The sequence below is a fragment of the Somniosus microcephalus genome, chromosome 3 (assembly GCF_052327205.1).
Source record: "Somniosus microcephalus isolate GS21.2 chromosome 3, FLI_Smic_1.0, whole genome shotgun sequence".
Lineage (NCBI taxonomy): Eukaryota > Metazoa > Chordata > Chondrichthyes > Squaliformes > Somniosidae > Somniosus > Somniosus microcephalus.
The window spans coordinates 105,843,373-106,131,730 of record NC_140989.1 but is presented as its reverse complement, the minus strand read 5'-3'; the positions used below and the strand labels follow the sequence as shown (position 1 = coordinate 106,131,730).

Here is a 288,358-nt window from a genome sequence, read left to right as displayed (position 1 = left end):
CTTGTTTTACATCATTAGTTTGAGCAGTAATTGTGATGAACAGCAGTAGGGTGAAGTTTCTCCAGCCTGGATAAAACTAGGTGAACTTGAGTTTGGCAATTAATTCACAAAAAAATAAAATTAATAATTTTCCCCACATCTATACAGTAACCTATTTGTTTACCTGTCTCCTAGCATGTTATGCTGGGCAGGAAGAACAGAACAATAGCAATGCAGTAAAGTGTTTTCAAAATCTGCTGCCTACATTATTGACACTTGGATTGTTAATTCAAAAAGATCTTTTTTTCCCTTTTTAAATGGGTGAATTGATTGAGAGATGGGAAGTGGGAATTTACCTGTTCACTCATCAAGTGCCATACTTGAGTTTTCAGGTTGGTGATGCACCATACCACAGGACATTAGGGGAGGGGTCTCACTACAGAGGCACCAACTGATACTCATGGGTGCCCTACAATAAACACACCTGTTGACTGAACCACCACAATGTTATTGGTAGCTAAAGTAGTTGAATTATTGAATCCCAGTCAGAAGGTCCAATATTTGAGTATGTTTCAGCTGTTCCTAAACTGCAGTAACATACTGAAGCAAGGCATTGCATTTGGGAAAGGAAAACGTGAAACCACCTGACTGGCCAAGCTGGAAGTGAACTTCCTGCTAACAGATCAAAGGACAGTATTAATGTGACTGGCTGTACAGAAGACTTATTCCAGGAGTGTCTAACTTTTGCGTCTTCATGGTTCACTTAACAAGAATACACAACAGCATCTCACCAACCACCACTGAAATTAAAAATTAATTTTATGCAATTAGATATAAAAATACTTGCACAAGTTAAAGTTACAGACTTAACTAGTAGGCTAGGTGAGAAGTGTCAATAGAAACGTAGTCACCAAGGCATTATGGGTGGGGTAGCCAAGCCTCGGGGGCCATTTACTGAGGCCCTAGGCATATGCTGTCTAGCCCTCCTGACTAAAGTGAGATGTGTGATTGCTAGCAAACTCTCAACAGTTGGAAAAGAAATGTTGGCAATACAATCTTGAGGGAGTTTGCATCCCCTCCTCATCTTAGCTAAACAAGGAAAAGTGACAGCTGGAGAAGAGAAAAATGGAAATTAAACCACACATAACACAGGCAGAAAGGATGTCTCTTGCATAAACACCTCATGATCATTTATATCTACTACACAGTGATCATTCCATCAATGATGTGCTGAATATTTAATACTTGCAAAATGAAGGAAATCCTTCAAATTGCCAATACATTGAATCATTTGAACTTCATTTACATCCCTAATATCCATTGTGGAAAACCATACCATAGAACTGTAGGATATGTGATGGGCCTTTCAAAGTACTTCTAATATTGCAGTATGTTGCACTAGTCTATTCAAGATGCTGTCAATCTTGTTAGCTCTAGTTTCTTCTGGAAGTTGTAAAGGAGTTTTTGCACTCTCAGTGTGCTTATTATAATGGAATGCTTTGTGTGCATGTAATATGTACAAACAAACTGGAACTTCGTAGCATATTACCAATCACGCCTGCTGCCTAAGCAGCTTCAACGTCACCTGTAAATACAAGAAAATGCTGACTAACTGTCCACTTCAGCTTTATTATAAAATGTAATGTTTCAATGTAACAAATGTTAATATTTAGGCAACTGTTTACTGCAAGTGATCTTGGTTATGTACATTTACACTGTAACAATGTAACAAAATGTTATTGTAAATTAATTTTTACACGGCGTATAGTACATTGGTTTAAAAAAAAAGTCCAAAGTTTTGGATGGGCTTTTCTGTTACAAGAGAAGTAATTCCAGAGTAGATACATGTCGAGTAGTAACGGGACATCGTCTGTAAGAGGAAAAAAAAGAAAAACAATGCAAGTGCAATAATTTTGAGGTTCTTAACTTCCGGTTTATAAATTATAAATATTGTATATGTTCTGTTAGTTTTTTCATCTATTCATTTGCAGTCTTTGTATTAAAAAATCTATACTTATGTTTGTACTATAGAGCATTTAAAGCCATTTATTACACCATTGATTATTTATAAATAAATGCTCCAACCAACCAACCAGAATAAGGCAGTACCAGAGTTTCTTGTAAGCTTGTAATTGCAATGGATGTGTATTGTTAAAATCTAATAAATAAGAGTTAGGGTAAGAAAAGGCTATGCAGGCTATCGAAGCTTGTACCCTAACTCTCCCATAAGGAAAAGTCAAAGGTGTGAAAATGCCATGATGCTCATAAAACCAGAGCTCTCCAGCACTCCAACTCAACCAGCCTAGCACCAAAGTGCACTTTCAGTGTTCCAATTCCTTTACATTTACTACCTTACCTGGCAGATTATTCAAAATCTAGCATCTGTTTTACATTTATATTTCATTAATTAAAATTTATGCCCTCTGGTCCTACCGGCTTGACTTGCCTTGATGGAGTAAACTGCGTTTATTTAATAATATACCATTTAACACTACACACACCTCAGTGAAACCCCTTTAACCTTTTAATAATATAGAACTTCTCTAACCTTTTCTCTTAGGTTATTCCCTTTACACTTGGGATCATTCTTGTTACAGTTTTGTGCAACCTTTCCAATAAAATGTGGTAACCAAAATTGCACACAGTATTCCAAGGTCAGAACATTACATTATAAAGCCATACCATAACCCTCTGTAGATTTATACACTACTGTTCTGGCAATGTATCCCAACATTCCATTTGGTTTTTGAATTGCTTTTCTATAGTATTTCAATTGCTTTTCTGTAATATTTCAACAATGAAAATGACACATGTACAGTTACTCCCAGGTTAGTGTCGGCCGTGGCTCAGTGGTAGCACTCTCAGTGATAGTAATGAGGGAGTGCAGCACTGTTGGAGGTACCATCTTTCGGATGAGATGTTAAACCGAGGCCCTGTCTGCTCTCTCAGATGTACATAAAAGATCCCATGGCACTATTTCGAAGAAGAGCAGAGTTATCCCTGATGTCCTGGCCTTAACATCACTAAAAAACAATTATCTGGTCATTATCACATTGCTGTTTGTGGGACCTTGCTGTGCGCAAATTGGCTGCTGCTTTTCCTACATTACAACAGTGACTACACTTCAAAAATACTTCTTCGGCTGTAAAGCGCTTTGAGACGTCCTGAGGTTTTTTTTTCTTTTTTATGTGCTAGTTCTGTTCCCTTCATTGATCAGCTATGTTGCTATATTACACTTAATATGCAAAATCCTCCTGCAAGTCATTAACTGCGCCATTTGTTTCTCCTGAGCTCCTTCTGGTGTCATCTAAAAATTTTACAAGCTTTTAGAGTTAGCTTCTGCATTCATTATATGCATTAAACATCAGGATTCCACTCAACCCTTCAGTACTTTCTTCCCATTCTGACATTACACCTCTTCCTCTTGTTCCTATTTTTTTAACCAACTTCTTATCCAGTCCCACGGTTTACCCTGGATTCCTGTGGCTTTTACTTGAATTAGAAATCTTTCATGAACTTTATCCAAAGCTTTCTGAAAGTCCAAATAAACTACAGCATAGGGAGAGCCGCTTTTCTTTTGTAACATCCTCAAATTCAAACAATCTTCCCCTTCTAAATCCAAGCTGGCAGTTTCTTATTACATTTTTGCTGTACACGTACTTAACCTACTCCTCGGGTACTTAGTAAGACAAAACCAATGTGGCTAATTGGTCATTGGCAAAGCATAATTAGTCTTGAGCAAAAATACTTTTATAAATTAAAAGAAAATGGCCTGGATTTTACGGGACTGATGACAGCGTACTCACAGCGTACGCGTCGTAAGTCCTTAGAATGGCCCTGCAAGTTCTGGGTTTCTGCATGTGCTGTGCATGCGCGAAAACCCAAAGCTTGTGACACGTCACATTTCTCCTTGACAGATCGTCCGCATGCGCCCAAAAGCACTTTCGCTGGCGCAGAGTTGGGCTATTTGCCCAGCTGCCGCCTAGCAAATGCCCACAAAACCCTTACGCCTGGTAAAAGCAGGTGTAGGGCCTGCTTTTACCAGTGTAAGGGTTAAAATAAATGTTAAAATTTTTTAAATGATTAAAACATTTCCAAACTGCCTGCGTCCCTGGGATCCGTGGGCCTTTACGCAGGCGGATGCATGGGGGCCCAGGACCCGAAAACTCCGAAACTCCAGATACCAGGTACTTTTCAGATTTTTTCCACAAATTCAGGGCCAATAACTCCCAGGAGAACAGTGATAGATATTGGCTTAATTTAAGGCAATAAAAGTTGCTATTAGAACAGTCAAACGGGCAGTTGAAAGGAAAATTGTAGATAATGCGGTTGCAATACCAAAGGTTTTTTATTATAAATAACAACAGAAAATGCTGGAAAAACTCAGCAAGTCAGGCAACATCCGTGGAGAGAAATTTGAGTTGACGTTTCGGGTTTGACCCTTCTTCAAACCTGGAGAGAAAAGGAACTAGATCGAAGGCAGGGCTGCGATCGGACAAAAGACTACTTAGGGTCATTAAATAGTTACTTTCCATGTCTTCACTCCAGTAGACAATGTTAACTGTACAAACTAAGTAATAAGGACAGGATTTCCCCTGCGGAGGCAGGAGCGCTGGTTGGCGGGTTCCGGTCTTGCTCCCGCTCCCGCCTGCAGCCACTCTCTGAAAATGACTTTCTGTAGATTGGCCTGGTTAAGCCCGCCCTGTGGGGTTCCTGGCTGTGGTAAACCACTGTTATTGTTTACACTGTTGTTATCACTACACAAGGTTACCTCTTGCCTCGCACGCTGTTATACCTAGGCATACCTCAGCTGACTCCACCCATGGCTCCGCCTGCTTGCCCAGGTATAAAGGTGATTGCTTGGCTAGTATTCTTCCTTGCTGGAACCGATCACCCACGAGGGTGGGCTCTGTTATTTAGCCAATAAAAACCTATAGTTACTATCTTAACTCGTCGCTTTTCATGGAATGAATTGATAGGTATATCACTGGCCAATTAACAGGCAGCGGGTCTGATGACGTCACCAGCCAGTTTCCTTAAAGGGACCACAGCCACATTGATTTTGACAGTTGTGCTTTCAGTGTTCTGCACCATTGAGGTGCTGCAAACACTGCACAAAGGTGCACGTCTGCACCCAGGCTCATGCGTGACTCCCTCCATATGCTTATGGAGGGAGTCACAACACACAGGAAGATTCTCTTCCCTTCTCATGGGCGGAAGAGACCTCCCCAAGAGATCAACGCAGTCTGGTTGCACATTGCACAGGAGGACACAAGTAGGGATGTCATTAGGAGTCCCAGGGTGCAGTGGCGCCAACCTTTCAATGATCTCAAAACGTTACTGCAAAGCCACCCTGCTGTGCCACTCATCACATCACCATCACTCTGCCTTCCCTACCCTACTCCTGCACATCCTTACACCAACTTACCTTGCACCTCCACCCATCCCTTTCTATCTACATTATTATTACTACTTCCCCATCTCACTAGCCACCCCTCACGCTCATCCTACTGCAAGCATACCAACTAACACACTAGGGTAGGCACTTGAGAGGTTTAGCCAATGTTCATGTGAAGTTTCTGGTAATGTTACATCAAACATTGAAATCTATATTTTCAACACTTTGCGTTCTTGGGCACATTTGTGTGCACCTTCGGAATTGGCTTAGTGAGTTACAGTGAATGGTGAGACGTAACGGTAACCCCCGCAATGGTGATGAGTGTGACAGGAATGGCTTGGACATTGTAGGGATGCTTTATGGTGCTGGAGTGGGATGGAGTCAACCTGGTGCATCATGTGGCAGCCAGGGTTTACAGTGTCAAGTGAAGTAAATCTGGCCATGGTGATGCCATCGCTGGCCTCCCGGGCAACAATGTTGTCAGGTGCAACATCAGGTGATGGCGGAGAAGGTTGGTGCTGTTGTTGGTTATGATGTTGGTGTTGGGGCTGATCATGGAAGGATTCAGAGGACCAAGGTTTGATTGTTTCAAGGGCACCGATGTTGCTGGAATAGATGACAGCTGCAGTTGAGATGACAGAAGCGATCTGTCAATGGTGAGAGAGGTTGTTCCAATGAGGTGCCACTGGACAGAGAGTTGGCTCTAAACACCTGCAAGCGAAAGAAATCTCTAGATGTCTTACAAATGAAGTAACCAACAGTTTCTGAGCTCTGAAACTGAACATCTGCAACATGGCATCCTTTATACAACTTCTGCAGCTGTCAGGTTATCAGATAAATCAAAGCAGACTCAACTCACACCAGGGTGAGCTGCCGTGTTCCCTGAGCAGTGGGTAGCCCATGGAGAGCACGTAAAATTCAAGGTAGACTCAAAATAGCATTAAATTGGCTGTTAACAAGCCATTTAATAATCTAAATTGTCTCCCCCGCCGTTTGGTGTTGGGTCAGTTCTGTGCAGGCAGACCCAACACCTGGGAGACTCGCGTGGAGGTGGGTTGACAGCGGGTTTCCTACCCACTCTCAATCTTTGCTATTTTGACAGTGGACCCGCCTCCAAACCCACACTCTGAGCGCCGGCAAAATTCAGGCCTAAAGTTGAGGATATCATAGTGAATGCACATATAATGTGAAAGAATAAGGGGTCTCAAATCTGATGGTGCTGCTGGGCTTGACGGTGCTCAAAGACATGGAGGTTGTGTTGTGTGAGCCCATAGCTCACTTAAGATTGTTCCCATGGATTAGAGGAAGGCTAATGTAGTACCAATATTTTAAAAGGGCAACACATCAGAACTGGGAAATGCAGGCATATTAGCTTATCTTTGAATGGCGGAGCAGGCTCGAAGGGCCGAATGGCCTACTCCTGCTCCTATCTTCTATGTTTCAGTTATTGGAAAGTTACAAGATATCCTGTATGACCACCTGAACAAAAATGGTTTAGTGGAGACTCACAATATGGCTTCTGGATAAGAAAGTCGTGTCTCAATTTTTTGAGGAGATAACTAGGTTGGTGGATGAAGTTAGCCATCACTGTTGTATATTTGAATTTTCAGAAAGGCTTTGACAAGGTGCCGCACAGCAATTTACTTTTTAAGATAGAGTCCTATGGGATAGGAGGGCAGATCTTGGGTTGGATAGGGAATTGGTTGCATTCTCGCAGGCAGTGGGTTATTAGTAGAAGCAGTTCTGCATGGAGATCGGTTACAAGTGGAATCCTGCAGGGATCTGTATTGGGACGATTGTTCTTCACAATCTATATTAATGATCTAGATGAAGGTGTTGCGGATACTATCCACAAGGTTGCAGACGGCATGAAGATCTGTACTAGTGTTGGAAACGTCAATGAGAAAAAACTTCAATCTGATTTAGATGTGATGGGGGAATGGGCCCACATTTGGCAGAAGTCATTTAATGTAGATGAGTGCAGTGTCATGTACATGGGGAGGGCTAACACCAAGTGGCAAATTGTAACGGGAATTTGAATTCAACCTGGGAAGATTGTGTTCAAGTATTAAATTCAAAAGACATTGGCCGCGATTTTATCCGCACTGAGGGGGCAGGTTTGGAGGCGGGTCAAGGGTTAAAATCGTTTTGATTGATGGCGGATTGCGATCCCGCTGTCAACCCGCCTCCATGCCACTTTGCCAAATGCCGGCTCTGGGAGTCCCGCTCGGTCCTGCCACCAAGCGGCGGGAGAGGCCCTTAAGGCAGTTAACAGCTTGTTAACTACCATGGATAAGCCTATTTTAACAACGTTTTTTGATTTTTACAGTTTCTGCATGTTCCACGCCGTTCCCAAACCACGCCAACTGATTGTGCCGGGTTCAGCAAGTCCCTGACTTCTTGACAGCTGCAGCTCCAGCATAAAAACAGAGCTCTCAACAAGGTTCACTTACAGATGACAGAACTTTGTTTTTTCAGGTCTTGGAAAACTTTTTGCAGGTCTACTGATCTTGAAAGTGGTGAAGCTGAGATCCATCTCCACTGTGACCTAGGAAAACCCTCTCCCCGCATTGACTGAGCACGTATAACTTCTAGTCCTCAACTGACATATCTACCAGCAGCATGGGAACCATTTATACCGCCATCCTGGTCCTCAGATTCGGAGGAAGAGCAGCCGCGGCAGCAGCAGAACCAGGCACAACAGCAGCACCAACAACAGGAGCACCAATCTTCTCAGCCACCTGATGCGGCACAGGGCAGAGGGCGTCAGCGCAGGCCTGCACGTCGCCGCAGGAGATACCCCCAACACGGTTTACAGGCAGAGGATGAGCTTCCTCAACATGACTGAGCAGCAGTGCCAAAGGAGGCTGAGACTTTCGCAAGAGGTAGTCGCTGACATCTGCACAATGCTGCACCAACACCTGGAACCCAGAGGAGCAGGTGGACACCCCTTACCAGTGGCTGTCAAAGTCACCACCGCCCTCAATTTTTTTGCTTCAGGATCCTTCCAGCGCACATCAGTGGCATCTCGCAGTCGGCCGCACACACTTGCATTACGCAGGTTACCGATGCCCTCTTTGCAAAGGCGCGTAATTACATCCACTTCTCCACGCATGAAGCAAGTGTTACCGCGCGGGCGGTTGGCTTTGCAAATATGGCAGGCTTCCCAAGGGTGCAGGGCATCGAAGACTGCACACATGTGGCCATTAGGGCACCCCATCACACCCAGCTGTATTTGTCAACCGCAAGGGCTGCCACTCCCTTAACGTCCCACTGGCATGACTCGTTCATCCTGCGGCAGTCCACTGCGCCTTAACTGTTCAATCCGCCAACCCAACTTTCAAGATGGCTACTTGAAGACAAGGGCTATCCCCTGAAGACGCCGTTGAGGCCATCAAACAAAGCAGAGGAGCGCTACAATGCCAGCCACATTTCCACCAGAGCCATCATCGAGCAAACCATCGGCTTGCTCAAAATGCGATTCAAATACCTTGACAGGTCAGGTGGAGCCCTACATTACTCAGCAGCCAGGGTCTCCAGAATCATCGTGGTGTGCTGTGCACTGCACAATATCGTGGCTTCCAGCTGCTCGAGGAACAAGTGGCTCAGTGCATAGCCTCCTCCTCCGAGGAGGAAGACCTTGCGGAGGCGGATGCACCAGCTCCAGCAGCACGCAAGCATATTAGTGCCCATGATGCAAGGGATGCACTAATCTTTGCCAGATTTGCTTAGGTAGTCGAATCACACATGTGGCTGGCACCTTCTTATCACACCATACACAATGTACAAGAACCTGTGGGTTCCTATCATTCTCACCACCATCATTACAAATGCAAGTCGCCCTGAGTCCTCAATGTGCAACTTCCATTTCCCAGAACACATTGAAGAACTTCAACTGCTTGCCATCACTTTTGTTTAATACATACACAAAAGGATGACAATGGCAAATCTTAAACAGAACAAAAGAACAAAACACCCAAGTGACTAATTGTGCTTTATCTTCCTCTTACGCATGCTTCTATGTGCTGCTTCCCCTGTGGCTTCAGCAGATGTGGAGGCCCCATGCTCACTTTCATGCTGCTCCTGCCTCGACACTTTTGGCGGGCATCCTCTGGGTTTGCGAGCTTGTGAGGGCTCGGCAACAGTCTGCTCCTCCTGCGGCTGTGCAGGGGCTGAGACGCGCATCTCAGTTAGGTGAGGACTCTGACCGAGGGCTCCACAGTAGCATGGGAGTGTGAGCGCTTGGAGAGGAGCCCCCACTTCCTTGTTGCCTGCCATCAACATCCCTCTCATGGGTCAGCCGCACTTCAGTGCTAGCAAGTGGCTGGACAGCACCTTGCTGCACATCAGGGGGGCCATGAAGACCTGTATCTGCACTGGCAGTCCTCCTCAAAAGGACTTCCATGAAGCTCTGGTTTCTCTGCTCAATAGCTGCCCATCGCTCCTCCAGAGATGTCAATCTATTCTGAACATTCACCATGTTTTCCTGACTCTGGCGACTTATTTCCTCCATGCCATCCTTTCCGTGGTGGTGCGTTCATGCGCCATTGCCTCCACAAAGGCACTGCTCATGTTAGACATGGACTCCTCCATCCTCTCCACACTTGCAGTAACCCTGGATGCAAAACCTGCCAGAGACTCCTGCACTTGTTCCTGGAGTTCCAGCACCGCTCTCTTTCTGGATAGAGCTGGGAGTGCCCTGCAGCTTCCGACGAGGACTTGTTCACTGCTGTCCCTGTCTCCAACATCTGCTGATGCTCACTTGAGATGTGATACACCAGGTGACAACACTACTCTATCTCGCGAAGGTCCCACCGAGGTGTGCGTATCTGCGCTGGTGCTGGATGTGCTTAATTCTGCTGACACTGCGCCCTCAGAGGTTGCAGCTTCCTCTGAGGAGTCTTCAGGCTCTTCCTCCTGGACAGTGAGAGGGGGGCTCTCGATGGTTCTGTGGAGGAGTAAAGACATGAGTTAGACATGTGATATTATCGTAGCATGCACATCAAATTGTGCAGATGATCATAACTCAATCTGTATGAGCATCAGATGCCATATCAGTCACTCATGCAATGTAAATGAGAGAGATGCAAATCTATTCTGTCACCAGCTTGCTCTGCTGCGCCCCTCTGACCGTCCCACATTTCCAGATCCTCAGCACCTCTGATGATTTCGAGTGCAGCCTCCTCAGTGCTGGTCATGTGGGCAATGGAAGGTGGCCTTCCTCCTGTCCTGACCTTCTCCCTCTTATTGTGGGCTCTCTTTTCCTGCAATGAGGGACACAAGTGGAGTTTGAGCAAGAAGGTTGGAGTGAGTGTAGCGAATCCATAACATAGGTGCTGAGAGGGAGACAAAGATGGAGTGAGGTGCCAATACCAAGGGCCCTCCCTGTGCGTTGTTAGTTGTTGGCATTGCATGACAGTGAAAGTGAGTGTGAGGGCTGCATAGTTGAATAGTGAAGTGATTCTGTACATAGAGGGATGGTTAAGAGTGCAAGGGATGTAAGGGTAAAGTGGGTTGTGCAGGAGTAGGTTGACAGTACAGAGTGCTGATGATGAGAGGAGATGGGGAGCAGATTGAGGGTAAGTGTGAGGTTATACTCACTTTTCCTGAGCGTACCAAGTCATTAAACCTATTCCTGCACTGGACCCAGGAGCGAGCACACAACGATCTGGAGCTGACCTCCTCAGCAATTTGCAGCCAGGCTGCTTTGCTGAGGAGGCTTCCTCCGTCCAGAGGATGGGAAGAGTACCTCCTTGCACCCTCTCACTCTATCCACAAGAGCATGGAGGGAGTCATCATCAAAGCAGGGAGAGGCCTTGGATCTTGCAGCAGTCATGGGTATAGTTACCAGCAGAAAAGGATGAGAATGAAACAAGGCTGCATGGGCCCCTTAAATGCAGCTGGCTGACAGATGTCAGCAGAGGCGAGCAGCAGACCCAAAACCACTAATTGGGCCGGGTAGCGCACACGCAGGAATTCAATAGGGCTAAAGCAGAGGCGGGACCGGAATCCACCGACCACCTGGCCCGCACCCAACCCGCCAATTATAAAATCGCGGCCATTGTTTTCTTAGCCGTGTTTGCTTGGTGTGTAAGTACTTTGGCCTTGAAATTCGTGGCCGCCACAAAAGCTGCCAGTGCCACCACGGCCAGGGGTTAACAGCTGCCGAAAATGGTGGCACTGACAGGACTTAGAAATTGGTGCTGAGGACTAATGATTATTAGCCCAGCGCTAAACTCACTGTGAAACGCCCTCCTGCTGGCATCCGTCCCGGCATCAGGCCCCAATGTTGCGTCCAGACCCAGCATTGTAGCTTCGCACAGCCTCTGAACACAGGCTGTGACTACAAGAGAGCGCGAGAACAGGAGATCGGGCCAGAGATAAAAGGGCGCGACTGAGCCAACCAGCAGGACTACAAGAGAGCACGCCCGGAGCAGCGTCAACCGACCTGGGGGGGTAAGACGTAGAAAGATTCAAAGTGTGACGTCACATGAAGGCAGGGAAGCAATTGGTTGGTCAGTATTTCTCTCTTTTTCTTGGGCATTGATTTAAATTAAGAGCCGGGATTAAAAACTAAACGTTCAAAACTTAAACACTTAATTAATTAAATACATTAGAGATGGCAGGGCAGGCTGTAACGTGGGAGCTGGTGGACAACATTGAGGTCCACGGCGACCACATTTGCAGCAAGTATTGGTTGCTTGAGGAACTTTGGCTCCGTGTTGATGAGCTGCAGTCCGAGCTTCAAACACTGAGACATATCAGGGAGGGGGAAAGAGTTACCTGGATGCTGTGTTCCAGGAGGTAGTCACACTCCTTAGGTTAATTAATTCAAATTTGGTCCGTGGTCAGGGACAGATGGGTGCAACTACGAGCGAGGCAGGTATGGGGACCCAGGAGGTAGTGGTGGAGGAGCCTCAGCCCTTGCTCTTGTCCAACAGTTACGAGGTTCTTACTCTCTGTGTGGGCTAGAGCAGGGACCGCAGTGAGGATGAGCAAACTGACCACAGCACCGTGGTACAGGGAGCCATTCAAGTGGGGGAGCAAAAATAAATGTGGTAGTGGTAGGAGACAGTATAGTTAGGGGGATAGACACTGTTCTCTGCAGCCAAGAGCGTGAGTCCCGAAGGCTGTGTTGCCTGCCCGGTGCCAGGGTAAAAGACATCTCCTCTAGGCTGGAGAGGATCTTAGAGTGGGAGGAGAAAGATCCAGCTGTCGTGGTCCATGTAGGTACCAATGACATAGGTAGGACAAAGAAAGAGGTTCTGCTGAGGGAGTATGAGCAGCTCGGGGCTAAATTAAAAAGCAGAACCACAAAGGAGCCACGTTCAAATTGGTATAGGGTAAATAAGATCAGAGAGATGAACGAGTGGCTAAAAGATTGGTGTGGGAGAAATAGGTTTCAATTCTTGGGGCACTGGCACCAGTACTGGGGTAAGAGGGAGCTCTTTCATCAGGACGGGCTTCATTTGAACCATGCTGGGACCAGTGTCCTGGCAAATCGCATAACTAGGGCTGTAGATAGGGCTTTAAACTAAATAGTGAGGGGGAGGGATCCGCTGAGCGGAAATTAAAAAAGTCAAAGAAAAATTAGAAGGCAAAAGTGCAGGGTAGCGATAGGGGTAATGATAACCAGAGTGTGACAGGAAGGGACAGAGTGTATACACATAAGAGTGCATCAGAAAGAGGAGTCAGAGTAGGGAAAAATGGTAAAAAGATAAAATTAAAAGCTCTATATCATAACACACGCAGCATTCATAACAAGATAGATGAGTTGACAGCAAAAATAGAAATAAATGGGTATAATCTGAAAGCCATTACAGAGACGTGGTTGCAAGGTGACCAAGGCTGGGAACTGAATATTCAGGGGTATTTGCCATTTTGTAAGGATAGGCAGGTAGGAAAAGGAGGTGGTGTAGCTTTGTTAATAAGGGATGAGATCAGTGCAGTAGTGAGAAATGATATTGGCTTAGAAGATCAAGGCATAGAATCAGTTTGGGTGGAGATAAGAAATAATATGGGTAAGAAGTCACTGGTGGGAGCGGTATACAGGCCCCCAACAGTAGCCACACTGTAGGACAGAGTATAAATCAAGAAATAATAGAGGCTTGTAAGACAGGTACGGCTATAATCATGGGAGATTTTAATCTTCATATTGATTGGACAAAGCAAATTGGCAAAGGTAGACTTCAGGACGAGTTCTTAGAGTGTATGTGGGATGGTTTCTTGGAACAATACGTTGTGGAACCAACCAGGGAGCAGACTATTTTAGATCTGGTAATGTGTAACGAGGCTGGATTAATTAATGATCTCGAAGTGAAGGATCCTCTTGGGCAGAGTGATCATAGCATGGTAGAATTTCAAATTCAGTTTGAGGGTGAGAAAGCTAGGTCTCAAACTAGTGTCCTGAACTTAAATAAAGGTAATTACAAAGATATGATGGCAGACTTGGTTAAAGTGGACTGGGAAAATATATTACAGGGTAAGACTGTAGAAAAGCAGTGGCAAATATTTAAGGAGATATTTCATAACTCTCAGCAAAGATATATTCCAGAGAGAAAAACTAAGAGAAGGATGAACCATCTGTGGCTAACTAAGGAAGTAAAGGATGGTATCATATTGAAAACAAAGGCATACAATGTTGCGAAGAATAGTGGAAGGCCAGAGGATTGGGAAATTTTTAAAAACCAGCAAAAGACGACTAAAAGAGAGAGAAAATAGCTTATGAGAGTAAGCTAGCAAGAAATATATAAACAGACAGTAAGAGCTTCTATAGGTATATAAAAAGGAAGAGAGTAGCTAAAGTAAACATTGGTCCCCTAGAGGATGAGTCTGGGGAATTAATAATGGGAAACAGGGAAATGGCGGAGACTTTGAACAAATATTTTGTATCGGTCTTCACAGTTGAAGACACTAAAAGTATCCCAATAATGGATAATCAAGAGGCTATTGGGGTGGGGGGTAACCGTAAAACAATCACTATCACTAGAGAAAAAGTACTAATGGAACTAAAGGTGGACAAGTCCCCTGGACCTGATGGCCTGCATTCTAAGGTCTTAAAAGAAGTGGCTGTAGAGATAGTGGATGCATTGGTTGTAATCTACCAAAATTCCCTGGATTCTGGAGAGGTCCCAGCGGACTAGAAAACTGCAAATGTAACGCCCCTATTTAAGAAAGGAGGGAGACAGAAAGCAGGCAACTATAGACCAGTTAGCCTAACCTCTGTCATTGGGAAAATGCTGGAGTCCATCATTAAGGAAGTGGTAGCAGGACATTTAGAAAATCAGAATATAGTCAAGCAGAGTCAGCATGGTTTTATGAAAGGGAAATCATGTTTGACAAATTTGCTGGAGTTCTTTGAGGATGTAACGAGCAGGGTGGATAAAGGGGAACCAGTAGAGGTCGTGTATTTGGATTTCCAGAAGGCGTTCGATAAGGTGCCACATAAAAGGTTACTGCACAAGATAAGAGCTCACAGGGTTGGGGGTAATTAGCATGGATAGAGGATCGGCTAACTAACAGAAAAGAGAGTCGGGATAAAAGGGTCATTTTCAGGTTGGCAAACTGTAACTAGTGGGGTGCCACAGGGATCAGTGCTGGGGCCTCAACTATTTACAATCTATATTAATGACTTGGATGAAGGGACCGAGTGTAATGTAGCCAAATTTGCTGATGATACAAAGATAGGTGAGAAAGCAAATTGTATGGAGGACGCAAAGAATCTCCAAAGGGATGTAGATAGGCTAAGTGAGTGGGCAAAAATCTGGCAGATGAAGTATAATGTGGGAAAATGTGAGGTTATCCACTTTGGTAGGAAAAATAAAAAAGCTAATTATTATTTAAAATAAGATTACAAAATGCTGAGGTACAGAGGGATCTGGGGGTCCTTGTACATGAATCACAAAAAGTTAGTAGGCAGGTACAGCAAGTAATTAGGAAGGCAAATAGAATGTTGGCCTTTATTGCAAAGGGAATGGAATATTAAAGTAGGGAAGTCCTGTTACAACGGTACAGGACGTTGGTGAGACCACACCTGGAGTACTGTGTACAGTTTTGGTCTCCTTATTTAAGGAAGGATATACTTGCATTGGAGGCAGTTGAGAGAAGGTTCACGAGGTTGATTCCGGAGATGAAGGTGTTGTCTTATGAAGAAAGGTTGAGCAGGTTGGGCCTATACTCATTGGAGTTTAGAAGAATAAGAGGGGATCTTATTGAAACATACAAGATTCTGAAGGGGCTTGACAGGGTAGATGCAAAGAGGTTTCCCCTCGTGGAGGAATCTAGAACTAGGGGGCATAGTTTCAGAATAAGGGGTCGCCCACTTAAAACGGAAATGAGGTTAAACTTCTTCTCTCAGAGGGTCGTGAATCTTTGGAATTCTCTTCCCCAGAGAGCTGTGGAGGCTGGGTCATTGAATATATTTAAGGTGGAGATAGACAGATTTTTGAATGGTAAGGGTGTCAGGGGTTATGGGGATCGGGCAGGGAAGTGGAGTTGAGGCCAAGATCAGATCAGCCATGATCTTATTGAATGGCGGAGCAGGCTCGAGGGGCCAAATGACCTATTCCTGCTCCTACATCTTATGTTCTTGATTTCGCAAAGCATTGTGGAATCTTAAAAGGCAATGCACTGACATCTCCTTAAAAGGGCAATGCCTTCTGAAATTATAATAAAAATGATGTAACAATATGCAGCTTTCAGCCCTTGCAGCTCAACTGCCTTCTGTAAAAAAAATTAACATTGAAAAGAATTCCCAAATGGGAGTCTTCAGCTCTTAAAGCTGAATTGCCTTCTACTGTACACCTAAAAAAATGGGAAAAGTGCTTCAGCAGTATCACAAATGGCTCAGCAAGCCAGGGAAGCATTGTGCAGGTAATCAACACTGCAAGAGAAGTCCTCCACCCGCTGCAGCATCATCCTTTTGGTCTTTCAATCTCTCCTGCCTTCCATCCCATCAGACCTTTCTTTTGTTGTTTCCTCCCCTCCCCCCTTTCCCTGCCCCACACTTGCTTAAAAATCTGTTACTTCTCCAACTTTTTCCAGTTCTGACAAAGGGTCATCGACCTGAAACGTTAACTTGGTGTCTCCCTCCACAATGCTGCCTGACCTGCTGAGTGTTTCCAGCATTTTCTGTTGTGTCAAGATCCAATGATTGGCATTGAAAACAACCTGGAGGCTGCTAGCTGATCAGAACATCGGAGGCCTGACTTCACCACACCAATAGGTTATGTTGACTTGCTCGCTCTCGCATATTGCCATGGCAAACGAAAACATTTTTATTTTTTTTTATTTTTTTTAATATGACCCAAAAACGTTTTTATCTCCCCATAACTTATAATGTAATCTCCAGCAAGAGGTGAAAGGTGTTTACAGAGTGAAACCCAAACCACTTTTTTAAAGAACCGTCAAAAAAAAAATGAATGTCTTTGATGCTGCCCTTCCCCAGAATTGCTTTATTATAATCAAACACGAACAACTAAAAAAAACACAAACTGCGCATGCGCAGCTACTTCAACTTCGTTGGCAGCAGTCGCTGCCTTTCAACAATCTGAGGTTCTGATTCTGATTCCAGGCAATTTAATTAATAGTGGCAGCTGAGTTCCTCTTAGAACTAAGATCTATTTCTGGGCAATAGCGGTGTATTTTACCCAAGGCACCAAGACAATTTTTATCATTATGCATTTAACAAGTTCTATTTTGTATTCAGTACATTGGCCTATGGAGCAAGACTCTTGCTGCACCAGCCATGACGTTTGGGCATTCTAGCTAAGGACAGGGCCAGAATTAGTTTGGGTTTTCAGCTGAAAGATCAAATAACCCATCCAGAATCCGAGTACTTTCTAAAGGACAACTATGGTTATTAAATAACAGTGACTGTGAGGGCAAGGCCCACTGTCAACAGTACTGATTCTCTTAATTAGTTCTCATTAAATATCCAACAAGCCTTACAATACCAAATGGTAATAGTTCGCTCAGTGGTGTTGGTTAGTCCTATAACATGTTAGATAAAGTATATTTTAGAATATATTTACATTTCTTTAAACTAGGGTGAATTCCCCAGATGCATCCGTCTACAATGTTGCTGTTTTCATGACTTTATCACCCAGTAGCCTCAGGACCAGTAGAGAGAGCTGGTCTTGTTTATGCAGGCTATCTGGAGAAGACACCAAAATCCAAAATGGATCTTCAGATGTTAATGGAAGCACTGCCGGAACCATTTCCAATATGTAAAAAAAATCTTTGGAAAACCGCATGAGTTAGTTGCAGCTCATAGAATTTGTAAACTGCAAGCTTTGGTTGCTGCTCAACTCTATTTGATTTGGTATAAAAATAAAGATGTGCTCAGAATATATTCAGGGTTCCTCCCAATGATAATTTTGGAGTTTTATTTAAGTCAGAAAATTGTTGTTCCTCCATTTATTTGCCACCACACCGAACAAAGATCAATCTTAGCCTCTAAATACTGTAGTAGAATCTCAGTTTTATGCTCGCCAAATTCAGGAATTTAAAAGTTCAAGGAAATGGTGCATGTCTCATGCTAAGGCGGCCCTTGGTAAATGGATCGCTAAAACTTAATTGATAAGGATATGACATTAGCATAAATTCAAATGTTTGAATTTCGATCTATTTGTTTTACATTCAAGATAAACTCAAGTTGCAGATATGGTGGAGTGCTAACATTAATAGAAACTGCCAGCATACCCAAAGAACTTGCATTTATATAGCACTTTTCACATCTGCAGGATGTTTCAAAGCACTTCACACCCACTACATTGCTGTTAAAGTGCAGTCACTGTTGTTATGTAGGCAAACACAGCAGTCAATTTGCATATAGCAAGGTCCCAAAACCAGCAGATGATCTAAATGACCAAATGTTTTTGGTGGTGTTGGTTGAGGGATAAATGTTGGGCAGGAGACCAGAACTCTGCTGTTGTTCATCAAAAAGCACCGTGGTATCTTACATACACCTGACCAGGCAGAAAAGAGCCTCAGTTTAACATCTCATCTGAAAGACAGCACATCTGATAATGCAGCAGTCCCTCAGCACCGCGCTGAAAGCCCCGATTTATTCTTGGGATAGGAATCAGGTGGACAGAGGTCATGGTGATGACAAACCACCCCAATCCCAACAGCATGAGGCCCAAGAAATTTGCCTCCGTTTCCCGCCAGAAACCAAGCAGACAGATGGAACGGTGCTTGGCCCTCCGCTAAGTCATGGGAAGAGGATTTGTTTGGGGGACGGGGGAGGCAGGGGCAGGGGAGGCAGGTTCCTGCTGCTCCAGACCCAACTAGGAGTCAGATAAGTAAAACAACTTACCTTTCTGGGCCTCTTCCTGCTTTTGCCTATCAGGAAAGCCTATAACGGCATCCCCACGCAGGCCTCTGGTTAAAATAGCAGTCGAGTCATGATGATGTCATCAGAGCTGATTTGCATGTGTAAAGACGTACCCTGCTGGTTTCCATCGGGTTTTTTCCTTCCTTGCTCAGAAGTAGCAGGACACGAGCAGGAAAGTCCCGCGGGTGATTTTAATTTTCCCACTCACCCAGTTTCTGCAGGTGGGCAGGGTTAAAAATTGTTCCTGAAGTATCAGGTTAGATTATGCATTCAATCATAGAGTGGGCCGTGAATCCATAACCTTCTGTGTCAGAGGCAAGAGCACTACTAAATAAATCAAACTGAGACAAAGAGACTCTGCCCCCTTTCCAGCCACTAACACACAGGCTAGCACAACAATGACTGCTCGTCACAAAAAGATGTATTCCGCATCCTAGCATAGTGCAACTCTACCCGCAACAAATGCATGAGGCATATGCCAATTAATGCAGGTAACATACAGAGTCCACCTGCATCTTGGGTGATACCAGGCTGTCTGGAGCGCTTTCCTAGACATATACTTAAAATAAATCATCCCCTAAGGAAAACAGAATAGGTCCACAAGTTAACAAATCCTCCTACACCCCTGCAAAGTGCAATGATCTAACCTTGCAAGACCACTCTTAACGCAGACACGACCCTTGGTATACCCCAGGGACAATTGCTAAAATTAGCTTGAATCTACCCCCCAACACAACAGCAGATGGCTCTTAGATAGGTACAACTGTACACACAACGTCAATGCACCAATGTATCCTCCTGAATCGTGACAAAACTGCAGTAAGTTCACAAAACGTATATATTCCTTTTTTCTGAATTAATAAAACTGCCCAGCGATAATGTTAATGCTCAGGTAGGAAAACTAAATTTAAACTAGTTTGTCAGTGAAACAAGTTTATAACATGGAGTATATTGGATATACTGTTCGGGAGGACACAAGTTAAAGTTTGTTTATTTGTTCTGACGTGACACAATGACAATCACTTAATACTGTCAAACTGCAGAAGATACAATGAATCTGTTTAACTATTCCAGTCATAATCAGCAGTGTAAGTTGGCCATTCTAAAATTCACTTTATGTCCTATACGTAGAAAAACTACCAGCCTCCTCATAATTCTAAATTTAACATTTCAGTTTAAGAACAAGGTTTTGGAAAAAGTTATAAGAATCTGTAATTAACCCGTGAATGAAAAGGTTTCCAATTATAAGGGTGCTTTCCTCATCTTGCAAACAACTTCTATTAATTCAGGAAATTTTTCGTTCTGAAAGTGCCCTCGGTCTGTGAATTTGTGCAATTCTGCCTGGAGACCATCTGCTACTTCCTGTTGTTCAGTCCATGGGAGGAAAGGGTCATCAGTTGAACCAAACTGAACGATATGGGCACAATTGCCTTTGATCTTCTCCCATTGCCACGGATTGTTGAAGTATCCTTTGAGAAAAAACAGGGACAGTTTTACGTCAAACCAAATCCAAATTCTGACTTCTATACATGTCAATACTTGTGTTAATTATTAGATTAAAGTCCCATGTATTTTGGTGAAAAGCAGATTAGCTGTGCTATAAATGTTTTAATTGTTTGATGCATTTTATAATTAAAGAGTAAAAATGCTTTTTTGATCTATTCATTGATGGGAACTTGTTAATTTTAGATGCTCAACCTTTGCCTCTGTTCTGTGCCCAAGTACTTACTTACTTATGAACTTACTGTATAACTTTTCAGTGGCTGCACCTGACCATCTGAACAGGGCACAACGAAGTAAACGACAAGCAAATGAAAGTCAGATGCTTTTCTGTAATAATGCATAGTGCCCATTTCTCAGGTGCTATTTGCATGCCAGCCCCAGAAAAACTGACCCTCTTAAGTCTCAGGGGGCAACCGTAAGTTTGTAAAAAGACTTGCATTTTATAGCGCCATTCACAACCTCAGGGTGTCCCAAAGCACTTTACAGACTTTTTGAAGTGTAGTCACTGTTGTAATGTAGAAAACGCAGCAGCCAATTTGCGCACAGCAAGGTCCCACAAACAGCAATGTGATAATGACCAGATAATCTGTTTTAGTGATGCTGGTTGAGGGATAAATATTGGCCAGGACACCAGGGAGAACCCCCTTGCTCTTCTTCAAAATAGTGCCCTGGGATCTTTTACATCCACCCGAGAGGGCAAACAAGACCACAATTTAATCTCATCCGAAAAACAGCACCTCCGACAGTGCAGCACTCCCTCAGTACTGCACTGGAGTGTCAGCCTAGATTTTGTGCTCAAGTCTCTGGAGTGGGACTTGAACCCACAACCTTCTGACTCAGACAAGAGTGCTACCATTGAGCCATGACTGACACCTGTATGCAGCACTGGCTCAGCCAGGAGCACGGTATTCGGGTCTGGTCATCATACTACACTGGTGACATCCTGGCTTTCGAGAAGCGTTAGGCACCTGGGCCATGAGGTGAGACTATCGCAGCTGGAAATGCTTACACTGCAAAAAAGGCTTAGGATGACCTTGTTGAGGATTTCAGGATTCTAAGTGGTACAGATTAAGAGACAATAAGAGATATTCAAGGCAAAAGGAGATGGTAATGGGACAGGTTAAGAAACAAAGGATGGCTCTAGATGAAGTGTAAATTGCGCTGGCAGAATGAAAGACAGTTTTTCAAACTGGGGGTCGTGAGGCCATCAAATTTCTGTCAGTCTGGGGTCGAGGATACCGCACCAAAAGCACAGTTTCTCAAGGGTATAGTACTCTATACTTTCTTCTGTATTTTTCAACTTGCTAGGATGTAATTTCTGTTGCTGTATCCCCATTAAAAACCTATTCCGCAGCATTAACATTGTTTTCTTTTAGGTAGTATTGGCTTTATTATTTATCCAGCGAAGTTCTTGGCCTGGATTGGGACTACCACCAGTAAGATGCTAAAAAGGCGTGCCAAAGGAAGCTGGCACAGGTGCAGCTTCTTCAGGAGGTTGCAGTTGCCATTAAAAAGGAAGTTAATTTTGTTGGAAGTTGCAGGACCCACAAAGAGTCCCATCTTTCAATAATGCAGCTGGTCCTTCAAGGTGGGCCAGAAGGTTGCCCAGTTCAGCACTGAAGTGCAGCCTCTTCACAGGCCAGCCATTTGGAGAAGGTAGCACAAAGGGTCACATTCAGAGGACCTGGCAACCTCAAAACAATTTGTCACAGTAAGACTATCCAAAATTTTCATTCGCAAAGTACATTGGCAAGTATCTATGTCACAAAGAGTTTCCTCTCAATCTGTCACATCTTGACAGAGACCACATGCAAAATACTCGCTCAAGCTTACAGCTCTTTCGAAGCTCCACATGCAATTCCACAGTACAGCAGGGCACACTTTCTAACTTCAACTTCAGACTGAACAAATGTCACACTAACATTTGTAAAGGTGACCCCCTAAAAGCTTCCAACAAAATCCAGCAGCATGATCCATGTTCATGTACTCTCCCACTCTGGAATCAACACTTGGGTGTCACTCTCAGTGCTCTTCAAACTTCCAATATTGGAAAACTGCTACTCTGCAGCACACAACAGGAGGGAGCAAACCTGCACAGGACAAGGTCATAGAATAGAATCATAGAAATTTATTGCACAGGAGGCCATTTCGGCCCATCGTGTCTGCTCCGGCCGACAAAGAGTTATCCAGCCTAATCCCACTTTCCAGCTCTTGGTCCGTAGCCCCTGTAGGTTATGGCACTCAAGTATACATCCAAGCACTTTTTAAATGTGATGAGGCTTTCTGCCTCTACCACCCTTTCAGGCAGCGAGTTGCAGACCCCCACCACCCTCTGGGTGAAGAAATTTTCCCTCAAATCTCCTCTAACCTTCCTACCAATTACTTTAAATCTGTGTCCCCTGGTTGTTGACCCCTCTGCTAAGGGAAATAGGTCCTTCCTATCCACTCTATCTAGGCCCTTCATCATTTTATACACCTCCCCTCAGCCTCCTCTGTTCCAAAGAAAACAAACCCAGCCTATCCAATCTTCCAGGTCCCTGGAACTTTCTGTCATTTAGTATGTTTGAGGATTAAGGGAACGGTAGTGGATATGTTACTGGACTAGTATTCCAGAGGTCTGGACTAATGATCCAGAGACGCGAGTTCAAATCACGGAATTTAAATTTAATTAAATAAATCTGGAATAAAAAGCTAGTATCAGTAATGGTGACCATGAAACTATGAAATTGTCATAAAAACCCATCTGGTTCACTAATGTCCTTTAAGCAAGGAAATCTGCCGCCCTCAGCTGGTATGTGACTCCAGACCCAGAGTAACCTCTGAAATGGCCTAGCAAGCCAAACAATACAAGAATAAAACCAGAACTAGCCGCGCCTCTAGCCAAGCTGTTCTAGTGTAGCTACAACACTGGCATCTACCCAATATGGAAAACTGCCCAGGTATGTCCTGGCCACAAAAAAAACAGGACAAATCCAATTACCGCCCCATCAGTCTACTCTCAATCATCAGCAAAGTGATAGAAGGTGTTATCGACAGTGCTATCAAGCGCCACTTACTCACCAATAACCTGCTCACTGATGCTCACCACTCGGCTCAAGACCTCAAGGAAGGAGGCTTTGCTGGATCTGGTACTGGGGAATGAGGTGGGTCAAGTGGAGCAAATGTCAGTAGGGGAACATTTAGGGAACAGTGATCATAGTATCATAAGGTTTAGATTAACTATGGAAAAGGACAGGGAGCAATCTAGAGTAAAAATACTTAATTGGAGGAAGGGAAATTTCTGTGGCTTGAGAATGGATCTGGCCCGGGTAAATTGGAATCAAAGATTGGCAGGCAAAACTGTAATCGAACAATGGGCTGCCTTTAAAGAGGAGATGGTTCAGGTACATTCCCATGAGGGGGAAAGGTAGGCAACTAAAGCCAGAGCTCCCTGGATGACGAACAAGATAGAGAATAAGGTGAAGCAGAAAAAGAGCGCGTATGACAGATGTCAGGTAGAGAATACATCTGAGAATCAGGCTAAATATAGAAAATTAAGAGGGGAAGTGAAAAAGAAAATAAGAGGGACAAAGAGAGAGTATGAGAATAGATTGTCAGTTAACATAAAAGGGAATCCCAAAGTCTTCTATAGGCATATAAATAATAAACGGGTAGTAAGAGGAGGGGTGGGGCCGATTAGGGACCAAAAAGGAGACCTACGCATGGAGGCAGAGGGCATGGCTGAGGTACCAAATGAGTACTTTGCATCTGTCTTCAACAAGGAAGAAGATGCTGCCAAAGTCATAGTGAAAGAGGAGGTAGTGGAGATACTGGATGAGATAAAAATTGATAAAGAGGAGGTACTAGAAAGGCTGGCTGCACTTAAAGTTGATAAGTCACCAGGACCAGATGGGATGCATCCTAGGATGCTGAGGGAGGTTAAGGAGGAAATCGCAGAGGTACTGGCCATAATCTTCCAATCCTCCTTAGATACGGGGGTGGTGCCAGAGGACTGGAGAATTGCAAATGTTACATCCTTGCTCAAAAAAGGTGCTAGGATAAACCCAGCAACTACAGACCAGTCAGTTTAACCTCGGTAGTGGGGAAGCTTTTAGAAACGATAATCTGGGACAAAATTAACAGTCACTTGGACAAGTGTGGATTAATTAAGGAAAGCCAGCACAGATTTGTTAAAGGCAAATCGTGTTGATCGAGTTTTTTGATGAGGTAACAGAAAGGGTTGATGAGGTGTATATCGACATCCAAAAAGGCGTTTGATAAAGTGCCACATAATAGGCTTGCCAGAAAAGTTGAAGCCCATGGAATAAAAGGGACAGTGGAAGCTAAGTGACAGGAAACAGAGTAGTGGTGAACGGTTGTTTTTCAGACTGGAGGAAGATATACAGTGGTGTTCCCTAGGGGTCAGTACTAGGACCACTGCTTTTCTTGACATATATTAATGACTTGGACTTGGGTGTACAGGGCACTATTTCAAAATTTGCAGATGGCACAATACTTGGAAGTACAGTGAACAGTGAGAAGGATAGTGATAGACTTCAAGAAGATATAGACAGGCTGGTGAAATGGGCGGACACGTGGCAGATGAAATTTAACACAGAAAAGTGCAAAGTGATACATTTTGGTAAAAGAATGAGGAGAGGCAATATAAACTAAAGGGTACAATCCTAAAGGGGGTGCATGAACAGAGAGACCTGGGGGTATATGTGCACAAATTGTTGAAGGTGGCAGGGCAGGTTGAGGAAATGGTTAAAAAAGCATATGGGATACTGAGCTTCATAAATAGAGGCATAGAATGCTGAACCTTTATAAAACACTGGTTCGGCCTCAACTGGGGTATTGTGTCCAATTCTGGGCACCGCACTTTAGGAAGGATGTGAAAGCCTTAGCGAGGGTGCAGAAAAGATTTACGAGAATGGTTCGAGGGATGAGGGACTTCAGTTACGTGGATCGACTGGAGAATCTGGAATTGTTCTCCTTAGAGCAGAGAAGGTCGAGAGGAGATTTGGTAGAGGTACAGTATTCAAAATCATGAGGGGTCTAGACAGAATAGATAGAGAGAAACTGTTTCCATTGGCGGAAGGGCCGAGAACCAGAGGACACAGATTCAAGGCAAAAAGAACCAAAGGCAACATGAGGAAAAAATGTTTTACGCAGCGAGTGGTTAGGATCTGGAATGCACTGCCTGAAAGGGTGGTGGAGGCAGACTCAATCGTGGCTTTCAAAAGGGAATTGGATAAGTACCTAAAAGAAAAAAAATTGCAGGGCTACAGGGAAAGTGCAGGGGAGTGGGACTAGCTTAAGTGCTCTTGCAGAGAGCCGGCACAGGCTCGATGGGCCGAATGGCCTCTTTCGGTGCTGTAACCATTCTATGATTCCATTACAGCCTTGGTCCAAACATGGACAAAAGAACTAAATTCCAGAGGTGAGGTGAGAATGACTGCCTTTGACATCAAGGCAGCATTTGACCGAATGTGGTATCAAGGAGCCCTATGAAAAATGAAGTCAATGGGAATCAGGGGGAAAACTCTCCACTGGCTGGAGTCATACCTAGCACAAAGGAAGATAGTTGTGGTTGTTGGAGGTCAATCATCTCAGCCCCAGTACATCACTACAGGAGTTCCTCAGGGCAGTGTCCATCTTCAGCTGCTTCCCTCCATCATAAGGTCAGAAGTGGGAATGTTCGCTGATGATTGCAGTGTTCAGTTCCATTCGTAACTCCTCAGATAATGAAGCAGTCCATGACTGCATGCAGCAAGACCTAGACGACATTCAGGCTTGGGCTGATAAGTGGCAAGTAACATTTGCACCACACAAGTGGCAGGCAATGACTATCTCCATCACGCGAGAGTCTAACCACCGCCCCTTGACACTCAACAGCATTACCATCGTTGAATCCCCTACCATCAACATCCTGGGGTCACCATTGACCAGAAACTTAACTGGACCAGCCACATAAATACTGTGGCAACAAGAGCAGGTCAGGGGCTGGGTATTCTGCGGCGAGTGTCTCACCTCCTGATTCCCCAAAGCCTTTCCACCATCTACAAGGCACAAGTCAGGACTGTGATGGAATACTCTCCACTTGCCTGGATGAGTGCAGCTCCAACAACACTCAAGAAGCTCGACACCATCCAGGACAAAGCAGCCCGCTTGATTGGCACCCCATTCACCACCTTAAACATTCACTCCCTCCACCACCGGCGTACCGTGGCTGCAGTGTGTACCATCTACAAGATGCACTGCAGCAACTCGCCAAGGCTTCTTCGGCAGCAACTCCCAAACCCGCGGCCTCTACCACCTAAAAGGACAAGGGCAGCAGGCGCATGGGAACACCATCACCTGCAAGTTCCCTCCAAGTTATACACCATCTTGACTTGGAAATATATTGCCGTTCCTTCATCGTCGCTGGGTCAAAATCCTGGAACTTCCTTCCTAACGGCACTGTGGGAGTATCTTCACCACACGGACTGCAGCGTCTCAAGGCGGTGGCTCACCACCACTTTCTCAAGAGCAACTAGGGATGGTCAATAAATGCTGGCCTTGCCAGCAACGCCCACATCCCAGGAATGAATAAAATAAAAGGATGCCACACTGGAATTCCAAAGAATATACAAGGAAGCTGGAAGCCTCCCTTAATCTCAGGGCAAATACCATCCTTTTGGTTCTCTCCCTACTCACTCACTGCCACACACAGATACACTCGTGCACAAAACCATGGCCTACAGTATATAACCATGCAAGTAATATTTGAAGGGGTGTTCTGCAGACAACATTCTAACATTGCTTTTCAGCCCAGGGACTTCTATAGAAACAAAGCACAGCAGGGGGTAGGGCAACAGGGCATGGGGAAAGTAGGCCCAGGAAGCAAGTACAATGAGCGCAGCCGGGCGATTGGTATACTGCGAATGACTTCAGGCAGGTCAGGTCAGGACAGACCAACCAAGTAGGGTTGGTTTCTAGGCACAACTCTCAGTCGGTCGGGTGGCCACTGCAGAAATCGAGCCATAGGAAATCTAGCAGTGGGTGGAGCCATAATTTAGAGGGGGGTGGCTGTGTTTAGTATGGACTGCAGCCAACAGGGCAGAACCAAGGCATTTGCAGAGAAAAAAAGACTTTCAAAAATTCCAACCCAATAGCTCCAGCAAAGTGCTTGAGCTCCAGGCACCTGGCCCAGGAGTAGGCTTCTCCAAGAAAACATTTTCCTGGGACTGACATCACCATACAATTCTGGGTAAGAAGCAGCATTATATTCTGTTTCTTGTGTAACAAATGTTACTTTGACAGCTGGGGGAAAAATTCACGGCAGCATTTCAAACCAACTACACAAAGATTTGGGGGAGCAATTTAATTGGTCACTTCCTGCTATTTGCCAGCTTGGCATTGATAGCTTTCAAAAAGATTGAGCAACTCGATTGCTCGGTTTTCTGCTGCTCACTTGCTTGTTCTTTATTCGTATCTGAGGAAGGATGTTCTTGCCATGGAAGGAGTGCAGCGAAGATTCACCAGGCTGATACCTGGGATGGCAGGAATGACGTATGAGGAGAGATTGGGTCGATTGGGCTTGTACTCACTGGAGATTAGAAGAATGAGAGGGGATCTCATTGAAACTTATAAAATTCTAACAGGACTGGACAGACTAGATGCAGGAAGGATGTTCCCGATGGTCGGGGAGTCCAGAACCAGGGGTCACAGTCTAAGGATGAGGGGTAAGCCATTTAGGACAGAGATGAGGAGGAATTTCTTCACCCAGAGAGTGGTGAACCTGTGGAATTCTCTACCACAGGAGGCAGTGAGGCCAATTCATTAAATATATTCAAGAAGGAGTTGGATATATTTCTTAAGGCTAAAGGGATCAAGGGATATGGGGAGAAGGCAGGGACAGGGTACTGAATTTGGATGATCAGCCATGATCGCATTGAATGGCGGAGCAGGCTCAAGGGGCCGAATGGCCTACTCCTGCTCCTATCTTCTATGTTTCTATGTATTTACCGACTAAACTGAACCGCTTTTGATTCGTTCGCGTTTAGATATTTAGACATTTGATTGGTTAAGATGAGGACTTGTCTCTTAAATCGCCAATCACAAATTTTTGCCCAATCGATGTTTGATGGCCTGAGTTGTTGCAATTTCAGGTGTAGCAGCTATCAAAGGCATGACATGACAGACATAGATAAGATGCAAGACTTTTCATTATATAGATTCAGTGTTGAGATTTACCAATTATTTCTTCTTCGCTTTTCATGTATAAGCCTAGACAGTGAGCTTCAACAGGCCTTTAGACCACCAAGCATCACAACCAATTACAATCCTTTTCTTATCCAACATCCACACTTACACACTTCCTATAGGGTTGTCAAATTGTAGGCCCCTAATGCCAACTGAGTTCAGCTAACTCAGCACAGACTGGAGATCTAACCTGGGACCTTCCAGGTCTGTATGTCTCAATTCCTCACTGCCTTAACCAGTGAGACATCGAGACAGCAACGCACCTTTTAACATTTATCAGTATCACATCATGTAGATCTCTCTCCCCCAAAAGGCTGTGGATGCTGGGTCAATTGAAAGATTCAAGACCGAGATTGATAGATTTTTGTTAGGCAAGGGTATCAAGGGATAGGGAGCAAAGGCAGGTAAATGGAGTTGAGGTACAGATCAGCCATGATCTAATTAAATGGCGGAGCAGGCTCGAGGAGTTGAATGGCCTACTCCTGTTCCTATGTATTCTCCAAACATATACATTTGAAGCTGGTCTAGATCAAGTGCCAAAATTATAAAACAAAGGCAGAGAGTAGATCCGTTTCAGGGTTTAAAGTCATACTGGTTAGCTATACTGTTATGAAGAGCAGTGAATGGAAGGAAGATAGGAGGCAGAAGAAATTCCTTAAATAACAGAAAATGATGGAAGCACTCAGCAGGCCAGGCAGCATCCATTCTCCGCTCCACTCCCATCTCTCTGTCCTCAGCCTCCTACACTGTTCCAATGAAGCTCAGCATAAGCTCAGAGGAACAGCACCTCATCTTTCGATTAGGCACTTTACAGCCTTCTGGACTCAACATTGAGTTCAACAATTTCAGACTATAACCCCTGCCCCCATTTTTCAGGCTGTTTATGATTCCGTCATCCCCATTTGCAACATTTAATCTCTCCTGCCTCCTATTCTAGCACAGAATGTTCCTTCAGTTACTTCCTCCCCTCCTTCTGCACCTGCTTAAAATCTGTTACATCTCCAGCCTTTTCCAGTTCTGATGAAGGGTCCCAGACCTGAAACGTTAACTCGGTTTCTCTCTCCACGGATGCTGCCTGGCCTGCTGAGTGCTTCCAGCATTTCCTGTTGTTATTTCAGATTTCCAGCTACTGCAGTATTTTGCTATTGTAGAAGAAATTCCTTACCACTTTCTCTTTCAGTGGCATCCCCAAGGTCAGACGTATATGCAGATACCAATATAATACCATATACCTTGTGTGTTTCAGCATATCTAAAACAAATATACATAACATAATTAGTAAACATTCCCAATGCTTTGTGGGAAATTAGATTACTAGTTTCTTACTACATTCCCTTGAAAGGTTGTTAATTCAGCAGTTTAAAGCCACTAGGGTTTTCTATTTTTGGGTTATATTTAAAAATGGAGATACTTTTAGAATGCACAAGTGGTCCAAATAGTTCTCCGATTTTTAACTCAAATATCCCACGATATCAGGTACATGTTGTACTTGCTGACACTACTTTGTCTCTAAGATTAGAAGCTATTCAGGCCACCCAAGACCTACTTAAACTTGTCCCAGCCACATTCAAATGTACAGTAACTTAGAATTCAGAATTTTAACATCACAACTCTATTTAATCTATATATATAAATCAGTCCTTCTGTCTGTCCTTCTGTCTATCTGTCTGTCTATCTGTCTGCAGGTGCGCGTCTGTCGGGCTATGCGCTCGAAAGTTACAGGGCGTACCTACGCGCGCGTTACCTCCAAAGAAAGCTTACGCTTCCAAGACGGTTTTAAGCGTATTTACGTTTTGGCCGAGCTAAAATCGCGCCCGCGGTATCCGAAAAACCTTAACATTCCGCTCATTAGCATCTCATTATCCACTCATTAGCGACAGAGTGACCTCGAGGTCGACCAATCATATGGCGGCTTGCTGCCGCGTGCGGCCGGGCCCTCCTACGGTCGAGTGACGGGACGATTGACCAATCCTACGCTTTGGTAACCTGACGGTCGACCAATCGGTGCGTGTGTGGGCGGGCCTTATTGTTCTGAACCGAGGTGAGTTGCCGCCATCTTGCTTCCATTCTTTTTCCTGCTTTCTGCGTCTTTCTTTTCAAATATACATTTCCACCAAAATAAAATTGCATTTATTAAATTGTTTTTAAAAAAATCACTCATTTGTAAATACTTTCTCTAACCTGAACATTCTTTTTCCTACCTTTCCCCGTTTTTTTCTTAGGCCTGAAAGCCTGCGCCTTTCTTGCCCAGCCACGCCCGAGCTAGGTAACTGGGCTGCTGCTAAGCTCTTCACCACCCCCCCGCCGTGTCACGTTACCCAGGGCAACGGCGTCAGCCACGAGGGTCAGGGTGCGCGCGCAGCAGCAGCAGGTGAGACGCGGCGTCTCTGTTCCGCGCTCGGCTCGGGCAGGGGGGGGGGGGCGGGGCTCTCGACAGTGCTCTCGGCCTTGGTGAGTGTTCCGCGCTCGGCTCGGGGAGGGGGGGGGGGGCGGGACTCTCGACAGTGCTCTCGGCCTTGGTGAGTGTTCCGCGCTCGGCTCGGGCGGGTGGGGGGCGGGGCTCTCGACAGTGCTCTCGGCCTTGGTGAGTGTTCCGCGCTCGGCTCGGGCGGGGCTCGGACAGCGGGGCGGCTGTGGCTTGGAGAGCATGGCTCTCGAGAGTGCGGGACGGGGGCTCCGAGAGCGGCCCCTACCCCCCTTCCCGCCCTCTCTTCCCCCCCAGTCGCTCTCTCTCTTCCCCCCCAGTCGCTCTCTCTCTTCCCCCCCCAGTCGCTCGCTCTCTTCCCCCCCAGTCGCTCGCTCTCTTCCCCCCCAGTCGCTCGCTCTCTTCCCCCCCAGTCGCTCGCTCTCTTCCCCCCCAGTCGCTCGCTCTCTTCCCCCCCAGTCGCTCGCTCTCTTCCCCCCCCAGTCGCTCGCTCTCTTCCCCCCCCAGTCGCTCGCTCTCTTCCCCCCCCAGTCGCTCGCTCTCTTCCCCCCCAGTCGCTCGCTCTCTTCCCCCCCAGTCGCTCGCTCTCTTCCCCCCCAGTCGCTCGCTCTCTTCCCCCCCAGTCGCTCGCTCTCTTCCCCCCCAGTCGCTCGCTCTCTTCCCCCCCCAGTCGCTCGCTCTCTTCCCCCCCCAGTCGCTCGCTCTCTTCCCCCCCCAGTCGCTCGCTCTCTTCCCCCCCAGTCGCTCGCTCTCTTCCCCCCCAGTCGCTCGCTCTCTTCCCCCCCAGTCGCTCGCTCTCTTCCCCCCCAGTCGCTCGCTCTCTTCCCCCCCAGTCGCTCGCTCTCTTCCCCCCCAGTCGCTCGCTCTCTTCCCCCCCCAGTCGCTCGCTCTCTTCCCCCCCCAGTCGCTCGCTCTCTTCCCCCCCAGTCGCTCGCTCTCTTCCCCCCCAGTCGCTCGCTCTCTTCCCCCCCAGTCGCTCGCTCTCTTCCCCCCCAGTCGCTCGCTCTCTTCCCCCCCAGTCGCTCGCTCTTCCCCCCCAGTCGCTCGCTCTCTTCCCCCCCAGTCGCTCGCTCTCTTCCCCCCCAGTCGCTCGCTCTCTTCCCCCCCAGTCGCTCGCTCTCTCTCTTCCAACAACAACATGCCCTCGAAAAAGCCTCGGCACCGCCAGGCACGCCAGCTAGTAAACATATGTATTGAATTCAACTGATATTGCTCAGACATCTCTAAAATAAAAGGCCTGGGTATAACAAAATCAATATTTCTTCCATCTGGCTTTTAACAATAACAGGAAGATGGAGTAATGCTCCCTGACCTATGGAAGGTTGAAACAACAACTTGTGGGTGGGTGAAAAATGACTCGCACTAAACGCATCACCATTTTGTGCACTGAAATCCTACTTATCGTCCTTTCGCAAGCTCATACCTCATAGCTGCAGCAGCACCAGAGCTGTGTCCAATGATTATGGTCCGTTCATCGCATTGCAGCGTTTTGTCCATAAAAGGAAGCCATATTGTTTTTCTAGCTGTAACTGAACAACAGATACGGATTAAATAAAACAGACTATATCTTTCAATAAAAAAAATTGTTTTATCAGTAACTGCAAAGTCAGCTTTCAAGAAAACACTTACTGGGATCTGGCATGTTTTGAAGCAAGCACTGAAAATCTGGAAGCTGCAAAAATATTTTTTTGAATTAATTAAGGAAATATGGAATACAGTCTGATTAAGCAATAATGTCTCTCGTGTGCACCAAGGAATAGCAGTCAAGTGTGCTGGATTGGTGCAGAGCATATTGATAATATTAATATTGAATCAGAAATACAGAATAAAAGGATATACTTAAAAATTGTTAGCATACATTGTAAACTATTAAAACTCATTGCTTAAATCACCTTAAAGGCTAAGGTTAATGCAGGGGAAATGTAAATTACTTTCTTCTTTGTGCCTCACGAAGGTTTTTCAAAACTTTGCATGACTTTCATAGGTGATTTTTGAGGCAGAATATTCTCAGTAAGTGTGATAGTGCCAGTGCCCCGTCAAATAATCAATGTAACAGTGGGTCCCTAATGGAAGCAGTGTGTCCTGATAAGAGCAGTGAATTGGACTTTGAAAGCACAGAATCATAGGCCATTCGACCCGTCGTGCCTATGCCAGATCTTTTAAAGAGCTATCCAATTAGTCCCACTACCCTGCTCTTTCCCCATAGCCCTGAAAATTTTTCCTTTTAAAGTATATATCTAATTCCCTTTTAAAAGTTACTACTGAATTTTATTCTACCATCCTTTCAGGCCGTGCATTCCAGATTATAATAACTCGCTGCGTAAAAAAATTCTCATCTCCCCTCTGGTTTTCACCAATTATCTTAAATCTGTGTCCGATGGTTACCGACCCTCCTGCCAGTGGAAATAGTTTCTCCTTATTTACTCTATCAAAATCCCTCATTGCAACTTCTGTAATATTACAGACATAATATATTCTCCTGCAATATGACTACATCTACCAAGATTCACGAAACCTATCATTACACATGAGATTTATCAGGGAACAATGCATGGCAGTTCCTGTGTTTAGCTGGGTGTGCTCTTTTTGTCTCTTTATCCCTTAAACATTAGTTCCCTTCCCTAATCAATGACTCCTCTGTCACACTCAGGTGTGAGATTCACTATATGGAGAACGACACAGCTGCAAGTACATCCTACCAACCCCGATCCTTCATCGTCGCTGGGTCAAAATCCTGGAACTCCCTACCTAACAACACTGTGGGAGTACCTTCACCATACGGACTGCAGCGGTTCAAGGCGGCGGCTCACCACCACCTTCTCGAGGGCAATTAGGGATGGGCAGTAAATGCTGGCCATGCCAGTGACGCCCACATCCCATAAACAAATTTTAAAAAATGTAACATACCCACTAATGTCAGACAACCACTGGGAAGATCAGGAGGGAAACGATATTCCCAGTGGCTGGCCTTTGCAAACACGTTTTTACCTTAGGGGTACCACCTGCTGCACAAGACCCGCACAGCAGGAGCCGACACCACTAGCATGCCACAAGACCTTTAGTGAGTTTTTTAATGTAAAAAAGCATCTATAAAAGGGATGGATTCCAAAGCACTGGAATTCTTGGGCATAACTGATTATCACATTGCTGTTTGTGGGAGCTTGCAAATTGGCTGCCACGTTTCCCACATTACAACAGTGGCTACACTTCAAAAGTACTTCATTGGCTGTAAAGTGCTTTGAGACGTCCGTGAAAGATGCTATATAAATGCAAAGTCTTTCTTTCTTCTGTAACTGCAAGATGGCTTCTTAAGAGTGGCCCAGCCAAGCAAATAGACCATTAGGGAAACTTCGTCTTTAGTTGCACTGACACTAAAATCTCTGTTGGTCACTGTGGACCACTCTGATGTGTGGGGCATCAACCAGTCACATCAGAGGCACGTTTGACTGCTGTGAGAAACTCCAGGTTAGCGAGAGAGAATGAATAAATCAGAAGAGGTCCCTACAGAGTCTCAGCCTATGACTAACGGAACGAGTTTTTGAGAAGCACCAGTTGAGGAAGCGGCGGCGAGGTCGTGGCGTTTCCAAGGTTGTGCAGCAGGAGAGGGGCGAGTAGGCCAATTCTGAGTGCGGCAGCCGGCCGCACGGCTCTGGCCCCTCGCTCACTCCTGCAGCCAGGAGCCGGCGCCCTCCCCATCTCGCACAGAGTATCTCTGCTCCCCACCTGCTTCAGTTTATCCTTCACCCACTTGTACCAGTTGCTCTTCTCCACCTCCCCCGCCCCATTGCCGGGCACGATCACTGCTCTGCGGGGCTCTCCGCAGCCGCTCTCAGCCATTGCAGGCAGGCCAAAGCTGGGGGAGGAGCCAGTCCACGCACAAACCTTTACTTCACTGGGCGTTGTGACGCAGGCCTGAACGTAAATCTCACTCCTTAGGGATTATATTTTTTTGTTTTTAAAAATAGAATCTATTTTGATTCATTTCTTTTTTTTAAATCGCTAGATACTTAAATCAAACTTGTCAAGCTTCATTCTTTACAACAACAACAATTTGTATTTATATAGCGCCTTTAATGTAGTAAAACGTCCCAAGGCGTTTCACAGGAATATTATAAGACAAAAAATTTGACACCGAGCCACATAAGGAGAAATTAGGGCAGGTGAGCAAAAGCTTGGTCAAAGACGTAGGTTTTAAGGAGTTCTTAAGGGAGGAAAGAGAGGTAGAGAGACGGAGAGGTTTAGGCAGGGAATTCCAGAACTTAGGGCCTAGGTAACAGAAGGCACGACCACCAATGGTTGAGTGATTATAATCAGGGATACTCAAAAGGGCAGAATTAGAAGAGCGCAGATATCTCGGTGGGTTGTGGGGCTGAAGGAGATTGTAGAGATAGGGAGGGGCGAGGCCATCGAGGGATTTGAAAACAAGGATGAGGATTTTGAAATTGAGGCGTTGCTTAACCGGGAGCCAATGTAGGTCAGCGAGCATAGGGGTGATGGGTGAATAGGACTTGGTGCAAGTTAGGACACAGGCAGCCGAGTTTTGGATGACCTCAAGTTTACGTAGGGTGGAATGTGGGAGGCCAGCCAGGAGTGCGTTGGAATAGTCAAGTCTAGAGGTAACAAAGGCATGGATGAGGGTTTCAGCAGCAGATGAGCTGAGGCAAGGGCAGAGACGGGCGATGATAGGATTGACATACTCTAATTCTGGTTTTAAAAATGTCCAGTCAATTGGTGCACCTCACTCAAAATAATAAACAAAGACTCATTTATTTACGTGAACTTGCAAAATGTCTGATTCTTTCTGATCAGAAATGTCATTCCTAACATCTGATGTTCTTTGTTAATACTTTCACCACCACAGCCAAAAAGCCTCGCCGATGGCCTGATTTGTGTTTGTTAAATTTGAAACGGTTGGGAGAGGGTCGCCGAGGGGGGGTGCTTAAAATATCGGGATCGAGCAACCCAAACCCAATCCCGCCCATTTAAAATTTAACAAACACAAATCAGGCCATTGACGAGGCTCCCGCAAAAGGCAGGCGGGGGCCTAATTAATATTCAAAAGTCGCAGCCCAATGACATCATCGACACCGCAATGTAAATTTAACAGTAAGCGAGGGGGGTGGGAGGCCTGTGCTGGGGGATTCCAGGCAGCAGATCCGAGGTGGGTGGTGTCAACTGGCCAAGGTAAGTGCTAAATATCTGCTCCTTTTAGCACTCTTTGTGAGCCAGGAGGACCAGGCACTGCCCGACCTCCCCCCCCCCCCCCACAGCCTCACAAGGAAGCCTTCGGCCTCTTCAGCCTTGAACTTGGCCCTGATGTCCTGGCTCCCTTCTCCCAACCCCGATCATGGCCCCAATGTGCTCGCTCCCCCCTCCGATCTCAGCCCCGATGTCCTGCCTCTCCCCTCACAGCCCCATCACTGCCCCGATGTCCTTGCTCACCCCCTAGCCCCGATCATGACCCGGAGCCTTCAGCTTCTACTGACTGCCGGCTGTTTGAGTTACTGTCCACCAGCTAGGATGTCAATTTGGCCGGCTGTTGGGTGGGAGTCTGCTGAAGGTTATTTGAATGCGGTCCTGTCATTATGATCAGCAGGGCTTCCACATCCCCGACCTTGCTGGATTTTCCCCATGCTATCACGCTCCCTTGCAACCTCTCCGTCTCCCCGTTAATATCAGGGCTAATGGCTTTGGTATTCCCAATGTTCAACTGGAAGAAATTGTAGCTTTTCCAAGGCTGGGTGTCTTTGGATGATGTCACCAAGAGGCAGCATGTACATGAGGAAGAGGAGGGGGGCAAGAATAGTTGCTTGGGGAACGCCAGTGGTAACAGTATAGGAATGGGAAGAAAGGCCATTGCTTGAGATGCTATGGCTATGAATTGGATAGGTAAGATGCAAAGGCACTCCCTCTGAGCTAGACAAAAGAGGAGAAGTGTTGGAAGAGGATGTTGTGGTCGACCTTATCAGAGGCTGCAGACATGTCAGGGAAGGTTAATGCACCATGGTCATAGTCACAGAAAAAGTTGTTTAGAACCATTTCGGTGCTTGAAACCTTCAGTGAAAGGGACACAGGATGTTGAGTGGTTCCTGGACACTGGCAGTGACAAAATGGGGCAAATGTTAAACACACCTTCAAAGAGATCTTGCACCGAAGGTATGATATTTATGCTATTTGTGTGTATGCTTGTCTGGCAGTGAGTGAAAAGGGGGAAACATAAAAGCAGGATGGTGCAAGGCCTGGACATGGGGCAGATCTGCTGCTTCACCGTTCCTATTCCCTCCATGCTCTGCTATGCCATGATGTCCTGGTTGGTCCTCTCCAGGGGAGTCAAAGGCCTGTGATTTGTGAGCCTTTCTCCAGTTGGAACTATTCCCTTCAAATTTGCACTATCTTGTGATGCAACTAGAAAAGTAGTTTTGAGATGCTGTAAGTTGAAGGAGTACATGCACAGTGATAGATATGAGCACAACCTGCAGATCAACCTGTGTGTCAGTAAGTGACCATGCATCATGCAGCTAGATTGTGTTACAAAGACTTGCTGTGTGAAACCTTTGGGAGATGTGAGTAGGAAAGCCTTTCAACTGTATGTTGCATCTTAAGTGTGTGGAGTGACGAGGTGTAGGTTTGCCTGAGGTACAATGATGGAGCTATAAGGTGTGAGGGCTTCACACAGGCAAGCAGTAAATATGGAACAGTTTGATGGGCAATACTTCGTACAGTGGACTCTTGACTATCCACTAGAGCAGAGAAGGCTGAGGGGGGACCTGATTGAGGTGTACAAAATTATGAGGGGCATAGATAGGGTAGATAGAAAGGAACTTTTCCCCTTAGTAGAGGGGTCAATAACCAGGGGGCACAGTTTCAAGGTAAGGGGCAGGAGGTTTAGAGGGGATTTGAGGAAAAACTTTTTCACCCAGAGGGTGGTGGAATCTGGAACTCACTGCCTGAAAGGGTGGTAGAGGCAGGAACCCTCACAACATTCAAGAAGCATTTAGATGAGCATTTAGATGAGCACTTGAAACGCCATAGCATACAAGGCTACAGACCAAGTGCTGGAAATTGGGATTAGAATAGACAAGGGCTTGATGGCCGGCGCGGACACGATGGACCGAAGGGCCTCTTTCTGTACTGTATATCTCTATGACTCTATGACACCTGCTACATGATACTGTTGGATTCTGCCTTCTCCCACACCTGCTCCCATGTCCTGCAAGTGCTGTGCACAACATTCAACTTGGCCACCACCTCCTGCCAGGCATTGTGCACTGCCAGCTTTAGCAAGGGTGCCCTAGTGTTCCAGGCATGACAACTCTCTTCACACCCACCTCATGCAATAGCACGTCCACTTGACCAGTCATTAAACAGAGAGTCAGGGGTAGCACCACGCCACTTGCCCATTGCCTCCATTTCATGTCTCTATATTAGGTTTTCTATCTATTCATATTGGACTATTGTTCACCTCACCCCCACCATACAGTCTTTGTAAAGGCTGAAAACTTGTCCAAAGGACTTTTGAGCCTTTAAAGAGGTTCCAACATTTTTAATCGTTATTTGCAGACACTTCTCTTTAAATGGACACAGCCCTTTAATTTTGAGCAGCAACTCCATCTAAGGGATGCATGTTTATACAATTTACAACCCTCCTCCTTCCCTAAGTAGTCACTTCTACCTGCACAAGTGTCACAGGGGGATTGTTTAAATCATATTCATGACATGGATTTGTGATAACATAAGAAATAGGAGCAGGAGTAGGCCATTTGGCCCTTTGAGCCTGCTCCGCCATTCAGTAAGATCATGGCTAATCTTCTACCTCATCTCCACTTTCCTGCACTAACCCCGTATCCCTTGATTCCCTTAATATTCAAAAATCTATCGATCTCTGTCTTGAATATACTCAATGACTGAGCCTCCACATCCCTCTGGGGTAGGGAATTCCAAACATTCACCACCCTCTGAGTGAAGAAATGTCTCCTCATCTCAGTCCTAAATGACCGACCCCTAATTCTGAGACTGTGACCCCTGGTTCTAGACTCCCCAGCCAGGGGAAACATCCTCCTTGCATCTACCCTGTCAAGCCCTGTAAGAATTTTGTATGTTTCAATAAGATCACCGCTCATTCTTCTAAACTCTAGAGAATATAGGCCTAGTCTACTCAATCTCTTCTCATAGGACAATCCCCTCATCCCAGGAATCAGTCTGGTGAACCTTCATTGCACTCCCTCTATGGCAAGTATATCCTTCCTTAGGTAAGGAGACCAAAACTGTACACAATACTCCAGGTGTGGTCTCACCAGGGCCCTATATAATTGCAGTAAGACATCTTTACTCTTATACTCAAATCCTCTTGTAATAAAGGCCAACATACCATTTGCTTTCCTCATTGCTTGCTGTACCTGCATGTTAATTTTCAGTGATTCATGTACAAGGACACCCAGGTCCCTCTGAACACCAACATTTCCCAATCTCTCACCATTTAAAAAAATACTCTGCTTTTCTATTTTCCCTACCAAAGTGGATAACTTCACATTTATCCACATTATATTCCATTTGCCATGTTCTTGCCCACTTACTTAGCCTGTATATATACCCTTGAAGCCTCCTTTTATCCTCCTCACAACTTACATTCCCACCCAACTTTGTATCATCAGCAAACTTGGATGATATCTGAATGTAATACTATTTGTAGTTAACGTGAATTGTGACTCCATTACTCTAATGAGAACTGGAAAATACAACAGCACAGACCGGCTATCTACTCTGATCTGTGGCAATTCATCATGCCTTCACTATCTGACACAGAAAGAAATGTTCAAGATTTGCTACTAGAAGACCAAGGAGATCCTCTGCAGCTCTGACATTTGGCACCTCTATAATAGCTGCACATACCTGCCGAGCACAGGTATAATGAGGTGCATGTATCTACAATAGTCATTGCTCATATACCTATATAGATCAGGTAGCATTCTGCAACTCTGGCTGGCCAAGGTCTCCCAGATGGTTGTAGTTTGTGACATGCTACACAACTTTGTAATAAAATGAGGCATCACCATAGAGCAGCCGGAGGCGAAAGACAATGAACATCAGCAAGGAAACAGTACAGAGATGAAGTAGGTCAGACCAGCAGCTGCTAAAACATCTTTGTCAGCTACTAGAGCTTTTCACCAGGCTCTCATCCAGGAGATCTTATCTAATTATCCCTCCACCCGTTGCAGGAACAATCTACATCTACTCCATGCCCTCAAAATATGCCTTCACCTACATTACCTTCACCTCTTACTAAACAGCCAAAGATACCATTCCTATCATTGCTGATACAGTATCCAACACCATAAAAGAACACTTTGTGGACACAATACAACTTTAGTGTTAACAATTTTTTTATTCTACTAGTTGATCTCTCTTGATGTTGCACACAGAGAATCATGGCTGAGAGTAGTCTTCTGGTGACGCAGGTTTAGAGGGCAGAGGATAAAGGCACCAACATGCATTGTGTAAGCCAGTCCCCATTTTAAAGTAATTGGCCGGAATTTTGCTGGCACTCAGGGGACGGGTTTGGAGGCGGGACATCCAGCAAAACCACAAAGATTGACAGCGGGCAGGAAACCCGCTGTCAACCTGCCTTCAATCATCTTCCCAAGTGTCGGGGCCCCGATTTGCGCATGGACCCGACACCTAGCGTGTGAAGAGGATTATAGCCACTTAACTGCCTGTTAAAGGTTGTTAACAGGCTATTTTTCAATTCTGACACTTCTACTTCGGGTTTCCCGACGTCCAGACACCACGCCAGGTGAGTCTGCTGTAATGTTTCTGCATTGATGACAGCTGCAGAAGTGGTGTGGAGAATCCAATGGTGCACTGGTGAGTTTCAGAGGTAAGAAAATGTTAGGAAAATCATTTTGAATATATTTCCTCTTTTCTGCAGGTAACAGGTTTTGAATTGGCTGTCTAGTCCCACCTCATTGGGAGAACCTCTCTCACCAGTGACAGATCGCTTATGTAACCTCATCTGCAGCTGCCATCTGTTCTAGCCTAAGGAGGGAGTCACTGGAGAGCCTGGGTGCAAGAGCTCACCTGTGAACAGTCATTGTCAGTGTTTGCAGCACCTCAATGCTATCAAACACTGAGAAATGAGCTGTCAAAGAAAAATTGTCTGTGGTCCCTTTAAGAAAACAGGCAGATGATGCATCATCAAATGACATCATCTGACCGGCTTCGTCTTAATTGGCCGGCAAGCCCAAAGGGCGGGCTTAACAAGGCCAATTGACGTAAAATCACGTCTGTGGGCCGGATGTAGTTGGGGGCGGGACTGGAACCCAGAAGTCACTTGACCCGCTCCCAAGCCGCATTGATTGATAAAATCACGGCCTCTAGAGATTCTGTCCTTAGTTTTATATAAATTCCTCTGTCCACATTTATAACGGAAACATGTCATGCTGCAATTAACCCTCCTGCCTGTGGTGGCGCTGCAATGCCTCCTTTGGGAAGATGGTGTAATTACAGTGTGACAAGTTTATATAGGCAGTTTCATTCTACATGTGGACATAGGAATTTATAATGGAAAAGTTGGTAGAAAGTAAGTGTGATCATAAGAGATTTAAATGATGCCCGGGAATTAAAATAACTCGGGCCTCATTTCTGGAGCAGCCAGTGAGTTTCAAACTCATACTACTACTCCCCCACTGAAAACTGGCTCAGAGTTAAAATTGGGGTTTTTGTTTGCTTTCAAAATGACTTGTTCTTTTACAAATGGAAATCAAATAAGAATGAGGAAATCTGCCTCTCCATTTATCTGTCTTTCTCTTCATCTCTCTGTCTTATAGATGGTAGCCATGGTGTGGAGATGCCGGAGTTGGACTGGGGTGGACAAATGTAAGAAGTCACACAACACCAGGTTATAGTCCAACAGTTCATGTCACGCTACATGTAACCCCACCTGATGCAGGGTCATCCAGACTCGAGTCGACATTGGCTTGTTCTCTCTACACAGATGCGGCCGGACCTGCTGTGATTTCCAGCCAAAAAAAAAAATGTTTTTTGTCTGTTTTTTTGTTTTTCATACAGACCCCAGCATCTGCAATATTTGACCCCTTGTGACCCCACCTCATTGTTCTTTGATGTAATGTTTCCCTGACTGACCTGTTTGGACACCATTCACACCTTTGACTGCTGTGATTATCTCTCTGCCGAGGTGTGATAAATGGCAGTTGGAAAGGTTACCTGTAAACATCTGACATGATTCTCTGACTATATAAGCTGTGTCTTTATGCATTTCTCCACTTCACCTGAAGAAGGAGCAGCGCTCCGAAAGCTTGTGATTTCAAATAAAGCTGTTGGACTATAACCTGGTGTTGTGTGACTTCTTACATTTGTCCACCACAGTCCAACTCCGGCATCTCCACACCATGGCTACTATCGACACCGCAAACTGCCGGCTCAAAGTGGAGAGGATCTCCAAGAAGATCGCGCATATCGACACAGACATCAAGTTTCTACAGAGATGCAAGAAAGCAGACAAGATCCCGAAAGGACTACAGATCACTAACCCACTCAAGTCGACCTACAACACAGACTACGCTGAGAGACTCTGCCGTCGTACCTCTCGCACACTCCTCAACCATCTCGTACACCAGCTCTACAGCAGACGCCGCAACCTCGAAACCGAGATGGAGTCCATGTTCTCAGCCTGTGCTCAGGACGCAGCAGACCAGCTACGAGACACCACCAAACAAACAAGGCAACGGAACTACGCTACCTACATGCACACCAAGAATAGGAAGCTTGAGAAACTTGGCATCACCAGCAGCAGCAACCAAGCCTCCCCCGGTACCACGGTTGAAACCACAGGGAAATCCATCGTCAACCTGTCCGACCACACCCTTCAACCAGACGAAATTGAAGTTCTCAGCCGAGGGCTCAATTTCTGCCCCACCACCAAAATGGACCCCATCGGTCTCGCGGCAGACACAGAGGAATTCATCAGGAGAATGAGGCTCCGGGAATTCTTCCACAAATCCCAAGATGTCAGCAGCGAACCCAATGAGACAATCAATGATCCGGAACAGCAGACAGAGGGATCCGCAGTGCAGCAACCGAAGAAGAAAGAGTCAAATTGGACCCCTCCGGAGGGTCGCTGCCCTAAGCTTGACATGTATGCTCAAGCTGTCAGGAGATGCATCAACGCCAGATTCATCAGCCGCACTCACAAGACAGTCCAGAATGTCACCCGAGCACAACGCAACGCCATCCACGCTCTCAAGACCAACTGCAACATCGTCATCAAACCAGCAGACAAAGGAGGTGCCATCGTCATACAGAACAGAACGGACTATTGCAAAGAAGTATACCGACAACTGGACAACCAGGAACACTACAGACAGTTACCCGCAGATCTGACCAAAGAACACACCCGCCAACTCAACAGACTGATCAAAACCTTCGATCCAGACCTTCAAAGCATCCTACATGCTCTCATCCCACGTACTCCCCGCGTGGGAGACTTCTACTGCCTCCCAAAGATGCACAAAGCCAACACACCTGGACGTCCTATCGCATCAGGCAACGGAACCCTGTGTGAGAACCTCTCTGGATATGTCGAGGGCATCCTGAAACCCATCATACAGGGAACCCCCAGCTTCTGTCGCGACACTACAGACTTCTTACAGAAGCTCAGCACCCACGGACCAGTTGAACCAGGAACACTCCTCGCCACGATGGATGTCTCGGCACTCTACACCAGTATCCCCCACGATGACGGCATCGCTGCGACAGCCTCAGTACTCAACACCAACAACAGCCAATCTCCAGACGCCATCCTACAACTCATCCGCTTCATCCTTGACCACAATGTCTTCACCTTCGACAACCAGTTCTTTACCCAAACACACGGAACAGCCATGGGGACCAAATTCGCACCCCAATACACAAACATCTTCATGCACAAGTTCGAGCAAGACTTCTTCGCTGCACAGGATCTCCAACCAACGCTATACACCAGATACATCGACGGCATTTTCTTCCTATGGACCCACGGCGAAGAATCACTGAAAAGACTACACGATAACATCAACAAGTTCCATCCCACCATCAAACTCACCATGGACTACTCCTCAGAATCAGTCTCATTCCTGGACACACAAATCTCCATCAAAGACGGACACCTCAGCACTTCACTCTACCGCAAGCCCACGGACAACCTCACGATGCTTCACTTCTCCAGCTTCCACCCTAACCACGTTAAAGAAGCCATCCCCTATGGACAAGCCCTGCGAATACACAGGATCTGCTCAGACGAGGAGGAACGCGATGGACACCTACAGACACTGAAAGACGCCCTTGTAAGAATGGGATATGACGCTCGACTTGTCGATCGACAGTTCCGACGGGCCACAGCGAAAAATCGCATAGACCTCCTCAGAAGACAAACACGGGACACAACCAACAGAGTACCCTTCGTCGTCCAGTACTTCCCCGGAGCGGAGAAACTACGCCATGTTCTTCGCAGCCTTCAACATGTCATCGATGACGACGAACACCTCGCTAAGGCCATCCCCACGCCTCCACTACTCGCTTTCAAACAGCCGCCTAACCTCAAACAGACCATCGTTCGCAGCAAATTACCCAGCTTTCAGGAGAACAGCGACCACGACACCACACAACCCTGCCACAGCAACCTCTGCAAGACATGCCAGATCATCAACACAGATACCATCATCACACGTGAGGACACCACCCACCAGGTACATGGTACATACTCATGTGACTCGGCCAACGTTGTCTACCTCATACGTTGCAGGAAAGGATGCCCCGGAGCATGGTACATCGGCGAGACCATGCAGACACTGCGACAACGGATGAACGGACACTGTGCAACAATCACCAGGCAGGAGTGTTCCCTCCCAGTCGGGGAACACTTCAGCAGTCAAGGACATTCAGCCTCCGATCTTCGGGTAAGCATTCTCCAAGGTGGCCTTCGAGACACACGACAACGCAAAATCGTCGAGCAGAAACTGATAGCCAAGTTCCGCACCCATGAGGACGGCCTCAACCGAGATCTTGGGTTCATGTCACGCTACATGTAACCTCACCTGATGCAGGGTCATCCAGTCTCGAGTCGACATTGGCTTGTTCTCTCTACACAGATGCGGCTGGACCTGCTGTGATTTCCAGCCAAAAAAAAAAATGTTTTTTGTCTGTTTTTTTGTTTTTCATACAGACCCCAGCATCTGCAATACTTGACCCCTTGTGACCCCACCTCATTGTTCTTTGATGTAATGTTTCCCTGACTGACCTGTTTGGACACCATTCACACCTTTGACTGCTGTGATTATCTCTCTGCCGAGGTGTGATAAATGGCAGTTGGAAAGGTTACCTGTAAACATCTGACATGATTCTCTGACTATATAAGCTGTGTCTTTATGCATTTCTCCACTTCACCTGAAGAAGGAGCAGCGCTCCGAAAGCTTGTGATTTCAAATAAAGCTGTTGGACTATAACCTGGTGTTGTGTGACTTCTTACATTTATAGATGGTAGCAGGTGAGATAATTAGTTGGCTTCAAAATTCAATTTTTTAAAATTTGTCTAGTGGTCTCTTTCTCTCTGACCCCAGTGTCTCTCCCTGTCTGTTTAGTATACCTTCTCAAGTATATGGTGCACCAAACAAAAGCTACAACAGATGTGTAATCAGCATTTTTCTCACACACACCATTGTCTCTTTCTAAAAAAAATACTCTATGAATTTTATCTGAATAAAGCTTTTGAAATTTTTTCTCTAGCATTTTTTTCCAAATCATTTTGAAAAAGAACTGAGGAGAAATTACTAGAACTGAAGAAAAATATTCCTCATTACAGCTGGACGAACAGTGTTGAAGCATCCTGGGAAATTAGGACACTGCGCATCTCACCTCTCACTCCTCTCTCACACACACACATTCTTTCTCTCCCACTCCACTCTTTCTTTGTCCCTCTGTCAGTTTAATATATTGTTTAAAGTTCATAGAACACAAAACAAAATCTACAACAGGTGTATAATTTGTACACTGCAAACATTGAAACAGTCTCTTTAAAGAACACGCAATATAATTGTATTTCAGTTAAAGCTTTTGAAATGTTGTCCTCTTGTTCATGAGAAGTGCTACGGCTGGTCTTGGGGATGTGATTGGGAAGTGGGGTGCTATGCAGCTAGCCCTGGAATTGCCATATGCGCTACACTGGAAGGCAATGTTTCCACTGTGTAAACGAGCACCACACTAGCTGTCAGCTGTTGAAGGTTGCTTGGCATAGTCTCCAATTATATCAGCAATCATTCAGAAAGCATACGTCTTTTAAAAATAGGTGCAGTGAGGTCCGGATTCCTGTTTTCATCAGCTGAGGATGGACGTGAGCTGGACCTCCAGCCAGCAAGTTCCTGCTCCTGTTCACTCATGCTCTGTGTATATTCCTTGATCTCACTCTCCAAATCACCCTGAGGTTGATGTACTGGCACAGGTGCTTTGCAGGGTTAAGGTGAAGAATGGGCTGGGAAATGCTGGCTTCCTCCAGGTTCCAAGACCTTAAATCAGCCTCATGTGGCACATTTAGAGAGAGACGAAAAACATTTGTTACAATGGTATCTTGATGATGTCTTCAGATGCAGCTTTTCTGTTGAATGGGTGACATGGAATTGTGCTTCAGTGTATGATTTGATAGCAGTGAATAAAAGAAGAGGAGGAGAAAAGAGAGCAGAAGTAGTTTGGTGCCAACTACAAACTGGAACCAGGCCTCACTTCATCCCTTACTTCCTCCATGACCTCTTTGCCCTGGATCTCTTGGGCTGCCTCTTCAAAGGAGCTAGGAGGACAGAGGCTGGAAGATCTTCCTTCCATGTGGGAACTCTCTTGTTAAGTACCTTATCCTGCAGACTAGAAGATTTGAGAGATTAAATTACCAGAAGGGCATACAGGATTGCTCATGTGTCGGTGTGTAACCCATTGTGTGTGTGAGCACATAAACATGCATGTTGTAAGAACACTGGAATTGATATCCTAATAAATGTGGAAATTAATATTGCTCAAAGGGCACCAGATGAATATTTAATAAAAACAGAAAATGCTGGAAAAACTCAGAAGGTCTGGCAGCAGATCAATTTTCAACTCTTTCAGCGTAATTCTTCATCAAAGAACTGTCTGGAAATTCACTGTTCCCATCTAGGGACGTGTTAGATGCCTGTGTATGCTCGCTGAATTGTTTTACATCGTCCAGTTCAGAGTCTGTCAACATTTTACTACCGACTCTCTATTTAGATACGTGTAGCTACTGAGTGAATGAATTAACCTTTTGCCAAGTCATCAGAAAAGTAAAAGCAAATATCTTGGATGCTGGAAGTCTGAAATAAAAACAGAAAATGCTGGAAGCACTCAGCAGGTCAGGCAGCATCTGTAGAGAGAGAAACAGATAACGTTTCAGGTCGATGACCTTTCATCAGAACTGAAAGATGCTGGCGATGAACAGCTATTAAGCCCTCTAAATATCTTGATGGACAGGAATTATGTTGTAGCCAGGTCAGCCGTTCCAAAAGCAATCTGTAAGCCTGCGTCCAGGTAGAAAGCAGCGAGGATGCAAACCCTTTCTTTACATGGTTAGATTTTTAGTCCTTTTAATTTTGAACAACACCTCTTGGATGGTTGCTTGGCAACAGGCTTTTTCAAGTACAATCTCAGGATTGATTGACACTCCATTTGTTTTCTTTCAGTGTCTTTATGCATCTAAGTTAGGTAGCCAGTCTGGAGCCAGGTTCTGCAAATTGCTGTGGTGATCGGTTTTTTATATGTGGTCTTCAACATGATCTTTAACGAGGTGCAATTTAACAGTCCTTTTTGTTTCAGCCTGCATGGAGCTGATTGTCCATTTATATAACTTTTGTTTATCATGTGGCGGAGACCACATAGGGACAATAACACAAATCACAATGTATAGCCAATGTGGTTATATGTACCTAAACACAATTCACTATGTATAGCCAATGTTGTTATATGTACGTACTTGGTTGGGTTATTGGGGCAGGGTCCCTTTAAGAGCGTCGGTAGCGTGATGACGTCATAGCCCTGCAACGAGCCTGAGACCCTCAGTCCTCATGGAGAGTGAATAAAGTAACACGCGTTTTGCCTTTGCTGCAACAAAAGTCTCAGAACCTGTTGATTTCTAGCGACTCCAACATTGGTGACCCCGCTGCTCTTTTGGACGATTCCAAAGACCGCATCCGAAATGGCGACGAACGCCGTTTCCATCAAATTACCCGAGTTTTGGGAACGACAGGCTGTCGCTTGGTTCGCCCAGGCCGAGGCTCAATTTGCACTCCGGGACATCACCGCGGACGACACGAGGCACTACTACGTCGTCTCTGCTCTCAGCAGCTCCACCGCGGCCAGAGTCGTGAGCCTGCTCAACAAATTCGAAACGCTGAAAACGCAACTCTTAGAAACTTTTGGACTCACTGAAGCCGAGCGCGCACGCCGGCTTCTCTCTCTACCCGAGCTTGGCGACTCCAAGCCCTCGGAGCTGATGGACCACATGCTGGCCCTCCTGGGCACACACAGGCCGTGCTTCCTCTTCAAGGAAATGTTCCTTCAACAGCTGCCAGGTCAGGTACGGTCGGCTTTAGCCAACTCTTCCATTACCGATTTCCGCGACCTGGCCAAGGAGGCTGACAAATTTTTCTCCGCCGGGCAACAGTACTGCGCGGCCACGCGGAGCCCTGCCCCCACGATACAGCCCGACGGCGGCAGCCCCCAAGCCTCTGCTTCTACCACGCGCAGTTCGGCCCCAAAGCCAGGAAGTGCCAGCCTCCGTGCAGTTTTCCCGCGTCGAAACAAACGAAAGACCACTCGTCAGCTGCTATGGCTGTCGGCCGTTCAGGCAGTTTGTTATTTATTACGGACACCGACTCCGGACGTCGTTTTCTTTGCGACCATAGACATGCAAGGGGGGAACCACGGCCCCGTCCTCGAAGCCGCCAACGGCAGTTCCATCCGCACCTTTGGGAAACGGAGCATGGCGCTTTGTTTTGGCGGGCAGCGGTTCACCTGGGACTTTGTCACGGCAGAAGTGTCCACCCCCCTTCTCGGTGCTGACTTCCTCTGCGCCAATGGTCTTTTGGTGGACGTCAAGAACCGACGTCTCATCAACTTTCAGCTCGCTCCCGTGTTCCCTCAGCGGGTCCAACACGACGAAGTTGTCCAGCGCACTCTCGGCCTCCGATGAGTTTTCCCGCCTCCTCGCAGAGTTCCCAGACCTCACGAAGCCCACGTTCTCGTCCGCCACCACCAAACACGGGGTAGAACACCACATCTCAACCACCGGTCCGCCTGTCTTCGCCTGCGCTCGGCGCCTCGACCCGGGGAAACTCGCCATTGCTAAAGCCGAGTTCGACACCATGGAGCGCCTTGGCATCATCCGCCGGTCGAACAGTCCATGGGCCTCGCCCCTCCACATCGCTCCAAAACCAGGCGGCGGGTGGCGCCCGTGCGGCGATTACCGGCGCCTCAATGACGCTACGACCCCCGACCGCTACCCGATTCCACACATCCAGGACTTTTCCACCCGCCTGGCCAGGAAAGTGGTATTCTCGAAAGTGGACCTCGTCCGGGGTTACCACCAGGTCCCTGTCCGGCCGCAGGACGTCCCGAAAACCTTGGTGATCACCCCGTTCGGGCTGTTCGATTCCTCCACATGCCATTCGGCCTCAAAAACGCCGCCCAGGCTTTTCAACGCCTAATGGACACCGTGTTACAGGACCTGACATTCCTGTTCATATACCTGGACGACATCCTCATTGCCAGCGCCTTCAGGACGGAGCATGTGTCGCACCTTCGGACTCTCTTCCAACGCCTCAGCCAGCACGGCCTAATCGTCAACCCGGCCAAGTGCCAGTTCGGGCTGTCCTCGATCGACTTTCTCGGGCACCGCATCACGAAGGACGGGGCGGTGCCACTGCCATCGAAAGTGGAGGCCATGATGGACTTCCCACGACCCCTCACCGTGAAGGCCCTGCAGGAGTTTTTGGGCATGGTGAACTTTTACCATCGCTTCGTCCCCCGAGCAGCCCAGCTTATGCGGCCCCTTTACGAGGCCCTCAAAGGCAAGCCCGACAAGCTCGCCGTCAACTGGTCCGAGGAGATGGCCAATCCTTTCACTGACACAAAAAGGGCCCTGGCTAACGTGACCATGCTGGCGCATCCATTACCTGATGCGCCGATCGCTCTCACCACCGACGCCTCGGACTATGCGGTCGGCGCCGTCCACGAACAGTGGGTCAATGGCACCTGGCAGCTGCTCGTCTTCTTCAGCCGGCAGCTCCGCCCCAACGAGCGGAAGTACAGCACCTTCGATCGCGAGCTTCTCGGCCTCTACCTCGCCGTCCGACACTTCCGTTTCCTACTGGAGGCTCGCCCGTTCACAGCATTCGTGGACCACAAACCGTTGACCTTCGCCATGGCCAAAACTTCCGAGCCGTGGTCGGTCCATCGGCAACGCCAGCTGGCCTTCATCTCAGAGTTTACAACGGACATCCAGCATGTGGCTGGGAATGACAACCCTGTCGCCAACTGTCTCTCCCGCGCCGTCGCCAGCGCCGTACACCTCGGCATCGACTACACCCGCATGGCGGCCGACCAGGCTTCCGACCCGGACGCCCAGGCCTACAGGACGGCGGTCACGGCCCTTCAACTAGCGGACGTCGTGTTCGACGATGCCGGCACCACACTCCTGTGCGACGTCTCCATTGGACAGCCACGTCCCGTCGTGCCCGACGGGTGGAGACGGCAAGTTTTTGACGCCATCCATAATCTTTCCCACCCAGGCAGGAAGCCGTCACAGAAGCTGGTGGCGGCTAAGTTCGTCTGGCACGGGCTCAAGAAGGACATTCGCGACTGGGCCAGCACCTGCGTGGTATGCCAACGCTCGTAAGTGCATCGCCATACTAAGGCCCCGTTGGCGCCTTTCGCGGTGCCGGAGAGGTGGTTTGACCATGTTAACGTGGACCTGGTGGGGCCCCTGCCGCCCTCCCGCGGGTTCACCCACCTCCTCACAATGGTCGACAGAACCACTTTGTGGCCGGAAGCCGTCCCGCTGTCTTCAATGACATCCGCCGATGTGGCTCGGGCGTTCATCAGCACTTGGGTCGCCCGGTTCGGCGCCCCATCTGACATTTCCTCCGACTGGGGGCCCCAGTTCACGTCGGAGCTCTGGAACGCTGTCGCTCGAGGCCACGGGTTGAGACTCCACCGCACCACAGCATACCACCCTCAGGCTAATGGACTGTGCGAACGGTTTCATCGCTCCATGAAGGCTGCGCTCCGGGCCAGCCTCCGGGACGACAGTTGGATCGACAGACTTCCGTGGGTCATGCTGGGACTCAGGACCACCCCCAAGGAGGACCTCCAGTCCTCGTCCGCCGAGCTTGTCTACAGACAGCCGCTGCGGGTTCCCGGGAATTTCGTCCCCAACGCAACGGAACCTTGGTCCGCAGCCCATCAGCGGTCTGACCTTCTGGACAACGCCAAGGTTTTTGCGCCGGTGCCCACGTCGCAGCACGGCCTCCCGCAGTCCCATGTTCCGCTCGACCTTCGTGCGGCAGAGTACGTTTTCGTCCGTCACGACGCCCACCGGGGACCTCTTCAGCCACCCTACGATGGACCATTCCGCGTGCTGGAAACCGGGGACAAGACCTTCATAGTGGATGTCGGCAGTAAGCCGGACTGCATTTCCGTGGACCGCCTTAAGCCGGCCCACCCGGACCTGGACCGACCTGTTGAGTTGGCACAGCCCCCGAGGCGGGGCCGACCTCTGGTTTCTGCACCCTCAGTCCACCACCGAGCGCCTGAGGTCCCTCCGATGAACCCCCCGGACCCCGCCCCAGTGCTAGTGAATTCTGGGGGGACGTATGTGGCGGAGACCACATAGGGACAATAACACAATTCACAATGTATAGCCAATGTGGTTATATGTACCTAAACACAATTCACTATGTATAGCCAATGTTGTTATATGTACGTACTTGGTTGGGTTATCAGGGCAGGGTCCCTTTAAGAGCGTCGGTAGCGTGATGACGTCATGCGTCGGTAGCGTGATGACGTCATAGCCCTGCAACGAGGCTGAGGCCCTCAGTCCTCATGGAGAATGAATAAAGTAACACGCGTTTTGTCTTTGCTGCAACAAAAGTCTCAGAGCCTGTTGATTTCTAGCGACTCCAACAATCATATGTATTTTTACTACAGAATCTTCATCCATAGGTTCATCTTACATGCTGGTGGGCAGTGGTGGCTGTATTTAACTAGTTGGCTTAAATCTCACTTCCCATAATCTCAAGGAAACTTCTGCTACATCTCAGTGGCAAATTTAGGCCCCGATATTTACGGGGAGGCAGGGAGTGAGCGGGGCACTTGATTGCAATGGGGGAAACCTGGGAACACGGAGATCCTGCTGAATTTAATGGCAGGACCTCATTATAATTTTTTTTTACTCCATTTCCCGCCCAGCAGTCGGTCAGATTAATAGCCAGGCGGGAAAGCCAGCAGTAGAAGGTCGCAGCCCCCGGGGACCACTCGGGACAGTCCCCAGCAATCAGAAAAAATCGGGGCATGATGGGAGGGGGCTCAGAGCATGGCAACGAGGAAGGAAAGATCGGGGCCAAAGTGGGGAAACCCAGCAGATCGTGGTGAGCGAGACAAAGATCATGGAGCAGAAGGGGGTGGGGGGGTTTGACCGGCAATCATGATCATGGCTTCTGTCAGGAACCTGCACACAGCTGCAGAGCTGGCCTACTATGGGAGCTATGCTGCCACAAGCAGCATTATCTAGCAAACAATCGGCTTGCTCAAGAAACACTTTTGCTGCCTGGACTATTCCGGAGGAGCTTGGCAGTACACCCCTGAGCAGGTATCCAGATTTGTCGTTGTCTGCTGCATGCTCCGCAACGTCCAGAGAGCTGCAAAAGCTTTAGACAAACCCAGAAAGTCAGACCTGCTAGAAGAATGGTTAAAAAGGCATCTTGTTTAAGTCAAGTAAGATGATAATGTGGGATAACGTGCTGTGTTCCTTATTTTGTAACATTATGTGCAGATAAATTCCCTTGTGTTTCTGAGATAGGAAAGTACGGGCTTTGAAGAAAGGGAGAAAGAAAACAGAGGCAATTTTAACCTAACCTGCCCATCGGGAAACTAAGGGGATCGGGTGCCACGCTGGTTTTTCACCCTGTCCTATTTTACTCTCCATTGAATTATGTGGAGCGTAATATTGGGTGGGCTGTAAAACCGCCGTTCCACCCGATCCTGTGGTTTTCAAGCCCGGCGAGATAGGTTAAAATGACCCCAATGTCTCATCTGAAAGATGGCACCTCTAACAATGCAGCACTCTCTCAGCACTGCAGTGAAGTGTCAGCCTAGATTTTGTACTCAAGTTCTAGGTGATAATTTTGACTTTGTGCGATAGTGTAAAATTGGTGATAACTAATTGACAGCCTGATTTACATCTCTACCAATTTACCTTTCCATTGCCTTTAATGGGAAAGGAAATCAGTACATTGTCATCCTGGAGAGTTGTATGTTGGACATCTTGGGGAGTTAAGGGTTAACAGTCAAACTTCCTTGCATCTTGGAGTAACTGACTTTCCAAGTTAAACAGGATGGCTTTGAAGTATCGTGAGAGGAAAGCATAGCTTGTCTTCTCCTTTTAGTGTCTAAGTGTTATATGCAAGAAATGCTTGTGCAAGGAAATAAGTATCAGTAATGATGTCAGCCATGAGGAAGGAAGGAGTTTTTGAAGTGTAGTCACTGTTGTAATGTAGGAAAAGCGGCAGCCAATTTGTGCACAGCAAGCTCCCACAAACAGCAATGTGATAATGACCAGTTATCTGTTTTTTAATGATGTTGATTGAGGGATAAATATTGGCTAGGATATTGGCGATAACTCCCCTGCTGTTCTTCGAATTAGTGCCGTAGGATCTTAAATTGTAACTTTAGCAGCTAGGGTAGTAAACATAGGTAGAGGGATCCATTAACTATAGTAAAGAAAGATAATGGTTAATAAAGCCTGTTCTTCAAAGAGGGTAAGAAGAGTTAGGTCAGCAAGTCCTGTTTGAGCAAAATAACAACAGAAAATGCTGGAAAAACTCAGCGGGTCAGGCAACATCCGTGGAGAGAAATTAGAGTTGACGTTTCGGGTCGAAACCCTTCTTCAAAACTGGAAATAAAATAAAATAAAATAGATCGAAGGCAAGGCTGCGATCGAACAAAAGAGACAATAAAAGGTATTCGAAGCCAGACAAGATGGTAATGGGCCCGTGGAGACAAAAGGCAGCTGAGATTAGGTGTGAAGTGTGCTGGCAGGTAAGGGACAGCTGCCAGGTGGGAGAGAGAAACAAAAGGAAAGGAGGGGGGGGGGAAGGAGGACCCAAAACAAAGTGGTGGAAAAAATTATAAGTAAAAAAGTAATAGAGGCCGAGGTTATGATCTGAAATTGTTGAACTCGATATTGAGTCCGGAAGGCTGCAAAGTGCCTAATCGGAAGATGAGGTGCTGTTCTTCGAGTTTACGTTGAGCTTCCGTGGAACAATACAAGAGGCCAAGGATGGTGAGGTCCGAGTGGGAATGGAGCGGTGAATTAAAATGACAGGCGACCGGAAGCTCGGGGTCACCCTTACGGACTGAACGGAGGTGAGAAGTAGCTCTGAAGTAAACAACTACAACGGTTTACATGAATAGTCTGTCTTCAGAAGAATTTGGAAATAGTTATATCATGAGGTCTTATCTGTGACATGTACCTTTGATGTGGGCAAAATATGGTTTTTAAAAGAGCATAGTGTTCAATAGTTCTTCCAAGGGCTCAAAAGCTAGAATTAGAAGCTGAAAGCCACTTTCTTGTGTCTAGTTGAGCCGATCACTCAAACTAGACATCAATAAAGTTTGTTTCATATACTCCACCATCAAGTGTCTCATGCTTACTCGAAGCATGTTGTTGTGATCCATAGAAGGAAGGAGGTTGAATGCTAACAATTGGTGCCGTGACTCGGACTGGTGCCGTGAACTCGTCCAACGAAAATGTGGACGGTGAGTATGATTTAATGTCGATAATGGGTTTAACTAGCTCCTGGGAATTGCGATCTAAGGAATATGATGGAATCAGACAACATAGACGGTTTCTCGACCCAGTTGGTCCCTTTGAAAATTTCTGATTGGATTAAAAGTAAGGGGGAGGGGACCTTTTGAGCAGGCACTGAAGAATGTGTGTTTGCAGAAGCAAAAAGATAGTCGACAGAAAATGTTCCTGTTTCAGCAGAAAGGAAAGGAAAGGAGACAGAGAACATACCTATTGCAAGGGCTTTGTCTGGGGATAGGCGCCCTTTGGAGGCAGCATGATCAGATGCAAGCTGAAAATAGGGTCTTGAAGGCAGAAATAGAGAAATTTAAGGAGGGGTGTGATGCAGTCAAGGTCCACACTGCACAAGCTACTATTTCCTTTCTGGCTAGTCACGAGGCTATGGAGCGAATGCGTGATGAGGGAGAGGAGCTGGAAGATAAAGTGCGCAGCTTAGAAGGTGAGGTGAACAGACTACAGATAGAAAAGGCACTGGAAAAAGTATGTCAATGAAAACAGAAACATCAAGACCTTGGCCCTAGGATTTAAAAAGAAACTGGTGGGACGGTTGTTAGACATTCTGAAAGGGAGCTGGGAGAAACAAAAATACAGTGGCCCTCAGCTAATAAGTGGAAGAACAGTGAAAGGCAATGTTCCCTCTAATTTTTTTTTTGGCCCGTGCGGCCCCGCTAATCAAAATTCTGCGCATGCGCGTTTTTTCTACTTAAAAGCCGGCTCACTGGCTGCTTGGGACCTTCAAAGCACTGCACAGCCACGCAGCCTCACAACTTAAAGGAAGCATTGGTCTCAAGTGGTGTTCATGAATTCAGTAAAGGACTCCGTGAAAAGCTAAAATGTGGAACTTGTAAGCATGGTCTAAAGGGATGCCGAATGGGAGTTGGAATGTTGAAAAGGTTGAGAGAGGCAGTTAAAGTGGTTCCAAAGGGTGAATTGAGAAAAGGACTGGGATCCTCGATTGGATCTTCAGCGTTCCCTTCACCCTTTACTCTGTCATTACACCCCTCCCATATACCAGAGAAAGGTGTTAAGAATTGTGCTGGAGGTAACAGGCTTGGGTGAGGACACAGACTGTGCGTTTAAGATTTTGAATCAGTATAGAATGGGATTAAGTAGAAAAGATCAGAAATTGAAAAAAGGTTTAAGTGAAAAAGGATAAATTAGCCCATCTATCTTCTATCTTCTATCTATCTATATATATAAAGCGGTTCTTCTGTCTGTCATGCCGTCTGTCTGTATTGAATAAACTCGAAAGTTATACAGCGTACCTACACGTGTGTTACATCGAAAGAAAGCTTACGATTCCAGAACCGTCATAAGCGTATTTACTTTTCGGTCGCACGAAAATTGTTCGCGCCTTATGCAAAAAACCTTCAAAATTAAACATTATCTGCTACTTAGCATTGATTGACTGACGTCAAGGTTCGACCAATCCTGTGCCGTCACGATTGACCAATCCTACAGTACAGTCCCCTGATGGTTGGCCAATCGGTGTGTGTGTGTGGGCGGGACTAATCGTTTTCATCTCAGGGATCTGGCAGCCATTGTTTCACTGCCATTACTTCAGCTTCCAGCTCAAACTACTTTGATCATCCAGCTTTGAAAAAGTTAGTATCTCTTTTAAAAATAACATAACATTTACCAAAAACGTTTTATAAGTACTTTCACTTTCATCTTTCAAGGTATTAAAAGGTAGAAATGTTGCCCGACAGCAGATTGAGAGAGGGACACAGACAGGGCCCAAAAGCCTGGGACTCGATTTAAAATGTTGCCCGGCAGCAGATTCACAGAGGGACACAGAGAGGCCCCAAAGCCTGGCACTCGATTTAAACCGCCCGGCCCAAAACAGCCCTGGCAACGCCGGGCTCCCCCCAGCTAGTGATGGAATAAAGGAGAAAAGGGAAGATCATACCTCTTTTCTACTGTTCTACAGAAGTTGTTTTGTTTTCAGTGTGAATGTTGTTGTCTCTTTAAAAAGCATGTGTGAATGTTTCTGTGTCACTGCCTATGGCTCCGCCCTCTTTTTCAAGCTGTACTGTGTTTAGTTTAAGATAGTGGTCTGAATTAAATTGGAGTTAGAGGTTAGCTAGCATATGGGGCCTGAATTTGCGGTCGGCGGTGAAGCTAAGGAGTACGCCGCTGACATTGCAAGTAAATCCGCACCTACCTCGTGCAATCCTCCCTGCGAGTTCCGCACAGCATACTCCCCCACAGAGCCCAGGAGCGCACCATTGTGCGTATGCAAACCTGGGATCATGTGGGGCGGTGCTCCTTTTTACTTCCTGATTTTTAGCCTATAAGCTACAGCTGAGCCCTTAAGTGCAAAGTGACAAGAGGAGGGATTCACTAATATAGGATAAGAATGGAAATGAAACCTGGCGATAACTGGAAGATTATTAATATTGAAGGCGGGCTCCTTTACTTTCTCAACTTTCACTTTTTGCATGGAAATCCTCGCTTTATAGAATAACAGTAACAAAAGACAAAGCGAATATTTTAAATTCCATCCTAATTTCAAGAGTTCTAAATTTTAACATCTGAATTGCATTTAATTCCACTCATATTCAAGACAGTTTCAAACCTAATTTGAGTCCAGATTTTTAAAAGCTGACCCATTACAAAGGGGTCCCTAAATGGGTTGAACGGTAATCTGTTTATTTACATGATGATTGAGCCGAGGGAAACAGCCGAGTCCTTTCAGATTATAGTTGATATAAAAAAAACCTGAGAAAGAGCTTCAGAGATTCAGAGACAACCCAAAAGCAATTATCGTTTCCAAAGTTCTTTTTTAATGCAAGATTTCCAGTACTCTGTTCTAAAAAAGTCTGTTCCGGTCCCCTTACGCTGTGCAACAGGCTTCCTGCGCCTCTTTGCACAAGATTCAAAACGTTTCAGTGTAATTACTTCGGAGTAGCTGGGCAATTAGCCCAACTTTTCACCAGCATGTTGCTTGCTATCAGGAGGTGAAAGATGCAGCGAAGCCTCTTCGTTGTAACTTGACAGATCGCAAGTTTGGGATTTAGCGCATGCGCAAGTGCGTGCAGAAATCCCACACTTCCTATCAGTTTCAAAGGCGGTACGACGGCATACTCGACAGTTCACCGTCATACCAACTACAAATTCAGGGCCATTAAATTGTGAAAACCAGACTTTTATTGTGACCACAGTGAAATTCTAGTTGTTGTAAATTGTGTGAAAGTTTCTAGTTTCGGACATAAGACTCCACACAAATAATTGGCATTTTTGTATTTCTGCCCAATGCCAAGAACTCAATGATTTGAAGTGATTCTGATTGTTTAATCAACTTGGTGGTACTGGAATGTGTGACCAGGGGAAAAAAGGGAATGTTACTGCTATCTGTATAACAATCTGGAGATATCTTGCAGTTGGATTGTACTACAGAATTGTTTCACAGAATGTTTACAGTTAATCGTGGTGTTGCTAATGTTTTACTTCTATTTTTAACTGATTTTTAAATCCTAGGGTTGTATTAAAACATTTGGGAACATTTTTGTGCCTTCATGGTTCATGATTTGAAAATTGGAAGTAAACGAGAAGCTGAAATTTATTTCTGACTTTAATTGTAATAGGATCTTTGTGCAAGTTTTTAGGGCACAAAGACTTGGAAAAGTTTGGATCTTTTTTATTTGGCGAAAGTTTTTTAAGTTTACTTGAAAACTGCGAGAAGTTGTAGGCTAGATTTTCCGGGGGGTCACCGGGCGTGATCGGTGGTGGGTTGGGTGCGAAAGTGCTTTTTTCCCCAGCGGGTCGGGACCCCGCTGTCAACCCGCTGCCATGCGCCTTTACCAAATGTCAGGTCTGTCAGCGCTGAGCTGACCCAACACACAGTGGTGGGGGTGGCAGTTAAAATCATTAGTGGCTTGTTTACAGCCACTTATCAATGGTTTTTCCCCAGCTTTTTGGATTTGACAGGTCGGTCGCCCACCGGTTTCCCAGCAGCGACGGCAGTGTGGACCTGGGAGGAGCGGCGAGGCGGCGGAGGCATTAAAAAGAAAGCCCGAGGTGCAGGTAGGCCCCACAGCAGCAGCAGCGGCGGCAGTGCAGACCTGGGAGGAGCGGGGAGGCAGCGACGGCATTAAAAAGAGAGCCCAAGGCGCAGGTAGGCCCCACAGCAGCAGCAGCGGTGGCGGCAGTGCGGACCTGGGCGGAGCGGCGAGGCGGCGATACCAACTCAGCACTGGCAGAATTTTCAAAGAGTGGCGTCAGAAGTCAAAAGTGATGTCGGTACAAGGGGAGGGAGCTGATTGAGACCGGTGTCAGGAGCGGAGAGAGTGGCGGTACAAGGCTTACCAAACTCACAGTCCAGCGGCGGCTTTCCGGAACCACATCACGATTCAAAAAGTGACGCGGGCAAGAGGAAGCAGAGGATTGGGTGAGTACGGCCAGGTGAGTATTTATACTACTCTATAGTTTGACAGTTAAGATTAATAGTTTATCAAATTTAGAAGGTCTTAATTTTTATGGTTATAGTTTCTAAGGTCCCTGTTGTGTATCAGGGAGTGCTAGTAACCAAGGGCCCTTGAGAATATCATTTATTTGTAGTGTAATTAGTGGTATTGATTTGATTTAAATTAATTTAAATTAATTAAAGGGTAAGTCATGGCAGGACAGCTCGGCCCCTTGGCATGCTCCTCCTGCGCTATGTGGGAAATCGGGGACACTTCCTGTGTCCCTGATGACCATGTGTGCGGGAAGTGTATCCAGCTGCAGCTACTGACAGACCCCATTGCGGCGCTGGAGCTGCGAATGGATACATACTGGAGCATTCGCGATGCTGAGGACATCGTGGATAGCACGTTTAGGGAGTTGGTCACACCGCAGGTAAAGGCTGCACAGGCAGGAAGGGAATGGGTGACCGCCAGGCAGAGTAGTAGGCGCAGGCAGGTAGTGCAGGGGTCCCCTGTGGCCATCCCCCTCTCAAACAGATATACCAATTTGGATATTGTTGAGGGAGATGGCTTATCGGGGGAAGGCAGCAACAGCCAACTTCCTGGCACCGTGGGTGGTTCTGCTGCACAGGACGGGAGGAAAAAGAGCAGGAGAGCTGTAGTGATAGGGGATTCTATTGTAAGGGGAATAGATAGACGTTTCTGCAGCTGCAAACGAGAATCCAGGATGGTATGTTGCCTCCCTGGTGCAAGGGTCAAGGATGTCTCAGAGTGGCTGCAGGGCACTCTGGAGGGGGAGGGTGAACAGCCAGTTGTCGTGGTGCATATAGGTACCAACGATATAGGTAAAAACTGGGATGAGGTCCTAAAAGCTGAATATAGGGAGTTAGGAGGTAAATTTTAAAAAATAGGACCTCAAAGGTAGTAATCTCAGGATTGCTACCAGTGCCACGTGCTAGTCAGAGTAAAAATAGAAGGATTTTTCAGATGAATACGTGGCTGGAGGAATGGTGCAAGGGGGAGGGATTCAAATTCCTGGGACATTGGAACCAGTTCTGGGGGAGGTGGGACCAGTACAAACTGGACGGTTTGCACCTGGGCAGGACCAGGACCGATGTCCTACGGGGAGTGTTTAAACTAAAATGGCAGGGGCCTGGGAACCTCTGCAGGGAGACAGAGGAAAGGGAAGCAAGGATAGAAGCAAAAGAGAGGAAGGAGAAAAGCAAAAGTGGCAGTCAGAGAAATCAAGGGTTTAAATCAAACATGGCCACAGTAAATAATTCTAAAAGGTCTAAGAGTGTTAAAAAAACAAGCCTGAAGGCTTTGTGTCTTAATGCGAGGAGCATTCGTAATAAGATGGATGAATTAGCTGTGCAAATAGATGTAAACAGATATGATATAATTGGGATTACGGAGACATGGCTCCAGGGTGACCAAGACTGGGAATTCAACATCCAGGAGTATTCAATATTCAGGAAAGACAGACAAAAAGGAAAAGGAGATGGGGTAGCATTGCTAGTTAGAGAGGAGATTAACACAATAGTAAGGAAGGATATTAGCTCTGATGATGTAGAATCTGTATGGGTAGAGCTGAGAAATACCAATGGGCAGAAAATGTTAGTGGGAGTTGTATACAGACCCCCAAACAGTAATGCTGAGGTTGGGGATGGCATTAAACGGGAAATTAGAGATGCGTGCAATAAGGGCACAGCAGTTATCATGGGTGACTTTAATCTACATATAGATTGGGCTAACCAAATTAGTAACAATACTGTGGAGGAGGAATTCCTGGAGTGTATACGGGATCGTTTCCTGGACCAAAATGTCGAGGAACCAACTAGAGATCAGGCCATCTTAGACTGGGTATTATGTAATGAGAAAGGATTAATTAGCAATCTTGTTGTGCGAGGCCCCTTGGGGCGAAGCGATCATAATGTGATAGAATTCTTCATTTAAGATGGAGCGTGAAGTATTTGACTCAGAGACTAGGGTCCTGAATTTAAATAAACGAAACTACGATGGTATGAGGTGCGAGTTGGCTAGGATGGATTGGGGAACGTTACTTAAAGGGTTGGCGGTGGATAGACAATGGCAAACATTTAAAGATCGCATGGATGAACTACAGAATTTGTTCATCCCTGTTTGGCATAAAAATAAAACAAAGAAAGTGACTCAACCGTGGCTAACAAGGAAAATTAGGGATGGCATAAGATCCAAGGAGAGGACATATAAATTGGCCAGAAAAAGCAGCAAATCTGAGGATTGGGAGCAGTTTAGGATTCAACAAAGGAGGATAAAGGGATTAATTAAGAGGGGGAAAATAGAGTACGAGAGTAAGCTTGCAGGGAACCTAAAAACTGACTGTAAAAGCTATAGATATGTGAAGAGAAAAAGATTGGTGAAGTCAAGCGTAGGTCCCTTGCAGTCAGAATCAGGGGAATTTATAATGGGAAACAAAGAAATGACAGGCCAATTAAATACATACTTTAGTTTTGTCTTCACAAAGGAGGACACAAATAACCTCCCGGAAATGTCGGGGAACATAGGGTCTGATGAAAGGGAGGAACTGAAAGAAATCAGTATTTGTTGGGAAATGGTGTTAGGGAAATTGATGAGATTGAAGGCCGATAAATCCCCAGGGCCTGATAATCTACATCCTAGGGTACTTAAGGAAGTGGCCCTAGAAATAGTAGATGCATTGCTGGTCATCTTCCAAAATTCTATAGACTCTGGAACAGTTCCCATGGATTGGAGGGTAGCTAATGTTACCCCACTATTCAAAAAAAGGTGGTAGAGAGAAAACGGGGAATTATAGACCGGTAAGCCTAACATCGGTAGTGGGGAAAATGCTAGAGTCCATTATAAAAGATGTAAAAGCAGAGCACTTGGAAAACAGTGACAGGATCAGACAAAGTCAACATGGATTTACAAAAGGTAAATCGTGCTTGACTAATCTACTGGAATTTTTTGAGGATGTAACTGGTAGAATAAATAAGGGAGAACCAGTGGATGTGGTGTATTTGGACTTTCAGAAGGCTTTCGATAAGGTCCCGCATAAGAGATTAGCGTGTAAAGTTAAAGCACATGGGATTGGGGGTAAGGTACTGACTTGGATAGAGAACTGGTTGGCAGACAGGAAGCAAAGAGTTGGAATAAACAGGTCTTTTTCCGAGTGGCAGGCAGTGACTAGTTGGGTACCGCAGGGATCGGTGCTAGGACCCCAGCTATTCACAATATATATTAATGATCTAGACGAGGGAACTAGATGTAATATCTCCAAGTTTGCAGACAACACAAAGCTGGGTGGGCGTGTGTGCTGTGAGGAGGATGCCGAGACCCTCCAGTATGATTTGGACAGGTTGGGTGATTGGGCAGTTGCATGGCAGATGCAGTATAATGTGGATAAATGCGAGGTTAATTACTTTGGTGGCAAAAACAGGAAGGCAGATTATTATCTGAACGGCAATAGATTGGGAGAAGGGGAAGTGCAACGAGACCTGGGTGTCCTTTTGCACCAGTCGCTGAAGGTAAGCATGCAGGTGCAGCAGGCGGTTAAGAAGGCAAATGGTATGTTGGCCTTCATAGCGAGAGGATTCGAGTACAGGAGCAAGGATGTCTTGTTGCAGTTGTACAGGGCCTTGGTGAGACCACACCTTGTGTATTGTGTGCAGTTTTGGTCGCCTTATCTGAGGAAGGATGTTCTTGCCATGGAGGGAGTGCAGCGAAGATTCACCAGACTGATACCTGAGATGGCAGGAATGACGTATAAAGAGAGATTGGGTCGATTGGGCTAGTATTCGCTAGAGTTTAGAAGAATGAGAGGGGATCTCATTGACACTTATAAAATTTTAACAGGACTAGACAGACTAGATGCAGGAAGGATGTTCCCGATGGCGGGGGAGTCCAGAACCAGGGGTCACAGTCTAAAGATAAGGGGTAAGCCATTTAGGACAGAAATGAGGAGGAATTTCTTCACCCAGAGAGTGGTAAACCTGTGGAATTCTCTGCCACAAAAGGCAGTTGAGGCCAATTCATTAAATATATTCAAGAAGGAGTTAGATATATTTCTTAAGGCTAAAGGGATCAAGGGATATGTGGAGAAAGCAGGGACAGGGTGACGTAATAAAACTCACTACGCAGTTGGTTTGAGCATAAAGCAAGGCTTTAATCAACTTGTTTCAGAACATGGAGGTCTAGTTGCACTTCACTGGCACCTTGTCTTACAAAATGTCCCGGGCAAGCTGGGGCCGACGCCCGAGTATTTATATTCCTTGGACGGCGCCACCTGCTGGCCGTCCAGCGTTATTTCACGAGTAGTTTCTTGATGAATGATGAGATTTATAACATTCTTTCTGCCTAAAAGATTTGTAAGTCAGACGACTTCCTCTTAGCGGATCAGGCGGACCACGAATAGCCGCAGTCTTTTAGATTTTTGTTTATGGCCAGAAGGCACGTCTCCCCGGACCGTGTCTTGGTCCCTGGGCCGCTTGATCCGTACCAGTGGATCGACAGGGCCTGTGTTGCTCTGATCGACCCGAGGGAGGCTGAGGAGATCGTGACTCCGGGTACGGGTCCCCACAGGCGCAGAACTGGCTTCATCCTGTTGGATAGCCAGGAATTGACCGGCGTCCTGGCCTTGGGTGGCCATCCCATGGGGAGCGCTCGGCTCCCCGAGTGGATCCGGTGGGGCAGCTGGCAGATCTCTCGATGCCCCAGGTAGGGCGTCATCTTCGGGGGAGCGCAGAATGTCGGCATCATCCCCGTGGGTCCCTCTATCGGTTGAGTCCGTGGAACTGGCTGGATAGGGAGCCAGGTCCCGGAGCGAACCGTGGACTCCCGGCCATCAGGGTATCACACGTACGTATACGTGGGGTTGACGTCTGTGAGTTCTACCTCGTCGACGAGAGGATCGGTTTTAGATGATCGGACGAATCTTCGGAGCAGCATGGGGCTGGGAGCTGCCAACCATGACGGTAGAGACGTCCCATGGGTGGAGCGACGCTGGAAGCTGAAGAATCGCTCGTGAGGTGTGACATTGGTAGACGTAGAAAGGAGAGACCTGATGGAATGCAACACGTCAGGGAGCATAGTTTCCCACTGCTGGTCTGGTAGGTTGCATGACCTCAGCGCAAGACGAACAGCGTTCCAAATGATAGCGTTGTATCTCTCAACCTGTCCATTACCGATGGGATGGTATGGTGTCGTTTTACTTGTGGCGATTACCCGTTGGGAGAGAAAACTTTTGAGTTCGCTTGACATGAAGGAGGGACCCCGATTAGAGTGGATGAAATTGGCTGTACCGCAAAGGGAAAAGACTTGATCAAGGCATTTGATCACTGTGGAAGTAAGCATATTGGGACAGGGCAAAGCAAAGGGAAAGCGTGAATACTCGTCCACCATAGTCAGTAAGTAGGTGTTTCGCGTTGAGGAGGGCAATGGCCCTTTAAAGTCAATGCTGAGTCGCTGCATAGCGTGTATGAGCGAGCCATCCGACGGACGGAAGAATTGCAGCTTTAATTCCGCACAAATTCTACAAGAGGAGCACGTTCTTTTCACATCTTCTGTAGAAAATGGGAGATTTTTAGATCGCACAAAGTGCAACATACGGGTAACGCCAGGATGGCATAAGTCAGTATGAAGATCTGCCAGAGTCGAAGTTGACATAGAAGAGCAGAATGCCCGCGTGAGGGTATCCGGTGCCACATTCTCTTTGCCAGGTCGATAATGTATGGTGTATCCAAAGGTGGCCAATTCTATCCTCCAGAGTTGTATTTTGTTATTCTTGATCTTAGTGCATTTCAGATTATCCAGCATAAAGGCCACGGAGCGCTGATCGGTTATAAGTGTGAAATGGCGATGAGCGAGAAAATGACTCCATTTACGTACCGCTTCGACGATGGCCGTAGCCTCCTTCTCGACAGGAGGATAATGGAGCTCGCTACCCTGCAAAGTTCTGGACAGAAATGCAACGGGTCGACCACCTTGATTCAAGGTAGCAGAGATCGCTGCATCCGATGCATCGCACTCGAACACGAAAGGAAGATTTCATCAATGGAACGAAGCGTGGCTTTTTCCAGTTGTCGCTTGAGGAGGTTGAAAGCTGAAATAGCCGTTGCCTCCAATGGAAATGACTTTGCGTGAAGCAGGGGCTGGATCTTGTCGGAGAAGTGGGTATCCATTTCGCATAATAGGCGAACATGCCGAGTGCCCGACGAAGAGAGCCGAGATTCGTAGGGGGAGGGAGCTCCTGAAACGGACGAAGTCGCTCCGGATCCGGTTTGATGACACCGTTGCCCACCCAGTAGCCAAGGATGTTGACTGATGGTACTGATTTCACAGATTTGGACTCATTTAAGGTTAAGTTGCGACGATGGAGAATGTCAAAAAATTTCTGGAGATTGGCATCATGCTCCTTCTGGTCATGACCAGCAATGGTGATATTATCCAGATATGGAAAAGTGTCCGTTAAGTTCTCCTGTTTGACTAGGCTATCCATTGCCCATTGAAAGACGGCCACCCCATTGGTGACCCCAAATGGAAGGCGACAAAACTGGTAAAGCCAACCATTGGCGTCAAAGGCCGTATACTTCTTGTCAGAGTCCTTTTAATGGCACTTGATGATATGCGCTCTTTAAATCAAAAGTTGAAAATACCTTGTAATTGGCACGGTTATTGACCATGTGGTAGTGGGTAGGCACCCAGGTCGGTATACTGGTTAATAGTTTGCGAGTAATCGATGCAAAGACGTTTCTTGTTTTGCTTCAGAGGATTCTTAACGACGACTTGAGCCCACCAGGAAGATGAACATGGCTCAATGATACTGTCAGCTAGAAGGTGAGAGATTTCTGCCTCGATAAAGGATCGATCATCTTGGCTGAAACGTCATGATTTAGTGACTATGGGCTTACATCGGGGGGAAAGATTGGCAAACAAGGAGGGCTCGTCGAGCGAAGCCGCCGAAAGCGCACAAAACAGTACTTTGAAAATGGTAAGCTCCGGCTTTGACCCTCCAAACTCGAAAGTGAGTCTTTTGTGTTGTTTCTGGAAATCCTGTCCCAGGAGCACTGCATAGGTTCTTGAGCACCCCGAGCCGGGTGGAGAAATAAGTGCGGCCATTGAGAATAAGGTCGACAAGACAAAAGTCGGAAGAAATGGTGGTCAGTGTCATGAGAGCCATTGCAATTTCCCTGTCCGAGGGGTAAATACGCAGTTTTAACTTACTGACAGCCCGCTCACTAATGAAGCTGTCAGAGCTGCATGAGTCGATTAGTGCACTCAAAATGTGTCCATTTACCGAAACCTTTGTGGCTGCATGGGACAGACTTTGGGGAAAAACAGCTGTGATGGGAGATGGGACAGTTTTACCCTTGACAGCTGTAACCTTAGTAGTGGTTCTTGGGGGAGGAGCAGTTTTATGGATTGCAGCTGTAACCTTAGTAGTGGCTCTTGGGGGAGGAGCAGTTTTATAGATAGTAGCTGCAAAACTAACAGGAGCTCTCGACCAGTATACCTTAGAAAAGTGGCCTTTCTTACTAACAGCAGCTCTTGACTGGCATACCTTAGAAAAGTGACCTTGCTGCAATGATTGCAGGTCGCGTTACGAGCAGGACAAAATTTCCTATAATGGAACGCACCTCCACAGAAGAAACACTTCCTTCCAGATTGCCAAGATGCCGCTAGGGCGGGGTCGTCATCAGTGTAGGTTTCTAGGGTAGGGTTGTCATCAGCCGGGTTGGAGTCATCATCCGTGAGGGCTTCCGCCCAAGGCCTATCGAAAGAGTCACTAAAAGTGATAGCAGCAGCCCGTGCACGTGGTGAAAGATAGGTGTCTGCATTCCTCTTTGCTAAGTCCAGAGAAGATGCCTGGTTATAGGCAGCCTGTAACTTGAGGGTTTTATTCTCCAACAGACGCTGACGTGTGAAGGGAGACGCAATCCCATTAATAAAGGAATCACAAATTAACTCCTCCTGGTACTGCTCAGCTGTAACAGTTTTAAGATTACAATCCTTGCTGAGCCTGTGAAGTTCCTGAAGGAATTCGTCAAGTGATTCCCTGGGTTGTTGTCGAGTTGTGGCCAGTAGATGCCGAGCAAAAATTTCATTTGGGGAATTGACATATAGCTGCTGTAGTATTTGGATAGCGGCGTCATAGTCTACACAGTCTTCGATATAATCAAACACATGAGGGGATACATGATTCGCAAGTATCTCTAATTTATCAGGAACATTCTCACCACACACCCTGAGGAAGTTGCTGAAAGTACAGTACCAGTGTTTCCATACCTTAGCAGCTGTAAGTGAATTCGGGTCCAGGTCGAGACGGGCGGGTCTGAGTAGTTTCTCCATGATGGATTGATTACTTGTCTGAGTTCCCTTCTACGGTTCAAGTCGTAGCTGGCTGTTCCCGAAATCACCCAAAGCATGGAGTCGATATCAAGTTGATTAAATTGACGTAATAAAACTCACTACGCACTTGGTTTGAGCATAAAGCAAGGCTTTAATCAACTTGTTTCAGAACATGGAGGTCTAGTTGTACTTCACTAGTACCTTGTCTTAAAGAATGACTCTGGAAAGCTGGGGCCGACACCTGAGTATTTATACTCCTTGGACGGCGCCACCAGCTGGCCGTCCAGCGTTATTTCACGAGTAGTTTCTTGATGAATGATGAGATTTATAACACAGGGTACTGAATTTGGGTGATCAGCCATGATCTCATTAAATGGCGGAGCAGGCTCGATGTTTCTAAGTTTCCGCTGTGCCTAGACCTCGTCTGTGAAGCTGAGGCAGGAGGTCAGTGGCCATTGAATCCGCTGATGAGTTGACAGCTTCAAATGTCAAGTCAAAGCTCCCAGCTGTTTGAGGCATGTTCCCTTAACCACTAGCTTTTCTAAACTGCATTTCCACTACAGATTCAGGATTCTGCAAGTCTTTACACACGTCTCTATCCAGTCTGACCTCATTACCTCTCCCACGATTGACAGAACATTTCTGTCATCTCTACTTCACCTGCCATCTATTCCATCAGCATGGGTGCCCTTGAAACTCTCTCACCTTGGTCCTCAGAATCCTACTACGATTAGCCCCAACACCAGGCACACCAGCAGCACCAACAACAACACCAACCTTCTCCGCAATCAACTGATGCTGCAAGGACACTGCATCAGCACTCGACCACATTGCTGCCCGGGAGACCAGGAATGGCCTCACTATGGCCAGATAGACTTCACTTGACGCTGTACACCCTGGTTGCCACATGATGCGCCAGGTTGGCACCAACACCATAAAGCATCCCTACAATGCTCAAGCCATTCCTTTCACACTCATTACCATTGCAGGGAGTACTGTTATGGTAACCGAAACCTTACATGAACATTGCATAAAACACTCAAGTGCCTACCCTTGTGTGTTGGTATGATTGCATTAGGATGAGGGTGAGTGAGATGGGGATGTGATAATGCAGATAGAGGGATGAGTGGAGGTGCAAGGTAAGTTGGTGTGAGTAAGGATGTGCAGGAGTAGGGTAGGTAAGGCAGAGTGATTATGATTATTATGATTGAGAGGCACAGCAGGATGAAGTTGAGTGTGGCTTTGTAATGTTTCGTGATCTACTGAGATCATTGAGATGTTTGCGGCACTGCACCCAGGTCTTCCTGACCACATCCCTGCTTGTGCCCTCCTCTGCAATGTGCAACCAGGCTGTGTTGATCTCCTGGGGAGGTGTCTTCCACCCATGGGAAGGGAAGAGAACCTCCCTTGTGCTGTGACCTCCATAAGCATATGGAGGGAGTCATGGGAGAGCCTGGGTGCAGCTGTACACCTCTGTGCAGCGATTGTCAGTGTTTGCAGCACCTCAGTGCTGTAGAACACTGACAGCACAACTGTCAAAATCAATTTGGCCATGGTCCCTTTAAGGAAACCGGCTGATGATGTGTCATCAAATGATGTCACCAGACCCACTTCCTCTAATTGGCCGGCAAATGCGCTGGGTGGGCTTAATAAGCCCAATCAGGGGAAATTCATTTCAGAGGTCGAGATGGAGCCAGCAGCAGGTTTGGGACCCGCCACCGACGTCGCCCGCCACGGACCCACCGAGGTTAGTGAAATCGTGGCCTGTGTGACGTAAGCTGACACTGATTGATGGAGGGGAATTTTGATCTCCAAAAACGGGTGGGTTTGGGGTGGGTGAGATGTTAAAATGTTAAACATCTAAATTCCGACACCAACCCACCTCATTCCGGTTTTAATGGATGCGGGATGGGGGCGGGTTGGCAATTTAAATATTATAATGAGGCTGCGTGCCTCATATTTAACCACCATTTTAAAATTAACCCTGGCCAGCCGTGTTTCCTGGGCCTCGGAAAACCCGGCGGCTAAAGGGGGTGTGGGGTGCGAAGAGTGCTGGATCCAGCTTACGTGCTTCACCAGCCTGCGGTCGGACATCCCCCCGACCCTTTCGTTCTCCTCCACGAGGCCTCCGATCTCACCCCACTCCCCGATCCATCCAAACTCCACCCTGCTCTGGCCTCCGATCTTCTTTGTGGCCTCTGGACACTGATCACCCCTTTCTGCCTCTCAATCTGGCAGGCTGCAGCTGGAAAACGGAGGCAAAAAATGGTAATTAGGTCCTGCGTTAAATTCAGCAGGATCTGAGGGAAATGCGTTCTTCTGGGTTTCCCGACCTCAATCCAGCCCCTCCCTCCCCCCCGCTCCCTACCCACCTCCGAGTTAATATCCAACCCATGATGTCTGGGTTTGTCTTCTTTTGAAATGCAAAGAAGTTAACTTTTCCCACAAGCAGCTCTGTTTATTTTGCTTTCTAGTATCAGATTAACTGTGCTTTTAATTCACTAAGCATCAACTTTTTCATTTTTTTTATTCGTTCACAGGATGTGTGTGTCGCTGGCAAGGCCAGCATTTATTGCCCATCCTTAATTGCCCTCGAGAAGGTGGTGGTGAGCTGCTTTCTTGAACCGCTGCAGTCCGTGTGGTGAAGGTACGCCCACAGTGCTGTTAGTAGGGAGTTCCAGGATTTTGACCTAGCGACTATGAAGGCATGGCGATATTTCCAAGTCAGGATGGTGTATAACTTGGAGGGGAACTTGCAGCTGGTGGTGTTCCCATGTGCCTGCTGCCCTTGTCTTCTAGGTGGTAGAGGTCGTGGGTTTGGGAGGTGCTGTCGAAGAAGCTGTGGTGAGTTGCTGCATTGCATCTTGTAGATGGTACACACTGCGGCCACGGTGCCCCGGTGGTGGAGGGAGTGAATGTTTAAGGTGGTGGATGGGGTGCCAATCAAGTGGGCTACTTTGTCCTGGATGGTGTTGAGTTTCTTGAGTGTTGTTGGAGCTGCACTCATCCAGGCAAGTGGGGAGTATCTACAAGACTTGTGTCTTGTAGATGGTGGAAAGGCTTTGGGGAGTCAGGGGCAATGTTCCCCCTAATTTATTTTTTGGGTGCGAGGCCTCTTTAAGGGGCTGTGCTGCCCATTCACAGTGTCACGCATCGGAAACTTAACATTGGAAAAGCCGGTACTGGGCTGCGCAGGACCGGCAGAGAGCTGCACAGCCGCGCAGCTTAGAGGGAACATTGATCAGGAGGTGAGACACTCTCCGCAAAAAAGCTAGCCTCTGACGTGCTCTTGTAGCCACAGTATTTATGTGGCTGGTCCAGTTAAGTTTCTGATCAATGATGACCTCATTGCTGAATGTAAACATTTTGGGTATTATTAAAGTTTAAGTTCCTTAATTTGAGTGGCTATTTCCCCACAGTGACAGAAGGAAATCAGGAATTGACGAATTAACCCATTGGGCTCTCAAGAAAAGCCACAATGGATTTTCTGTTTTTTTTCTTTTAAACAGGGGACCATGTTTAGACCATATGTGTGTTGATGGTGCAAGGTTACCAAGAGTGGTGCTTTGACATACAAATGGCTTCAAGGAGTTACAAAGCAACTTTTGCTGGATAAGTATAGGAGGAGCTCCAGTAGAGTTCACAATTTAAGTTTTTATCTGTAGACATCGATGGATCTTGAATGTCACAGTGTGGTGACGAAATTGAACTGGAGATTTTGCCTGTCATAAGCACGGATTTAACCTATTCAGAGTCATTTGTTATCTTCTGAGACAGATTGCTCGAGGAGGTAAGATAGAAGACTTATATCCAAACGTCATTGAAAGCGCCTCCGTCTCATGTAAAACCACCAAGCCTGGGAATATTTTGTTTGTGAAATTTAAATTAATTAGATAAATCAATATGAGTTGCTGTTCAAGCACTTGAGAAGGGAAATTTATCTGAAGTTTATGGGGACAATCAAATTTTATTTTTGGAAAAGTCCAGTCTAAGTGGTTCCTGCCCAACGCTGTGTTATTGACAAGTCCTGTCAGTCTGGGATATTTTGAAAAAGTCGCCCAATAAGAGTTTATGTAGAATGAACAAAAATGTGTTGATAACTTGGATTGATTTGGGAACTTTGTTAAGTGATAATGATCATATTGTATTGGACAGTAAAGTTCGTCCAGGGCTCATGAATGAGATGAAATGGTAATATGCTGGGATGTGTAAAATTGGATCAGAGGAAGTGATTGAGGATATAAGAGAGAAACAAGGAAAATTACACCACTAAAATCATTTTCCTAGGTGATTATTTGAGTATATGAGGGAAGGAGGTTGAATGCTAACAATGGGGTGCGTAGCTGATTCGTTATCACCCACTTTACACCATTGCTTAAAGTTAAAATTACCCTAGAGCGCATAAGTGTCACTGAACAAATCAAAACTGCACTAGAAGAAGCACCCGCCCAGATATTTTTTCCCTTTCTATGCTGAAAATGGGAACTGGTGCAGAAGCACTGATAAGGCTACAGTGGCGGTACCCTGAACCTTGAACAAGTGACTCTTGCTCATGTGTGCATTAAATACAGTTTCTACATTTTGCAGAATACCCACAAATTAAAATGCTGTTAACTTTGAGTGATAGTGAGAAATGGGTGATATCCAACTGACACCATGTCTGATATTCCCTTCCATTGACTTCAGTGGGAATGATAATCAGTAGTGGTGTAATTCGCTATCGCCCGTTTTACACCATCGCCTGGAGTCTTACCCTCGTCCACCCGCTTGCAGTTCTAAATAAGTGTCCCTGAAAAACAATAATAAGCAAGAGGCACTTACTGTGCAAGTGTTTATCCACTAGAAGCGGAGAGTACTTTTACCCCACTCCCCCACACAGGAAGTTAAGTCATCCTAAGTTCGGAATTGAGCTTGTAACTCTGCGGTTTCATGGTCGCTCTGAAACATGATGCAACACTTGGCCCTGTTGGTTATCTGGACTTTATGCTTTAAATCTAACTGGGATAATTTTGGCTATGGTGTAAAATGAGCGATATTGCTTTGTTCGCCGATTATACTCCCTGCCCAATTTTCCTTTCCATTGAAGTCAATTGGATATGGCCCATTTTGCACTATTGCCCAAAGGTAAAATAACCCCCAATAACTGAAAGCAAATTGAGAGAAGAGTTTTTTTCCCCCGAATAACCTTATCACTGGCTTCAAGTGTACAGTTTTGATATATGTCAGTATAAAGAGAATAATTAGCGTAGGAAATGCAGCTGGTCGCACTTCTGTGTTAGTAATATCCCTTCATTCATTCCACGTAGTTAAGATCAAATGTATATGTTTGTTTTCTAGCAAGGAGTCTATGAAATACATGAAGAACCACCTTCCAATTTGGTCACTGATACTGACAATTATTTCTACATCCGCGCCAGAGGTGAATATAAATTGTAGTTTAATGTTTTATTGCTTGTGCATTAGTGGTGGGGGAAAGATAACTTGTTGGGTCGTTGATTGAACTTCTAGTAAATGTTTAAGTACACCCTTTGAAGCTGAATGAATATACAATACGTTTTATAATTTGTTTTATTTTCTAATGTATTTTGTAATAAAACTACTTTTTACTTCTCATTAACATGATTGCGATAATTTTAAGTGATTCTTGTGTCTCACAGCAGGGTAAACTGAAATTTAAAAGAATTTGAGATACCAGTACGGTAATAATTAACTCCAAAATTACACATTGTGCATGTGTTTTGTTTGCTGCAGGTCTACAGTAAGTTTATACAGTAAAGGTTTTTGACAGTTCCTTTTTCTCCTTTAAGAGCTATAATGCATTTGTTCCATTTGGAAGATGTGGTGAGGGGGAGGAACTCATCAAAGACTGCTGCAAAGACATAAAAATGTGAAAATAAAATTGTATTTTTCATTTTAATTGATATACTAAAAGCATTGAATCATAGAATCAAAGAAATTTATGGCACAGAAGGAGGCTATTCGGCCCATCATGTCTGTGTTGGCTGAAAGAGAGTGATCCAGCCTAAATAACAACAGAAAATGCTGGAAAAACTCAGCAGGCCAGGCAACATCCGTGGAGAGAGAAATAGAGTCAACGTTTCAGGTCGAAACCCTTCATCAGGACTGAAAATACACAGGAAATGAAACAGATTAAAAGGCCAAAATAACAACAGAAAATGCTGGAAAAACTCAGCAGGCCAGGCAACATCCGTGGAGAGAAATTAGAGTTGACGTTTCGGGTCGAAACCCTTTTTCAAAACTGGAAAGGAAATAAAATAGATCGAAGGCAGGGCTGCGATAGAACAAAAGAAGTAAAAGAGACATTAAGAGGTATTCAAAACCAGACGAGATGCTAATAGGACAGTGGAGACAAAAGATGGCTCAGATTAGGTGTGAAGTGTACTGGCAGGATAAGAGACAGCTGCCATGTGGGAGAGAGAAGAGAGAAAAAAAAGGAAAGGTGGGGGGGGAAGGGAAGACCCAAAACAAAGGGGTGGAAAAAAATATAAGTAAAAATATAATGAGGGCCGAGGTTATGATCTGAAATTGTTGAACTCGATATTGAGTCCGGAAGGCTGTGCCCAATCGGAAGATGAGGTGCTGTTCCTCGAGCTTACGCTGGGTTTCCGTGGAACAATGCAAGAGCCCGAGTACAGTGAGGTCTGAGTGGGAATGGGGCGGTGAATTAAAAAACTCGAGGAACAGCACCTCATCTTCCGATTAGGTACTTTACAGCCTTCCGGGCTCAATATCGAGTTCAACAATTTCAGATCATAACCTCGGCCTCCATTATATTTTTACATATTTTTTATCCACACCTTTGTTTTGTACCCTTCTCCCTTTTTTTCTCTCCCACATGGCAGCTGTCTCTCATTCTGCCAGAACATTTCACACCTAACCTAGAGCCGTCTTTTGTCTCTTTACTAGTCCTATCACCATCTTGTCTCGCTTTGAATACCTCTTAATGTCTCTTCACTTCTCTTTTGTTCTTTCATTCCCATTTCCCAGCCCCCAAACTGGCCTTTTAATATGTTTCATTTCCTGTGTTTTTTTAGTCCTGACAAAGGGTTTCGACCGGAAACGTTGACTCTATTTCTCTCTCCACGGATGTTGCCTGGCCTGCTGAGTTTTTCCAGCATTTTCTGTTGTTATTTCGGAATTCCAGCATCCGCAGTATTTTGCTATCGTATCCAGCTTAATCCCACTTTCCAGCTCTTGGTCCGTAGCCTTGTAGGTTACAGCACTTCAAGTGCATATCCAAGTACTTTTTAAATGCAGTGAGGGTTTCTGCCTCTACTACCCTTTCAGACAGTGAGTTCCAGACCCCCACCACCCTCTGGGTGAAGAAGGTTCTCCTCAACTCCACTCTAATCATTCTACCAATTACTTTAAATCTATGCCCCCGGGTTTACTCTACTAAGGGAAATATGTCCTTCCTATCCACTCTATCTAGGCTCCTCATCATTTTATGCACCTCAATTAAATCTCCCCTCAGCCTCCTCTGTTCCAAAGAAAACAACCCCAGCCTATCCAACTTTTCCTCATAGCTAAAATTCTCCAGTCCTGGCAACATCCTCGTTAATCTCCTCTGTACCCTCTCTAGTGCAACCACATCTTTCCTGTAATGTGGTGACCAGAACTGTACGCAGTACTCTAGGTGTGGCCTAATTAATGTTTTATACAGCTCAAGTAGAGCCTCCCTGCTCTTATATCCTATGCCTTGGCTAATAAAGGAAAGTGTCCCGTATGCCTTCTTAACCACCTTATCTACCTGTCCTGCTACCTTCAGGGATCTGTGGACATGCACTCCAAGGTCCCTCTGTTCCTCTACACGTCTCAGTATCTGACTATTTATTGTTTATTCCCTTGCCTTGTTAGCCGTCCACAAATGCATTACTTCACATTTCTCCAGATTGAATTCCATTTGCCACTTTTCTGCCTTCCTGAACAGTCCATTGATATCTTCCTGCAGTCTACAGCTTTCTTCCTCACTATCAACCGCACAGCCAATTTTTGTATCTGCAAACTTCTTAATCATTCTCCCTACATTGAAGTCTAAATCATTGATATATACCACAAAAAGCAAGGGACCTAGTACTGAGCCCCACAGAACCCCACTGGAAACAGTCTTCCAGTCACAAAAACACCTGTCGACCATTCCCCTTTGCTTCCTGCCACGGAGCCTATTTTGGATCCAGCTACCACTTTCCCTTGGGCTTTTACTTTTCTGGCCAGTCTGCCATGTGGGACATTGTCAAAAGCCTTGCTTATATCCATGTAGACTACAACAAACGCGCTACCCTCATCGACCCTCCTTGTCACTTCCTCAAAAAATTCAATCAAGTTAGTCAGATCTTTCCTTAACAAATCCATACTGACTGTCCTTGATTAATCTGTGCCTTTCTAAATGACAATACTGTCCCTCAGCATTTCTTCCAATAATTTGCCCACCACCGAGGTTAGGCTGACTGGCCTGTAATTACTTGGTCTATCCCTTTCTCCTTTTACCCTTTTCAATTGTGCTTTAACAAGGAATATAAGGCAATAAAATCAGTATATATTCAAGAAGGAGTTGGATATATTTCTTAAGGCTAAAGGGATCAAGGGATATGGGGAGAAAGCAGGGACAGGGTACTGAATTTGGATGATCAGTCATGATCTCATTAAATGGCGGAACAGGCTCGAGAGGCCAAATGGCCTACTCCTGCTTCTATCTTCTATGTTTCTATGAATGTATCAGGTTTGGATAAGAGTCACATCGTTGTACAACCTGGGACTTACTTAAAACCAAGTTTTTTAAATAAAGTATAAGATGTATGGTTAGTTTTTTCAATGTGGCAATACACAGGATATCCAAGGTCCTGCAGAGTTTTTACAAATGTGGTCACCAGTATTTTGGCATAGCCCTTCCTGCGATGCTCTGGCACTGTGTAAAGCAATCCCAATGCACAATACGGGTAGCTCAGTAGCCAGGAGACAGGATTTCCAGCTTCATTCAGAAGACAACAGTTAGGGAAGTTTAGAATGGCATTTTCCACAAATCTAAGACCAGTATCATCACCTCCAAACTTCCAGGTTCTGTTTACTAACTCCGCATGTGACGAGTCCAAATTACTTATTCTAGAAGCAACATCAGTCCTTGGAAAAAAAAGGATAGAATTTCATTTATTGTAACTGTAATGTGCACTATAACTACAGTTCAAGAGATATCTGGGCAGATTTTCCTGCTCTGCCTCCCACCCAGCACTGGACAGGAGCCCTATGATTTCCTGACCCAGGCCATTTACATGGCCCCTAGTAGGGCTGATCACTGGCTGATGGGGCAGGCCTGCATCTGTGTCAGGCCTTGGAGATTGTGACCTACTGACTGTCAATGGAGATCGGCAGCCAGAAGGTCCCAATAAGACTGCAACACCTGGCCTGGGTTTAAAAGTGTACAGTGCCAAGTGGCAGACCTTCACAGCTGTGCCTGATTCCACCCTCACCCAGCAACAACACACACACATTCACGCACACACATTTTCCAGCAGAGATCATTGAATGGCGATCAAGAGTGGGAATACTGGGTTATTTAACTTTTCCTAGTCCATCCTATTTTAGGTATACTCACCTCTGTGGTGGCATTATTAGGAGGTTCTGACTGAAAGCTTGATCAAAGAGCCAGGTTTTAAAGAGGGTCTTAAAGGAGGAGCGATGCAGAGAGGCTTAGGGAGGGAATTTAAGAGCCTAGATGGCTGAAGGCATGGCCACCATCTCCCAAGAGATTGGGAGATGCACAAGAAGTCAGAGTTGGAGGAATGCAGAGTTCTCAAGAAGGTTGTAGGACTGGAAGAGGTTACAGAGATAGGGAGGGGCAAGGCTGTGGAGGGATTTCAACACCAAGATGAGAATATTAATTTGGAGACCTGGAGCCAAATATAGGTCAACAAGCACAGGGGTGATGGGTGAGAGCTTGATGCGGGTTAGGATACAGGCAACAGAGATTTGAATGAGCTGAAGTTTATGGAAGGTGGCAGGCTGGTTAAGAGAACATTGGAATAGTCAAGCCTGGAGGTGACAGATGAGGGTTTTGGCAACATCAACAACTTGTATTTATATAGCACCTTTAACGTAGTAAATGTCCCAAGGCGTTGCACAGGAGTATTAAAAGACAAAAAATTTGACACCGAGCCACATAAGGAGAAATTAGGGAAGGTGACTAAAAGCTTAGTCAAAGAGGTGGATTGTAGCTGACATTAAACCTTCCCAAAAGTTATCTGGCTGAGTCTGCACTGGAATTTTGACCAGAAGCATCTGGCAGACTTCAGCTTTATGGTTTTGGTGACCAACCACCTCACCTGTCCTGACTCAGTGTCAAATTTTGTCTGATAATGCTCCTGTGAAATGCCTTGGTAATTTTACTACGTTTATAAAGGGGAGTTGTTGTTTGCCAGAGCCAATAACTTCATCTCCTTCCCTATGGAGGCCATGAAGCAGGAAGACAGGGCTCTGAGCTTTGCCAGGATTGCAGGCTTCCCCCATGTGCAGAGTGTCATCGACTACACACACAAAGCCTTGCGTGCTCCAACACAAGATCCTGCAGTACACGTGAACAAGAAGGGCTTCCATTTGCTCAGTGAACAGCTGGTTGTGTGACAACATATAGTGCATCATGTAGGTCTGTGGCAGGTATGCTGACAGTTGCCATGATGCCTTCATCCTGCACCAGTCCTCAATTCCCCCTCTCTTTCACCCAGTACTTGGGGACAAATGCTATCCCTTGCAGATGTGCCTCATGATACCTGTCAGGAATCCACGCACAGAAGCAGAGGTGAGATACAATCAAAACCATGCCTCCACCAAAGCTCTGATAGAGCAAACCATTGGCATCCTCAAGCAAAGCTTCTGCTGCCTGGATAGATCTGGAGGCGTCCTGCAGTACAGCCCCCAGCAAGTCTCCAGGATCACTGTCATATTCTGCATGCTCCACAACTTTCCATGCAAAGGGGCCTACCCATTGAGCCACCTGTGGAAGAAGTCATGGAGGAAGAGGAGCATGAAAAACAGGATGAAACAGCGTATGATGAGGAAGAGAAAGTCCTGCCCATCCTGCCAGCTGCAAGAGCTCTTTGACAGCAGCTCATTGAGGAAAGCTTTGGTTAACTACTTCATATTCCCCTGAATCAACAGTCCCTCCCAACATCAGTCCCAGTCCTTCTACCGTCCATAGATTGCACTCAACCCAAACACCAGCATGGGTCTTTCAGTCAAATCACTCCTAGCTTGGTCAACAAATACCCATCAAACAAACTGTACACCAAGAATTCTGTAAAAGACAGTAATTGACAATGATTATTAACACATCCATAGACTAATAATCACCCTGGTGCAAGCCCCTTGTGCCTGACATACAGTCTCCTTACCTATTCTGATGTTCCTGCGAAGTGCTACCCAGGTTGGTTTAGCATGGGAGGTGGAATACTGTGGAGTCTCCGATAAGGGCACTTGAGATGTCAGTGGTCAGCAACCTCAAGAATCTCAAACCTGAGAGGGCCCTGTTGCAGACTGCAACATCTTGGCTACTGCCGAGGCTGTCTGGTCCAGCTGGCTTTCTGGCCCCAGGATGGGCATTGGTTGAGGGGTTGGTGGGGGAGTATGTTCTACTGTCATTCTGAGAGAGGACAGCAAGAGCCTCTCCCACTTCCAGTCACGTGAGGCTGCATCTCAGCACTTGCACTGATCTGCGGGAGAGCAGACGGCTGGAGGACTGTGATAGCACTGAAGGCCCTATCAGTGCTTTCATGCAAACTCTGTAAGCCTATGGAGATGATGGAGTCCACATCTTGAATGGCAGCAGTCTGAGCTTCCATCTGTTACTGAGGGTCCTGCTGCAGCATTCTTAGAACTAACCACATGCTCCATAGTTAACTGCATTGCCTTGATGCCCTGTGTAGAGACCCCACACAAGTTGGAAGTGGACTCCTCCACACTGACATGGTGCACAGATTAATTGGTGATGCACATCTCTCAGTCTCCTTTTAAAGCTGGGCCCTGGAAGTTCTCACCTGCACCCTCTATAACAGAGCTATGACACGAGCTCGCCCTACAGAGAGTTGTGTCCTGTGCCATCATTCCATCCTGCTCCATTCCTGCTCAGCTGTGCACGGTGAATCACCCAGAGCCGACCCCTAAAACTAACTTCCTAAGGTATGTGGAATGCCTATTTCTCAGCTAGTGTTTGCAAGGGTCAGAGTGAGTGACCGTGCTTCTTCAGAAGAGCTGCCCTCCTCTTTTTCTGTTGTAGAGGGTCCTGGGACTTGTGATGGACCTGGAAAGAGGGGAGATAGCCAAGAGTTAGCGCTTAGTAGCAATGGAAGGCAGAAGATGAGTGGCCGCTCTATGGACCACCAGGCTATCATTCAGAGTGTGTGAGGGAGAGACTTCACTCTCCATAGAAAAGAAGAAGAAGATGGTCAAACACCCTGCAGGATGCTTCCTCCAGCCTCACCATCTTTCATACTTTGAGCTCTCCTTCACATTGATTGCTACCTCCTCCATTGTCGTGAGCTCCTGGTTAGATGGTGGCCCTCATCTAGATCTGGACAGCTCCCTCTTGTTGTGCACCAGCTTGTCCTGCAAGAAAAGTGAGAGGATGTCAGTGTGTGGCCTGTTGAAAATGTGTATGGCAGCTTACCATAGTCTGCATGGTAAGAGAAAGGAGCAGTAGGTGTGGGGAAGAGGGACCAGTAATTTTGAGGGCAGGAGCAGGTGCAGAGTGTGCAAGTGGAAGCAGAAGGAGATACGTTGATTTTTGTTGCTGTGATTGGAGGAAAGAGAAGGAAAGTGGGGGTTGCAAGGCTTTTTAGTGGTGGGGCTACAGTAAAGTGGTGCCGGGCTGTACAGACTGTAAGAAAGCTGTGAATTGGAGTCTTACCTTAGCGCTGGTCAGGACATTGAGTTTCTTCCTACATTGCTGCCAGGTCCGTGGTGTCAGTCTCCTGGCATTCATGCGCTCTGCTACCTCTGCTGGGCTACCTACACCCTCCTGCAGGGAATGACACCTCCTTCCTCCTGTGCACCTCCTCCACCAAGACCTCTGCATCTGCAGTGTCCCCCTCCGAAAGTCAGCAGCCTTCCACCAGCCATGCTGCAGCCACTGGGGTAGCACTTCATAAGAGCACTAGAATAGGCAAAGGAACATGAAAGACAGGCACTAAGGGAATGCGCAAGGATGCTTAGTTGACTTTGTAATGTAATATTGGAATTAATCATTTCTAAATTATGTTTGGAATGTTTGGTTTTTAGTGGCTCTCATTTCAGCACTGTGCCCAAGAGGATGCTGTGATGTTCCGTTACAGAGGGATGGTACGGTGGGGAAGTTTTGAGCAACGGGGATCTGGAGTTTCATTCAGGGGAACTGGAGTCTGATGATACACTCATGGACAGCCCATCCAGAATGGAGATTTGCAGTCTGCCTCCTCCCTTCCTCCTCCTCCTCCTAAGAAAGGATATACTCCTTACCTAAGAAAGGATATACTTGCCATAGAGAGTGCAGCGAAGGTTCACCAGACTGATTCCTGGGATGGCAGGACTGTCGTATGAGGAGAGATTGGGTCGACGAGGTCTGTATTCACTAGAGTTTAGAAGAATGAGAGGGGATCTCATTGAAACGTATAAAATTCTGACAGGGCTAGACAGACTGGATGCAGGGAGGATGTTTCCCCTGGCTGGGGGGTCTAGAACGAGGGGTCACAGTCTCAGGATACGGGGTGGGACATTTAGGACTGAGATGAGGAGAAATTTCTTCACTCAGAGGGTGGTGAACCTGTCGAATTCCCTACCACAGAAGGCTGTGGAGGCCAAGTCACTGAATATATTTAAGAAGGAGATAGATTTCTAGACACAAAAGGCATCAAGAGGTATGGGGAGAGAGCGGGAATATGGTATTGAGATAGAGGATCAGCCATGATCATATTGAATGGCGGAGCTGGCTCGAAGGACCGAATAGCCTACTCCTGCTCCTATTTTTCTATTTCTATGGTCGCGGAAGCCGTGGTGGCAAAGGCCGCGACCTCATGATGTCCAAGTTGTAGAGGATGCAGCAGACCACCATGAATTTGGACACATGCTCCGGTGAGCACTGCAGAGCTTCTCCGAAGCGGTCAAGGCAGCGGAACCGTTGCTTGAGCACCCCGATGGTCTGCTCGATGAGATTCCTCATGGCAGCGCGGCTGGTATGATTGCTGGCCACGAGTGGTGGAGTTGCGGAGGCGAGTCATCAGCCAGGTATAGAGCGGATAGCTCGTCACCGAACAGCCACCCTCGGGTTCGATGTGGTGGCTGGAAGATTGCTGGCACAGCGGACTGTCGCAAAATGAAGGCATCATGACTGCTGCCAGGATACCGGGCATTCACCATCATGGTGTGCTGGGCGTGGTCGCACACCAACTGCACATTAAGTGAGTGGTAGCCTTTGCAGTTATGGTACATCTCAGCATCGATATGCGGTGCCTGCAAAACCACGTGTGCACAGTCAATGGCGCCCTGCATCATGGGGAAGCCCGATATCCTGGCAAAGCCACGTGCGCACTCCCCCTGCTTCTCTCTGTTTAGAAAGAAGGCAATGAAGTCCTTTCTCCTAAAGTACAGAGTCTCTGTGACCTCCTGGATGCAGTGCTGGACGGTGAACTGCAAAATGTTTGCTATGTCGCCTGTTCCAGCCTGGAGGGATCTGCTGCTGAAAAAATTCAGGTCAACTTGAGGGCCACTGGCAGTGCTGTCGTCGCCTTGCTCTGAGGCTGCAGGTCCGGTTGCAAGAGGTGAAGTGGAGCCACCGAGTACACTGCTCCTGGCTTAGGTGCAGGTAGGAGAAGTGCTCCCTGAAGACCCTAGGTGGGTAAGGCCTCCTGCTAAGAGCCCTCCTACACCTCCCTCTGCAAGCAGTTTGTCTTTCCTGCCTCCTTTCCTGCATCTCCCTGTCATGCTGCATCTCGAGGGGGACTGCAATAGAACCCCCATAACTGGGAGCAAGTGGTGTAGTCAGAGTTCCAGTTGCAGCCAACGCCTTCCCAACGTCTAGCAGCACTCCCTGCCTTTAACAATGTTATAAATGTCTTCCAGCAAGCCAGTATTGATATAAACTCTGCAAGAGCCAGTACAAGAGAAATAATCTACTTACCTGCTCTTATGTTCATTAATAAATAGACATTCTTATTATGAACACAGCTAGCTTTTGCTAGTTACTTTATTGAGCACATGTGGACTAGGTACAGTATCTGTAGAGGCTTCCATCTTGACTGCTGCCTTGTGGGTAGCCTAGTGCCTCATGGGTAATGTAGTCTTAATATGCATACAGCTGGGTAGTGTAGTCTTATACATACAGCTATATACAGCTCTACACAGCTCTACGGCTCCACCTAGTGTCCACTATAGAATGACATGTTATTGATCATTACATCCTCCTTTCTTTGAGGTTTAACAAAATCAATATCAATCAACTTTCAAGAAAACAATAAAGATAATATCAGTAACACTTTTGTTAGTGCTCTATAAACATAAACATTTTCAAAACAGTCAACACATTTTCAAAGCTTTACATTGTACTCAAAGATTAAGTCTATCAGGCTCTTTTACTTCACGTGTGGATCTTCTCAACACGGGTAAGTCTGATGTGTCTTCATGAGATTGTTCTGGCGGTGAATGACAAGATGCAGTTGCGGCATTGTCATCAATCTGGTCTTGAATAGTCTCTTGTGTTTTTAGGAGGGAACGGCGGTTCCTCCTGAGAATCTGTCCTTCCTCAGTTCTAACAGTGTATGACCTTGGTCCTACTTCCTCAAGAACTGTAGCTTTCCTGTTCCATGCATCTGGATCCTCAATCCTGACAACATCATCCCTTGTCAATGGTTTTAGAGTTTTGGATGACTTGTCATAGTATGATTTCTGTTTCAGCTTTAACAGTTGAAGTCTCTGTCTCAGTTCCTCACTTTGCTGTTCTTTTGCACAGCAGGGTAGCGTGGTGCACAACTTGCGACCCATTAGTAGTTCAGCAGGTGAAGAACCACAGTCTAAAGGTGAGGCTCGGTAGCTCAGCAAGGCGAGATAAGGATCAGACTTGCTTTCTGTTGCTTTCTTCAGTAGCTGCTTGAGAACTTGAACACCTTTCTCTGCCTTACCATTCGACTGAGCATACAAAGGACTGGATGTGATGTGCTGAAAGTCATAATGTGCTGCAAACTGTTGCCACTCCTTACAGTTGAAGCACGGACCATTGTCGCTAACGGCAATCCTGGGAATTCCATGTCTGGCGAAGATGGATTTCACATGCATTATGACACTGCTTGCTGTGGTGCTTGAGAGCAGCGCCATCTCAGGATAGTTAGAATAGTAGTCAATCACTATTAGATAGTCTTTACCATTTAAATGAAAAAGGTCCATACCAACCTTTTGCCATGGTGCTGTTGGTATGTCAGCTACTATCATTGGTTCCTTTGCTTGTTTGTTTTGGTGTTTCTGACATGTCTCACATTTGCCTATCAAGTTCTCAATGTCCTTATTTATGCCAGGCCAATAAACAGTGTCTCTTGCTCTCCTTTTGCATTTTTCAATTCCGAGGTGTCCCTCATGAATCCTTTTGAGCATGTCTTGATGTAGAGCCTGTGGAATGACTATTCTGTTCTGTTTTAGTAATAGTCCACTTGCGACACTCAATTCTGACCTTATGTGAAAATATTTTGGACAGGAACCTTTTGGCCAACCATGATGAATGTTCTCTATTACTGTTTGTAATACTGTATCTTTTACTGTTTCTTCTGCTATTTGCTTTGATTTTGTGTCTGACACGGGCAGCGCAGCAGTGACCATACTCACATGAACATCCATGTCTTCTTCAGTAGAGCTCACATGACTCATTGTGGGTGCTCGGGATAGTGCATCTGCTAACACTATGTATTTGCCTGGTGTGTAGATCAGTTCAAAGTCATATCTTTGCAGCTTCATCATGAGTCGTTGAACCCTTGGAGACATCTCATTCAGGTTTTTTTTTTTGATGGCAACCAGAGGGCTGTGGTCTGTCTCAACTGTGAAGGTGGGAAGTGATATACCTATCAATTCATCCAATGAAAAGCGACGAGTTAGGAAAGTAACTATAGGTTTTTATTGGCTAAATAACAGAGCCCACCCTCGTGGGTGATCGGATACAACAAGGAGGAATGCCAGACAGTCGACTACCTTTATACCTGGGCAGGTAGGTGGAGTCATGGGCGGAGTCAGCAGTGGTCAGCCCAGGTATATCAGCGTGACAAGAGGCGACCTCGTATAGTGATACAACAGTGTGAACAGTGATAACCATAGAGTAACGATATAACAGTGATAACTATAGTGTAACGATAGTGAACGATAAAAGTGGTTTACCACATTCACCCCTTGTTTAGATTTGAGTCCGGCGGGGTGAAGTGTACTACCAGTTCTGGTATGTCAGTCTGCCCGGAGGTCTCGTAAGCCTTTCTGATCGTCGCAGCGGCGGTGTTGCATTATCCGGTGTTAATGCTGGTGTCTGCGTGGTCGGCGAAGGCTCGTGGGGTTCCGGCATGCCGTCTACCTTGGCTGGAATTGGGGGGGTGGTGGGGGGGGGGTGAAGGTGGTGTCTCCGGAGTGCCCGAGGGTGCGAGGTCTCGTAAGGAGACTGTGTCCTCCCGCCCGTCTGGGTATGCCACATAGGCGTACTGGGGGTTGGCGTGCAGGAGGTCCACCCTCTCGACCAGGGGGTCCGTTTTATGGGCCCTCACGTGCTTTCGCAGCAAGACGGGCCCCGGAGAGGTCAGCCAGGTTGGTAGCATGGTTCCCGTAGTCGACTTCCTGGGGAAAACAAACATTTGTTCATGGGGGGTGGCGTTGATGGCAGTGCAAAGTAGTGACCGGGTGGAATGCAGCGCTGCTGGGAGGACTTCCTGCCAGCGGGAGGTTGGGAGGCCCTTAGACTTTAAGGCTAAGAGGACGGCCTTCCATACCGTCGCGTTCTCTCTTTCCACCTGGCCGTTCCCTCGGGGGTTGTAGCTGGTGGTCCTGCTTGCAGCAATACCTCTCGCTAGTAGGAACTGACGGAGTTCCTCGCTCATGAAGGAGGAGCCCCGGTCACTATGTATATAGTTTGGGAACCCGAACAAGGCGAAGAGGTCGTTCAGGCATTTAATGACCGTGGTACTGGTCATGTCTGGGCAGGGGAAGGCAAAGGGGAAACGGGAGTACTCATCAACAATGTTGAGGAAGTACACATTACGGTCAGAGGACGGGAGGGGCCCCTTAAAGTCGATGCTCAGGCGCTCGAAGGGGCGGGTGGCCTTGATCAGGCTTGCTCTGTCCGGCCTAAAGAAGTGCGGTTTGCACTCGGCACAGGTCTGGCAGTTCCTGGTCGTGGTCCTGACCTCCTCGATGGAGTAGGGCAGGTTGCGGGCCTTAATGAAGTGGTAAAGTCTGGTGACCCCGGGGTGGCAGAGGTCGTTGTCGAGGGTCTGAAGTCTATCACTTTGCGCGCTGGCGCATGTAATTCATGACAGAGCATCGGGGGGTTCGTTCAGCTTACCTGGCCGGTACAGGATATCATAATCATAGGTGGAGAGCTCGATTCTCCACCTCAAGATCTTGTCATTCTTGATTTTGCCCCTCAGCTTGTTATTAAACATAAAAGCGACCGAACGTTGGTCGGTGAGGAGGGTAAATCGTTTGCCTGCCAGGTAGTGCCTCCAGCGTCGTACCGCCTCCACAATCGCCTGGGCCTCCTTCTCGACCGACGAGTGTCGGATCTCAGGGCCCTGTAGGATCCTTGAGAAGAAGGCCACCGGTCTCCCCTCCTGGTTAAGGGTGGCGGCTAGGGCGAAGTCGGATGCATCGCTCTCAACTTGGAAGGGGATGGACTCATCCACTGCGTGCATTGTGGCCTTGGCAATGTCTCCCTTAATGAGGGAGAAGGCTGCGCACGCTTCCTCCGTAAGGGGGAAGGATGTGGACTTCATGAGGGGTCTGGCTTTGTCCGCATAATTGGGCACCCATTGGGCATAGTAGGCGAAGAGCCCCAGGGTTCTCTTCAGTGCCTTTGGACAGTGGGGGAGGGGTAGCTCCATGAGGGGGCGCATTCTTTCGGGGTCGGGGCCGATGACTCCGTTCTCTACTACACATCCGAGGATGGCAAGGCGCGAGGTGTTAAACACACATTTATCCTTATTGTAGGTGAGGTTCAGCCGTTGGGCCGTATGGAGGAATCTCTCCAGATTAACATCGTGGTCCTGCCGGTCGCGGCCGCAGATGGTGACGTTATCTAGATAGGGGAACGTGGCGTGCAGCCCGTTCTGGTCAACCATCCGGTCCATCTCCCTTTGGAAGACCGAAACCCCGTTGGTGACGCCGAAGGGAACCCTAAGGAAGTGGTAGAGGCGGCCGTTCGCCTCGAAGGCTGTATACTGGCGGTCCTCAGGGCGGATAGGGAGTTGGTGATAGGCCGACTTAAGGTCGATGGTGGAGAATACCCGGTACTGCGCAATCTGATTGACCATATCAGATATGCGGGGAAGTGGGTATGCGTCCAGCTGGGTGTACCTGTTTATGGTCTGGCTGTAGTCGATGACCAGGCGGTTTTTATTGCCGGTCTTAACGACCACGACCTGGGCACGCCAGGGGCTGGTGCTCCCCTCGATGATGCCCTCCTTCAGGAGACGCTGCACCTCAGAGCTAATGAAAGCTCTGTCCCCGGCGCTGTACCGCCTGCTCTTGGTAGCGATGGGTTTGCAGTCGGGGGTGAGGTTAGCAAACAGGGAAGGTGGCGGGACCTTGAGGGTGGATAGGCCGCAGGTGTTACGCGGTGGGCGGTTTAAAATCTGCTGGTTGTCGACTGTGAGTGGGGGGAGGGGTCCACCGTATGCTAGCGTGATGCTTTGGAGGTGGGATTGGAAGTCTAGGCCTAGTAGGACGGCAGCGCATAGCTGGGGCAGGACGAGGAGTTTAAAATTTTTATACTCCGTACCCTTAACCGACAGGGTCACAACACAGTAGCCGCTGATGTCTGTGGCGTGTGACCTCGATGCCATCGAGATCCGGTTGCGCGTTGGCAGGACAGGGAGGGAGTAGTGGCTCACCGTGTCTGGGTGGATGAAGCTCTCCGTGCTTCCGCTGTCGAACAGGCAGGTCGTGGCGTGGCCGTTTGCTTTGATGTCCATCATCGACTTGGACAGGTGATGCGGGCGGGCCTGGTCCAGTGTGACGGAGGCTAGTGTATAGCTGAGCGAGTTGTTGTAGTCTGCGGTTGAGGCGGCAGTCGGGTCTAGAGGCACGGTGGCGGTCGGGCGTGGTGGGTAAAATGGCGTCTCCCACGAGGTTGGACAAAATGGCGGAGAAGATGGCTGCCCCCATAACTCACATGAGGCACTGCTGGTGTCGGTTGCCTGGATCAAAGATGGCCACCCCCATGACGCACGTGTGGGGATGCTGGCCTCTGTGGCCTTGATGGAAGATGGCCGCCCCCACAGCTCGCGTGAGGCACTGCTGGCCTCTGATGATCCACCTCTGCAGGCCTTGGTGAAGTGGCCTTTCTTCATGCAGTTTGAGCAGGTAGAGTTCCTGGCTGGGCAGCGCGCCCTCGGGTGTTTCGCCTGGCCGCAGAAGAAGCAGCCGGCGGCCCGATCGCGGGGGTCAGAGGTCGCAGCCGGTACCGGGGGTGGCGGTCCCGATCGGCTCCGGGACGCCGACGCTGAGGTAGGTCCCGGGGGGGGTGCTGCGGGGGGTATTGGGGTCGGTCCCGAGTCCCAGGGTCGCAGGTTACAGTACCTTGAGTATGCCTCGAGGTCCCGATGGGCCACTTCTAGGGAGCGAGCGAGGGCTGCAGCTTTGTCCAGGTCGAGGTCCTTTGCTTCCAGTAGTCTTTGCCGTGAGTAGTCGGACCGCAGGCCTTTCACGAAGGCATCGCGGGCATTGTCTTCAGTATTTTCTGCCGCCGTTACCGCTTTAAAGTTACAGTCTCTGCCGAGTGCTTGCAGCACCTGTAAAAATTCATCCACGGTCTCTCCTGGCTGTTGCGGGCGGGATCTTAGGAGGTGTCTGGCATACATGGAATTTACCGGGCTCAGGTATTGTCTTTTCAGCCGGTTGATGGCGTCCTCGTATGTTTTAAGGTCCCGGATGAGTGCGAATACTTTAGGGCTCAGTTGGGCGGTCAGAACTCTTAGCTTGGATCTCTGAGGCACGCCGGATTCTCCCAGGTAGGACTCGAAACAGCTCAGCCAGTGTTCGAAGTCGAGGGCTGAGTTTGCTGCCAGTGGGTTTAGATCCAGGTACGGTGGTCTGAGGGCTCGCAGCCAAGCTGGCTGCTGTGGCTGTTGTAGCTCGGCGTCTGGCTGGTCGTTTGACTGCTCGCTTTGCTGCTCTCTTTGCTGCTCAGGGAACGACATTTTAAAATTTAGCCAATAAAATTGATATACCTATCAATTCATCCAATGAAAAGCGATGAGTTAGGAAAGTAACTATAGGTTTTTATTGGCTAAATAACAGAGCCCACCCTCGTGGGTGATCGGATACAACAAGGAGGAATGCCAGCCAGTCGACTACCTTTATACCTGGGCAGGTAGGTGGAGTCATGGGCGGAGTCAGCAGTGGTCAGCCCAGGTATAGCAGCGTGACAAGAGGCGACCTCGTATAGTGATACAACAGTGTGAACAGTGATAACCATAGAGTAACGATATAACAGTGATAACTATAGTGTAACGATAGTGAACGATAAAAGTGGTTTACCACAGGAAGTCCATATATGTAGCCATGAAACTTTTCTAATCCAACTACCAAGCCTAGACATTCCTTTTCAATCTGGGCGTATCGACACTCAGTATCAGTCATAGACCTGGAGCCATAGGCAACAGGCTTCCAATCTTCACCCTCTGCTTGTAGCAAGACCGCACCTAGGCCATCTTTTGATGCATCCGTTGACACTTTGATTCTTTTTGTTGGGTCAAAGAAGGTGAGTACAGGTGTGGTTGTCAGCACTGTTTTGAGGTTTATCCACTCCTGTTCATGTCTTTCTGTCCATGCGAACTCATTTGTTTTATCTAGCAGGTCTCGCAGACAGGCTGTCTTGGCTGACAAGTTAGGAATGAACTTTCCAATGAAGTTTATCATCCCCATGATGCGTAGCACTCCTTTTTTGTCAGTGGGTCGGGGCATTTTGAGTATGGCGTTTACTTTTTCCATATCTGGCTCTATTCCTTTACCAGATAGATTATCTCCTAGGAAAGTGACTTCCTGGACGCCAAACTGACACTTGGCTTTGTTGAGCTTCAGTCCATTCCAGCGTATGCTCTGTAGCACTTTAGTCAGTCTCTCATTGTGTTCTTTCAGTGTGGAGCCCCAGATGATGATGTCATCAACATAGACCCGAACTCCTTCCAGACCTTCAATTATGTGTTCCATCGCTCTATGAAAGATTTCAGATGCAGATATTATCCCGAAAGGCATTCTGAGGAAACAATACCTGCCAAATGGTGTGTTGAAGGTACAGTATTTGGTGCTCTCGTCATCCAGTTTTAGTTGCCAAAATCCTTGTGAGGCATCGAGCTTTGTAAAGTATCTGGCACCTGACATTTCACTGGTGATTTCTTCTCACTTGGGAATCTGGTAGTGTTCACGTTTTATGTTTGCATTTAAGTCCTTTGGATCCATGCATATTCTTAGATCATTGTTCTTTTTCTTTACACATACCATGGAGTTAACCCAGTCTGTTGGCTCGTCGACTTTCCTGATGACTCCTAGTGTGGTCATTCTGTCCAGTTCATTCTTGAGCCGGTCACGCAGGGGTGCTGGAACTCTTCGTGGAGCATGTACCACTGGCTGAGCATCCTCCTTTAGCTGGATCTTGTAAGTGAATGGTAGAACTCCAAATCCTTTGAACACATCCTGGAAATTATTCACTACAGAATCCACTGAGTCATCTGGTCTGCTTATGGCACAGTTTATACGGTAGACTCTCTTGACCAGTTCTAAGTCCTCACAAGCTTTGTCACCCAGTAGTGAATCAAGTCTTTCAGCCACAACAGAAAACATGAGATGATGCACTTTGTCTTTGACTGTCACTTTAAGTCTGCATACACCTAAGCTATCTATTTTCTGTCCATTATAGTCCTTCAGTAGTAGTGACTTTTTCTGTATTTTGGGCTTTTCTTTCATATTGATAATGTCACTCATACTGATTAAGTTTGCTTTTGCCCCGTGTCTAGTTTCAAGGTAACTAATGTTCCATTTACCTGCAGTGGGATCATCCATTTGTCCTCTTTTACTGCATTAACTTTATGTTCAGCATTGTCCATTTCTGATGGCTGCACATTTTCTGTATCCTTTTTGATATTGTCACATTACACCATTCCTACAAAAAATGTCTCACTTAAATCTGTAGGGAGTTTGCAAAATTCCCCCACCTCGCCTGCTTTCCGAATCAAACAAAGTTGGCCACTTTTTAAACGTACAAAATGGAGTTCTGGGACACGTGACCAGAAAGCTGCTGGAAGCGAGTCATTTTTCTCCCCAGCAACAAGACTGGAGACAGGGCCTGGAATTCCACAGTCCCTATGTGGATTCCAGGCCAGACATGGAATTGAATATGTAATAGCAAGTCGCCAGTAGGCCGGTAAGAACAATGAACCTGGTTGCACTGCAATCAGGGTTAAGCTAGTTAAAACCATCATCGGGCCCATCCTAACAGATCCAATCATATCAGAAACCGTTTTAGAGGACTAGGCACCAGAGACACCATTGTGTGACTGAAACCAAAAACAATGAGGGCCGGTGATAAGGCCGTTAGTGGGAAATTGGCCGTTTTGCAGCCATTTACAGTTAACGAAGTAACCTGGGACACCTCTCGATCTGGGGGAGGCAAGGCAGATCGAGAGAGTATAACTTTTTAGTAAGCAGACAGAAAGAGCAGTTCGAGACACTTCGACTTGGAACACACTTCGGGAGAGACAGCTTCTACACTTCACTTCGATTTCATCCTGGGACTTCGCTGCAAAAGGGAAACTTCAAGGACTCTACTGGGAGAAGCAGTCTCCAAGACGGGGAAGGCTATGCGCAGCAGCCCATGCTTTGGTAAGCAGGCGAAGCTCCCGGTCCGTACTGCCTCCCGATTTAAACCTGACTGTTCCCCCCCACCCCCGTGCCCACCACCTCAGGCAGGGATTCAGAGTGGAACCAGGAAGACACGGGACAGAGTGCACCATCCTGGTACGGACCGGAGCCCAGAGCGGGCCTCACTAAACGGCGCAGCCCGACCCAGGAGGGAAGCCTTTTTGCCCAGCCAAGGAGGAAGATCCACTACCTGACTGACGGGAGAGTGTGTGGCCAGTGCACACTGAACTTTACCAGGCCAGACCAACTAAAGCTGCAGTCCCAGGACAACCTAAAGGCCTTTGTTCCAATGCGTTGGGTGAGCATGAGAGTCTGACCCCCCTTTAGTTCGACCTAGGTTAGGGATATTGTAGGAGGTGGGGATAAGGCTAAGGGGAGTGTTAATGTGTGATACCCCTCGATGTGTCGTACTCCTTCCCGCACTCGTGTGCCCTCTGTTTTGAATATATAATATTCCTTTTTTTTTCTTTTTAAAGTGTATAGAGCTGTAGCCTTGGTTTAGTATCGTTGAACCAATTAATTTCTCTGCTTGCTTGTTTTGTTTTATTTTTCTCTCAATAAAACCGTTATTATTTTAACCTTTCACCTGCTTGTCTGTCTCGAGCTTGTTATTCTGCGCATCAGCTGCCTGGTAGGATCCCAGTGTCAGAACTAAGTGGGAGTGTGGGGATGCCTCGAAAACGTCCACTGGGTCAGGCCCGGGCCAAACCGACCACCCAACCAACAACCCCTACAAAATGGCGACCGCGGCAGGACACTGGGCGCAGGCCTCTGGTGTTGTAGATGGCGAGTCGAATGAGACAAGCTTGATGGACGAGAGAATCTCGGACTATGTGTTCAGGAAGATGACTCTCACTAAGAAGTGGATCACCGCTCTGCTGAAGGCTGGCCGTCCGGTGGACGCCGCAGCTCAGTGGACGCAGGGGAGGGAACACAAGAGATCTCTTGAAAAGGCTGTGTGGCTGTGCTGCTACAAAAAGCAGGTACAGCTCCTGGATGGGCTCGTCGCAGCCCAGGCAGCCAGGCTAAAGGAGCTGGAACTGGAATTCCAGGAGAAGGCTCAGGCAGGAGAGAAGTTAGTTGTGGTGCTGCAGGCTCTCGCACAGGAGAGGGTGCAGCTCTTAGGGGATTATAATTCCCAGTTGGAATACCTGCGGTGTCAAGTCACCGAGGCCAAGGGGAATGAGTTTAGGCTGCGGGACAAAAGTGCCTGCTTGGTAAAGGAAGTAAAAGAACAGGAGGAGAAAGTCAGGGAAGTGATGGCAGCCTATAAGCTGGCCAGTGAACAGGGGTTCGGGGAAGCTGACCACAGCCCCTGTCAGGAGAAGATAGAGAGTCTTAGCCGAGCCCTCCGGAAGGCCAAGGGCATGGTATGCCTGATGAATCCGAAGGTGGGTCAGGCGGATTTTCTGGGGAACGAGGGTAGGACCATTTCACCATCCCAAGTGGTACCTAGGGAAGCAATAGAGGAAAGGGAGGAATCCGCGCGTCCACCACCCACTATTCCGAGTTTCGGGGAAGTGTGGCACCAAGGGGAGGTGAAGGCGGAGGTGGTCCAAGCCCCGGCTAGGACGGGAGCGGGGCCCATGTGCCCGGCCCGGCAGCTGAGGTTAGGTCCGCCCGCCGAAGGGGACAGGGAAGGGCCTCTCCAGAACCAGTTTGTGGTCCCTTTTAATACCCAACAGCTTAGGAGTATGGTGAGCCATATTCCAAAGCTCTCCCACAAGGGAGATCCCTCGGTTCATTTTAGGGAGGTAAAGCAGGCAGCCAGCGTCAACGACTGTGATGACGCTGAGCAGGCCAAAATGCTGCTATTTTCCCTAGAAAGCAGCCTCCTCCAGTCCCTCTCTGACGGGGATAAAAGAGGTTAGAGTGGGTACGAGGAGCTCAAGGACGCAGTCTTAGAGGCATTGGGCATGGATGAGGGTAGTCCGTTCTCCCGTGTGGAGAAAACGGTCCAATTGGTGGAAGAGACTCCGCAAGCTTTCGCAGACCGGCTGTGGCCGGTGTACCGGAGAGCTTGCCCAGGGACACCCAACCGGGCATTCCTGAACGGAGATCTCCTGACACATTGGCTCCGTTGCTTGGTGGCGAACAGCCTGCCGCAAGTTAGAGCAAAAGTGGAAGTTTGGTTCGACCCCAAGGACCCCGGGGCCACAGAAGCCAGGGTGATCCGGCAGCTCACCCTAGCCTACAAGAACGGTCGGGCAGCCGAAGCGCTCCCAGCGAAAGGGAAGCTGCATGAGGCAAAACCCGGGCCGGGTAGGAAGGAGTGGCGCCAGGAAGGGACTACCCCAACACACCCCAAACTTAATTGTTACGGGTGTGGTAAAGATGGCCACTGGCGGAAGGAGTGTAGAAACCCTTGGAAAGAGACCAGGGGGAAGGTGCCCACTGCCCCAGCCCAACCGGCGGGGGCAGGACCCAGCCAGGTCGAGATAATACTGGACGCTGTATGGTCCGTATTGTCTGGCCAGGGGAAGGTAGCAATGGCCACCGGCGCTCTTACTCCGGCAGCCCCAGCCAATTCCCAACCCTGACTAGCAAGAACGCAACTGGTCCACCTGTGCTCTGTCCGCTATGACGAGTGGGGGAGACCCCTCGTGGAGATGGAGGTGGAGAGGCTGAAGGGGACCTATCTGCTGGATACGGGAGCATCAAGCACCGTAATCTATGCAGATAACCCCGCCGCCTCGCCCCTCTCCAACGGGGTCCCCTACAGTCTATCGGGATTTACAGGGAAGGAACAGGCTGGGTCGGTGTCCATCCCGCTTTCCATCAAGTTGGGACCACTCCACACCACATGGAAGTGCATCCTGATGAGGTGGGAGGTGGAGGGTGGAAGGGGAGTCCTGGGGGCCGACTTCATTGTAGGTCACGGGATTCTGGTGGATCTAAGGAACCACTGCTTGTGGGGAGCAGGTGGAATAAAGGATGGTGAGGTAGTAGTGATCCCGGGAAAGGAAGGGAAGGGGACTCTCTGCACCATGAAGCCAAAGGGAGGCTACGACCTCGGGCTTATGGTCAGTGGTGTCCCCGAGGAGTTTCGGGCATTCGTGAAGGCGCACCTGGCCACGTTTGCCACTCACCAGCACGACTGCGGTAGGGTCACGGGGTTTGAGGTCACGGTAGACGGGGATCCCATAGCCAGACCACAGAAACAGTATAATTTCCCAAGGGAAGCTGAGCCAGACATGGAAGCAGCCATGTCCTCCCTAGTGCAGCAGGGAGTTCTGAGACCTATAGCAACCCACGTGAACTCTCCATTGTGGCCGGTGAGGAAACCGGACGGTTCCTGGAGAGCCACGGTGGACTATCGGGTCCTCAATAGTAACATTCCTGCCTGCGCCCCCACCATGGCAGCAGTCACTGACCTAATTGGGAGTATCCCAGCATCCGTGACCATGTTCACGGTACTGGATATTTCAAACGGGTTTTGGTCCATCCCTGTACGGAGGGAGGACCAGTACAAGTTTGCCTTTACGTTTAGGGGGCAACAGTACACTTGGAACTGCTTGCCACAGGGCTTTCACAACAGCCCCAGCATCTTCCATCAGTGCATGGCAGGTAGCATCAAGGAGTTTAGCCAGCCCAGACAACTAGTCCAATATGTGGATGACCTACTCCTCTTCACCGATTCAAAGGAGGAGCATGGCCCACTATTGGCCGAGTTGCTGGAGCTGTTAGGGCAGAAGGGGTTTAAAGTTAACCCCAAGAAAGCGCAGATCGGTCGGCAGGAGGTAAAATTCCTGGGCCTGACCGTGCGCGCTGGAGAAAGGGCCATAGATAAGGCGGTGCAAGAGCTACCGATCCCAAAAACAGTATCGGGTGTGAGGTCGTTTCTAGGACTGACCGGTTACTGTCGAGATTTTATTGAGGACTATGCAGCCTCGGCAGCTCCTCTGCTCCGACTCCTGCACAAGGGAGTGGAGTGGCATTGGGATGAGGAGTGCCAGGCAGCGTTTGTCGGGCTCAAAGAGAATCTGCAGACCGCACCAGCCCTGGGAGCCATAGATGAGGGAAAGGAGTTTTTTCTGGAGGTAGCAGCCAGCGGGGACAGCCTGAGCTCAGTGCTGCTTCAAGAGCGGCATGGCCGGCTGCGGCCCGTGGTATACTCCTCCAGGGTGCTCACTGATGTTGAGAGGAGCTACTCCAATTGCGAGAGGCATCTGTTAGCCACGCATTGGGCTGTGAAGAGGTCCCTAATCTTCACAGGCACCTCTCCCATCACCCTCCTCACGCATCACACGCCGACTCAGATGCTACTGGATGGGAGAATTAAGGATGGGACAGTGAGCAGTGCCCGCATTGCTCGCTGGACCTTGCTCCTCTCCCAGATGGATCTGAGGGTGAAGGGTCTCTGCGAACCAAAGCTCGCGGCCAATTTGGTCTACCCGGGAACAGCCCATCAGTGTTCCGTAGAAGGGGTTTGGGAGGTGAACATAGGTTTACGGACCGGGATACATCCCACAGGCCGCGAAATCTATGTTGATGGTTCCAGCACGGTGTCCGCTGGCAAGCGTCTCACGGGATGTGGGATTTATGACCCTACGGCAAGCATTGCCCTGGCAATTAAACTCCCCAGCACCATGAGTGCCCAGCAGGCTGAACTGTCCGTGGTGGTGTATGTCGTTACACATCCCAAAATCTTCCCTACCCCCTACACGATTTGCTCGGACAGCATGTTCACGTGCAACTCGTGTACGGAATATTTGGCCATCTGGTCCCGCCGCGGATACACCTCCGCTGACGGGAGACCCCTCACAGTGAAGCCCTTGCTGGAAAAGATTCTGGCAGCCGTGGGGGAGGAAGGGGACGTGTTCATCCATAAAGTGAAAGCTCATTCCTCCACAGAACCCCGCAGTCAGGGTAACCAGCAGGCTGACCTGCTTGCCAAGGAGGGTGCCCGCACCGGCATTTTCTGGGATCCATTCGGGTCCGGACCTGTGGCAGCGGTCAGAGGTAGGGACGGGACACAAAGGAGGGTAGGGGTAGCATTAGCCCCAGACCTTAAGTCCGTCCAGGCTCAGGACCCAGCCCTGAAGGCTGTCCTCAGCGCAGTCATTGAGGGCAGGAGGGTAGAGGGGCCGTATGGGACAGCGACCCTCTCCGTTAAAGAGGGCATGCTGTTCAGGGGGGAGCAGTGGATTGTGCCGCAACAACACCGGAGGGAGTTCCTGCAACTGGCCCATGAGGGACCGGGAGCGGGACACCCCGGGCCTGAGGCCACCTGGCAGTGGGTGGAACAGGCGGGATGGTGGCCGGGACTCAGGGAGGACGTCCGCGAGTTCTGTGCAGACTGTCTCGTGTGCGCTGCAAACAACCCTGACCCCCGGAAAAGGAAGGTGCCCATCGGACACATCAGGCGGGTAGAGGGACCATGGCAGTCGATCCAGGTCGACTACATCGGGCCCCTGCCCACCGCCCAGGGAGGCTTTAAGTACTGCCTAGTCCTGGTGGATGTGTTCATCAAGTGGGTGGAAGCCTTCCCCTGTAGAAATGCCACGGCTCTGGGAACTGCAAGGATCCTAGTCCGAGAGGTGTTCTCGCGGTGGGGACTACCACAGTATGTGGAGTCCGACCAGGGGAGTCACTTCACCGGACAGGTGATGCAGACGGCCCTTATGCTGTTGGGCATTGAGGGAAAGTGGCATGTAGCTCACAATCCACAGTCATCCGGGATTGTGGAGCGCATGAACCGGACCCTCAAGGAACGGTTGAGAAAGGAGACGGTGGACTCGCCCCGCAAATGGGCCGAGATCCTGCCATTAGTGTTGATGGGGATCCGGGCCAGCCAGTCAAAAAGCATGGGGTACTCCCCATACGAGCTGATGACAGGCAGGGTCATGCGGACCCCCACCCATGTGTTAGCGCCGCTGCTTACGGAGGGGCAACTCCGGGAGGTGAATCGGGACAAGTTTGCCCGAACCCTCTATGAGCACCTGAAGCAGGTCCATGGGCAGGCAGCATCAGAGTAACCGATTGCTGCTGGAACCGAAAGGGCACCAAGAATGGGAAGTGGGAGACCAGGTCATGGTCAGGAATTATGCCAGAGTAGGAAGTTTGGAGCCTTTGTACATGGGGCCCTTTAGTGTGGTAGACAAAGCCAGCCCCATGGTGTACGCCATGAAAATGCCCCGGCGTACAAAGTGGTTTCATATCAACCAGTGCAAGCTGTTTAAGTCAAGCAGGGCTGGACAGCTGGCTGGTCAGGGGTTGGGGAATAGAAATCCCCAGCCCGATATGGGAACCAGGTCACAGACCGCAGTAGGTCTGGTGACGTGTCTGAAGGGAGGAGCCACCAGCGACTGGGGCGTTCCTCCACTTCTGTGGGATGTGGCTGAGGGGGAGGAACCCGAGAGCGGTGTCTCCAGCCTCAGCTCGGGTATAGAGGGGGAGGAACCCGAGGGCAGCGCCTCCGCTCTCAGTTCGGATGAGGAGGGGGGGGGAGACCGAGGAGAGTAGCCCCGCCCCTAGCTCAGGTGTAGGGAAGGAGGGACCTGAGGTCAGGAACCCCGCCCCGGACCCCGTCGTGGGAACAGGGGGCGGAGACCTGCGGGTCGCAGCAGTAGGCTGCAGCGGGACGTTTGTCCCAACGGTAGGAGGGGGGGATGGATGCAAGGGAGCGGCGGCCCGAGTCAGGGGACCACCGGCCAGGAAAGCTCCACCCGCCCTCAGGAGGTCTTCCCGCACACCCCAGCCCAAGAAGACGTGGTCACCTGTCTTCCATTTGCCCAGAGCCGTCCCGAAGATTAGGAAAGCTGAGGACAGGGGTCCCCAGCGGCCGGCCACAGACTGCAAAGGGACCATAGGTAGGGACACCGCGGGCCCGCCGGAAGCAATGGCAAGCCGGGGCCCTACCAGGGACTGACTTAGCCGTCCGGAGACGGGCGGCGGATGTATATAGTATATTATAAGTTAAGTTAGGTTTATAAGTTTAGTGGTTAAGTAAGTCTTGTTGCTCACAGTGTATGTGTTTGGGTTCGAGGTCGAGGGACCCAACCACCGCTTAACCCAGGCCAGAGCATCTCCGGAGAGACCTGGCTGCATGTTCCTTTTTGTTTTACAGAGAGGCGTTCGCGCATGGCAGCTGGCCATCCTGCTCGCCCTAATCGAGGGGAGCAGAGGACTCCGGGGAGACGTAGAAGACTCCCACGTTTTTGGGTGCTCCGGACCGAGAGCTCCGGTAGTCACTGCAGGGAGCTGTGAGAGAGGCTCTGAGGGACCCGCCACCTACACCCACCAGGGGCGCTGGCCCAGATGGGTCGGGTCCAATTCCACCCGGTATTCTGACCAGCCCGATTTCACCTACGGCGAGGCATCCCTAGTGTGTCCCACGGTGGAAATAGTGGCTGCGCGTGTGGGAGTCATCGTTGGCAAGAAGGTCTGCCTGACCTGCACCGGAAGGATCCCGGCCGCGCGATGGTGGTGGATCCGCAAGTTAAAGAATGACTTAAAAGACGCTTCATCCACGTGGGTGCGAATGGACAATGACACCCACCGAACTGTCACTGCTACGGCAGAAAGGACAAGTGTCTGTTGGGACAAATGGTGGGAATCCGAGCAAGGGATTTATGTGTGTATGTGGGGATCGAAGGAGGCCTGCCCCGCAGGAATCTCAGTTGTCTTCTCTGCCGCCTGGCAGGACCAAGGGAAGGGGATAAGGTGGGGCTCCCACATACGTTCATGCGTGGTTTTTCAAGGGGCAGCCCCAGTTAAAGCCACGGAACTGGTGGCGCGCACCCGCTAGCCGTTACCCACCAATCCACCTAATAGGACACCTCGGGAAGGGTGCCCTACCACCACTAAGGGACCTGGGAATGGACTGGTACTAGTGCCTACCGATCAGGTGCTGTACCAGGGGGTACACTACACGGTGGCCTCGGTGATCTTAAATCTCACCGAGGTACGTCTACCCGAGTGGTGCCCCAAGGAAACAGAACAGTTATACCAGGCCCTCTTAAAGGACATGTTCGGGAGGTTTTACGAATTTGATTTTTCTAGTGGGGATAGGACTGAACTCTACACTACACCACGCGAGTTTTTGGGTGACACGGGGAGACAGAGAAAGGGTATTTTGGGTGATACTTTCACCGCGTTTAATACTGGGACTTCTGTCATCAACTCTTTAGATGACATTGAGTTACAGACCCAGATAAATGAGCTGAAAACACAGCTAAAGAGGATTCTCATGGATGAGAACAAAGTAGTGAGCTCGGAGTTGCATGAGGACCAGGCTATGACGGTCCATTTGAAGGAAATCATAGCAGAGTTGGAAAAGCATGCGAAAACGGTAAATGTTCTCATACGGGAGGACAGGAATGCGTCTGACCAAGCAGCGCAGAGCGCGGTGTGCGTACTGTACGGGGCATGGTTACTGGGCGAGGGCCGCAGTAATCTGGAGGACCTGAAACAGGGTTTGGTCCCCTCCTGGATCAGTAACAAACACCTCGCCGCCCTCCACCCTTATGAAAACGCATTGAGCCCGTGCCAACTCCGGCTAGCCTCCGAGACTTATCCAGTTCCCGTGAACTGTGGTCGGTCTAACCACACAGTCATGGGGGTGGTTGTTAGGATGCCGGTCATGGGTAGGACAGCCCGACCCGCACCGGTGTACAGGGTGGAGAATATTGGAGTGATCCAAGGGGGTGCGCACATTCATTTCACCGCGGTCCCGCCTTACGTCATCAAGTGGGAGCACGAAATGACAGGCACGGACCTTTCAGGGTGCCGGAGCCAGGGAGCACACATAATCCTGTATCCCCAACACTTGAATGCCTTTTTAAGACCGCAGTGTGGGTTCAGAGCTGCTGGCGCGAAGCCTATAAATTGCACCATGGAGGCGATGGCACAAGACCACGTTCCCCCCCAGGTGGCATATATAGGAGGTGGGACCTACTGTGTCACCACCGGCGCGTCCCACTACCGGCACAGACAGCACAGCTGGTGTGCGGTGAGTGATAGCAGTTTCTGTTTCAAACCCGAGGCAGAAGTTCAAGTGGCCCAGGAACGAATTGTCCCCATCCCGGAGCCCTCCACCGTTCACCTCACTGTTAAAGAGAATGTAACCAACTTGTTACAGTATGTAGCACACTTCGGCTACGAGATTCCCCCTCTCCCTGAACACCTCACAAAGCTACTGAAGGCCGTAGTGGTTTCCCAAAAACACTTTTACACCTTAGAGCAAAAGACGATAGATATAGGGTCCAACATTTTGGATATAGTGGTTCCACCGTGGTGGGACATTTTTGAGAGTATAGAGGTCCCCTCGTGGATCCGTCTGGCCGCCCACATCCTGGTGGTGTGTCAGATAGGGATCGTACTGTACCTAGTCTGCGTGCAGTGTAGAGGGAGGGGTCGGTTGACACAGTTCCACAACCAAAGAACTTGGCAGGAACACTACGTGGGAATCAACGGGGATTCGTCTGTGTAAACCCTCCCAAGGGACTCTCCGTACTATGAGAATTCTTGCGGCGCGGTTGTTAATAAAGATTGTGAATGATGAATGTACCCAACTGAGCAGGGACGTCAGAGCCCCTCCATGTTTGGATGTAAGTAATGTAATGTACTTGGTTGATTTTTCCTTTTCTAGCTGCTTGTGTACACCACGGTCTCGCGTTATGGGAAGTGCGATGTATCGCGGGTCTCTGTAGAGGGGAGAGATTAATCTAAGGGGAAGGTTGACTAAGGAGGGCCAGAATTATGATACGTAATGGAATTTTCAAGAAAAATTATTATGTATCACAGGGGGGTGTAGGGAGTTTGCAAAATTCCCCCACCTCGCCTGCTTTCCGAATCAAACAAAGTTGGCCACTTTTTAAACGTACAAAATGGAGTTCTGGGACACGTGACCAGAAAGCTGCTGGAAGCAAGTCATTTTTCTCCCCAGCAACAAGACTGGAGACAGGGCCTGGAATTCCACAGTCCCTATGTGGATTCCAGGCCAGACATGGAATTGAATATGTAATAGCAAGTCGCCAGTAGGCCGGTAAGAACAATGAACCTGGTTGCACTGCAATCAGGGTTAAGCTAGTTAAAACCATCATCGGGCCCATCCTAACAGATCCAATCATATCAGAAACCGTTTTAGAGGACTAGGCACCAGAGACACCATTGTGTGACTGAAACCAAAAACAATGAGGGCCGGTGATAAGGCCGTTAGTGGGAAATTGGCCGTTTTGCAGCCATTTACAGTTAACGAAGTAACCTGGGACACCTCTCGATCTGGGGGAGGCAAGGCAGATCGAGAGAGTATAACTGTTTTTAGTAAGCAGGCAGAAAGAGCAGTTCGAGACACTTCGACTTGGAACACACTTCGGGAGAGACAGCTTCTACACTTCACTTCGATTTCATCCTGGGACTTCGCTGCAAAAGGGAAACTTCAAGGACTCTACTGGGAGAAGCAGTCTCCAAGGCGGGGAAGGCTATGCGCAGCAGCCCATGCTGTGGTAAGCAGGCGAAGCTCCCGGTCCGTACTGCCTCCCGATTTAAACCTGACTGTTCCCCCCCGCCCGTGCCCACCACCTTAGGCAGGGATTCAGAGTGGAAGCAGGAAGACACGGGACGGCGTGTACCATCCCGGTACGGACCGGAGCCCAGAGCGGGCCTCGCTAAGCGGCGCAGCCCGACCCAGGAGGGAAGCCTTTTCGCCCAGCCAAGGAGGAAAATCCACTACCTGACTGACGGGAGAGTGTGTGGCCAGTGCACACTGAACTTTACCAGGCCAGACCGACTAAAGCTGCAGTCCCAGGACAACCTAAAGGCCTTTGTTCCAATGCGTTGGGTGAGCATGAGAGTCTGACTCCCCCCTTTAGTTCGACCTAGGTTAGGGATATTGTAGGAGGTGGGAATAAGGCTAAGGGGAGTGTTAATGTGTGATACCCCTCGATGTGTCGTACTCCTTCCCGCACTCGCGTGCCCTCTGTTTTGAATATATAGTATTACTTTTTTTTTCTTTTTAAAGTGTATAGAGCTGTAGCCTTGGTTTAGTATCGTTGAACCAATTAATTTCTCTGCTTGCTTGTTTTGTTTTATTTTTCTCTCAATAAAACCGTTATTATTTTAACCTTTCACCTGCTTGTCTGTCTCGAGCTTGTTATTCTGCGCATCAGCTGCCTGGTAGGATCCCAGTGTTAGAACTAAGTGGGAGTGTGGGGACGCCTCGAAAACGTCCACTGGGTCAGGCCCGGGCCAAACCGACCACCCAACCAACAACTCCTACAAATCAGTGTCCTCAATTACATTAACTCGTTGCCCTTTCTTAGTTTTTACTTTTGAAAAGCATTGTTTGGCAAAGTGATTCTTTCCATTACACTTTGTGCACATTTTTCCTAACGCTGGGCATTGTCTTAACTGGTGTTTGTAACCACAGCATTTACAATTAAAAATTTCATCCTCCGATTGCTTTTCATTTCTGTTCTGCCCACGTTTCTTCTCCTTGTAGGACACAGCACTGACAGCAGCATTATCACTCATTGCAATTGCATCATTATTGATTTCACTGAAAGTCGTCGCGTGCTTTCGAACTAGCTCGCTGGCTTGGCATATTTTCACTGCATTTTCCAAATTTAGTTCGGTTTCTCTCAACAGACGTTCCCTGACTTTTTTTATCATGAATACCAAACACAATCTGGTCATGAATCATGGATGATTTCAGCTCAGAGAAATTACATGTTTGTGCTTTCAGTTTCAGATCAGTTATAAAGCTATCAAAAGTCTCATTTTGTTGCTGTGTCCGAGAACGGAAGATGTATCTTTCATAGGTCTCATTCTTTTTGGGAGAGCAATGTGCATCAAATTTTTTTAGCACATCTTCTAATTTTTCTCTGTTCTCCTCTGGATTAAATACAAATGTATTAAATACCTCTATCGCCTGTGGGCCTGCAATCGTAAGCAGCAACGCTATCTTCCTTGCGTCTGGCTTCGTACCGAATCCGATGGCTGCAATGTAGAGTTCGAATTGTTGTTTAAGAGTCTGCCAATTGTAGTCGATGTTTCCTGTGAGTTTCAAACGCTCTGGTGGCTACAAATTCTCCATGTCACTTTTCATAATTTTCAGCAGATCTTCACCATCCTGGTACCATCTTATGTTCATTAATAAATAGACATTCTTATTATGAACACAGCTAGCTTTTGCTAGTTACTTTATTGAGCACATGTGGACTAGGTACAGTATCTGTAGAGGCTTCCATCTTGACTGCTGCCTTGTGGGTAGCCTAGTGCCTCATGGGTAATGTAGTCTTAATATACATACAGCTATATACAGCTCTACGGCTCCACCTAGTGTCCACTATAGAATGACATTGATCATTACACCTGCAAGTTGATGTATCCCTTTAAATAGCGCTGGTGGGAGGTCCCTCGTGCAGCTGAATGCATGCGTGTTTAGGAGAGGGCGTTGATTGGAATGGCGCATACTAAATGGCAGTTCGTGCGTCAAATCAGCCTTGCATGCTGACTGACGTTACGATCAGCCTACTCTGCATACTGCTGGCACGCACATCCCCACCCACGCTATCGCCCTCACCAAGATGGCGACAAGTGCGGGCCACGCCAGAAGCGAAGCGGCCGCCATTTTTTTCTCTAAACCGGCCTTAACTGCTGACGCTAAGGTGCCGAACTTCATGGAGCTGGTAATCACGAATGTTAAAGGAGCATTGTCCTAGTGAAATTATGCAACAAATCTGTTGATTGGGAAGCGAGAGAAGCAGTGTGTCACTTTCATTACAATGACACTGCACACAACTGAAGTGATAATTCATTGCAAAATGGTTTGCCTCATAGGTGTTGCATGCTTGTGAACAAATCTCATATGTATATTTGCCAAACATTTTTGTGAAGCTGATGCCCCTTTAAAAATGTAGTACTTCACTTTGTTCTGTAATCCTGAGTGGTATGGAATCTGTTCAGAAGCTAAGTGTGCTCACCTTTCTTTCCGATCGATACGTTACACTGCTGAAGTCAGGAAATGAATCCACAGCAATATCGTAATCAAATAGTTTTCCTCTGTTGATACTTAGAATACAGCCATAAATTTAGAAAAGAAAACATTACTTACAGTTACAAGCTGTAGACAAAGAGGAAGATTTTAGCATAACATGAAACTAAGCAGAAAAGAGAAAGCATGCAGTGAGATAGCATCTAGCCATTCAACGGCATTCCTTCCACCAGCGGGCAAGGGAGGAAGGCAGGCTATTAAGGACGGGGGAGGAGGGTGATTGTTAATCAGAGCACATTAGTTGTCAGTGTCAGCACTGAGAGGTGATGTCACCAAAAAAAGACAAATCCCCCAAAACCAAATAGAACCTTTTCAAGAAGTTTCTTGTATATATTATAATTAAAATGGATGCAATTGAAGTGATTTCAAGGCTCTCATTTATATATTATCCCCCTTTATTCAATTACTGAGTTATAGTTACTCCCTAATATCTATTAATTTCAGCCTATTTTCAATAATATATTGCATTAGTAAAACTCAAATTAATAGCAAATTATTTGACTCTCAGTTTTATTTGCAATTTGTCATAGTTCCGTTTGACAGCAGTTTCAACCACATTAACAAACATAAGAACATAAGAAATAGGAGCAGGAATAGGCCACTTGGCCCCTCGAGCCTGCTCCGCCATTTAATGAGATCATGGCTGATCTTGGGCTCAAAGCCACTTCCCCGCCCGCTCCCCATAACCCTTCACTCCCTTATCTTGCAAAACTTTGTCTATCTCCACCTGAAATGTATTTAATGACCCAGCCTCCACGGCTCTCTGGGGCAGAGAATTCCACAGATTTACGACCCTCTGAGAGATGAAATTCCTCCTCATCTCAGTTCTAAAAGGGCGACCCTTTATTCTGAAACTATGCCCCCGAGTTCTAGATTTCCCCACGAGGGGAAACATCCTCTCTGCATCTACCTTGTCGAGCCCCCTCAGTATCTTATATGTTTCAATAAGATCACCTCTCATTCTTCTAAATTCCAATGAGTATAGGCCCAACCTGCTCAACCTTTCTTCATAAGTCAACACCCTCATCTCTGGAATTAACCTAGTGAATCATCTCTGAACTGCCTCCAATGCAAGTATATCCTTCCTTAAATAAAGAGACCAAAACTGTATGTACTCAAGGTGTGGTCTCACCAATACCCTGTACAGTTGTAACAGGACTTCCCTGCTTTTATATTCCAACCCCCTTGCAATAAAGGCCAAAATTCCATTTGCCTTTTTGATTACTTGCTGTACCTGCATGCTAACTTTTTGTGTTTCATGCACAAGGACCCCCAGGTCCCTCTGAACTGTAGCATTTCGTAATCTCTCTCCATTTAAATAATAATTTGCTTTTTTATTTTTCCTGCCAAAGTGGATAACCTTGCACTTTCCCACATTATACTCCATCTGCCAAATGTTTGCCCACTCACTTAGCCTGTCTATATCCCTTTGCATATTATTTGAGTCCTCTGCACAACTTGCTTTCCCATCCATCTTTGTATCATCCGCAAACTTGGCTACATTACACTTGGTCCCTTCATCCAAGTCATTAATGTAGATTGTAAATAGTTGAGGCCCTAGCACCGATCCCTGTGGCACCCCACTAGTTACTGTTTGCCAACCGGAAAATGACCCATTTATCCCGCCTCTCTGCTTTCTGTTAGTTAGCCAATTCTCTACCCATGCCAATACATTACCCCCCACTCCGTGAGCTCTTATCTTATGCAGTAACCTTTCATATGGCACCTTATCGAATGCCTTCTGGAAATCCAAATACACGACATCTACTGGTTCCCCTTTATCTACCCTGCTCGTTACATCCTCAAAGAACTCCAGCAAATTTGTTAAACATAATTTCCCTTTTATAAAACCATGCTGACTCTGCTTGACTGCATTATGATTTTCCAAATGCCCTGCTACTGCTTCCTTAATGAAGGACTCCAGCATTTTCCCGATGACAGATGTTAGGCTAACTGGTCTATAGTTTCCTGCTTTCTGTCTCCTTCCTTTCTTAAATAGATGTGTTACATTTGTGGTTTTCCAATCTGCTGGGACCTCTCCAGAGTCCAGGGAAATTTGGTTGCAACCAATGCATCCACTATCTCTGCAGCCACTTCTTTTAAGACCCTGGGATGCAGGCCATCTGATCCAGGGGACTTGTCGTGTTTTAGTCCCATTATTTTACCAAGTACTTTTTCCTTAGTAATTGTGATTGTCTTTAGTTCCCCCCTCCCTGTAGCCCCTTGATTATCCATTATTGGGATGTTGTTAGTGTCTTCTACCGTGAAGACAGATACAAAATATTTGTTCAGAGTCTCTGCCATTTCCCCGTTCCCCAGTCTCATTCTCTAAGGGACCAATGTTTACTTTAGCTGAATTAATTATTACCCCCAACTCTGTGAGCTTTTATCTTATGCAGTAACCTTTTATGTGGCACCTTATCGAATGCCTTCTGGAAACTATGGACCAGTTAGCCTAACATCTGTCGTTGGGAAAATGCTGGAGTCCTTCATTAAGGAAGCAGTAGCAGGGCATTTGGAAAATCATAATGCAGTCAAGCAGAGTCAGCATGATTTTATGAAAGGGAAAACTTAGGTGCCCCACAAACACAGTCACAATGTAGGAATGTACTAGACTGGAAAAGACCCTTTGGTCCAGCAGGCCAGCTCCAGAGTTTTAACAACAGTTTACTGCCTATTATTTCTCAATTGATTATCTTGTGAAATGCCAACTCCCTCTTAAAATTATTTGGAAATGTTTACCTGTACTGCTTGAGGCAAGTACTTTTGAAGATCTCTCTCTAAAATGGTCAGGTCCTGTGCAGTTTATAGCACTAACATCATGTTAAAATGATTACATTAACCAGAGTGTTAACAGTGATTACTATGACATAGAATTGATGCAAAAGCAAAATGGATGCTGGAAATCTGAAATAAAAACAAAATGCTGGAAACACTCAGCAGGTCAGCAGCATCTGTGGAGAGAGAAACAGAGTTAACGTTTCAAGTCTATGACCTTTCGTCAAAACTGATGCTGTTCTCAGTCTCAAACCACTGTTCTTGTTAATGCTAAAATTCTATTCATATTTTAGTTTCCTTTCTTCTAGTTTCAATTGGAATCAGTCATAATTGTGGCTATAATCACCTCACTGTTTGATTGATGGAATCTTTCACCTTCCTTGTAACCTTATATCAAATGTAAAGTTTTAAAGTTCCACAAATGCCCACTGCGTCAAATACACAAATGGGTAATTTGTTAAATAGCAATTAATATTTAACGACACAATGATTTGCTGGCATTACAACTTCCAATAAATGCAGCATAGGAACATTTAAAATAAGAAATATAACGATAAAAGTGCAATGAATAATCTAGAATGTGTCTGCGTGCACTTCCTTTCCATCAAACTTTACTTCTTATTGCCACATTGTTGCAACACTTTTGTATCAACTTTTTTCATTATAAATTCCACAGTTATAATGGAAATTGCCTACGGCATCATACTGTAATTGCTCCCACCCACCAGTGGGAATGCTGTGGCAGCTCAGTTTTGCATCTCCCAGCTCCTTGGCCTGTACTGCAGGGAAACACCCACACTGAAGATGCATTCACTCTACCTTTCTGTTTCGCAAATTGCAGCAGTAATGCCAACCCCATGTCTCATAAATCATGAGACAAACTCGTAAAAAGAAATCATGAGTTGCTATTTTTTGGTTTATAAACCTCATTAGTGGCTTTATTTAATCTGACAGGTTACAGCTCTTTAAGAAAGACTTGCATTTATATAGCGCCTTTCACAACTGACAAAGGGTTTAGACCTGAAACATTGACTCTATTTCTCTCTCCATGGATGTTGCCTGGCCTGCTGAGTTTTTCCAGCATTTTCTGTTGTTAAGCCTATATGGTCCCTGTTAATAGGTCGCGTTTATTTCTAACACCAGATTTCTGATTGGTCACCTTGGAGGTCCCAGCAGTTTCTCTGGAATGTGTAATTAGATCCTGCCTGCCTAAGTAATCAATGACTTTGCAAAGTGTAATTCAAACCATTCTGACTGCCAGGCTCCAGACAGAACAGAGCTCACATAGAACAGATAGGGATTATCCTTGCAGGTTAAAACCTCCCACATCCCTCACACAAGTTCCTGTGCTTCCCCCCCCCCAAAAGTTCCTAACCTTCTTCCCACCTCCTGAGTTTCTGACCTTTTCCTTCCCCAACAGGTTCTTGACCCTGACTGCCCCCGGTTTCTGACCTCTCCTCGTTAAAACCTACCTCTTTGACCAAGCTCTCTGCCCTAATTTCTCCTTATGTGGCTCGGTGTCAAATTTTGTTTTATAACACGCCTGTGAAGCGCCTTGGGACGTTTTACTACGTTAAAGGCGCTGTATAAATACAAGCTGTTGTTGTTGCTGTAGACGCTCCCCGCCGTTCCCGCACTTGCAGACGCTCCCTGGCCGTCAGTGACGTGGCGCCGCCTGGCCTGCTGCTGAGCTGTACTTCCTGTCAGTGACGTCAGTAAGGGTAGTGACGCGTGGACTCGAGAGCTGGATCCGGTGGCCGGAGGGAGAGTCGGTGCCCGGAACTGCTCAGGTACGTAAGCCCAGGGCCCCTCAACTTCCCGCGGTCCAGTTGAGGCGCGGCCGGCCGGCCGGCTCCGGCGATCCGCCTGAGCTGAGGCTCCAGCAGCGAGTGGTTCGCCGTGTGAGTGACCCTCAGGGCCGTCTCCAGGGCTCAGTGGTGTGGTCAGCGCCTCATTCATTGACGGGCTGGGAAGCACTCCACCGCTGAGCGGCCGCTCACTGGCCAACTCGGTCTGATGTCCAATAGTTTGAAGTGGGGAGGACAGTGGCGGTGGGTGTCGCTGATTTGGCTCCATTGGTTGAGAGACCAGATTGAGAGTTCTGCTGAGAAAACGGTTAGGGCTGGGATGGGATCGATCATCAACAGGCTTCTGGCTTGTTGACCATCTCCTGATTGGACATTCTGATGAAAGTAGATTTGGGCGGGTGTGTATGAATGTGAATAAAAGCTGTAGTTTGGAAATGTGAGACAAAAAACTATTCATTAAGTCGTAAACTGGATGATGCATCTCAAATATTAGTTCTATCTGCTTTCTGATCATTATCCATACAAAATTAATAATCTTCCATTTCTCATTCCTCTCATATCAGTAATTGCATGATGATGGTTTGTCCATAGTTGTTGATTCATAGTTAAGATTCATATCCATTTAACAACAACTTGCATTTATTTAAAGCCTTTAATGTAGTAAAACATCCCAAGGCACTTCACAGCAGTGTTACAATACAAAATTTGACAATGAGTCTCATAAGGTGATATTTGGAGAGGACTTGGTCAAAGAGGTAAGTTTAAGGAGTGACTTAAAAGAAGAGGGAGAAGTTTAGGGCGGGCATTTCAGAGCTTGGGGCCTAGATGGCTGAAGGCACAGCTGCCAATGGTGGAGCAAAGAAAATAAGGGGTGTACTGAGAGGCCAGAATTGGAGGAATGTTCAGTTCTCTGTGGGATGTAGGGCTGGAGGAGGTTAGAGATGGGGAGGGGTGAGGCCATGGAGGGATTTGAAAACAAGGATGAGAATTTTAAAATCCAAGTGTAGTCTGATCAGCGGGTGATGGGTGAATGGGACTTGGTGTAAGCCAGAATGCAGCCAGTCAAGATTTGAATGAGCTCAAGGTGGGTGGCCGGCCAGGAGAGCATTGGAGCAGTCAAGTCGAGGTAACAAAGGCATGGGTGAGGGTTTCAGTAGCAAATGAACTGGGGCGGAGTTATGGAGGTGGAAGTAGGCGGTCTTGATGATGGAGAGGATATGAATAGGGCGCCAAGGTTGTGAACGGTCTGGTTCAGCCTAAGACAGTGGCCAGGGAGAGGGATGGAGTCAATGGCTAGGGAATGGAGTTTGTGGCTTCATAATGTAGTGGCAGGTGGTGGTGATGTAGAACTGGGTGTCGTCAGTGTACACGTGGAACCTGACATGTTTTTGGATGATGCCGCCAAGGGGCAGCATGTAAATGAGAAATAGGAGGCGGCCAAGGATAGACCCTTTAGGGACTCGAGGTAACGGAGCGGGAAGAGAAGCCATTGCAGGTGATTCTCTAGTTATGACTTAATAGATAGGAATGGAACCAGGTGAGTGCAGTCCGACCCACCTGGACAACAGGAGAGAGGTATTGAAGGAGGATGGTGTGGTCAACTGTATCAAAGGCTACAGACAGCTCGAAGAATGAGGAGGAATACTTTACCACGATCACAGTCACATAGGATGTCATTGTGACTTTGATGAGGGCCGTTTCAGCGCTGTGGCAGGGGCAGAAACCGGATTGGAGGGTTTCGAATATGGTATTGCGGTAAAGATAGGCACGGATTTGGGAGGCAACAGCACGTTCAAGGGCTTTGGAGAGGAAAGGGAGGTTGGAGATGGGGTGATAGATTGCAAGGACAGAGGGTCAAGGGTGGATTTTTTGAGGGGGTGATGATGGCAGATTTGAAGGAAAGTGGGACAGTACCTGAGGAGAAAGCTGACATTGTTAATGGTTCTATCATGGGGACCAGGAAGGGAAGTTGGGTGGCCAGCAGTTTGGTGGGAATAGTGTTGAGGGAGGAGGAGATGGGTCTAATGGACAAGATGAGCTTGGAGAGAGCATGAGAGGAGAAAAACTGGAGAAAGATGTGAGGTCAGGGCAGGGGGGAACCTTAGGGGAAGTTTGGCGCTGTGGGCTAGGGGAAGGGAGGGAAGTGGCAGAGGCAACTGAACAGATGATCTCAGTCTTAGTGACAAAGTAGTCTATGAGCTCCTTGCACTTGTTGGAGGTGAGGGTGGAGGGGGCAGGGGAGAGGGGTTTAAGAAGACGGTTGTGGGTTCTCATATGACTGTAAAGTCGGATTTTCCCACACACAGGACATCGGATGTCATTGACCCAAGGGCTGATCTTTTCTTGATTTCCTTTGGGCTCTCTTTACTTCAGCTAGCTGGATGTGATTTGCGTCAAGCTTTGTGTCATCGTGAATAATTTTTTGCCATTTTTTCCTGTCACAAGCATCATGTTCCCATGTGTCAGTTGAGATGCTACATTTTTTAAAAATTGGTCTTTAGACAATCCTTGTATCTTTTGAACAGACCGCCACAAGAGCATTTACCAAGATTCTGCACACCATAGAATACTTTCTTGGGTAGCCTAGTAACAGGCATTCGGATTAAGTAACCAGTCCACCTTAGCTGTGCCTTTACTATCAGTGCCTTTATGCCTGGCATATTTGCTTTTCTGAGGATAGTATCTGAAATCTTGTGCCACTATGGAATTTTCATGACTTTTCTGAGGCAACATAAATGGAAATAGTTGAGATTTCTGATGTGGCAACTGTAAGTGGTCCAGCTATCGCACACATATAGTAAGGATGTTATAACCATTGCCTTGTAGACCTTAAGTTTTGTTGCCAGTTTAATGCCCTTGTAATCACGGGACCTTCCAGAAGCACTATTGGCTTTAAACTAATGCTATCTGGTTCATCTCGTCATTTAGAAGTGCATCATGTGACCTGATGCTTCCTAGTTAAGTGAACCTATCCACTGCAGACAACGTGCACCCTAGCTGGTCTCCCACATTCTACCCTACGTAAACTTGAGGTCATCCAAAACTCGGCTGCCTGTGTCCTAACTCGCACCAAGTCCCATTTACCCATCACCCCTGTGCTCGCTGACCTACATTGGCTCCCGGTTAAGCAACGCCTCGATTTCAAAATTCTCATCCTTGTATTCAAATCCCTCCATGGCCTCACCCCTCCCTATCTCTGCAATCTCCACCAGCCCCCCCCCCCCGAGATATCTGCGCTCTTCTAATTCTGTCCTCTTGAGCATCCCTGATTATAATCGCTCAACTTTGGTGGCCGTGCCTTCTGTTGCCGAGGCCCTGGAAGCTCTGGAATTCCCTGCCTAAACCTCTCCACCTCGCTACCTCTCTTTCCTCCTTCAAGACGCTCCTTAAAACCTACCTCCACCTGCCCTAATTTATCCTTATGTGGCTTAGTGTCAGATTTTCTTTTCCGTCTTATAATACTCCTGTGCAGCACCTTGGGACCTTTTACTACGTTAATGCTATATAAATACAAGTTGTTGTGTAAATGGACTTTCAAAAGACGTTTGACAAACTCCCACATAATAGACTTGTTAGCAAGATTAAAGGGACAGTGTCAGCATGGATACAAAATTGGCTAAGGGTCAGAAAGCAGAGAGTAATGGTGAATGATTGTTTTTCAAACTGAAGGGAGGTATACAGTGGTGATCCCCAGGATTCGGTATTAGGACCACTGCTTTTTTTGATATATATTAATGACCTGGACTTGAGTATACAGGGCATAATTTCAAAGTTTGCAGATGATACAAAACTTAGAAACATAGTAAACAATGAGGCGGCTAGTAACAGACTTCAGGAGGCTATAGACAGACTGGTGAAATGGGCAGACATATGGCAGATGAAATTTAATGCAGAGAAGTGTGGAATTTTAGTAGGAAGAATGAGGAGAGGCAATATGAACTAAATGGCACAATTTTAAAGGGGTGCAGGAACAGAGAGACCTGGGGGTGTAGGTACACAAATCTCTGAAGGTGGCAGGACAAGTTGAGAAGGCTGTTAAAAGAGCATATGGGACCCTTGGCTTTATTAATAGAGTACACAAACAAGGTAAACTAAACCTTTATAAAACAGTGGTTAGGCCTCAGCTGGAGTATTGTGTTCAATTCTGGGCACCACACTTTAAGAGGGATGTCAAGGCCTTGGAGAGGGTGCAGAAGAGATTTACTAGAATGGCACCGGGGACGTGGGACTTTAGTTTTGTGGAGAGACTGGAGAAGCTGGGGTTGTTCTCCTTGGAGCAGAGAAGGTTAAGAGGAGATTTGATAGAGGTGTTCAAAATCATGAAGGGTTTAGATAGAGTAAATAAAGATAAACTGTTTCCAATGGCTGAAGGGCCGATAACGAGAGAACATCGATTTAAGGTGATTGGCAAAAGAACCAGAGGCGACATGAGGAAAAAACTTTACACAGCGAGTTGTTGCGATCTGGAATGCACCGCCTGAAGGGGTGGTGGAGGCAGATTCAATAGTAACATTCAAAAGAGAATTGGATAAATATTTGCAGGGGGGAAAATTTACACAGCTATGGGGAATGAGTAGAGGAGTAGGATTAATTGGCTAGCTCTTTCAAAGAGTCGGCACACTGCCGCCTCCTGTGCTGTATCATTCTATAATCTGAGAAATGGTTCATGATGACTTGGAGGTCCTCTTCTGTGGGGGCAACAAGGGCACCCAAACAAGTCATTACATAGAATCTACAACAGAAATAGGCCATTTAACTCAACTGTGTTTATATTCGACATGAGCTTCCTCCTACTCTAATTACTTCTTCCCACCACCCTGCCCCCATAGCCCTCTTCCCTGCCCCCTCATGTATGCATCAAGCTGCCCTTAAATGCATCAATGCTCTCTGCTTCAACTACTCCCTGCGGCAGCGAGTTCCACATTCTCAGCAGTCTCTGTAATGAAATTCCTCCTAAATTCTTTATTTGATCAGTTAGTGGTTACCTTATATTTATGCCCCCTTGTTCTGGACTCACAAGTTGAAACAGTTTCTCCACATCCATTCTATCAACCCCCTTTGTATTTTTAAAGATCTCTTTTAGGTCTCCTCTTAGTCTCTTTTCCAGAGAAAAGAGCCCAGCCTGTTCAATCTTTCCTGATAGTTGTATCCTCTCAATTCTGGTGAACATCCTTGTAAATCTATTCTGCACTTTCTCCACTGGTTCAATATCCTTTTTGTAGAATGGAGACAGAACTGCAGAGTACTCCAAGTGTGGTCTAACCAAGGCTCTATATAAATTTAACATGACCGCCCTGCTTTTGTATTCTCTTCCTCTAGAAATGAAACCCACTTCTTTGTTTGCACTCTTTATGGCCTGATCAACTTCTAACTGACACAACAACAAAAATCTTTGAATAAATATCTAAATTCTTGACTGCGATCCAGACTAATCTCATCAGAATTTTTATTTTATTTACTCACATTGTTAGTTACTAATAAAGGTGTTTGACACACACTGTGGTACCTCATCAGACATAGTTTTCAGGGAATATAATACCAATCCAGTTCATGTAATGGCAAAATCTTGGGTACACTTGATTCCTGGAGCAAGCTACACCTTAACATACAACAAACCAGCTTCTGCTTTAGGGGAAGTCGGATAGTCTAGGCTAGGGCCTTCTCTGTTATCACTGTCGTGCCACTCCGACTGGCAGACTGGTGGTGCTTTTCTATAGCATATTTCCTTTCTTGCATTCTGAGATGGCACACTGTGCTTCTACAACTTACTCAAACTAGCAAGTGGAGCAACATGCCCAAAGAGGGCAGGGAAATTAAAATGTTAGTCAAACCAAACTGAAAAATTACAATTTTTATGAAAGGAGGCCAGTTGTCTTGCTGTATGCTACTTGGCAGACTGCAATTTCTGTGTTTGACAAGGGAGCTGTTGTTTATTTTCTTGTATCAAAAGCACTGAGTAATGGAATCGCTCAAAATGTTTCAGTTATAAAACTGAATTAGCGACTTAGTTCTTTTTTAAGACACACTGGAAGATTTCTGTGGCGTTGTTTACAAAAGTTCAATGGTACACTGTTTTGTAATGATAGGAGCAATGCAAGTGTAACGCAAAATGTATTATCCTACTAAGGTGGAGTTGTGTTTAATGTGGCTAGAAGTAATCACAGCTTGAGGTTAGTTGCTGTTTGATGAGGGAAATTTGCAGGTTGGAAGGTGTTTGTAAATTTCTGGCCCCAGGTCAAAAAATGTATGAAATGATTGCATTCTTTTATACTTGTGTATATACTTCTACTTAATATACTTATGATACTCCGATGTGTGTTCTCTGAACTGTGTTGGATGCTGTCTAAACTTTAGAAATTGAATTGATTTGGGTAACTGACATTAGGTTCAATATTAAGTAATAACAATGCTATTTGCTATCCAGATGCTGGACTCCTGAACTGCAGAGTAGTGTTGGGATTGAGTCGATCCAATCCCACGCAGTTTGAATTGTATGGATTGATTTCATTTTTCAATTCTGAGTCAGCAAGCGACTGTTCCTACAAATGGGATGAATGTAGTGCTGTCAGACCAGGCGCCTTGAATAACTTCGCTTAGTATGTATTGTGGAGTTTACTGATTGTTTCAAAGTATCCTTTGTTTAATGTGAGGAACATATCGTCAGAAATTGAAGTAATTCCGAGAGTTTTTCCAAATGGCCGTGTATCCTACTCTGGTCTAATATTGTATGTGTACTTAGAGTAAGAAACAAGGCAGCTTGGCCCTGTTGTTACATTGCTTAAAGAAAACTGGAAGGCAAGGACAGGGGAAAGAGGAGTGTGACGATGTGTATGTAGATATCATTTTAATAAAAATCCCTCCTCCAGGGACCTTCATAAGAGGGTGGTAATTTTTTTAATATAAAAATGAAACTATTGGACTTGAACTGTGCTAACTTCATATTTTCAATGTGTATGTGATGCATTCGGAGCAACTCGCTGTCCTTAAATTTCATAGAGTGCCATCTTGTTTTTTTTACAGAACTCTAGTCATGGCAACGTACCTGGAATTCATTCAACAGAATGAAGAGCGAGATGGTGTTCGGTTCAGCTGGAACGTGTGGCCATCCAGTCGACTCGAGGCTACACGCATGGTGGTTCCTTTGGCTTGTCTCTTCACTCCTTTAAAAGAACGCCCAGATCTGCCACCAATACAGTATGAACCTGTGCTGTGCAGCAGGGCTACCTGCAGGGCTGTCCTTAATCCGCTGTGGTACTGTATCTGTATTTCACCTGTAAGCTAAGTGACACGATGTCTAGCCATGACGTGAAAGTTCTAACTTTTTCTCCTTTTAGGTTAAAAGGAATCTCGCTGGTGGTATAGTTGTTTAAAAAAAATACTAACTGATTAATTTGAACATCCATTTAGTTCTTTGTACAATATATTATCAACAATACACTTTTCTCCCCTCAATAAATCTATGACAATGAAGTTAGAATCGGTAATGTTTCAGTGTGAACCTCATGTCAACACAGATCACGCTGCCAGCCATTACTGGGTGAAAACAGACCCAACAGTGAACAAAACCATACCATAAGATTTAATGGTTTTTTTTTTAAAGGTGCACAACGATGGTTACAAGGCAGTAATCTAATCTTGGGTTTGAGATGACTATTAAGACTCAAGAGAGCTTTGTTTTCAATGATTTAGAATAGACATCTGAACTCCTTTGATTAGATTACTGCCCTTTGGCCAGTTTTTCTATTTCATCTGATCATATTACATTTGCATTTGTGGGGTTTTTTCTCCTGGATTTGCAATCTTGTTTATTGCAAGGTCCTTGTGCCTACAATCTTGCCAGTTAAAACTATTGCTACAAAATTCACATCAAAGTGCACCTTGCAGCATTTTGCAACATGGATTCAATTTTGATTAATCACGCAGGAATATGCGGCAATTCCTTCTTTGTACATGTGTTGAATTTGATGACTAGTGTATGAATCCCATCTTTTCTTCATATGATCTTTAGACTAATCTTTGGGGAGTCTCAATTTACACTAGAGGCTTTCATTTTCACAGTCTATCTTTCAACAGCTTCTAATCATTTATTCTACATTTAAAAAGAGTGAGTGTTGATATGATTGAGATGCTTTCTTATTGGAAAACTAAATGCATGTAGCTTGCAGTGCCAGGGTCCTTGAAGCAACTGTAGTTGATTATATTCAGCTTCCTTACACAGCCAGCTGCAGTAACTCCACTGTCAGCTTCCCTGATGTTTCAGTCAGGTAAACTGTAATGGAGAAATCAAGAATACTTTTACATATGCAGTGTTCTGATTTGAGGAAGTTGTGGTACTGACTGGACATTGTGTAAAATATTTTAACTGCTCTTTGAAAAATTAATAATCCATGGAAAGTTTTGCTTTAAAATGCAGTCAGTATAGAATACTTTGACATTTTTAATGGAGATTTTAATAAAGATTAAATTACTCTTTTACTCCTGATAACGCAGTCTATGCATAGGGTAGCCACATAACTACAGAGGTAATGAACCAGTATGTTCCTGCCTCACTATTACAGTGCAAATTTGGTAGGCTTACGGTGATGCCTGCCACTATACCAATCTGAAGATGACTTTGGAGTATTATGATATCAGCTGTTTGATCTTGTACTAGCTGTAAAAGCCTCCGGTAGAAAGAATGCAGACTAGAAATTAAAAACCCTCCAAAAACCTCACTCACAATGAGGACAAGTGAGTCTTTCCATTCAAAGTAGTGTGCTGGTACACCTCATTAGAGCACCAACATAGCACGTGATGGCAGGGTAGGACAGAAGTTCAGTGTGTCACTCCACTGAGTCCCAAGTCTCGGTGGCTGAGCTGCTGAGTGGCGACCAGGTACCATCCCAGAAGTAGGAGTGACAATCGTGAGAGCTATCCCTTGCAAACATTCAGTGACTGGTCAGAGTGGACTTGTGTTGGCAGGGGAAAGACAAAACATGTTAAACATTACTTTTATTTAAAATCACATCATTAAACACAGAGCAATCTACAAGCGGCACAGTCTGAAGTACTTTGCCAGATTAGTAGAATACACAAGCTTCACCCGTGCAGTGAGTTTTGTATGTAGACAGGGGCACTTGAGTGGCATAAGGTTAGACAAAAGAGGTACCATTACCCATTTTAGGAATGTTCAAAACAATTTAAAGTAGTAATATATATTAACATAATAATGGAAAAATAAAGTTCTTGTTTCAAAAAGTAACAAAAATGAAATGTTGATTTTTGTCTTTTTTAAACAGTCAAGTGGACTACAGAGCAAAACTATGGGCATGTAATTTTTGTTTCCAAAGGAACCAGGTAAGGCCTGAGGAATTTTAACGTTGTACTCTGCATCTTGTAATATGCACTCTATTAAAAGGAAAAGTAAGACTTGCTGAGAAAGAAATGAAAAAAATGAACTCAGTTCTAGCTTTCCATTGCTGTGTTCCTCATTTAAATGTTCCACACCTACAATCCATGGAATGCAGTGGATATTTCAGGGATGGGGCGCTAACAGCAGAGTTTTGCGTAAGAATTTCTATTCAGTGGAAAAATGTTGGAATAATTCTGTTCAAAACAATTACAAGCACAGAAAACTCCCTTTGCAAATTTCAAGGACTTCACCTTGATTATATTGTTGCTGGCCGCCTTTGTGAATGAAAATGTCTATGCATCCCACTTGTTTGCTAACTGTGGTAGCGAACCAGTTATAGAATGTGTTTTTAAAACACGTTGTGGGTGGGGTCAGCCTGTGGTCAAGCAGCATACTCCCTGTTAAAAAGGCTTCTTCTACATACTGCTTCACTCAGGATGAATTAATTCAACCAAGTGGTTGTTCATTTATAATCAGCAGTAAATATTTGTTGAGCAGTTGTTGCTCACATAGCTGTTATGCAACCGTACATATATATATACACACTGCCTGCCCTACTGAGTGTTTCTAGCAGTTTCTGATATCACATACACCACATGCTTAATGTTACCCCTTGGTTCACCTCTGCAACTGTAAACTCGTGGTTCTGCTCCTGCTTGTTCCAACCTACGGACACCTCTTTTAGTGGTTTGTCCTCCAGTGCCCACACAGTTGCCTCCACTGTGCCCAGGACTCTATTTTTGGTCCCCTCTTACTCAGCTGTCCCCTCGGCAGCATCTTCTACAAACTCACAGGGTAAGCTTCCATATGTACACTGATGCCCAACTTTGCCAACATTGTTGAATGTTGTTATAATATCTGATTGACTGTTCAACATCAAGTCCTGATGTTGGATAGGCACCCAATGTGCATCTGGCTCTGACTCCATCAAACTCCCTGGTGCCCCATTTAGGCTGAATCCAACAATGCACAATCTCTGCACCCTTTTTATCCTGAGCTTAGCTTTAAACCATACTTCCAGTTCATTGCTGCTGTCTTCCGTCAGTGGAACATCGCTCACTTATACCTTGGCCTTTTTGCTGCTGAATCCCTCATCCCCTCTGCAATCAGATTCTCAAGTGCTCTCCTTGCTGGCTGCCTTGCCTCTATCCTTCATAAGCTCTAGCTAATCCAGAACTCTATGAACCAAGTCCTCTCCTGCACACCCATCATCTGTCCCCCTTCACAGTCTTTGCCAAGCTTTGTTAGCTCCGTATGCCTAGTGAATCAATTTCAATATCTGAAGTCCCATTCTTCAGAATCTTCCAAAGCCTCACTCCACTCTGTGGGAAATCTTTGCCACTTGTATATCCCAGCCCACAACTTTCCATTTCTCTGACTCTGGACCACTGCTTGGTCCTCACACCCTCTTCCCATCAAAGCCTACTCTTTCATAAGAACATAAGAAATAGGAGCAGGAGTAGGCCAATTGGCCCCTCGAGCCTGCTCCGCCATTCAATAAGATCATGGCTGATTTGATCCTAACCGCCAATCTACTATCACAGAACCATCTCCTGAATCTAACAGAATTAGACACACGAAATAGGAGCAGGATCAGGCTACCTGGGCCCGCTCCGCTACCCACAGGGCCATGACCGATCCGAACCTAGACTCATGTCCAAATTCCTGCCCGCTCCCCGTAACCCTTAATTCCCTTTACTTCTAGGAAACTGTCTATTTCTGTTCTAAATTTATGTAATGATGTAGCTTCTACAGCTTTTTGGGGCAGCATATTCCATGGACCTACCACCCTCAGTGAAGTAGTTCCTCCTCATCTCAGTTTTGAAAGAGCAGCCCCTTATTCTAAGACTATGCCCCCTAGTTCTAGTTTCACCCATCATCGGGAACATCTTCCCTGCATCCACCCGATCCAACCCCTTCACAATCTTATATGTTTCAATAAGATCGCCTCTCATTCTTCTGAACTCCAATGAGTAGAGTCCCAATCTACTCAACCTCTCCTCATATGTCCATCCCCTCATCCCCGGGATTAACCGAGTGAACCTTCTTTGTACTGACTCGAGAGCAAGTATGTCCTTTCTTAAGTATGGACACCAAAACTGTACGCAGTATTCCAGGTGCGGTCTCACCAATACCTTGTACAACTGAAGCAATACCTCCCTATTTTTATATTCTATCCCCCTAGCAATGAAAGCCAACATTCCATTGGCCTTCTTAATCACTTGCTGCACCTGCATACTAACCTTTTGTGTTTCGTGCACCAGGACCCCCAGATCCCTTTGTACTTCAGTACTTTCCAGTTTCTTGCCATTAAGATAATAACTTGCTCTCCGATTTTTCCTGCCAAAGTGCATAACCTCACACTTTCCAGTATTGTATTCCATCTGCTAAATCTCTGCCCACTTACTTAGCCTGTCTATGTCCCCTTGCAGGTTTTTTATGTCCTCCTCACTCACTACTTTCCCTCCCATCTTCGTATCATCTGCAAACTTTGATATGTTACACTCGGTCCCCTCCTCCAAATCGTTAATATAGATTGTAAAGAGTTGGGGACCCAGCACTGACCCCTGCGGAACACCACTAGTTACTGATTGCCAGTCTGAGAATGAACCATTTATCCCAACTCTCTGCCTTCTGTTAGATAGCCAATCCTCTATCCATGCCAGAATATTACCCCCAATCCCGTGATTTTTTATCTTAAGCAATAATCTTTTGTGTGGCACCTTGTCAAATGCCTTTTGGAAGTCTAAATACACTACGTCCACTGGTTCCCCTTTATCCACCCTATATGTTACTTCCTCAAAGAACTCCAGCAAATTTGTCAAACATGACTTCCCCTTCATAAAACCATGCTGACTTTGTCCTATTAAATTATGATTATCCAAATGTCCTGTTACTGTCTCCTTAATAATGGACTCCAAAATTTTACCTACCACAGATGTTAGGCTAACCGGTCTATAGTTTCCAGCCTTCTGTCTACTGCCCTTTTTAAATAAGGGTGTTACATTAGCTGTTTTCCAGTCTGCCGGGACCTTTGCCGAGTCCAGGGAGTTTTGGAAAATTATTACCAATGCATCCACAATCCCTACCGCCACTTCCCTCAAGACCCTAGGATGTAAGCCATCAGGTCCAGGTGATTTATCCGCCTTGAGTCCCATTATTTTACCGAGTACCACTTCCTTAGTGATTTTGATCGTGTTTGGCTCCTTCCCACCTCCCCCCCCCCCCCCCCCCCCCCCCCCCCTATAGCCCCCTGTTTGTCCAGTGTTGGGATATTCTTAGTGTCTTCTACTGTAAAGACTGATATAAAATATTCATTCAGTGTTTTTGCCATCTCCATATTTCCCACCATTAATTTCCCGGTCTCATCCTCTAAGGGACCAACATTTACTTTAGCCACCCTTTTTCTTTTTATATAACTATAAAAACTCTTACTATCTGTTTTTATATTTTTTGCTAATTTACTTTCATAATCTATCTTCCCTTTCTTAATCAATCTTTTTGTTATTTTTTGCTGTCTTTTAAAGTTTTCCCAATCCTCTATCCTCCCACTAGATTTGGCTACCTTATATGCCCTTGTTTTTAGTCGAATACTATCCTTAATTTCTTTACTTAGCCATGGATGGCTGTCTTTTCTTTTACACCCTTTTCTTCTCAGTGGAATATATATTTTTTGGAAGTTGTAAAATAACTCCTTAAATGTACACCACTGATCATGTATCGTCTTACCCTTTAATCTATTTTCCCAATCCACTGTACTCAATTCCGCTCTCATACCTCCATAGTCTCCTTTTATTCAAGCTTAGCACGCTTGTTTGAGATCCAACCTTTTCACCCTCTAATTGAATATGGAATTCAACCATGTTATGGTCACTCATTCCAAGGGGATCCTTTACTAGGACATTTTTAATTAATTCTGTCTCGTTACATAGGACCAGATCTAAGGTTGCTTGCCCCCTGGTCGGTTCAGTTACATACTGCTCAAGAAACCCATCCCTAATACACTCAATGAGCTCATCCTCAAGGCAGCCCTGCCCAATTTGATTTGTCCAATTAATATGATAGTTAAAATCCCCCATAATTATAGATGTTCCCTTATTACAAGCCTCAACTATTTCCTGATTGATACTCCGTCCAACAGAGTTGCAACTGTTCGGAGGCCTATAGACTACGCCCACTAATGTTTTTTTCCCCTTATTATTCCTTACCTCCACCCAAACTGTTTCATTATCCTGATCTTTTGACCCAATATCATTTCTCTGTATTACAGTGATTCCCTCCTTTATTAACATAGCCACCCCACCTCCCCTTCCTTCCTGCCTGTCCTTCCTGATCGTTAAATAACCTGGTATGTTTAATTCCCAGGCATTGTCACCCTGCAGCCATGTTTCTGTAATGGCCACAAGATCATACCCATATGTAGTTATTTGTGCCATTAACTCGTCTATTTTGTTACGAATGCTACGTGCATTCAGATAGAGAACTTTCAAAGATGTTTTGTGACACTTAGTTCCTGCTTTTGCCCTTTTTATTACTTTACCTTTTACTCCATACCTTCTGCCCCTTCCTGACACGCTCTGGTTTTTAATTTCCCCACTGCTACCTAAGTCTATGACCTTCTCTGTTGTCATTTTTATTATTTGCTCTCTAGGAACCTTCCCCCACACAAGTTAGTTTAAAGCCCTCTCTACAGCCCTAGTTATATGATCCGCCAGGACTCTAGTCCCAGCACTGGCCAAGTGAAGCCCGTCCCAACGGAACAGCTCCCTCCTGCCCCCGTACTGGTGCCAGTGTCCCAGGAAGCAAAACCCATTTCTCCCACACCAGTCTTTGAGCCACACATTTAACTCTCTAATTTTATTTGTCCTAGCCAAATTCGCTCGTGGCTCAGGTAGTGATCCAGAGATTATTACCCTTGTGGTTCTGCTTTTTAATTTGGCCCCTAGCTGCTCAAACTCCCTCAGCAGAACCTCCTTCCTTGTCCTATCTATGTCGTTGGTACCAACATGGACCACGACAACTGGATCCTCCCCCTCCCACTCCAAGTTTCTCTCCAGTCCAGAGGAGATGCCCTTAACCCTGGCACCGGGCAGGCAACACAGCCTTCGGGACTCTCGCTCTCGGCTGCAAAGAACTCTATCTATCCCCCTAACGATACTATCCCCTACCACTACAACATTTCTTTTAACTCCCCCCCACTTGAATGGCCCCCCGCTCCACGGTGCTGTGGCCAGGTTGCTCATCCTCCCCGCAATCCCTGTTCCCATCCTCACAGGGAGTAAGAGCCTCGAACCTGTTGGACAAGTGCAAGGGCTGCGGCTCCTCCAACACTACCTCCTGGATCCCTGTACCTGCCTCACTTCCAGTCACACCATCCTGACCCTGGCCACGGACTACATCTGAATTAATTAATCTAATTGGTGTGAATACCTCATGATACACAGAGTCCAGGTAACTCTTCCCCCTCCCTGATGTGTCTCAGTGTTTGAAGCTCGGACTCCAGCTCTTCAACACGGAGCCGGAATTCCTCGAGCAGCCAGCACTTACTGCAAATGTGATCACCGTAAGCATCAATGGTGTCCACCAGCTCCCACATATTGCAGCAGCAACACATCACCTGATCTCCCATTCTATGTAATTAATTAAATTTATTAATATTATTCTTAAATACCCTCTGCCCCGATTCTAGATGGTGAATATCGCACCTTAGAAACTATAAACCAAAGAGATTTAAGCTTAAAAAGGGAGAAATACTTACCAACCAACCACTTACCCGCTTTCTGGTGACGTCACAATTGGATTACTTTTTACCCCTCTCCTTCCCTCCGAGTTCCCAGACTGGAGAGTGGTAGGCCTTACCTGGGTCTCGGGAGCCTTTGTACAGCCGCTCAGCCCGCCGATTCTCGCACTGAGGCCTTACCTGGGTCTCTGGGACTTTTATAGCCCCGCTGCTGCCGCTGAGTTCCCGCCGACGCTGTGAGGCCTTACCTGGTCTCTGGGACTTTTACAGCCCCGCTGCTGCCGCTGAGTTCCCGCCGACGCACTGAGGCCTTACCTGGTCTCTGGGAATTTTATAGCCCCGCTGCTGCCGCTGAAATTCCCGCCGACGCACTGAGGCCTTACCTGGTCAGTATACTCTTGCCCTCTAATTTCCTTTCCAAACCATTTTGCCTTACTATGCACTGCCTCATTTTCAAAATCCACCTGAAAACCTATCTTTTCAATTATGCCTACAGTCTCTTTCCATGTCTCCCTAAAAGTCCTTTACTTATTGCTTTGTGTCACTTGACTCCCTTGAGACTTTTGTCTACTTGACAAATGCTCTGTAAATGTAAATTGGTTATGTAGCTGGGGGGGGGGGGGCGAAGAAATGTGCCACTTGCTTGATTAATTTTCTGGTCCAGGTTAAGTTTAGGCTTTCTGCCCCATTTCTAGCCAGCAGCACAGTGAACTGGCTGCCCTCAATTTTGTGTGGTCAGCTCATTTGAATAATTATTTATAGTTGCCTGTGCAGCTTTGGCCTTGTACCGGGAACCAGCTAATAGGGAATACGGAAAATCTAACCAGCAGCCCAAATTTAATGGGATGTGTACACTTAAAAAGTCAATGGCTGCATATGGGGGTCAATATTATTTCAGCCTTTATTAAATTAAGTGAATTATAGATATTTGTCAGCCTTTGTCAGGTGTGGGGTAAAAGAAAGAAATGCCAGGCAAACATGAAGTGAAAGGAAACCCCTTATGGATTGTGTGTGCAAATGGCGGAGTGGCACCACCCAATCTACTGTTTGGCTCACAAAATGTACTTGCCGATTTCTGAGGTGGGTGTGAGGGTGGCTCTTCAGGGTGCCTTCCCCGAGGACACCAGGTCCCATTCCTGGCAGTTGAGTGCTGCCCAGGCTCAATGCTGTGTATGCTACCTGCAGGGCCTGGGAACAATAAGAGGCTCACTCTAAAGGAGCTGTCATGGTAAGACCCAAAAGTACAATATATGTTGGGCAGACGGCCTAAGATTATATGCCACAAAGCATTGCCTGTTAACCTATTCCACGTTTACTGCTTGTCTATGTTAAACCCTAACGCAAACTTCCAATTCTTTCATTGCATCTCATGTATACCTGTATCTGGGCACACCTTCAGGTGCAGTGTAGAATTTAAAGCCATGCCACACTCTCATCTTCCAAGGGCATAATGGCTCATCACTTTAAAATAACCTATCTACATGATGTACAGTCACTTGCTGACACCCAGGTTGGCATGCGGGTTGTGCACATATCTGTCGCTGTGCATGTACTCTTTTGACTTCCAACATCTCGAGACCGATTTCTGCTTGTACAGCAAAGTGGTATATTGAGAGCCCATTCCTGACCTGCCGAAAGGCTTTGCTGACATGCCCAATAAATCCAGTGGGTCTGTGGACCTACTTACTTGGGTGACGGCAAGTCTGTGCAACCCATTTCAGGTACTGGCAGGCCTCTTTCTGATCATTTCTCCTTGTTGACCTCTAGCTCCCTGAGGGCGAGTGGAATTTCCAAAGGAATGCTCATCTGACCATTTAGGACTGTTGCAATGAACAGAGAAACTTCTTTGTTAGGCAGTGAAAATATATATTTTTTTTAAAAGTAAAATTCAAAATTATACTTCTAAATATAAATGCAACAAAAACAAACCAAAAAAGAAAAAAATGTTGGAGTTCTTACACTCAGGAAGCTGGAAGGGCACTGATGCACTCTTAGAAACCTCAGTTCTAGACTAGGCAGCGCATCCATTTTATACTGGATCTCAGAGATGAAGCAGTGTTTGAGAAGCAAACCATGGAAAATGTGGGAAAGAGTGCCTCACAATCACAATTAATAGGATTTTTTGAATATTGCTTCTGTTCAAATCATTTTTGTTTAGCTCTGTAATTGAAGCAATTATTCAATGATTGAGGTAATGTTTGTGTGTAATAAGTTGCAAATGGTCCTTAAAGTTCATGAAATATACTTATTCTTGAAGTGTATGGTCAGTACCCATTGTTAACACTAGGATTTGAGCAAAGTGCAATGCTGGTTATGTGACATGTCCACACAACTGCAACTTGGGTGTTTTATTTTCCCAGTAAAACTTAAGTAAAGCGTAACAGTAGAATTTTCCTTCTATGCCTCTTTGAATTATGGAAAATACCCAGCGGTACAGCTGTAGATTTTGTCTTTACAAACATTGTTTGTGTCTGGCGAAGGAATTTTGTGCCATGAAGTGATGAATTGAATGTCATATAAGAAGTGTATTAGCACAACATTTAAGATATATTGGATTAAGTGTGAGTTTTTCTGTAGTGCACTAATATTAATTATGCTAAATATGCCCAGTGACAAAATTGCATAAATACTTATTGCTGTGCTCTTATATCTTTATAAATTATGTGTTCTGCAGTTTTCACCATCTTACTCGGGCATTTCTGAAGTGAATCAGCCAGCTGAACTACTGCCGCAGTTTTCAACTATTGAATATATTGTCCAGGTAATGTGAGGGACTTGTCTTCTCATGTTGTTAGTATTACACTTGCAGAAGTGTTCTGTGTGGTAAACCACTGTTATAGTTATCACTGTATATTGTTCTCACTGTTCTCACTGTCACATCACTACACGAGGTCGCCTCTTGTCGCACTGTTATACCTGGGCTGACCACCTCCGACTCCGCCCATTACCTGCCCAGGTATAAAGGTAGCTGACTGGCTAGTATTCCTCCCTGTTGGATCGGATCACCCACGAGGGTGGGCTCTGTTATTTAGCCAATAAAAACCTTCAGTTACGTTCTTAACTCGTCGCCTTTTATTGGACTAATTGATAGGCATATCAATTTTATTGACTAAATTTTAAAGATGTCTGATAATGAACAGCAACAGCAAGGAGCTCACCCAGCAGCACAGCAACAGCAGCCTCCAGACAACGGGCCACACCAGCCGGCTTGGCTGCAAGCCTTGAAACCACCATACCTGGATCTAAACCCACAGGCACCAAACTCAGCCAACGACTTCAAACACTGGCTGGACTGCTTCGAATCGTACCTGGAGGAAGCCGTCGTCCCTCAGAGATCCAAACTAAGAGTCCTGAAAGCCCAAGCGAGCCCGAGAGTATATACACTCATCCAGGACATGACTACGTACGACGACGCCATCAACCTACTGAAACAGCAGTACCGGAGCCCGGTAAACTACATGTACACTAGGCATCTCTTAAGATCTCGCCAGCAACAGCCAGGAGAATCGATAGCTGAATTTTCACGAGCGCTGAGACAACTCGGCAGGAACTGTGACTTTAAAGCGGTGACGGCTACTGCGAACATGGAAGACAATGTCCGCGACGCCTTGGTGAGAGGCCTACGTTCCGACTACACACGGCAAAGACTGCTTGAAGCTAAGGACATAGACCTGGACAAGGCCGAAGCCCTCGCCCTCACCCTAGAGGCCACCCAGCAAGACCAGGAAGCGTTTGCCAGGTACTATTCGCGACCCTGGGACTCGGGCCCGACCCCCACCCCACCACCCTTCACAGCGCTGCCCCCGGGACCTACCTCAGCGTCTGCATCACGGATCCGACCGGGCCCGCTAGCCCCGGTACCGGCCCCGACATCAGGCAACCCCGATCGGGCCGCTGGCTGCTTCTTTTGCGGCCAGGAGAAGCATCCGAGGTCGCGCTGCCCAGCCAAAAACTCGACCTGCAAAACCTGCCTCAAGAAAGGCCACTTCTCCAAGGCCTGCAGAAGCAAATCCTCAGAAGCCAGCAGTGCCTCATGCGAACCCTGGGGGCGGCCATCTTTGTGCGGGGCAGCCGAAGCCTGCAGAGCCTCATGGGAAAACCAGGGGCGGCCATCTTTGTGCGGGGCAGCCGAAGCCTGCAGAGCCTCATGGGAAAACCAGGGGCGGCCATCTTTGTGCGGGGCAGCCGAAGCCTGCAGAGCCTCATGGGAACAGCAGGGGCGGCCATCTTTGTGCGGGGCAAACGATTTAAACAGAGCCTCATGTGAACTACGGGGGCCGCCATCTTCGCCGCCATCTTGTCATGACAACGACGCGCTCATCTACACCCTAGCTTCCGTGACCCTGGATCAAGCCCGCCCGCACCACCTGGCCAGCTCAATGATGGACATCAAAGTCAACGGCCACGCCACGACCTGCCTGTTCGACAGCGGAAGCACGGAGAGCTTCATCCACCCAGACACGGTGAGCCACTACTCCCTCCCCGTCCTGCCAACGCGCAGCCGCATCTCGATGGCATCGAGGTCGCACGCCACAGACATCAGCGGCTACTGTGTCGTGACATTGTCGGTTAAAGGGACAGAGTATAAAAATTTTAAACTCCTCGTACTCCCCCAGCTGTGCGCTGCCGTCATACTAGGGCTGGACTTCCAATCCCACCTCCAAAGTGTAACCCTAGCATACGGTGGACCCCTCCCCCCACTCAGTCGACAACCAGCGAAAGTTAAACCGCCCACCGCGTAACACCTGCAGCCTATCCACCCTCAAGGTACCGCCACCTTCCCTGTTCGCTAACCTCACCCCCGACTGCAAACCTGTCGCTACTAAGAGCAGGCGGTACAGCGCTGGGGACAGAGCCTTCATTAGCTCTGAGGTGCAGCGACTCCTGAAAGAGGGCATTATTGAGGGAGCCTTAGACTTTAAGGCCACCCTCTTAGCCTTAAAGTCTAAGGGCCTCCCAACCTCCCGCTGGCAAGAGGTCCTCCCGATTGCGCTGCACTCCATCCGGTCACTACTTTGCACTGCCATTAACACCACCCCCCATGCTCGAATGTTTGTCTTCCCCAGGAAGTCGACTACGGGAACCACCCTACCAACCTGGCTGACCTCTCCGGGACCCGTCTTGCTGCGAAAGCACGTGAGGGCCCATAAAACGGACCCCCTGGTCGAGAAGGTGAACCTCCTGCACGCCAACCCCCAGTACGCCTATGTGGCTTACCCAGACGGACGGGAGGACACTGTCTCCTTACGAGACCTCGCACCCTCACCCCCCCCTCCCAACCCCCCGAGTCCAGCCGAGGTAGACGGCATGCCGGAACCCCACGAGCCTTTGCCGACTACGCAGACACCAGCTTTAACACCGGATAATGTAACACCGCCGCTGCGACGATCGGAGAGGCTAACGAAGCCTCCGGACAGACTGACATACCAGAGCTGGTAATACACTTCACCCCGCCGGACTCTAATCTAAACAAGGGGTGAATGTGGTAAACCACTGTTATAGTTATCACTGTATATTGTTCTCACTGTTCTCACTGTCACATCACTACACGAGGTCGCCTCTTGTCGCACTGTTATACCTGGGCTGACCACCTCCGACTCCGCCCATTACCTGCCCAGGTATAAAGGTAGCTGACTGGCTAGTATTCCTCCCTGTTGGATCGGATCACCCACGAGGGTGGGCTCTGTTATTTAGCCAATAAAAACCTTCAGTTACGTTCTTAACTCGTCGCCTTTTATTGGACTAATTGATAGGCATATCATTCTGTTTATTGTATTAAGTTATAACTTGTTTTATATAAGATGAGTTCAATGGGTGGTTTGAGTCTTATTGAGAAACTGTTAATGCTTATGTGAGTGCATTAATTACACTAATCATCTTTTAATTGTGTGTTGAACAGCGAGGTTCGTCTGCCCCTCTCATCTTCCTGTATGTGGTGGACACTTGCTTAGAGGAAGATGATCTTCAGGCCCTCAAGGAATCCCTACAGATGTCCCTGAGTCTGCTCCCTCCCAATGCACTGGTTGGTCTGATTACTTTTGGTCGAATGGTGCAGGTCCACGAACTGAACTGTGAGGGGATTTCCAAAAGCTACGTCTTCAGAGGCACAAAGGACCTGACAGCAAAACAAATCCAGGTGTGCTTAGCAGGATGTTGGAAAGTTCAAAGTAGATGTCATTCTTATTGAAGTAAATCTCTTTATCAAGTGATGTGGGCATTTCAGCTTTCAGACATTTTTTTTACAAAGATTTTTTAATCAAAAATTGCATTTATTGCATAAGTTTTTGTAATTCTCCCCTACTCCCAATCAAAGTTGATAGTTCATGCAATTGTGATGCATGGATTCTATGATGTTAACTCAGTTCTTTGACTAAAGCTAGCATTTTCAGAATCTGCCCATTAGATTTTACAAGGATGATACCAGAAATGTGAGGGCATACCTATCAGGAAAGGATGAACAGGCTGGGTCTCTGTTTTTTCTCCTGAAAAAAGGCCGAGGGGTGACCTAATAGAGGTCTTTAAAATTATGAAAGGTTTTGATAGAGTAGATACAGAGAGCGTGTTTCCACTTGTGGGGAGGAACATAACTAAAGGCCATCAATATAAGATAGTCACCAAGAAATCAAATAGGGAACTCAAGAAACTTCTTTACCCAGAGAGTGGTGAGAATGTGGAAGTCGTTACCACGGAGTAGTTGAAGCGAATAGCATTTAAGGGGAGGCTAGATAAGCATATGGGAGAGAAGGGAATAGAGATTATGCTGATAGTTAGATAAGGAAAGACTGGAGGAGGCTCGAGTGGAGCATAAACGCCGGCATGGACTGGTTGGGCCGAATGGCCTGTTTCTGTGCCGTATATCCTATGTAAGAACATAAGAAATAAGAGCAGGGTTCCATAGATTCTTCTAAATGCAGCAAATATTTTGGGATTATGAGTGTTTGCATTTTATAAGTAAATTGAGAAATGTAAAGGGGCAATGCAATTTTAAAAATTACAACAAATTTTATCTTTTTTGTATTTTTGTTAAACAGTTACTGTTTATTAGGTTCAGCCATTTGAAAATATGGGGCTGGATTTTGTCGTTGGGGGCGGGACTGCTGGTTGTCGGGTTTCAGTCCCGCCCCTAACGGCGTCCGGCCAACCCACGTTATTTTCCCTTGATTGTCAGCGTTTGACAGCTTTGAGAAGTTGTCAAACACTGACAATCCCTGTCTATGTTGAGCCCTTGCACTGAAGGCTCAGCAGAAATCAGATGGCTGCTGCATCTGAGAATGCAGCAGCTGTTTTGTCATCTCTGCCTTTTGAGATGAGGAGCCTCCAGATCCCCAAAGGTTGAAGCCTGCAGGAAGAGTGGAAGGTAAGTAAACTTTTTCTAACACTTTACACTCTCCTCTCATACTTCTCCACACTTGCACCCATCACTCACCTCCACAGCGGACTTTTCGATTCCTCTCACCCCCGCAGACCCACTGCTCACCTCGCTGACCCTGGTGAGGTTCGCAGCCATCGGGAAGCCCACGCTTGCAGGGATAAAATGGGGATAAGCCTCAAAACTGCCTGATAACTACCTGTTAACAGGCAGTTAATTGGCTGTAATCCCTTCCCGCCTCGAGGATATGGGTCCCTGCGCGAGTCGGGGACCCGCCTCCCGGGAGGATGGCACGGAGGCGGGTTGGGAGCGGGTTCGGTACCCGCTCCCAGTTTCTGCCATTTTCCTGGCAGTCCTGCCTCCATACCTGTCACCCCAGGGCTGGCAAAATTCCCCACTGGTATTTGTGTATAACTCAGTGAATCAATCACTGGAGCACTCTATTAATACTTTCTCTACCAATGTTAATTCAGCTTCCTCACACTTTGGGTACAAAAACTTTTGAGGCATGATCCAGCATTCACTGTGCAATTATTTTTACGTAAAATCAAAAAATTTACTTAACTTTTAATCGTTCAGACTTTATAAAGGGGTCCTAATGAGATTTTTCCTTTCTAATGAGGAATAATTTACTACTTAATACAAAGTTGTTCACAATCTTCAAACTCTGAATATACTGTTAACTTTTGTTGTGGCACAAAAGCTTTGGGAGAGAGAATGATTGAATCTCAAGAACTATCTCCATGTTGTCAACCAACTTTAAAAGTGGCTAGATTAAGGCAGTTCATTTCTTGTATTGAAATATAAGTGTTTAGTTTTATTTTTTCCCCCACTTCAAACAGGATATGTTGGGTCTCACAAAGCCACCTGCAACAGTTCAAGGAAGGACCCCTCAACCGGAGGAGCATCCTAGCATATCCAGCAGGTATTCTGGCTACAGTCAGGACGTTTTCAAGCAACATTTAGTAAAATATTTAGAATTTAAAGGAAAAGCTATTTCGAGATATATTTTGGGTAAATAATTTCCCATGCACCACCCTCAATTGCTCATTTTTTTATCAGAATTAAACCATTGCAATAGTAAAGCTTCTGTTACCTATTAAATGCAGGTTCAGTAATTAATTAGTTATTTGCTAGAATTCACATGATAACCTCAGTTATTTAATGTCCATTCCTCCTTAAGAAATCTTTTGTCAATCTTGACATTTTGGAATTTGGACAGCCAGACTCTTTGGAATCCTATCAGCCATTTAAAATAGCATCACAGTAACATACTTCATTCTCAGAACTGCTTCTCAAAGGTTCACCAAGTGACTCAGATTGTTTCTGACTAGATTTTATTATAAAATACAGCACATTTATTCCAAAATACAGGAGTAAGAGTCTGTCTCTGGCCACGCCGGTCTTTTATCACTTCAACATAGCACACTGTTGAGCTTCTTATTCCTTTCTTCATTTCCAGTATTGGTTTGCTCGGTCTTGGTAGTGAGGCTTTTTCGATTGTCTTGAACACTCTTCTTTAGTGGATCCATGATAAAACATCTAAGCAATCAAATCCCCAGGCTCTTACTCTAAATTCAGTTGATTTCAGACAGTAAAAATTAAGTAAAACCGATCCCAATTGAATCCTTTAGCTACTAATTCCTGACACTGTTTACAGAATTGAATAGCCAGCTGCCTTGCAGTATTGTGATAACCTTTACTTATTTAAGAATACTCCAGTTAACACAGTAAGAATATGTGCTGCTTTTCTTTAAGGTTCTTGCAGCCTGTTCACAAGATTGACATGAATTTGACAGACCTGCTTGGAGAACTTCAGAGGGACCCCTGGCCTGTGCCTCAGGGAAAAAGACCTTTGCGATCTAGTGGTGTGGCTCTATCCATAGCTGTCGGTTTGCTGGAGGTAATGAGCTGCAGCTGTATGGTTGTGATTCTTTTCAGGTATTGAACACACAGAAGTTTCTCCCTTTCCCTAGTGGTTTATTTCTTGACATTTTGTCCTTTTTGAGGACTTTTTTTGAATTAATTTCCTTAAGACAGTACCCAAAGCCATGTTGGACAGCTTTCTATTGGTATCTAAATAAGGAAGTATATATGTATGATGTAAAACTTTCCAGAAACAGTACAAGATACTTGTCAGGAGGTGTGTGTGGTAAACCACGTTGTTGTTGTTGCTGCTGCTGCACACTGTTGTACCTATGCATGCCTCAACATGTCTCGGCTGGCTCCACCCACAGGCCCAGGTATAAAGGTGATTGACCTGCAGCCCCCTGCCTTCTTGGAACCCAGTCAACCACGAGAGGCATGCTCTGTTCTTTGCTAATAAAAGCCTTTAGTTACTCTCCTAACTCTCCGTCTTTTATGAGTAATTGATAGCGCATCAATGTGGCTGCAGCGTGGGGCGGTCAGACAAACTCCAGCTCTTCTACTACATGGAGGGAAAACCTGAGCGCACACCATTCTGAGCTGCCCTCATTCAACAACTAGCAGTTGTTAATGGAGTGGGATTGAGAGAGGCTTGGGAGCAGGTCACCTCACTAGTTCCCATATAGAAATCCTTGAGTGCAGACAGCAATTAGAGAAAGAGAACATTTGTTGTATCTAATCCAGTACCAACAACCTGCATGTCCTTTTGATGGGTACATTGCTCTCTTTTTTTTTTACCTCTTCTATTCTGTGACAGGGGAAAGTGGCAATCTGTTCCTAAGCCTTTGCCATCCTGGGTCTTCCTTCTCTGTCAGAAGTGGCCCCAATGGAAATCTTGCCAATTAACATCTAGACTAGCAATCGACAAGTGTTCCACTCAGCAATGTTCAGTGCTGGCTAAATGCTAATCTATGGGATATCCATATTCATCTTGGAGAAAGAAGATTCCAACTAGAATTAGTAGCTGATATTTTTCAGAATACCAAAATTTGGGGGGGGGGGGGGAGAAAATATTGAAATTATTTATATACAAGAAATCTGATTTTTTTTCTTTCTATGCTTATTGCTAATGTAGTACTGTTGCTACAACTTGCCCTGTGAATTGAAGAGGTGCTGCTGAAGATGTACTGTCTTTAGCTTAGATCATGCATAAGAACATAAGAAATAGGAGCAGGAGTAGGCCAATCGGCCCCTCGAGCCTGCTCCACCATTCAATAAGATCATGGCTGATCTGATCCTAACCTCAAATCTTCTATCACTCTGCATCCACCCGAAACCATGTGATCTCCCGGGAGAGGCGAAAAACCAGATAAAGACCCAATGGCCAATTTGGGAGAAAAAAATCTGGGAAATTCCTCTCCGACCCATCTAGGCGATCGAAATTCTTCCAGGAGATCACTCTGTCCCTATATTTTCTACAGTACTTACCTTCTGTAAAGGCGATCTCCAACTCAGCCAGGAACAGGAATAAAACCATCTCCTGAAATCTAACACAGAATTAGAACACAGTAGGAGCAGAACAAGGCTACACGGCCCCTGGGCCCACTCCACTACCCACAGGGCCATGACCATTCCGAACCTAGACTCATGTCCAATTTCCTGCCCGCTCCCCGTAACCCTTAATTCCCTTTACTTCTAGGAAACTATCTATTTCTGTTTTAAATTTATTTAATGATGTAGCTTCCACAGCTTTCTGGGGCAGCAAATTCCACAAACCTACCACCCTCTGAGTGAAGAAGTTTCTCCTCATCTCAGTTTTGAATGAGCAGCCCCTTATTTTAAGATTATGCCCCCTAGTTCTAGTTTCACCCATCATTGGGAACATCCTCACCGCATCCACCCGATCAAGCCCCTTCACAATCTTATATGTTTCAATAAGATCGCCTCTCATTCTTCTGAACTCCAATGAGTAGAGTCCCAATCTACTCAACCTCTCCTCATATGACCACCCCCTCATCCCCGGGATTAACCGAGTGAACCTTCTTTGTACTGACTCGAGAGCAAGTATGTCTTTTCTTAAGTATGGACACCAAAACTGTATGCACTGGGTTATTTAGATCTATCTTTGAGTGAAATAAGTTATTAATACTTGAATGCCTTCCTTCAGGGTAGCTTTCCTAATACTGGAGCTAGAATAATGTTGTTCACTGGAGGACCACCTACCCAGGGGCCAGGCATGGTGGTGGGAGATGAGCTTAAAACGCCCATTCGCTCCTGGCATGATATAGAAAAGGACAATGCACGATTCCTGAAAAAAGCAACCAAGGTTGGTCATTTTTTTAATTTTAGGTGCATGGGATATCATGTGGACCAAATTTAATTATTTGAATGGTTTCTGATGTGAAAGATCTCTGAGATTTAGAGGAGTGACTAATCTATTCATATTTGCCAAGTGTCTTTCATTTCAAGTGACAGTTCACTCATATTGGGGTATAAATATAATCTATTTTGCTCTACATTGCTCTTCAGAATAAGCACACATTGTGGGTGAAGATTATCTCTGTCGATTATGTGTAACAAAATTGTGAAACTGTTTATAAAGGATATATAGTTACAAATGCAGAGGAAATTCCCCCTCCTAGCTCTTCATTTTAGCTTTATCCCTTTTAACCCATGCTGTTTTGCAGATCTATGGTTTATTTACTTTGCTGGTTTTGCATAAATAATTGATTTAGAGCTGCCCTCTTATCTTCCCTGCCTTGTTTGGGAATAAGAACATAAGAAATAGGAGCGGGAGTGGGCCATTCGGCCCCTCGAGCCTGCCCTACCATTCAATAAGATCATGGCTGATCCGATCTTTGCCTCAAAGCCACTTTCCCGCCCGCTCCCCATAACCCTTGACTCCCCTGTAGCTCAAATATATGTCTATCTCCGCCTTGAATGTATTCAATGACTCCGTTTCCACAGCTCTGAGGTAGAGAATTCCAAAGATTCACGACCCTCGGAGAGAAGAAATTCCTCCTCATCTCCGTTTTAAATGGGCGATTCCTTATCCTGAAACTGTGCCCCTAGTTCTAGATTTCCCCACGAGGGGAAACATCTACCCTGTCAAGCCCCCTCAGAATCTTGCATGTTTCAATAAGATCACCTCTCATTCTTCTAAACTCCAATGAGTATAGGCTCAACCTGCTCAACCTTTCTTCATAAGACAACCCCTTCATCTCAGGAATTAACCTAGTGAACCTTCTCTGAACTGCCTCCAATGCAAGTTTATCCCTCCTTAAATAAGAGACCAAAACTGCACGCAGTACTCCAGGTGTGGTTTCACCAACGCCCTGTACAGTTGTAGCAAGACTTCCCTACTTTTATACTCCATCCCCCTTGCAATAAAGGCCAACATTCCATTTGCCTTCCTAATTACTTGCTGTAACTGCATGCTACCTTTTTGTGTTTCATGTACGAGGACCCCCAGATCCCTCTAATGCAGCATTATGTAGTCTCTCTCCATTTAAATAATAATTTGCTTTTTTATTTTTCCTGCCAAAGTGGATAACCTTACATTTTCCTACATTATACTCCATCTGCCAAATTTTTGCCCACTCACTTAGCCTATCTATATCCCTTTTTAGACTCTCTGTCCTCGCAATTTGCTTTCCCACCTATCTTTGTATCATCAGCAAATTTGGCTACAGTACACACGATCCCTTCATCCAAGTCATTAATATAGATTGTAAATAGTTGAGGCCCCAGCACTGATCCCTGTGGCACCCCATTAGTTACAGTTTGCCAAACGGAAAATGGCCCATTTATCCCGACTCTTTGTTTTCTGTTAGTTAGCCAATTCTCTATCCATGCTAATATATTACCCCCAAACCCGTGAGCTCTTATCTTGTGCAGTAACCTTTTATGCGGCACCTTATCGAATGCCTTCTGGAAAACCAAATACACGACCTCTACTGGTTCCCCTTTATCTACCCTGCTCGTTACATCCTCAAAGAACTCTAGTAAATTTGTCAAACACGATTTCCCTTTCATACAATCCAGCAGAGTCAACATGGTTTTATTATGATTTTCTAAATGTCTTGATATTACTTCCTTAATAATGGATTCCAGCATTTTCCCAATAACAGATGTTAGGCTAACTGGCCTATAGTTTCCTGCTTTTTGCCTCCCTCCTTTCCTGAATAGGGGCGTTACATTTGCGGTTTTCCAATCCACTGGGACCTCTCCAGAATCCAGGGAATGTTGGTAGATTACAACCAACGCATCCACTATCTCTGCAGTCACTTCTTTTAAAACCCTAGGTTGTAGGCCATCAGGTCCAGGGGACGTGTCAGCCTTTAGTCCCATTAATTTGTCTAGTACTTTTTCTCCAGTGATAGTCATTGTTTTAAGTTCCTCCCTCCCTATAGCCCCTTGATTATCAATTATTATTGGGATGCTTTTAGTGTCTTCTACCATGAAGACCGTTACAACATATTTGTTCAAAATCTCTGACATTTCCCTGTTTCACATTATTAATTCTCCAGTCCCATCCTCTAAGGGACCAACATTTACTTTAGCTACATTCTTCCCTTTTATATACCTGTAGAAGCTCTTACTGTCTGTTTTTATATATTTTGCTGGTTTACTTTCATAATCTATCTTCTCCCTTTTTATTTTTTTAGTCATCCTTTGCTGGTTTCTAAAGATTTCCCACTCCTCTGGCCTACCACTAATCTTCGCAACATTGTATGCCTTTTCTTTCAATTTGATACCATTCTTAACTTCCTTAGTTAGCCACGGATGGTTCATCTTTCTCACTGGAATAAACCTTTGCTGAGAGTTGTGAAATATTTCTTTAAATGTCTGCCACTGCTTTTCTACCGTCTTACCCTTTAATCTATTTTCCCAGCCCACTTTAGCCAACTTTGTCTTCATACCTTTGTAATTGCCTTTATTTAAATTTAGGACACTAGTTTCAGACCCAAGTTTCTCACCCTCAAACTGAATTTGAAATTCTATCATGCTATGATTACTCTTCCCTAGAGGATCCTTTACTATGAGATCATTAATTAATCCTGTCTCATTACACATTACCAGATCTGAAATAGCCTTCTCCCTGGTTGGTTTCACAACATATAACACAACTAAGAAACCATCCCGAATACATTCTTTGAACTTGTCCTCAAGGCTACCTATGCCAATTTGATTTGTCCAATCTATATGAAGATTAAAATCACCCATGATTATTGCAGTACCTTTCTCACAAGCCCCTATTATTTCTTGATTTATACTCTGTCCTACAGTGTAGCTACTGTTAGGGGGCCTGTATACCGCTCCCACCAGTGACTTCTTTCCCTTACTATTTCTTATCACCACCCAAACTGATTCTACATCTTAATCTTCTGAGCCAATATCATTTCTCACTACTGCACTGATCTCATCCTTTATTAACAGAGCTACCCCACCTCCTTTTCTTTTCTGCCTATCCTTCCGAAATGTCAAATATACCCCATAATATTTAGTTCCCAGCCTTGGCCACCTTGCAACCACGCCTCTGTAATGGCTATCAGATCATACCCATTTATTTCTATTTGTGCTGTCAACTCATCTATCTTGTTACGAATGCTGCGTGCATTTAGATAGAGCTTTTCAGTTTTCTTTATACCATTTTTATCTACTCTGAAACTATTTGCTGTTGCACGCTTACATTCGTACGCTCTGTCTCCTGTCACACTCTGGTTATCATTACCCCTATTGTTACCCTGCACTATTGCCTTCTCCTTTCTCTTTGACTTTTTAATTTCCCCTTCACCTGAACCCTCCCCCCCCCCCCCCCCCACTATTTAGTTTAAAGCCCTATCGACCTAGAATAGAGAAATGTAGGGGCAATTCAGCTGGAAATAAATATTCTTTGGTATTTATTTCTGTGATTATTTGATAATGATAGAATCATACAGCACAGAAGGAGGCCATTTGGCCCATCGTGCTTGTAATGGCTCTCTGAAAGAGCTACCAATTAGTCCCACCCCATGCTCATTCCCCATAGCCCTGCATTTTTTTCCTTTTTAAGTAGAGATCCAATTCCCTTTTTGAAAATTATTATTAAATCTGCTTCCACTACCGTTTCAGGCAATGCATTCCAGATCATAACTTGTTGAGTAAAAAATGTTTTTCTCCTCTTCCCCCTGGCTTTTTTGCCAATTATTTTAAATCTGTCTCCTCTGGTTACTGACCCTCCTGCCAGTAGAAACAGTTTCTCCCCATCTACTCTATCAAAACCCCTCGGATGATTTGGTTAATACTATCTTGTATGTTAAACTCTCAACCATCCCCACCAATTTCTTTTCTTTGGAACATGCACTAACTGGCTATAATGTGCCAACTTGGTCCAAGCCCTCAGCCAGTTCCATTCTGGGATGGACATTAAGACACAAGTACAAAAGCACCCCAATGAAGAGTTGCCACTGATTTTCTTCCCTTCTCTCCGGCACTGTCTAATTATTAAGCTCAAGGAACAGCACCTCATCTTCTGATTGGGCACTTTACAGCCTTCCGGACTCGGTATCGAGTTCAACAATTTCAGATCATAACCTCGGCCCCTATTATTTTTTATCCACACCTTTGGATTGTGCCTTTTCCTTTTTTTTCTCTCCCACATGGCAGCTACCTTTCATTCTGCCAGCACATTTCACACTTCATCTAGAGCCATCCTTTGTCTCTTTACCTGTCCTATTACCATCTCGTCTCGCCTTGAATATTTCTTAATGTCTCTTCACCTCTCAGACCTTCCCTTTTGTTATTTCATCCCCTCCCCCATTTCCCAGCCCCCAAACTTGCCTTTTAATCTGTTTCATTTCCTGCTTTTTTTCTCAGTTCTGAAGAAGGGTTTCGACCTGAAACGTTAACTCTGTTTCTCCACGGATGTTGCCTGGCCTGCTGAGTTTTTCCAGCGTTTTCTGTTGTTATTTCGGATTTCCAGCATCCGCAGTATTTTGCTATCGTATACTGTCTAATTATTGTTGGATGGTTCATTTGCAGAGATGTAATTGAGATACAAAATTCAGTTGTGTGGAAGTTTGTGATTTTAAAAAAAAAGTGTAATGAAATTGTGATGGTGAATAATCATTGCACTCCTAAATCATTGATTATACGTTGTTGAATTGTCAGCTGTACAATGCTTCTGCGTCAGAAGGTTGTGGGTTCAAGTTAAAATCCAGTACTTGATCATATAATCTGGACTGACACTTTAGCACAGTGCTGAGAGAGTGCTGCACTGTCAGAGGTGCCATCTTTTGGATGAGACATTAAACCAAGGCCATGTCTGGCTGCTCAAATGGACATATAAGATCCCATGGCACTATTGAACAGCAGAGTTCTGATGTCCTGGCCAAACATTCTTCCCTCAACCGACACCACCAATAACAGATTATCTGTTCATTCATTTGTTGTTTTTGGGACCTTGCAGTGCACAAATTGGCTGCTGCGTTTGCCTACATAACAGTGACCACACTTTAAAAACAATCACACTGCAATATCCTGAGGTGTGATAAGGAGGTACATAAATGCTCTGTTCTTCATCCTTTCATTTGTTCCTTTGAAAGACCACTTGATTTCACCTCCACAACCTCTCCACCATTGAAACCCTTACATTTGGCTTTGTCCTTTCCAGACTTGACTACTCCAGTGCTGGCTTTGTTGGTGGGTTTGTTCTTTCTTTCTCAGCTATATTGGGATAACATTTGAACATACGAACAATGACGGACAGGTAAAGACCATCTGGTCCATCCAGCCTCTCCCACACAATTGCAATACCTTGTGTATCACAACATATACACTCCACCCTACCCGAAACCACGTGATCTCCTGGGAGAGGCAAAAAAAAAAGAGAAAAAAACCCAGACCAATTTGGGGGGGGGAAATCTGGAAAATTCTTCCTAGACCCATCTAGGCGATCGAAACTAGTCCAGGAGAGCACTCTGGCCCTGTATTCCCTGCGTCTGTTCAGATATGTTTTTGTAATTTTCTCCTATTTCTTCCTGTAGCACTATGAGGCTCTAGCGAACCGTGCAGCAGTAACTGGACATTGCATTGATATCTATGCTTGCGCTCTGGATCAGACGGGACTTTTGGAATTGAAGTGCTGCTGCAACCTGACTGGGCAAGTGATTACCAAAGATATCAAATACTTTGAGATCTAATTAACTGGAGAAGAATATTTCTTAATTGAACCAATGCAGCATATTTAATACAACAAAGATTGTAGATGTGTAAATTATAGATCAGCTACTATTTAAAAAAAAATCCTATTCCACAAACCTAAGGAGATTTTTTTCCTGTTATGAGACCCCAATCAGGGTTCCTGATAAAGCAGAACTTCAGTGAGTCTATCCAAATACTCGTGCACTTTCTCGGCATGAACATTCAGAAAAGTGATGGGATGAAATGCAAGCGGTTTTTACCTCTTCAACCCCCCTTCAAGTTTAGATTCTAATACCTCTGAATTTTGTTTAAAATGTTTTGCTCAGCAAAGTGAGGGATATTGTGCTGAAAAATGGTACACTTTCTGATTGTGGACGCCAGGTGGCAGCATCGAGCACTCCAAATAAGGAATCAGTGTAGTGGGAAGGAATACAGGAAACTCTTTGGTATCCGGCACCGACGGGACCGGGACGGTGCCGGTTGATACAAAATTCCGGATAACGGAGAGGTATATCTACCGAGGCTATTTTTAACCAACAAAAATAAAAAAATCAAGAAATGTGCAGTATAATTGGGTACTCACCTACAGAATGTTGTGTTAAATGGATGGTGGAAGATGCTTGATTAAGTACAGTAATGCCAGTTGAGGGTAATCCATAACTCTTTAATTACTTAACAGTAAAACAAAACTTATAAACGACTGTATAATGTAGTTTTCGGAGTGAGATTGTGCCGGTTATTAGAGCGTTCCGGATATTTTTTTTTTAGGTGCCGGTTAAACGAAAGTTTCCTGTACAACAATTGCAAACTGAGCAAAACATCCTGGGATAGAGTTTCCACTTTGGGTGCAATTGGGAAATTGGGTGCAAATTGTGCTGGTGAGGTTACAGTTCAAGTTTCTGCTAAAATAATCACAAATGTAAAATCTTCCATGAACCAGCGCAATCGGTCAGCGTAATAGAACGTAATTGTTTATTTTTTTCTTTGTATTTTAAAATATTCATATATTTAAGAGTGGTTACCTGGTGCCATTTTATTAATACAGCTGAAAATGAGTTTATCACAAAAAATAAGCATTTTTATTACAAGTGTCTTGTCCTCCAGCTGTATACTGAACCATTTACTAGTTTCATTGGTGTACTCTAATCAGTTTCTTAGTAAATTAACTTTTTTTAATATGTAAAAACTTTTAAAACTTGCCTACTAGTGCCTGTGCACCTAAGAAAATAAGCTCAATTTGAAGAGCCACCTCGAACAGCTGCAAATGGGTGTAATCGGCGGCTTTACTTGTCCACAGTCTGGGAGTGTGGCCAATTTGTGGGTGGGGCCGGCTTTGGGCAAAATGATTTTTTAACCAGCGTTAAAGATCGCGGACGCTTGATTTGTGCTTGACATAACTACGCATGAGTTTCTGCCATCTCTTGCGCTGGTTCGGCCGATTTCACCTGGATTGCGCTGATGAAACCAGTGGCAACGCTACTCTTTCCTCCCCCCCCCCCCCCCCCCCCCACAGAAGAAAATCTGGTGGCCCAACAATGTACTTCAGCAGAGTAACCTAATGGACTATTATGATATTTTTCCACTTCACACCTGCTGTTTTTGCAATCTCTTTCAGTGAGATTATCCAGTAATCCCAAACAAAAACTGTAGATGCTAGAAATCGGAAACAAAAACAGAAATTTCAGGAAAAGTTCAGCAGGTCAGTCAACATCTGTGGGGAGTACAGACAAGTTAACAGTAAGTCTGGGCCCTTTGTCAGAACAGAATACCAAATTAGCGTTTTGTTATGCGGGACAATCCCCATTGGAACCTGGGTTGGGAATGCCTAAATTCATTTCATAGGACCCTGGCAGTCAGTAGAGGCATACATCCCCCCTCTCCTGAGATGGATTTGAATCCTGGTTCCAACAACTAAAGGACTGTATATTAGCCCACTGCTGTGTGCCATTGTCCATGTTAGCTTAATTCCACACATTGGCTCAACCCAACAGAAAAAAATAATCGGGTAGATTTTCAACTTGCCACCTGGATGTGAAACTGGTGTTGTGGAACTGGCCGACAGTTATAGAAACTGCCCGATTTTTCAGTTTGATTGAAAACGATTTCTAAAACGCCCGGGCGGCAAGTTGGTAATCTACCCCACTGTGTAGACTCAAAACAATGCTCAAGTAGATATGGAAAACTTCTCAGTATAGTGGGATGCCTGGCCGAGAGGTTTTCATAGGCAGATTTGATTGCTGGCTTCCGCCTGCAGCTGATCCTCAGTGTTGGTAAGGGGAGTAACAGGTGTGCTTCTCGTCTGAATATTTTAAGTATTGTACTGATGAATATCACATTGTTGTTAAATAACTTTACAATCTGTGTCCACCTTTTATAAATCTAGAGGTTACATTGTGATGGGGGACTCCTTCAACACTTCCCTCTTCAAGCAAACATTCCAAAGGGTTTTCAGTAAAGGTCTGCAGGGAGATTTCAGAATGGCATTTGGTGCCACTTTAGAGCTTAAGGTAAGCCTTAATTTAAATCTAATGTTTAAACTCTGCTGAGTTAACTGCTCAAATAGTCGACAGGGTTATCACCAGGATTCTGGTAAAGCATAATACAGTAGTGAATGTTACTGCCTGGCATGTGAAGTACTTGCTTTGTTTTCTTTCTTTCACTTTCTTTCTTTATCTACCCTTCTATCGCCACCAATTGAAAGTCAGTTTTGTACTAATGGAGGCAGAGCTCACCAGTCTTCCTTTGTGAAAATGAAACTTACTCTATTATCATAGTGATCTTGTTCTGGCTCCATTAGTGTGAAACTGATGGCAAGAACGCAACAACTAGCATACTTGGTGACCTGCTTTTTGAGCCTCGTGACAACTAGGTTATATTTTTATGCTGATTGATTGTCTTTTATAAACCAGATACCTCACTAGCCATTGCTTTGATTGTGGTTAAACATGTCATCTTTGCTAAACCTTATTTTGGTTAGCAGTGTCACTTGCTGTGTAAAATGGCTTTATTCAGCAGATGAGAGTAATTAAAACTTACCTGCAAATAAATGTGGTCAAGTTATGCTTTTTAATAGAAAGGAATCAGTTTTTGCAAGTTGCCATTTTTGTGGCAATTTACTCACTTTATTAATTAAACATTTGTTTCAAATTGAGTTTAAATTCTTGATTTATCTCCTGTTATCCGGCTATGCATCATCACTTGACACCTCTAATTTTTAAGTCGCGGTCATTAATCCTATTATACAAACCTGCTTGTTCATCGATGTCGTGTGCACCATGACATCAGTTCCTGGTATTAAAACGCCCAAAACAGAATAAAAACTGCCTCTGTGAAATGCATAGTACCTATGTGTGAGCAATACCCAGGAGTGATCATAAGGCTGTAATCTCATCTCTGGTCAGAATGCAGTTATAAATGGTTGCAACTTTACAATTACAGTTTATGATGTGTGATCCTGTCAGAGATTTGGTGCTTTTCAATCAATGCCAGATATCCATTATTTGATTCAGAAGCTGTATACCAGCAGAGTAGTGGTAGGAGAGCAATAACTGACCTCATTATCTCTGGGTTAGAGGAGAGGACAATTCAGCCAGAGTTCCTACTCCTGATTGTTGTTCAGTGACCTCTGTTAGAATCTATCTGGACATCTGATGACAGGGCCAGGCTTGATTAGATGCCCTGCAATAAAATATAGTCTGCTGACAATTAGAGCTCACATGTGGCTACTTGGGTGAGGTGATGAAGGGTTTGCAGCCCTGTGGAATCCAGTAGGGGGCATTACTTGTAGGACAGGAGACAATGGAGGAAGAGGACCACAAGCTGGAATAAAAATTGCATTAGACAGCTAGTCCCTTACTACAGAATTCCAATGCAATTCTTCTAGAAATAAATATGCTTTTCTGTCATGTGGATCTTGTATGTGAATGTATAGTGTCTGATTCACTGCAGATTTTTTACTACTACGGAAATCTGGTAATTTAGATGTTGCCGATTTGAATCAGCAGGCCCACAGATGAATTTGGGTCCATTGTGATGTGGATTCTTTTTATTGGTAGATTGTTCCACCCCAGAGAGAAGTGTAAACAGAGAGTGCCCATGTTGTCTACTATCACAAATACAAGGTCATTCAGTGTATTGATAGCAGCCACCAATGCGACTCTCCTGCCTGAAGGAGTTTGTAAAGACATTTGTCTTGGGTGACAACTCCCTACTTTTGATATTTTAACAGCCAATCCATTAAAGAATTGTCTGATCCAATACATTTGAGAACAATGACAGACTACTTATATTCCAAAACTTTGCATTGTACTAATTTTTGTTGTTTTAGGAATGGATCTATGAGAAAGAGGATTATGCAGATTCACTGAACTGACAACCATCTCTAAAATATTTTATTTCCTTCAGACAACCAGAGAACTGAAGATTGCTGGAGCAATTGGGACCTGTGCGTCTCTGAACTCTAAAGGCCCTTCTGTGTCTGAGAATGTAAGTTTGAGTTTATTCTGTACACAGAATATGTAACTATCCAGTATTGTTAAAATGGGGCTAGTGTTTCTTTTTTTTAAATGACCAGCTGATGATTTTGATTTATGTGCTTTTTACTTTCTACTCAATCAATGAAGCTTTTAATTTATCTATTGATTTTTAAAAACCCACAGCTTTGAAAATCAGATATTGGCCCAGAACTTGGTGTCGGGGGCTTGCCGCGCGTGCAAGCCCCCGATGTGCACTTACCCGGCGCACCGACATCTGAAACCTGGCCCGCAGTGGATTTCCTGTCAGTGGCCCGGTTCTGATGTCGGCGCGCTGTGCTAACCTGACCCAGCGGCGTAGTTAGTGTGATGTGCCAGCTGGGATCAGGTGAGCACTGTTCAGCCAATCGGAAGGGGAAACTTCATTCATAAGTTTGAGAGTAATAGTTGTCAAACTCATGAAAAGTACTGCACCCCAAAACACTACTTAAACTTTAAATAAAATTTTAAAAAACACCCCAATCATTAAATTAAGTATAAATAAGTTTAAAAAAAAAATAATTTAAACAATTTTTTTTTGAAAAAATAAATTTTTAATAAAAAGGGTCTAAAACTAAACTTACCTTATTGTAGATTCTTTAAAATAATAAACCTGTGGGGAAAAAAATTTCTAAATTGCACTAAAACACCACTTACCTGTAAAAATAAATACTTACGTGTGCTTTTTACAAGCGTAAAGACCGGAGGCCTTTACACATGCGCAAATCCCCCAAAACAGAGGAAATCCAAGACGCACGCGCTGCCCCCTACAGCGCACGCGCTAGCCTCTTCACCTCTTGGGTTAGAGGAGAGGAAATGCCGGTTTTCAGCGCATGCGCTGTGCATGCTGAAAACCGGCATTTCCTCTGGCCAGACGCGTGAGTACCCCTTCCATACTCACGCGTTTGGGGAGGAATTACTGCCCCAATGACAATCAGTGATAGAGCATGATAATCAGAAAACATCTCATAGTCTTCCCATGAAACCAAGAGAAAAGTAAAATCAATGTGCAGATTCTCTAGGCGGTGTGTAATGTGGCAGGTTAAAATTATAAACCATTTAAGACTACTTTACATTTTTTCTAAATTTTCTAATCAGTGCAAATGTTGCTGTACTTAATTAGTTCAAGACTATTTGAAGTAACTAATCTGTTTTTTGTAGCAGATTTGATGTGCTCAGAGGTATTTTTTACACAGTTTGAAGTGTACATGGACAATTCAAGCAGACATGCATTTGGATACGATTTCACAGCCTTTTGTTCCTTTAGGAGCTGGGTATAGGTGGTACATGCCAGTGGAAAGTTTGCAGCTTGGACCCCTGCACTACCCTGGGGATCTACTTTGAAGTAGTAAATCAGGTGAGCCTTGCTGAGCTTTCTCTCTCTTGTGCAAAAATGTCAGGATGGAAATTCCCTCCATTTATAAGCCTTGTTGAAGTTTCTCCGCTAGAAACTTCAGCCTGCTACTGAACTGAAAGGACTGGGAGTCCAGGGCAAAACTTGGATATGGATAAGAAATTGGCTGAAGGAAAGAGCACAATGGGTTCTTATTAGGGAAGTAATGTCAGGGAAATGCTGAGTTAAGTTTCTCAAGTATCTGTTCCTAATATATACACTTTTGATTCAGAAAACCAATGCTAACTGGTTGAATTTGCAGATGATACTAAATTGCTATTAGCTGAGTCGGAGGAAGCAGCCAGGGACCTATAAAAGGAGTTGAATAATATCCCCAAATAGGTGGCATGTGAAAGAAAGGAGTTTGCATCTTAAGTCTTCAGGAGATCACAAAGCACATAGCAAGATCCCACAAATATCAAATGAGTGACTTGATAATCTACAGCTTGAGTACTGTGTTCCGTTTTATTCACAACATAAGGAAACATATAAGCCTGGAAGGTAGTGCAGAGAAGAGGCATGAGGCTGGTCCCTGGTGTCCAAGGATTGAGTTAGTAGGAAAGACTGGATAAACCCACGTTTTTTGGCCTTGAAAGGAGGCAACCAATAAGAGATCTTGTAGAAGCATCCAAGATATAGAAACAGTATAAATAAGGTAAACCTGGAGCACTGCTTTGAGGTCAACCAAGACACTAGATCAAGGGAGTGTGTGCAATTGGTAAAGGGCAATTTAAGGCAAATGCAAAGAGTGATCAACATTTGGAAAGGTCTTCCAAATATGTTAATGGTAGTGAAACCTTTGATTCATTTAAGATACAGTTAGATGATGTGATCCGGAAACTGTAAGGTTTTTTTTGGATGATCTATGATGGGCAAAATCCCCCATCCCCATCTTTTCTTTGAGTATTAAAGGTTAAGATGCTGTATTTTGGCATGGTTATTAGTTCTGTTGATTGATCAAATTTGCGCCAGGGTCTAATTGCTATAAATTAATTTATTGAATTTTTAAAAAAGTGTTCTGATAGTTTAAATAACCCCTCTAGTGCCGGATGCAGGTTTGTTAACTGCAGGTATTTCCTATTAAAATATTAGCATGTTCAACATTTCTTTCTTTTTGATATGACAGTAAACTCGCTCTTTCTCTACCGATGCACCAATTGAGGCTAACCTGTTCTGCCCAAATTTGATGATTGGAGGTGAATACATTCAGCATAGGATTGATTACTTCTCAAATGTTTCTCTTTCTCACAGGATGGCAGTTATGATTAAGATGTTGAGAGAAGCACCTAACCACTGCTACGGAACCATGTATTAGTGCTTCAGTGCACGGTGTTGTCTTACTGCTATTTGCAGCCTGTCTATTTTTCCTATAATTTGGAAATAAACAATGATAGGTTATTTATATTTCAAATGTTAAAGATAAGATTAAAGTGCAAAAACGTAAACAGAAAAAAATCTGTATGTTACATTAGATTTTCTGCCTTCCCGCTATTGGCACTCCATATATTGTGTCCTGGTTGAGAAGAGTGATGGGTGACCATTCTTGTGATTCTGCCAATGCCACTCCTTTTAACTAGAGTGTCTGAGTGTAATTTACCCTCTAAATTTCCTTCCCTTGCTTCCTGTGGAAAAGTGCCCAACTTCAGCTGTGGAAATATTATCGGAAATGGGAACTTTTCAGAAAGGGAGTCTTGGATATGAATATACACATTGCCAGTCTGTGACATCAGTGTGCCGTGCTTACGTAGAATATTAATATTGAAACTTTATTCTCAAACCGAGTTCTAACCCATGTAAAATGGCACTAGTTTAGGATTACAGAGCTTTAAAGTAGTATGTTTTTGGAACTGTGTGGACATCAAAAGTGTTGTGTAGTATTTCAATACTCTCCTGGCTGGTCGCCCATCTTTCACCCTCCATAAACCTGAGCTCATCCAAAACTCTCTGCCTGTATTCTAACTCGTAGAGTCCTGTTCACTCATCACCTCTCTGCTTACTGACCTACATTGGCTCCTGGTGCACCAGCAGCTCGATATTAAAATTCTTGTTCTTGTATTCCGATCCCTCCATTGCCTCACCCCTCCCTATCTCTCTAATTTTCTCCAGGTCTACAACCCAGCAATAACTACGTCCTTCAACGTTGGCCTCTTGTGCAATCCCCACTTCCTTCACCCCACCATTGACGGCAGTGCCATCAGCCGTCCAGGCCCGAAGCTCTGGCATTCTTCCCTAAACCTCTCCACTTCTCTTCTCCTCTTTAATACTCTGCTTAAAACCTACCTCTTTGACCAAGCCTGTCTTCATGTTTCCTCCTTTAGTTCGGTGTCAGTTTTTGTCTTGATTACGCTCCTGTGAAGCACCTTGGGACATTTTATTACATTAAAGGTGCTTTATAAATGCAAGTTATTGTTCTATTGGTTCATTGGTAGCACTCTTGGCTGAGTAAGAAAGTTGCAGGTTCAGTGCTCACTACAGGACTTGGCCACCTGTTCTGGGCTGACATGTCAGTGCAGTACTGAAGGAGTGCTGCACTATTGGGGGTGCTATCTTTTGGATGAGATGTTAAACAGAAGTTCTTTGTGACTCTTTGGGGGGTAGCAATATTTGGAGATGGGCAGTGGAGTTCTCTTGGTGTCCTGGCCAACATTTATCCCTCAACTAACATCACCAACAGCAGTTTAACTGGTCATTTATCTCATTGTTGTTTGAGGGACCTTGGTGTGTCCAAATTGGCTGCTACATTTACCTACATAACAACAACAGGGTCTACGCTGCAAATAAAAAAGTACTTCCTTGGCTGTGAAGCACTTTGGGATGTCATGAAAGGTGCTATATAAATGCAAGTTCTTTTCTGTAGTAAGACAGATGCAGGGTATTAAGTTGCTCCGAATTTTCTCAAAAATTGTACTTTTTTTATTCATGGATGTGGGCATCGCTGGCAAGGCCAGCATTTATTGCCCATCCCTAATTGCCCTTGATAAGGCGGTGGTGAGCCACCGCCTTGACAACCGGGTGGTTTGCTAGGCCATTTCAGAGGGCAGTTAAAAGTCACATATAGGCCAGACCGGGTAAGGACGGCAGATTTCCTTCCCTAAAGGACATTAGTGAACCAGATGGGTTTTTACGACAATCCAGTAGTTTCATGGCCTTACTGATACTAGCTTTTTGTTTAATTAACTGAATTTAAATTCCCCAGCTGCTGTGCTGGGATTTGAACTCATGTTTCCGGATCATTAGTCCAGGCCTCTGCATTACTAGTCCAGTAACATAACCACTATGCTACTGTACCCGTATACTTGGGAGTTCCTTGTAAGCTACTTGTTAAGTAACCAGATCGTTTAGTTGATCATAGTAAGACCAATCTGACTGATTTCTGTCTCTATATTTAAGGTTAGTAATGATGGCTGCAAAGTTCTCAAGTTTCCATGGGTAGACTTCAGTTGATGTAAATTTACCAGCTTTTGGTTGCATTCCCAAGATTGTGTCCTTTCACATGTGGGTGTGTCTAGAGCGAACCGGGTGGACTATGGAACAGGGTGGAATGCTGGTGGTTACATGCTTGTTACTAGTGCTTACAGAGGTGAAGAATTAAGAATATATAAGCATATTACTCAACATTTCAAGTGTAGCTTGTTGTGTAATGGCTTAATTGTTTGTGTACATCAGTATGCTAAATAAGCCCAGCAACAATAACAAGTTCTGTGCCGATTCTGACAGACATATTTAAATGCATTATTTAAAACGTGCTCTTCGATTTTCAGTGATGTAAAGTTTCTATTCAACTTGTGTTATAATTTTGCAGCATAATGCACCAATCCCTCAGGGAGGACGTGGTGCTGTTCAGTTTGTCACCCATTACCAGCATTCCAGCAGTCAGAGACGCATCCGAGTTACTACAGTAGCCAGAAAGTAAGTTTGCTGCGGGTCATCTGCATAAGTGTATTAAGCAGCCTCTTTAATCTTATCATGCAATGCTTGGATTCTGCTTTAAACCATAATAGTCACTTTTCTTCTCAGTAGTAATTCTTTAATTCAAGTTACACTCAGGTTTGTTAATTTTGTACTTGTCTGTCACTCCAATAACCTACTTGGATCTATATTGTCTGTTTCTCATCATTTTAAAGGCTTCTCTAAATCAGTCTGTAACACATTGTGTCAGTTTTCTAAATGTGACCTGTTTCAACTCGTAATTAAGTGTTCTTGAGATCTAGTCCAGTATTTTATCAGGTTTCCTAACTTTCTCACAGACTAGATACTTTCAATGAATGGTCATTAATCCTAAACCAGCTCTGTTGTGTATATGCTTGTTGTTTCCAGTACTAATGCAAATGATTCTACATTAAAAATATGCAACAGTCATTAGCCTATTTATATAATATATTTCAGAATGATATCAGTCTTCCTTACATTTGTCACCTGGCTTGATATTAGTAAATCTATATAATTAGAAGTTTTGTGTAGTGTATGGCACACTTCATAGTGTCACACATGCAAAGTGTCCATCATATTTGCACCTGACTGACTCAAATATCATTCATAAAAAAATGACAAATCATTTAATTAAACTATACTGGTTGCCTCATATATATTAGTAACCAGGTAGGAAAACTACCAATTTAAAAACTAGCATGCAAGGAAATTACCAATGAAGAAACAACAAACAACTGCTAATAAACAATTAACAAGCAGGCAAATGACATTGCTCGCTATATTTTTTTAAATGTTTCACCCACCATCTTGTTTAGTCAGTAATCTAAGAACATCGTACTAAAAATAAGGTTTGTAATATAATGAACACCTAAAATAATTCATATAAAAATCTTCTGGTTTACCCAGAAAATTGTATGAAAATCTGTCCCAATAGTTTTTTTCCCCCCCAGAGGTGTACCCCCTCTCCGGTTTGGGCCTGAATTTTTCTGCTTTCCTGGAACTTTCACTGTTCAGCTGGGCCTTCCCTCCTGATATTTTTCAGGCCTCCGTACATGTACAGCCTCACAGCTGAATGAAATGCCAGCCATACAGCAGCCACTCCAGCTATAGCATTAAAAAGCAAAACACTGCAGATACTGGAAATCTGAAACAAAAGCAGAAAATGCTGGAAACACTGAGCAGGTCAGGCAGCATCTGTGGAAAGAGCAGATCAGTTAACATTTTAGGTGTGAACCCTTAATCAGAACTGGAACATATTACCAAAGAAAGTATTTTTAAAAGAAGCAGAACAAGGGGAATGGAAAGGGAAAAACATGCGTGCGCACACAGGCATACAAATAGAATGACCTGTAAAGTGCTTAAGTGATCTTCGCGTAAGACACTAGGAGGCATAATAAGAGAAATCAAATAAATAAAAGACATCTATAAGTCACGGAGAGTGTGAATAGTTTAGAGGTGGGGGTTAGGCAGGTAGAAAGAGAAGCAAAGCGGAATTGGATTCTACAGCCCAGGAGCTTGGTAGAAGGGAAAAAACAGATCAACACCAAGGGTACAGACCATCTGACCTGAGGTTCCCCACCCCAAGCTTTGCCAGATTTGTGTGTGTGTGTGTTCACCTCCCTCTTCCGTCCCTTTTTTTAATGCCTAGATTGGTTGCTCCCACCCAAGTTCAACAGTTCTGCTCCCAGTATAAACAGGCCTGCCCTAACACAGAAGACTTCACTCCTGGCCCAGATGGGCATGCCCCAGCTGCTCCACTACCAGTCCAGCTAAGTCCTCCAATTCCATTCCTGGCTGGTGCCCAGAAGGAAAACCACAGAAGCCTAGTTTTATAATATACTAGAACTACCCTCCTCCATATCATTTATGAATAGTGTTAACAGAGGGGAGATCAAAACATGCCCTACAGAACTCCATTAATCACCTCCTTGTTGTTGCGATCTGCTTTCAACTTCCAATGAGCTAGTTTATCTGTCATTAATTCCATGAGCCTTAATCACCTCTAAAAAGCTTGTGTCTCAAACTTTATCAAATGGCTTCTGAAAATACAAGAAAATTATATATCCAGTGGATAGCCCTCCTCCCCTAATTCAGTTTCTCCTCAAAGAATCTTGCTTCAAAAAACACATGCTAATACAGTCTCCTGTTATTTCTGCTCTTTTACTGAATATTGATGGTAGTCCCATAAATCCTTTTGAGCATTTTCCCCCACTATAGATGTTACACCTACTAATTCCCTGCTGTTCCATTTTGGCCAACAATAATGTAATCTAGATCACAAGAGCTTCCTGGCTGTGTTTACTGTGCCTATGCACCAGGGTCGATTCTGGCATCAGAGGGGAGAGTGGAGAAAAAATGGCTATTTTTAACCTACTTGATGATCCCTCTATTTTCCAATATAAAAGTGCTGCATTCATAGTAATTACATTATAAACTGTGCTTTACAACTGAAACAGAATTATTGGAAACGGTGGGCGGGGGGGGGGGGGGGGTCACTATGAAATTTTGCCTGTTGCTAATACTCGCTTTGATTCTTAGCTGGGCAGATGCACAGAGTCAACTCCAGCACATAGAAGCTGCATTTGATCAGGAAGCATCAGCTGTGCTGATGGCAAGATTGGGAGTTTTTAAGGCTGAGTCTGAGGAAGGCCCTGATGTACTTCGTTGGTTGGACAGGCAGCTAATCCGACTGGTAAGGACACCCACTACCTATGTTCAACCCAAAAAGGCAGTTGACTAGTTTTAATTCGAGACTGTACCAACTGTAACCCGCAAATTACTTTCTCCCTCTTTTCCATCAGTGTCAGAAGTTTGGCCAGTTCCACAAAGATGATCCTAACTCCTTCAGACTTTCGGAAACATTTTCCCTTTATCCACAGGTAAATAGGATAATAAAAGGAATTGCTATATAAAATTACAGTCCTGAAATGTAAAAAAGAGTCTTCTGCAGATTGACAGGATAATCTGTGAAATTGGCCTCAAGCCAAGAGTTATCTGTGAAACACGCTGCAGTACCTTCACAAAACCTAATCTTGAAGATTCAGTTGCAGCTGTTAAGTCTGTGTGTTATATTGAGAATTAATACACAGACCACAAGAGTAAACTTTAACAGGTCTTTACTAGTTGAAGGTCAGGGCGGAACTGCCCAATAAATCATTACACAGCACTTATATACTGGTGTGGTCACCACCGGTATTACAGTATACAGCAGCCAAGATAAAGTAGTGCAACCCTTAAAATAGTTCTCTTAAAGGTGGAACGGTTACATACACTACAGCAGCCATCTCCAAATAGGTGGAGAGTGCCTTTTGAGAGCAAACATAAATTACTTCTAATAATGCTTTTTAAAAATGAAAGTCCCCTTGTTGACTCAGTTGGTAATTGCATTGTATGATGTAATACTGAGTTAGCTGATCTCGGCCATAGCTGTGGTGGGATGCTATAGTTAACCTAAGGATGGGGACAAACCAGCCAGGGTTCCTGCTTCTAATCAGCTAGTGGCTCTCCTGCAGTGTGTGTATTTGAACATCTGGTGGGTAAAGGAATGGTCTTGGATGTGATTTCAGCCCCTCTCAAAATCGGTGAATGGTCTACCAAAACTGTCCAGGCTCACACATGAAGAATAGCTATTTGGGAAAGGTACCCAGTATAAGTCAGCATCTTCAGGAGAGATGGAGGGGGAAATAACAAGCTCTGATTACTGTGCCTATATAGCGGGTCGATTCTGGTATTGGAGGAATTGCTTGGCAGTTGTCTATAGAATTTATTAATAGCTTAGAATGTTAGTAGGAGGTGCTTATCTATCCTTTGAGAGTTAGCTGCCTCTGCTTCTTCCCATAATTCAGAAACACGCCGATAATGCCAAACAGATCTCAAAGAAAGCATTGTGAATGGGAGAATCACTTTGAATGAGGGACGGTCTTTTAGAAAATAAGTTCTACCCAGAAAGGCACTTTAAAAAAGAAACCCTGCAAGAGAGATTTCTATTAATTTCAGACCAGAAGCTGCCTTGAAGGAGACTCATCACATCATGTCTCCTAGGCAGAAGGATCTGCTCGACTGACATGTCCAGGTCCTCCTCCAGTCAGCTGGGATAGGCATCTTTCCTCCTCTTGGATGCTAATTCTGTCACTCTAAGACTCAGCCTGGGCAGCTTTCTTGTGCATTATTTTATAGGGGCACAAATGTATTCTGGCTTATCCTGTGATGCTTTGAGTAACTTTTTTTTTATGTTGTCATTTTAGTTTATGTTCCATCTGAGAAGGTCCCCTTTCCTTCAAGTTTTCAATAATAGCCCTGATGAATCGTCGTACTATCGCCATCATTTCATGCGACAAGATCTAACTCAGTCTCTCATCATGGTTCAGCCTATTCTCTACTCTTACTCTTTCTATGGACCCCCTGAGGTGAGATTTGGTACTTAAATAATGCATAGAAAGTTGTTAAATACCAAGTTTATTCCACAAGTGAAGGATACTCCATAACTGAGTTCTGAAGTCCTTATACTCAAAAAAAAAAGACTACCCTATTTATGTCTTACATACACAACTTTTATGTGGCATAGTTTTAAAACAAATTAAGCCTGGAAGATCCCTGGTTTGTGGTGTTACCTGATCTCAGCCAGAATGACAGTGCGATGTATAATTGGCCTCTGCACCTGGGTTGGTAAGGGTGAAATAGTCAGGGCTATTGATCCTGATTGTTACCCAGCAAATCGTGCTGGAATTGCATGTGCATTGACGATTAGGCCTGGCTCAGTTGTGATGCCTGCCCCTGTGGTAAAATAGCCTGTTGTCATTCATTGTTGAGCCTAAGGCATGATAATGGCCACTTAGAAGAGGTACCTGAGGGGACTGGAGCCCATGGAACTGTAGTCCAGCTAAAAGACAGCCCCTTGAGGAGGAAAGGAAAATTGGAATGCATGTAAGGAGGTTTGCATCCTGTTACATATTGTGTACTGTATTCTAGTGAAGTGTTCTGCGTATTTCATGGTTTTTGTCAGTTTATATTTGTTCTTTTCTGATTCCACACACTTCTGTGTTGTAAGTACAGTATCCAGAAGTGGACACCATGCCCCCATCTTTATATTCTCCAATATTTTTATAGAGTGTTAATGTACCCCTCCAATGTATTTCTTGCCATGAAGGTTGCAAACTAACAGGAGCTCGTATAAACAAAAAATAAAATACTGCCGATGCTGGAAATTGGAAACAAAAACAGAAAATGCTGGAGACACTCAGCAGGTCAGGCAGCATATGTCAAGAAAACAGGAGTCAGTTGACATTTCGGGTATAAACCCATCCTCAGAAATGAAAGATATTACAGACGAACAGTATTTAAGAAGGAACTAAACAAGAGAAAAGAGGAGTGGGAATAAAACACAAAACAGCTACACGTACAGGATAAGACAGTGACCTGTAAAGTGCTACTGTGGGGATCGGGAAATGATTAAAGGGGAGAAGTGATATGCATAGGAGATAGAAGGAGGCTTAATAAGCGATCTAAAAGACATATACAAGACACTGGGTGTGAGAAGAGCTAAAGGGGGGATAGGTAAGTAGAATGGGAAGGATGAAAAGGTGGAGTAGGCACCAGCGATCTGGTGGAAGAAATACGCAAGTAGGTTCATGCTAAGGGTGCTGACCACCCCACTAGCGGTGTTCCGCGGGGGAGAGTGAGGGTGCCCACCCAAGCACTTGCCTCCTCCATCTCTGCTGGAGCATGCTTGGGAGCTTAACTGTTGTTTTGCAGAAATAGTATCGGTATTTGTGTAACAGAGGTCTTGTTTGTCTTAACTAATGATGGTAATTATTAATTCATCCTTGTCTTCAGCCAGTGCTTTTAGACAGTAGCAGCATCTTACCAGACCGAATACTCCTCATGGACACTTTCTTCCAGATTGTTATCTATCATGGAGAGGTTAGTGTTCAATTAAATAATTTTAGAAAATGTAATTCTGTCTATACTGGTTGTTTTCTGGTGTTTTTCTGAAAACTATCAGTCAACCCTCTAGAGTTTGCATCATTTCACACCAACTTGATAGACCAGGTGTTACTAACTTTTGGTTGAGGGCCATACTCCCAAACAGTAATCCGCTCAAGGGCTGAGATCCCAGATCTGCCATAAGACAACTCCATGTGTTTATTTTTAACAGTAGGTTGTGTGTGTGTGGATATATAATTGAAATGAAGTACATGGAAGTGCTTTATATTTTATATATTGGCCCAGAACTTGGTGTCGGGGGCTTGCCGCGCGTGCAAGCCCCCGATGTGCACTTACCCGGCGCGCCGATATCTGAAACCTGGCCCGCAGTGGATTTCCTGTCAGTGGCCCGGTTCTGATGTCGGCGCGCTGTGCAAACCTGACCCAGCGGCGCAGTTAGTGCGATGTGCCGGCTGGGATCAGTTGAGCACTGTTCAGCCAATCGGGAGGGGAAACTTCATTCATAAGTTTGAGAGTAAGAACTGTCAAACTCATGAAAAGTATGGCACCCCAAAACACTACTTAAACTTTAAATAAAATTTTAAAAAACATCCCAATAATTAAATTAACTATGAATAACTTTAAAAAACTATTTTAAACAATTAATCAAATTTTTGAAAAAAAGAATTCTTTAATAAATCGGGTCTAAAACTACACTTACCTTACTGTAAAGTCCTTAAAAACAATAAAGCTGTGGAAAAAATGTAATAATTTTAAGTTAAAGACCACTTGCCTTCAAGAATTAAGTCCTTGCGTCTCCTTTTTACATTTGTGAAAAGGAGAGGCCCTTACACGCGCAAACCTGTCAAAAAACAGGAATTCCATTGCGCACGCGCTGCCTGTCAATTCGTACGCGTTCCGTCTCTTAACCCCTTGGGTCAGAGGACAGGAAATGCCGGTTTTCCCCGCATGCGCCGTGCATGCTGAAAACCGGCAATTCCTCCGGGCCCACGCATGAGTACCCCGTCCGTACTCACGCGTTGGGACCTGAATTTCTGGCCCATTATATATTGGTAGAAATATAAAAGCATCAAATCATGAACATAAATCTTTTTATTTAGCATTGGATGCAGCAGACTAAATATATTTCACTATTTTGTTTAACTATGTTTTTTTCTGAATTAGAAAAGTCAACATTGTTTTCATAAACTATTCATCTAAATTTTGGTTGTAAATCAGACCTAGTGTCACAAGTCCAATACCATTGCACCATCTCCAACAAAGGACCAAGACGAAGGGTTAGAAACCTGACTCTTCAGAGCTATGCCTCAGCTACATGCTCCCAGCAACAAGGGGTGTTCAATAAGTTTCCATGCCATTCTGTAGGTCAGTCAATCCATGTGAGTGGCCAATAAATAGCCTGTGTGTTTTGTATAGGCTTCTTAAATATTCAACAATCCTCAATCTGTACTCCTCAAAAAAGCATTGGGGGACGAATCTGCAGCAGAGAAAACCGGGAATGCGGGACTGGGCCAAAAGTTGCAACAGCGATTTACACAGATTGCGTCAAGGAATGATGTAATGAATAACCCTGCCATGTTATCCAAAGGACAAAAATAGAATAAAACTTCTCATCACATATTGAATTGTATTTAGAGGAAAGGATACTTTGAGTAACTCAAGGGCATTGATCTTACTGAAAACTTCAGAAGATGGTTATACTGGAAAACACTTTTTGTTGTATGATTTCAGCTGAGCTTTTGAGTGAAAGTGCTGCCTTGTAATCATTATTCTCCATATAATAACTAATCAGACTAGCAAAAGCCATCTTGCAGGAGTTTTATTTCAATTAATAGAGTATCTTGTATAGTAACATGTTCAACATAAATTAGAGGTAGATACATTGGAGAAAACCCTATCTGTGTCTTATTCATGCACTTCCAAACTGGCTGGATAAGGAGTATTTTTGTTGGAGGCTTACAAGCAGATTACCTTCTCCTTCTTTGGGCTGAATGGTATGTCCCCTGGTCCAGGGGAGAGTAGCAGCCTCTAATAATTGATCTATATACAGCACAAAAGTTGTCAAAGTGTGCAAAGTAATAAAGATTGATCAGTGGTTACATTTAGGTCAAATATAATGTTAAAATACATAAGTCTAGAAATTCGGTGGGCTGCGCCACCAGTTAGTGCCCAAAGAGGGCACTTAGTGGGTTTAGTGCCACTGGCCACGCGAAATTTAGAGGGGCACTAATGGCGGCGTTAGCCTGTAGCGCCGCGTCGCCACCGATGACGTCATCGGTGTGCGCAGCGCCCCGCTACCGCCCCGATCGCGATATTTGGTAGCGCCCCCCGCTGTAACGCCGGTCGCAATCTGCGACCGGTTCAGGGGGGCCTACCTGCGGCGGTAGTGGCGCTATTTAAAGGAGAGGTGCGGGGCGGCCATTTTGTTTGCTGGCCGCCTGCCAGCACACCTCCACGCTGCTGTCCCCGGCCTTCTGAGGCCCCCCCCCCCCCCCCCCCGAGTTGTGCCGGCTGTGTCCCAAGAGTCCGGCACTTCTCCTCGGTGCCGGGCTCTTTTGCCGGCCCTCGCAATCTCAGATCGCGCTGCAGCAGGCCCCTCCCCTTTAAGAAGGGGAGGAAGGCCTGCAGCGCGCCGTGCCGCTGCGGCAGGTTGCGCTGCGATTTTCAGTTGCAGCACCCCAAGAGGGATGCGGGGCACCTCGAGCAGCGCCCCGCTTCCGTTTGGGGCGCTGAAACTGAATTTCTCGCTGGCGCTCGCGGCTCCTTCTGGGGCAGTTCTTCCGGCGCCCAGGCGAGACTTGGGGCGCCACCGAATTTCTAGGCCATAGTTTTCTCAAAAGTACAGTACTTGATTTACACTAATGCAGACAACTTTTGTGTAGTAATGAGTTGTAAAGAACTACACAATGAATGGTAGGACCCTAGGAAGGACAGAGGATCAGAGGGACATTGGTGTGCATGTACATAGATCCCCGAAGGCAGCAGGACAGGTGGTTAAAAAGGCGTATGGGATACTTGCCTTCATTAGCCGAGGCATAGAATATAAGAGCAGGGAGGTTATGATGGAGCTGTACAAAACACTAGTTAGGCCATAGCTGGAATACTTTGTGCAGTTCTGGTCGCCACACTATAGGAGGGATGTGATTGCATTGGAGAGGGTGCAGAGGCGATTCACCAGGATGTTACCTGGGCTGGAGCGCTTCAGCAATGAAGAGACACTGGACAGGCTGGGGTTGTTTTCCTTAGAGCAGAGAAGGCTGAGGGGGGACCGGATTGAGGTGTACAAAATTATGAGGGGCATAGATAGGGTAGATAGAAAGGAACTTTTCCCCTTTTTGTAGAGGGGTCAATAACCAGGGGGCATAGTTTCAAGGTAAGGAGCAGGAGGTTTAGAGGGGATTTGAGGAAAAACTTTTTCACCCAGAGGGTGGTTGGAATCTGGAACTCACTGCCTGAAAGGGTGGTAGAGGCAGGAACCCTCACAACATTCAAGAAGCATTTAGATGAGCACTTGAAACACCATAGCATACAAGGCTACGGACCAAGTGCTGGAAAATGGGATTAGAATAGACTGTGCTTGATGGCCGGCGCGGACACAATGGGCCGAAGGGCCTCTTCTGTGCTGTATGACTCTGACTAACTACAGCCTGAAAACTCAGTAAAATGTTGTATTAATGGATCTATCAGTAATATCTCTAGTAATTTAGCTATTGAACAGAGATATTAGTAGTTGGTTGCACTTTTTTTAGTTTGTTTTTAAATGTTACACATGCACAAAACAATTTATTTCTTTAAGTAAACATTAAGAAAAACATTTCTGTTTGTGTTAAAAAGAGAAATTTGCTGTGTATATTGTATAAAGTTTTTGCTCTTTCTTTAGACTATAGCTCAGTGGCGGAAGGCTGGATATCAGGATATGCAGGAGTACGAGAACTTCAAACAACTTCTGCAAGCACCCCTGGATGATGCACAGGAAATCCTTCAGACCCGATTCCCAATGCCACGTTATGTTGACACAGAACATGGTGGGAGTCAGGTACGTGAATCTTATTTAATATTTATCCATCTAAAGGACTCATTCTTGAAGAAATGCTGAAACAAAACTGTTGGAAAGGAGACAATTCGATTGCCATCCATTCTCTTCTAGCTGACAAAAAGTGAGGTCTTGTCATACTTATTTAAAAGGATCAAGTGTGTACAAGCTGCATTAACTGTAAAACTCTTGTTTCAACTATGCTATTATTGTAGCCTAATAGATTATCCCCCTGTAAATTATTCATGCAACTATATTTTAGGTAGTTTTTTTTTAAAAACACACTTTTTTTTGGTAGTGTCTCAGAACTGGTGTGTGCTGACTTTGCCCAGTTGGTCAAACCTGTTGCCAAGTCATGGTAAGTTGACTCTGACTTTGTGGCGGCAGGCAGGGTTACAAATGCTTTCGTCTTCCACCTATGTGTTTACAAAAAAACCGCCTCTGACTGACCCCAGGGTGTCATGGCAGAAGCTTTGGAGATGTCCCTAACTCAATCCAAGACTTGCAGCATGAAGAAGAGAAAATATTTTTTTAATGTTTTTTGAAGTTGACTCTAATTGGCTTTTTTCTTTCTTTTAGGCTCGATTCCTTCTATCGAAAGTGAACCCATCACAGACTCATAATAACTTGTATGCATGGGGACAGGTTGGTATCCTCTAGAAAGATTTTATTAAATATGCAAGGTTTTAATTGTAAATAACAACAGAAAATGCTGGAAACACTCAGCAGGTCAGGCAGCATCGAGGAGAGAGAAACAGAGTTAACGTTTCCTCGAGCTTACGTTGAGCTTCGTTGGAACAGTGCAAGAGGCCAAGGTCCGAGAGATCAGAGTGGGAGTGGAGCGGAGAATTAAAGTGACAGGCCCGTGGTTGACATGGCCGTCGACCGTGTCCGTTCCATTTCCCACACTTCTGCTCTTACCCCTTCCCCTCCCCCTCAGAACCACAATAAGGTTCCCCTTGTCCTCACCTTTCACCCCACCAGCCTACACATTCAACAGATCATCCTGCGCCATTTCCGCCACCTCCAGTGTGATCCCACCACCAAACACATCTTCCCCTCCCCTTTCTGCATTCCGAAGGGACCGCTCCCTCCGTGACACCCTGGTCCACTCCTCTATCACCCCTTCCCCTTCCCCTTCACCTGGCACCTCCCCGTGCAAGCACAGGAGAAGCAACACCTGCCCTTTACCTCCTCCCTCCCACTGTCCAGGGCCCCAAACACCCCTTCCAGGTGAAACAGCGATTTACTTGTACTACTCACAATTTAGTATATCGTATTTGCTGCTCACGATGTGGTCTCCTCTACAATGGGGAGACCAAACGCAGATTGGGTGACCACTTTGCGGAACACCTCTGTTCAGTCCGTAAGCATGACCCTGAGCTTCTGGTTACCTGTCACTTTAATTCTCCGCTCCACTCCCACTCTGATCTCTCTGTCCTCAGCCTCTTGTACTGTTCCAACGAAGCTCAGCGTAAGCTTGAGGAACAGCACCTCTTTCGATTAGGCACTTTACAGCCTTCGAGGCTGTAGCATCGAGTTCAACAATTTCAGACATTACCCTCGGCCCCTATTTTTTTTTTTTGTCTTTTTCTCACATGGTAACTGTTGATGATTCTGCCATCGCCATTTATACCTCATCTAGAGTCATCTTTTGTTTCTTAACTTCTCTTTTTGCCTTGCACCATCATCCCTTTTGTCAATCGATCCCTCCTGCCTTCCAGCCTATCACAGTCTCTCCCTTTGTTCTTTCCTCCCCTCCTCCCTGTCCCTGCCCTTGCGCTTGCTCCTGCTCCTATCTTCTATCTTTCTATACTAGATGCAGGAAGGATGTTCCCAATGGCGGGGGAGTCCAGAACCAGGGGTCACAGTCTAAAGATAAGGGGTAAGCCATTTAGGACTGAGATGAGGAGGAATTTCTTCACCCAGAGAGTGGTGAAGCTGTGGAATTCTCTACCACAGAAGGCAGTTGAGGCAAATTCATTAAATATATTCAAGAAGGAGTTGGATATATTTCTTAAGGCTAAAGGGATATGGGGAGAAAGCAGGGACAGGGTACTGAATTTGGATGATCAGCCATGATCTCATTAAATGGCGGAACAGGCTCGAGGGGCCGAATGGCCTACTCCTGCTCCTATCTTCTATGTTTCTATGTAAAATCTCTCTTCTCTAACCTTTTCCAGTTCTGACGAAGGGTCTTCGACCCGAAACGTTAACTCTGTTTCTCTCTCCTCGATGCTGCCTAACCTGTTGAATGTTTCCAGCATTTTCTGTTGTTGTTCAAATTTCCAGCATCCACAGTATTTTGCTATTTTAATAGTAAATATCTACCTAACAAACAGGTATTTACCCAGAAGACTTGATTCTGTTTTTGCACAGTCCCCATCCCATTCATGCCAGCATCATTGGGTAATTTACTACCTCTTTGGTACTGAGAAGTACAGAAAGGAAGGGTGGGTACAGGTTGGTACCCTGGTCTGGTCTCAGTTGGGATTGCAGTAGAGTTTCTGCAACTGGCCACAATGACCCTGTACTCGGAGAGAGAAAACCGGGCCAGAATTCCTCACTGTTTATTGAGGTGTACTGAAAAATGCATATGTGTGGGTATCTAATGAAGAAAGGATTGGGCTCATCTGTATGCTACCCATGGGTGAATATCCTGCTAGTCCTCGCTGTCCAGGATTCACACATGAAGAACCATTTGAGCGAAGTACTGGAGACCTGTGGAACTGTACTTTAGCATGAGTCAGCATCTTGAGGAGAGGGAATTGGAAAGAAACCTAAAACTAATCTTTGATATTAATGTTACAAATATTTGGAGCCACTAAAATGTCTGTCATTTGCAAGAAACATGTTGAATTACATGCCAATATTTCCATAATTGGTGTTTAACCCATTTAGGGAGCATATAGCCCAATTGTTTAATAATTAACAATACCCAGTGTGAGAACGGATGTAAAGCAGTGTTACCTGGCCATTTATAGATTGTAAGTTGTTAAAAACATTAAGATGGCTGCCATGACCATTTTTGTCCCGTAATATTTTACAGTTTGGTTGCACTGTTCGAGGAATTGTACATACTGAAATTTAAAAGCAGTAAGAGGAGGGGAAAGGGGAAGATACTTTTTTTAAAACTGAATCAAACACAAAGTACAGTCATGATTAGGTAAAATCAGCTGTGTGAAAATTGATTTGGTAATAGCTCTTCATGGGCAAAAGCAGTTTCTGTCATAGAACAGCATTATTATGTAAAACTGTTCTGCATTATTTAGGTTCACAGAACTATTCCTATTTTAATAAGCCATGATTGTATTTTCATTTGATCTACTTCTGATGTAATGAGTTTTTTTTATATTCTTTAGGAATCTGGAGCACCTATCTTGACTGATGATGTTAGTCTTCAAGTCTTCATGGACCATCTAAAAAAGCTAGCTGCGTCTAGTGCATCATAAATCAATCTAACAATGGAAGACAAAGAAAAATGCTGGAAAATAGTGAATGTTACATAGATTCTTCATTTTGGATTATAACAGTCTAGATGCATTCGTGCCACATCTTGTTTCTGTTTGGTCTGCTTGGCATTTGATTTTGTTTAATTATTTGATCTCACTCATTTCAAAAATCACTGCATTTCTATTGGAGAAACTTTCTGTTTTCTGGTAACATCATGTTCTTCTTTAATTTATCATTCCATCAAATGTCTTTTATATAAATGCAACAGCTAGTAATAAATAACAAATGTTTTGACAGCTAATGTGTCTGTCTAACTTTAAAAATTATTTACACAGATAATTGTTTTCTTTAGCCTGTATTGAAATTATAACGTGGTTACTTTTAGGTCACCTGTTCATTAAAAATAACCTTAAACTTTGAAGAAAGAATATTAAATTGGAAGACTATTTTAGTTACAAAATTATTTGATGTAAATTCTTCAATATTTTGGGAAGATAATGTGTGGGTAACTTGTAATTATGTAGTTATCTTTAGCCAGATAGATACATCAGCTCCATAGAGATGGGAATCAGTTTGGGTGCAGGATCATGCAAACTGGATTAGATTTTCCCTTTGTTTACACTTCTGCATATCCCTGTAGACATTTTACTAAGTTTTTAATCTGACCCTTCGATGGTTTTGACTCTGACTTCTTGAAAGTGAATCTCTATGTAAAGTTATCCATTCTCATTTTGCTGGCAAAGGTAAAGATCTTACTGCAACAAATATGCACTGGTGAAGATGGTGTACACTTGTGATATTTGTGCCATTCTTTAGCTTGGCATAATTCACAAGAACCTGGAAGTTACAAAAGCATTGACAGATTTATGCATTTTCCACAAGAAAAGTGAGTTCCAGTTGCATATTTAGTTAATCTCAAACACCAGGTTCTTTCTGAGTCACTTTGTTCTACATAAGAACATAAGAAATAGGAGCAGGAATAGGCCACTTGGCCCCTCAAGCCTGCTCCTCCATTCAATAAGATCATGGCTGATCTTGAGCTCAAAGCCACTTTCCCTCCCCGCTCCCCATAACCCTTCACTCCCTTATCTTGCAAAAATCTGTCTATCTCCACCTTAAATGTATTTAATGACCCAGCCTCCACAGCTCTCTGGGGCAGAGAATTCCACAGATTTACGACCCTCTGAGAGATGAAATTCTTCCTCATCTCAGTTCTAAAAGGGCGACCCTTTACTCTGAAACTATGCCCCCGAGTTCTAGATTTCCCCACGAGGGGAAACATCCTCTCTGCATCTACCTTGTCGAGCCCCCTCAGTATCTTATGTTTCAATAAGATCACCCCTCATTCTTCTAAATTCCAATGAGTTTAGGCCCAACCTGCTCAACCCTCTCATCTCTGGAATTAACCTAGTGAATCATTTCTGAACTGCCTCCAATGCAAGTATATCCTTCCTTGAATAAGGAGACCAAAACTGTACGCAGTACTCAAGGTATGGTCTCACCAATACCCTGTACAGTTGTAGCAGGACTTCCCTGCTTTTATACTCCAACCCCCTTGCAATAAAGGCCAACATTCCATTTGCCTTTTTAATTACTTGCTGTACCTACATGCTAACTTTTTGTGTTTCATGCACAAGGATCCCCAGGTCCCTCTGGACTGTAGCATTTTGTAATCTCTATTTAAATAATTTGCTTTTTTATTTTTCCTGCCAAAGTGGATAACCTCGCACTTTCCCACATTATACTCCATCTGCCAAATGTTTGCCCACTCACTGAGCCTATTTATATCCCTTTGCAGATTCTTTGAGTCCTCTGCACAACTTGCTTTCCCACCCGTCTTTGTATCATCCGCAAACTTGGCTACATTACGCTTGGTCCATTTCATCCAAGTCATTAATGTAGATTGTAAATAGTGAGGCCCCAGCACCGATCCCTGTGGCACCCCACTAGTTACCGTTTACCAAATGACCCATTTATCCCAACTCTCTGCTTTTGGTTAGTTAGCCAGTTCTCTAGCCATGCTAATATATTACCCCCCACTCCGTGAGCTCTTATGCAGTAACCTTTTATGTGGTACCTTATCGAATGCCTTCTGGAAATCCCAATACATCACATCCACTGGTTCACCTTTGTCCACCCTGCTCGTTACATCATCAAAGAACTCCAGCAAATTTGTTAAACATGATTTCCCTTTCATAAAACCATGCTGACTCTGCTTGACTGCATTATGATTTTCCAAATGCCCTGTTACTGCTTCCTTAATGAAGGACTCCAGCATTTTCCCAATGATAGATGTTAGGCTAACTGGTCTATAGTTTCCTGCTTTCTGTCTCCCTCCTTTCTTAAATAGGGGTGTTACATTTGTGGTTTTCCAATCCGCTGGGACCTCTCCAGAGTCCAGGGAATTTTGGTATATTGCAACCAATGCATCCACTATCTCTGCAGCCACTTATTTTAAGACACTGGGATGCAGGCCATCTGGTCCACGGGACATGTCGTCTTTTAGTCCCATTATTTTACCAAGTACTTTTTCCTTAGAGATAGTGGTTGTCTTTAGTTCCCCACTCCCTGTGGCCCCTTGATTATCCATTATTGGGATGGTGTTAGTGTCTTCTACCGTGAAGACAGATACAAAATATTTGTTCAGAGTCTCTGCCATATCCCTTCTGCACTGTCCCACCGTCTCCTTTTCTTGTATTTAGAAGTGTTGCTTTCTGTATCTTAAATTGATTTAATCAGTCATTCACAGACCCAAAAAGGAACTTTGTCATCAGATACTTGGGTCCTATATATTCATTTAATAGCCCATTAATTTCTAGACAGCCACTCTATATCAAAAAAAACAGACTGGTACAAAAATGGAGTAGGTGCCAAACATAGGTTGGGTGCCAGATTTTTTAAATTCGTTTATGGGGGATGTGGGCGTCGCTGGCAAGGCCAGCATTTATTGCCCTTGAGAAGATGGTGGTGAGCCGCCGCCTTGAAGTGCTGCAGTCCGTGTGGTGAAGATACTCCCACAGTGGTGGTAGGTCGGGGGTTCCAGGATTTTGACCCAGCAACGATGAAGGAACGGCGATATACTTCTAAGTCAGGATGGTGTGTGACTTGGAGGGAACATGCAGGTGATGGTGTTCCCATGCGCCTGCTGCCCTTGTCCTTCTAGATAGAAGAGGTCGCGGGTTTGAAAGGTGCTGCCGGAGAAGCCTTGGCGAGTTGCTGCAGTGCATCTTGTAGATGGTACACACTGCAGCCACGGTACGCCGGTGGTGGAGGGAGTGAATGTTTAAGGTGGTGGATGGGGTGCCAATCAAGCGGGCTGCTTTGTCCTGGATGGTGTCGAGCTTCTTGAGTGTTGTTGGAGCTGCACTCATCCAGGCAAGTGGAGAGTATTCCATCACACTCCTTACTTGTGCCTTGTAGATGATGTAAAGGCTTTGGGGAGTCAGGAGGTGAGACACTCGCCGCAGAATATCTAGCCTCTGACCACCTCTTTTATTGCCACAGTATTTATTTGGCTGGTCCAGTTAAGTTTCTGGTCAATGGTGACCCCCAGGATGTTGATGGTGGGGGATTCGGCGATGGTAATGCCATTGAATGGCAAGGGACAGTGGTTAGATTCTCGCTTGTTGGAGATAGTCATTGCCTGGCACTTCTGTGGCGCGAATGTTACCTGCCACTTATCAGCCCAAGCCTGAACATCATCTAGGTCTTGTTGCATGCAGGCATGGGCTGCTTCATTATCTGAGGAATTGTGAATGGCATTGAACACTGCAGTCATCAGCAAACATCCCCATTTCTGACCTTACGTTGGAGGGAAGGTCATTGATGAAGCAGTTGAAGATGGTTGCGTCTAGGACACTGTCCTGAGGAACTCCTGCAGCGATGTCCTGGGGCTGTGATGATTGACCTTCAATCACCACAACCATCTTCCTTTGTGCTAGGTATGACTCCAGCCAGTGGAGAGTTTTCCCCCTGATTCCCATTGACTTCAGTTTTACTAGGGCTCCTTCATGCCACACTTGGTCAAATGCTGCCTTGATGTCAAGGGCAGTCATTCTCACTTCTCCTCTGGAATTCAGCTCCTTTGTCCATGTTTGGACCAAGGCTGTAATGAGGTCAGGAGCCGAGTGGTCCTGGCGGAACCCAAACTGGGCATCAGTGAGCAGGTTATTAGTAAGTGCCGTTTGATAGCACTGTCGATGAAACCTTCCATCACTTTGCTGATGAGTGAGAGTAGACTGATGGGGCGGTAATTGGCTGGATTGGATGTGTCCTGCTTTTTGTGGACAGGACATACTTGGGCAGTTTTCCACATTTGTCAGATAGAACATCTTGGCTAGAGTTGCGGCTAGTTCTGGAGCACAAGTCTTCAGCACGATAGCCGGGATGTTGTCAGGGCCTATAGCCTTTGCTGTATCCAGATTGGGAAGGTTAAGAAAACATGGAGATTAATGTACCAATCAAATTATTACAGATGCAAAATACAAGCTATTTGGGGTAACAAACCATGTAGGAATGTGGCAGAACAGGGTCACATAGAAAATGAAGAGACCCAAAAAGCTAAATGATCTTGATAACATAGAACTTCTAAAAAGATGGCTAGCGAAGACACTGAATTGGAAATGCAGCAAAAAGACAGTGGGTTAAAGTAAAAAAGCATAATGGTGAAAAACAAGTCAGCAGGATGATAGTGTGATAGAACAGAAAATACATTCTGAGCCACCTGAATCAACTGGGATAGTCATTGACCTCTGGCCCCACTTCCTGAATTAGTTGAAAATTCTCCTGATGAATTGAATAATCATTTTGTTTTCGTTCTGAGGCAAGATTGACAAAAGGAAATTTGATAGCTGAAATGAAATGTACAACTGAAATGGCTGCTAAAATCTCTGCAATGTTCTTAATTGTAGCTTTCTCCCAGTTTTGGTCACTGATCTGGCCTGTGACATTTCTACTGACAAGCCAAAATTAAAGATTGCATTACTTGGCCACAGTAAAATTATCAATGGGGTGCCTGTGACCAAGAAGGGAAATAAAATGAGAAATACAACAACAACTTGCATTTATATAGTACCTTTAATGTAGTAAAACATCCCAAGGCGCTCACATGAGCATTATCAAATAAAATATGACACCGAGCAACATAAGGTGATGAAAGGTCATCGACCTGAAATGTTAACTTTGTTTCTCTCTCCACAGATGCTGCCTGATGCAGGGGAGTTATCCCCAGTGTCCTGGCCAATATTTATCCCTCAACATCATAAAAACTGATTATCTGGTAATTATCATATTGCTGTTTGTGGGGGATTGCTGTGTGCAAATTGGCTGCTGTATTTCCCACATTACAACAGTGACTTCATGCCAAAAAAAGTACTTCATTGGCTGTAAAGCACTTTGAGACGTCCGGTAGTCGTGAAAGGCGCTATATAAGTGCAAGTCTTTCTTTTCTGACCTGCTGAGTGCTTCCAGCATTTTCTGTTTTTATTTAAAGCGATATTAGGGCAGATGACCAAAAGCTTGGTCAGCAATAGTTTTTAAGGAGTGTCTTAAAGGAGGAACAAGGCAGAGGTTTAGGGAGAGAATTCCAAAGCTTCGGGCCTCGGCAGCTGAAGGGATGAAACAGGGCGCAAAACAATGAGATTTGAGGGGGAAGAAAAAGCCATGGGGAGTGTCAAAAACAGATGGGAAATGGACAAACAATAAATAAGAGAAAGGGCACTCCTAATGTTATGAGGGCAGCACTCTAGCACGTAGAGAGAAACATTTGCGTTTATTGTGTGGGGGGGGGTTCTTATTTGTTTTTTCAGCTGAAACAAAAAGCTAAAAAGAACCCCTTATGTTTCATTGAATTATTGCAGATAATCTTGGAATCCAGTAAATGTAGGCAAGTCACCAACCTTTTTAAATACAAAAGCAAAATACTGTGTGTGGATGCTGGAAATCTGAAATAAAAACAGAAAATGCTGGAAATACTCCAGGTCAGGCAGCATCTGTGGAGAGAGAAACAGAGTTAACGTTTCAGGTCGATGACCCTTCGTCAGAACCTTTTAAAATAGTGTTTCTAACTTAAAATTACAGATACAACTACTTCAATTCAAGTTTGGAGTTGGCTGCCTATAGCTAAACCTTTCTCAACTCCCTGATCTCCCCTGAAAGCCACTGGCTTAGGTTTCCAAGTTAAAATTTAAGGATATAATGTAGCTCCTTCAAGCAACTCAATCATGCTGGCCGTCTCGTGGCAAATAATCTATTGCAAGTTCTGCTTCACTTGCTAATTATGACAATAAACCATTGTTTAAATAGAATATGGTATTGATACTGCATTTATAGAATTTGAGGATATAACTGGACGTGGCACACTTTGGACTTGTTGCTCAGGTGTTATGCAATTGGGTCCACTCATTCTTTAAGTAGATCAGCACACTGGGGCCAATTCGGTATTCTCTAAGATCGTTTCCAGAGTAGATGAAGCAATGCTAGGTGGTCTATTATACAAATTTTAGTAGCTAAAGTAATGAAGGGTGATGGTGGTGACTTAAATAACATTTTAATTTAGATGGTGCCTAATCACATTAAAACATTTGAAAGCACTTTCCACAATGAATTACTTTGGAGGTACATTAACTGTTTTGGAGGCAAACTTCTGACCCCTCTGGTTGGTGTGCCCCTCTGTTTTATGGGTGAATCAAGGAGCAAACTCTTTCATGAGGTACTCAATGGATGATCCTGCAAGTGATGCATCTTTCAGCTGTGTTGTGCTCTTCAGATGTTGGGTGGCAGCTCATAGTCGCAGTGTTGTCCTTCCCCTGCTCTTCAGACACAGCAGTTGTGGTTTTCCTGGAATCCTCGAGTGATCTTGCCTACAGAAGAGTCAACTATGTGGATATGAAAGTATGAATTATAAGCACATAGTTTTGAAACTGGTATCATGCGGAAATCTAAGACTATAAAGTACTTCAACTGTTGATAAAAATGGTCACTGACCTGCGCAATTGTTTTAGCAATGTCTTAATCTTGTTTATATCCAGTGTAGAATGTGAAATTACATGTGGTTGATTATGGTAAAATAATGAATGCCATGATAATATACAAAAGGAAAAAAATGCAACAACTGATGAAATCTAGAGGATTAGCTGGGTGTCCTCTCCTTGCTTACTTTATGGAATAGTAGGGTGAACCTGCTTTCCACAGGTAAAAATACTCAGGATGATCCCTTTCCTGTTACTTCTCAAGCTACTGATGTGGAGAATCTCTGTAACCACCTGTTCAAATGCTTCCTATTATCATCAGGTCTCCTTTTGGTGCATGAGGGATTTTTGGGCAACTTTTGCCTGGGATCTTGATGGTGAGGATACATGGCTTTCTATTCCATATTTATATATTTTCATTTTGATGACATTGCTTTACTAAATCATGTTTATGTTCCATGGTTTTAGCAAAGCTTTTCTGATGCCTCCAACAACAACAACAACAACTTGTATTTATATAGCACCTTTAACGTAGTAAAACATCCCAAGGCGCTTCACAGGAGTATTATAAGACAAAAAATTTGACAACGAGCCACATAAGGAGAAATTAGGGCAGGTGACCAAAAGCTTGGTCAGAGGTAGGTTTTAAGGAGCGTCTTAAAGGAGGAAAGAGAGGCGGAGAGGTTTAAGCCAGGAATTCCAGAGCTTAGGGCCTAAGCAACAGAAGGCACGGCCACCAATGGTTGAGCGATTATAATTGCGGTTGCTCAAGAGGGCAGAATTAGAGGAGCTCAGATATCTCGGGGGTGGGGGGGTGGTTGTGGGGCTGAAGGAGATTGCCATGGAGGGATTTGGAAACAAGGATGAGAACTTTGAAATCGAGGTGTTGCTTAACCGGGAGCCAATGTTGGTCAGCAAGTACAGGGGTGATGGGTGAACGGGTCTTGGTGCGAGTTAGGACACGGGCAGCTGAGTTTTGGATGACCAAGTTTACGTAGGGAGGCCAGCTAGGAGTGCGTTGAAATAGTCAAGTCTAGAGGTAACAAAGGCGCATGGATGAGGGTTTCAGCAGCGGATGAGCAAAGGCAAGGGCGGAGATGGGCGATGTTATGGAGGTGGAAGTAGACGGTCTTTATTATGCTGCGGATATATGGTTAGAAGCTCATTTCAGGGTCAAATATGACACCAAGTTTGCGAACAGTGTGGTTCAGCCTCAGACAGGTGTTCGGGAGAGGGATGAAGTCAGTGGCTAGGGAACGGAGTTTGTGGCGGGGACTGAAAACAATGGTTTCAGTCTTCCCAATGTTTAATTGGAGAAAATTTCTGCTTATCCAGAATGGGACGTTGGACAAGCAATCTGACAATTTAGAGACAGTGGAGGGGTCGAGAGAAGCGGTGGTGAGGTAGAGCTGGGTGTCATCAGCGTACATGTGGAAACTGTCGCTGTGTGCTCTGCTGGTAAAGATAACATGATAACTGAGCCACACAGACCAGAAGGTTCCACGTTTGATTCTGAGTCTGTGCCCCTTGCAAGTAAGGGAAAAATAAGTGTGTTTCTCATCACCATACAGTGACCTCAGCTGAAAAGCACATGTGTGTGTACAAGTGAGGGCATGATTGGCTTTGGCAGTGAAGCCCCTATTACTGCAAGTCAGAATACAACTGAACAAATTTAGAAAGGCCAAGTGATTCACTCGCTTCATTACGTAGTAGTAAGCTTCATAACGTAGTAGTAAGCCTGATTCCATCAACACTTCTAATTTTCTACCATGTGGGTCTCTTTGGTTCCTTTTTTATACTTCCCCTGTAAAGTGTGCTTTTACTTTATACCTCCAAGTTGTAGATTTGTTTGGCAGCTTCATTATAAAACACCTCTCATGAAAGTGTCGGTGTTGCCATTGAAATCCATTGGGATGGTGTCCCACACTGTAAATACACAGTAAATCCTAGTAAGCGTTTAATGGGCTTGATTTCTCCCTTTAAATGATGAGCTGCGGTTTCATGGTGAGCTGTAATTTCTGCTGATTCCACAACGTACATTTGTTTTTAAATTGGTTTGTATGTATGTCACTCCGTTATATAAAAAAGCCACTCTTTGAACATATGACCTTCCTCGGATGTTGACTACTTTCTGCTAACGCGGCAGTTTTATGAATGAACCTAAACACAACTATCTGTCATCACTTGCGCATGAAACTAAAAGTCGACCAATCGCTCAAAGGAGCATTTTATTGACGGCCATTTCAGCCACACGTAAAACGTTTAACTGAACCAGTCAGAGGGAGCCCGCCTTCAATGGAAGTAGTTGGCGATTTGCTAATTCCACTCCATTACGCGTCTTGAAACCCGGAACCGAAACGCTAGATTCCGTCAATCCTACTTGGGGGCATATCTGCTCCGGAGAAGGACAGACAGCTCCGGAGACACAGGTAGTGTTGGCAGCTTCCGCTAAATCAGAAATAAAAACAGAAAATCAGAGCCTGATTAGAGGATGGGACCAGGGGCGGGTTTAGAACAACTTTCCTATATAGCGCCTTTAATGTAGTGAAAGGGCCCAAGGCGATTCACAGGTGCAGAATCAAACAAAAATTCACACCGAGCCAAAGAAGGCGACATTAGGACAGGTGACAGAGGTAAGTTTTTTAAGTAGCATCTTAAAGGGGGAGAGAGGCGGAGAGGTTTAGGGAGGGAATTTCAGAGTTTAGCGTCCGAAAAGGCTGAAGGCACAGCGGCCACTATTTGGTGGGGTGGGAGGAAATCAGGGATGCACAAGAGGCCAGAGTTGGTGGAGCGCAGAGTTTTCTGAGGGTTGAAGGAGGTTACAGAGATAGGGAGGGGGAAAGCCTTAGAGAATTTGAACACAAACGAAGATTATATTAAGAAAAAATACTTAAAGTATTCTGCAGCCTCAACATTCAACTCTGGTTCCTATATTCAGTATTTTTGTTGTATTAATTCTTGTACCTAGTTTTTTTGTACTGGTTTCCATATACATTCCGTATATGAACATTTGAAAAAGGACAGGTTAAGAGCAGCTGGTCCATCGCACCTGTACTATCCTGTCATGGTGTAATTTCTGCACACCATCGCCCCCATTCTCTTTCACCCGCCCCCCACAGCCATGCAATCTCCTAGGTGAGGATGAAAAAATCTTGTGCCAATTATTTTAAAAAACTCTACAAAGTCCTTTTCCAACCCCTGAAGGCGATCAAGCAGGTTCCAGGAGATCATAGTGACTGGATGATATAATTCGCAATCACTCACCTACCTGCTATATTGGAACATAGGAAGAGAAGAAGGCCATTCATCCCATCCAGCCAGTTCCACCATTGAATGAGATCATGGCTGATCTGTATCCCAACTCTGTTTACATAGAAACATAGAAGATAGGAGCAGTAGGCCATTCGGCCCCTCGAGCCTACTCCGCCATTCAATGCGATCATGGCTGATCATCCAAATTCAGTACCCTGTCCCTGCTTTCTCCCCATACCCCTTGATCCCTTTAGCCTTAAGAAATATATTCAACTCCTTCTTGAATATATTTAATGAATTGGCCTCTACTGCCTTCTGTGGTAGAGAATTCCACAGGTTCACCACTCTCTGGGTGAAGAAATTCCTCCTCATTTCTGTCCTAAAAGGCCTACCCCTTATCCTTAGACTGTGACCCCTGGTTCTGGACTCCCCGACCATCAGGAACATCCTACATCTAGTCTGTCCAGTCCTGTCAGAATTTTATAAGTTTCAATGAGATCCCCTCTCATTTTTCTAAACTCCAGCGAGTATAAGCCCAATCGACCCAATCTCTCCTCATACGTCATTCCTGCCATCCCAGGTATCAGCCTGGTGAATCTTTGCTGAACTCCTTCCATGGCAAGAACATCCTTCCTTGGATAAGACAACCAAAACTGCACACAATACTCAAGGTGTGGCCTCACCAAGGCCCTGTACAACTGCAGCAAGACATCCTTGTTCCTGTACTCAAACCCTCTCGCTACGAAGGCCAACATACCATTTGCCTTCTTAACCACCTGCTGCATCTGCATGCTTACCTTCAGCGACTGGTGCACAAGGACACCCAGGTCTCGTTGACTTCCCCTTCTCCCAATCTATTGCCATTCAGATAATAATCTGCCTTCCTGTTTTTGCCACCAAAGTGGATAACCTCACATTTATCCATGTTATATTGCATCTACCATGCTTCTGCCCAATCACCCAACCTGTCCAAATCATCCTGGAGTTTCTCGGCATCCTCCTCACAGCACACATGCCCACCCAGCTTTGTGTCGTCTGCAAACTTGGAGATATTACATCTAGTTCCCTTGTCTAGATCATTAATATATATATTGTGAATAGCTGGGGAAGGACCAATCCCTGCGGTACCCCACTAGTCACTGCCTGCCACTCGGAAAAAGACCCGTTTATTCCAACTCTTTGCTTCCTGTCTGCCAACCAGTTCTCTATCCAAGTCAATACCTTGCCTCCAATCCCATGTGCCTTAACTTTACACGCTAATTAATCTCTTATGCGGGACCTTATCGAAAGCCTTCTGAAAGTCCAAATACACCACATCTACTGGTTCTCCCTTATCTATTTTACCAGTTACATCCTCAAAAAATTCCAGTAGATTAGTCAAGCACGATTTACCTTTTGTAAATCCATGTTGACTTTGTCCGATCCTGTCACTGTTTTCCAAGTGTTCTGCTATTACATCTTTTATGATAGACTCTAGCATTTTCCCCACTACCGATGTAATTCCCCGTTTTCACTCTACCACCTTTTTTGAATAGTGGGGTAACATTAGCTACCCTCCAATCCATGGGTACTGTTCCAGATTCCATCGAACGTTGGAAGATGATCAGCAATGCATCTACTATTTCTAGGGCCACTTCCTTAAGTACCCTAAGATGTAGGTTATCAGGCCCTGGGCCTTCAATCCCGTCAATTTCCCTAACACCATTTCCCTACAAATACTGATTTCTTTCAGTTCCTCCCTTTCATCAGACCCTATGTTCCCCGACATCTCTGGGAGGTTATTTGTGTCCTCCTTTGTGAAGACAGAACCAAAATATGTATTTAATTGGTCTGCCATTTCTTTGTTCCCCATTATAAATTCCCGCCTTGATTTCGTAATCCTGTAATACCCTTACTTAACAAAAATCTACCCCTGGCGAGCCCAGGTTGTAGTCGTTAAAACCACTGATAAACGCCGCCTGGTCATTGACTACAGCCAAACCATAAACCGGTACACTCAGCCGGACGCATACCCCCTTCCTCGCATATCTGATATGGTCAACTAGATTGCGCAATACAAAGTATTCTCCACCATTGACCTTAAGTCAGCATACCACCAGCTCCCCATCCGCCATGAGGACCGCCAGTATACTGCCTTCGAGGCGAACGGCCGCCTCTACCACTTCCTTAGGGTTCCCTTCGGCGTCACCAACGGGGTTTCGGTCTTCCAAAGGGAGATGGACCGGATGGTTGACGAGAACGCGCTGCAGGCCACCTTTCCCTATCTGGATAACGTCACCATCTGTGGCCACGACCAGCAGGACCATGACGTTAATCTAGAAAAATTCCTCCGTACGGCCCAACGGCTGAACCTAACGTACAATAAAGAGAAATGTATGTTTCGCACCAAACGCCTCGCCATTCTCGGCTGCGTGGTGGAGAACGGAGTCATCGGGCCCGACCCCGACAGAATGCGCCCCCTAATGGAGCTACCCCTCCCCCACTGCCAAAAAGCACTGAAGAGATGCCTGGGGTTTTTCTCCTACTATGCCCAGTGGGTGCCCCACTATGCAGAAAAAGCTAGACCCCTCATCAAATCCACCTCCTTCCCCCTGACACCAGAGGCGTGTGCAGCCTTCACTCTTATCAAGAGCGATATCGCGAAGGCCACAATGCACGCAGTGGATGAGTCGATCCCCTTCCAAGTGGAGAGCGATGCATCCGACTTCGCCCTAGCTGCGACCCTTAACCAGGCGGGCAGACCCGTGGCCTTTTTCTCAAGGACCCTCCAGGGCCCCGAGACTCGACACTCCTCTGTCGAAAAGGAGGCCCAGGCTATTGTGGAAGCGGTGCGTCACTGGAGGCGTTACCTGGCCGGAAAACGGTTTACCCTGCTCACTGACCAGCGTTCAGTAGCTTTTATGTTTAATAATAAGCAGAGGGGTAAAATCAAGAACGACAAGATCTTGAGGTGGAGAATCGAACTCTCCACCTACAATTATGATATCTTGTACCGGCCCGGGAAACTAAATGAGCCCCCAGACGCCCTATCACGTGGTACATGCGCCAACGTGCAGGTTGATAGACTGCAGACCCTCCACAATGACCTCTGCCACCCGGGGGTCACCAGGTTCTTCCATTTCATCAAATCCCGTAACCTGCCCTACTCCATCGAGGAGGTCAGGACCATGACCAGGAACTGCCAAATCTGTGCCGAGTGCAAACCGCACTTTTATAGGCCGGACAGAGCAAGCCTGATCAAGGCCACTCGCCCCTTCGAGCGCCTGAGCGTCGATTTTAAAGGGCCCCTCCCCTCCTCTGACCGCAATGTGTACTTCCTCAACATAATTGATGAGTACTCCCGTTTCCCGTTTGCCATCCCTTGCCCAGACATGACCAGTACCACGGTCATCAAATGTCTGAATGACCTCTTTGCCTTGTTCGGGTTCCCTAGCTATATACATAGCGACAGGGGCTCATCTTTCATGAGCGACGAACTTCGGCAGTACCTGCTAGCGAGAGGTATTGCTACGAGCAGAACCACCAGCTACAACCCCCGGGGGAACGGCCAGGTGGAAAGAGAGAACGCGACGGTTTGGAAGGCCGTCCTCTTAGCCTTAAAATCTAAGGGCCTTCCGACCTCTCGCTGGCAGGAGGTCCTCCCTGCGGCGCTCCACTCCATCCGGTCACTGCCTTGTACTGCCACTAATGCCACCCCTCATGAGCAAATGTTCGTTTTCCCCAGGAAGTCCACATCGGGAACCTCGCTACCGGCATGGCTGACTTCTCCTGGGCCCGTCCTACTGCGGAGGCACGTAAGGACCCATAAAACGGACCCCCTGGTCGAGAGGGTGCACCTCCTACACGCCAACCCCCAGTATGCCTGGGTGACACACCCAGATGGGCGGGAGGACACGGTCTCCATACGAGATCTCGCACCCTCGGGTACCCCTGAACTACCACCGTTATCCCCCACCACCCCTCCCAATCCAACCCCTGTAGACGACATGCCGGAGCCCCAGGACCCTTCGTTGACCACCCAGACACCAGATCCGACGTTGGATGCTGCAACACCGCCGCCGCCACCACGACGATCAGGACGTCAGACAAGGCCTCCTGATAGACTTAACTACACGAACTTGTAGTACCCTTCACCCCGCCGGACTTAATTTTAAACAAGGGGTGAATGTGGTAAACCACTGTTATTGTATATTGTTACCTCTGGGTGGTGCTATGTACCAAGGCATGCCTCAGCTGACTCCGCCCACATGACCAGGTATAAAGGTGGGGGTTTCGCCGACTCACTTCCTTCTTGGAACCAGCCACCCACGAGAGGCATGCTCTGTTCTCTAGTTAATAAAAGCCTTTTCATCACCTTCCTGATTCATCGTCTTTTATGGAGTAATTGATAAGCGTATCAGCCCTGGGCCTTCAATCCCGTCAATTTCCCTAACACCATTTCCCTACAAATACTGATTTCTTTCAGTTCCTCCCTTTCATCAGACCCTGTGTTCCCCGACATCTCTGGGAGGTTATTTGTGTCCTCCTTTGTGAAGACAGAACCAAAATATGTATTTAATTGGTCTGCCATTTCTTTGTTCCCCATTATAAATTCCCGCCTTGATTTCGTAATCCTGTAATACCCTTACTTAACAAAAATCTATCAATCTCAGTTTTTCAATTGACCTATCCTTAACAGCTTTTGTAATAGCATTGCCAGCTCTGATTGGATGTATTCCTGAAGGTTCCATAACAACATAATGTCCCGGAATTTGCAGTAATAATAACGGTAAGGCTATTAGTGCTCACCGTTATGGGATAGATCAGACAGTAACTTCTGGCATCCACACATGCGCAGTTAAACACAGATATCCAGAAGTTGCTGTCAGAGATACGTTGCTCCTCCATAGGGTGCACTGTTGCAGTCCTCACTGATAGACTTGCATTGAAATGTCTGCAACAGTGTGAACTTGCTGTACTTGCCTACTAGTTCCGCACTAAAAATGGCTGAAAAAATTAGGGCTGGTGCATTCAGGAGTAAGTGAGTTTTTAACAGTGTGATAAGTGATAATTAATGCTGAGCAACCTCTCTGGCCCTGAAAAATTAATTTTATAAGTGTGCAGTCTCCTTCCCTCAGAAGAAAATTAGTGTTGGAGATTTTTTTTAAGTACATTTTTTTGGTACTTTTTCTGTCTGTCTCTTATCTCTCCCTTAATCCTATCTGTATCTCCCAATCTTTATTTTGCTTTCTGTACATCATTTAAATCCAATTTATATTTCCTGCTTTGTACTTCCTGGCTTGAACTCTGCGTGGCTCAGTGAGGATTCTTCAATCTGATTGGTTGAAGAGCCTCGCTGTTTCTTAACCTGCTCACAGACACCACAGATTCCCTGTAGAGGGCACCGCGCTAGAGCGGACGCCCGATGACAGGAAGTCTCTGCTCTAAAGCCAGTCAAATCTTTGTGGGCCGCTGTCAGCGAGGTGAACGGCGAGCACCATTCTTTAGCCGCTGACTGCAAAATTTGGGGCCATTGGCTTTTAAGGACTGAACTACTTGAAACCCATTTACTATGGAGTGAGCAGTTTTCCCCAGTGGAGAATAATGACCAGATTTCAACTTCTGGTAAACTGACCTGTGTTATCAGCTACAAAGGATGATGGTTACGACACACAATTTAAACCTTCTGCCACCTTGGCTCACAGCCTCTTCCCCAATCATTGTACTGAGTTTATTCCTTCTAATCGCTTAATCTTCCAAAGTTATCCCCGTCACTTAAACATTCAGACCCCCTTCCCCCGGGCAGCCTACGACATTCCCAGATTGTGGCTACACATCAGGACCTTGAGCCACGCCTGCGTACTTGCCTCACCCGCCTTCACCATCTTGAAGAATGGTCACCAAACACATCCATCCTTGCAGCACACTGCCTTCCCATGCCAATTGCAAGTAAACAGACTCTCTGTTACCTGATTGAATGATTCATGACCGTCAGTCAAACTGCTCCCATCTCCAATATTTTTATAACTAAGAAACAAAAGTGGTCCTAGGAAATTTAAAAAAAAAACTTTTTTAATGCCCCTAGGATTTTCTCCCACGTTGCTCGCAGTATTGTCTGGGACATCAATCTTTAATGCCGAACCTAATATGTAGATATGTTAGCCACGCTTAGGAACTCAATCAGTTTCCTTTTGAATATTTGCAGTGAATGTGCACTCACTACAAATGCCTACAACTACAAAAGTTAATGGCTCTCTGTGGAAGAAAAGTATCCAAGTATCTAACCTAGTTCTGTGCTTATGTAACTTAAACATATGCCCCCAATCTCCCTAACCTATATAGCTTGAATAGCCTATCCACTTGGACCGAGTCTAATCCTTTCGTTATTTTAAAGACCTCAAATCAGCTCTCCTCAACATGTATGCCTTTCTAGAGCAAAAAGCCCCAGCTCCATTAGCTTATCCAGGCATCAGAAGGCCCTTAAGGTAGGTAGCAATCTAATGGCCCTCTTCCACGGCATCTATATTACCCATTATGTGAGAGAACCAAATGTGGACAGAGTATTCGAGATGTGGCCTGACCAAGGCCTTATACAGAGGAGGGATAGTATTTCTTGTTTTATATTTAATTGTCTTGGCAATACATCCTAATACCCTATTTACTTTTACAAGAGCCTCGCCATACCGGTCATGAAACTTCATTGGCACATGCGCTATAACCCCCGGGTCCTCTTCCTGCTCAGCAGCCTTGAGCACGTAACCCTGCATGGTATGCACATGTTTGGATTTTCCCCTCTCCAGTTGAATCATGCTACATTTACCTACATTAAAAGACAACTGCGAGATACAGGCCAAGTCATCTATTTCATGTAGATCCGCTTGCAATCTGTTTTCTCATCTCAGATCCTTACACCCACACATATCCTCGTGTCATCCGTGAACTAGTGGATAGTTTCCCTGATGCCTTCATCCAGATTGTTAATAAAGATTCTGAAGAGAAAAGGCCCTAATGCTAATCTCTGTGGGATTCTGCTACTGACCACTTCCCACGTACTATTTGTGAACTACTTTCTGTCTACAAGAATGTAACCAGTTTCTTATCCAACCCAAAATCTGCCTGACAATCTCTCCAAGCTTAATCCTATTAGCAGTCCTTTGGGCCAGTTATATATTAAATATATTTGAATGCTCTTGGTACATTTTCCATATTGTTGTCTAGCCAATGCCACCTGCTCTTCACCTTTACTGATGGCACTGAATTTGATTTTAAGGCATTGGTAGATTGGCAACTACTGGGATACATCAAACAGCATTTTCTGTTGTTATTTCGGATTTCCAGCATCCGCAGTATTTTGCTATCGTACTAGTGGTTTGATGTAATGCCTGGAATATTGTATGGAAACAAGTTTGACAAAATTTTTTACATATCTTGGAAAATCAGACTTTTGCTAAACAACTAAAAACTTGGCAGGTTGCAAACCTGTATGTGGGACCATAATTATGACAAAAATGATTTGTGTCTGCTCATAAATCATGCTGTTATAAAATGATGTAAAAATAATTATTCCAGAATTTTTTTGTGTGTTTGTCACTGCATTAAGTTAGGGTAGAAGTTACGAGTGCGAGCATTAAATTAGGGTAGAAATTACATCGGCACGGGGTGACGGGCCGAATGGCCTCCTTCTGTGCTGTAAACATTCTATGATTCTATGTGGGTGAGAGTTACTCGATGATGTGCTCCTGCAGCTGTGATGGTGTCTGTTGGTTTCTTTATGCTCCAGATTTTGCTTTCCATTGATGTCCACATTTCAGGATAACTGGAAACCACAGTGACTAGAGTTCAGTGCAGGAAGAAGATGTAAAAGTTTATATCAGTAAGGGGAAGAGGACGAGGACAAGGGTTCCCCACCCTGTTTATTGTGTTCACTAATTTTTGATAATCACAAAAATACAAAGGAGTCATTTGAAATTTCCAAAGGGGAATTGTACTGTGACAATTAAAGGGGAATCAACTTCACAAAAGTCTTTGTCAAATCTTTCTTAAATTATCATACCATTTGATAAGTATAAGTAATGTTGAACCGTATCACATCACTTGTATATGGCATTGGTGTGACAAAAATTACATCTCTTCTGGCTTCTCTTCCTCCTTGAACAATAGGGGAGTTGACAAATACTTTGTGAAATCGGTGCCCTTTAAGTATCATCAAAGTTAACTAGTGTCACTTTGTGCTCTGTTCAAACAGGACTGACATCTATATCAGTAGTGCTGTGCAGCAGACCTGTCAATAATAAGGGCCTTGCTACTTTGGTAGAAGCTCATTGCGGTTCTTCCTCCTATGAAGATGATTTTATTACTTGCTGAAGAGAAGCTACTGACTCTAGAAAAAGCTTTGTGCAGTTTTCTGCCAGCTGCAATAAAGGTAAGGGTGAAATATATAGCTATTCTGTATCTTATACTGGTACGCAGTGTAAAAGAATCTTTGTATTTTTATCTATTATTAGTAGAATTTAAATATTGTACAGTATTTAGTACATTACCTTTCTGTACAAATTACTTACATTTAAAGATGATACTAAAAGTAGGTGGGACAGTCGAATTGAAGGAAATAGTCAGAAATTACAATAGTTACATAAAATATGTATGTATGCAGAATAATGGCAGGTGAAATTTAACGCCTACAAGTGTAAAGTCTCGCACAGAGAAAGGAAAAATGGGTTACACGTATACTCAGTGAATGGTGTTGAAATAGCTGAGGATAAAGTTGAAAAAGGCCTAGGAGTTTTTACAGACTCATTACTTACTCAGCCGGGAGAAATTCACCTTGGGCAGGGACACGAAGCGGGCGGTATCGCATGGACCACCTGTTATATGCCCCACTTGATACTCTCAGTAATGCCAACTATTGCGAGACACGAGATTTTTAATGAAAATCTCCCCAACTCGCGATTCACCTCAGAAAACTCACAAGTTGAACGGTTGATTAATTCCAAACCAGAACTTCTATATATTAAAAAAAGCAAACTCTGCCTGCGTGCACCTCTAGAAATAATGTTCCAATTCCGAAAGGGGGCGGGCTTGTTACCTGGACACTGATTGATTGACAGGTAGGTTCCGACGGACTCTTCGCAAAGCATAAAGGAGGCGTAACCGTGCCAGTAAGACACTGACTGATTGACCCTGCAGGATGATCCAGGGAGGAGGAGGCAGTGGCAGTGTAATTGCTTGTCTGCTGGTTATTTGACAGGACTCTAAGGATAACCGTAGCTGTTGTAAGGACAGCGGGGGTTTGATTGACAGCTGGTTGACGGCTGATGTCATATCCGGGGTCGGGATCCGACGCCATCTTGGCCATGCTTTCAGACTGTACTGGGAGACACAGAAGCAGGACTGAATAAAATGGTTCTCCTCAACAACTGCTTGTGAGACTCGTAATTACGTTACTAAGATAACATTGCAGACTCTACCTGCCCTCCCACTGCTCTGAGCGGAAACTGACTAGCTTCCCTCCCACTTTGCTGTAACTGACCCGGGTTAACCCCGGAGGGTGGAAATTGACAAACTTTGCGGTAAGATTGCAGGAAAGCCCTGGGCCGGGTACCAGGAGAGCGGCATCTTTCTGTTTCTCTATCAACACACTCCGATAGCCTCAAAAATCTGAGTCTCCTCCATGGCCAGTGATTAGAAGTCAGATGTATTCACACCCCCTCCCCTAGTTTGCAGCAGTCCCGTGTCTGACAATCCCACCGCCACAGCCTGTAGACACCGATTTGTAATTAACAGAGTGCTCCTGCAGCCCGCGCCTATTTAAAGAGACATCGCCTTCCGGGGAGAAAAAGTTGGCCGTATTTTTGGGGTCTGGCTGCTAAAAGCATACAACAAATCATAGTCATACAGCACTCTCCCTTCCTCCGTCTCAGTATCTGTCTGCCTCTCACTCAGTCTCTCAGTGTCTGTCTGCCTCTCTGCCTCAGTCTCTGTCTGTCTGCCTCTCTCGCTCCCTCAGTCTCAGTGTCTGCCTCTGCCTCAGTCTCTCAGTTCTGTCTGACTCTCTCCCTCCCTCAATCTCAGTCTCTGTCTGCCTGTCTCTCACCCTCAGTCTCTGTGTCTGTCAGACAGATTAGTTGCCAACCTGACCTGCCTGTGTTCTAAAAGGTCAAATCAAAGTAATTGCAGCTATTTATTACATAGAATATACAACTCTCACAAATTAATCGCAAGACACGCAATTTTTAATGAACATTTACCCCAACTTGCAAAGGGTGGTGATAACGGGTAGGGTTTTTCAAAAGTGTTTTGTAAAGCATTTTCAAAAGCAGTAATATAGCTTTTGTAAAGAGCTGTGACCTGTTAAGAGATTAAATAAAGCCACTACTGAGGTTTATAAACCATAAAAAAGTAACTCATGATTTCTTAGCAAATCTCATGATTTTTAAGAGTTTGTCTCATGATTTATGAGACGGAGGGGTTGCCATTACTGTACTCAGTTCTATTGAAGTCAGTGGAACTCAATATCAGGCGGGGAGTACAACGGCCGGCAGACACAGTACTACTCTTTTGCATTACCTCTCACAATATATCTGACCAGTGCAGAGCAGCAATCAACAAGGTTAATAGAATGCTGAACTACATAGCTACAACAGTTGATAAAAGAGTGATTAAAGAGTGTTGAACTCTCGTCAGACTTCAGTTCTGGTTGCCAACAAACAAAGGAAACAGCCAGGTTCTGGAGGCAATGAAGAAAGGAGCTACAAGGCTGATCCTTAGGTCTTGATTTTTACTGGGGGCGGGGGGCATGTTTGAGGCGAGTGGGAGGGAAACCCCCATGTGAAGCCCAGCATGAGGCCTGGGCTATTATAACTCCCAGGCCTCATTAAAAAAATTGCAGCACACTCTCCCGCCCAAAATCAGCAGGACTGACATCAGGGCCGGTGGGCGAGAGCAGTAAATTGGGACAGGTGCCTTAGGGCACCGGGGACCTGAAGAAACAGCCCTTGGCATAACCTCAGCACTGGGCTAGGGCTTTGGCAGCTGATGCCAGCGCGCAGAGGGCGAGGCAAGGCTGGGGGTGGGCACCTCCCGCTGTGGTTTGGCTGTCTAGTTCCACAGAGTGCGGGATTCCCCCTGACTCCACGTTAAATCAGATAATGGCACCGATGATGGCATCGGGCCGTGACTTTTGAATTTAAAGTAGGCAGAAACCTACCTGTAGCGTGAGCCTCAGCTAACTTGAAAGTCGACGTAGCTGAAAGCCAGGCGGGAATGGATTGACCTCAGGCTGGTAAATCGAGTCGGCCTGATCTTAACCCTTTCCAAGCACCATTTGCACTAGGCAAGGCAGGCTAAGATTGAGGCCTGAGTTATGAGGAGAGACTGGAAAATCTTGGGCTTTTCACATAGAAAGGAAGAGTCTGAGAAGTGATCTTATAGAGGTATAGTTAAGGGAATGGAAAAGGCAAATCCCAGAATATTACTTTAAAATAAATTGAGAGTAGGACAAGAGGACACAGGTTCAACTTAGTAAAAGATAAATTTAAGACTGGTATCCGGGAGTAATCAACACTTGGAATGGGCTTCTACATAGAATAGTGGAGGCGAAAATCTGGATTAATTCAAGAAACAATTAGATGCTGAAATGGAGAAGGCTGCAGGGTCCTTGTCGATAAATGAATTAGATGAACTGAATGGTCGCTTTCATCCATAATTATCTCACAGTCTTGTGACTTCTTCTGATTTCACATTGTGCTTTTACAATTTATTTTTGAGTTATTTTAAATGATTAACTGAGAATTGTTGTTATGACACTATAGTACACTATTTTTCAAACTTTTTTTCTCGTGTCCCAGTGGAAGAAGAACACTTATCCCCATGACCCAAAACAATATTGGGCCGGAATTACGCCCCGAAAAAAATACGAACCTACCTGCTGGCTCTTACAAGGCTTTCGACAGCGTACACCGCATTGGCCCCGCAAAATCCGGGCCAATATCTTCTGACTATAGTCTACATAACAATAAAGGGAAATACATGCTAGCTTTAACCACTTCATTTCAAGTAATAACTAGACATCAACGTTACTTGAAAAACATTTTAGATGCAGTATAAGTACAGTAACTAAAAAAGATCAGATTGAGTTTTACTTATTTAATGTGACAGGTGGGCCTGCCTGTTGTTCATGATCTTGTTCCAATCTGGATCACCAGATGAAAGTGCTACATGCATATCGAGTACGCTGTAGAGTCGGTTCCTTTCTCTTGTTTTTAACCTTGTCAAAGTTGAAAATCCCAGTTCGCATATGTTGGTTGTTGTGAACGACAGCAACAACAGAACATTAATCTTACTTAAGAGTGGCTGTTCTTTGTAAACACTGATCCAAAACAATGACAAACTTAAAGACTCCTGACGTGTTTTCAGTGTGCTATCACAGGTGAGTTGCAGCAGCTCGTTTTCTTGCTTGGGCATCAAGTTTAGCTTAATTATGGATTCAGGATTTTCAAAAGCAAGAGGATCTTTCACCCAATGCTTTTCCTTCAAATTTTCAAACCCCACTGCAGGGAAGTAGCAACTAAAATTGTCAGACAGAGCAGCGAGATGTAACTGTATGGCACATTTCATTTCATTCACTTTTTCTTCATTGATGCTGTTCTCCTCAATGTGTTGTAACAGTGTTGGGAACATGTAGCCGGCTCGGGCGATTACTTCTCAGTCGTGCTTGCCACAGTAGTAATGACTTTTGGAATGCTTGTATCAGTTCACAATGTCGAAACAAATCATTGCCTCTTCCTTGTAACTTCAAATTCAGTTTGTTTAAAATGAAGAAAATGTCAGCTAGACATGACCACTTCATTAACCAATTGTCATCGTAAAACAAATTTGCCAAATCAGACTGTTTCTCTACCAGAAAAATGTGAAGCTCTTTCCTGAGGTCGTACACCCTTGTAAGCACCCTGCCCCGTGACTGCCACCATACTTCAGTGTGACACAGTAAATGAGTATGATCTGCTCCCTTTTCTGAGCTTAACACTTCAAAAAGTCTGCTGTTCAGTGAGCTTCCTTTAATGAAATTAACATAGAAACATAGAAGATAGGAGCAGGAGTAGGCCATTCGGCCCCTCGAGCCTGCTCCGCCATTCATTGCGATCATGGCTGATCATCCAAATTCAGTACCCTGTCCTTGCTTTCTCCCCATATTCCTTGATCCCCTTAGCCTTAAGAAATATATCTAACCCCTTCTTGAATATATTTAATGAATTGGCCTCAACTGTCTTCTGTGGTAGAGAATTCCACAGGTTCACCACTCTCTGGGTGAAGAAATTCCTCCTCATCTCAGTCCTAAATGGCTTACCCCTTATCCTTAGACTGTGACCCCTGGTTCTGGACTCCCCCGCCATCGGGAACAGCCTTCCTGCATCTAGTCTGTCTAGTCCTGTTAGAATTTTATAAGTTTCGATGAGATCCCCTCTCATTCTTCTAAACTTTAGGGAATATAAGCCCAATCGACCCAATCTCTCTTCATACGTTTTCAGTACTGCCATAAGATCAAGGGGAATACCCTTTGACGCCAAAGCTTTGCGTTGAATGAAACAGTGATTCCAAACATCATCATTACCAGCTGCCTCAGATATTCTTCTCAACTCTGCTATTTCTAGCTGTCATATTTGCTGCACCATCACTTATAATTCCTTTGCAATTAGGCAGTGCAATTTGTTTTCTCCAACTACACAGTCATGCGGTGCTCCGAATATCTGCGATTTTGTTGTGTTTGTTGGTAAAGTCAGACATCACAGCAAATCTTCCATAAGGTCATCTTGTCATACATATCTCACATAAACTAACAGTGTTACACAATTTTTTTACCCGCTGTCAATCTTTGCTATTTTGATAGCAGACCCGTATTCTGAGCGCCGGCAAAATCTAGCCCACACACTCCACTTTGCACCACCTTCGGAGACTGGGCTGCAATATCAATGCGGTATAAGAAGCTGAACCAACCCAGCAGCTGAGCCCTGACCTGGGGGTTAGATTGAGCCTCCAGGTAAACCAAGTCCTAAACAAAGTCAGAGAGATTCATTCATACTCATTCATTACATTGGATAGGATATGCGGCACAGAAACAGGCCATTCGGCCCAACCAGTCTATGCTGGCGTTTATGCTCCACTGGAGCCTCCTCCCGTCTTTCCTCATCTAACTGTCAGCATAACTCTCTATTCCCTTCTTCCTCATATGCTTATCTAGCCTCCCCTTAAATGCATCTATACTACTTGCCTCAACTACTCCCTGTGGTAGCGATTTCCACATTCTTACCACTCTCTGGGTAAAGAAGTTTCTTCTAAATTCCCTACTTGATATCTTGGTGACTATCTTATACTGATGGCCTCTAATTATGCTCTTCCGCACAATTGGAAACTCTCTCTCTGTATCTACTCTATCAGAACCTTTCATAATTTTAAAGACCTCAATTAGGTCACCCATCAGCCTTTTTTCAAGCAAAAAGAGACCCAGCCTGTTCATCCTTTCCTGATATGTATACCCTCACATTTCTGGTATCATCCTTGTAAATCTTCTCTGCACCCTCTCCAGTGCCTCTATATTCTTTTTACAATATGGCGACCAGAATTGTGCGCAGTACTCCCAAGTGTGGTCTAACCAAGGTTCAATACAAGTTTAACATAATTTCACTACTTTTCAATTCTATCCCTCTAGAAATAAACCCTAGTGCCTGGTTTGCTTTTTTATGGCCTTGTTAACCTGTGTCGCTACTTTTAGTGATTCGTGTATTTGTACTCCGAGATCCCTTTGCTCCTCTACCCCACCCAGAATCGCAACCTCCAAGTAATAAGTAACCTCCCTATTCTTAGAAACATAGAACATAGAAAAATAGGAGCAGGAGTAGGCCATTCGGCCCTTCGAGCCTGCTCCGCCATTCAATATGATCATGGCTGATCCTCTATCTCAATACCTTATTCCCGCTCTCTCCCCATAACCCTTGATGCCTTTTGCGTCTAGAAATCTATCTATCTCCTTCTTAAATATATTCAGTGACTTGGCCTCCACAGCCTTCTGTGGTAGAGAATTCCACAGGTTCACCATCCTCTGAGTGAAGAAGTTTCTCCTCATCTCAGTCCTAAATGTCCTACCTCGTATCCTGAGACTGTGACCCCTCGTTCTAGACCCCCCAGCCAGGGGAAACATCCTTCCTGCATCCAGTCTGTCTAGCCCTGTCAGAATGTTATACGTTTCAATGAGATCTTCTAAACGCTAGTGAATACAGGCCTAGTTGACCCAATCTCTCCTCATACGACAGTCCTGCCATCCCAGGAATCAGTCTGGTGAACCTTCACTGCCTTCCCTTTATGGCAAGTATATTCTTTCTTGGGTAAGGAGACCAGAACTGCACACAGTACTCCAGGTGTGGTCTCACTAAGGCCCTGTATAATGGTAGTAAGACATCCTTGCTCCTGTACTCAAATCCTCTTGCAATGAAAGCTGACATACCATTTGCCTTCCTAACTGCTTGCTGCACCTGCATATTTGCTTTCAGTGACTGGTGTACAAGGACACCCAGGTCCCTCTGTACATCAACATTTCCCAATCTATCACCATTGAAATAATACTCTGCCTTTCTGTTTTTCCTACCGAAGTGGATAACTTCACATTTATCCACGTTATACTGCATCTGCCATGTATTTGCCCACTCGCTCAACTTGTCTAAATCGCCTTGAAGCCTCTTTGCATCCTCCTCACAACTCACAATCCCTCCTAGTTTCATGTCGTCAGCAAACTTGGAAATACTGCATTTGGTTCCCTCATCCAAATCATTGATATATATTGTGAATCCATTCTTCCTACCAAATGTAATACCTCACATTTATCTGTGTTGAATTTAATTTGCCAATTATATGCCCATTCTGCAAGTCTTCCTGTAATTTGTTGGAGTCCTCCTCAGTATTAACTATCCCCCTCCCCCAATTTGGTGTCATCTGCAAATTCAGAAATTGTGTTTTTGATTCCAAAGTCTAAATTGTTAATATAAATTGTGAACAACAGTGATCCCAGTACTGATCCTTGTGGAACACCACTGCCCACCTTCTGCCACTCTGAATAACTACCCTTTACCCCTACTCTCTGCTTTCTGTCTTGAAGCCAGCAAGCTATCCATTCTGCTACTTGTCCCCTGACTCCGCATTCTCTGATCTTATTCATCAGTCTATTATGTGGTACCTTATTGAAGGCCTTTTGAAACTCTAGATACATTACATCTGCTGCATTACCCTTGTCTATTCTCTCTCTTACCTCTTCAAAAAATTCAATGAGGTTGGTCAAGCAAGACTTTCCCTTTTGAAATCCATGCTGACTATTCATTATTATATTTTTGGTTTCTAGATGTTCTTCTGTTTTCTCCTTTAGTAGGGAATCCATTATTTTTCCTACCACTGATGTTAAGCTGACTGATCTGTAGTTCCCTGGACATGTTCTCCCTTCATAAATATAGGATTTTCTTGTATTTTGGTTGCCCCATCAATCGATTGCATCACCAAGGTCTCAGCTTACCTCGCAGAGTTACTTGATAGTTTAGTAGAGCATGGAGATTCTGAAAATAATTGAAATTGTTAAATTTATATCATCTCTATAGTTCAGATTATACAGACAATGCCTTTGATAATAAAGCTTTTATAACTGGTGACAGTGATCTTTTTTCTGTCTTTTATAATTGACCAGGATCGTACTCTATACACCCTTCTGCTAGAAGAGAGGCTGTTAGATGTGTCCACATTATGAGCTGTCTTCATTGAGTTATTTCGTAATGCAGAGTGAGACCAATTCTGCAGACTTCATTGCTGTAAAAGGTGCTGTGTTTTATTGTTCTAGACTTATGGAACTATTTTAAACATCAACAAAGGCAAGATACATGACCTGGAAGTTGTTGTTGACTCTTGGCCTGACTTCAGTGCTGTAATATGTCGACCATGTAAAAAGGTATGCAAATGTCCTTTAAGAAAGTTATGCATTTTATTACCAGTAAAGAACAAGATGAAGTAATATAATATGCAATTAACAGTAAAAGGAGCAGACCTAGTGGTATGATTTTGGCCTTTTCCCAAGTCTTTTTATTTATGTCCATGGCAGATTGCAGTTTCCATTGGTGAACATGCATTCCCTATGAACCAAAACTTGCAATTTAAAACAAACTGTGAATGAGAGTTGTATGCCCCAGTGCTAATAGTATACCCTTGTAATGTGGAGTTATGTAAGGGAATTTATATGGGATGCCTGTTACACACTTCTGATCACTGATTACCAGAAAACTACTATGCTGTCAGACTTCAGGCTAAAACTACAAATTACATTTATTACAGGAAATGTATTTACTCAGAAGCTAGATAAATAAACTGAGAAACAGAATGACAACATTTAGCACACGCCAATACTTCAACCTGTTTCTGAAATAAAAATAACACGTGTTTGAATTCTTAGAATCCTTTAACAGAGTCTTCTAATCATTCTTATGTGGAGCTGCATTTCCTGATGGAGTTCTTTCTCCGTGATGTAGAAGATAAACAGTTAAACTCAGTGAAGTGAACACCCTAGGGCTGCTGCCCAGATTTACCCTTCATTTCCTTTGACATAAAAGCCAGCTTCTTTGAAGTGAAACCTCAGTTCTTTCTCAACAGGTCGTAGAATGTTACAGTGCAGAAACATGCTATTCAGCTGATCAAGTCTGCACTGGTGTTTTCTCCACAAGAGTGACGTAGTCTAATCCCATTCCACTGTTCGCTCCCCATAACCTTTATTTACTCTTTTTTAAGTAACTAATTCCCTTTTAAAGGAACATAGGAACAGGAGTAGGCCATTCAGCCCTCAAGCCTTTCCACAATTTAATTAGATCATGGCTGATGTGAATCTTAACTCCACATATCCGCCTAGGCTCCGCAACTCTTAATATTCTTGCCTTTTAAGAACCTATCAATCTCAGTTTTGACATTTCCAATTACCTAACCTCAATGGATTTTTGGCGGAGAAAGTTGCAGATTTCCACTACCCTTTATGTGAAGAAGTGCGTCCTGACATCACCCTTGAACTGCTTAGCTCTGATTTTAAGGTTATGCCCCCTTGTTCTGGACTCTCCCCATCAGAGGAAATAGTTTCTCGCTATCTACCATATCACATCCTTTAATCATCTTAAACACCTCAATTAGATCACCCCTTAACCTTCTATATTCAAGGGATTACAAGCCTAGTCCACGCAACCTGATAATTTAACCCTTTTAGCCCCGGTGTCATTCTGATGAATCTGCGCTGCACCCCCTCCAAGGCCAGTATATCCTTCCTCAGGTGCGGTGTCCAGAACTGAACACGGTTCTAAATGGGATCTAACCAGAGTTTTATATAACTGTAACATAACTTCCACCCCTTTGTATTCCAGCCCCCCTCGAGATAAAGGCCAACATTCCATTAGCCTTTTAAATTATTTTTGTGCCTGCCCACTAGCGTTTAGTGGTTTCTGTACTTGGACCTCTAAATCATTCCGCTCCTTCACAGTTCCCGGCTTCTCACCATTTTGAAAATACATTTTATAATTTTCTTTTAAAAAAAACCTATCTTTGACCCCACTGTCCTTGCAAACTACCACCCCATCTCCAACCTCCCTTTTTTCTCTAAACTCCTTGAATGTGTTGTCGCCTCCAATACCCGTGTCCACCTTTCCCACAATTCCATGTTTGAATCCCTTCAATTAGGTTTCTGCCCTGCTACAGCACTGAAATGCCTTTTATCAGAGTCACAAATGACACCCTATGTGACTGTACCCGAGGTAAACTATCTCTCCTCACCTTTCTCGACCTGCCTGCAGCCTTTGACACCGTTAACTACACCATCCTCCTCCAACGCCTCTTCACCATCGTCCAGCTGGATGGGACAGCCTTCACCTGGTTCCATTCCTATCTATCCAGTCGTAGCCAGATAATGGCTTTTCTTCCCACTCCTACACCATTACCTCTGGAGTCCCCCAAGGATCTATCCTTGGCCCCCTCCTCTTTCTCATCTACATGCTGCTCCTCAGCGATATCATCCGATAAAACAGCATCAGTTTCCACATGTATGCTGACGACACCCAGATCTACCTCACCACCACCTCTCTCGACCCCTCCACTGGCTCTGATTGTCATGCTGCTTGTCCGACATCTAGTACTGGATGAGCAGAAATTTCCTCCAACTAAATATTGGGAAGACCAAAGTCATTGGGCTCGATTTTCATTGAGCCATGGAGTCGGGCTTGGAGGCGCGCGGGGGGTTAAAATCGCAAAAACTGGTGGGCGGGACCCCCCCGCCTGGTTCCCGACTCCGAGCAATTTTAACTCTGGCATGTCTGATGGTCCCGACTCAGTCCCGCATCCAACAGGCGGGACTGGTCTTTAAGGCCCTTAATAACCACTGAATGGCCTCTATAATCCTATTTTAACAGGCCCTTGCAACTTTAACCCTTTTCCCACGTAAAACATGCCTGGTGGGAATCACGAATGTGAAACCTGGTGGGAGCACTATTGGATTGCTGACTATCAACTGCAGGTCAACCAAAGAGGAGATTTGATCAGCCATCATTTGCAGGACTTAGTGGTCTCAGGTCTGGGGCAACTTTTACAAGGCTTAACCACACCTGTGGAAGGTTGGAGCCTCACACCCATCTCCAGTGTGGCCTCCTGGGAAACCCCTCTCGCCACCTTCACTCAGCGCTTCCTCAACACAGGCATATACCAGAAGCATGGGAGCCATTTATTTCCTTCCCATCTGGGCATTAGAGGAGCTCGAGCACCAGCCGCGGCAGCAGCAGAACCAGGAACAACAGCAGCACCAGCAACAGCAGCAGCAGTAGGAGCGCCAGGCTGCTGCTCACCCACCTGAGGCTGCACAGGCCAGAAGAGGCCAGCGCATGGAAGCCCGTCGGCGCATGAGATACCCCCCAAACAGGGTCTACAGACGCAGGGTCACCTATCTCAACATTTCTGAGCAGCAGTGCCAAAGGCGGCTCCGACTTTCGCGAGAGGTAGTGACTGACATCTGCACAATGCTACAGCAAGACTTGCTGCCCAGAGGACCAGGTGGACAAGCATTACCAGTGGCCGTCAAAGTCACCACCGCACTCAAATTTTTTGCCTCAGGCTCATTCCAGGGATCAGCAGCAGACATCAGCGGCATCTCCCAGGCGGCCGCACACACTTGCATCACGCAGGTAACCAATGCCCTGTTTGCCCTCGCGCAAGGAGGGCAAGTGTCACGGCGCGAGCGGTTGGATTAGCTCATCTGGCAGGCTTTCCAAGGGTACAGGGCGTCGTTGACTGCACACATGTGGCCCTTAGGGCACCCCATCATAATTCAGGTATTTTTGTTAACCGCAAGGGCTTCCACTCCCTCAACGTTCAGCTGGTGTGTGACCACAAGAAGGAGATTTTGCATGTTTGTGCCATGTACCCTGGCAGTTGCCATGACCCCTTCATACTGCGCCAGTCTAACGTGCCTCCGCTATTCAGTCCGCCAGACCAACTTAACGGATGGCTACTTGGAGACAAGGGCTATCCCCTGAGGACGTGGCTGCTGACGCCGTTGAGGAAGCCAGCCAACGAAGCTGAGGAGCGCTACAACTCCAGCCACATTTCCACCAGATCCATTATCGAACAAACCATCGGTTTGCTAAAGATGCGCTTCAGATGCCTGGATAGATCAGGTGGAGCCCTGCAGTACTCAGCAGCCAGGGTCTCCAGAATCGTCGTGGTTTGCTGTGCACTTTACAACATGGCACAGCATCGTGGCTTGCAGATTCCTGAGGACCAAGTGGCTCCTCACATATCCTCCTCAGATGAGGAGGAGGAGGAGGAGAGCGAGAACGAACATCCTGCAGAGGCCCATCAACCAGCGGCAGCATTACGCAAGAACATTGCTGCCCGGGATGCAAGGAACGCACTCATCTTGGCCAGATTTGCTTAGCTTAGTTAATCAAACACTTTTGCCTTGCAGCTTCTTACCTGAGCATCGACAATGGCCAAGACCCTGCGGATTCCTAGCTATTTGACCAGCATACTGGCAATTGCAAGTAATCCTAAGCCCTCAATGTGAAAGTCCCATTCGCGAAATGACACACGCCACAACTACAGCAGTAGCCATCAGATTTTTTATTAACATTATTAATCTGATGGCTTTTTCTAACAATACATCAAATTTCACCCAAGTGACTACCCTTGTGACTATTTGTGCTTTATCTTCCTCTTACACGTGCTCCTACATAGTGGTTCCCCTGTGGCTTCAGCAGATGTGGAGGCCCCTTGCTCACTTTCCTGCTGCTCCTGTCTCGACACCTTTGGCGGGCATCCTCTGGGGTTGCGAGCCTGTGAGGGCTCGTCAACAGTCTGCTGCTCCTGCGGCTGTGCAGGGGTTGAGACATCTATCCCACTTGGGTGTGGACTCCGGTGGGGCTCTGACCGAGGGCTCTGCAGTGGCATGGAAGTGTGAGCGCTTGGAGAGGAACCCTCACTTCCTTGAGGTCTGCCACCAACCTCCCTCTCATGGGTCAGGTCCCCCTCCGCGCCTGCAAGTGGCTGGAGAGCACCTTGCTGCACATCAGGGGGGCCATGGGGACCCGTATCTGCAATGGCAGTCCTACTCAGAAGGACTTCCATGAAGGTCTGGTTTCTCTGTTCAATAGATGCCCATCGCTCCTCAAGAGATGTCATTCTATTCTGAACAATGACCATGTTTTCCATACCCTGGCAACTAAGCTCCTTCATGGCCGTAGCCCTCCTCTCCTCTACCGTAGCCATCCTCTCCTGTATGGTAGCCAGCCTTACCACGGAGGTAGCAATCGTTTCCACAGAGGTAGTTATCCTTTCTGTGTTGATATATTCATGCGCCAATGACTCCACAAAGGCTCTGCTCATGTTCGCTATGAACTCCTCCATTCGCTCCACACTCGCAGCGACCCTAGAGACAAAACCTGCCAGAGACTGCTGCATCTGTGCCTGGAGTTCCATCACCTCTGATTTTATGGATGGACCCAGAGGCAGAGGGTCGACATGCTGCTGAGCCGAGCTGGCAGAGTCCTGCGCCCTCCGACTAGGACTCTCCACTGCTGTCCCTATCTCCACAATCTGCTGATGCTCACTTGTGTGCTGTGATACACCAGGTGACAACACTACTCTATGTCCTGAAGGTCCCACCGAGGTGTGAGTGTCTGCGCTGGTGCTGGGTGCGCTGAATTCTGCTGACGCTGCGCCCTCAGAGGTTGCAGCTTCCTCTGAGGAGTCTGGCTTCTCAGCCTCTTCTTCCTGGCTAGGGGGGACGGATGCTTGTGATGGTCCTGTGGGGGAGTAAAGGAAAGAGTCAGAGATGTGATGCAAAGGCTACATGCACATAGTTCATCTGTTACAGCTTCACAATCTGTGGTAAACCACGTTCACTATCGTATCACTGTTAGTAGTTAGCACTGTTCACCACTGTTCGTTATAACTGTATCACTGACCACTATTGTATCACGGTACGAGGTCGCCTCTTGCCACACTGCTATACCTGGGATGACCACTGCCGACTCCGCCTTGGCTCCACCCACCAGGCCAGGTATAAAGGTGAGCGACTGGCTGGTATTCCTCCTGCTGGATCGGATCACCCACGAGAGTGGGCTCTGTTATTTAGTCAATAAAAACCTTTAGTCACCTTCGTAACTCTTCGCCTTTTATTGGAGGAATTGATAGGTATATCAATTTTATTGACTAAATTTAATGATGTCCGACAACGAGTCACAACCGGCGGAGGAGCCACCAGCGCAGCTCCCAGGAGCACAGCCACACCAGCCAGCTTGGCTGCGAGCCCTCAGACCACCGTACCTGGACCTGAACCCACGAGCAGCAAACTCAGCCGCAGACTTTAAACACTGGCTGGTCTGCTTCGAATCATACCCGAGAGAATCCAGCGTCCCTCAGGCATCCAAACTAAGTGTCCTGCAGGCACAACTGAGCCCGAGAGTATACACTCTCATCGAGGACATGACTACCTACGAGACCGCCATCAACCTGCTGAAACAGAAGTACCGGACCCCGGTAAACTACATGTACGCTAGGCACCTCCTAAGATCACGGCCGCAACAGCCAGGAGAATCAGTAGCCGAATTCTCACAGGCGCTATATGCACTCGCCAGGAACTGTGACTTTAAATCGGTGTCGGCAGCCGAAAATACTGAAGATAATATCCGCGACGCATTCCTGAAAGGCCTACGGTCCGAGTACTCACGGCAAAGACTGCTGGAAGCTAAAGACCTCAGCATGGAAAAAGCTGACGCCCTCGCTATCTCCCTGGAAGTGGCCCACCAAGATCAGGAAGCATTCACCAGGTACTGCTCGCGACCCTGGGACTCGGGCCCGACCCCTACCACAGCACCCTTCCCAGCGCCGCCCCCGGGACCTACCTCTGCGTCGGCGTCCCGGACCCGACCGGCCCCGCCACCCCCGGCACCGGCCCCGACATCGGGCATCCGCGATCGGGCCGCCGGCTGTTTTTTTTGTGGCCAGGAGAAGCACCCGAGGTCGCGCTGCCCAGCCAAGAACTCCATATGCAAAACCTGCCTGAAGAAAGGCCACTTCTCCAAGGCCTGCAGGAGCGGATCCTCAGAGGCCAGCAGTGCCGCATGCGAACTATGGGGGTGGCCATCTTTGTTTAGGGCAACTGAGGCCAGCATCCCCACACATGAGTCATGGGGGCGGCCATCTTTGATTAAGGCAACCGACCCCAATAGTGCCTCATGTGAGCTACGGGGGCAGCCATCTTCTCCGTCATTTTGCCCTACCTCGTGGGAGACGCCATTTTACTCACCACGCCCGACCGCCTCGCCCGCAGATGACAACGACTCGCTCAGCTACACACTAGCTTCCGTCACCCTGGACCAAGCCCGCCCGCACCATCTGTCCAAGTCAATGATGGACATCAAAGTGAACGGCCACGCCACGACCTGCCTGTTCGACAGCGGAAGCACGGAGAGCTTCATCCACCCAGACACGGTGAGCCACTACTCCCTCTCTGTCCTACCAACGCGCAGCCGAATCTCGATGGCATCGAGGTCCCACGCCACGGACATCAGCGGCTACTGTGTCGTGACCCTGTCGGTTAAGGGCACGGAGTATAAAAACTTTAAACTCCTCGTCCTCCCCCATCTCTGCGCTGCCGTCCTACTAGGGCTGGACTTCCAATCCCACCTCCAAAGCGTAACCCTAGCATACGGTGGACCCCTCCCCCCACTCACAGTCAACAACCAGCAAACGTTAAACCGCCCACCGCGTAACACCTGCAGCCTCTCCACCCTCAAGGTCCCGCCACCCTCTCTGTTTGCTAACCTTACCCCTGACTGCAAACCCGTCGCTACCAAGAGCAGGCGGTATAGCGCCGGGGACAGAGCCTTCATTAGCTCTGAGGTGCGGCGCCTCCTGAAAGAGGGCATTATCGAGGGGAGCAGCAGCCCCTGGCGTGCCCAGGTCGTAGTCGTAAAGACCGGCGATAAAAACCGCCTGGTCATCGACTACAGCCAGACCATAAACAGATATACCCAGCTGGACGCATACCCCCTCCCCCGCATATCTGACATGGTCAATCAGATTGCACAGTATAAAGTATTCTCGACCATCGACCTGAAGTCGGCCTACCACCAACTCCCTATCCACCCTGAGGACCGCCAGTATACCGCCTTCGAGGCGAATGGGCGCCTATACCACTTCCTTAGGGTCCCCTTCGGTGTCACTAATGGGGTCTCGGTCTTCCAAAGGGAGATGGACCAGATGGTTGACCAGAACGAACTGCAGGCTACATTCCCCTACCTAGATAACGTCACTATCTGCGGCCGCGACCGGCAGGAACATGACGCGAATCTGGAGAAATTCCTCCGTACGGCCCAACGGCTGAACCTCACCTACAATAAGGAGAAATGCGTGTTTAACACCACGCGCCTTGCCATCCTCGGCTGCGTAGTGGAGAACGGAATCATCGGCCCCGACCCAGAAAGAATGCGCCCCCTCATGGAGCTACCCCTCCCCCACTGCCCTAAAGCACTTAGGAGAACCCTGGGGCTTTTCGCCTACTATGCCCAATGGGTACCCAATTACGCGGACAAAGCCAGACCCCTCCTGAAAGCCACTTCCTTCCCCCTCACGGAGGAGGCGTGCGTGGCCTTCTCCCTCATTAAGGGAGACATAGCCAAGGCCACGATGCACGCAGTGGACGAGTCCATCCCCTTCCAGGTGGAGAGCGACGCATCCGACTTCGCCTTAGCCGCCACCCTAAACCAGGAGGGGAGGCCAGTGGCCTTCTTCTCAAGGACCCTACAGGGCCCCGAGATCCGACATTCGTCGGTCGAGAAAGAGGCCCAGGCGATCGTGGAGGCAGTACGGCGCTGGAGGCACTACCTGGCAGGCAAACGATTTACCCTCCTCACCGACCAGCGTTCGGTGGCTTTCATGTTTAATAACAAGCTGAAGGGCAAAATCAAGAATGACAAGATTTTGAGATGGAGAATCGAGCTCTCCACCTACGATTATGAGATCTTGTACCGGCCAGGCAAGCTGAACGAATCCCCTGATGCCCTTTCACGAATGACATGCGCCAGCGCGCATATCGATAGGCTTCAGACCCTCCACGACGAGCTCTGCCACCCCGGAGTCACCAGACTCTACCATTTCATTAAGGCCCGCAACCTGACCTACTCCATCGAGGAGGTCAGGACCATGACCAGGAACTGCCAGACCTGTGCGGAGTGCAAACCGCACTTCTATAGGCCGGACCGAGCAAGCCTGATCAAGGCCACCCGCCCCTTCGAGCGCCTGAGCATCGACTTTAAGGGGCCCCTCCCGTCCTCTGACCGTAATGTGTACTTCCTCAACATCGTTGATGAGTACTCCCGTTTCCCCTTTGCCTTCCCCTGCCCCGACATGACCAGTAGCACGGTCATTAAGTACCTGAATGCCCTCTTCGCCTTGTTCGGGTTCCCGAACTATATACACAGCGACCGGGGCTCCTCCTTCATGAGCGAGGAACTCCGGCAATTCCTCCTAGAGAGAGGTATTGCAGCAAGCAGGACCACCAGCTACAACCCCAGAGGTAACGGTCAGGTGGAAAGAGAGAACGCGACGGTATGGAAGGCCGTCCTCTTAGCCTTAAAGTCTAAGGGCCTCCCAACCTCCCGCTGGCAAGAAGTCCTCCCGACAGCGCTGCACTCCATCCGGTCATTACTTTGCACGGCCACTAACACCACCCCCCATGAACGAATGTTCGTTTTCCCCAGGAAGTCGACTACGGGAACCACTCTACCAACCTGGCTGACCGCCCCGGGGCCGGTCTGGCTGCGGAAACACGTGAGGGCCCATAAAACGGACCCCCTGGTCGAGAGGGTGAACCTCCTGCACGCCAACCCCCAGTACGCCTACGTGGCGTACCCAGACGGGCGGGAGGACACTGTCTCCCTACGAGACCTCGCACCCTCAGCCGATCCGGAAACACCGCCACCACTCCCCCCAACCTCAGCCCAGGTAGACGACATGCCGGAACCCCACGAGCCCTCGCCGACCACGCAAACACCAGCATCAACACCGGATAAGGCACCAGCACCGGATAAGGCAACACCACCGCTGCGGCGATCGGAGAGGCTTACGAAGCCTCCGGACAGACTGACCTACCAGAATTGGTAGTACACTTCACCCCGCCGGACTTAATTCTAAACAAGGGGTGAATGTGGTAAACCACGTTCACTATCGTATCACTGTTAGTAGTTAGCACTGTTCACCACTGTTCGTTATAACTGTATCACTGACCACTATTGTATCACGGTACGAGGTCGCCTCTTGCCACACTGCTATACCTGGGATGACCACTGCCGACTCCGCCTTGGCTCCACCCACCAGGCCAGGTATAAAGGTGAGCGACTGGCTGGTATTCCTCCTGCTGGATCGGATCACCCACGAGAGTGGGCTCTGTTATTTAGTCAATAAAAACCTTTAGTCACCTTCGTAACTCTTCGCCTTTTATTGGAGGAATTGATAGGTATATCACAATCATTATCAGCGACTCATGCAATGTCAAAGAGAGAGATGGGAAACTTCTGTCACCAGCTTGCTATGTTGCACCCGTCTCCGTCCCCCATGCGCGAATCATCCTCTATGCCGATGATTTCCAGGACGGCCTCCTCCCAGGGGGTGAGCTGAGCTAATGAGGGCGGTCCTCCTCCTGTCCTGGCTCGCTCTCTTTTGTTGTGAGCTCTCTTTTCCTGCAATGAGGGAGACAAGTGGAGATTGAGTGAGAATGAAGGAGTGAGTGTAGAGATTGCATAGCATAGATACTTAGGAGACAAAGATGGAGTGAGGTTGCAAGACCAAGGGCCCTCCCTGTGTGTTGTCAGTTGTGTTCAAAGCATCAGAGTGATAGGGAGTGTGAGGGCTGCATGGTGGAATAGTTATGTGAATGTGAGCATAGAGAGAGAGGGAATGGGTAAGGGTGCATGGATGTCAGTGTCAAGTGGGATGTGGAGGAAGAGATTGCTAAAGCTGAGTGCTGGTGAGGAAGGGCAATGGGGATCAGATTGAGGGTGATGGGAAATTCATACTCACTTTTCCAGTGCGCTGAAGGTCATGAAATCTTTTCCTGCACTGTATCCAGGTTCTGCGGGTGACTCCCAAGGAGTTGACCTCCTCAGCCACCTGCATCCACACAGCCTTGGTCTGAGTGGGAGGCCTCTTCCTCCCTGATGAAGGGAACAGGACCTCCCTGTTGGCCCTAGCCCCATCCAACAATGCCTGCAGTGCCGCCTCGTCAAATCGAGGAGCTGCTCTTGCCTTCCTGCTTGTCATCTTTCCTGCAGGTCCCTCTGACACCAAATGGAGGAAGCTTGGAAGCCTGCAGAAGAAGCAAAGCTTGCTGTAGACCTTAAATGCAGCAGCAATGATGACGTCATCGGAGGGGACTTTCAGTCATGAAAAACCCCTTTGCAAAGGCTTCCCACATGTTGGCCAATTGAGTTAAAATTGCATCAATGTCCCACATCAATTTAGATTCGTGTGGGAAACACGAAATTCGGATAACACGACAACAGCCCACACCCCACACCCGAGTTAAAATCGAGCCCATTGTCTTTCGTCCCCTCCACAAATTCTGTTCCCTAACCACCGACTCCATCCCTCTCCTTAGTCACTGTCTGAGGCTGAACCAGACTGTTGGCAACCTTGGTGTCCTATTTGACTGAGATTAACTTCTAACCCCATATCTGCTCCATCACCAACCTACTTCCACCTCCGTAACATTGCCCGACTCCACCCCGCCTCAGCTCATCTGCTGCTGAAACCCTCCTCCATGCCTTTGTTACGTCTAGACTCAGCTATTCCAATGCTCTCCTGGCCGGCCTCCCATCTTCCACCCTCCATAAACTTCAGCTCATCCAAAACTCTGCTGGCCGTACCTAGCTTGCACCAAGTCCTGTTCATCCATCACATTGGCTGCTGGTCCGGCAACGCCTCCATTTTAAAATTTTCATCTTTGATTTCAAATCCCTCCATGGCCTCACCTCATCCTATCTCTGTAACCTCCTCCAGCCCTACAACCTTCTTAGATCTCCGCGCTCCTCCAATTCTGGCCTCTTGGGCAGCCCCGACACTCTGTGCTCCACCATTGGCAGCCGTGCCTTCAGCTGCCTGGGCCCTAAGCTCTGGAATTCCCTCCCTAAACCTCTCTGTCTCTCGACCTCTCTCTCCTCCTTTAAGATGCTCCTTAAAACCTACCTCTTTGACCAAACTTTTGCTCACCTGCCCTAATATCTCCTTATGTGGCTTGGTGTCAAATTTTGTTTGAGAACGGTCCTGTGAAGCACCTTGGGATGTTTTACTATGTTAATGACGCTGTATAAATGCAAGTTTACGAGATGTTTTCACGGTGCAGCTTAAAGTTACATTTAAAATACATTGGCTAGCTAAAAATCTATATGAATAGATGTAATTCTTTGATGAAGTAACAGAGAGGGCTAATGAGGGTAGTGCAGTTGATGGTGTGTATATAGACTTTCAAAAGGCATTTGACAAAGTACCACATAATAATGTTAGCAAAATTAAAGCCCATGGGATTAAAGGGACAGTGGCAGCATGGATACAAAATTGGTTAAGGGTCATAAAGCAGTAGTGGTGAATGATTAGTTTTTCAGACTGGAGGGAGGTATGCAGTGATGTTCCCCAAGGTTTGGTATTAGGACCACTGCTCTTTTTGATATATATTAATGACCTGGACTTGGGTATACAGGCCATAATTTCAAAGTTTGCAGATGAAACTTGGAAATGTAGTAAACAGTGAGGAGGATAGTAACAGACTTCAGGAGGTCATAGACAGACTGGTGAAATGGGCAGATACATGGCAGATGAAATTTAACACACAGAAGCGTGTAGTAATACATTTTGGTATAAAGAATGAGGAGAGGCAATATGGACTAAATGGTACAATTTTAAAGGGAATGCAGGAACAGAGAGACCTGGGGGTGTATGGACACAAATATTTGAACGTGGCAAGACAAGTTGATAAAGCTGTTAAAAAAGCATATGGGATCCTTGGCTTTATTGATAGAGCTGCCTAGTAATCCATTACATGTTCATAACTCCGCCATGTTTTACAGTTTACCTGACCCAAAGCAAACTAGTTATGCCTATAACCCAATTCTTTCTCTCGCCTATTTTGCTGTGTGTTCCGCCTCTTTGTTTTCAATCAGTTCTATACTTCTGGCTCTTCCTGTTTAGCTCTAGCTATCTCTCTCATCCTTTTCTCTGCTCCTCCACTGAAGATGTGATTCTCTTTTGGGCTATGGTTCCACGGGCAAAGGTGCCTTGCTTAAGTGTCCATCCTTCCTATCCAAGCCTAGTGAGTGTTGAGAGCCTATTCAACCCTGGAAGATATTGCAGTCAGGCCTGATCTGTCCTTAAACAACGTCCACACAGTTACTATGTTGTCACATAAACTGCCACCCTGTACTATACTTATCAAGACAGCTGAATAGGTGAGGTGAGGGGCTCTACTATATATTATTAAAATTAAAACTTAGAAGTTGCCATGTTTTTTAAAACAATTAGATTTTTGAAGAAGGATTGTCCCTTTAGTTTATCAGATGAATTAATCATAATTTTGACTTGCTTTTGTTCTCTACTGTGTAGGAAGAAAGGTGCAATCCAGTTGAACCTACACTTACAGTGTTTTCCAAAGATCAGAACAGTTTGCGCAGTCTTCTTATGGACGACAATGTTGTCAACTGGACAACTTGTTTCATGTTTGGAGGTACAATGTATACAAAGAGAGCAAAATACTTGTAACTCAATTTATATAACATTTCATACAGAAATCTTTGCCATCATAATAATTGCCAATCTATAAACCATTCTCTTTAACCTTCCCCACCAGATAAGCACAATTATAATTTATTACGTTATTGTAAGTGTTCTCCTTTTTGCTTTTTAAGATCGTTATGTTAATGTAAAGTTTACATATAAATACAATAATGACTCACCTTAAATACTGCAATATTGAGTTTATTGTTTGAACGAGTGTAACAGTTGCAGCTGTGATCGTACACCAGCTGTTCAGTAAAATCCTTACATTGCACCAGGGCAAAAGCCACTATCCAGGTTTGTGGCTCAGAAAACCTACCTAACATCATTGTGGGCACACCATCACCATGAGGACTGCACCGGTTCAAGGATAAGATGTACCACCACCTTCTCAATGGAACTAGGGATGGGCTATAAATGTCACCCACATACTGAGAACAATTTTTTTTTTAATGTAACCTACAAGAATGTATAATTTATACACTATAAGAACATAAGAAATAGGAGCAGGAGTAGGCCATTTGGCCCTTTGAGCCTGCTCTGCCATTCATCAAGATCATGGCTGATCTTCTACCTCAACTCCACCTTCCTGCACTATCCCCATATCCCTTGATTCCCTTAATTATCAAAAATGTATCGACTTCTGTCTTGAATATACTCAACGACTGAGCATCCACAGCTCTCTGGGGTAGAGAATTCCAAAGATTCACAACCCTTTGAGTGAAGAAATTTCTCCTAAATGGCCTACCCCTTATTCTGAGACTGTGACCCCGTGTTCTAGATTCCCCAGCCAGGGAAAACATTTTCCCAGCATTAACCCTGTCAAGCCCCTTAAGAATTTTATATGTTTCAATTAGATCACCTTTCATTCTTCTAAACTCTAAGGAATATAGGCCTAGTCTACTCAATCTCTCCTCATAAGGCAATCCCCTCATCCCAGGAACCAGCCTAGTGAACCTTCGCTGCACTCCCTCTAAGGCAAGTATGTCTTTCCTTAGGTAAGGAGACCAGAACTGTACACAGTACTCCAGGTATGGCCTCACCAATGCCCTGTAGAATTATAGTAAAACTTCTTTACTCTTACACTGTAATCCCTTTGTAAGAAAAGCTAACATACCATTTGCTTTCCTAATTGCTTGCTGTACCTGCTTGTTAACTTTCTGTGATTTATGTACAAGGACACCCAGGTCCCTCTGAGTGCAAACATTTCCCAGTCTCTCACCATTCAAAAAATATTCTGCTGTTTTTTGTTTTTCCAACCAAAGTGGATAACTTCACACTTCTCCACATTGTATTCCATTTGCCATGTTCTTGCCCACTCAGTCAACCTGTCTATATCTCTCTGTAGCCTCTTTGGGGGAAAAATTTGGTTGCTTTGCGCCTCCCGTTAGCACCCTAAGAGGGCGCTAATGGGGTGCAAAGCAACTAGCGCCCGGGCACAGCGATGTTTGCGCCGCTTGCGAAATTGACCAGACATTTTGCGGCGGCGCTAAACACTAGCACCACGACCTCCTGCACCTGTAGATCATGATGTCAGTTGAGCGTGCAACGCCCCGGTGGCGCCCCAGACCGGATATTGAGTGGCGCCCCCTGCCTTTCTGCCTGCCACTAGCAAAGACAGGTTGAGGGGAACGTTTTGCAGTCGGGAAGAGACTGGGGGAGCGCTATTTAAAGGCGACCACTTCCTGCCTTTTTTTGTCTGCGACATTTTTGCACCACGCATTCTGAGAGAGAGAGAGAGACTTCTGGAGAGATTCAACGCTGTGTGAAGGAGTTTTGGGTACTGAGCAGCATAGAAACATAGAAGATAGGAGCAGGAGTAGGCCATTCGGCCCTTCGAGCCTGCTCCGCCATTCAACGAGATCATGGCTGATCATCCAAACCCTAACACCTGGTCCCTACACCGACAGCCATCCCACCCAAGCCCTATCCCCGTAACCCCACGTATTTAATCCCCCCTAACACTAAGGGTCAATTTAAATTTTTTTTTTTTATCATGGCCAATCAACCTAACCCGCACATCTTTGGACTGTGGGAGGAAACCGGAGCACCCGGAGGAAACCCACGCAAACACGGGGAGAATGTGCAAACTCCACACAGACAGTCACCCGAGGCCGGATTTGAACCCGGGTCCCTGGCGCTGTGAGGCAACAGTGCTAACCACTATGCCACTTTGCAGGTTCATTTTGATTTGATCTTCCTTGCATCGATTGAGAAGAGACTTGGGGGCTGCACTCTGAGCTCTTTCCCTGGGCCTCTCCATAGTCCTTTCCAGCAGATTTGATGTACAGGTCTCTCCAGGCCGAGATTCAAGGCTGCAATGAGCAGGGTGTGGATGGAGAGCAAGATCGACCCTCCCCTTTAAGAACTGGCCGGCGCCAGTCTGCCTGTGTTCCATTGCTGACTGACATCACATGAGCTTCGCCAGCGCTCTGAGGTAGCGTCTCGCTCCTCGGCGTTAGCACCTTAACGCTCCAATCACCTCCAGGGGCGATAGAAGCCAAATGTGCAGTCGGAGGCGATAAATAGCACCAGGTGCTAAACTTTGCACCGGACGATAATTGCGCCCCAAATGGGGCGATACCGAATTTCTCCCCCTTTGTGTCCTCCTCACAGCTTACTTTCCCACCTAACTTTGTATCATCAGCAAACCTGGATACGTTACACTCAGTCATAGTGGTTAGCACTGTTGCCTCACAGCGCCAGGGACCCGGGTTCAAATCCGGCCTCTGGTGACTGTCTGTGTGGAGTTTGCACATTCTCCCCGTGTTTGCGTGGGTTTTCTCCGGGTGCTCCGGTTTCCTCCCACAGTCCAAAGATGTGCGGGTTAGGTTGATTGGCCATGATAAAAAAAAAAAATTGGCCCTTAGTGTTAGGGGGGATTAAATACGTGGGGTTACGGGGTTACGGGGATAGGGCTTGGGTGGGATGGCTGTCGGTGTAGGGACCGGGTGCTAGGGTTTGGATGATCAGCCATGATCTCGTTGAATGGCGGAGCAGGCTCGAAGGGCCGAATGGCCTACTCCTATCTTCTATGTTTCTATGTTATGTTTCTAAGTCATCAACACATATATTTATATATTCATTCATGTACTTATATTTTATGGTACATAACTGAATATATAAATATATATACAGTATTTGCAATATATTTCACATATACTTCCAGAATTGCCTTTGCTGTCATTTTCCATTTGCATCACATCTGTTATTACTAAAACTTGCTTTATTCACATTTTTTCAAACTTACAAATACTTAGCACTGACTCTTCCCTGTGACTTTGATCTACTTCCAGCTTGGCCTTCCTAATTGTGTCTACCAGCTCCCTTCACCAGAAGCTGCACAGTAATTGAGACACTGCCAGATATTTTTGTTACTATGACAATAATTTTATTACTTCCCTCATTCTTTTATGTACTGCAACAGAAATATTAAATAAAAAGTACAGAAGCATATAAATATATTTGATTCCACCATTGGCAGTCCATTGGTAATAGGAGGACAACTTAGAAATAGCTAATGAATTTTCCCAATTGTAACCTGTAAATAATTAATGATTTTTTCTGACCTGTAAGGAATGAATTAATTCACCCGACCCTGACCTATAAATAACTGATGAATTTCTCTGACCTGCAAATAAGTGAATTCTCCCGATCTGTAAATAATGAAAGAATTTTATGAGTTTGCTATGCTACAACACTAATACCAAGTATAATATGTAGAGCTTTGTAAATGTATTAATTTCAGCATTATTGTTCACAATGGTCATTTTAATATATAAATAAATAATGATGGTAGCTTTGTATTTACCTACAGAAGGCAGACTTTTTTTAATGGATTGGGTCAGATGTGCAGGTAAAGTGTGGAATGCAGTGTGTAGAATTTCAAAAAAACTTCATTTTGGTGCTGCTGTTCCTAGATATTTTTGCACAGAACTGTGCGCTGTACATGGATTGTGCACCCTGAGCATGCGCAGTGTACTTAATTTTCTAAGATGCATCAGTATCATTCAGTTAGCTGTACGGATTGAATATTTTCCTTTAGATTCTAGCAGCTTTTGTTTAGTTGTTTTTCACAATTATTTTGAAGAAAAGGTAGAGGACAAATTTCAGACATTTTATTCAGATAAAATTGCATTTTTCTAAAACAGAGAGTGTGTGTGGATGTGTGCGAGAGTGAAAAAATAACAGTGTATTGTTTATATCCTGATGTAGTTTCTGTTTTGTGTTCTGTAAACTTCAGAAAGTATATTATGTTGAGGGGTGGAGAGAGAGAAGCCGAGATTTTAACCATGCCCACCCAGCACAAACGGGGTAGTTAAAATGGTGGGGGGTTCACACCATGTTCCTGCCCATATCATTTTGATTGCTGGGACTCCAGCATCGTGGAGGCTGCTCGCCCCAGGCAGGGGCCTAATTAAAGTTGCGGCCTGATGGCGTTACTTACACTATGACATGATTTTTAACTCCAGGGATCGGGAAGACTGCATGGGGCTGAGTCTGCCAGCCAAAACTGGTGGCAATCACCATCAATAAGGAGGGACAAGTAAGTGTTCTTTTTAGAAACATAGAAGATAGAGCAGGAGTAGGCCATTCGGCCCTTCGAGCCTGCTCTGCCATTCAATGAGATCATGGCTGATCATCCAAATTCAGTACCCTGTCCCTGCCTTCTCCCCATATCTCTTGATCCCTTTAGCCTTAAGAAATATATCCAACTCCTTCTTGAATATATTTAATGTATTGGCCTCCACTGCCTTCTGTGGTAGAGAATTCCACAGGTTCACCACTCTCTGGGTGAAGAAATTCCTCCTCATCTCTGACCTAAATGGCTTACCCCGTATCCTTAGACTGTGACCCCTGGCTCTGGACTCCCCGGCCATCAGGAACATCCTTCCTGCATCCAGTCTGTCCAGTCCTGTTAGAATTTTATAAGTTTCAATGAGATCTCCTCTCATTCTTCTAAACTCTAGCGAGTATAAGCCCAATCGACCCAATATCTCCTCATACGTCATTCCTGCCATCCCAGGTATCAGTCTGGTGAATCTTCGCTGCACTCCCTTCATGGCAAGAACATCCTTCCTCAGATAAGGCGACCAAAACTGCACACAATACTCAAGGTGTGGTCTCACCAAGGCCCTGTACAACTGCAGCAAGACATCCTTGTTCTTGTACTCGAACCCTCTCGCTACGAAGGCCAACATACCATTTGCCTTCTTAACTGCCTGCTGCACCTGCATACTTACCTTCAGCGACTGGTGCACAAGGACACCCAGGTCTCGTTGCACTTCCCCCTTCTCCCAATCTATTGCCGTTCAGATAATAATCTGCCTTCCTGTTTTTGCCACCAAAGTGGATAACCTCGCATTTATCCACATTATACTGCATCTGCCATGCTTCTGCCCAATCACCCAACCTGTCCAAATCATACTGGAGTTTCTCGGCATCCTCCTCACAGCACACACGCCCACCCAGCTTTGTGTCGTCTGCAAACTTGGAGATATTACATGTAGTTCCCTCGTCTAGATCATTTATATATATATTGTGAATAGCTGGGGTCCTAGGACCGATCCCTGCGGTACCCCACTAGTCACTGCCTGCCACTTGGAAAAAGAGCCGTTTATTCCAACTCTTTGCTTCCTGTCTGCCAACCAGTTCTCTATCCAAGTCAGTACCTTGCCCCCAATCCCATGTGCCTTAACTTTACACGCTAATCTCTTATGCGGGACCTTATCGAAAGCCTTCTGAAAGTCCAAATACACCACATCCACTGGTTCTCCCTTATCTATTCTACCAGTTACATCATCAAAAAATTCCAGTAGATTAGTCAAGCACGATTTACCTTTTGTAAATCCATGTTGACTTTGTCCGATCCGGTCACTGTTTTCCAAGTGCTCTGCTATTACATCTTTTATAATGGACTCTAGCATTTTCCCCACTACCGATGTCAGGCTTACCGGTCTATAATTCCCCGTTTTCTCTCTACCACCTTTTTTGAATAGTGGGGTAACATTAGCTACCCTCCAATCCACGGGAATTGTTCGAGAGTCTGTTGAATTTTGGAAGATGACCAGCAATGCATCTACTGTTTCTAGGGCCACTTCCTTAAGTACCCTAGGATGTAGATTATCAGGCCCTGGGGATTTATCGGCCTTCAATCCCGTTAATATTTTCTTACGGTTCCCTGTGGCCCAGGAGGAGCAGGAGTGCTCCTTCTGGCCCAACAAGAAAACCTTGGGTCTCCTTTTCCCCCTTTACTGACCACAATTGCTCTGGACTCTGCCTCGCTGTGGACTATTCCCTTGAGACCCCAACGGTGTCGAGCACCCGCCCCCGGCTCTTGCATCATTCCCGCTGGCTTCAGGCGGGAGACCGAGCAATGCAAATGAGACTTAGAAGTTTAAATGGCCCAGCCCTCACACTCAGCTGTCCACAGGGATTTCCCGTCTGCCCACCCTGAACGAGACCCTAGTTAAAATCAGGGCTTGAGACACTGGGGTCAGAGAGTGTGTGTCTCTTTCTTCAGTCTAATGTTAATTCAGTTGTTTTTTTTTTAAGAATTTAACTTATGAAGTCAAATATTTATCTCGCCTGTGTTTTGTTGATGGTCAGAAAAAGTAATTGCTAATTCCTTACAGCTGTGAGAAATAGAAAATAATAGCTAACACCTATGGTACAGAGAGAGAAAGAGAGGCACGCGGACCCACGACCAGTGTGTTTTTCCTCATTCTAATTAGATTTTTTTTTTAAATGAACAAGTTGAAATTTTAAAAGCAAGCACAGTTACTTTGAAGAAAGCAGGTTGAGGGTGAAGGGAGCTCAGGCTTCTTGCCATCTACCCTTGGAGAAGCGAGTGAGAATAAGGGGGAGTGGGTGCAGTATTAAGGGTGAAGTGAATGACAGTGGATCAAGGGGGAGGATACACATGTTGCCTCAGGAGTTCAGAGGGATAAATATAGGGTTAGAGATGGGAGTGAGGGGGTAGTAGGAAAGGGTAGAGGGAAAGTGAATGGGTAAGAGCCACAATGGTGGTGAGGGGGTGGGGAGAAGCAGAAGTGATTGGGGAAGAAGAATGGAAGGGAGTCACCGAATGCCACAATTTCCCTGCCATCCCCACAGCAATGCAGCCTGTAACCATTGATGGGTTACTTTCCCCACCACACCTTCCACAACTTAATACCTGAGAGAAAGGTAGAGAGAAAAGAAAAAGAATGAAGGGGAAAAAGCAGAAAAGAGAAAGTGAGACAGAAGCAGAAGACGAGAAACCGAGGGAAATAACAGAGATGGTTTTAACCCCAAAAACAGGTTGGGTGGGAGGTTAAAGCGTTACAAATCTGAATCCCGACCCCAACCCGCCTAATTCTGGTTTTAACGGCGGAGGGGCGGGTAACCAACCCGCTCCCAGGAAGCGGATTGTCCATTTAAATATTATAATGAGGCTGGCATGCCTCAGATTTAACTACCATTTCAAATTTAACTCTGGCTGGTTGGGTTTCACAGGCCTCGGGGGAACCCGCCAGCTAAAGTAAGGCGAGGACTGCTGGATCTAGGAGGTAAGTGCCTGGATCCAGCGTCCCTGCCTCACCCACCCCCGCAATCGGAGGTCCCCCACGAGGACTCCGATTTCCCCCCCACATGGCCTCCGAACGCCATCCCGGACCCCCCTTCCAGCCCTGATGCCCCTCCCGCCCCTGTTCTCCTAGGTTTCATGACCGTTTTCTAGCCCCCACCCCTGCTCCCATCCCACCTCCATATTAAAATTCCGGCCAGAGAGACCATATTCTCTGACTTATGGGTTGCGACAAAGTAGAACGTTTGTATCACTAAAAAAGTTTTGAAAATCTTCTTTCAACACCACAGTGTGAAGATGTAGTGACATTTCTAAACACTAGCATTTCCTGATGCGACAGTGGCTGTGCTGCTGTAAGTAGCAGGGCACAGGAGAGTTACCCTGTTTGGCAATCCAAGGCACTGCTTCCACAGGGGAGAAGTCCAGAGGAGGTTAATGTGTCCTTCATCCAGAGGATTGGCCTTCAAATGTGGGAAAAAAATTGCAGACGGATCAGATCAGCTAAGGAAAAGCTACTCACCATAACCAAATAGATGGGCAAAGTGTACTCCTCACAAACTGTATTCTCTCATTTACACTACCTGCCAACCCTTTGAATGTTTACCACATAGCAGCTATAATCTTACCTAAAATTCTTGGCACACTGACATCTTAAAAGGACTTACACAAAATCTTTCTAACAAAATCCAACTGCTTGATGCATGTACATGTACTCGCATCTGCAGTGAGTCTCAGGATGGGCACCTGGTGCCTCTTGCTTCTGATACTTTCAGCATCTCAAAATTGTTTCTTTGCTTGCAGCAGAATGTGGCACATAATGGAAGGGAGCAGATATATAAGGGTATGCGGCTTTGTAACATCCCAAGAAACCAGTACTTCATAGTAGTGTGCATCACTCACTCCATGTTTTACAAACATCAGTACAGTTACATCCTACCCAAGGGATTTAGATGGTGAGTTTGAGTATGGAGCACTGTGAAAATCACAGAGCACGAGTGAGCTTGAGCATGTGGAGGAGGAACTTGCTAGCAGGAGAACCAGATTGTGGCCTTCCTCGGCTACTGAGTCCAGGGATTGGCACCTTGTGCATCCTGCATATAAAAAGGTGCTGGTATCTCAGCACCAGTGTTTTATGTAATCATCCGGGAGTGTGCAAAACACCCTGCAATGTCTGATGGTCACTATCCATTTGTTTGCAGTCATGCATGACCACTTAACAGAACTGCAGTCCATCATGGAGCTGGTGGTAACACAAAAGCCACCTGTAGTAGAGCTCACAGTGACAGAAGTTCTAAGCCCAGTTGGAATTATGAAAGCTCAGACTTCTTTTAAAGGTGCCTTGGGCTCAAATCTAAAACGGGTTCACTTGTCTAGCTTCAACATGCTCAGAGATTACATGGTCAGAGCCATTACACAGGGCTTCATTATTCATAAGTAGTACAAGATGAAAGAACACACTTCCTCGCATTTTATTCTGCACCAGCAGAAAGAAACTCTTTGGACAAAGTAGTAATCACATATTCCCAATTTATTGTCATACAAACGCTCAGTACATGTACTTCTTATTTATTTTCTAACCCTAGCACTTCTCCTTGGTGACAATGAGATAGATTTTGACTTTACGTGATAGTGTAAAATGGGGAAGAGCGAATCAGCAGCCTGTTTTACATCTCTCCTGATTATTATTTCCATTTACTTAAATGGAAATAAAAATTGGGAGAGATGTGAATCGGGCTGCCCATTTGTTATCACCTGTTTTACACTATCGCACAAAGTTAAAATTTACCCCAAGGTGTTTCACATCTTAATGCTGTACTCCTTCCAGATGCTTCGCCAGTGGCAAGAGTAAGTGAGGTAGCTGGCTTCTTGTTATAGCAAAAGCCTTTTGGGATTGAGGTAACCCTGTACCACCTTGTGCTGGTCATGAGATGGCCCTTCAGCTGGTGCCTCTTAACTGTCCAGGCATCTGCTCCCATGCAGCTCAATGTATATGCCGAAGGAGAGCCAAGCAGCAGGAGCTTGGCTGGAGTATGCACGGATGAGGCTGCTGGCACTCATGGTGGTACCAAATCTGGCATACCCAGGCTCCCACCCCCAAATAACAAAATATGTGTCAGAAAGTGGGCAGGACCAGTCAGCTGCAGGGCAATCTCATAAAAAGGAAGAAAAAAGACTTGCATTTATATAGCCCCTTTCATTACCTCAGGATGTCCCAAAGCGTTTTACAGCAAATGAAGTACTTTTTTTTAGGTGTAGTCACTGCTGTAATGTAGGAAACGCGGCAGGCAATTTGTGCACAGCAAGCTCCCACAAACAGCAATGTGGTAATGACCAGATAATTTTTTTTTAGTGATGTTGATTGAGGGATAAATATTCGCCAGGACAGCGGGGATAACTCCACTTGCTCCTCTTCAAAATAGTGTTGTGGGATCTTTTACATCCACCTTAGAGAGCAGACGAGACCTTGGTTTAACGTCTCATCCAAAAGATGGCAGCTCCGCCAGTGCAGCACTCCCTCAGTACTGCATTGAAGTGTTAGTCTAGATTTTTGTGCTCAAGCCTCTGGACTAGGACTTGAAATCACAACCTTCTGACTCAAGACGTTGAGCACACAAAGGTACAGGGCTATCTCAATTCCAAAAATCTTTTGGTCATGCCAAGAAGCCGGCCACCTCACTTACTCTTCCCACTGGGGATGCACCTAGAAGAAGTACAAGATTAGGATATAAAACACATTGTCACAAGGTGAAATGCTTATTTAAACAAAATAAGAAGTTCATATATCGAGCAGTTATAGAGTAATACATTGGGATTACTTTATTACTACTTTGTCTAAAGAGTTTCTTTCTGCGAGCACAGAATAAGGTGCGAGCAAGTGTCTTCTTCTTGTACCACTGAAATCATGAAATACCTTCACTGGGGCACTTTCAAAGCAACTCCCAGAATTAGTTTAATATTGAATTGCCAAAAAACACTAGACCCTGTAGCTGACAGATGCCCTGGTGCTCAAGTGAAAGATAGTATTGTAGGAGTCACTTTACAGAACTTGTGTTGCAATATTATCTTCAAAAGCAAGTCCTCCCAACTATAACAGAAGAGATTCCATTTACTTGAAAGGAAAGCCATGATCCTGGTGCCTTTGATCACCAAGATTGAATTGTAGCACTTGTACTGCCTTACAAGTAATTACCCAAGCCTTCTCATTTTGTTTCTGTTAAGGAATTGATAATAGTTTCCTTGAATTGGTGAAGGATGTTGCAGCTTGCAAAAAATTCACAGTAAACTGTGCAACCAGTTGCTATGCAATGATACTCGAAGATCCAAAGGACCTGCTTGACATCACCTCAGAAAGGTAGGCACTAACTTTCTGTAGAGGGTCAACTTACAGGCAGTATTATGCTCACAAATGCACCAGCTTTCTGCACCAGAGTGGTGGGACACAGTTTGCACATACTTTTGATCCAAACCATGACAAGCGCTTCCACATGGAAGAGGAGAGGGGAAGAAGTGAGTCAAAATGGCTAACCACCCTACAACATTCATGTAATCCTGCTAACAGCTGGGTAAAGGATACCACTGGGGGACAACTGGAAGGCGTTCTTCAGCCCATTATTTTGGATGGAAAGGGTGTGGTGTGGGAGAGGAAGTTGAAAAGGAATATTAATTATCGGGAGGGAATGTTCACTAATGGTTTGTTTCTCGGCTGCTCTCTTACTAAATATTTCTTACTGAGTCTTTGTTTTATGCCTCAGGGGGACTTTTACTCTGATGCAGGGATTCACTATATGTTCCTTCTGCCTCCTGAACAAAAGCAAGGCAATCCTATTAGGATGCAGTGATATCCAATAAAGATATCACAAGTGAATGGGCTCTATTAAAACAATATCAGCTGTAGTTTTAATAGACCTCCTGTGCTGGCACTATTGTATTTGGGATGGCCCCGCTTTCTAGCAATGTTCTTTTTGTGTTTCTTCAATAGAGACACGGTACTGTACTGAATCCTTTCACCCAGAGCAGCCAGGTGGCAGGGACATAGAGAGCATTACATAGAAACATAGAAGATAGGAGCAGGAGTAGGCCATTCGGCCCTTCGAGCCTGCTCCGCCATTCAACGAGATCATGGCTGATCATCCAAACCCTAGCACCCGGTCCCTACACCGACAGCCATCCCACCCAAGCCCTAACCCCGTAACCCCACGTATTTAATCCCCCCTAACACTAAGGGTCAATTTTTAAATTTTTTTTATCATGGCCAATCAACCTAACCCGCACATCTTTGGACTGTGGGAGGAAACCGGAGCACCCGGAGGAAACCCACGCAAAGGTCTGCCTTCCCCTTCTGTACTCCCCCTCTCCCTAGTGAGCTCTCAAGACAATATGGACTGGAAACTCATCCATATTATGTAAATAAAGCTGATCCCTCACAATTAGGTGGTGTCAGCAAATTGTGCTATTGGGCAAATGGGTACGAATAACACATTGCCAATTAGTAATGGCTGATCATGGCACGGAAGGAGGCTATTTGGCCCATCGAGTCCGTGCCGGCTCTCTGTAGAGCAATCCAATCAGTCCCATTCTCCCGCTCTAGCCCCGTAGCCCTGCAAGTTTATTTCCCTCAAGTGCCTATCCAGTCTCCCCTTGAAAACATTGACTGTCTCGCTTCCACCACTTCTGTCAGCAGCGAATTCCAAGTCAGCACCACTCGCTGCGTAAAAAAGTTTTTCCTCACATCCCCCTGTATCTCTTGCCCAAAACCTTATATCTGTGTCCCCTAGTCCTTGTACCAGCAACTAGTGGGAACAGCCTTTCCCTGTCTGGCCTATCCAAACCCGTCATAATCTTGTACACCTCTATCAAATCGCCCCTCAACCTCCTTTGCTCTAATGAAAACAAATCCAGCTTCTCCAACCTGTCCTTGTAGCTAAGATCCCCCATCCCCGGAACCATTCAGGTAAATCTCCTCTGCGCCCTCTCAAGGGTCCTCACATCCTTCCTAAAGTGTGGTGACCAGAACTGGATGCAATACCCCAGTTGTGGCCTAACCAGCGCTTTATAAAGGTTCAGCATAACTTCTCTACTTTTGTACTCAATACCTCTTATTTATGAAGGCCAAGATCCCATATGCTTTGTTAACCACTCTCTCAATATGTCCTGCCACCTTCAGGGACCTATGCACATTAACTCCCAGGTCCGTCTGTCCCTGCACACTCTTTAAGTGTATATTGCCTCTCCCTGTTCCTTCTGCCAAAATGCATCACCTCACACTTCTCTGTATTAAATTCCATCTGCCCATTCTGCTAGCCTTTCTATGTCCTGTTGCAGTCGATTGATCTCATCATCACTGTTTGCCACACCCCCAAGTTTGGTGTCATCAGCAAATTTAGAAGTTCTACTCTGTATTTCAGGTAATATATATATATATATATCAAAAAAAGCAGTGGCCCCAGCACTGACCCTTGGGGAACACCACTGTCTACCATCCTCCAGTCTGATAATCAGCCATTTACCACAACTCGCTGTTTTCTGTCCTTAAGCCAATTCCTTATCCAAGCTGCCACTGACCCACCTATTCCATGAGCCTCAATTTTGTTAACCAGCCTTCTATGTGGTACTTTGTCAAACGCCTTCCGAAAATCCATGTAGACAACATCCATTGCATTCCCTTCATCAACCCTCTCTGTTACTTCATCAAAAAATTCAATTCGATTAGTCAAACACGATCTGCCTTTTACAAATCCGTGTTGGCTCTCCTTAATTAGCTTAAACCTCTCCAAATGCCCGTTAATTTTTCCTTGATTATTGTTTCTAAAACTTTACCCACTACTGATGTTAAACTGACCGGCCTGTAGTTACTAGGATTGTCCTTGCACCCTTTCTTGAACAATGGTGTCACATTTGCCACTTTCCAATCCTCAGGCACCTCCCCCGCATCGAGGGAAGATTGGAAAATTATGGCAAGTCCTTACGCTATCTCCTCCCTCAATTCCCTTAGCAACCTGGGATGCAAGCCACCTGGACCAGGTGACTTATCCACTCTAAGCATACCCAGTCTTTCTAGTACATCCTGTCTATCAATTTTCACCCCTTCCATTGCTTCTACCTTTTCCACTTTTACCGATATTTTGTCAGCATCCACCTCCTTAGTAAACGCCAATACAAAGTACTCATTGAGTATTCTAGCCTTGCCCTGCGCCTCTAAGCATATATCACCTTCTTTGTCCGTAATAGGCCCCACCCCGCCTCTTACTACCTGCTTACTGTTTACATGCCGGTAGAAGATTTTTGAGTTCCCTTTTATGTTAACCGCCATTCTACTCTCATATTCTCTCTTTGCCAATCTTATTTTCATCTCAACTTGTTGTATTTGGTCTGGTTCTCCCTTGAAGAATTCACCTGACATTCATCATACACCCTCTTTTTTTGTTTCATCATCTTCTCAATCTCCCTCGTCATTCAAGTTCCCTTACCCTTCCCTCAGAGACCTAATCGGAAAATATATGCCAATGTGTAACATTAAAACAATGAAGCTGATGCCAAAAGAGTCTTGCCATTGGGACCCTTTCTAGAAATCAAACCATTGTGGTAGCATGGCCAAGCAATCTAACAACAACAACAACAACTATTTATATAGCACCTTTAATGCAGTAAAACTTCCCAAGGCGCTTCACAGGAGCATTATAAAACAAAATTTGCCACATAAGGAGATATTAGGGTAGATGACCAAAAGCTTGGTCAAAGAGGTAGATTTAAAGAGCGTCTTAAAGGAGGAAAGAGAGGCAGAGAGGTTTAGGGAGCGAATTCCAGAGCTTCGGGCAGCTGAAGGCACTGCCACCAATGGTGGAGCGATTAAAATTGGAGATGGTCAAGAAGCCACAATTGGAGGAGTGCAGATTATTTCGGGGGGTGGGGGGCGTTGTAGAACTGGAGATTACAAAGATAGGGAGGGTCGAGGCACGGAGGGATTTAAAAACAAGGATAAGAATTTTAAAATCAAGACGTTACTTAACTGGGAGCCAATGTAAGTCAGCGAGCACAGGGGTGATGGGTGAATGGGACTTGGTGCGAGTTAGGACACGGGCAGCAGAGTTTTGGATGAACTCAAGTTTACAAAGGGTGGAACGTGGGAGGCCGGCCAGGAGTACGTTGAAATCGTCAAGTCTCGAGGTAACAAAGGCATGAATGAGTGTTTTAGCAGCAAATAACCTGAGGCACGGGCTGAATCGGGCGATGTTCCAGAGATGGGGCTAGGCGGTCTTAGTGATGGTGTGGATATGTGGTCGGAAGCTCATCTCGGGGTCAAATATGGTGCCAAGGTTGCGAACCGTCTGGTTCAGCCACAAACAGTTGCCAGGGAGAGAGATGGCGTTGGTGGCTAGGGAACGGAGTTTGTGGCGGGGATCGAAGACAGTGGCTTCGGTCTTCCCAATACTTAGTTGGCAGAAATTTCTGCTCATCCAGTACTGGATGTCGGACAAACAGTCTGACAATTTAGAGACCGTGGAGGGGTCGAGAGAGGTGATGGTGAAGTAGAGCTGGATGTCATCAGCGTACATGTAGAAACTGACGCTGTGCTTTCTAATGATGTCACCGAGGGGCAGCATTTAGATAAGAAAAAGGAGGAGGCCAAGGATAGATCCTTGGGGGACACCAGAGTTAACGGTGTGGAAGCAGGAAGAGAAGCCATTGCAGGTGATTCTCTGGCTACAATTAGATAGATAAGAATAGAACCAGGCGAGTGCAGTCCCACCCAGCTGGATGACGGCGGAAATGTGTTGGAGCAGGATGATGTGGTCAGCAGGCTGGATTAAAGTTCCAGTCTGTGCGGGAATGTGGATTCGAATCCCACCGCGACCAGAAACCCCATGTATTTGACGAGAACTAATTTGCAGGGTTATGGGGAAAAGCTGGGGTGTGGGACTAAATGGACAGCTCTTTCAGAGAGCCGGCACAGGCACGACGGGCCGAATGGCCCCCTTCTGTGCTGTAAGAATCGATGATTCTAGGCTAAGGATTATAAGTAACTTTGTGTAAGACAATCAGAAGGAGACTATAACAAAATGGTTGTGGTAATTAGAGTTTTATTTACTACAAGACAAAGCATAGTTAACAAGTGATATTGCTAACAGTCTTACCATCTAAGACAATAGATACAATAAAAACAGTATTACCCGCTCCTCTTGGTAGAGATGTTACCCCTGCCTCTTCCTGGTGTTCTTTCTTCGGTTCTCTACCGAGTTCTATCTTTCTCCCAGTTTATGCCCTGTTTCACTTCCTGCCATGTTGTTTGATCACCCTGTGCTCCAGGTTCTGTGGCTCCATTACCACATCTTTCTTGTATTGTTCACTTTTCTTTGCATGCAACTCCACTTAATATGAAAACTTGCCTTTGGATTGTGTAAAGATTGTAATCTCACCATCTGCCCTTCCCTTGATCAATAGCCCTCATGCTGTAATCAAATAGCCAGTAGCCCATACAATATGATCAAATTGTCCTCTTGTCAGTACCTCACACAATATGATCAAACAGGTTTCAGTTTACTATTGCATCACCTGAAATTTATTCTAGCTTAATGCTGTATCACCCAAAACTTATTAACCCCATGTTTGAATTTTACCATTACCACCCTGCTTGCTTTAAGCTAATACTTTAAAAATATAATTCTACCATTACCCTGCTTCCTTACAGTTATCATCCTTTGTTACTTATTTTGTGAGGTATTATGACATGATTGAGGGAGGAGCTACTGATGCTGGTTGTGTGGCGTAGCTGAACAAGTAATATAGAGGCTGGGATTCTGGTAGCGTTCATTATCTTAATATCTGTTTTCTATCGCCAAGCGTACTTGGGCGTGTTATTGCCTGAATTGTTGAATACTGCTGGCCTAAAGGGATAACAGGACATTCAACCCAACAATAGAAAACAAGAACTCTTCCACAGTTGTTGTGAACTCTTACAGGTGGAGTTCTGGCCCAGTGAAATATGGCAGTAGTGTGTCCACAGCAAATAAATCTTATCTATGATATGCTGAAAAAAATTGTATCTGCACACTCTTCCTGCTGTCGTACTTGCTTCTTAATGTCACACTTTATCACACACATTGTTGATTGGCTTAAAGTAAAACATCAACAAATCAGAACTGGTAGTGAACATACAAATAAAAAAGCAAAGTAGGCAGCAAATAAAATGCTAATGATAAACTACGAAGGACTTGCAAAAATCATTAATCATGAATGGCCAATCAGAAGAACCAACATTTTATATATGGAGTGCCCGGCGGTGCCGAGGGTTTTTTGAGGGCATGTTGTTATGAAAAGTAGAAATAATTTTTATATATGTATAAATGAGTTTGTCTGTCTGTCTGTCTGTGTGGGAAGGAGAGAGAGAGAGAGGGAAAGAGAGAGAGGGAAAGAGAGAGAGAGAGGGAAGGAGAGAGAGAGGGAAGGAGAGAGAGAGGGAAGGAGAGAGAGGGGGAAGGAGAGAGAGAGGGAAGGAGAGAGAGAGGGAAGGAGAGAGAGAGGGAAGGAGAGAGAGAGGGAGAGGGAAGGAGAGAGAGAGGGAGAGGGAAGGAGAGAGAGAGGGAGAGGGAAGGAGAGAGAGAGAGAGAGAGGGAAGGAGAGAGAGAGAGAGGGAAGGAGAGAGAGAGGGAAGGAGAGAGAGAGAGAGAGGGAAGGAGAGAGAGAGAGAGAGAGAGAGAGAGAGAGAGAGGGAAGGAGAGAGAGAGAGAAGGTCTAGTGTGGTGGACTATACAATCACTGACCTGGACCCCTGCGATATCAACGCATTCACTGTCAGGCAGCAATCCCCCCTCTCAGACCATAACCAAATAAATGTGTACCTTAAACTTTCTGCCCAAACTACAGACACAAAAAAGGAACCCAGTAAGCTCCATAAAATAAACCAGACATACAGATGGGCCCCAGACAGTGGAGATAAATTCATCACAGCACTAAATTCACCTGATCTCACAAGTGAAATATCAAAATTTAAAGAAAATCTATATGAGATCACCAGAGATGGTGTAAACATGGCCATAGATGATATAAATATGATCTTCCATGAGGCAGCTGTAAAAGCCGACCTTGTGAAACAGAAGAGGAAACGTTACAAAAGACAAAATAAAAATGAGAAATGGTTTGACCACGAATGCAAAAATGCCAGAAAAGACCTGAGAAAAATATCAAACCAAAAGCATCGCCAACCAAACAATCCAGACCTACGTATTAGATACAATGAGACCCTCAAAAGATATAAACACACCATTAGGAAAAAAACACAAAATTATACCCACAAAATACTCGAAGAAATTGAAAACTCCATTAATCCAAATCAATTCTGGGATATGTGGAATAACCTGAGTACAACACAATTGCAAGCATTACCAATCCAAGATGGCGACATCTGGAGAACACATTTTGAAAACCTCTACAAAGACATCCCAATAAACGAAACAAACCCAAGTCAACATCATATCACAGAAAAACTCCACACATTAGAAGCAACAATTAAAGACAACCAAAACCCTCTAGACTCCCCAATCACATGGAAAGAACTAGCCACAAAAACAAAATCTCTCCACCTAAAGAAAGCCTGTGGTCCAGACAACATCAAAAATGAAATGCTCAAGTTCAGCAGTATGGAGATGCAGGGTGCTGTACTCAAGTTATTCAACATCATATTACGTTCAGGCTGTTTTCCCGATATCTGGTGCCAAGGATTCATCTCTCCCATATATAAAAGTGGAAACAAATCAGACCCAAATAACTACCGCGGCATCTGTGTCAACAGTTGTCTAGGGAAGTTATTCTGCAGTATTCTAAATAGTAGATTACTGGATTTTCTTAACAAACATAATATCCTCAGAAAAAACCAAATAGGCTTTCTTCCAAAACACCGCACCACCGACCATATCTATACCCTTCACACTCTCATTGAAAAACATATACACCAAACAAAAAATGGGAAAATATTCGCTTGTTTCATTGACTTCAAGAAAGCCTTTGACTCTATCTGGCACGAAGGGCTCTATTATAAACTTCTTCAGTGTGGAATAGGGGGCAAAGTCTATGACCTTATTAAATCGATGTATCTGAAAAATAAATGCGATGTCAAAATTGGAGACAAACACACCGGCTTCTTCACCCAGAGAAGAGGCGTCCAGCAGGGCTGCAATTTGAGCCCGACCCTGTTCAACATATACATAAATGAATTAGCAGACATGCTGGAGAAAAGCGAGTCACCGGGTCTCTGTCTCCTGGATGGAGAAGAGAAATCCCTGTTCTATGCGGACGACCTGGTCCTGCTGTCTCCCACAGAACAGGGATTACAGCAACAACTAGACCTACTCGACAAATGCTGCCAAAATTGGGCCCTAACAGTAAATCTAAAGAAAACCAACATCATGATTTTTCAAAAAAGGCCCAGGTGTCAGGAAAACAAATACCAGTTTACTCTCAGTGATACCATCATAGGGCACACTATGAGCTACACTTACCTTGGTCTAACCATTACAGCATCAGGGAGCTTCAGCATAGCAGTGAATGCACTAAAAGAAAAAGCCCGAAGAGCCCTATATGCAATAAAAAGAAAATTCTACAACATCCAAATCCCAATCAAAATCTGGCTCAAAATATTTGACAGCATAATCCTGCCCATTGCGCTGTACGGTAGTGAAGTATGGGGCCCGCTCAATCACCATAGCTACACTAAATGGGAAAAACACACAATAGAAGCCCTACATGCAGAATTTTGCCGAAGCATTCTTCGCACCCAAAGGAAAACACCAACAAATGCATGCAGAGCCGAACTAGGCAGATACCCACTGATAATAAACATCCACAAACGAGCACTAAACTTCCTAAATCACCTCAAATCTAGCTCCCCAGACACCCTGCATTTTAAAGCCTTCCAGACCCAAGAGCTAAACCCAGAAAAGAGTCCCCTGAGTCAGCTGCTACTGAAACTAAGTACTCCTACTCAGCCGGACCCTGACCAGTCCCAGACCAACACTGCCGTCCAAACACCAATCCGAGTGAACCAAATCATTAAACAATGCAAAGAAACCTACCTGGAACATTGGAACAATGTAACCAAAAGCCAAAGCAGATTAGAATGTTACCGGGCCCTAAAAAGAGAATATAAACTGGCAGACTATCTCTCGACCATCAGAGACACAAAACAGAGACAGACCCTCACCAGGTACAGACTAAGCGACCACCAACTGGCAATTGAAAAAGGAAGATACAAGAAATCCTGGCAGCCTAGAGAGAATAGAATATGTGATCAATGTCTGGCCGGCGAGGTTGAGACAGAGATGCATTTCCTCCTAAAATGCGAAAAATTCAACACAACAAGAAACATATTATTTGACAAGCTCAGCCAAACAACCCCAGATTTCAAAGAATTGGATGACCTGTCAAAATTAAGATTAGTCCTGGGAGAAGGAGACAGACCATACCTTGGTGCCAAATATGTAACAACATGTCACAACCTGAGGACTGTTTAAAATTAATACTGAATGTACCCAACGATGTTCAACGACTTTAAATTAATATTGTTTAAACTAATATTGTATGTACCCAACGAAGGTCAAAATTGTTTGACACCTACAGAATGTTGGAAAACTGTACTTTTTGTTATGTAAGCTTTGGCAATATGGTTCCCTGTAAACTTTCATGCCAATAAAGCATTTGAATTGAATTGAATTGAATTGAGAGAGAAGGAGAGAGCGAAAGGAGAGAGAGGGAAGGAGAGAGAGAGAGAGAGGGAAGGAGACAGAGAGAGAGAGGGGAGGAGAGGAGAGAGAAAAGGAGAGGAGAGGGGGAAGGAGAGAGAGAGGGGGAAGGAGAGAGAGAGGGGGAAGGAGAGAGAGAGGAGAGAGAGAGAGGGGGAAGGAGAGAGAGGGGGAAGGAGAGAGAGAGGGAAGGAGAGAGAGAGGGAAGGAGAGAGAGAGGTAAGGAGAGAGAGAGGGAAAGAAAGAGAGAGAGGGAAGGAGACAGAGGGAAGGAAGGAGAGAGAGGGAAGGAGAGGAGAGGGAAGGAGAGCGAGAGAGAGGGAAGGAGACAGAGAGAGAGAGAGGGAGGGAAGGAGAGAGAGAGAGGGAAGGAGGGAAGGAGAGAGAGAGAGGGAAGGAGAGAGAGAGAAGGAGAGAGAGAGAGGGGGAAGGAGAGAGAGAGAGGGAAGGAGAGAGAGAGAGGGAAGGAGAGAGAGAGAGAGGGAAGGAGAGAGAGAGAGAGAGGGAAGGAGAGAGAGAGAGGGAAGGAGAGAGCGAAAGGAGAGAGAGGGAAGGAGAGGAGAGAGGGAAGGAGAGGAGAGAGGGGGAAGGAGAGAGAGAAAGAGGGAAGGAGAGAGAGAGGGAAGGAGAGAGAGAGAAAGAGAGAGAGAGAGAGAGGGAAGGAAGGAGAGAGAGAGGGAAGGAAGGAGAGAGAGAGAGGGAAGGAGAGAGAGAGAGAGGGAAGGAGAGAGAGAGAGAGGGAAGGAAGGAGAGAGAGAGAGGGAAGGAGAGAGAGAGAGAGGGAAGGAGAGAGAGAGAGGGAAGGAGCGAGAGAGAGGGAAGGAGAGAGAGGGAAGGAGAGAGAGAGAGAGGGAAGGAGAGAGAGAGAGAGGGAAGGAAAGAGAGAGAGAGAGGGAAGGAGAGAGAGAGGGAAGGAGACAGAGAGAGAGAGGGAAGGAGAGAGAGAGAGGGAAGGAGAGAGAGAGAGAGAGGGAAGGAGAGAGAGAGAGAGAGGGAAGGAGAGAGAGAGAGAGAGAGGGAAGGAGAGAGAGAGAGAGAGAGGGAAGGAGAGAGAGAGAGAGGGAAGGAGAGAGAGAGAGAGAGAGGGAAGGAGAGAGAGAGAGAGAGGGAAGGAGAGAGAGAGAGAGGGAAGGAGAAAGAGAGAGGGAAGGAGAGAGAGAGGGAAGGAGAGAGAGAGAGAGGGAAGGAAGGAGAGAGAGAGAGGGAAGGAGAGAGAGAGAGAGGGAAGGAAGGAGAGAGAGAGAGAGGGAAGGAAGGAGAGAGAGAGAGGGAAGGAGAGAGAGAGAGAGGGAAGGAGAGAGAGAGGGAAGGAGAGAGAGAGAGGGAAGGAGAGAGAGAGAGAGAGAGAGGGAAAGAGAGAGCGAGAGAGAGGGAAGGAGAGAGAGAGGGAAGGAGAGAGAGAGAGAGGGAAGGAGAGAGAGAGAGGGAAGGAGAGAGAGAGAGAGAGGGAAGGAGAGAGAGAGAGAGGGGGAAGGAGAGAGAGAGAGAGAGAGCGAGGGAAGGAGAGAGAGCGAGGGAGGGAGAGAGAGAGGGAAGGAGAGAGAGAGAGAGAGGGAAGGAGAGAGAGAGAGAGAGGGAAGGAGAGAGAGAGAGAGAGGGAAGGAGAGAGAGAGAGAGGGAAGGAGAGAGAGAGAGAGGGAAGGAGAGAGAGAGAGAGAGGGAAGGAGAGAGAGAGAGAGAGGGAAGGAGAGAGAGAGAGAGAGGGAAGGAGAGAGAGAGAGAGAGGGAAGGAGAGAGAGAGAGAGAGGGATAGAGAGAGAGAGAGAGAGGGAAGGAGAGAGAGAGAGAGAGGGAAGGAGAGGGAGAGAGAGAGAGGGAAGGAGAGAGAGAGGGAAGGGGAGAGAGAGAGAGAGAGGGAAGGAGAGAGAGAGAGAGAGGGAAGGAGAGAGAGAGAGAGAGGGAAGGAGAGAGAGAGAGGGAAGGAGAGAGAGAGAGAGAGGGAAGGAGAGAGAGAGGGAAGGGGAGAGAGAGAGGGAAGGAGAGAGAGAGAGAGAGGGAAGGAGAGAGAGAGAGAGGGAAGGAGAGAGAGAGAGAGAGGGAAGGAGAGAGAGAGAGAGAGGGAAGGAGAGAGAGAGAGAGAGGGAAGGAGAGAGAGAGAGAGAGAAGGAGAGAGAGAGAGAGAGGGAAGGAGAGAGAGAGAGAGAGAGGGAAGGGGAGAGAACCCTCAAAAGATATAAACACACCATTAGGAACAAAACACAAAACTATACCCACAAAATACTCGAAGAAATTGAAAACTCCACCAATCCAAAACAATTCTGGGAAATGTGGAATAACCTGAGTACAACACAATTGCAAGCATTACCAATCCAAGATGGCGACATCTGGAGAACACATTTTGAAAACCTCTACAAAGACATCCCAATAAACGAAACAAACCCAAGTCAACATCAGGTCACAGAAAAATTCCACACATTAGAAGCAACAATTAAAGACAACCAAAACCCTCTAGACTCCCCAATCACATGGAAAGAACTGGCCACAAAAACAAAATCTCTCCACCTAAAGAAAGCCTGTGGCCCAGACAACATCAAAAATGAAATGCTCAAGTTCAGCAATATGGAGATGCAGGGTGCGGTACTCAAATTATTCAACATCATATTACGTTCAGGCTGTTTTCCCGATATCTGGTGCCAAGGACTAATCTCCCCCATATATAAAAGTGGAAACAAATCAGACCCAAATAACTACCGCGGCATCTGTGTCAACAGTTGTCTAGGGAAGTTATTCTGCAGTATTCTAAATAGTAGATTACTTGATTTTCTTAACAAACATAATATCCTCAGAAAAAACCAAATAGGCTTTCTTCCAAAACACCGCACCGCCGACCATATCTATACCCTTCACACCCTCATTGAAAAACATATACACCAAACAAAAAATGGGAAAATATTCGCCTGTTTCATCAACTTCAAGAAAGCCTTTGACTCTATATGGCACGAAGGGCTCTATTATAAACTTCTTCAGTGTGGAATAGGGGGCAAAGTCCATGACCTTATTAAATCAATGTATCTGAAAAACAAATGCGGGGTCAAAATTGGAGACAAACGCACCGATTTCTTCACCCAGAGAAGAGGCGTCCGGCAGGGCTGCAATTTGAGCCCGACCCTGTTCAACATATACATAAATGAATTAGCAGACATGCTGGAGCAAAGCGAGTCACCAGGTCTCCGTCTCCTGGATGGAGAAGTGAAATCCCTGTTCTATGCGGACGACCTGGTTCTGCTGTCTCCCACAGAACAGGGATTACAGCAACAACTAGACCTACTCGACAAATACTGCCAAAATTGGGCTCTAACAGTAAATCTAAAGAAAACCAACATCATGATTTTTCAAAAAAGGCCCAGATGTCAGGAAAACAAATACCAGTTTACCCTCAGTGATACCACTATAGGACACACTATGAGCTACACCTACCTTGGTCTAACTATTACAGCATCAGGGAGCTTCAGCATAGCAGTGAATGCACTAAAAGAAAAAGCCCGAAGAGCCCTATATGCAATAAAAAGAAAATTCTACAACATCCAAATCCCAATCAAAATCTGGCTCAAAATATTTGACAGCATAATCCTGCCCATTGCACTGTACGGTAGTGAAGTATGGGGCCCGCTAAATCACCAAAGCTACACTAAATGGGAAAAACACACAATAGAAGCCCTACATGCAGAATTCTGCCGAAGCATCCTTCGCACCCAAAGAAAAACGCCAACAAATGCATGCAGAGCCGAACTAGGCAGATACCCACTGATAATAAACATCCAAAAACGAGCACTAAACTTCCTAAATCACCTCAAATCTAGCTCCCCAGACACCCTTCATTTCAAAGCCTTTCAGACCCAAGAGCTAAACCCAGAAAAGAGTCCCCTGAGTCAGCTGCTACTGAAACTAAGTACTCAGCCGGACCCTGACCAGCCCCAGACCAACACAGCCGTCCAAACACCAATCCGAGTGAACCAAATCATTAAAAAATGCAAAGAAACCTACCTGGAACATTGGAACAAAATAACCGAAAGCCAAAGCAGATTAGAATGTTACCGGGCCCTAAAAAGAGAATATAAACTGGCAGACTACCTCACGACCATCAGAGACACAAAACAGAGACAGACCCTCACCAGGTACAGACTAAGCGACCACCAACTGGAAATTGAAAAAGGCAGATACAAGAAATCCTGGCAGCCTAGAGAGAATAGAATATGCGATCAATGTCTGGCCGGCAAGGTTGAAACAGAGATGCATTTCCTCCTAAAATGCGAAAAATTCAACACATCAAGAAACATATTATTCAACAAGCTAAGCCAAACAACCCCAGATTTCAAGGAATTGGATGACCTGTCAAAATTGAGATTAGTCCTAGGAGAAGGAGACAGACCATACCTTGGGGCCAAATATGTAACAACATGTCACAACCTGAGGACTGTTTAAAATTAAGACTGTTTAAAATTAATATTGAACGTACCAAATGAAGTACAAAGACTGTTTAAAATTAATATTGTTTAAAAGTAATATTGTATGTACCCAACAAATGTCAAATCGATTGACACCTACAGAATGTTGGAAAACTGTACCTTTTTGCTACGTAAGCTTTGGCAATATGGTTCTCTGTAAACTTTCATGCCAATAAAGCATTTGAATTGAATTGAATTGAATTGAATTGAGAGGGAAGGAGAGAGAGAGAGACAGGGAAGGAGAGAGAGAGAGAGGGAAGGAGAGAGAGAGAGAGAGGGAAGGAGAGAGAGAGAGAGAGAGGGAAGGAGAGAGAGAGAGAGAGAGGGATGGAGAGAGAGAGAGAGAGGGAAGGAGACAGAGAGAGAGAGGGAAGGAGAGAGAGAGGGAAGGAGAGAGAGGGAAGGAGAGAGAGAGAGGGAAGGAGAGAGAGAGAGAGAGGGAAGGAGAGAGAGAGAGAGAGGGAAGGAGAGAGAGAGAGAGAGGGAAGGAGAGAGAGAGGGAAGGGGAGAGAGAGAGAGGGAAGGAGAGAGAGAGAGAGAGGGAAGGAGAGAGAGAGAGAGGGAAGGAGAGAGAGAGAGAGGGAAGGAGAGAGAGAGAGAGAGAGGGAAGGAGAGAGAGAGGGAAGGAGAGGGAGGGAAGGAGAGAGGGAAGGAGAGAGAGATGGAGAGAGAGAGAGAGAGGGAAGGAGAGAGAGAGAGGGAAGGAGAGAGAGGGAAGGAGAGAGAGAGAGAGAGGGAAGGAGAGAGAGAGAGAGAGGGAAGGAGAGAGAGAGAGAGAGGGAAGGAGAGAGAGAGAGTGTGGTAAACCACTGTCTGTATTCCACTGGGTACATGCCTGGACATGCCTCGGCTGACTCCTCCCACAAGTCCTAGTATAAAGGTGACTGCTCCCCAGCCCTTTGTATTTCTGGACCGGCCGACCACTCGAGGCAGACCTTCATTCTTTTGTTAATAAAAGCCTTTAGTTACTCTCTTAACTCTCAGTCTTTTATGAGTAATTGATAGCGCATCAATTTTATTAACAAAATTTTTATAATGGAGAAGATCCTCACACCAGCATGCCTGGACTTAGATCATCGGGAGGCGGACTCATCCACCAAGTTTACTCACTGGCTTAAGTGTTTCGAAAAATTCCTGACCGCCTCCGCAGCAATCAAATCGGACGAGGACAAACTGGATGTCCTGACCTCCAAAGTGAACCACCGAGTGTACTCGGTCATCCAAGACGCGACCTCGTACGTGGACGCTATCAAGCTCCTCAAGGACCAGTACACGCGCCCAGTGAACGAAGTGTACGCCAGGCACCTTCTGGGGAGTCGTAAACAACAACCTGGGGAATCGACCGTGGAATACCTTCAGGCACTGTCTGTGCTTGGCCGGGCCTGTGGTTGTAAGGATGTAAAGGCCGCCGTGTACACAGAGGAACTTATCCGGGACGCTTTTGTAGCGGGCCACAGATCCAATTACACCCGACAGCGACTGTTGGAGCAGAGTGACCTCGACCTCAACAAGGCCTCTGAACTCGCACTATCATTGGATGCAGCCTACCGGGGCATGGATGCCTACTCCTCTGCACCGTGGACGCCGCGGGGAATGACAGCCTGGGACACGGTAGGACTGCCTCATAGCGCCGTGCCACCCCAGCCACACCCCAGCAACGGCCCAACTACTGCAGCAGTGTCCCAAGGCCAGACAGCAGTGCCCCAAGGCCAGAAATGCTACTTCTGTGGCCAGGCAAAACACCCCAGAGCACGCTGCCCGGCGAAAAACGCGATCTGCTCGGGCTGCGGGAAGAAGGGACACTACGCTAGCGTCTGCAGGGCCAAAGCCACCCCGAACCCCAGCAGCGCCGCGTGTGGGCCATGCGGGCCGCCATCTTGGGCCTCCCCGGCCATGTGCGAACCACCGGTACAGCAGCCATTTTGGACGCCTCCAGCCACATGGGGATCATGGACGCCGCCATCTTGGACGACAGCCGGAACGCAGCAGGCCCCCAACACCGCCTCATCTGATACCCGCAGCGACACACCGACCCCTACGCTGGCATCCGTTACACGGGACCAAGCGAGACCGCACCAGCTGGCCAGTTCCACAATGGACATTAAGGTAAATGGTCACGATACAATCTGCCTTTTTGACTCTGGGAGCACAGAGAGCTTCATCCACCCCGACACGGTGCGGCGTTGCTCTCTCCCAGTCCTGCCTGCGCACCAGCGGATTTCTATGGCCTCCGAGTCCCAGTCGGCGGACATCGGCGGCTACTGCATGGTGACACTCGTAGTAGACGGGACTGTGTACGATCATTTTAAACTTCTGGTCCTGCCCGACCTCTGCGCTGCCGTCCTGCTGGGGTTAGATTTTCAGTGCCACCTTAAAAGTGTTACGATGGCGTACGGTGGACCCCTCCCCCCACTCTCAGTCCGCAGCCAGCAGCTTCCAAATTGCCCGCCACGCACCAGGTGCAACCTCTCCACACTCAGAGTCACCCCCCCCCCCCCCACTGTTTGCTAACCTCACCCCCGACTGTAAGCCCATCGCCACAAAGAGCAGGCGATACAGTGCCGGGGACAGGGTTTTCATTAAAACCGAAGTGGAGCGGCTCCTGAAGGAAGGGATTATTGAGGGCAGCACCAGCCCCTGGCGAGCCCAGGTTGTGGTCGTTAAGACCGGCGAGAAGCAGCGCCTGGTCATCGACTACAGCCAGACAATAAATCGCTACACCCTGCTGGACGCCTACCCACTCCCCCGCATAGCTGATATGGTCAACCAGATCGCGCAGTACCGCGTCTTCTCGACCATTGACCTGAAATCAGCGTACCACCAGCTCCCTATCCGCCCTGAGGACCGCCAGTATACCGCCTTTGAGGCAAACGGCCGCCTCTATCACTTCCTTAGGGTTCCCTTTGGCGTCACCAACGGGGTCTCCGTCTTCCAAAGGGAGATGGACCGGATGGTAGATCAAAATGCGTTGCAGGCCACTTTCCCATATCTGGACAATGTGACCATCTGCGGCCGTGACTTGCAGGACCATGACGCAAACCTCGAAAAATTCCTCCGCACCGCCCAACTCCTGAACCTGACATATAACAAGGAGAAGTGCATATTCCGCACAAACCGCCTCGCCATCCTTGGCTGTGTTGTGGAACACGGAGTCATCGGCCCCGACCCCGACCGGATGCGTCCCCTTATGGAACTCCCACTGCCTCAAGGCCCTGAAGAGGTGCCTAGGGTTTTTCTCCTATTACGCCCAGTGGGTCCCCTACTATGCGGACAAGGCCCGTCCGCTGATCAAGTCCACCTCTTTTCCCTTGACGGCAGAGGCCCGCTTAGCCTTCCACCGTATCAAGGAGGACATTGCCAAAGCCACCATGCACGCAGTGGACGAATCCATCCCCTTCCAGGTGGAAAGCGACGCGTCCGACTTTGCCCTGGCCGCTACCCTCAATCAGGCGGGGAGACCCGTGGCCTTCTTTTCACGAACCCTCCAAGGCCCGGAGACCAGACACTCCGCTGTTGAGAAGGAGGCCCAGGCGATTGTGGAGGCTGTGCGTCATTGGAGGCACTACCTGGCCGGAAAACGATTTACCCTGCTCACTGACCAGCGTTCAGTTGCTTTCATGTTTAACAACAAGCAGAGGTGCAAAATCAAAAATGACAAGATCTTGAGGTGGAGAATCGAACTTTCCACCTACAATTACGAGATCTTGTGCCGGCCCGGGAAGCTCAATGAACCCCCGGATGCGCTATCGCGTGGCACCTGCGCCAGCGCGCAGATCGATAGACTGCGGGCCCTCCACAATGACCTCTGCCACCCGGGGGTCACCAGGTTCTTCCACTTCATCAAGGCCCGCAACCTGCCTTACTCTATTGAGGAGGTCAGGACCATGACCAGGAACTGCCAAGTCTGCGCTGAGTGCAAACCGCACTTTTATAGACCAGACAGGGCCCACCTGATAAAAGCCACTCGCCCCTTCGAGCGCCTGAGCGTTGATTTTAAAGGGCCTCTCCCCTCCTCCGACCGCAATGTGTACTTCCTCAATATTATTGATGAGTACTCCCGTTTCCCGTTCGCCATCCCCTGCCCGGACATGACCAGTGCCACGGTCATTAAATGTCTGAACGACCTCTTCACCCTGTTCGGTTTCCCCAGCTATATCCATAGCGACCGGGGCTCATCGTTTATGAGCGACGAACTCCGTCAGTACCTGCTAACTAGGGGTATTGCCACAAGCAGGACCACCAGTTACAACCCCCGGGGGAACGGACAGGTGGAAAGAGAAAATGCGACAGTTTGGAAGGCCGCCCTGCTAGTCTTAAAGTCTAGGGGCCTTCCAACCTCCCGCTGGCAGGATGTGCTCCCCGATGCGCTCCACTCTATTCGGTCACTGCTCTGCACTGCCACTAACGCCACCCCTCATGAGAAAATGTTTGTCTTCCCAAGGAAGTCCACATCGGGGACATCGCTACCGCCATGGCTGACGTCCCCAGGGCCGGTCCTACTGAGAAGACACGTGAGGACCCATAAAACGGACCCCCTGGTCGAGAGGGTCGACCTCCTCCACGCCAACCCCCAGTATGCTTACATTGCATACCCGGACGGGCGGGAGGGCACAGTCTCCATAAGAGACCTTGCACCCTCGGGGGCCGCAGTAACCCACTACTCACTACCACGCCCCCCCCCACGATCCGATATCCAGCCCCAGCAGACGGCAGGCCTGGGCCCCGCGACCCGCTCGACATCTACGAGGACGACACTCCTGTGCCACAGCCTATGCAGGACTCGACGCCGGAAGCTCCACTACCCCTGCCGTCGCCACGCCGATCACAGCGGCAGACAAGACCTCCGGAGAGACTCCAATACACTAACTTTTAATACACTTCACCCCGCCGGACTCAATTTTAAACAAGGGGTGAATGTGGTAAACCACTGTTTGTATTCCACTGGGTACATGCCTGGACATGCCTCGGCTGATTCCTCCCACAAGTCCTAGTATAAAGGTGACTGCTCCCCAGCCCTTTGTATTTCTGGACCGGTCGACCACTCGAGGCAGACCTTCATTCTTTTGTTAATAAAAGCCTTTAGTTATTCTCTTAACTCTCAGTCTTTTATGAGTAATTGATAGCGCATCAGAGAGAGAGGGAAGGAGAGAGAGAGAGGGAAGGAGAGAGAGAGAGAGGGAAGGAGAGAGCGAAAGGAGAGAGAGGGAAGGAGACAGAGAGAGGGAAGGAGAGGAGAGAGGGAAGGAGAGGAGAGAGAGGAAAGGAGAGAGAGGGGGAAGGAGAGAGAGAGGGGGAAGGAGAGAGAGAAAGAGGGAAGGAGGGAAGGAGAGAGAGAGGGAAGGAGAGGGAAGGAGAGAGAGAGGGAAAGAGAGAGAGGGAAGGAGAGAGAGAGGGAAGGAGCGAGAGAGAGGGAAAGAGAGAGAGAGAGGGAAGGAGACAGAGAGAGGGAAGGAGACAGAGAGAGAGAGAGGGGGAAGGAGAGAGAGAGAGAGGGAAGGAGAGAGAGAGAGAGGGAAGGAGAGAGAGAGAGAGGGAAGGAGAGAGAGAGAGAGGGAAGGAGAGAGAGAGGGGGAAGGAGAGAGAGAGGGGGAAGGGAGAGAGAGAAAGAGGGAAGGAGAGAGAGAGAGGGAAGGAGAGAGAGAGAGGGAGGGAAGGAGAGAGAGAGAGCGAGAGGGAGGGAAGGAGAGAGAGAGAGGGAGGGAAGGAGAGAGAGAGAGAGAGGGAAGGAGAGAGAGAGGGAAGGAGAGAGAGAGGGAAGGAGAGAGAGAGGGAAGGAGAGAGAGAGGGAAAGAGAGAGAGAGAGGGAAGGAGAGAGAGAGAGAGGGAAGGAGAGAGAGAGGGAAGGAGAGAGAGAGAGGGAAGGAGAGAGGGAAGGAGAGAGAGAGGAAGGAGAGAGAGAGAGAGAGAGGGAAGGAGAGAGAGAGGGAAGGAGAGAGAGAGAGAGAGGGAAGGAGAGAGAGAGAGAGATGGAAGGAGAGAGAGGCAAGGAGAGAGAGAGAGAGAGAGAGAGGGAAGGAGAGAGAGAGGGAAGGAGAGAGGGAAGGATGAGAGAGAGGGAAGGAGAGAGAGATGGAGAGGGAAGGAGAGAGAGATGGAGAGAGAGAGGGAAGGAGAGTGAGAGAGAGGGAAGGAGAGTGAGAGAGGGAGGGAAGGAGAGAGGGGGAAGGAGAGAGAGGGAAGGAGAGAGAGAGGGAAGAGAGAGAGAGGAAGGAGAGAGATGGGGAGGAGAGAGAGAGAGGGAAGGAGAGAGAGAGAGGGAAGGAGAGAGAGAGAGGGAAGGAGAGAGAGAGGGAAGGAGGGAGAGAGAGAGAGGGAAGGAAGGGAGAGAGAGAGAGAGGAAGAGAGGAAGGAGGAGAGAGAGAGGAAGGAGGGAAGAGAGGGAAGGAGGGAGAGAGAGAAGGAAGGAGGGAGAGAGAGAGGGAAGGAGAGAGAGATGGAGAGAGAGAGAGAGAAGGAGGGAGAGAGAAGGAGGGGAGAGAGGGAAGGAGGGAGAGAGAGGGAAGGAGGGAGAGAGAGAGATGGAGAGAGAGAGAGGGATGGAGAGAGAGAGGGAAGGAGAGAGAGAGAGAGAGGGAAGGAGAGAGAGGAGGAGGGAGAGGGAAGGAGGGAGAGAGCGAGGGAAGAGGAGAGGAGAGAGCGAGGTAAGGAGAGAGAGAGAGAGAGGAAGGAGAGAGAGAGAGGAAGGAGAGAGAGAGAGAGGGGGAAGGAGAGAGAGAGAGGGGGAAGGAGAGAGAGAGAGAGGGAAGGAGAGAGAGGAGGAGAGGAAAGGAGAGAGAGAGAGAGGGAAGGGAGAGAGAGAGAGAGAGGGGGGAAGGAGAGAGAGAGAGAGAGAGGGAAGGAGAGAGTGAGGGAAGGAGATAGAGAACAGAGGAAGAAACCCCGGGGAAGGGCTGGACTCAGAGCCCGGCGGGTGAAGAAGGGCGGCCGCCATTTTGTGAGGTCGGCAGGAAGTTTGAATTGCGGCGGCCGAAGGAAGGAAGAAGGCGAGCTCTCCCTCCCTCTCCCACCCCTTCACTCTTTCCCTCCCTCACCCTCTCTCTCCCTCCCCCCTCCCTGCCGCTCTCTCACTCCCCTCTTTCTCTCCCCCTCTCTCTCCCTGCCCCTCTCTCTCCCTGCCCCTCTCTATCCCTCACCTTCTCTCCCTCCCTCACCCTCTCTCTCCCTCACCCTCTCCCCTGCCGCTCTCCCTCTCCCCCCTCTCTCCCTGCCCCTCTCTCTCCCTCCCTCCCCGCTCTCTCTCCCCCTCCCTCCCCGCTCTCTCTCCCCCCTCCCCGCTCTCTCTCCCTCCCTCCCTCTCCCTCCCTCTCCCTCCCTCTCTCTCCCTCTCCCCCTCTCCCTCCGACTCACCTCGGTACCAGAACGGAGTATATCCGACACCGGGAAGCCGGGTGCCCATCGCTCAGAAGCGAGCCCGGGGTTCCTCATGTTTAACCAGGCGGGCCTTTGGACCCGGTTGGCCGGGCGGCAGTGGAAGGCCTTTCGCTCCGGACTCCCGTGTCCGATTTAGGTCGGGGACGGCTCGTTGGAAAGCCCCGGTTTTCCCCGGTCCCGCACTAACGGCAAGAGAGAGGGGGAAGGAGAGAGAGAGAGAGAGGGAAGAGGAGAGAGAGAGAGAGGGGGGGGAAGGACTTAGAGGCAGGCCGTGGTGACCGTGCACGGCCTAGCGCTTCAGGCCCAGCCGTGACTCACCTCAGCTGAGCTCCCGCTTCGGGAGAGAGAGAGAGAGGGGGAAGGAGAGAGAGAGAGAGGGGGGGGGGGAAGGAGAGAGAGAGAAATTCCTGAATCAATAGTAATGAATCAACAATTTCCTCACCTCCATTACCATTTTTTTTAGCTTCAGGCCCGGTCGGTCTTTAATGGCCGCCACTCACCTCAGCTCGGCTCCCGCTCGGCAGTTTGAAGGATTAGGCCCCGCCCACAAACGTCATGAAATGCCCCCCAATTGGTCAACCATCACGTCACTCAACGCTAATGAGCGGTAGGATTGGTCAACCGCTAATGAGCGGATTTTGTCCGTTTTTTGAATGTTTTTTGTATACTGTCCGAACAATTTTTGTCTGACCAAAAAGTAAATACGCCTATGAGACTCCCCTAATCATAAGCTTTCTTTTGATATAACATATGTGTAGTTACGCTCTATAACTTTTGAGTGATGCCCCGGACAGACAGACAGACAGACAGCACGATCCTTTTTTATACATATACTAGCTGGGGGAAGCCCGGCTTTGCCAGGGCTGTTTTGGGCCGGGCGGTTTAAATCGAGTGCCAGGCTTTGGGGTCTCTCTGTGTCCCTCTGTGAATCTGCTGCCGGGCAACATTTTAAATCGAGTACCAGGCTTTCAGGCCCTGTCTGTCTGTCCCTCTGTGAATCTGCTGCCGGGCAACATTTCTACCTTTTAATACCTTGAAAGATGAAAGTGAAAGTACTTATAAAACGTTTTTGGTAAATCTTATGTTATTTTTAAAAGAGATACTAACTTTTTCAAAGCTGGATGATCAAAGTTGTTTGAGCTGGAAGCTGAAGTAATGGCAGTGAAACAATGGCTGCCAGATCCCTGAGATGAAAACGATTAGTCCCGCCCACACACACACACCGATTGGCCAACCATCAGGGGACTGTACTGTAGGATTGGTCAATCGTGACGGCACAGGATTGGTGGAACCTTGATGTCAGTCAATCAATGCTAAGTAGCAGATAATGAGTTTAATTTTGAAGGTTTTTTGCATAAGGCGCAAACAATTTTCGTGCGACCGAAAAGTAAATACGCTTACGAGCGTCCCGGAAGCGTAAGCTTTCTTCGGAGGTAACGCGCGCGTAGGTACGCTCTATAACTTTCGAGCGCATAGCCGGACAGACGCACACGTGAGGACAGACAGAAGGATAGACAGACAGACAGACAGATCGATTCCTTTATATATATAGATATAATTGAATCTCACACAAAATGTTTGGAAACATCTTTCATCTGCTATTTTTTTCTCAGTAATTGATATTTCTAATGTCCAAAATAAGATTTTGAATAAAATGAATATATATTTCACAATAACATGATCAACTTTATTCAACGAATTGAATTTGGTGTCTGGAATCAAACCTAGACTCCCTGGTCTATTGCTTAGTTACATATGGGTCAGACAAAAAGAACAATTTGCATTTATATAGAGCTTTTATGAAACACCCTGAGGCACTTCACATATGGAAATACATAGGGAAACGAACACTGAGCCACAGTGTGATAGATGAGGGGAGGGGGGCAAAAGCTAGGTTGAATAGGGTCCTGAGACGGTTTTTAAAAGAAGAATGAAAGTGGGATAGGAGTTTCAGAAAATAAAGCTGAGGCAGCTGAAAGCTCTACCACTGACAGTGAGGTACCATGCACTTGCTGACAGTGGCGTAGACAAGGGGGTGTTCAAATACCCCTACCCCTGAAATGTTTTGATTGGATCACTCTTTTCAAAAGAACACACCTTAGATCACTTGATAGAACAAGTGTTCTTTCAGAGATAATTAGTTCCACAATTTGACCACTAAAAACCAATTAGTTGAGCTAATGCTTCTAAATGTTCACTGGGATATTTGAGTGAATAGTAGCAAAGTTATTGATAGACTAGCGACACATAACTGGTGCTTGGACTTTGTGTTTCACAAGTCTGTTTTTACTTTTCATTTGCTTTATTTGAATTGTTGGATTAATAGTAGTAATGTTTCCATTTGAACCTTGTAAAATTGAACAGTTGGAGAAGGGAGGCACAACCCCATCTTGTCGAGTCACACTATTTCCTAGTATTTTGTTTTCCCCTTTCAATTGAGAATTTTTGGTAAAGACACAATTGAAAACAAATGAGGTTGCATTAGCAATGAAACATAAAATGGTTCCATCAGTAGCGATCAGGTAAACAGAATGTTGCAACCTGCGATGTGTAGATTCTTGAGCAGATCCCCACTAGAGAGGGAGAACAATGTTGCTTGGAGCAGGTATCCTCAGCTTGCTATCTTCCCACATTGGGAGTCAGCAGTGTTGTCTGGTTTTGGTATATCTGCTGTCATTCACACGAGCCAGGGTGGGATACCTTAAAATAGATAACCGAGAAGGACTAATTTGATACCCAAATTCATTAAAGGAGAACATCAGGTAAAAATAACAAGATTAACATACTAAATGCAATGTCAGGTACAGAAAAATCTGGTTTAGGTGCATATCTTAGAGTCATTGGGCTGGATTTTGATACTGGAGGCGTGTAGGAGGCGGGACTACAACTTTTGGGGTTGTAGTGCCGCCTCCATCGAGTTGTGGCCAACCCACGTGATTTTCACTTGATTGATCTTGTTGAGCCCGCCCAGCGGGCTCAGCAAGCCAATTAAGGGCCACCCGGCAACAGGTGACGTCACAGATTGACATTTCATCTGTCAAGAGCTTTTGACAGATGAAATATCAGCGTTAGACAGCTCTTTGAAGCTGTTAAATACTGACAATCTGTACACTAAGTTAATTCCTTCCTCTCAGGCTTATTTATTGATCTCTCCAGAACAGAAAGCTGAATGCTGCAACTTTTGACAGCTCGCGGCCATTCTGCTTTCTGTGCCGGTGAGATGAGGGACACCTGAGACCTGGAGGAAGGAAGGCTGTAAAGGTAAGTAAAGGTAATTAAACTTATTTAAACACTTTACACACACCAAACACACTTACCTCTGCACTCATGCACCCATCACTCACCTGAACACCGGACATCTCGAACCCTTCAGCCCGACGGTCCGCCTCGCTAACTTGGCGTGGTTTGGAGCCGTCGGGAATCCCACACTTCAGGAATAAAAATAGATATTAGGCTAAAAACTGCTTGTTATCTACCTGTTAACAGGCAGTTAATTGGCACTAATCCCCTTCCCGCCTCGGGGAGGCGGCTCCCAGCACAGGTCGGGTATCCGCCTCCTTTGAAACTGGCATGGAGGCGGGTTGGGGGTGGGATGGGTTCGTGCCCCCTGATTTCGCGATTTTAACCCCCCACACCTGCCCTGAAAGTACTTGCTGCTAACAATAGTTGCTAAAAATTGAACATGTTCGTTTCTGTAGTACTGACATCAGTTAATCATTATGAACACAAATTTTTTCCCACTCCAAGTAAAAACTTTGTCGATCTTATTTTATTGTTTTTAAAGGGCTGATGTTGCCTCGAGAATAAGTCATCTAGACCTGACACATGCACAGATAGTAAACAGAAATTGGAAGTTTGGAGGTGATGATACTTCTCTTGAATTTGTGGAAAGTGCCATAGCAAATTTCCCCAGCTCTTGTATTCTGGATGAGACTGATAATCCTGTCTCTTGGTTACTGAGCTACAAATATGGTGCGATGGGATTACTGTACACTCTACCAGAGCATCGGAGGAAGGGCTATGCCAAATTATTGGTGACCACAATGGTGAAAACGCTGCAGAACCTTGGATATCCTATTTATTGCTTCATTGAAGAGGAAAATGACATGTCGCACCAATTATTTGAGAAGCTTGGTTTTAAGGAAGCCCCAGACATCCGATTTTCATGGATATGGTGTAGACCTTTTGAAAAGTAACTTTTAGAGCAGGGTACCTGGCGGAATTTTTTTGCTTAATCTTTGTATAAAAAATAATGTATGCATTGTGCCACTTAACCAGATTTACTTTCCTATTATTGCAGCAGCAGAACTGTTACGGTTTTCTAGTTGTGCTATGTAGTTTGTAAGCAAAATGTAATGAGCAGGATGTAACCCTCTGCCATTTCTGATGCTAATTTTGTGCTATTAACAATAAATACATGGTTACCATATTAAACAGTTCCCAGGGATTGCACACTGCTAGTAAGCTTTGACAAGTGGAAGGAACCCAGCTTTCCTATATCTTTGGGTAATCCTTTATTTTTGCAGGGTTAAAAATAAGCAGGTATGTTAACTTACAAAGATCCTAGCGTGTAATTTTGGGTCAGTTAAATAGATGTAATTGGGGTGTAACTGTGTGGGCAAAGATCAGTTGCGCTCAGTCTCTACCCACAATGTGCATTTCTAGTGGGGTGATGCCTGCCACAGGAGGCTCCTAACAGAAATAGGAAGACTTTGACTTTTTATAATAGAGAACCTTCTTCAGTGTCTTTTCCAAACAGGTGCTGAGACTGAGCACTTTATGAGAATGTTAACTAATTTAAATATTTTGGAGGGCCTTAACGAGCCTTGTGCACAGTTTGCGGCATGGTTTTGGGCCAACCATTCTTGCTATAAATTGGGACATTGGGCTTTTCATTTTACTTGTACAATTTGGAGAAAGAGGGATGGCACCATGCCAAGTTACACCAGAGGAGGAGTGCACCAACTTACCATTACCTTCCCAATCACAGGTACAAGCAAAGATGGTCTTACCAGTGTAATGTCCGTGTGTAATTGAGACACGGACTGCAGAAGTTGGTTATAACAGGTGTTTACTGAATGGAGACAAAACTGGAACTACTACACAGGCTTATATACAGGGGTGGTCACGACTGGTACTGCAGTATACAGGGGCTGCAGAATATAGTTCCTTCTTCAAGGTACATACACTACAATTCCTCCCCTTTTAGCTAAACAGTACATAACATTCGATTAATAATTAAATAACATATTTACAATTACAGTTGCTATATACATTAGCTGAAGTTAATTATAAATTCAGTCTTTGAGGAGGCTTCCTGATTCTGTCCGGCTAACGCCTCTTTGGGGTATCAGGTTCTTCTGGCAAAGTTGATTCGGGATCAACGTCGTTGTTTGGTTCGTCTGCTTCCAATATCACCGATTCTGAGGTGGATGCAATTGGTACTTCGGGTTCATCACCAGGTGTTATGGATCGTGGTGTAGATTTGACGTTTTCCAGTGACTCTAGAATCTGGTCAGCATGGCGTCTTACAATGCTCTCTCCAACGTCCACGGTATACATTAGAGGTCCTTGCCGTGTGCAGATCATTCCTGGCTGCCATTTCTCTGTGCGGTAGTCCCGGGCCAAAACTGGTTGACCTATCTTGAAACTCCTGGTTGGCCTTTCATTCATATTCTGAAACTGCCTGTTCTCCACATCTCTTCTGATGTTTGGCTTAACCAAATCCAAGCGGCATCTTAGTCTTCGATTGAAGAACATCATGGCTGGAGTTTGGTTGGTAACCGCATGTGTCGCATTCCGGTAGGCAAACAAGAAGTTATCCACCTTGTGTTGTAGGGGTATGTCTTCATTACACATTGCCTTGATAGCCTTCTTGAATGTTTGAACGAACCTCTCAGCCAATCCATTGGTGGCTGGATGATATGGGGCGGATGTGTAATGCTTAACACCATTGTTCTTTAAGAACCTCCGGAACTCTTCAGACACAAACTGTGGTCCATTGTCGGAGCAAATCTGTTCAGGCAGCCCATTTCTGGCGAATATGGTTCGTAAGACTGTGATCGTTTTTTCTGTGGTGGTTGAGGACATTTTTATTACCTCTGGCCACTTTGAATGTGCATCCACCGCAATTAAAAACATCGAGTCCATAAATGGACCAGCAAAATCAATGTGTACCCTTTGCCATGGGGATGAGGGCCACTCCCATGGATGTAGAGGGGCTTGTGGTGGGGCGTTTTGGACCTTCTGGCATCCTGTACAGCTCTTGGTCATCTCTTCGATTTCTCTATCGATTCCCGGCCACCACACAAACGCTCTGGCTAAGTTCTTCATTTTTACCCCTCCCAGATGACCCTCATGAAGCTCATTGAGCACTCTATCCTTCAATTTGGGTGGAATTACTACTCTGGATCCACACATCAAGGTTCCTCGGCACACTGACAGCTGTTCTCGGTGAGAATGCTGGCAACAGTGGTTCGCCATGTGCTGGCCATCCCTTCACCGTTAAGTCATAGACCCTGGAGAGTGTCGGGTCATTTCGTGTTTCCTTTTTTATGTTTGCATTCGTCACAGGTAGACATTCGACTATGGTTGAGTGGAATATCTCCACAGGATCCACTGCAGGTGCTTCTTCCACCGTCGGCAACGGTAGGCGCGACAATCCATCAGCATTCCCATGCTGTTTAGTTCCTTTGTACTCGATGTCATATTGGTGTGCCCCTAGGAAAAGGGACCACCTCTGTAGCCGTTGTGCTGTCATTATCGGGACGCCCTTCTTAGGATTGAAAATGGAGACAAGAGGTTGATGATCAGTTAGTAGAGTAAATTTCTGTCTGTGCAGGTAGTGATTGAACTTCTTCACCCCCCACACCAGGCTGAGGGCCTCTCTGTCAATCTGGGCATAGTTACGCTCGGCTGCAGTTAACGAGCGTGACGCAAAAGCTATCGGCCTCTCTGAACCATCAAGGGATTTATGTGACAGTACCGCTCCAATGCCGTAGGGAGACGCATCACACGCCAGTCTTATCGGTAGTGATCGGTTGTAGTGAGCCAATACTTCTCTTGAAGTGATCAGGCCTTTACACTTCTGAAAGGCCCGCTTACATTCATCGCTCCATTTCCATGCTACTCCAGTTTGTAGCAGGGCGTTCAGTGGGTGCAGAATTGTGGACAAATTCGGCAAAAACTTATGGTAGTAATTCACCAATCCGAGGAATGACCTCAGTTGCGACACATTTTCAGGCGCTGGAGCCTTAACTACCGCTTCAATTTTGTCAGGGGACTTATGTAACCCCTCTTCATCAATCACGTGGCCACAATACTGTAGCGTATGTGCTGTTAAGAGCCCCCTGTGTACTGTAATGCCGGTAATGCCCACTCGGGCTATATAAGCCTGTATATTGTGTTGTGTCAGTTAGTTCACCTCCAGACTTTGTTCAGTAAACACCTGTGAAGCCAACTCCTGCCTTCAGTGTCTCTATTAACACATGGACACAACAGTGGCGACGAATTGGAAATGGACTGACCTGCAATTCGGCAGCACCTCAAGGACATCGATTCCTCAGACGTCCAAAGTCGAAGAAAAGCAAGAAAAAGAAAAAGCTGTGGTTTCACCAGTTAGCCGAGCTGGTGGCAGGTACTGCAATAATCCTTCCTGGGCGTCGGGCTGGGGCTCCAGCGGCTGGCTCTGCAGCGAGGCCAAGCAGCGAAGGCGGAGGCAAGCAGTAACAGACGGGGAGGGAGCACTCGGGAGACGGCCGGCGCTGCAAGCAGGTCGGCGTTCAGACCTAGCAGAGAGATTCCGGCGGGAAATAGTCTCCACCTGTAAATAAATAAATAAATAAAAATTTAAAACGCGGAAAACAGCGTTGTCATCGGCAGCAGCGGCGGGGAAGCGCGGGAAGCGCCATATCTTTTCTGCAGGAAAGAAAGAAAAGCGCGGGAAGCGCTATTTTTTTTCCAGGATGCCTAAGGCTGGCAATATTGATGCTTTTGATAACGATATAGAGGATTGGACCACATATGTGGAAAGAGTGGAGGTATATTGCACCGCAAATGGAATAGAAAATGATTTTAAAAAGTGTCAGCACTGCTAAATCTAATGGGCGCAAAGACATGCGGGCTGTTACGAAACTTAATCACTCCAGCCAAACCAAAGGACAAGAATTTTAAGGAAATTGTTGATACCCTACAGGAGCACTTAAACCCAACACCGCTGCTGATAGCGGAACGATTCAAATTCTTCAAGAGGAATCAACACAAGAATGAAAGTAACGCTGATTACCTCACCGAATTAAGAAAGCTATCAAAGCACTGCCAATTCGGGGCAGGACTAGCAGATTATCTTCGAGACAAATTCGTCTGCGGTCTCTTAAGTGAAGGAACACAGAAAAGGCTGCTTTCTGAGAAAGATTTGACACTGGACAAGGCTTTCAGTATGGCTGTATCATACGAAGCAGCCGCAAAAGGAGCTGCAGAGATACAACAAAAGACACAGGACTTCGGCACCTATGAAATGACACAGGGTTTCGAGAGATGTTATCGCTGCGGCAGATCCACCCATGACCAGAGGGACTGCTGGTTCAAGGACAAAGCATGCAGGCAATGCGGAAAGATTGGACACATTGCACGGGTATGCCGATCTGGAAAAAAAAAATCCACGGACGGGAAAAAAAAATCAATAAAGAAATGTACATAAAGGTACAAATAATGACGAGCTCCGAAGAGCGATAGCGACTCCGAAAACAAGAGACTAAGCTGTCTCAAATTACATAATGTAATTGCCAAAGAAGATTACCAGACCATTTGGGTTACCCTCACGATAGCAGGGTCCCCAGTTAAAATGGAGCTAGATACAGGATCAGCTCTGACCGTCATAAATCGACGGGATTACGAGCGGCTATTTCCGCATATACCTTTAAAAGACACATCCATTATCTTGAAAACATATACGGGGCAGAAAGTATACTCCAAAGGAAAAATAAGGGTGCCTGTTGTGTACAACGGCAAGGAAATACAGAAGTTGTATTTATACGTTCTACAAGATGGTGGTCCACCGCTGTTGGGACGTGAATGGATCAGGAAAATACGTTTAGACTGGCACTCCATTCAGGCACTGACGGTGACCAGTAAGGAAAAAAATGACGATGACGTCATACCTGAACGATTAAAGGACATCTTGGCCAACGCCAAGGAAGTGTTTCAAGAGAAACTAGGAACCTTGAAAGGCATCACCGCCTCAATAAAAGTGGAAGATGCGGCAATTCCCAAGTTTTTTAAGGTAAGACCGGTGCCATACGCAATTCGTCCAGCAGTCGAGGCAGAGCTGGAGAATTTGGAAAAGGCAGGTGTATTATCCAAAATAGATTGGAGCGAGTGGGCAACACCCATCGTCCCGGTCATGAAGAAAACGTGGAATAATGATAAATCTGAAGAACAGAGAAATATTCGCATCTGTGGAGACTTCAAGGTGACTGTAAACCCGGTCCTTCACACGGTACAGTATCCTCTTCCGAGGATAGAAGATATTTTCGCCTCACTATCCGGAGGGAAACGTTTCACCAAAATTGACTTGGCACAGGCATATCTACAGATGGAGGTTGAAGAGGCCTCTAAAAAGTATCTCACGATAAATACACACAAAGACCTGTACCAGTGCAATCGACTGGTTTTCGGAGTAGCATCCGCTCCAGCTATCTGGAAAAGAGCTATGGAGCAAGTCCTCCAAGGGATTCCGGGGACTCAATGCTACCTAGACGACATCCTTGTAACAGGAGAAAATGACAACGAGCACCTTGCCAATTTGGAGCAGGTGCTCACTAGGCTGAGAGAACGGGGCTTACGAGCAAATCGCCCCAAGTGCAAATTTTTCCAGAATCAAATATCATATTGTGGCCACATAATTAATAAGGAAGGGTTGCATAAGTCACCTGAAAAAATTGAAGCGGTCATAAAAGCCCCAGCACCTGAAAATGTTTCACAATTAAGGTCGTTCCTGGGATTAATAAATTACTATCATAAATTTTTACCGAACTTATCAACTCTTCTGCACCCTCTTAATGAACTGCTACAAACAGGAGTAATTTGGAAATGGAGCGAAGACTGTAAACGTGCCTTTCATAAATGCAAAGACTTAATCACGTCCAAAGAAGTTTTGGCTCATTACAACCCATCACTGCCAATCAGACTGGCGTGCGATGCATCCCCTTACGGCGTAGGAGTGGTATTATCGCATAGATTCCCTGATGGCTTGGAACGGCCGATAGCTTTTGCGTCACGCTCATTGAACTCAGCTGAGCGTAACTATGCCCAAATCGACAGGGAAGCACTCAGCTTGGTATGGGGAGTGAAGAAATTCAACCATTACCTACACGGACAAAAATTTACCTTGTTGACTGACCATCAACCCCTCATCTTCATATTCAACCCTAAAAAGGGTGTTCCCATTATGACAGCGCAAAGGCTACAGAGGTGGTCCCTTTTTCTAGGGGCACACCAATATAACATAGAATACAAAGGATCAAAACAGCATGGGAATGCTGACGGTTTATCGCGCCTACCGTTGCCACCGGTAGAAGAGGCACCTACCGTAGACCCAGTGGAGATTTTCCACTCTACCACAGTCGAATGTCTACCAGTAACAAATTCTGCCATTGAAAGGGAAACTAGAAATGACCCGACTCTCTCACGAGTCTACGATTTAACAGTGAAGGGATGGCCAGCACATGGCGAACCACTGTTGCCAGCATTCTCGCAAAGAAGAGAACAGCTGTCAGTGTGCCGAGGAACCTTGATGTGTGGATCCAGAGTGGTGATTCCACCCAAACTCCAGGATAAAGTTCTAAAGGAGCTTCACGAGGGGCGTCTGGGTGGAGTGAAAATGAAGAACCTAGCCAGGGCATTTGTATGGTGGCCAGGTATCGATGGAGACATCGAAGAAATGACCAAGAGCTGCCTAGGATGCCAGAAGGTCCAAAACGCTCCACCACAAGCCCCTCTACATCCATGGGAGTGGCCCTCATCTCCATGGCAAAGGGTACACATCGACTTTGCTGGTCCATTTATGGACTCAATGTTCTTAATCGCGGTTGATGCACACTCCAAGAGGCCGGAGGTAATAAAGATGTCCTCCACCACCACGGAAAAAACCTTCGCAGTATTAAGGACCATATTTGCCAGGAATGGGCTGCCTGAACAGATCTGTTCTGATAATGGACCGCAATTTGTGTCCGAAGAATTCAGGAAGTTCTTAAAAAACAACGGGGTTAAGCACTACACATCCGCCCCATACCATCCCGCCACCAATGGATTGGCTGAAAGGTTTGTCCAGACCTTCAAGAAGGCCATAAAGGCCATGGGTAATGAAGACATAAAACTTCAGCATAAGGTGGATAACTTCTTGTTTGCATACAGGAATGCAACACATATGGTTACAAACCAAACTCCCGCCATGATGTTCTTCAATAGAAGCCTAAGATGCCGGCTGGATTTGATCAAGCCAAACATCAGAAGGGACGTGGAGAACCGGCAATTTCAAGGCATGAATGAAAGGCCAACTAGAACCTTCCAGATAGGTCAACAAGTTTTGGCCCGGGACTACTGTACCGAGAAATGGCAGCCTGGAACTATCTGCACACGACTAGGACCGCTGATGTATACCGTGGACATTGGAGAAAGCATAATAAGGCGCCATGCTGACCAAATCATAGAGTCATCCGAAAAGGGACAACCTACACCACAACTCTATACGCCTAATGATGAAGTAGAGATACCCATAGTATCTACCTCTGATCCAGTGATACTGGAACCCGATGAACCCGACACTGGCATTCAAGCCAAATCAGCCTGGCCAAAAGAACCTACTACACCACCAGAAACTACTACACCACCGAGGCGTTATCCGGACCGAGTCAGGAAGCCTCCAGAGAGACTGACTTATAATTGATTAACTGCAATAATGTGTAGATTATTGTTCTTGTAACATGTAATTAATGATTACTTAAAATATTATGTACTGGTTGGCTAAAAGGGGAGGAATTGTAGTGTAAGAGCCCCCTGTGTACTGTAATGCCGGCAATGGCCACTCAGGCTATATAAGCCTGTATATTGTGTTGTATCAGTTAGTTCACCTCCAGACTTTGTTCAGTAAACACCTGTGAAACCAACTCCTGCCTTCAGTGTCTCTATTAACACACGGACACAACAAATACGATATTTGTTTCTTAAAAAATTCGCACTTGGGGCGATTGGCTCGTAGCCCATGTTCTCTTAGTTTAGTGAGCACCTGCTCTAGGTTGGCAAGGTGTTCACTGTCATTTTCACCTGTCACTAGGATGTCGTCCAAGTAACACTGAGCCCCCGGAATCCCTTGCAGGACTTGTTCCATCGCTCTTTGCCATATAGCCGGAGCTGATGCTACTCCGAATACCAGTCGATTATACTGGTAAAAACCTTTGTGAGTGTTTATTGTGAGATATTTCCTAGAGGATTCTTCAACCTCCATCTGCAAATATACTTGCGCTAGGTCAATTTTTGTAAAACGTTTCCCTCCAGATAGTGAGGCGAAAATATCTTCTATCCTCGGAAGAGGATACTGTACTGTGTGAAGGACTGGGTTCACAGTCACCTTGAAGTCCCCACAGATGCGAACCTTCCTTGGCTCCTCAGACTTATTGTTTAACGTTTTCTTCATGACAGGAATGATGGGTGTCGCCCACTCGCTCCAGTCTACCTTAGATAACACGCCTGCATTCTCCAGATTCTCCAGCTCTGCCTCGACGGCTGGGCGAATTGCATACGGTACCGGTCTTGCTTTGAAAAACTTGGGAATTGCATTCTCTTCTATTTTTATCGAGGCGGTTACGCCTTTAAGAGTTCCCAGTCCTTGTTGAAATACCTCTTTAGCGTTAGCTAAGATTTTTGACAATCATGCAGGTGTGACGTCGTCATCCTTTTTACCAGCCACAGTCAGTGCCTGAATGGAGTGCCAGTCTAAACTTATCTTTCTGATCCATTCACGTCCCAATAACGGTGGTCCACCATCTTGCAGTATGTACAGATAGAATTTCTGTATTTCCTTGCCGTTGTATTCGACAGGCACCCTTACTTTCCCTCTGGGGTATACTTTCTGCCCCGTATATGTCTTCAAGACAATGGATGTGTCTTTCAAGGGTATATGTGAGAATAGCCGCTCGTAGTCTCGTCGATTCATGATGGTCAGGGCTGATCCTGTATCCAATTCCATTTTGACTTGGGACCCTGCTATCGTGAGGGTGACCCAAATGGTTCGGTGATCCTCTTTTGCGATTACGTTGTGTAGTTTGAGACAGCTTAGTCTCTTGTTCCCGGATTCACTATCGCTCTTCTGGTCTTCGGAACTACTGTCCGTCATCTTTTGTATTTTCCTGTACTGTTCCTTAGTAGCGTTTTTGTTGTCGTTAGTCTTCTTCCCGGACCTGCAAACTCGTGCAATGTGTCCCATCTTTCCGCATTGCCTGCATGTTTTGTCCTTGGACCAGCATTCCTTCTGGTCATGGGTTGTTCTGCCGCAGCGATAACATTTTTCAAATCCCCGTGTCATTTCATGGGTGCCGTATTCCTGTGGCTTTTGCTGTATTTCCGCAGCTCCCCTTGCTGCTGCTTCGTACGATACTGCCACGCTGAAAGCCTTATCTAGCGTCAGCTCTTTCTCTGAGAGTAACCTCTTCTGGGTTCCTTCACTCAGGAGTCCACAGACAAATTTGTCCCGTAGGGTATCTGCCAGTCCTGCTCCGAACTGGCAGTGCTTTGATAGCTTGCGTAGTTTCGTAAGGTAATCAGCATTGCTCTCATCTTTATGCTGATTTCTCTTGTGGAATTTAAATCTTTCTGCTATCAGCAGCGGTGTAGGATTTAGGTGTTCCTGTAGGATATCAACAATTTCGTTAAAACTCTTCACCATCGGTTTGACTGGAGTGATCAGGTTCCGCAATAGGCCGTACGTTCTTGCGCCCATTAAGTTTAGTAGTGCCGATGCCTTTTTCTCATCGGCTACTTCATTTGCCTTGCAATATACTTCGACTCTTTCCACATACGTGGTCCAGTCTTCTATTGCATTATCGAAGGCAGTGATATTGCCAGTCTTTGGCATCTTGGAGTTCTAAGATGGCGCCTCCCGCACTTTGCCTTCTTCCCCAATTGAACAAAATGGTGCCTCCCGCGCTTTGCCTTCTTCCCCGCTGGATTAAGATAGCGCCTCCCGCGCTTTCTGCCTTTTTCACTGCTGCCAGCGCTGTTGCTGGTGTTTTTATGCCTTGATGGCGACGCCCTATGGTCTTCGCGCGCTTCCCCCCGCGCTGCTGCCAACGCCGCTCTCCGCGGTCCCCGTGGCAAACTGCAGCTCCTCGCAGCTTTCTGCGCTTCTAATTTCTTTTTCTTTTATTTTAATTACTGTTCCCATCATCAGAGCAGACCCTATGGGACACTTCCCTCCCTCTTCTCGGGTCTGTACGCTGCCCAACTTCATAGCACTGGCCGCGCCCTGTGTGCTCCACCCTCTCTCTCCTCTTCCCGACAATGCTGCTCGGCCCCGTTGAAAAGCCACCCGATCGAGCTCTAGCCCGCCGCAGCCCAGGAAGGATCAGTGTACTACCTGCCACCAGCCCGATTAGCTGGAACACCATAGACTGGATAACCAAGCCCAGCTCTCGACGGCCTCTCCTGCAAATCTTCGAATTCGATGAATCAGAGGGCGGTCGCCCACGGTCGACGCCCGTTTCTTCTGTTTTTTTTTTCCATTTTTTTGGATTTCTTCTTTCTGGCTTCGACCTCTAATAACTTCGCTTCAGGGATGGATCCCCGTGAGGTGGTGCAGAACTGTAGGTAAGTTCGGATCTGTTCGTCGCCAATGTAATGTCCATGTGTAATTGAGACACGGACTGCAGAAGTTGGTTATAACAGGTGTTTACTGAATGGAGACAAAACTGGAACTACTATACAGGCTTATATACAGGGGTGGTCACTACTGATACTGCAGTATGCAGGGGCTGCAGAATATAGTTCCTTCTTCAAGGTACATACACTACAACCTGGACTTGTCAGAGGAAAACGGTATGCACCGACAAAGATTCATCAAGGAGGCTGTGACTGAGTTTTGCCATGTGCTGCAAGCTGACTTGCAACCAAGCTCCAGCGCAGGCAAGATCACTGCAACCTGAATTTTTTATGTCTCAGACTCAATCCAGGCTGCCACATTGGTTTATCTGTAGTGCACTGATACATCAAACAGTTCATTGATGTATTATAAATACATGTATTGTTCATCATTGATGTATTGTTCATCATTTTCCCAACAACAACCAACATGAGAGGGCACTGCAGGTTTTTTTTGCTAAATGACAGGATTTCTTCAAGTCCATGGTGTCATTGGTTGTACCCACGTAGCTCTGAATACTCTTGCACACAATCACTGGGCATCATAAGTCACAAGGGTTATCACTCCCCAGTGTACAGCTCATCTATAACCATTTGTACAGCCGGCAGTCATGATTTGTTCATTTTGAGACAGTCGACCCAATGCCCCGTTCTTAGACCCAGAAAGAAAAGTGCAAGGTAGGATCCTCAAAGACCAGTGCTACTTTCTGCTGCTCTAACTCATGATACCTCTGTAGCAGGTATATAAGTATAAGGCGCATTTATCATCGAACAAAACATTGACATGTTGAAGCATATATTCAGATGTCTAGCCAGATTTGAGGTGTACTACAAAGTATCCCGTATCATAATGGTTCACTGTATTCTGCACAACCTTATAGTGTAATGAGGCATTCTCATGGAACACAAAAAAGATGGCACATTTGAAATCATCCAAAAATGTAAAAATTACTAAAATAAAAACAGAAAATGCTGGAAATACTCAGCAAGTAAGGCAGCATCTGTGGAAAGAGAAACAAAGTTAATGTTTCAGGTTGGTGACCTTTCATCAGAACTGAAAAAAGTTAGACATGTAACAGGTTTTAAGCAAGTACAGTGGTGGGGGAAGGGGAAAGGAGAGGAAAGAACAAAAGGTAAGATCTGTGATAGGGTGGAAGGCAGGAGAGATTAAATGACAAAAGGGATGATGGTGCAAGGCAAAAGCGAGAGGTAATGGGATAAGCAAAGAAACAAAAATGGGTCTAGAGAAACTCAAAATGCCAATACCAGCAACTGCTGTCCGAAAAAATGTGTGCAGTGGTTATGATCTGAAATTGTTGAACTCGATGTTGAGTCCAGAAGGCTGTAAAGTGCCTAATCAAAAGATGAGATGCTCTTCCTCGAGCTTCTGTTGAGCTTCATTGGAACAGCATAGGAGACCGAGGACAGAGGTCAGAGTGGGAATGGGGCGGAGAATTAAAGTGACAAGTAAATTGAAGCTCAGGGTCACGCTTGCGGACTAAACAGAGGTGTTCCACAAAGCATTTTGTCTCCCCAATATAGAGGAAACCGCATCGTGAGCAGCAAATACAGTATACTAAATTCAAAGAAGTATAAGTAAATAGTTGTTTCACCTGGAAGGAGTGTTTGGGGCTCTGGATGATGAGGGGGGAGGAAGTAAAAGGGCAGGTGTTGCATCTCCTGCACTTGCACGGGATGGGGAGGGGGTATTGGGGTGATTTAAGAGTGGACCAGGGTGTCGTGGAGGGAATGGTCCCTTCGGAATGCTGAAAGGTGAGTCATGGGAAAGATGTTCTTGGTGGTGGCATCGTGCTGAAGGTGGCGGAAATGGTGGAGGATGATCCGTTAAATGTGGAAGTTGGTGGGGTGGAAGGTGAGGACAAGGGGAAATCTATCGTGGCTCTGGGAGGGAGGGGTAGGAGTGAGAGCAGAAGTGTGGGAAATGGAACAGACACGGTCGAGGGCCCTGTCAACCATGATGGAGGGGAATCTTCGGTTTAGGAAAAAGGAAGACATATAGGAAGCACTGGTATGGAAGGTAGCATTGGTTAGAACAGATGCAACGGAGATGGAGAAAATGGGAGAATGGATTAGAGTCCTTACAGGAAGCAAGGTGGGAGGAAGTGTAATCGAAACAGCTGTGGGAGTCAGTGGGTTTATAATAGATATTGGTCGACAGCCTATCCCCAGAAATAGAGATGGAGAAGTTGAGGAAGGGAAGAGAAGAGTTGGAGATGGACCATGTGCAGGCGAGGGAGGGGTGGAAATTGGAAGCAAAGTTGATGACATTTTCCAGTTCAGGGCGAGAGTAGGAAGCGACACCGATACAGTCATCAATGTACCGGACAAAGAGGTGAGGGAGGGGACCCGAGTGGGACTGGAATAAAGAATGTAAAAATTATTTTCTGATGCCATTTTTTCCACTGTTTACAAACCAAGAGTTCTTGCCTGAAAAGGTGACAATTCCAGTCTGCAAAATTTAGTGGCATTGCTGACAATGGAGCTAGAATAGTAGTATTAAATATCAAGCCTGCCATTATAATTATATTCATCAGTTAGGAGTATATTTTTCATGTTGCACTGTTAAGTGCCATGGAGTAGTATGGTGCAGGTATTCTTCAGCACCTTGCACATCAAGTTATCAGCCAAGTTATTTCTCCGAGTATATGAGTGTATGTTCTCATAGTTGGCTTCTGTGTAATGCTGTCCAGCAGCTGTCATTCCTGAGTTTACTCAACGGGTATACAACAGACATCTGCCTTTCATATAGTGGAGGAACTCCAACAGAGCAATATGCGACATGCCAGCCATTTTAATGTTCTAGATGTCGAAGTCCAGTGCTGTGTACCAGGCTTACTCATAACTAACTGCTTATTCCAGACCCTCGTGGAGGGTTTTGCCAAAGAGATGTGTCCACTGTGTAGTTTCCTAACCATGGTATCATCAGGAGGAGAGCCCCTTTGTGGTTGGACAGTAGAAACCACAACTTCAAATATGCTGAGTACTTTCACAAAGATATTAATGTGTTATATAACTTGTTAATAGATTTTAAAATGGTACATGTCTAACATGAGCAGTGCCTTTGTGGAGGCAATGGCGCAAGAATGCACCGCCACGGAAAGGATGGCAACCTCCGTGGAAAGGCTGGCTACGGCCACGGAGGAAATAATTTGCAGAGTCAGGAAAACATGGTGAATGTTCAAAATAGACTGACATCTCTGGAGGAGCGATGGGCAGCTATAGAGCAGAGAAACCAGAGCTTCATGGAAGTCCTTTTGAGTAGGACTGCAAGTGCAGATACAGGTCCTCGTGGCACCCCTGATGTGCAACAAGCTGCTGTCAAGCCACTTGCTAGCACTGAAGTGGGGCTGACCCATGAGAGGGATGTTGGTGGCAGGCAACAAGGAAGTGAGGGCTCCTCTCCAAGCGCTCACACTCCCATGCCACTGAGTAGCCCTCAGTCAGAGCGCCATCAGAGTCCTCACCCAACTGAAGTGGGCGTCTCAGCCCCTGCACAGATGCAGGAGGAGCAGACTGTTGCTGAGCCCTCACAAGCTCGCAAACCCAGAGGACGCCCGCCAATGGTGTCGAAGCAGGAGCAGCATGAAAGTGAGCAAGGTGCCTCCACATCTGCTGAAGCCACAGGGGAAGCATCACGTAGAAGCACGCATAAGAGGAAGATAAAACACAATTAGTCACAAGGGTAGTCACTTGGGTGTTCTGTTCTGTTGTCTTTAATTTTTGCCATTGTCATCCTTTTGTGCTTTGATTAAACAGAAGTGATGGCAAACAGTTGAAGTTCTGTCCAAGTGATCTGGGAAATGGAAGTTGCACATTGAGGGCTCAGAGCGACTTGCATTTGTAATGACAGTGGTGAGAGTGATAGGAACCCACAGGTTCTTGTACATTGTATACTAGCAGGGGAGCCCCGCTGTGCGAGGGCAGTTTTGGGGTGCACGGTCTCCTTGCCCCTGTCTGTCCCCCCTCTCGAGCCTGGTCGATGTGTGGGCCGGAAGCCTGGGACTGGATTTGGGCTGTCGGCAGGTGGAGAAGCCTAGGCCCGTTTTGCACTGTTTTTTAAGCTAAACATTTCTAGCTTTTAATACCTTCAAAGATGAAAGTTAAAGTACTTATAAAACATTTTTGGTAAATGTTTTTGAAAAAAAAGATACTAACCTCGATGAGCATATTTTTAGGTTGAGGCAATGGCTGCCAGATCCCTGAGATGAAAACGATTAGTCCCGCCCACACACACATCAATTGGTCAACCATCAGGTGACTGAACTGTAGGATTGGTGAATGATGACGGCACAGGATTGGTCGACCTTGACGTCAGTCAATGCTAATGAGTGGAATTTTGAAGCCAACCGCATGCTCGGTTACACTTGCTTGATCCATGGATGTAATTGTGCGCCTTGGCAAAGAGGGCATTGGTTACCTGCGTGATGCAAGTGTGTGCGGCCGACTGGGAGATGCTGCTGATGTCTGCTGATGAGCCCTGGAAGGAACCTGAAACAATAAAATTGAGGGCGGTGGTGACTTTGACAGCCACTGGTAAGGGGTGATAACCCACTCCTCTGGGCTCAAGGTGTTGGTGCAGCATTGCGCAGATGTCAGCGACTACCTCTCGCAAAAGTCTCAGCCTCCTTTGGCACTGTTGTGGAAGCTCATCCTCGGCCTGTAAACCCTGTGTTGGGGGTATCTCTTGCGGCGACATGCATCCCTGCGCTGATGCCTTCTGCCCTGTGCACCATCAGGTGGGTGAGAAGGAGGTTGACGCTCCTGCTGTTGGTGCTGCTGTTGGTCCTGGTTCTGCTGCTGCCACGGCTGCTCTTCCTCCAAATCTGAGGACCAGGATGAAAGGAAATAAATGGTTCCCATGCTGCTGGTAGATATCTCAGTTGAGGAAGCGCTCAGTCAATGCGGGGAGAGGGTTTTCCCAGGAGGTCACAGTGGAGATTGTTGTGTCGGTACCTTTCTACCTAGATACAATTTAGGACTCAGAACTCAGAGATTCAAACATGAAGTGCTTTATTGGAAGGAAAGGAAGTTCTGGAAAGTTCCGAACAAAGAGAGCTAAACTTAACCGAGAGAACACCTAACCATTTATCTCCTGTGACAGCGCCACCACAGGTGGGAGGAGAACACACAATACATAACATTTCCTCCCCTCTTAAATGGAAGGTCCACATTATTCCTCAACAGGTAAGTTACTTTCAATGCACTCAACGAACCTAGGGTAGAGATAGACTGCCTCAAACCCTGACCTTATCCTGGGGTTTATTCTGCCCCAGTCTTGTGGGTAAGTCACTAAGCCTACAGATCCAAGCGTCTTGGAGGCCGCCGCTCTCTGACAGGATACTGGCGGTCATCACTGGCTTCCACAGCAGTAGGCATTGACACAGGCCTGGATGGAGAAGGTGCCTGTGTCAGTTGAAAGTCAGGAGTTTGCACAGGTGGAACAGTCTCTTTGACTTCCTGTGTTGGAGAAGAGCACTGTGGCAAAGGATGCTGGTTTGCGGTATCATCCGGAAACAGTTCAAGCCAACCAGCCATTGGAGCCTCTGTGGCTGTCTCTGCTCCTAGCAACAGTTGATCTGTGTGTCTTCTCCAGATGACGTCCTCAGCAGTCTCAACCGTGTAAGACACAGGGCCCGTCTGCGCGATCACCGTAGCAGGAACCCATTTAGGTCCAGTGTTGTAGTTTCGAGCTAGGACATGCTCTCCCGGATGAAACCGTCTCTCCTTGGCTCTTTCCTCTCTCTTTTCAACTTGAGCTTGTTGTTGACGATGGACAACCTGCTCTGCCCTTGGAGGTTTGAGTAAGTCAAAACTTGTCCGCAACTGCCTCTTCATCATGAGCGAAGTGGGGGAAGTTTTGGTTGTGGCATGCGGCTTGTTCCTGTAGGACAACAGGAAGCTGTTCAGAAGTTGGTGGATTGAGCCCTGACCTTGCGATGCCTTCAAGGCGTGCTTCAAAGTTTGCACGAACCTTTCTGCCTGGCAGTTAGTAGAGGGATGATAGGGCGCAGACCTGATGTGTTGGACACCATTCACATGCAGGAAGGTTGCAAACTCCTGTGATACAAATTGTGGACCGTTGTCACTTACGAGTTGTTCCGGTGAGCCATAACGGCTGAACATCTCACCAAGTTTTTCAATTGTTTTCTCTGCCGTGGTAGACCTCATCACAGCGACCTCTGGCCACTTGCTACGAGCGTCTACAACCACCATAAACATCTCTTCGAAAGGACCGGCGAAGTGCACATGTACTCGCTGCCACACTTCTGCAGGCCAATCCCAGGGGTGTAGGGTTGCCAGCTGTGGAACATTCCGGACCCTTTGACATGGGGAACATGTTTTGGCTTTCTCCTCAATATTCCCATCGAGACCTGGCCACCAGAAGTAGCTTCTTGCCATTTCCTTCATCCGAACCATCCCACTGTGGCCTGTATGAAGTTGTTGCAGTATAGGTTCCCTCAGAGGTGGCGGAATGATGACACGGCGTCCCCAAAGAAGACAACCTGCCTGGACGGAGAGCTCATTTCTTTTTGAAACGTAAGGTTTCAAACTAGGAGAATCTCCTATAGCTCTCCCTCGAACGACATCGTCCATTACCTCAGACAGGACTGGATCGTTGCGGGTGTACCTTCGCACCTGAACTGCAGTGACAGGTGCTCCCTCCACTTGTCTAAAGTAGAAGATGTCTATCTGACGAGGCTCTGGGGGAGTAACAGGCAAGGGTAGCCTCGAGAGACCGTCTGCGTTGCCGTGCAAGTCTGATTTGCGATATTTGATGTTGTATGTGTGTCCTGACAACAGTAAAGCCCACCTTTGCATCCTGCTTGCAGCGAGAGACGGAATTCCGGTGTGGGGCCCGAAGATTGAAGTCAATGGACGGTGGTCCGTCAGGAGTGTGAACCTTCTCCCAAACAGGTACTGATGAAATTTTCCAATTCCAAAAACGATTCCCAAGGCCTCGCGCTTGATCTGCGCATAGTTACTCTCGGCCTTGTTCAAGGTGCGTGATGCGAAGGCGATAGGTTTCTCTTCACCCGAAGGCATGATGTGGGGTATGACTGCTCCCACAGCATATGGTGATGCATCACATGCTAGCTGCACGGGTAGCTTTGGGTCGAAGTGTGTCAGGACCTCCGATTTCAGCAATGCTTTCTTTGCTTGGGCGAAAGCTTCGTTGCACAGTTCAGTCCATTTCCATGTTTTGCCTTGACATAGCAACTGATGTAACGGCTTCAGCAATGTTGCTAAGTCTGGAATAAACTTCCCATAGTAGTTAAGTAGCCCCAGAAATGAACGTAACTGACTCACATTCTGGGGTGCTGGGGCCTCCACGATCGCCTTGACCTTTGATGGCGCCTTATGCAGGCCAGTAGCGTCAATCACATGCCCCAGGTACTCAACTGAAGACTGAAAGAATTCACATTTGTCTTTACGAATTCTGAGTCCGTACTCTTTTAGTGTCGCATCCAAGTTCAGAAGATGATCCTCCTCATTTGTCCCAGTGACAAGGATGTCGTCCAGGTAGCACTGGACTCCTGGCAGTCCACTCAAAATCTGATCCATTGCCCTTTGGAATAGAGCAGGGGCCGACGTAATTCCAAACGGAAGGTGGCAGTACCTGTATAGCCCCTTGTGTGTCACAATTGTCAGCAGCTCCTTTGATTTGTCATCGACATGCATTTGTAGATAAGCCTGGCATAAGTCTATTTTGCTGAACTTTTGCCCTCCGGCCAGGCCCGTAAAAAGATCAATGAGAGGAAGAGGGTACTGTTCCGCAGACAGCACCGGGTTAATAGTCACTTTAAAATTCCCGCAAATTCGAACAGATCCATCCTTTTTCAGGACAGGAACAATGGGTGTGGCCCATTTGCTCACGCTCACAGGCTCCAGGACTCCATTCTCGACTAAGGCCTCCAAGTTAGCCTCAACTTTTGGCCTAATTGCATAGGGTACAGGTCGGGCTTTGTGAAACTTCGGCTTGCTGTCAGGTTTAATGTCCAGTCTCACGCTGATCTTTTTCATGCTCCCAAGTTCCCCATTGAAGAGTTCTGCATGTTTGTTTAGCACTGCAGTCAGACCTGACTCCCCTTTTGACATCATGCGGACTGCAGGCCAGTCCAGCGTGATTTTCTCTAGCCACGCACGTCCCAGTAGTGATGGGTAATTTCCCTTTACCACATAGTGGCAGTTTCGCAGTCTGTCCGTTCAATTTAACTGTCACCTCAATGGCGCCTCTCATGGCCACAGGTTCGCCGGTATACGTCTTTAGCATAATGTTTGTTGGCTGAAGGGTAAGATGCTTTAGCATTTTGTTGTAGACAGTGTCTGAAACAAGGGACACAGTCAAATCAAATCAAATCAAATCAACTTTTATTGTCATTGTTAGTGCACAAGTGCAGTACAACGAAATGTAGGCTTGCGGCTCCCGAGAGTGTACATTTAGATTAAGACATTTAAACATTCAACATACATTTGGCTTGTAATACATTAACATAAACATAACCATAATAAAGTGCATTGGCAGATGTGCAGGCTTTCGAGTTTATTTGTGGAGTTCAGTAGGATGACAACCCTGGGAAAGAAGCTGTTCCTAAATCTGGTCGTACGGGTGCGAATGCATCTGTAGCGTCTCCCAGATGGCAGGAGGGCGAACAGACTGTGGCTGGGGTGGGTAGGGTCTTTGATGATGACGCGCCTGTGTCCACCTCCATCTGCACTGATTGTCCCTCCACCAGTGGTGACAACCAGTAGCCATTTGAATCATCTGCAACCGTCAGTATGTGCACCTCTTCCTCCTCAGAGGTGTCGCTCCCCTCTGTTTTGCTTGTTCCATCATACTGCACTGAATGAACACTCTTTTTCCTCTCTTGTCCAAATACAGACATTTTGCTTCCATGCTTCCCAGCTCTGTCCTTTTTTTACCTCTACAGGCGCGTTCAATGTGACCCTTTTTGGCACAATTTCGGCATTCCAGCTCCGTACACCAGCAGTCATTAGCGTGACGGCCCGGTTTCCCACAACGGTAACATGTGCCATTCCGCGCACCTTTAGGCTCAGACGACACCTTGTGAACTCTCCCTGTTGAACTCAACTGGTGAGCCTCTTCCGCCATCTCCATGGAGACACTAACTTCAATGGCCTTTTCAAGAGTAAGGTTGTCCTCAGTAAGAAGGCGCTTCTGTGTGGCTGCATTTTGCAGACCACACACGAGTCTGTCTTTAATGGTGTCCTTCAGCAGCTCCTTGAACTCGCAGTGTTCTGATAACCTTTTTAAAACAGCAATAAACATCGTCACTGATTCCCCCTCCTCTTGATTCCGTTTGTGAAATCTAAATCTCTCAGCAATAACCAGAGGTTTTGGTGAAAAATGTGCTCCAAGAATTTCCACTAGTTGCTTATATGTTTTAGTTCCTGGCTTATCTGGCTGCACGAGGCTGCGAAGTAAATTGAATGTCTTCAGCCCGTTTACACTCAAAAAGGTAGGCAAGACCTTTTCATTTGCCACCGCATTCGCCAATACAAAATAGTCAAAACGTTCTGTGGTAAACCACTGTTGTTAGTATTGTTGTTCACTGTTAGTACTGTTGTTCACTCTTGCATATTGTTGTACTTGTCTGTGCATGCCTCAGCTGACTCCGCCCCTGGCTCCACCCTCATGGCTGGGTATAAAGGTCGCTGCTCAGAAGCCTCCGGCCCTTTTGGATACCAGGCAACCACAAGAGGCATGCTCTGTTCTTTGGTAATAAAAGCCTGTTTATTACTTTCTCAATCTCCAGTCTTTTGTAGCAATTGATAGTGCATCAATTTTATTACCAAAGTTAAATGTTGGCTGCGGATGCTGATCAACCGATGGCGCAAAACGCTGAGCAGCAGGCGCTGCTGCGAGCCCTCAGACCAACATGCCTGGACCTAGACCCCCAAGAAGCGGGTTCGTCGACTAAATTCGCACAATGGCTGCGTTGCTTTGAGGCGTATCTGGAAGCCTCGACCGTGACTCTTGATGAAAATAAACTGAAAATCCTGGCCTCGAAGGTGAGCCACCAAGTCTATACTTTAATCCAAGATGCGACGACCTACGCGGCGGCTATCGACCTACTGAAAGGGCAGTATGCACGCCCGGTTAACACGGTCTATGCCAGGCACCTTTTAAGATCTCGCAGACAGCAGCCCGGGGAATCGGTGGAAGCCTTCCTACGGGCACTGCGGGTACTCGGACGCGGCTGCGACTGCAAGGAAGTATCGGCCGCGGCACATGCGGAGGGACTGATACGAGACGCTTTCGTTGCGGGTCTAAGGTCCGACTACTCCCGGCAGAGGCTGCTGGAGAAGGGTGAAATAGACCTGACAAAGGCAGTGTCCCTCGCGCTCTCGCTCGACGCGGCCCACAGAAATATGGACGCTTTTTCCCCTCATCGCCCCGCGCCGTGGACGCCGCAATCTTGGGCCATGGGACCGCCACCTCCGACTGCTGCAGCGATGTCCAAGGCACAAAAATGCTATTTTTGTGGCCAAGCTAAACACCCTAGAGCACGCTGCCCCGCGAAGAATGCTACCTGCTCCGGCTGCGGGAAGAAAGGTCACTACGTTAGCGCCTGCAAAGGGAAGACCGCTAACGCCAGCAGCGCTGCGTGCGAACCGTGGGCGCAGCCATCTTGTCCGCCATCTTGGGCTCCCCCAGCCGCGTGGGGATTGGGACCGTGGGCGCCGCCATTTTGTCCGCCATCTTGGACGCCTCCGACTTCAACCACGGGGGACCCGGACTCAACCACCGCCTCATCTGACGACCACATCGACTCGCTCGACCATACGCTGGCCTCCGTGACGCTGGACCAATCTCTCCCTCATCAACTGTCCAGGTCCATGATGGATATTACGGTAAACGGCCGCGCCACTACCTGCCTTTTTGACAGCGGGAGCACGGAGAGCTTTATCCACCCCGACACGGTGCGCAGTTACTCTCTCCCGGTCCTGCCGACGCGCCATCGGATCTCTTTGGCTTCCAAAGCCCAGTCAGCGGACGTCGGTGGCTACTGTGTAGTGACCCTTTCAGTAAGGGGCACAGAATACAAAAATTTTAAACTTCTGGTCCTGCCCCATCTCTGCGCTGCCGTTCTACTGGGGTTGGATTTTCAGTGCCACCTTAAGAGTGTCACATTAGCGTATGACGGACCCCTCCCCCCACTCACAGTCTGCAGCCAGCAGCTTTTAAATCGCCCGCCGTGCACCATTTGCAGCCTCTCCACCCTTAAAGTTCCCCCCCCCTCCTTGTTCGCTAACCTCACCCACGACTGTAAGCCCATCGCTACCAAAAGCAGGCGTTACAGTGTTGGGGATAGGAGCTTCATTAAATCTGAGGTAGCGAGACTCCTGAAGGAAGGGATTATTGAAAGTAGCACCAGCCCATGGCGAGCACAAGTGGTGGTAGTGAAGACTGGCGAAAAACAGCGCCTAGTTATTGACTACAGCCAGACGATCAATCGCTACACCCAACTAGATGCATACCCACTCCCCCGCATATCTGACATGGTCAATCAGATAGCACAATACCGGGTGTTCTCGACGATTGATCTGAAGTCGGCATACCACCAGCTCCCCATCAGGGCTGAGGACCGCCAGTACACAGCTTTTGAAGCTGACGGTCGGCTCTATCACTTTCTCAGAGTTCCCTTCGGCGTCACCAACGGAGTTTCTGTCTTCCAACGGGAGATGGACCGGATGGTTGACCAGAACGCGCTCCAGGCCACTTTCCCATATCTAGACAACGTCACCATCTGCGGCCACGACCAGCAGGACCACGACGTTAATCTAGAGAAATTCCTCCGGACGGCCCAGCGGCTGAATCTCACATACAACAAAGACAAATGTATGTTTCGTACTACGCGCCTTGCTATTCTTGGCTGCGTAGTGGAGAACGGAGTCATCGGCCCAGACCCCGATAGAATGCGCCCCCTTATGGAGCTCCCCCTCCCCCACTGCCAGAAAGCACTGAAGAGATGCCTGGGGTTTTTCTCTTACTATGCTCAGTGGGTGCCCAACTATGCGGATAAAGCCCGACCCTCATCAAGTCCGCCTCCTTCCCCCTGACAGCAGAGGCCTGTGCAGCCTTCACTCTCATAAAAGGAGACATTGCGAAGGCCACAATGCACGCTGTGGATGAGTCCCTTCCTTTTCAAGTGGAGAGCGACGCATCCGACTTTGCCCTAGCTGCAACCCTTAACCAGGCGGGGAGACCCGTGGCCTTTTTCTCAAGGACCCTCCAGGGCCCCGAGATTCGACACTCCTCTGTCGAAAAGGAGGCCCAGGCCATTGTGGAAGCCGTGCGACATTGGCGGCATTACCTGGCCGGAAAACGATTTACCCTGCTCACTGACCAGCGTTCAGTGGCTTTTATGTTTCATAATAAGCAGCGGGGCAAAATCAAGAATGACAAGATCTTAAGGTGGAGAATCGAACTCTCCACCTACAATTACGATATCTTGTACCGGCCCGGGAAACTCAATGAGCCCCCAGATGCCCTATCACGTGGTACGTGCGCCAACGCGCAGGTTGATAGGCTACAGACCCTCCACAATGACCTCTGCCACCCGGGGGTCACCAGGTTCTTCCATTTTATCAAATCCCGTAACCTGCCCTACTCCATCGAGGAGGTCAGGACCATGACCAGGAACTGCCAGATCTGTGCCGAGTGCAAGCCGCATTTTTATAGGCCAGACAGAGCGAGCCTGATCAAAGCCACGCGCCCCTTCGAGCGGCTGAGCATCGATTTTAAAGGGCCCCTCCCCTCCTCTGACCGCAATGTGTACTTCCTCAATATAATTGATGAGTACTCCCGTTTCCCGTTTGCCATCCCTTGCTCGGACATGACCAGTACCACGGTCATTAAATGTCTGAATGACCTCTTCGCCTTGTTCGGTTTCCCTAGCTATATCCATAGCGACAGGGGCTCATCTTTTATGAGCGACGAACTTCGGCAGTACCTGCTCGCGAGAGGCATTGCTACAAGCAGGACCACCAGCTACAACCCCCGGGGTAACGGCCAGGTGGAAAGGGAGAATGCGACAGTCTGGAAGGCAGTCCTTTTAAACTTAAAATCTAAGGGCCTTCCGACCTCCCGCTGGCAGGAGGTCCTCCCTGCGGCGCTCCATTCCATTCGGTCGCTGCTCTGTACACCCACCAATGCCACTCCTCACGAGAGAATGTTCTCCTTCCCCAGGAAGTCCACGTCGGGGATTTCGCTACCAACATGGCTGACTTCTCCAGGTCCCGTCCTACTGCGGAAGCACGTGAGGACCCATAAGGCGGACCCCCTGGTCGAGAGGGTGAGCCTCCTCCACGCCAACCCGCAGTATGCTTACGTGGTGTACCCGGACGGGCGGGAGGACACAGTCTCCATTCGAGACCTCGCACCTGCAGGTGCTCCTGAAACACCCTCTTCGCCACCCACCGCTACTCCTGCCTACCCCCAGGACACAGTCCCCGCACGAGACCTCGCACCTTCGGGTGCCTCTGAGAGACCACCATCGCTACCTCCCATTACCCATGCTCTGACCCCTGTAGACGGCATGCAGCAGCCCCAGGGTCCGCCACCTGCTACACCTCCTCTGAACGAGACACCGGTTCACCGTTGGATGCTGCACCATCACCGCCGCTGCTGCGACGCTCAGGACGGCTTACAAGGCCTCCTGATAGACTTCAGTACATGAATTTTTAGTGCACTTCACCCCGCCGGACTCAATTCTAAACAAGGGTGAATGTGGTAAACCACTGTTGTTAGTATTGTTGTTCACTCTTGCATATTGTTGTACTTGTCTGTGCATGCCTCAGCTGACTCCGCCCCTGGCTCCACCCTCATGGCTGGGTATAAAGGTCGCTGCTCAGAAGCCTCCGGCCCTTTTGGATACCAGGCAACCACAAGAGGCATGCTCTGTTCTTTGGTAATAAAAGCCTGTTTATTACTTTCTCAATCTCCAGTCTTTTGTAGCAATTGATAGTGCATCACGTTCCGTATATGCGCTCCATTGCTCCACATTTTCATCAAAATCACCAATGTTTCCTAATATAGTAGCCATCTCACGGTTCAAATTAAAATTTCTGTTTACTCACTGCCGTAACGTTAATGTGATGCTGCAATCTCTGTTCCGAGTGTTTTGTAGTCGAAAACAAGAAAGTTCCCACAACACAGATTCATCCCATCCTCATCGCCACTTGTTGTGTTGGTACCTTTCTACCTAGACACAATTTAGGACTCAGAACTCAGAGATTCAAACATGAAGTGCTTTATTGGAAGGAAAGGAAGTTCTGGAAAGTTCCGAACAAAGAGAGAGATAGATCTCAGCTTCACCACTTCCAAGATCAGTAGACCTGCAAAAAGTTTTCCAAGACCTGAAAAACAAAGTTCTGCCACCTGCAACTGATCCTTGTTGAGAGCTCTGTTTTTATGCTGGAGCTGCAGCTGTCAAGAAGGCAGGCACTTGTGAACGCGACACAAATAGCTGGCGTGGTTTGGGAACGGCGTGGAACACGCAGAAAAGTGGTAACATTTAAAACGGCTGTCAAAATGGCATTATCCAGGCAGTTAACAAGCAGTTAACTGCCTTAAGTGCCTATTCCGCTGCTTGGTGGCGGGGACCGAACGGGAGTCTGGGAGCCCGCCTTTGGCAAAGTTGCACGGAGGCGAGTCGACGGCAGGATCGGAACCCGCCCTCATTTTTTTACAATTTTACCACCGGCCCCGAGTGCTGGCAAAATCCCGGCCATAGATTCATATAGAAAAGTGAAACTCCTTTTACTCTGCCCCAACAATGTGTCTTAACCCCATTGTAATAAAGGTGTGCATCCATATTAGTGTAAAATTTTGTATCTATTGTCAAATACAGGAAGTTCCATGGCCTTAGTGACCTACATGTGTTGTATGATTGACAACTGGATGTGATCAGTTAAAATGGATGAGCAGGAAAGAGCATGTTTCTAAATTCAAGTCTATTGTTCCACGGAAGCTCAACGTAAACTCGAGGAACAGCACCTCATCTTCCGATTAGGCAGTCTGCAGCCTTCCGGACTCAATATCGAGTTCAACAATTTCAGATCATAAGCTCGGCCCCCATTTCATTTTCTCTTGTAATTGTTCCACTCCTTTCCCCCCCCCCCTTTCCTTTTGTTTCTCTCTCACACCTGGCAGCTATCTTTTGCCCTGCCAGTACACTTTACACCTAATCCCAGCCTATTACCATCTCGTCTAGCTTCTAATCTCTTTTACTAATTTTGTTTCTTTTATTCTTTTGTCCGATCGCAGCCCTGCCTCCGATCTAGTTTCTTTTCTTTCCAGTTTTGAAGAAGGGTCCAACCCGAAACGTCAACTCAAATTTCTCTCCACGGATGTTGCCTGACCTGCTGAGTTTTTCCAGCATTTTCTGTTGTTATTTCAAGTCTATTCTTGTTTGTTACCGACTGAACTTAATACTATAAAGTGACACATGCCAGACTTGCAGTTCGATTGTCGATTTAAATCAAAATTCCAGATCTGTAAGGATAAATTAAAAATTACTACTTGTATCAATTTCGGTCCGCTTTCTTTAGGCGGATTATTTGTCTGCAACGGATGTCTTTTCATAACATTTCTGATTTCGAATCTTGATTGCAGACAAACCAGCAAATAATCCGTCTAAAAGCTGGTTATTACAGGGTGTTGTTATGAGCAAAATTCTCCATCGTTAGTTATCCATGAATTTGGAAATGCCTTAAAACACTATAAGTAAACAGCGACAACTTGTTACATTATATAACAAGACAGCCAGGGGTAGAACAATCGCGCTGTAAGCACGACCGTTTGGCCCTGTGGGCTGTCCGTACTGTTTATTCCCGCCCCGCGCGGCGGCGGTTTAACGGCGGAGCCGGGATGCAGGGTCCGCACAGACACTCGCTTCTCATCACCTCCTGCATCAAAACTCCTGTTCACCCGCAGACCAGAATACCCAGCACTCGGTACGAGAGAGAGGATGCCCAGGCCCTGAGAATGGCGCGGTGCCCGGAGCCGCCTGCTGCAGCCAGTGAGGTGGAGGTAAAAGGAGAGTCTGGAGGGGACGGTGCGGGGGGAGAGGCTGAGAGAGGGAAGGGGCGGTAAAAGGGAGGGGCTGGGTACGATGTGGTCGATGATGCAGGGCGGCCGCGTTGTCGTTGACAACGGATATATGGAGCTGCAGAGCAGCATTGCCAGGGCACTGTTAGAAGTGGCATTTTTATAAATATTTACTTTTAAGAATGAAAATTGTTCGAATAGATGTGATTTTCTTAAACCAACGTACGGCAGAGTTACTGGAATTGTCTTATCTAAATGTCTGGGTTGGCTATGTCTTGTCAACAAAAATATTTGTTTAAATCCACCTTCCTTCAAAAGAAGAACCAGTACCCCACTCCTTGTACATATTTTTAAAAATCACGGCAGTTAAGTCTTTTTGAATTTAAATCCTTATTCTGACCACCACCTCTCTCAACCTCTCCACACTCTCTCTCTCTAAATTGTCATGTTGCCTGTCCGACATCCACCACTGGATGAGCAGAAGTTTCCTCCAACTAAATATTGGGAAGACCGAAACCCACCACAAACTCCGTTCCTTAGCCACTGACACCATCCCTCTGTCTGGCAACTGTCTGGCTGAACCAGACTGTTAGCAACTTTGGTGTCGTATTTGAACCCGAGATGAGCTTCCGACCAAATATTTGCGCCATCACTAAGCATGCCTATTTCCATCTCTGGAACATCGCCCGACTCCGCCCCTGCCTCAGCTCATCTGCTGAAACCCTCATCCATGAGCTCGTGACCTCTAGACTTCACTATTCCAATGCACTTCTGGCCAGCCTCCCACGTTCTACCCTCCGTAAACTTGAGGTCATCCCAAAACTCTGTTGCCTGTGTTCTAATTCGCTCCAAGTCCTGTTTACCCATCATCCCTGTGCTTGCTGACCTACATTGGCTCTTGGTTAAACACCACCTCGATTTTAATATTCTCATCCTTGTATTCAAATCCCTCCATGGCCTCGCCCCTCCTTTTCTCTGTAATCTCCTCCAGCCCCACAACCCTCCGAGATATCTGCGCTCCTCTAATTCTGGTCTCTTGCGCATCCCCGATTTTAATCGTTGCACCATTGGTGGCCTTGCCTTCAGCTGCCAAGGCCCTAAGCTCTGGAATTCGCTTCCTAAATCTCACTACCTCTCTTTCCTCGTTTTAAGATGCTCCTTAAAACCTACCTCTTTGACCAAGCCCTAATATCTCCTTATGTGGCTCGGTGTCACATTTTGTTTTATAAGGCTCCTGTAAGCACCTTGGGACGGTTTACTACATTAAAGGCACTATATATAAATGTTGTTGTTTAGTTGGCAGTGATCTAATGTAAGTTGTAACTGTAATGGTGAAGTTTTGATCAAGAATGTAGCTAGAAATTCTCACTATGATAACAGTGTGTTTATTGTATGGCATTTCTTGGTAATAAACTGCAGATTATATTTCATGTAAATCTACTCACATGTCAAGGATGTTGAATACTCTGTCAGAACAAACATTAACCCAAAAAAGGAGGCATATATATTTTATAGACAGATACCAGGGAGTGATTTCAGGGCTTCTCTGGGATCACTGCTTGGTTATTAACTGATTATGTCATCTGAGCCCTAGATTAGATTACTGCCAGGTGGCCATTAGCTTAGTTAGCTGCATTCACCTCTTAGGAGATTGAGGGTTTAAGTCGCTATAGTTGGCTTCAGTTACTCTGGGCTAAGGAGGGGGTAACATCATCCACAATTCCCAATCATGTAAATAAGCTTTAGTTCTATCCATTTCTATTTTGTAAAATTTTAGTTTAATGGCCTGTTTCTGTGCTGTAAATTCTATGTAATTCTGGTCACCACACTTTTTAGGAAAGATGTCAAGGCCTTGGAGAGGGTGCAGAGGAGATTTACTAGAATAGTATCGGGGATGAGGGACTTCAGTTATGTGAGGATTGGGGTGAGGGAGTTGGGGGGGTGGAGTGAGTTGGGGGGTGGGGGCGGTGGAGGGAGTTGCGGTGGGGGGAGTTAGGATGGGGTAGTTGGAGGGAGTTGGAGGTAGGGGGTGGAGGGAGTTGGGATAGGGTAGTTGGGGAGGGGGATGGAGGGAGTTGGAGGGAGGGGGATGGAGGGAGGGAGTTGGAGGGAGGTGGAGGGAGGGAGTTGGGGTGGGGGGAGTTGGGATAGGGTAGTTGTGGAGGGAGTTGGAGGGGGATGGAGGGAGTTGGAGGGAGGGGGATGGAGGGAGTTGGAGGGAGGGGGATGGAGGGAGGGGGATGGAGGGAGAGGGAGGGGGTGGAGGGAGTTGGAGGGAGGGGGGTGGAGGGAGGTGGAGGGAGGGAGGTGGAGGGAGGGAGGTGGAGGTGGGTGGAGGGAGTTGGAGGGAGGGGGGTGGAGGGAGTTGGAGGGAGGGGGGTGGAGGGAGTTGGAGGGAGGGGGGTGGAGGGAGGTGGAGGGAGTTGGAGGGAGGGGGGTGGAGGGAGTTGGAGGGAGGGGGGTGGAGGGAGGGGGGGTGGAGGGAGGGGGGTGGAGGGAGTTGGAGGGAGGGGGGTGGAGGGAGTTGGAGGGAGGGGGGTGGAGGGAGTTGGAGGGAGGGGGGGTGGAGGGAGTTGGAGGGAGGGGGGGTGGAGGGAGTTGGAGGGAGGGTGGTGGAGGGGAGGTGGAGGGAGGGAGTTGGAGGGAGGGGGTGGAGGGAGTTGGAGGGAGGGGGGTGGAGGGAGTTGGAGGGGGGTGGAGGGAGGGAGTTGGAGGGAGGGGGGTGGAGGGAGTTGGAGGGAGGGGGGTGGAGGGAGTTGGAGGGAGGGGGGTGGAGGGAGTTGGAGGGAGGGGGGGTGGAGGGAGGGGGGGTGGAGGGAGTTGGAGGGAGGGGGGGTGGAGGGAGTTGGAGGGAGGGGGGGTGGAGGGAGTTGGAGGGAGGGGGGGTGGAGGGAGGGGGGGTGGAGGGAGTTGGAGGGAGGGTGGTGGAGGGGAGGTGGAGGGAGGGAGTTGGAGGGAGGGGGTGGAGGGAGTTGGAGGGAGGGGGGTGGAGGGAGTTGGAGGGGGGTGGAGGGAGGGAGTTGGAGGGAGGGGGGTGGAGGGAGTTGGATGGAGGGGGTGGAGGGAGTTGGAGGGAGGGGTTGGAGGGAGTTGGAGGGAGGGGGGTGGAGGGAGTTGGAGGGAGGGGGGTGGAGGGAGTTGGAGGGAGGGGGGTGGAGGGAGTTGGAGGGAGGGGGGTGGAGGGGGGTGGAGGGAGTGGGTGGAGGGAGGGGGGTGGAGGGAGTTGGGATGGGAGGGGGTGGAGGGAGTTGCGGTGGGGGGAGTTAGGGTGGGGTGGGGAGTGTTAGGATGGGGGGTGGGTGGATGGGGGTGTGTGTGGGGGGTGGTTGGGGTGGGGAGTGTTGGGGTGGTTGGATGGGGGGGTGGTGGGGAGTGCTGGGGTGGGGAGTGTTGAGGTGGGGTGTGGAGGGTGGTGGGGTGGAGAGAGTTGGGGTGGAGGGTGTTGGTGTTGGGGGGTGGAGGGTGTCGGGGGTTGGAGCGAGTTGGGGTGGGGGGTGTGGAGGGTGTTGGGGGGGGGTGTGGAGGGTGATTTCACAGTAGGAACAACCAAAATTGAACAAACCACTCACTACACATACTTGGGCTTAAAAATCAGTTCTACGGGAAACTTCAAACTGGCTGTGAATGAACTGAAAGAGAAAGCAAGAAGGGCTTTCTATGCCATCAAAAAATCAATCCAAATAGAAATCCCAATTAGCATTTGGCTCAAAATTTTCAAATCAGTAATTGAACCAATTGCACTCTATGGCAGTGAGATCTGGGGACCACTAACACAACAAGATTTTGCAAAATGGGACAAACACCCAATTGAGATCCTACATGCGGAATTCTGTAAAAGTATCCTCCGGACTCAAAGGAAAACAGTAAACAACGCATGCAGGGCGGAACTAGGCCAATACCCATTAATAATCACTATCCAAAAAAGAGCCACCAAATTTTGGAATCACCTACAAATGAGCAACCCCCAATGCTATCACTACGACGCCCTGAAATGCCAAGAGCTGACCATAAAGAAGAATACCCTCAGTCAACTAGTCCTGGGACTCAATAAAGTAACTAATAACAATACTAACAATAACCAGTCCCAGGACAGTGACAGGGTGACACAAAGAATTCGACCCAACACAATCGTCGCTAAGCAAAAGGAAAAATATCTGACATATTGGGCAGAAACAACAAAAACCCAAAGCAAACTCAATTGCTACTTGGCCCTAAACAGACAATACAACATAGCTGATTACCTGACCATGGTAAAGGATAACAAACTGAGAAGAACCTTGACAAGGTACAGACTTAGCGAACATAGCCTAGCGATCGAAAAAGGCAGACCAGGCTGCCAAGAGAAGACGGGATATGCTCCCACTGCAGTCAGGGAGTAGTTGAGACAGAGATGCACTTCCTCACAGCCTGTGGAAAATATCAGGGCATCAGAGAGAATTTCTACCAAAAATTCTCACAAATATGCCCTGAATTCAGAAATCTGACTGACAACCAAAAACTCCCATTCCTACTGGGGGAGGAGAGAAGCTGTGTAACACTGGCGGCACACTATGTTACAGCTTGCCATGAACAGAGGGACAACCAGTAAACTAAGACAAGAGTATATATAAACAAGGCGAATGTATATTTATAAACTCAGGGATATACCTGTTTATACACTGTATGAATGGAACCGCGTTTATGTGTTCAACCATAAATGTATTTTGATGCTTTGGCAACATAAGATGTACCTTATCATGCCAATAAAGCGATTTGTATTGTATTGTATTGTGTGGAGGGTGTTGGGGGGTGTGGAGTGTGTTGGGGGGGGTGTGGAGTGTGTTGGGGGGGGTGTGGAGGGTGTTGGGGGGTGTGGAGGGTGTTGGGGGGTGTGTGGAGGGTGTTGGGTGTGTGGAGGGTGTTGGGGGGTGTGGAGGGTGTTGGGGGGTGTGTGGAGGGTGTTGGGTGTGTGGAGGGTGTTGGGGGTGTGTGGAGGGTGTTGGGGGGTGTGTGGAGGGTGTTGGGGGGTGTGTGGAGGGTGTTGGGGGGGTGTGGAGGGTGTTGGGGGGGTGTGGAGGGTGTTGGGGGGGGTGTGGAGGGTGTTGGGGGGGGTGTGGAGGGTGTTGGGGGGGGGGTGGAGGGTGTTGGGGGGGGTGTGGAGGGTGTTGGGGGGGGTGTGGAGGGTGTTGGGGGGGGTGTGGAGGGTGTTGGGGGGGGGTGTGGAGGGTGTTGGGGGGGGTGTGGAGGGTGTTGGGGGGGGGGTGTGGAGGGTGTTGGGGGGGGGGTGTGGAGGGTGTTGGGGGGGGGGGTGTGGAGGGTGTTGGGGGGGGGGGGTGTGGAGGGTGTTGGGGGGTGTGGAGGGTGTTGGGGGGGGTGGAGGGGGTTGGGGTGGGTTGGTGGGGGCGTGGCCATAGAGCAGTTTTAACATGAGGATGAGAATTTTAAAATCAAGGTGTTGGTGGACCGGCAACCAATGTAGGTTCGCGAGCACAGGGGTGATGGGTGAACGGGACTTGGTGTGAGTTAGGACACAGGCAGCAGAGAATGAAAAATGGTTTGCAATTTTTGCTTATTGAGTTACTCCCATTCATTTCACAACATATAAACATGTGGTCTTGTGATGATTATTGTTGTTTTGTAAGAAGTATTGTGATTGGTTGCCTGTTTCCTGCCTTGAGATATATGCTGTAAACTCATTGGTAGTTGATGTCATGTGATTTGTGGTGGCCATCTTAAATTCAGTTCATAGATACATAGAGATAGGAACAGGAGTAGGCCATTCGGCCCTTCGAGCCTGCTCCGCCATTCAATGAGATCATGGCTGATCTTACCAGTTCAGTACCCCGTCCCCGCCTTTTCTCCGTAACCCTTAATCCCCTTAGCCTTCAGAAATATATCCAATTCTCTCTTGAAAATATTTATTGAATTAGCCTTCACAGCCCTCTGTGGCAGGGAATTCCACAGGCTCACCACTCTTTGAGTGAAGAAATTCTTCCTCATCTCTGTTTTAAATGATTTGCCCGCTATTTTTAGACTGTGGCCCCTGGTTCTGTGCTCCCCGGCCATTGGAAACATTCTCTCTGAATTCAGCCTGTCCAGGCCTGCCATAATTTTATATGTTTCGATGAGATCCCCTCTCAATCTTCTAAACTCCAGTGAGTACAAGCCCAAACTATTTAATCTCTCTTCGTAGGTCATTCCCGCCATTCCAGGTATCAGCCTGGTGAATCGCCGTTGCACTCTTTCCATGGCAAGAACATCCTTCCGCAGATGGGGCGACCAAAACTGTACACAATACTCCAGATGCGGTCTCACCAGCACCTTGTACAGCTGTAGTAAGGTATCCCTATTCCTATACTCGAACCCCCTTGATATGAAGGCCAACATACCATTTGCCTTCTTAATCGCCTGTTGCACCTGCATGCTCTCCTTCAGTGACTGGTGCACAAGAACACCCAGGTCCCTCTGCACTTCCCCATCTCCCAATCTATTGCCGTTTAGATAATAATCTACCCTCCTGTTTTTACCCCCAAAGTGGATAACCTCGCATTTATCCACATTATAGTGCATCTGCCACGTATCCGCCCATTCCCCCAACCTGTCCAAATCGCACTGTAGCCTCCTGACATCCTCATCAGAGCCCACCCCTCCTCCTAGTTTAGTGTCGTCAGCGAATTTGGAAATATTGCATCCAATTCCCTGATCCAGATCATTTATATATATTGTGAACAGCTGGGGTCCCAGGACAGATCCTTGCGGCACCCCGCTGGTCACTGCCTGCCACTCCGAAAACGAGCCGTTTATTCCAACTCTCTGTTTTCTATCCGCCAGCCAGTTCTCTATCCACGTTAATACTTTGCCCCCAATTCCATGAGCCTTAATTTTGCATGATAATCTTTTGTGTGGAACCTTATCGAAGGCTTTCTGGAAGTCAAGGTACACCACATCCACTGGCTCTCCCCCATCTATTTTACCAGTTACTTCCTCAAAAAATTCCAGCAGATTAGTCAAACACGATTTACCCTTTGTAAATCCATGTTGACTCTGTCCGATCCTTTCCCCTTTGTCAAGTGCTCCGCTATTTTATCCTTAATAATGGACTCTAGCATTTTGCCCACAACCGATGTAAGGCTTACTGGTCTATAATTCCCTGCTTTCTCTCTACCCCCCTTTTTAAATATTGGGGTAACATTAGCTACCCTCCAATCCACGGGTACTGTTCCCGAGTCAATGGAGTTCCGGAAGATGATCCTTAGAGCATCTGCTATCTCCAGGGCCACCTCCTTAAGTACCCTAGGATGTAGTTTATCAGGCCCTGGGGATTTGTCGGCCTTCAGTCCCCTCAACTTACCCAACACCATATCCCTAGAGATACTAATTTCTGTCAGCTCCTCCCTCTCATTAGTCCCCATGTTTGCTGATATTCCTGGGAGGTTATTTGTGTCCTCCTTTGTGAATACAGAACCAAAGTATGAGTTTAATTGGTCTGCCATTTCCTTATTCTCCATTATATATTCTCCCGAATCGGACTGCAAGGGACCGACTTGGGATTTTACCAGTCTTTTCCTCCTGATATACCGATAAAAGCTTTTGCAGTCTGTCTTTATGTTTGCTGCAAGTTTACTTTCGTATTCTATTTTCCCCTTCCTGATTAATCCCTTTGTCCTCTTTTGCTGTATATCCTGTACTGCCCCCAATCTTCCGGTCTGGTGCTTTTTTTTGCCAGTTGATATGCCCTTTTTTTTGATTTTATGCTGTCCCTAATTTCCCTCGTTATCCACGGTTGAGTCACCTTTTTAGGTTTATTTTTATGCCAAACCGGTATAAACATGTTCTGGAATTCTTCCATTCTATCTTTGAATGCTTGCCATTGTCTCTCTACTGTCAATCCCCCCAGAAACACCACCCAATCAATCTTACCCAATTCCCGTCTCAGACCCTCGTAATTCCCTTTATTTAAGTTCTGGACCTTAGTCTCTGATTCAATTTCCTCACTCTCCATCTCGACTGAGAGCTCGATCATATTATGATCGCTCTGACCCAAGGGGCCTCGTACAAGAAGATTGCTGATAAGTCCCTTCTCATTGCACAATACCCAGTCTAAAATGGCCTGATCTCGAGTCGGCTCCTCGACATATTGGTCCAGATAACCGTCCCGAAAACATTCCAGGAATTCCTCCTCCTCAGAATTTTTACTAATTTGGGTAGTCCAATCAATATGTAAATTAAAGTCACCCATGATGACAGCTGTGCTCTTATCGCACGCTTCTCTAATTTCCCTTTTTATGCCTTCCCTCACCTCCATATTACTATTTGGAGGCCTATATATCACACCCACTAACGTTTTCCTCCCCTTGCTATTTCTCATTTCTACCCATACAGATTCCGTTTCATCCGAGTTAATATCCTTCCTTTCCATTGCATTAATCCCCTCCTTTACCAGCAATGCTACCCCACCTCCCCTACCTTTTTGCCGATCCTTCCTAAATATTGTATATCCCTGGATGTTAAGTTCCCAGCCTTGCCCACCCTGCAGCCACGTTTCTGTAATCCCAATCAAATCATACTTGTTTACCTCTATTTCCACAACTAATTCATCCACCTTGTTCCTAATGCTTCTAGCATTAAGATACAAAGCCTTCAGGCTTGCTTTTTTCACACTCTCATTATGAATTAGTTTGGCCCTTTGTGTTTCTCTCCTTTGCTTATTGCTTCTCACCTTTCTACCATCTATTTCTGACTTCATATGACTTCCCTCTTTTCCACTACCTAGGTTCTTTACAGCCTTGGTTGGGACTGGGTGTTGAAGATGTGCTGCTGGGTTTTTAAGGTTAATAAAGCCTAGATTTAGAAAGGCAAATCTACTCTTTATTTCAGGTCTTAATTAAATTGAATTTTGATTATAAATACTGTACATTTAGTCTTGTTATCATATGATTGTTTCTTGCCATTGCATAATCCAATTCTCAGACAAGATTTCCTGCCGTTTCAATAGGCATTGCTAGGAGAAATAGTTATGTCAATGGAAATATCAATAGTTATTTCACTAGCTGCTTTCAGAAATAAAGACTTCCTTTTTTATACTTTGGAATATTGCTACTTTCAGTTGAAGTATTCCAGTATAATTAATTCAAGGGTAAATTCCCCAGAGCATAATCTAATTGATCCCACTGCTATGCTGTTTGCCTTTATTTGGTGCAGTGTCCCATTGAAGTCAATGGAAATCAGGGGGAAAACTCTCCACTGGCTGGAGTCATACTTGGCACAAAGGAAGATGGTTGTGGTTGTTGGCTGTCTCAGCCCCAGGACATCACAACAGGAGTTCCTCAGGGCAGTGTCCTAGGCCCAACCATCTTCAGCTGCTTCATCAATGACCTTCCTCCATCATGAGGTCAGAAATGGGGATGTTCGCTGATGATTGCACAGTGTTCAGTTCCATTCGCAGCTCCTTGGATAATGAAGCAGCCCATACCCGAATGCAGCAAGACCTGGATGACATTCAGGCTTGGGCTGATAAGTGTCAAGTAACATTCGCGCCACACAAGTGCCAGGCAATGACTATCTCCAACAAGCGAGAGTCTAATCACCGCCCCATGACATTCAATGGCATTACCATCGCCGAATCCCCCACCATCAACATCCTGGGGGTCACCATTGACCAGAAACATAACTGGACCAGCCACATAAATACTGTGGCAACAAGGGCAGGTCCGAAGCTGGGAATTCTGTGGCGAGTGTCTCACCACCTGACTCCCCAAAGCCTTTCCACCATCTACAAGGCACAAGTCAGGAGTGTGATGGAATACTCTCCTGGATGAGTGCAGCTCCAACAACACTCAAGAAGCTCGACACCATTCAGGACAAAGCAACCTGCTTGATTGGCACCCCACCCACCAACTTAAACATTCACTCCCTCCACCACCGGCGTACCGTGGCTGCAGTGTGTACCATCTACAAGATGCACTACAGCAACTCACCAAGGCTTCTTCGGTAGCACCTTCCAAACCCGCAACCTCTACCACCTAGAAGGACAAGGACTGCAGGTGCATGGGAACACCTTCACCACCAAGTTCCCCTCCAAGTCACACACCATCCTGACTTGGAAATATATCGCCGTTCCTTCACCATCGCTGGGTCAAAATCCTGGAACTCCTTCCCTAACAGCACTGTGAGAGTACCTTCACCACAAGGACTGCAGCAGTTCAAGAAGGTGGCTCACCACCACCTTCTCTAGGGCAATTAGGGATGGGCAATAAATGCTGGCCTTGCCAGCTACGCCCTCATCCTAGGAACGAATATAAAAAAGAGTTCTTAACAAAAGCAATGACACATTGGGCCGGATATTCCGATCCCTACGGGTGGGTACGCGCTGTGTACCCACCCGTAGGGACATCGGAAATGCCGATTTCAGGCATGCGCTGGAAACCGGCATTTCCGATCTGTCAAGAAAGTTCTTGACAGATCCTCCGGCTGCCCAAGAGAAGGGCTTCTGCGGGCGGAGAGTTCTGCTTTTAGGAGACCCTCTTGCGCCTGATAAAAGCAGACGTGGATAAGAGTTGAAAAAAGTAAAAAAAAAAAAAAACATTTCCACTGATTTATCATTTAAAAATACTTTAACAAAGGTAAGTTTATTTTTAGCCTCGTAAAAAACTTTCATTTTTTTTCAAAAGTTTAAAGTTTTGTTTAAAATAGTTAATTTATTGGACTTTCAAGTCATTTTAAAAATGATTTAAAAAAAAAAAATGTATTTAAAGTTTTACTATGTTTTGGGGATGATCCCCATTCATATATTTGACAGGTCTTCCTGTCAAATGTATGAAGGGAGATTCCCTTCTTTGATTGGCTCCCCATGGCCCACGTGATCCCAGGGACGCTGCGAACTACATGCGCCTCTGGGATACGTGGGCCCTGCGCACCGGCAATTTGGAGAGGCCCAGCAGCGGAATTGTGCGCGTCCCGGGAGCCCTCGGGTAAAGGCGAAGATTTTTCCAGATCGCAGTTCTCCGCCTGCGGGAAGCCTGCGATCGGTATCTGGGCCCATGTCTGTCTACTGTAAGAGATCAACTATTCTGCTCATTGCCCTTGATAAATTGTCTGCTCTCAAATCACAGGCTAGGTCATGAAGTTGGTTATAGACTGTCCAAGTCTTATTGAATAACAAATTGTGTTCCTGCTCACATTTTGAGAATGCCTGGTACTTAATGGACTTGGGTATAGGGGACATATTTTCAAAGTTTGCAGATGACACAAATCTTGGAAATGTAGTAAATCACGAGGAGGATAGTAGCAGACTGCAGGAGGACATAGACAGACTGGTGAAATGGGCAGTTGCAATTTAATGTAGAGAAGTGTAAAGTGATGCATTTTGGAAGGAAGAATGAGGAGAGGCGATATACACTATATTGTGCATTTTTAAATGGGGTGCAGAAACAGAGAGACCTGGAGGTTCACATAAATCTTAGAAGGACAAGTTGATAAAGCTGTTAAAAAAGCATACGGGATCCTTTGCTTTATAAATAGAGGTATAAATTACAAAAGCAAGGAAGTTATGCTAAACCTACATAAATCACTGGTTAGGCCCCAGCTGGATTATTGTGTCTAATTCTGGGCACCACACTTTCGGAAGGATGTCAAGGCCTTGGTGCAGAGGAGATTTACTAGAATGATACCAGGGATGAGGGACTTCAGTTATGTGATTTAGAGAAGCTGGGATTGTTCTCCTTTAGAGTATTGAAGCTTCAGGGGATAGTTAACAGAGATGTTCAAAATTATGATGGGTTTGATAGAGTAAATAAGGAGAAACTGTTTCTACTGACAGGAGGGTAACCAGAGGACACAGATTTAAGGTAATTGGCAAAAGAACCAGAGGTGAGATTAGGATAATTTTTTTTTTTACACAGCAAGTTGTTATGATCTGGAATCCACTGCTGGAAGTGGATTCAATAGTAACTTTCAAAAAGGAATTGGATATACTGTAACTTGAAACAGAAAACATTGCAGGGGAAAGAGCAGGGGAGTGGGACTAATTGGATAGCTCTTTCAGAGAATGCCCTCCTTCTGTGCTGTATGATTCTATTCCTGGATTCATGGTCAATGGATGTAGAATGTTCTGCCTTGCGGTGAATTTCATATTCAACAAGAGTTATTTTATAGATACTTGTGTAGTTCATATATCATGTGCTGGTTTTAAATTCACCAACAGAGTACATAGCAATTTTGTCCATACCATTCCTGATTTTCTGCTGCTCTGTTGGCACAGGCGTAAAGAGCTACAGGAAACGTTGTGCTATCCGGCACCGACGGGACCGAGCTGTTGCCGTTCCCTCAAAACTGCCGGACATACCAGCGCTAATGTTGAAAGATACGGAAGCTTTTGAGCTCCATACCTGTCAACAAACCCTGTTGCAGCTTCTAAACAGTCCAAGCGTCTCTGTAGCTTAGCAATAGCTTCAGCAGACCTTGCGGAGCTTGACTGTTGAGGAAAAAAGCAACGAGGAGGAAAAAAGCAACGAGAAGAAAAAAAACCTAACGAAAACGGCTCCTGATTTTTGCCGGTGGCTCGAGCATTCCGGACAGTTAGCCTCCGGATAACACACAGTTTCCTGTACTTCTGTTCACCAATGTTATCTGTAGAAGAAAAGGCAACATTTTAATATTGAAAAAAAAACAGTTGACTAAATGGCATCAGCTGGCCTTGGGTACAATACAAGTAATAGTATATTGGTGTGGGTTAATTGTGTAATACACTGGTGGGTTTCTGTTTTCAACCTGTTTTTCTTTAGCTGTAGAAGGTGGGAGAGTCTGTACCATGAACAACTTCAGAGTTACTATCATTGTTGCTCTGAATTGACGTGGAAGTGTTTGGCAAGACAGGATATATCTCCTTACCATTTCTTCTCTTGACTTGACGTGTTCCACATTTATGGAATGGTCCATATTTTGGATTGTTTGAGAACCAATAAAACTTTACCACAAAAGGTAATTGAGTTTATACAGTTGTCCAGGCTGGGATTTAGACCCGGCTTCACTGAATGAGAGTCCAGTGATGTACTATAAAAGCTACTTTCCCCAAGTTAATTATATGTTTTGCTTTGTAATAACTTATCTACACTATCATCTGGTTTCTGTTCTTTTGTCCTTCTGCTGGAAGAGCATTTGGTGTGGACTGCTCATGGCTGTTGGATATTAGTCAGCAGCAGGTGGACTCGAGAGGATAAATCCTGTTGATGACTTATGATCCTGCTACAAGAATGCTCATATGAGAATTAATTTGCCATTGGGAATAGCAAAGTTCAAATATCAGTGAATATTTAGATTCTGGCCATGTCTCCAGCAAGCATATTCAGCCCTTTATCACCAGAGCTTAAAATAGCCTAATGGTACTCGCTTTTCTATTCAAATATATATACTTCCTTTTTACTCCTCACAATGTTGTAATATTTTATTTTCTGTCTGAATCACCTAACTAACTTGAACTTGATCTTAGAATTATTTTGATACAGTTTTGTTTTGCAGAACAGAATTTATATTTACCACATTTTTAAGCTATATGTTAGCGATTCATTGGTTTTTGTATCTTGTTTTGTGCTGCCTTTTCTGGTATATTAACCCCGTGTTGTTCCCTTTTGTTTTTTTTTGCTTTTTTTATGTAGTGTATCATTTGATTGAGCTTACGAACTTAATTGGCAAAAGTACAATAATAGCGGCATAGTATTTCCCTGAAATGGCAGATGTAAATTTTGAATAACAGAACTAGCTAACCAATTTTCTGTATTTTTAGAATGAAAATGATTCTGATCCTGATTCCAATGAAACAGAGCAGCCCAGACAAGTTCATTATATGGACGGTGGGGATTCAATAATCCACAGTAGTTTATGTGGCATGTCCGATGAAGACTACTATAAGAAATTAGAGGAACTGAAAAATGCACATGCTCAAACTATGGCAAAACTAGAGAAAATGTATGAGAGTAAACTCTGTGTCAGAGGTGTGGTAGCTGCATCAGAGGATCCCTGTGAAACTTCAGAATATTACAGGTAGGCACATTGAGAACTAAATATAATATGTTCAGCGGTAAATTAGATTGATCCTGGCTGTCGAACACTACAGAAAAATACAAGGCAGGATGGGTCTTTTTATATTGGTGAAAATATGAGAAATTATCAATATAATATATACAGGAAACTTTGTGCTATCCGGCACCGACGGGACCGAGCTGCTGCCGTTCCCTCAAAACTGCCGTACACTCCAGAGCTAATGTTGAAACATACGGAGATTTTCATCTCCGTATGACTCAACAAACCCTGTTGCTTAGCAACAGCCTCTAAACAGTCGGCAATCGTCTCTAGCTGAAGCTGTTGCTTAGCTACAGACGTTGCAGAGCTTGACTGTTCAAAAAAAGCACAGAAAAGAAACGAAAAGAATAAAAAATGGTTCCTGATTTTTGCCGGTGGCTCGAGCTTGCTGGACGGTTCACCTCCGGATAACACAAAATTTCCTGTACCAGCAACATTTAAATAATTGAACTAGATATATAGGATATGAACAACTCATGACAAAAACTTTATTGGCTCCTAGATCTGTGGGTAACTATGATATAGATGTCATTCGAAATGTTATTTCAATACGGTTTTCAACCAAACAGCAGTATCTATCAGTAGTTCCACAGAGGCAGACTACTTAAAGGCTAGCAGAATGGGCAGACAAGTGGCAGATGGAATTTAATACAGAGAAGTGTGAGGTGATGCATTTTGGCAGAAAGAACAGGGAGAGGCAATATACACTTAATGGCAGTTTTAAAGAGTGTACAGGGACAGAGGGACCTGGGAGTTAATGTGCATAGGTCCCTGAAGGTGGCAGGATATATTGAGAGAGTGGTTAACCAAGCATATTGGATCTTGGGCTTCATAAATAGAGGTATTGAATACAAAAGTAGAGAAGTTATGCTGAACCTTTATAAAGCGCTGGTTAGGCCACAACTGGAGTATTGCGCCCAGTTCTGGTCACCACACTTTAGGAAGGCTATGAAGGCCCTTGAGAGGGTGCAGAGGAGATTTACCTGAATGGTTCCGGGGATGGGGGATCTTAGTTACAAGGACAGGTTGGAGAAGCTGGATTTGTTTTCATTAGAGCAAAGGAGGTTGAGGGGTGATTTGATAGAGGTGTACAAGATTATGACGGGTTTGGATAGGCTAGATGGGAATAGGCTGTTCCCACTAGTTGATGGTATAAGGACTAGGGGACACAGATTTAAGGTTTTGGGCAAGAGATACAGGGGGTTGTGAGGAAAAACTTTTTTACGCAGCGAGTGGTGATGACCTGGAATTCGCTGCCGGCGGAAGTGGTGGAAGCGAGACATTCAATGTTTTCAAGGGGAGACTGGATAGGCACTTGAGGGAAATAAACTTGCAGGGTTATGGGGCTAGAGCGGGGGAATGGGACTGACTGGATTGCTCCACAGAGAGCCGGCACAGACTCAATGGGCCGGATGGCCTCCTTCTGTGACGTTATGACTCTTGATTTTTGCACCCAAAAATAAATAAGTGCAGCTTATTCTTCCAGTTTACCTCTGGCTGCCCACCACTCTTCCTGGTCTCTGCCATTCACACTCCTTTTCCAACCCTCTCGCAACCTTCTACCCCATCTATCATTACATCCCTGCTGACTTCCTATCCTGCCATTGTGCTAGGTTCCTGTCTCTCCTGGATAGGACTACCTCTGATCATTACATCATTTGACCATACAGACTCCTGGCTAACCCCTCCACCATCTCTTTCTCCACACCTGGAAAAACTATCAGTATACTCTGTCATCAGTGACTTCTTAAACTCACACCTCTCTCTCCTCGGGCCCCACCACCTGTGCCTCATTGACCTGCTCGATAACTACCATGTCTCCATCTTCAGTGGCCTTATTGCCACGAGATCCTGAATAGTTTTCCATCCCCACCCCCCTATGCAAACCCACATCTGCAGTCTGAAATCCTTGGGTAAGGGACTAGAGCACATTTGGAATACGACCAGCTTGGCTGTCTACCACCAGATCTGATTTGACCAGTTCAACCAATGTTGCCTTATCACTCTTAGAAAAATCCTCTTATTGATCCAAGGTCGTCTTGGAGGGCAAGGACAACCCGCAGCTCTGTGCCTCCATATATGGACTCCTCTAATATCCCCTCTCCATACCCTCCATCTACGCATCTGATTCTAATTGTGAAGTGCTCATGGGCTTCTTTGTTTCGAATATCAAGGCTATTCAACTGGGTTGCCTCTTACTTCCTATATCCCTTTCTTCCCCACCCTGCACCAGGTTGCAGCTTCTCTCTTTTCCCCACCTCCACCCCATTTGTTCCCTCAGCCGTTATAGACTCCTTTTTCCACAAAGCCCCTCAATTACCTTCCAACAGAGCTCTTGACCCCAGAACTTATCCTTTGTTGACAGTGTTAATCTTTCCCTTTCTTCAGGAATTGTATTCTTTACCCCCTTTGAAAATTCAAGTCATCACTTTTCTCTTCAAATAAACATTGTTGCCCCCTCTACCTTCACATTAACCTACCCTTTCTATGGCTGCTCCTTGAATGTGATATTGTCCCTCCAGTGTGATTTTCGATTAACCCACATTGAAATCACTAGCGTAATTATTTGTGATGTCTACCACAGCTGGCTGTTTTTGCTCATCTTTGCCAACGTTTCTGCTGCCTTCAACACTATTGATCACTCGATTTTCCTCTGCATCCATCATTCCCCTCCATGGTACTATGCACGTGGTTTTTCTCCGATGTACCTCTCTTGCATGTCCTTAAATATTTTCCCCTCTCAAGCCCACACATTATCCTTCTGGTATGGCTCAGCTGCATCCTTGGTCCTCTCTTATTCATTATCTACATATCAATAATTTGTAAGCACAGGATCAGGTTCCATATGTAAACTGATGGCACCTAACTCTATCTCTTTGGCATTGCCACTTAGTCCAGGATAATCACTCCACTATCCGGCTACCCATCCAAATTAATTTCCTAGATGAATCTATAGCTCAATATCATCAATACTGAGGCCATCCTGTTGTGCTTCTGGCACTGACCCCAACAACCTCACCGACTGCACACTTGGGTTGAGCCAGGTGGTGAACAACCTCAATTTTCTTCTTCTGCCCTGAGCTGAGCTTTCCATTGTCCACTTGTGCTCATACCTCACTCTGCTTCGGAATTCCTCATCCACACCATTATCACCTTGAGTATTGATTTCTCTAATGCTCTTCTTGCTAGCCTCTCTGCTTTCACCCTTTACAAACTTCCAACTAATCCAGAATCTGCGAATCTGCATAAGTTCTACTTACCCATTACCCCATCCCAGGTTACTGCTTATCTCCACTCCCTTCACTCTGTCATTGGAGTCTGATCTTCAGTCCCCTCTGAAATGCTCTTCCAAAACAACTTTGCCTTGCAGCCTCACTGTTACTAAAAGCAATCTGCTAAATTCTTTTACTTCCTTTCAAAGTAGATGTCATTCTTATTATTTGAAGTAAACCTCTTTACCAAGTGATGTGGGCATTTCAGCATTCAGACTTTTTTTACAAAGATTTTTTAATCAAAAATTGCATTTATTACAAGTTAAGTTTTTGTAATTCTCCTCTACTCCCAATCAATGTTGATAGCTAATGCAATTGTGAAACATAATTCTATGGCCCGTAATTTCCGATAGGAGGCTTCCTGTGTGAGGATGCCTCCTATCGGAAAAAAATCTACCAACTTACCTGAGGGCTCCCGACTCAAAATGTGCAGGGCCCATGTACCCCAGAGGTGCATGCAGTTTGCAAGTGTCCCTGGGATCACGTGGCCATAGGGCGCCAATAGGAGAAGGGAATCGTCCTTCATATTTTTGACAGATAGACCTGTCAAATATATGAATGGAGATCACCCCTAAAACACAGTAAAACGTTAAATAATTTTTTTTTTAATCACGTTTTTAAAATGAGTTAAAATTACAGTAAATTAAATATATTAAACAAATGTAATTTAAAAAATAATAAATATGGGGCTAAAAATAAACTTACCTTTTTTAAAAGTACTTTTAAATTATAAATGAGTGAATACATTTTTTTCCCCACTTTTTTCAACTCTTATGCTGGTAAAAGCAGGCCTTACGCCTTTCTAAGGGTTTTCTGTGGGCGATGGTTCTGCAGAGAGTGGAACTCCCCGCACCCCGCAGAGGCCCTTCTCTAGGTCAGGCTTGCGATCTGTCAAGAGCATTCTTGACAGGTCGGAAATGCCGGTTTTCAGCACATGCGCTTTGCATGCCTGAAACCGGCATGTCCGATGTCCCTACACAGCCTGTACACCCCGTAGGCATCGGAAAATACGGGCCAATGATGTTAACTCACAAGGCTGAGGGGTGACCTAATGGAGGTCTTTAACATTATGAAAGATTTTGATAGAGTAAATACAGAGAGAGTGTTTCCACTTGTGGGGAAGAGCATAACTAAAGGCCATCAATATAAGATAGTCACCAAGAAATCAAATAGGGAATTCAGAAGAAACTTCTTTACCCAGAGAGTGGTGAGAATGTGGAAGTCGTTACCACAGGGAGTGGTTGAAGCAAATAATATAGATGCATTTAAGGGGAGGCTAGATAAGCATATGAGGGCGAAGGGAATAGAGGGTTGTGCTGATAGAGTTAGATGAGGAAAGATGGGAGGAGGCTCAAGTGGAGCATAAACGTCGGCATGGACTGGTTGGGCCGAATGGCCTGTTTCTGTGCCGTATATTCTATGTAATCTTTTCTGCATCACCTCCCCCCAGTATAGAACTCTTGAGATGTTCTTTTACAAGAATGCATTCTGTAAGTTGTTTTAATGAACATGTCATAATTTATAAATAAAAACAAACTTTTGTAAATTTTTATAGTTCAACCTGCAAAATGAGTTCAGATAAGAAAAATGATGCCCATCTATCTTACTCGCCAACTGAGGTAGACAGTACTGCATACTCGAGCCTGTCAGAAATGCCCAATGAAGATCAGGAAATAGTTGGGGAAAATCTTATGTCCCGTGGATACGATCTAATTCAGGGAATGTGGGATGAATTTTCTGTGGAGGTGTATACTTCACGTGAAAAACCCCAGAAACCCGGAAGCTCAAATTTACCAAAAATGAAAATAATTAAAAAGGAGCAAAAGCAATGGTCACCGAAGATCACAATACCACAACCTTTCCAGATGACCCTCAGAGAGGCTGAGAAAAAGAAGCACAAGATCAAATCAAGGTCGGAAATTGAAATAGAGAATCATATGCTAAGAAAACAATTAGAGGAAGAAGCAGAATGCCAGATAAAATTCCGTGCTAACCCTGTACCAGCCCATACCTATATCCCGCTGTTAGAGGAAATAATAGAACAGAATGAAGAAAGAAGGAGGTTT

The 288,358-nt window shown here is 46.2% G+C and overlaps 5 protein-coding genes and 1 pseudogene across 9 annotated transcripts in view; 4 read left to right on the top strand and 2 right to left on the bottom strand.

The window, feature by feature from the left end:
- pde10a (phosphodiesterase 10A) overlaps positions 1-2,408 on the top strand; it is an 899,745-nt gene extending 897,337 nt beyond the window's left edge. The window contains exon 22 of the mRNA XM_085981463.1: positions 1-2,408. This exon is cut by the window's left edge and continues 827 nt beyond it. The gene's annotated coding sequence lies outside the window, so the exon portion shown is untranslated.
- A 17,278-nt stretch (positions 2,409-19,686) lies between these two features.
- rbbp9 (retinoblastoma binding protein 9) lies at positions 19,687-34,742 on the bottom strand. The gene is made up of 5 exons (XM_085981465.1): positions 34,591-34,742; positions 32,497-32,539; positions 32,291-32,396; positions 29,608-29,693; positions 19,687-20,182 (listed from the first exon to the last, which is right to left on the bottom strand). The coding sequence occupies exons 1-5, from the start codon at positions 34,702-34,704 to the stop codon at positions 19,956-19,958; spliced, it is 576 nt and encodes a 191-aa protein (XP_085837591.1). The 5' UTR covers positions 34,705-34,742; the 3' UTR covers positions 19,687-19,955.
- A 41,724-nt stretch (positions 34,743-76,466) lies between these two features.
- On the bottom strand, positions 76,467-107,698 carry LOC147121246 (glycine N-acyltransferase-like protein 3; annotated as a pseudogene).
- Positions 107,699-109,306: 1,608 nt separating this feature from the next.
- Positions 109,307-165,578, top strand: LOC147121245 (protein transport protein Sec23A). Of its 3 annotated transcripts, none has more exons than XM_085981459.1 (20): positions 109,307-109,446; positions 116,485-116,715; positions 118,743-118,800; positions 127,270-127,356; positions 130,495-130,731; positions 132,807-132,889; positions 133,723-133,867; positions 135,998-136,156; positions 141,858-141,973; positions 144,398-144,521; positions 146,419-146,499; positions 147,793-147,882; positions 151,721-151,827; positions 154,387-154,540; positions 154,650-154,727; positions 156,093-156,254; positions 157,681-157,767; positions 161,672-161,827; positions 162,404-162,469; positions 165,187-165,578. In XM_085981459.1, exons 2-20 carry the CDS (start codon positions 116,495-116,497, stop codon positions 165,274-165,276), a joined length of 2,301 nt encoding a protein of 766 aa, XP_085837585.1. In that variant the 5' UTR covers positions 109,307-109,446; positions 116,485-116,494; the 3' UTR covers positions 165,277-165,578. The 3 variants fall into 3 exon arrangements, with proteins under 3 accessions (XP_085837585.1, XP_085837587.1, XP_085837586.1); XM_085981461.1 differs by having other exon boundaries at positions 109,315-109,446; positions 116,485-116,596; XM_085981460.1 differs by lacking the exon at positions 109,307-109,446 and having other exon boundaries at positions 116,568-116,737.
- Positions 165,579-174,549: 8,971 nt separating this feature from the next.
- On the top strand, positions 174,550-242,398 carry LOC147121244 (glycine N-acyltransferase-like protein 3). 3 transcript variants are annotated; one of them, XM_085981456.1, is made up of 6 exons: positions 174,552-174,674; positions 183,722-183,898; positions 192,347-192,454; positions 205,675-205,795; positions 216,632-216,764; positions 241,744-242,398. In XM_085981456.1, exons 2-6 carry the CDS (start codon positions 183,815-183,817, stop codon positions 242,153-242,155), a joined length of 858 nt encoding a protein of 285 aa, XP_085837582.1. In that variant the 5' UTR covers positions 174,552-174,674; positions 183,722-183,814; the 3' UTR covers positions 242,156-242,398. The 3 variants fall into 3 exon arrangements, with proteins under 3 accessions (XP_085837584.1, XP_085837582.1, XP_085837583.1); XM_085981457.1 differs by lacking the exon at positions 174,552-174,674 and adding an exon at positions 174,681-174,878; XM_085981458.1 differs by lacking the exon at positions 192,347-192,454 and having other exon boundaries at positions 174,550-174,674.
- A 25,820-nt stretch (positions 242,399-268,218) lies between these two features.
- LOC147121243 (protein FAM161A-like) overlaps positions 268,219-288,358 on the top strand; it is a 46,249-nt gene continuing 26,109 nt past the window's right edge. The window contains 3 exon segments of the mRNA XM_085981453.1: positions 268,219-268,947; positions 282,725-282,981; positions 287,848-288,358. The exon segment at positions 287,848-288,358 is cut by the window's right edge and continues 668 nt beyond it. Of these exon segments, the coding sequence (XP_085837579.1) occupies positions 268,786-268,947; positions 282,725-282,981; positions 287,848-288,358 (930 nt within the window). The 5' untranslated portion in view covers positions 268,219-268,785.

Bases quoted from the DNA above. Each gene is read 5' to 3' on its own strand.
- rbbp9 (XM_085981465.1), bottom strand. From the start codon at position 34,704: ATGGCTGAGAGCGGCTGCGGAGAGCCCCGCAGAGCAGTGATCGTGCCC. The intron at 29,694-32,290 runs GTATGAGCTTGC...TATTTGTTTTAG, and splicing joins GGTGCTGCTGCAGCTATGAG to ATATGCTGAAACACACAAGG. The intron at 20,183-29,607 runs GTAAGGAATTTC...TTTTTCTCAAAG, and splicing joins TGCCACTGAAAGAGAAAGTG to GATACTTCAACAATCCGTGG.
- LOC147121245 (XM_085981459.1), top strand. From the start codon at position 116,495: ATGGCAACGTACCTGGAATTCATTCAACAGAATGAAGAGCGAGATGGT. The intron at 118,801-127,269 runs GTAAGGCCTGAG...TGTGTTCTGCAG, and splicing joins TTTGTTTCCAAAGGAACCAG to TTTTCACCATCTTACTCGGG. The intron at 144,522-146,418 runs GTAAGCCTTAAT...TATTTCCTTCAG, and splicing joins GTGCCACTTTAGAGCTTAAG to ACAACCAGAGAACTGAAGAT.
- LOC147121244 (XM_085981456.1), top strand. From the start codon at position 183,815: ATGAAGATGATTTTATTACTTGCTGAAGAGAAGCTACTGACTCTAGAA. The intron at 183,899-192,346 runs GTAAGGGTGAAA...TTATTGTTCTAG, and splicing joins TTCTGCCAGCTGCAATAAAG to ACTTATGGAACTATTTTAAA. The intron at 216,765-241,743 runs GTAGGCACTAAC...TTGTTTTTAAAG, and splicing joins CTTGACATCACCTCAGAAAG to GGCTGATGTTGCCTCGAGAA.